Below are 288,358 nucleotides of genomic sequence, written 5' to 3' on the forward strand. Positions count from 1 at the left end.
GCATGATGGGATGTTAATTGCTTAATTCACTCAGGAACCACACCTGTGTGGCAGCACCTGCTTTCAATACACTTTGTATCCCTCATTTACTCCATTTTCTTGGCAGTTACCTGTATGTGTGCCCATGTGTGTGGGGTGTGTCCTCCTGCCTCCGGCGCAGGGTTTCCCAAGGGGTGCACATTTTGGTTTTTGCCCTGTCACTACACAGCTGATTCAAATAATCAACTAATCATCCAGCTTTGGTCATTTGAATCAGATCAAAACCAAAACGTACAGCTCTTGAGGCCCCGAGGACCGAGTTTGGGAAACCTTGCTGTAGCGTGTTGTCGTTAATGTGTGTATGTTAGTGCGCTCAACAGTGTGCGGTATGAACTCAGCTGCATGCTCACACCTGAATCTCCTCTGACTAAATAAACACAGACACACACACACACCCCGACACACTCAAACTTGTACACATGGATATTTCCCATGCATCGCTCCCTTATCACCCTCTCTCCAGCGCTCCCTCCCTCTTCTTTTCATCTCCCTCGCTTTTTCGCCATCCACCAGATGGCTGACCCATCTGCTCCCTCTCTCTTTCCCTCTCTCTCCACCTCAATCTCTTTTTCCCATAACTCCCATGTTTCATATGGTAGAAATCCAAGCTCTCCTGTACACAAGATCCTCCATCGCCGTACGTGGGGAGTAATTTACTCTTCTTACTATCAAACCTCGCATCACCTTGGCTTAGCTAGAACCAGTGTGTGTGTGTGTGTGTGTGTGTGTGTGTGTGTCCGGCTATCCCCTGGTTCACCCCAACTCTTCATCCTTGCCATGTGCTCAGAAGTTTCCCAGAGCGAGTGCAGGGGTATTGTGCTGTAATCATAAGGCAGTGGAGTCCTAGCTCATCTCTGTCTTTGAGGCTCTGTGACCTTCCTTTTATAGATAGCTAAAGCCCTGCTGAGAGAAGCTTCTGACTGACAGGTGAGAAGACGACACCAGATACACTTCTAGAGATGAGCAAGTACACGCACACACACACACACACACACACACACACACACACACACACACACACACACACACACACACACACACACACACACACACACACACACACACACACACACACACACACACACACACACACACACACACACACACACACACACACACACACACACACACACAGAGAGAGAGAGAGACACTCAGATACACTTCTAGAGATGAGCAAGTACACACACACGCACGCACGCACACACACACACACACACACACACACACACACACACACACACACACACACACACACACACACACACACACACACACACACACACACACACACACAGAGACACTCAGATAGACACACACACACACACACACACACACACACAGAGAGAGAGAGAGAGAGAGAGACACTCAGATAGACATACACACAATTAGCCCGAGGTGAAGGGAGGTATAGGATACTGATCAATTCCGACACATGCAGTGAGAGTCAACAAGGACATAGAGAGGCAGACAGGCAGGCAGGCAGATAGACAGGCACGCAGAGAACATACAAATACTCCCAAACACAGACATCAATACACAACCAGACAGACACATAATTATAAAACCACTCAGCACACACACCCACACACTCTCACACCAGTACATAGCATAGCTTCAGTGAGAAAGAGAGATTTGAAAGGACTGAGAAGTTTTGCAGAAGTGCAGCCTACTCTTGAGAAGAGAATTACAAGGAGAGATGGGTAAAATTGAAATCTCTGACAGGAATGCTTTCCCGATGCCACGGTTGTACTTGAAAAATTGAACAAAGAGAAAGGCGGTGTACTGTTTCTGTAGAAAAATAAAATACACTGATGGTGTCTCTGTGTCTGTGTGTGTGTGTGTGTGTGTGTGTAAGCGTATGTGTGTCCGTGTGTCCATTCGCGTGTGTCCATGTGTCACAGCTGCTACCAGGGACACACCTGGACAGAGCAGTGTGTGACCTGAGAACTCAGGTGTGGCTAAAGCTATTTCCAGAGGAAGGATGGAGGGGTCAACGTGTGTACAGGGTCGGCTGTATTCATGTGGAATAAACAAAACCACCCAAAACCCTGTGTGTCTGTGACTTAATCAAATAAAACAATGTCTTTGTAACCAAGAGCAGCCTGTCACACCCCACACAACACCTTGCCCAAATCGCCCTGGGCGGCCTGGCTCTACCTTACTGTTTCGGAGCAGACGGACGAGGAGCAGCGTAGAGCCGAAGACCTCCAGCCCCATCCTCTCATCTCCTGCTTTAACCCTTCATTAAACCCACTCAGTGTTTAACCCCTCGTTGACTGAGCCCTGCCTGCCTCACACGGCCCTCTGGTGGGATTCCAGCTGAGCTCAGTGCCAATTAGAGAGATAAAAGCCAAGGCTACATCAGCCAGATCTGAGCCAGGCATTACAAGACTCAGGTGAAACAAACAAACAAATGAATCCCAACAATCAACTGTGTGTGTGTGTGTGTGTGTGTGTGTGTGTGTGTGTGTGTGTGTGTGTGTGTGTGTGTGTGTGTGTGTGTGTGTGTGTGTGTGTGTGTGTGTGTGTGTGTGTGTGTGTGTGTGTGTGTGTGTGTGTGTGTGTGTGTGTGTGTGTGTGTGTGTGTGTGTGTGTGTGTGTGTGTGTGTGTGTGTGTGTGTGTGAGCGACACACACACACAGAGAAAGAGGATGAAGGTCTGTGTGCATAGTGTCTGTGTCTAAGGGTCGTTGTGGGAGTAGTAAGGGTCGTTGTGATTGCAGTAAACAGATAAACAGATGAAAGCAGAAAACGAGTCAAAAAGAACAGGAGGAGTAATTCTGCTTGGAGGTGAGAAAAAGCCTTTAATGTTTCATGTTAGGGGACAACGCTGGTGAAGGACTGACAATGAAGAGTCGCAGTGCATCTTTACAAGGCAGTGCTTAAGAACAACAAGAGAGAGGAGGGACAGCAGCCAGCTAGAGACAGAGAGGCAGTACCCTACTCAGTAAAGATCAGAAACAAGGATCAGCCGTACAGTGCCGTTAGATCAAGGTTGGTAATGAGTAGCCATGAGGATCACAGGTAAGACACAGCACATATTCCATTTGTTATAGTTCACAGAGAATAAAGTAAAAATAATTTCATTTAAATGGATTGAATGTGGTTCTAGGTGGTTAGGGAGCATTGCTTACCATGGTTAATGGTCAAGTGCTATGTTAATGGTCAAGTGCCTACGTTGGATCCACAGAACAGAAGGGCAGAGGACCAGGCACAACGCTGCCCCTGTGCCCTTGAAGCGAAAAGGGCTGCATGAGCAGACTGCTGAAAAAGGCCTTGGAGAGGTGCTGATGAGAGAGAGAGAGAGCAGAGCACCAGTGAACTGAATCATCACCACCATCATTGTAATGAGAGGAGATCTGTCCTGAGACAGAGGAGAGAAGGAGAGAGAGAGAGAGATAGGGGGGAGAAGGGAATTGAAAGAGAGCGAGGTAGGTAGGTAGGGAGAAAGTAAGGGAGAGGAGGGGGAGAGAGGCGAGGGAGAGAGAGATCAAAGGGAAGAGAAAGGGGGGGCAGAGAGAAGATGATAGGGAGAGGGATAGAAAAAGCGGGAGGGAGAGAGAGAGAGAGAGAGAGAGAGAGAGAGAGAGAGAGAGAGAGAGAGAGAGAGAGAGAGAGAGAGAGAGAGAGAGAGAGAGGCAGAGAGAACAGGATGGGGAGAGGGATTGAGAGAGGGATAGGGAGAGAAAGAGGGAGGGAAAGGGAGAGGGTGAAGAGGGATTCAGAGAGTGTGTGGGAGAGCGAAGAAAAACAGAAAGAGCTGAGAGAGGGAATAGAGGAAAAGAGGGCTATGGGGACTGTGATACAAATATTTGTATGGCTTTCTGCTGCAGTTCTGACGAGCGGGAGCAGAAACTGTGTACCACTGAAGACTGATGGGTGTTTGAGGTTGTGGCACTCCAACTCCAACTGTCAAAAGGAATAGACAAGAACAGAGAGCAAAGGGCAAGGCAGGACCGGACTACGGCATTTGGGGCCCCGAGGCACATTAAAATCTAATCAAATTGTATTTGTCACATGCGCCGAATACAACCTTACAGTGAAATGCTTACTTACAAACCCTTAACCAACAATGTAATTTTAAGAAAATACCCCCCAAAAAGTAAGAGATAAGAATAACAAATAATTAAAGAGCAGCAATAAATAACAATAGCGGGGCTATACAGTTCAAGTCGGAAGTTTACATACACCTTAGCCAAATACATTTAAACTCAGTTTTTCACAATTCCTGACATTTAATCCTAGTAAAAACTCCACTTTATTTTAAGAATGTGAAATGTCAGAATAATAGTATAATGAGAGAATTATTTATTTCAGCTTTTATTTCTTTCATCACATTCCCATTGGCATAGAAGTTTACATACACTCGATTAGTATTTGGTAGCATTGCCTTTAAATTGTTTAACTTGGGTCAAACGTATTGGGTAGCCTTCCACAATAAGTTGGGTGTAATTGACAACATTAATTTACAACATTAACGGGCCAAACTTATTGGCCCATTGGGACCATATCCCAAGCACCTTGGGCTCCTGAGTGGCGCAGCGGTCTAAGACACTGCATCTCAGTGCAAGAGATGTCATTACAGTCCCATGTTTGAATCCAGGCTGTATCACATCCAAGCCGTGACTGGGAGTCCCATAGGGGAGGTGCACAATTGGCCCAACATTGTGCGGGTTTTGTCATTGTAAATAAGAATTTGTTCTTAACTGACTTGCCTAGTGAAATAAAAAGATCTCTGTGCAGTCAGACATTTGATCATTTTGTGCCACCGGGGCCACAATAATTTTCCCCCTCTCTGATTGTCTGAGTGTGACCCCCTCCCCATGGGTTACTGCAGCTAGTGTTGGCATCACTGCCACAACCTGGGTGGGGGCACCTCACTGGAATTCCCACTGGGTAGGTACAAAGTAATCAAGGTTCTCTTTAGTAGCTTTGAGAATTTCCTTGTACTGTATATCATGCTCACCCACCCGGGGACATTGGCTTTTTTGTCGGACCAACTTTGCCAGGCAGCCACACACTCTTGAAGGGGCAGTGCTGCTTTAGTGGGTCTCTGACTGCATGTATCTTTCTATCTTAGCTGCGTATCGGCTACTTGCAGTAGGCCTATAAAACAGATAAGGACTTCTCCTTGGTGTATGGGTCGCTCAGTTGGGTGTCTAGGGTATAGGGTTGGGGACTGTTCCATCACGATAGAATGATAAATAACCTATTGTTATGATTTATGTTCAAATGTACAGTATATCCCATGTCCGACCGAAAATGGAAAGCTCTCTCGGTCACAACTCCCAATCGCAGACACACATGGGCTCTGGCATCTGCAACCATTTTCCTTTTGCACTCACTTTTTTCCAAACACAAAAACAACACACCTTCCCTCACAATACACCTGCACATACACACAGACTGTGGCTTCTATGTCCTCTGTTGGCTGTCTTACCATGTTGATTCCTACCTTACTTTAGGCTTTTGAGTACTTTTCTGTTCCAGTTCCATATATTTGAAGATGTATTATTTCAATAATTATCCTTTCTTCTAATGCTGTCTTTTATCTATTTATAAATACTATTAATAGAAGTTTGAATACAAATTATTTTACAACATTCTCTGTCTCGAATGGTCGTGTATTTGTAGTTCATTTCTTTATCAATTGTATTTTATTGTTTTCCTTTTTTTTTAAAATCCTTTTTCATTTAAATGTTTTATTTTTACAATCCCTACAATGGATAGTGTTGTGTGTTCCATTACTCGACTCCTCTATGGGAGCCATGGAGTCCGTCATTATTCCTTCATTACTGTTTAGTGTCATTAGAGTGTCAGACGCAGAGTCAATGTAGGACACACACTGCAATTTAAGCTTCTATGAGTTACCCGATGTCCGCTTCGTAGAACAGTCATAGGCTGCGTCACTAACGACACCCTATAACCTACACTACAGTGTAGGTACTACTTTGACCAGAAGTAGTGCGCTATATAGGGAGTAGGGTGCCATACATGATCATATATTACTTTCTGTGTGAGTGGGTACTTACACAGAACCCTAGAACATCTGTCAATCACGCCGTCCGAGCCACTAGAGCCTGTGTTAGTCGGCAGTGCCATTGCCACGTCCATCCCTCCGGATCATCTGTCAATGGCGTCCTCCCCTCCTCTCTCATTACCCTCGTATCCACTTCCAGCCTGAATTACAATTGCAGAGTCAGTAAACAGGCAGGAAGCCGAGGGGCTGGGCCTGAGTAATGAGCTCTGAGGTGTTTAATTAATGCCTCCCCTTCCACTGGTGTACTGGGCGGGCGTTCAGGCCAGAGGGAGATGGCATTGATCGGGCTGGGCCTGAATGGACCTGCGGGGTTGGTGGAGGGGGAGGTGGGCGATGGGCCGAGGTCGCCCTGGGGGAGATTAAGTGGAAATCTAGGAGAAGAGAGAGGACTTCACGCCTCGCTGCAGAGTCTGGCTCTGGCTGAGATGGGTCTGCAGAGGCCTGGCAATGAATGTCAAAAACCCTGCAGTCCTTCGAGAAATTTCAAACCTCCAAAAGCACTGCACTTTACTTCCCCCAGATACATGCAGGCAGGCAGAGAGCCTATTTCCATAACTAGAATCTAAAGTGAAATCATTTAATCGTGTATGTCATAAACTAGTCATTTGATGTTGGATACATGAACACGGTGCTCCGTACACCACACTGCCATGTAAGCATATACAAAATTCTAAAAAGACATTTGAATTTGGTGCACACCCCCACATACAAGGTCAGACACACAACAACTTCAACGACGTGTCGTCCTGACAAATGCTCGTACATACAAACAATACCAAGCGCTAAAACCAGCAGGCTCTCAAAATGTCTCTTGATACCCTGAAAAAAACAAAAACAGAATCGAGACGCAATCCACTCTCCAGTCCTACAGGGCATGATGGTCGCCACATATTAAAAGGACAACAGCAATAACAAAAAACAAGTGCCACATAGGAGTAAGTGGACTGGCCGTGGCAGAGAACATCGCTCTTACTGCCATGTCATTAGGGGCTCCTTTTGACCCTCTGTCTGTATGCCCGGGAGGCCCTTATGCTGCTGACGATAAAACAGACATGCCACATTTATACAGTCAGGTGTCATGACAAGGGCCAAACAGCCCTGAGCCCCGGGGCTCCTCTGGGACACGCTGTGCTAATAGTGGAGCTATCATTATCACCGTCACCATCATCAAGAGCAACATGCAGCAGCAACTGTGGCAGCAACCCACTCTAAGTGCCTAGAAAGGACAAGGACCCGAATCGAGAAGGGACCGGCCCTGTCAGACTGCACGTAGAGACCGCCAATGTTTATCTCAGTGAGGCTTTATTCATTCGTGCAGCCAAATGAATTGATGGGAAAGCCATTGCCAAAACCAGGAGAGGGGAAAAAACAGGCTAGAGGACACCGCGCAGCAGCAGCCGCCACTGCCGAGCCCAGAGGGATGAAAAACGGCACCTCTCAAATGAGGCGAGAGCAGCAGCCTCTTGCGCGACCGATGGTAGGGATGCGCAAAAAAGCACTAACACAATTATCCCTCGAAACTGGCATGAGTTTAAGGACTCGAGCACGCTGATTACACGACACCCCAAGGGCCTTCGGGGTGGACACGAGACAGCGCGCCCAGAAACATTACCTCAGCCAAATAGCACTTCTCATTTGTTTGGTTGATGTACGTACAGCATCCAGGATGAGAGAAATTAATAGCTATTACTCTGGTACACTCAATCATCACCGACGGCACACACTCGTGTATCTTTGTGTTTTTCTCTATGATCTTGGAGCTCACACCTTCAATGGGATAACGGGTTTTAGATAAACATGAAGTTTGAAGTGGATCTGTGCTCATCCAAGACTCTCCTCCCCCAGGAGTCTTGACCTTAATCAGATCGAGTGGCTGAGACCAAAATCACATATGACCACCTGACAGATGGCATAACGTGGGCACAGAGGTTATTTTCTGACACTGAAAATCATCATGCTGGCACCTTCCAATATCGCCAGCTGGTCTTTTCTAAATGCTCGCTCTCATTTAGGTTCAAACAATGTTATTTTCACCATTTGTCACGCCATCCCCCGATGTCACAATCCAGTAGTCGATTTTAAAAGCGTGGCGGGAGTGGAGAGAGCAAATCATAACGGAGGTAGTGACACTGAAAAATGTCAGACATTGAGAGCCAAATGGCCCTATACCATGGGTGAAGACCTCCGGTCATGGCTGGCTATAGGTTGTATAAGCCTTCCATTCCAGTTCTTCCAGACAAGAAAGCTCATCATGCTCGAAAGAGAAGACCAACATTAGTTTAATACTTCAATCATGTATTATAAATCCTGCACTTATCCTTAAAATAGTCTATACCCACATTACCTTTCAGTGTCATATCAAAGTGGTCTACTTACCAGTAAGTTAAGTGCTCTGTATGATTCCAGCTTGCCATTGTGATTGTGTGGGTCCACCATGGTGTAATTCTCATCTCTTCATTTACTCAGCGCAGAGAGCTGGAAAGGAAGGCTCATTTACATTTATTGAAATCCCATTTATATTCCATCTGCTAACTATTCACCTGTGAAACTGGTTTTTAACCATGGCTGGAAGGTGCAGGGGCTTCGACGGCTACCAATCGCTTTTATTAGTGTTTATTTCCCGCCATAAAACCACTGAAGGGACTCACACAGCCCCGCGCAGATCATTACATTGTAAAGCACAGGGACAGAGCGACATATAACATTAGCATTGAGAAGCTAAGTGTGTCGGAGAGAAATAAAAAGAAAATACATTTCCCTTCCAATTAATGAAAAAAAATACATAAAACCATTGGAGGGGAAGTTAAGTGGGGGAAATATACCGTTTTCCACACAGGAAGCACAATTAGTGATAGATATGTAATTAGCAACTCCTATAGTTGAAAGGTAAACACTGCAGCTACTCCCCAATGATCACAGAGCAGGGTTAGAGCTATAGCTGTCGGTTGAGGAACAGAATACCTCAGGATCTCAACAGATGACAAAATACCAACAGAAAATGGGGAAAGGAGCTATATCAAGGGATGGAGAAAAGAAGAAAAAGATCAAATGACAGAAGTGAGAATGTGTTGTGTGTATGAATAAAATACACATCTACAGTAAACACAGGAGGAAAAACAAGAGGACCTAAATCAAATAAAAACACATTTCCTGTTTACAAAAACATCAAAGGTTTACTGAGAAAAGATTTGCTTTCCCAGTTTTTGTTAGAAGGTAGATCTGTAACGTTGTAAGAGATGCAGACTATTCCTACACTGAGTGAGAGGGATTTGACTCATCAGCCTCTTCACTAGAAAACGGCACCCGCTTTCTGAAACACGTTGTGTGTGGGAACTGCAGCAAACTGTTCGTGAAATGAATCCATCCCTCCTTCTCCTCTCTATATGTTCTGTTCCTGGTATTGGTGGTGCAGCTTCAATACGTCTTCCTGGTTCAGATTCACCTGTCCTCCGCTATAGGAGTCTCGGTATGTGGCCTGGTAGATGGCTCTGCGGTCCAACTCGCACGCCTCCTCTACAGACATACCCTGTCTCAGCCCGCTGTCCACCACTCCATACGCATACATGGAGCCAGAGCCCACGGCAAATAGGTCCCCACACACACGGTTCCCCTCTGAGTCCACGTAGTACAGCCCTAAAGAGGTAGGAGACAGGAGTCAGTCTGTACCATCTGACATTCAGGGAGGGGCGGGGAGTATAGCAAGGTAAGAAAGCAGCAAGGTTCGTTGCACATGCTTCATGAATTCTGACTCAGGTGTTGAACTTTGTCAGGGAAATTGAGAAGGTGTACACACACACACACTTCTCTCACACACACAGTGCGGTGCGGTGCCCTCCAGAGGGAATGTGAACAGCTGCATCCTCTCCGAGTAAACCAAGCCCAACGAAACCTGCTGATGAGGCGCACCCCCACACACTGCCTGTCTGTCCTCCCTCCCTTCCCGGGGAACTGCTCCAGGCCTTATTGATCCCTCCCAACACATCCAAATTAATTATCGACCCGTACCTGGTCCAAGCAGGTGACCTGACCTCGGAACTCAGAGGAAAGTCGGAGAAAGAGACGGCCAAAGAACAACATCCACACAATAACAGCTATATTCATATTTACACTCGCCCACTCACATAAAGTGGTCCTTCTGTAGCTCAGTTGGTAGAGCATGGCGCTTGTAACGCCAGGGTAGTGGGTTCGATCCCCGGGACCACCCATATGTAGAATGTATGCACACATGACTGTAAGTCGCTTTGGATAAAAGCGTCTGCTAAATGGCATATATTATTATTATATATTATAAACTACACTTGATAATGCAAGTGTAACCCTCTCACCAGGCTCGAATTTGACTCTCACGATATTAACTTAACTTATCTCAAATAAGTATCCCCATTGTAAACTATCTAGGGTGATGACAACTAGGGTATTAACTTCAGATGGAATGATTATAGATTTTTGTTATTGTATAAGGATATACTTTCCCATGCATTAAATTAAATTGAAACAGTAAATGACTCCACCAAGGCCACGTACATAAGGTTCAAGATGTGTATTATTACATTTTCAATGCACCACATCAGAATAAATAAAAAATAATAAACCCCAATGAGTCGTGCACAACCCACGTCCAAATTATTTCAAGTTTGCTTAACTTCGCTAGCGCGCGTTGGAGCTATAAAAAAAAAAAATGACGACACGCATACAGTCCAGAAGCACCCCACCGTTGTGGTTACTCACAACTCGTAGATATTCCCTCGGCGAAGTGTGGCAGTTCTGTGCAGATTTCCTCACAAGATCCACAGCAAGTAAAGCTATCAATTCAGACAGTACTCTTCAGCAGTAACCGATTTCCCATGGGAACATGAACTCGTTAATCTTTCCCAAGCAATTCTCTCTCGGGTTCGACACGATTCTAGGCTAACCTCAAGGCTGTCAAATACCTCCACGATGAGACGGTAGCTTCAGTCTTTACTAAGTATTTCTTAACAAAATTATAACAACTCTCTCATAAAATAAAATCGGTATTTCCCTTCAAAACTCGGTAGGTATGGGTTTGGTTCTATTTTTATCGTCTTCTTTTATTATTTTTCTTCACCAAGGGTCATAATGTAATGTCCATCCTTTTCTCAACTTCTCTCTCCCTTTCTTTTCCCCCCCAGGCCTCCCGTTAACCAGGTCAACTCTCCCATTGGCCACAGCTTAACAAGTGACCTTATTGGTAAAAACGTAAACTTAAAAGTAAACCAACCTATTCACTTATACATTACCAAGTAATTATAACAAATAAACAAAATACTTGGTTCTAAGGTATTACACAATACAAAGGTATTACACAAGCATGCACACACACAGTCATAATGGAGGCTGGTGTATCTGCAAGGATGAATTGTGAGACAGTTTGTTCCCCAACCTGACTCACGGAGGGCTTGATCATAGTGACGCAGTGGCAGAGTGACTGGCACCACCAGCCTGCATTGTGTTCCTCCAACAGAGAGCCAACCTACAGATGATGAATTAGGAAGGGAAAGGCCTGTTTATCTCAATACCATCACAACGTGAACCTGTGAGAATTGTGGATCGCACACACAGGCTAGTGTGGCACTGTACACCGAAACTAGAACAACGGTTTGGTACTAGTTCTGTCAATAGCAGCCAATGTGTGGTGTTCAATGTAAGCCTACATTTCATGAGACTTTAGAGAAGAAAATAACATGCCAGGCTTGACATTAACCTGGTTATCCACTTGTCCTTCAGACAAGGTGACTGAAAATGTTGGGTTTGGGGCCTCCCGGGTGGCGCAGTGGTTAAGGGTGCTGTACTGCAGCGCCAGCTGTGCCATCAGAGTCCCTGGGTTCGTGTCCAGGCTCTTGTCGTAACCGGCCGCGACCGGGAGGCACAATTGGCCGAGCGTCGCCTGGGTTAGGGAGGGCTTGGTCGGTAGGGGTGTCCTTGTCTCATCGCGCACCAGCGACTCCTGTGGCGGGCTGGGCGCAGTTGGCGCTAGCCAAGGTGGCCAGGTGCACGGTGTTTCCTCCGGCGCATTGGTGCGGCTGGCTTCCGGGTTGGATGAGCACTGTGTTAAGAAGCACTGTGGTTGGGTTGTGTATTGGAGGACGCATGACTTTCAACCTTCGTCTCTCCCGAGCCCGTACGGGAGTTGTAGCGATGAGACAAGTTCTCATTTACAATTGCGACCTGGCCAAGATAAAGCAAAGCAGTTCGACACAGAGTTACACATGGAGTAAAACAAACATACAGTCAATAATACAGTATAAACAAGTGAGCAAATGAGGGAGGTAAAAGGCAAGAAAAAAGGCCATGGTGGCAAAGTAAATACAATATAGCAAGTAAAACACTGGAATGGTAGATTTGCAGTGGAAGAATGTGCAAAGTAGAGATATAAATAATGGGGTGCAAAGGAGCAAAATAAATAAATAAATACAGTAGGGAAAGAGGTAGTTGTTTGGGCTAAATTATAGGTGGGTTATGTACAGGTGCAGTAATCTGTGAGCTGCTCTGACAGTTGGTGCTTAAAACTAGTGAGGGAGATAAGTGTTTCCAGTTTCAGAGATTTTTGTAGTTCGTTCCAGTCATTGGCAGCAGAGAACTGGAAGGAGAGGCGGCCAAAGAAAGAATTGGTTTTGGGGGTGACCAGAGAGATATACCTGCTGGACTGCGTGCTACAGGTGGGTGATGCTATGGTGAACAGCGAGCTGAGATAACGGGGGACTTTACCTAGCAGAGTCTTGTAGATGATATGGAGCCAGTGGGTTTGGCGACGAGTATGAAGCGAGAACCAGCCAACGAGAGCGTACAGGTCGCAATGGTGGGTAATATATGTGGCTTTGGTGATAAAACGAATTGCACTGTGATAGACTGCATCCAATTTGTTGAGTAGGGTATTGGAGGCTATTTTGTAAGTGACATCGCCGATGTCGAGGATTGGTAGGATGGTCAGTTTTATAAGGTTATGTTTGGCAGCATGAGTAAAGGATGCTTTGTTGCGAAATAGGAAGCCAATTCTAGATTTAACTTTGGATTGGAGATGTTTGATGTGGGTCTGGAAGGAGAGTTTACAGTCTAACCAGACACCTAGGTATTTGTAGTTGTCCACGTATTCTAAGTCAGAGCCGTCCAGAGTAGTGATGTTGGACAGGCAGGCAGGTGCAGGCAGCGATCGGTTGAAGAGCATGTATTTAGTTTTACTTATATTTAAGAGCAATTGGAGGCCACGGAAGGAGAGTTGTATGGCATTGAAGCTTGCCTGGAGGGTTGTTAACACAGTGTCCAAAGAATGGCCAGAAGTATACAGAATGGTGTCGTCTGCGTAGAGGTGGATCAGAGACTCACCAGTAGCAAGAGCGACATCATTGATGTATACAGAGAAGAGAGTCGGTCCAAAAATTTAACCCTGTGGCACCCCCATAGAAACAGCCAGAGGTCCGAACAGCAGACCGTCCGATTTGACACACTGAACTCTATCAGAGAAGTAGTTGGTGAACCAGGCGAGGCAATCATTTGAGAAACCAAGGCTGTCGAGTCTGCCAATGAGGATGTGGTGATTGACAGAGTCGAAAGCCTTGGCCAGATCAATGAATACGGCTGCACAGTAATGTTTCTTATCGATGGCGGTTAAAATATCGTTTAGGACCGTGAGCGTGGCTGAGGTGCACCCATGACCAGCTCTGAAACCAGATTGCATAGCAGAGAAGGTATGGTGAGATTCGAAATAGTTGGTAATCTGTTTGTTGACTTGGCTTTCGAAGACCTTAGAAAGGCAGGGTAGGATAGATATAGGTCTGTAGCAGTTTGGGTCAAGAGTGTCCCCCCCTTTGAAGAGGGGGATGACCGCAGCTGCTTTCCAATCTTTAGGAATCTCAGATGACACGAAAGAGAGGTTGAACAGGCTAGTAATAGGGGTGGCAACAATTTTGGCAGATAATTTTAGAAAGAAAGGGTCCAGATTGTCTAACACGGCTGATTTGTAGGGGTCCAGATTTTGCAGCTCTTTCAGATCATCAGCTGACTGGATTTGGGAGAAGGAGAAATGGGGAAGGCTTGGGCGAGTTGCTGTGGGGGGTGCAGTGCTGTTGACCGGGGTAGGAGTAGCCAGGTGGAAAGCATGGCCAGCCGTAGAAAAATGCTTATTGAAATTCTCAATTATAGTGGATTTATCAGTGGTGACAGTGTTTCCTATCTTCAGTGCAGTGGACAGCTGGGAGGAGGTGTTCTTATTCTCCATGGACTTTACAGTGTCCCAGAACGTTTTGAGTTAGTGTTGCAGGAAGCAAATTTCTGCTTGAAAAAGCTAGCCTTGGCTTTTCTAACTGCCTGTGTATAATGGTTTCTAGCTTCCCTGAACAGCTGCATATCACGGGGGCTGTTCGATGCTAATACAGAACGCCATAGGATGTTTTTGTGTTGGTTAAGGGCAGTCAGGTCTGGGGAGAACCAAGGGCTATATCTTTTCCTGGTTCTACATTTCTTGAATGGGGCATGCTTATTTAAGATGGTTAGAAGGCATTTTAAAAAAAACAGGCATCCTCTCCTTCCAGGATACCCCGGCCAGGTCGATTAGAAAGGCCTGCTCACTGAAGTGTTTCAGGGAGCGTTTGACAGTGATGAGTGGAGGTCGTTTGACCGCTGACCCATTACGGATGCAGGCAATGAGGCAGTGATCACTGAGATCTTGGTTGAAGACAGCAGAGGTGTATTTAGAGGATGATAGGATGTTAGGATGATTATTCTCGTACCATTATTAGAGAAACAGACAAATTACACTACCCTTTGCCTATTGTCTACTTAGCTTACTCAAGACTGTCTCAAAATACAACACTGCCCCTTTAAGACTTAAAAAAACTGTTTACCTGACTTGCTTTTCAAAGATGGATTGAAATGCACACATTTTGTGCTCTTTTAAGAAGCAATCACTCCCCAATTGTTGACTAGAAATAAGTAGGCTAATAACTCACTAACTAGCAAAGAATATGAACAATGTGTGCACAGGTGGCTACATGCAGCTCTCACTTTGATATCAAAACAAACACATCTACTCACAACAACTCATGCTATAAACACAGTCCAGTTCAAAGTGAATGGCACAGATCCATATATGGCACGTTGGCTAAATGCAGCTCTGATTGGTTATGGTGCACCGGTCTGAGTCTTGCCTGTCAAAACAATAGAATCCTACTCCAATACGCTCTATCTACAAGAAAATCTCTCACAGTTAGTTTTGCATACTAAATCTTGCAGTTTGTTTTGTTTCGGTATGTTACATTGAAATACTGTTTTTCTTTGAGCACAATTCCCATAGTAGTGCGAAACGTTGATAGTGTTAACTAAAGGAGAAAACTTGTGTGAAGAAAGTTGAGTGAAGTTCAATCTGCTGCTTCTCTGCATGGACTGCACATGCACAGCTTAGAGAGAACATTGTTGGGAAGCGGGTGGGTGGATGGGTTATCTTTGTCTGCATTTATATGATTGTTTTTGTACCTGTAACCACCCTCTGAAAAATTACAACTTAAAATGTTTTTTTGGGCCAAACCAGCTTTATTTTGGTGTCCTCTACTTTCTACTGCCTTGATTCCATCTGAAACACACTGAAATGATTGAGTTTCCCTCCCAGATTTACAAAAATGCGTTGCGGTATCATGTTTACAATTTAAAATGATTGAAAATGTATGCATTCAGTGTATTGTTCGTTTTAGGGGATATCATCTAGGCCTATATGATCATGGCTATTTTCTAAGAGAACATTAAAACTTTTTTACATTTAACCTGTCTTCTGTTGAGGTTAAATCATTTTACTGCAAGATATGAATTGCCACAATTACAGTATGTTTGTTCTTCAAATTAAGTGTTTTATTAAAACTTTATCAAATGGAAAAATGAGACTAAAATAAAACAGATGCTCAATTATGTTTTGGGCCCATATGTGTTAAGCGATAAATGCGTGTCAGTTAAATTAGTGAAATAATTTCAACATGTGTTTGCAACTCTTTGTGAATTGCAGTGTCATTTAAAAAAAAATGAAAATGTGTAACCCACAGATTTCTTCATAAAGAACCTTGTAAGAGTCTGCTAACTTCCACAGGCTTCAAGGTTCCTTTTAAGAGGCATTTTGTCAGCTATCTGCACTACAGGTATGATTGAGGAATGATGCAAGTGTTACTCATGGGCTTTGCTACACAGAAAGCAGCAGTTTACTACTCCATTGTCAACTCTTTGATTACATTAGTAGACCTATATCAATATCTTAGAAAATACCATATAGTATTATTAGCTTTTAAAACAATTTTCTTTTATCATATTTTCGACCATAGTGGGGATATCGCTCCACCATCCTAACTATTGTTCCTGCAGTGAGGATGATTCACTATCTTCATTGAACGTTTTCATAATGTGTCTGCAGATAATCACCCAAAAGCGTACAAGTATGCAAATTAGGGAGCCAAATGACCGGCTCTTACAAATGCGATTCGGTAGGCTACTGACGAGTCACTCACTTTAACGTCATTGTCTGGCAAGTCATGATTGACTTCATACCGAAAATACTAACTAGCTCTTTAGTTGACTTGTCGCGATGCAATACCACTGACATATAACTACGTTGTATGATGTATGAATGGCGACGATATGAAATGGAGTTTATTCAGTCAATTCGACACCATTTAGAAACGAGTCGAGCTTTCCTGTTCGTCAATCAAATCACAGTAAGCCTATACGCCAGCGCTTCGTGGCTGAATATGAAACACGCTAAAATGAATAAATGGTGCCAGAAAACAATAGGCTTAGCGGATTTCGACTCGTCGTTACCACATTATACGGGACGTGCAAATTGACTCACGGACGATGAAGGAGCTTCATGCTCTCTTCCTACGTGAAAATAAATTAGCCTACAACCACACTGTACACAACACACACGAAGTACCGGAAGGCGGAACAGACAGCAGACTGACAGGTGACTATCCTATCAATAGATAGCTAGAAGATGCATGCCTATCGTTCGTTCTAGCGGGAGAGGTCTTCCGTATTCAAAAGTAGCATAGATCATTTATATCGTTCGTTGTAAGCGAGAGAGTTGCACAGCTGAATTTTTTTCTGACTTGCGAATTGTTAAAAAGTGTCCAAGTTAATCTAAATGGGAAAAGTACCCGGATGAAAATGTGTGTAACCGGCGCTGGTGGAAAACACTGGGAAATATATTGTTTATCATCTGTAGATCCGTGAAATCAACCAAAACAAGTTCAACTCAATGCATAAACATATTCAATAGGAGTATGCATTAATTCACCTGTAATGTGAATAGGCCTAGACTACATCTAGATTTACCCAGTTAATCAATGGAGATTTACCATTCAAATACATTGCCATTATGTAGTTAGGTTTTATGATTCATTCATTAATGCATAGATGTACATCAAATTTCAACATTTTTGAGAGCCATTTTTTTACAAGAAAAGTACATTTCTTGAAGAAAATATGGTGTGCTTGCTAGATTGTATAGTAGTGGTAGTGTCTGGTTATAGTTGGGAAAAAGTAGGTAGATTTAAACATGTATTGATTAATTGTCTGATTGATTGGATAGCCTTAACATGTAAAAGTTGGTTTGGTGTCTCGAGCTTGAACGGTTCAACAGCTGTTCGTGGGTTATTTTTATAAGGGCACAAGGCGCGGCCTAGATGCAGACACGGGAGGAAGATGGTTTGAGTCTTTGATATTTATTAATAATCCAAAAGGGGTAGGCAAGAGAATGGTCGTGGACAGGCAAAAGGTCAAAACCGGTTCAGAGTCCAGGAGGTACTGTGTGGCAGACGGGCTCAAGGTCAGGGCAGGCAAAATGGTCAGGCAGGTGGGTACAGAGTCCAGAAAACAGGCAAGGGTCAAAACCGGGAGGAATAGCAAAAGAGAATAGAAAAGGCAGGCGCACGGGGAAAAACACACTGGTTGACTTGGAACATACATGACAAACTGGCACAGACAGACAGAAAACATAGCTTTAAATACCCAGGGGATAATGGGAAAGATGGGTGGCACCTGGAGGGGGTAGAGACAAGCACAAGAACAGGTGAAACAGATCAGGGTGTGACAATTTTATGCTGATAATGCAAATGTATATAGTTAGATTTGATAAACATTTAATAATGAGAAGTCAGGTTAGCCTGAACATTTGAACATTGGTTTGGTGTCTTCCTTCAACGGTTCAGGTTGATGGGTTATTTTATGCTACTTTATGTAGGCAAGGGGTGGCTAATTTGAAGAATCTAAAATATATTTGAATTTGTTGAATACTTTTGTCATGTTTTGTCATTGATTATCATGCCTTGTCCCTGTTCTTCTCCTTCTATTCGTTTCCCTCTGCTGGTCTTATTAGGTTCTTTCCCTCTTTCTATCCCTCTCTCTCCCCCTCCCTCTCTCACTCTCCCGCTCTCTCTTCTCTCTATCGTTCCGTTCCTGCTCCCAGCTGTTCCTATTCCCCTAATCAATCATTTAGTCTTCCCACACCTGTTCCCGATCCTTTTCCCTGATTAGAGTCCCTATTTCTCTCCTTGTTATTCGTTTCTGCCCTGTCGGTTCCTTGTCTAGAATTCACCGTGCTGTGTTTGTGTATCGCCCTGTCGTGTCGTGTTTTCCTCAGATGCTGCGTGGTGAGCAGGTGTCTGAGTCTGTTTGGTTCAAGTGCCTTCCCGAGGCAACCTGCTGTTCACCTGCTGTTCTAGATCGAGTCTCCAGTTTGTCCTCGTCATTTCGAGTGAAAGTTGTGTTTTTTGATTGTATTTACTTTACTGGATTAAAGACTCTGTTTTCGCCAAGTCGCTTTTGGGTCCTCTTTCACCTGCATGACAACTTTTTTGTTTACTACATGATTCCAAATGTGACATTTCATAGTTTTGATGTCTTCACTATTATTTTTTAATGTAGAAAATACTAACAATTAAGATAAACCCTTTTGAATGAGTAGATGTTTCCAAACTTTTGACGGGTACTGTAAGTATTCAGACCCTTTGCTATGAGACGCGAAATTGAGCTCAGGTGCGTCCTGTTCCACAACTACTACCTTATACACACAAGTGTAAAGGGATAAAGAATATGTACATAAAGATATATGAATGAGTGATGGTACAGAACGGCATAGGCAAGATGCAGTAGATGGTATAGAGTACAGTATATACATATGAGATGAGTAATGTAGGGTATATAAACATAAAGTGGCATAGTTTAAAGTGTCTAGTGATACATGTATTACATAAAGATGGCAAGATGCAGTAGATGATATAGAGTACAGTGTCTACATATACATATGAGATGAGTAATGTATGGTATGTAAACATTATATTAAGTGGCATTGTTTAAAGTGGCTAGTGATACATTTTTACATCAATTCTCATCAATTTCCATTATTAAAGTGGCTGGAGTTGAGTCAGTATGTTGGCAGTAGCCACTCAATGTTAGTGGTGGCTGTTTAACAGTCTGATGGCCTTGAGATAGAAGTTGTTTTTCAGTCTCTCGGCCCCTGCTTTGATGCACCTGTACTGACCTCACCTTCTGGATGATAGCGGGATGAACAGGCAGTGGCTCGGGTGGTTGTTGTCCTTGATGATCTTTATGGCCTTCCTGTGACATCGGGTGGTGTAGGTGTCCTGGAGGGCAGGTAGTTTGCCCCCAGTGATGCGTTGTGCAGACCTCACTACCCTCTGGAGAGCCTTACGGTTGTGGGTGGAGCAGTTGCCGTACCAGGCAGTGATACAGCCCGACAGGATGCTCTCGATCGTGCATCTGTAGAAGTTTGTGAGTGCTTTTGGTGATAAGCCAAATTTCAAGAGGCACTGCTGCGCCTTCTTCACAACGTTGTCTGTGTGGGTGGACCAATTCAGTTTGTCCGTGATGTGTATGCCGAGGAACATAAAACTTACTACTCTCTACTACTGTCCCGTCGATGTGGATAGGGAGGTGCTCCTTCTGCTGTTTCCTGAAGTCCACAATCATCTCCTTTGTTTTGTTGATGTTGAGTTTGAGGTTATTTTCCTGACACCACACTCCGAGGGCCCTCACCTCCTCCCTATAGACCGTCTTGTCTTTGTTGGTAATCAAGCCTACCACTGTAGTGTCGTCCGCAAACTTGATGATTGAGTTGGAGGCATGCATGGCCACTCAGTCGTGGGTGAACAGGGAGTACAGGAGAGGGCTCAGAACACACCCTTGTGGGGCCCCAGTGTTGAGGATCAGCGGGGTGGAGATGTTGTTACCTACCCTCACTACCTGGGGGGCGGCTCGTCAGGAAGTCCAGTACCCAGTTGCACAGGGCTTGGTCAAGACCCAGGGTCTCGAGCTTGATGACGAGTTTGGAGGGTACTATGGTGTTAAATGCTGAGCTATAGTCGATGAACAGCATTCTCACATAGATATTCCTCTTGTCCAGATGGGTTAGGGCAGTGTGCAGTGTGGTTATGATTGCGTCGTCTGTGGACCTATTGGGGCAGTAAGCACATTGGAGTGGGTCTAGGCTGTCAGGTAGGGTGGAGGTGATATGGTCCTTGACTAGTCTCTCAAAGCACTTCATGATGACGGAAGTGAGTGCTACGGGGCGGTAGTCGTTTAGGTCAGTTACCTTAGCTTTCTTGGAAACAGGAACCATGGTGGTCCTCTTGAAGCACGTGGGAACAGCAGACTGGGATAAGGATTGATTGAATATGTCCGTAAACACACCAGCCACCACACACCTGTCTATATAAGGTCCCACAGTTGACAGAGCATGTCAGAGCAAAACCCAAGCCATTGGGTCGAAGGAACTGTCCAGAGAGTGCCGAGACAGGATTGTGTCGACGGACAGATCTGGGGAAGGGTACCACAAAAACAATTCTGCAGTATTGGTGGTCCCCAAGAACACAGTGGTCTCCATCATTCTTAAAATGGAAGAAGTTTGGAACAACCAAGTGTCATGCCCTGATCTGTTTCACCTGTCCTTGTGATTGTCTCCACCCCCTCCAGGTGTCGCTTATTTTCCCTAGTGTATTTATCCCTGTGTTTCCTGTCTCTCTGTGCCAGTTCGTCTTGTATGTTCAAGTCAACCAGCATATTTTTCACGTGTTCCTGCTTTTGTTATTCTCTTTTTGCTCGTCCTCCGGTTTTGACCCTTGCCTGTTTCTGGACTCTGTACCCACCTGCATGCCTTGACCTTGAGCCTGCCAGCCACTCTGTACCTCCTGGACTCTGAACTGGTTTTAACCTTTTGGATTACAATAAATATCAAAGACTCAAACCATATGCCTCTGAGCAATCGGGGTAGAAGGGCCTTGGTCACTCTGACAAAGCTCTAGAGTTCCTCTGTGGAGATGGGAGAACAATAAGCAGAATCAGACCTTTATGGTAAAGTGGCCAGACGGAAGCCACTCTTCAGTAAAAAGGCAAAACAGCTCGCTTGGTATTTGCCAAAAGGCACCTAAAGGACTCTCAGACCATGAGAAATAAGATTCTCTGGTCTGATGAATCCAAGATTGAACTCTTTGGCCTGAATGCCAAGCGTCATGTCTGGAGGAAACCTGGCACCATCCCTATGGTGAAGCATGGTGGTGGCAGCATCATGCTGTGGGGATGTTTTTCAGTGGCAGGGACTGGGAGTCTAGTCAATTGAAATAAATAAATTAGGCCCTAATCTATGGATTACACTTGACTGGGCAGGGGCGCAGTCAAGGCTGGGCCTTGGGAGCCAGGCCCAGCCAATCAGAATGAGTTTCCTCACAAAAGAGCTTTATTACAGACAACACTACGCAAATTTGCTTTTAGTTTCATGCACCGTGTTCCTGAACATAATTCTAAATACATTTCATCTTGATGTTCTGGTACCGTTTGGGCAATTTAAATTATTTATTGGGAACTTATTTTTGGAGGAATGTAACTGTGTGGGTGATTTGTGATGTTTTATGTTTAGGTAACACCCAGATGCACACTGTGTCGAGGTAACAAAAGTTTATTACAACAGTGGCAGGCAAATGACAGGTCAAGGCAGGCAGGGTCAATAATACAGAGAAGGTGTAAAAGGTCCAGAACGGCAGGCAGTCTCAGGGTCAGGGCAGACAGGGGTCAATAATACAGAGAAGGTGTAAAAGGTCCAGAACGGCAGGCAGTCTCAGGGTCAGGGCAGACAGGCGTCAATAATCCAGTAAGGTACAGGACTTTAGGCAGTCTCAGGGTCAGGGCAGACAGGCGTCAATAATCCAGTAAGGTACAGGACTTTAGGCAGTCTCAGGGTCAGGGCAGGCAGGGGTCAATAATCCAGTAAGGTGGGGTAAAGTACAGGACTTTAGGCAGTCTCAGGGTCAGGGCAGACAGGGGTCAATAATCCAGTAAGGTGGGGTAAGGTACAGGACTTTAGGCAGGGTCAGGGCAGACAGGGGTCAATAATCCAGTAAAGTGGGGTAAGGTACAAAGCAGCAGGCAGTCTCAGGGTCAGGGCAGACAGGGGTCAATAACTAAGTAAGGTGGGGTAAGGTACAAAACACCAGGCAGTCTCAGGGTCAGGGCAGACAGGGGTCAATAATCCAGTAAGGTGGGGTAAGGTACAAAACAGCAGGCAGTCTCAGGGTCAGGGCAGGCAGGGGTCAATAATCAAGACAGGATACAACGGGTCCAGAATGACAGGCAGTCTCAGGGTAGGCAGGGGTCAATAATCCAGTAAGGTAGGGTAAGGTACAGGACTTTAGGCATTCTCAGGGTCAGGGCAGACAGGGGTCAATAATCCAGTAAGGTACAGGACTTTAGGAAGTCTCGGGGTCAGGGCAGACGGGTCAATAATCCAGTAAGGTGGGGTAAGGTACAGGACTTTAGGCATTCTCAGGGTCAGGGCAGACAGGGGTCAATAATCCAGTAAGGTACAGGACTTTAGGCAGTCTCGGGGTCAGGGCAGACAGGGGTCAATAATCCAGTAAGGTACAGGACTTTAGGCAGTCTCGGGGTCAGGGCAGACAGGGGTCAATAATCCAGTAAAGTGGGGTAAGGTACAGGACTTTAGGCATTCTCAGGGTCAGGGCAGACAGGGGTCAATAATCCAGTAAGGTACAGGACTTTAGGCATTCTCAGGGTCAGGGCAGACAGGGGTCAATAATCCAGTAAGGTACAGGACTTTAGGCAGTCTCGGGGTCAGGGCAGACAGGGGTCAATAATCCAGTAAAGTGGGGTAAGGTACAGGACTTTAGGCATTCTCAGGGTCAGGGCAGACAGGGGTCAATAATCCAGTAAGGTACAGGACTTTAGGCAGTCTCGGGGTCAGGGCAGACGGGTCAATAATCCAGTAAGGTGGGGTAAGGTACAGGACTATAGGCAGTCTCGGGGTCAGGGCAGACGGGTCAATAATCCAGTAAGGTGGGGTAAGGTACAGGACTTTAGGCAGTCTCAGGGTCAGGGCAGACAGGGGTCAATAATCCAGTAAGGTACAGGACTTTAGGCAGTCTCAGGGTCAGGGCAGACAGGGGTCAATAATCCAGTAAGGTACAGGACTTTAGGCAGTCTCGGGGTCAGGGCAGACAGGGGTCAATAATCCAGTAAAACAAAACAAACTGGCAACAGACAAAGAATCACAGGTATAAATACACAGGGGTTAATGGGGAAGATGGGTGACACCTGGAGGGGCTGGAGACAATCACAAAGACAGTTGAAACAGATCAGGGTGTGACAATTTGTGCTTACCATGACTGTATTGTTGGATTTTAATGTGTGAAAGTGTGTGTGAGATATAGCACCTGGACAGGAGGAGACAGAGAGACAGCCTAGTGCGTCTCTCTGGTGCGTAACCACCCACAAACAAGAGTGGGAAAACAGGCTACCTAAGTATGGTTCTCAATCAGAGACAACAATTGACAGCTGCCTCTGATTGGGAACCATACCAGGCCAAACACATAGAAATACCAAACATAGAACAAAAACATTGAATGCCCACCCCAACTCACACCCTGACCAACTTAAAATAGAAACATACAAAAGGAACTGAGGTCAGGACGTGACATATATTGCATTATACAGGGCACATTTGGATAAGAGACTTAGGTGTCAATATATCTTTCCTGTTAAATATACTACCGGTCAAAAGTTTTAGAAAAGCTACTCATTCAAGGGTTTCTTTATTTGTACTATTTTCTACATTGTAGAATAATTGTGAAGACATCCAAACTATGAAATAACACATATGGAATAATGTAGTAACCAGAAAAGTGTTAAACTTTTTTGATATTTGAGATTCTTCAAAAAGCCACCCTTTGCCTTGATGACAGCTTTGCCCACTCTTGGAATTCTCTCAACCAGCCTGGAATCACTGGAATGCTTTTCCAACAGTCTGAAGGAGTTCCCACATATGCTGAGCACTTGTTGGCTGCTTTTCCTCTGACTCATCCAAAACCATCTCAATTTGGTTGAGGTCGGGGGATTGTGGGGGCCAGGTCATCTGATGCAGCACTCCATTACTCTCCTTCTTCGTAAAATAGCCCTTACACGGCCTGGTGGTGGGTCATTGTCCAGTTGAAAAACAAATGATAGTCTCACTAAACCCAAACAAAATGGGATGGCATATCGCTGCAGAATGCTGTGGTAGCCATGCTGGTTAAGTGTGTCTTGAGTTCTAAATAAATCACAGTGTCACCAGCAAAGCACCCCAACACCAGAACACATCCTCCATGCTTTACAGTGGGAAATACACATGCAGAGATCATCCGTTCACCCACACCGTGTCTCATTTTTGGAAGCAAAAATTTCACATTTGGACTCATCAGACCAAAGGACAGATTTCCCCTGGTCTAATGTTCATTGCTCGTGTTTCTTGGCCCAAGCAAGACACTTCTTATTGGTGTACTTGAGTAGTGTTTTTTTTGCAGCAATTTGGCCATGAAGGCCTGATTCTCCTCTGAACAGTTGATGTTAAGATGTGTCTGTTACTTGAACTTTGTGAAGCATTTATATGGGCTACAATTTCTGATGCTAGTAACTCTAATGAACTTATCCTCTGCAGCAGAGGTAATTCTGGGTCTTCCATTCTTGTGGCGGTCCTCGTGAGAGCAAGTTTCATCATAGTGCTTTATGTTTTTTGCGACTGCATTTGAAGAAACTTTAAACGTTCTTGACATTTTCCGTATTGACTAGGCCTTCATGTCTTAAAGTAATGATGACTGTTGTTTCTCTTTGCTTCTTTGAGTTGTTCTTGCCATAAAATGGATGTATTTTACCAAATAGGGCTATATTCTGAATACCCCCATACCTTGTCACAACACAACTGATTGGCTCAAACACATTGAGAAGGAAAGAAATTCCACAAATGAACTTTTAACAAGGCACACCTGTTAATTGAAATGCATTCCAGGTGACTACCTCAAAGTTGGTTGAGAGAATGGTAAGAGTGTGCAAAGCTGTCATCAATGCAAAGGATGGCTATTTGAAGAAATCTCAAATATAAAATATATTTGGATTTGTTTAACACTTTTCTGGTTACTACATGATTCCATATGTGTTATTTCATAGTTTGATGTCTTCACTATTATTCTACAATGTAGAAAATAGTAAAATAAAGAAAAACCCTTGAATGAGAAGGTGTTGCAAAATTTTTGACCGGTAGTGTATATATCTCTGTATTTTTTAAACATATGTTAATTTTTGCAAATGTAAAATCGTTAAAGTTAAAAAGCATACGTAGAAATCTAAGTAGGGGCAGTCTGATCATCTCAACGTTGGTTTGGAGTTGATAGCTTAAAGTTGAATTCTTCAAAAATATTTTCTCAAGCTAACCGAACTGGGGCAGTCTGGACATTTGGAAGTTGGTTTCGTGTTAATAGTTTAAATCATTGGAGCTCTATAATAACACATCTAGAGTTGTACTTTGCCTTCAGCAAGCACATCTAATGATAATGAACTAAAAGATGCCCAATGACTGAACAGATCAGTAGCGGAATTTCTGTCTGGATCATGTGCTATTCTGTGACTTTGGCTAATATACTTTTTTTGCCATAGTTTTTATTTATTTTTATTTATTTCACCTTTATTTAACCAGGTAGGCTAGTTGAGAACAGGTTCTCATTTGCAACTGCGACCTGGCCAAGATAAAGCATAGCAGTGTGAACAGACAACACAGAGTTACACATGGAGTAAACAATTAACAAGTCAATAACACAGAGAAAAAAAGGGGAGTCTATATACAATGTGTGCAAAAGGCATGAGGAGGTAGGCGAATAATTACAATATTGCAGATTAACACTGGAGTGATAAATGATCAGATGATCATGTACAGGTAGAGATATTGGTGGTAGTATCGAGGATCATGATGGTATTGAGTATCGTGATAATTAACAAATAAACCATTGCCAGGTTTAGTATTGCCAGGGACCTCACGATACTTATGTGCCGATAAGATATGTATTGCAATTCACACAATTCTATATGTATTGCGCTTCGATACTGCAATTTTATTGCGATTTGATGTTCAAAATGTCTTGCTCGCGATACACTGAGGGTACAAAACATTAGGAACCCCTGCTCTTTCCATGACAGACTGACCAGGTGAATGCTATGATCCCTTATTGTTGTCATTACACAATCAACTTCAATCAGTGTAGATGAAGGAGAAGAGACAAGTTAAAGTAGGATTTTTAAGCCTTGAGACAATAGAGACATGGATTTTTTTATGTGTGCCATTCAGAGGGTGAATTGGCAAGACAAAATATGTAAGTGCCTTTGAAAGGGGGTATGGTGGTAGGTGCCAGGCACACCGGTTTGAGTTTGTCAAGAATTGCAATGCTGTTGGGTTTTTCACACTCATCATTTTACTGTGTGTATCAAGAATGGCCCTCTACCCAAAAGGACATCCAGCCAACTTGACAACTGTGGAGAGCATTGGAGTCAACATGGGCCAGCATCCCTGTGGAACGCTTCTGACACCTTGTAGAATCCATGTCCTGACAAATTGAGGCTGTTCTGAAGACAAAAGGGGGTGCAACTTAATATTAGGAAGGTGTTCCTGAATACTCAGCGTATACTGAATACTCAGCGTACGTCTGCTGCAAAGAGACAAGATAACATGAGAAAACGAATTATGATCAGTCAAGGAAATAGAAGTGCTAAAAAAAATGCTGTCTCCCTATTTAAAAAGATGAGAGCAAGCTATAGGATGAAAAATACTGGAGTTTTGGCGCAGGTACAGTCAACTAGCGCCAGATAACGCTACCTATAGTATGTAAATATTTTTCTTTATTGATACTTTGAGTCAAATATTGATAGATCGTCCACAAATAATGTAGCAAAATATAACTATCGATTTCAAGGATCATATCACCTCCACCCTACCTGACACCATAGACCCACTCCAATTTGCTTACCGCCTCAACAGACGACGCAATCGCAATCACACTGCACACTGCCATATTCTATCTAGACAAGAGGAATACCTATGTATACCTATGCTGTTCACCGATTACAGCTCAGCATTTAACACCATAGTAACCTCCAAACTCGAGACCCTTGGTCTCGACCCCATCCTGTGCGACTGGGTCCTGGACTCTCTGAAAGGGTCCTGGACTCTGGGACAAACTGAAATGGTCCAACCACACAGACAGCGTGGTGAAGAAGGCGCAACAGCGCCTCTTCAATCTCAGGAGGCTGAAGAAATTTGGCTTGTCACCAAAAACAAACTTTTACAGATGCACATTCGAGAGCATCCTGTCGGGCTGTATCACCGCCTGGTACGGCAACTGCTCTGCCCACAACCGTAAGGCTCTCCAGAGGGTAGTGAGGTCTGCTCAACGCATCACTGGGGGCAAACTACCTGCCCTCCAGGACACCTACACCACCCGATATCACAGGAAGGCCAAAAAGATCATCAAGGACAACAACCACCCGAGCCACTGCCTGTTCACCCCGCTATCATCCAGAAGGCGGGGTCAGTACAGGTACATCTAAGCTGGGACAGAGAGACTGAAAAACAGCTTCTATCTCAAGGCCATCAGACTGTTAAACAGCCATCACTAACATTGAGTGGCTGCTGCCAACATACTGACTCAAATTTCTAGCCACTTTAATAATTAAAAATTGGATGTAATAAATGTGTCACTAGTCACGTTGAACAATGCCACTTTATATAATGTTTACATACCTTCATTACTCATCTCATATGTATATACTATACCATCTACGGCCATCGCTCATCCTTATATTTACAAGTACATATTCTTATTCATTATTTTACACTTGTGTGTATAAGGTAGTTGTTGTGAAATTGTTAGATTACTTGTTAGATATCACTGCACGATCGGAACTAGAAGCACAAGCATTTCGCTACACTCGCATTAACATCTGCTAACAATGTGTATGTGACCAATAAAATTTGATTTGATTTACATCTCTCATACAAATCCTCCTGGCAGGTCAGAGCACAGTTCCCAGGCCAGTTATGGCCAGTCAATTGGAGAACTGTTCTTTAAGAAACTGCTCTAGGAAGTCACATTTGCTTTCAACTGGCAAATTTCTCCTTCCTCCCTCTGATAATCACTGAGCTCCTACCTTTGCGCTGGCATAATTTGCCATTTTCTGAGCCACGACTCTGAAGACTGAGAAGGACTTGTTAAAAATGTAATAGGGGAGACTTTTCTAAAAATCAACCACTTATGCTAAGAGGCACACAGGAAGGAGGAGGACAGCTCTTTGGGCCAGGCAGGGATAAAAGCATCAACACTTTTTCACATCACACCTGGAATCTATATAGAGAAAGCAGGATCGGATGAAAAAAAGAGTGAGGGAGAGTGCCTCCTGAGAAGCGGCATAGAAGATAAGGAGGGGAGATGAGGGTGACACTTGTCGTGGCAGAACAAAATAATTTAAGTTCATGAGCCAACAGAAACCTGCAGTAAGGCAGCAGGCTGTGCGCAACGGAACGTTCAGGCGTAACGCCTCGCCTTCCACTCCACCAGCCAGGTGGCAGGTGGTTAAGCTCTTTTTCACGTCAACGCTGAGGAGCGTCAGAGTGACAGCCTTCAGAAGAGCAGGGGCTGGCATCACAGATGAGCAGTTTCTGTCTGTCTGAATATGTCTGTCTGTCCTTCTCACTAGAACACATCACTGGCTCCGCTCCGAGGAGGAAAATAAAGTGAAAAAAATAACATGCTTCAAAAACAGACGCAGAGCGTCACACACAAGGGAGCAGCAGCTTGCCTTTACTGTAGTGCCAGCTATCTGAGCAAATCCCCTGACTCACTCCAGAATCCTATGTGGTTTGGTTTGAAAGTGCAGTATTTGGCCGTCAATACACTATCCCGTCTTACTTAAGTTTACAGTGCCCCTTCACTTTTTCCACATTTTGTTATGTTACAGCTTTATTCTAAAATGGATGACATTGATTTTTTTCCTCCCCTCAATCTACACACAAAACCCGTAATGACAAAGCAAAAACAGGTTTCTGGATTATTTTTTCAAATAAACTGGAGTTGTGTTTTGGGTCATTGTCCTGTTGAAAAACAAATGATAGACCCACTAAGCGTAAACCAGATGGGATGGCGTATCGCTGCAGAATGTTGTCGTAGCCATGCTGGTTAAGTGTGCCTTGAATTCTAAATAAATCACAGACAGTGTCACCAGCAAAGCACCATCACACCTCCTCCTCCATGCTTCACGGTGGGAACCACATATTGCAGAGATAATTTGTTCACCTACTCTGTGCCTCACTAAGGCAGTGGTTGGAACCAAAAATATCAAATTTGGACTCATCAGACCAAAGGACAGGTTTCCACCAGTCTAATGTCCATTGCTCTTGTTTCTTGGCCCAAGGAAGTCTCCTCTTCTTATTGATGTCTAGTAGTGGTTTCTTTGCAGCAACTCGACCACAAAGGTCTGATTCATGCAGTCTCCTCTGAACAGTTGATGTTGAGATTAGGGATGCACGATATATTAGTAAACATATATGAATCGGACGATATTAGCTACAAATGCCAACATCGCTATTGGCCCAATGTCTAGTTTAACACCGATGTGCAAAACCGATATCAAAGCATAGCATACCTATATAACCTAGGTAGATGACGTAATGACGGCACGAAAAATACAGCATTCCTAACCTAGCCCACAATGTCTGCAATGTGGATCTATTTTGAAGTTTCAAATTGAAGATAACAAAAGGGCGTTTGTACAATAGCAGAAAAACTAAACGCACACTTCCAACAACCTAACAAGTTCAAGTCGAGCAGTCATTTGAAAGAGTAAGAGAATTTCAGCGAGACAACTCAAAGGCGAAATCCATTAATGCCAAGATAATGGAATTCATTGCCCTTGACAATCAACCATTCACTGTTGTGGATGATGTTGGCTTTCGCCAACTGGTAGAGCACCTCGAGCCCCGGTACACATTACTAAGTAGGGGATATTTTTCAGATGTTGCCCTACCGGAGTTACAGCGTATTGTTGAAACTCACATCCATGAGCTACTTGCTATGGGCTACTTGCTATACACTGCTATTAGCTTCACAACTGACATTTGGACCAGCGTTGTCAGCCCCCAGTGGGTCGACGAGGATTTTGTAGAGGAACGTCGTATTGCATGCTCAAGAATGTGCTGGTTCTCATACCGCTGCTGCCATCTCAATGGCATTTGAGAACATGTTTGAAACTCGGAGACATGAGTTTCATTTAAACAACTGACTCGAGAAATAAGCTCATCAACTGCGTCTGCAGCAGACGTGATGATACCCTCTGTCATGGCATTGAAACGCCTGCTCAACAAAACTGATGACAGACCGTGTGGTTAAATCTTGCAAGAGTACTCTACTAGATGCTGTGAACAAGCGAGTCTGTGGCATTCTCTCTGAGCCTCTTTACTGTGTCGCCACCATGCTCAATGCTAGGTACAAGGACCGCTACTTCGATACAGACAAGAAAAAGGGTTTATGTGAAGTGCTACAGACACAGCTGGACAAGATGGAAACGGACGGTTTTGATTATATTTTACTGGTAATGGGGACATACGTAAATGCCAACAAAATAATGAGTGAGTGAGTGAGTGAGTGAGTGAGTGAGTGAGTGAGTGAGTGAGTGAGTGAGTGAGTGAGTGTGCACGCGCGCACGCATGTGTGTGTGTCAACTATTTAACTGTGCTAGGATGCTTAAAAGGCCGCTAAAATTTTCAATATTGGTAGCGTGTTTTTTGGCAAGGAAAATATTGGATATCAGTTGTGGCCAAAAATGGCATATCAGTGCATCCCTAGTTGAGATATGTTTTTTACTTTAACTCTGTGAAGCATTTATTTCCGCTGCCATCTGAGTTGCAGTTAACTCTAATTAACTTATCCTCTGCAGCAGAGGTAACTCTGGGTCTTCCTTTCCTGTGGCAGTCCTCATGAGAGCCAGTTTCATTATAGCGCTTGATGGTTTTTGCGACTGCACTTGAAGAAAAGTTCAAAGTTCTTGAAATTTTCCGGAATGACTGACCTTCATCTCTTAAAGTAATGATGGGCTGCTGTTTCTCTTTGCTTATTTGAGCTGTTCTTGTCATAATATGGACTTGGTATTTTACCAAATAGGGCTATCTTCTGTATACCACCCCTACCTTGTCACAACACAACTGATTGGCTCAAACGCATTAAAGAAGGAAAGAAATTCCACAAATGAACTTTTAACAAGGCACCCCTGTTAATTGAAATGCATTCCAGGTGAATACCTCATGAAGCTGGTTGAGAAAATGCCAAGCGTGTGCAAAGCTGTCATCAAGGCAAACTGTGGCTACTTTGAAGAATCTCAAATATGAAATACATTTGTTTTTGGTTACTACATGATTCCACATGTGTTATTTCATAGTTTTGATGTCTTCACTATTATTCTACAATGTAGAAAGCTTGGCACACCTGTATTTGGGGAGTTGCTCCCATTCTCCTCTGCAGACCTTCTCAAGCTCTGTCAGGTTGGATGGGGAGCGTCGCTGCACAGCTGTTTTCAGGTCTCTCCAGAGATGTTTGATCGGGTTCAAGTCCGGGCTCTGGCTTGGCCACTCAAGGACGTTCAGAGACTTTCCCAAAGCCACTGCTGTGTTGTCTTGGCAGTGTGCTTAGAGTCGTTGTCCTGTTGGAAGGTAAACATTCACCCCAGTCTGAGGTCCTGAGCGCTCTGGATCAGGTTTTCATCAAGGAACTCTGTACTTTGCCCCGTTCATCTTTCCCTCCATCCTGACTAGTCTCCCAGTCCCTGCCACTGAAAAACATCACCCAGGCATGATGCTGCCACCACCATGCTTCACCATAGGGATGGTATTGGCCAGGTGCTGAGCGGTGCTACGTTTCCTCCAAACGTGAGGCTTGGCATTCAAGCCAAAGAGTTCAATCTTCATCAGTCAAGAGAATCTTGTTTCTCATGGTCTGAGAATCCTTTCGGTAGGTGCCTTTTGGCAAACTGCAAGCGGGCTCTTACATTTTGTTGTGTAACAGCCACAGGGGCAAAAATAAATCTAGGTCCACCGAGAGTCGTCTGATCTTTCAACCAATCGATTGGTCGAAATGTTAAGTGTTTTTTTCCATACTTAGACATCCTATGTGTTTAAATCAAATCATCTATATGCGCTGAGCTTGTCTGATGCTTTAAGTGCACTGTTTGATGAAATAATGAAGACACAAATGACAAGAGCGGGTCCGACCACAATTGATTTGATTGTGCAGGGCCCAGACTTCCTGCACTGTGTAAAAAAATTTTTTTTTAATGGCAGCGGGTGACTAGCACCCACTGTCTCTCCTCCCTGCTGCAGCAGCCACCACAGAACATCAACAGTGTTAATCCCGCGGTCCGTGTTGCTGATGCTGCAACATAATTACAGCCATTTCTGACTGAAAAGTTTGGTTACCGAAATCCCCTCATATGTTTACGAAAATAATTCCTTATTCACTCAGCCATTGCTCTCTTTACGTGACATGTATGAGGGGCGGGGGCGTATGCCTCATGACTAACGAGACATGGTGTGATGAAAGAAACATACAGGAACTCAAATCCTTCTGTTCACCTGATTTAGAATTCCTCACAATCAAATGTAGACCGCATTATCTTCCAAGAGAATTCTCTTCGATTATAATCACAGCCGTATATATCCCCCCCCCAAGCAGACACATCGATGGCTCTGAACGAACTTTATTTAACTCTTTGCAAACTGGAAACCATTTATCCGGAGGCTGCATTCATTGTAGCTGGGGATTTTAACAAAGCTAATCTGAAAACAAGACTCACTAAATTTTATCAGCATATCGATTGCGCAACCAGGGGTGCTAAAACCTTGGATCATTGTTACTCTAACTTCCGCGACGCATATAAGGCCTGCCCCGCCCCCCTTTCGGAAAAGCTGACCACGACTCCATTTTGTTGATCCCTGCATACAGGCAGAAACTTAAACAAGAGGCTCCCACGCTGAGGTCTGTCCAACGCTGGTCCGACCAAGCGGACTCCACACTCCAAGACTGCTTCCATCACGTGGACTGGGACATGTTTTGTATTGCGTCAGATAAAAATATTGACGAATACGCTGATTCGGTGTGCGAGTTCATTAGAACGTGAGTTGAAGATGTCGTTCCCATAGCAACGATAAAAACATTCCCTAACCAGAAACCGTGGATTGATGGCAGCATTCGCGTGAAACTAAAAGCGCGAACCACTGCTTTTAATCAGGGCAAGGTGTCTGGCAACATGACCGAATACAAACAGTGCAGCTATTCCCTCCGCAAGGCTATTAAACAAGCTAAGCGTCAGTACAGAGACAAAGTAGAATCTCAATTCAACGGCTCAGACACAAGAGGCATGTGGCAGGGTCTACAGTCAATCACGGACTACAAGAAGAAACCCAGCCCAGTCACGGACCAGGATGTCTTGCTCCCAGGCAGACTAAATAACTTTTTTGCCCGCTTTGAGGACAATACAGTGCCAATGACACGGGCTGCAGGCCCAGACGGCATCCCCAGCCGCGCCGTCAGAGCATGCGCAGACCAGCTGGCCGGTGTGTTTACGGACATATTCAATCAATCCCTATACCAGTCTGCTGTTCCCACATGCTTCAAGAGGGCCACCATTGTTCCTGTTCCCAAGAAAGCTAAGGTAACTGAGCTAAACGACTACCGCCCCGTAGCACTCACTTCCGTACATTTACATTACATTTAAGTCATTTAGCAGACGCTCTTATCCAGAGCGACTTGGTGCATTCACCTTATGACATCGAGTGGAACAGTCACTTTACAATAGTGCATCTAAATCTTAAAGGGGGGGGGGGTGAGAGGGATTACTTATCCTATCCTAGGTATTCCTTAAAGAGGTGGGGTTTCAGGTGTCTCCGGGAGGTGGTGATTGACTCCGCTGTCCTGGCGTCGTGAGGGAGTTTGTTCCACCATTGGGGGGCCAGAGCAGCGAACAGTTTTGAAGTGCTTTGAGAGACTAGTCAAGGACCATATCACCTCTACCCTACCTGACACCCTAGACCCACTCCAATTTGCTTACCGCCCAAATAGGTCCACAGACGATGCAATCTCAACCACACTGCACACTGCACTAACCCACCTGGACAAGAGGAATACCTATGTGAGAATGCTGTTCATCGACTACAGCTCGGCATTCAACACCATAGTACCCTCCAAGCTCGTCATCAAGCTCGAGACCCTGGGTCTTGACCCCGCCCTGTGCAACTGGGTACTGGACTTCCTGACGGGCCACCCCCAGGTGGTGAGGGTAGGCAACAACATATCCTCCCCGCTGATCCTCAACACGGGGGCCCCACAAGGGTGCGTTCTGAGCCCTCTCCTGTACTCCCTGTTCACCCACGACTGCGTGGCCACGCACGCCTCCAACTCAATCATCAAGTTTGCGGACGACACAACAGTGGTAGGCTTGATTACCAACAACGACGAGACGGCCTACAGGGAGGAGGTGAGGGCCCTCGGAGTGTGGTGTCAGGAAAATAACCTCACACTCAACGTCAACAAAACTAAGGAGATGATTGTGGACTTCAGGAAACAGCAGAGGGAACACCGCCCTATCCACATTGATGGAACAGTAGTGGAGAGGGTAGCAAGTTTTAAGTTCCTCGGCATACACATCACAGACAAACTGAATTGGTCCACTCACACTGACAGCGTCGTGAAGAAGGCGCAGCAGCGCTTCAACTTCAGGAGGCTGAAGAAATTCAGCTTGTCACCAAAAGCACTCACAAACTTCTACAGATGCACAATCGAGTGCATCCTGTCGGGCTGTATCACCGCCTGGTACGGCAACTGCTCCGCCCTCAACCGTAAGGCTCTCCAGAGGGTAGTGAGGTCTGCACAACGCATCACCGGGGGCAAACTACCTGCCCTCCAGGACACCTACACCACCCGATGTTACAGGAAGGCCATAAAGATCATCAAGGACATCAACCACCCGAGCCACTGCCTGTTCACCCCGCTATCATCCAGAAGGCGAGGTCAGTACAGGTGCATCAAAGCTGGGACCGAGAGACTGAAAAACAGCTTCTATCTCAAGGCCATCAGACTGTTAAACAGCCACCACTAACATTGAGTGGCTGCTGCCAACACACTGTCATTGACACTGACCCAACTCCAGCCACTCTAATAATGGGAATTGATGGGAAATTATGTAAATATATCACTAGCCACTTTAAACAATGCTACCTTATATAATGTTACTTACCCTACATTATTCATCTCATATGCATACGTATATACTGTACTCTACATCATCGACTGCATCCTTATGTAATACATGTATCACTAGCCACTTTAACTATGCCACTTTGTTTACTTTGTCTACATACTCATCTCATATGTATATACTGTACTCGATACCATCTACTGTATGCTGCTCTGTACCATCACTCATTCATATATCCTTATGTACATATTCTTTATCCCCTTACACTGTGTATAAGACAGTAGTTTTGGAATTGTTAGTTAGATTACTTGTTGGTTATCACTGCATTGTCGGAACTAGAAGCACAAGCATTTCGCTACACTCGCATTAACATCTGCTAACCATGTGTATGTGACAAATACAATTTGATTTGATTTGATGTATGCATCGCACACACGACCTATAGACTATTTATTATAATCACATCAATAAATTGGTTATAACAAACTCAGAACACCGTAACACAATGACAGCAAAATGGTTGCAGAGGACATGACAAATCAACTAAAAAAGGCGAATGTTAAACTGGTTGCTCGGGAGTTAAAGGGGAAGACAGATACATTTGACTATTCCTGGAAAGTACTGGAGATCAAGAAAAATAGGGTCATGTCAGGAGCAAGTGCTGTGTGCATATTGTGTGTGACAAACAGGTGCTGTTAGATTACAATATAATTTGTCTGGTCGTTTGGAACAATGTAAACACGAAATAAATGAGAAGCATACTTTTTTAAATAGTCTTTTGTAAAGTTTTCTTTTGGAAAATACTTTATTACAGCATAGACTAAAAAAAAGTCACATTCATTCCTGAATGCAATTTTCAAAAATATAATGGATTATTATTTACGCAAATTATTCAAGTGTGCATTTTTATTTTATATTAAACTAAAATGCTTGATTGCATTTCAAATCGTGAATGACTCATATTCTGTGTGATGACATTAACACATTGCTGATTGATACAGAAGCATATGTAACTACGGAAATATAGACGTAAGTAAGTTACGGTATTAAGACTAAACAGAATGTGCTTTTAGGCCTACAGTTCGATGGCGGTTATACAAGACTGCTATACTACATTTACTAATTATAATGACATTGCAATATAATACTTATTGTTATAATGATGATCATAATAATAACAATACAATTGAGATGTAAAAAAAAAGGTTATTATTATTGTATTATATAATTTTTTGGACAATTTGGAACAGTGTGAACACTAAATAGGCTGTAACGTAACAAAATGTGGAAAAAGTCACGGGGTCTGAATACTGTCCGAAAGCACTGTATGTGGATGTTTTATAAATCAGGCACATTTAACAGTTGGGCTGTTGATTATAGACCTAATTAAGTTGGTTTCCTCTCTCCACACTTTTCTTAGACAATTAAGGTAAGGACTGTTTACTTGTCTCCTAACTCCGCTGCTGCCTCCGCTGCGTTGTTCTCAACACCAACATGGGGATTGATATTGCTATTATGCACATAGCAACATGGTCTAGGAAAAGGCGCCAATTCAACAGCGCACCGATGTGTTTCAGAACCGCGGACAGTGACCGCTATCCAATGGAGGAGAAAGGTAATTTGTTATAAACTAAATGTATTAGTGTTGCTTTATTGTTCTTACAGCGTAACCATATACAATTTTAGTAGCCTGTTTTAGAATGTGCCATTCCACATGGCCTCCACAATGGATTTGTTCCCTCAGCATGGGCTACTGCTCCACTAAAGAAATCTTGGTCGACCAACAGCTTATCGACGAAACAATTGACTAAATGGGGGTCATCCCTAAACAGCCTGAATACAAAATGGATTACAAAAAAAGAAATCTCACACAATACCCCAGCAGTTCTCAAACTAGGGGTCACAACCCCCACTTGATATGAAAATGGAGTTAGAAAATACAATTACAATATATATATATATATTGAAGCTGCAACATAATTGCATATATATACATACACACACACACACACACAGAGAGAGAGAGAGAGAGAGAGCACTAAACGTATGTGGCTATGTCAGCCACATCCATTACTGATAGGTGTAAAAAAGTATATTTAAAAAAATACAAAATAAAAATTGAGCACACAGCCATGCAATCTCCATAGACAAACATTGGCTGCAGAATGGCCTTAATGAAGAGCTCAATGATTTTCAACATAGCACCGTCATGGTATGCCAACTGTAAGTGATGTTATTGTGAAGTGGAAACGTCTAAGTGCAACAATGGCTCAGCCACGAAGTGGTAGGTTACACAAGCTCACAGAACGGGACCACCAAGTGCTGAAGTACATAGTGTGTTAAAATTGTCTGCAACACTCAGTACCGAGTTCCAAAACGGCCTCAGGAAAGCTAAGTCAGCACAAAAACTGTCTGGAGCTTCATGAAATGGGTTTCCAATGGCCGAGCAGATCATCATGCGCAATACCAAGCGTCGGCTGGTGTGGTGTAAAGCTCGCTGCCATTGGACTCTGGAGCAGTGGAAATGCATTCTCTGGAGTGATGAATCACGCTTCTCCATCTGGCAGTAAGACGGAGGAATCTGGGTTTGGCGGATGCCAGGAGAACGCTACCTGCCCCAATCCATAGTGCAAACTGTAAAGTTTTCTGGTGGAGGATTAATGGTCTGGGGCTGTTTTTCATTGTTTGTGCTAGGCCCCTTAGTTCCACTGAAGGGAAATCTTAACGCTACAGCATACTATAATATTCTGGACGATTCTGTGCTTCCAACTTAGTGGGGTAGGCCCTTTCTTGTTTCAGCATGACAATGCCCCACATGCCCAGAGCCCTGGCCTCAACCCCATTGAACACCTTTGGGATGAATTGGAATGCCCAGGCCTAAATCGCCCAACCTCACCAATGCCCATAGCTGAACAAATGGGGGACCAACTCGATATTAATGCCCATGATTTTGGAATGAGATGTTCGATGAGCAGGTGTCAACATACTTTTGGTCATGTAGTGTACTTTTTTGCCTCTCAAAATCATTGTAATGTGGTTACACCTTAATTAAAAAATCTAAAATGAAAATGATTCAAATCTAAAAGACAAAAGTCGACCAGAGAGCGTGCTTAGGTCATAGGAGAAGTCCGCACTTGACGGTTGCACTTGAATCATTCCCACGGTGAATGGCTAAGCCCACGAAGATGAAACCAAACACTGTTGCAGAGACTTTGATATTACCAGCCGCAATTGATAGTGAAAACACTGTGTGGGAAGGCAGAGGCACAGAAACTCTCCACAATACCTTTGTCAGATAACACTGCGAAACTAAGAATTGATGCTATAGCTAGCAATCAGGAGGAAACTGACTGAGCGACTCAAACTTCCCACCGTATGCTCTCTAAATGGACGTTAGCTGCGAGGGCCGAGATGTGTTGACTTTTGTTCGCTACATGTTCGGGGACGCTATTCGCAAGAACATATTGTTCCATCTCACGATTCCTGAGCATGAAACGGCACATGGGATGTTCAGTGTGCTGCAAGGCTATATTGACGAAAAACAGATTCCATGGGATCGAATGGTGGCTTTTGCACAGATGGAGCTCCATCTATCACGGGACGGCAGACAGGCCTCTGCACTCTAGTTATGAATGTGTCTCCCTCTGCCATATGGATGCATTGTATGATACACCCACTGAGCTATAATGGATACACCGAGAGCAACTGGCAGCAAAAGAGCTGAGCGCAGAACTCGGGAGATATGCAGGAAGTAACTTTGATTGTAAACTACATCACGCACATCTGTTCGCAAAACTATGTGGAGAAATGGGATCAGAGCATGACAATGTTCTATTTCAGGCTTGGTGGTTATCGAGGGGGAGTATTGGAAATATTTTTGTTGAATTGAGAGAGTAACTGTTGTCATTCGCAATGGATGTAAAAATCAGACTGTTGACTTTTAAGGTAAATATTATACATACGAGTGAATCAGCGAAATCAATTTGAATGGGATCCTGGCTCAGTTGAGATGCCGGTAAGTGAAATCCACAGTTTATCAAGCTGTCATGTGACCAAATGCTGCAGACAACTCATTCACGGTCACTATGGAGGAATTTTGGTTCCTGACTCAAAGGGAATGCTGTGCAGTCTCCCCCAGAGCATTAAAACTCACGGTCCTGATTCAGTGCTCTGCATTAAAAACAAATATCGATCCAGGTTGGATGTGACAGGGGAGATGTGACAGTGCACTGTCGACTATACCCCCTGACTTTGAAAAGCGCCCAACCCGACTATGCGTCTAGCACACCCGTCTCATTAGTGGTGGTGAGATAAGAAATGATGTCAGACTAATTTGCAATCGACTGCCAGAGCCCCACATTAAAAGTATATGATGGTGAGTTGAGAATACAAATCAGAAATACTGTTAGAATGTTTTGAAATGAACAAATCTGTTAATTACTTGATTTTTTTTCTCTCAGGTGGGTTGGGTTAGTGAGAATGTTCAAATATCAAAATCGGGTCATGGGCCCGGAAACCCCTCTAATACCTGATATTATAAAAGTTTATTGAAAGTAAAAAAGAGAAATCTCATTTAGATATGTATTCAATGCTTTGTAGAAGCACCTATGGCAGCGATGACAACTTTGAGTCATCTTGGGTGTCTATCAGCTTTTCACATCTGTTATTTTAGGATTTTCTCCCCCTATTCTTTGCAGATTTTCTCAATCTTTGTTAAGTTTGATGGGGAGGCGTGGTGAACAGAAATCTTCAAGTCTTTCCACAGATTTTTCTTGGGATTTAAGTCTGGGCTTTGGCTGGGCCACTCAAGGACTTTCACATTATTGTTCTGAAGCCATTCCAGCATTGTTTTGACAGTTTGCTTGGAGTCATTGTTCTGTTGGAATGTAAATCTTCACTCCAGTCTAAGGTCATTTGCAAACTCAAGCAGCTTCTCATCAAGGATTTGCCTGTATTTGGCTCCATTCATTGTTCCCTCGATCCTTACCAGTCTCCCGGTCCCTGCCGCTGAAAAGCATCCCCATAGCATGATGCTGCCAACACCATGCTTCACGGTTGGCATGGCTTTAGACGGGTGATGAGCTGTACCCATTTTTCTCCGGACATGGCACTTTGCATTCAGACCGGATAGTTACATTTTTGTGTCATGAGACCACAGAACATTTTTGCCTTTTATGCTCTCAGTCTTTCACGTGCCTTTTTGCAAACTCCAATCGTGTTGTCATGTGCCTTTTTCTCGGGAGTGTCTTCCATCTAGCCACTCTCCCATAAAGCCCAGATTGGTGGTGCCTGCTGTCCCTCTGGTAGGTTCTTCCATCTCAGCCAAGGAACTCTGTCGTTCTGTCAGAGTGGTCATTGAGTTCTTGGTCACCTCCCTGACCAAGGTCCTTCTTGCCCGGTTGCTCATTTTGGTTGGACGGCCAGCTCTAGGCAGTCCGGGTAGTTACATATGTTTTCAATTTCCCAATAATGGAGACCTCTGTGCTCTTGGAAACTATCTATCTATCTATAGTTTTATACCCTTCCCCAGATATATGCCTCAGCGCAACTCTCTCTCGGATATCTATGGACAGTTCAATGTACTTCATGGTATAGTTTCTGCTCTGACATGCACTGTCAACTTCAATAGAGTTGTTGTGACATCTCAATGGATGGACTTGAACTCAATTTGGAGTGTCATACCAAGGAATGTGAATACTAAAAACAGGTTTTCATTTTGAACAACAAAATGTGGAATAAGTCAAGGGGTGTGAATACTTTCCGAAGCACTGTAATGTCACTTCACTACTCTAGAACTTTATTTGTGATAGCTAATAGTCAAGATATTCCCATTTCAAAGCTGAATGTCAACATAAATGTTGTTAATTCACTGGTACTTGTTAGCTAAATGACTTGTCTTTCCCTTGCTGAGCTGAACTACCTGGCTACATGACTTGTGAGTAGTGTCTTCTCTAGAAGACCACAGGCTACTTCTATGAAAATGTTGATCAGTAAGGCTAACTTCCCTGACGACTCACCCTGGATTTAATTCCGCTGGTCTAGCTACATACACTCAGTCTGAAACTGCCATCCTGGAAGTCATTAGTGCAACTTCAAAATAAGAAGTTGATAACGTCATCATGTAGGGTGGCTCTGGCCCAACCCAGCGGTTTCTGGGACCAATCAGAACGGACTGAATGTGTTTGCATGTAAGACATCCAGACTCGTCGGGGAAAAGAAATGTCAGTTGGCCAGAGAGATTTGTATAGATAGCCAGACAAAGGCCTAACATGACCACAAATTAAATGGAAAAAGGTCATGTCATCTGTAGCCCCATAGACCACTGAAATCAACCAAAATTAGCTCAATAACTCAAGACATGCACACAGTCCTATAGAATATGATTTCAACCGTATTGTGAGTAGGCCTATACCATCTTGATTTACCCAGTTTACCATTCAAATAAGTTATTACCATGATGTAGTTAAAAACCATGTCCAATCCATTGTATGGTTGTATAATGTATTTGTTCATCCATACATGGTGGTCTCAGGGAAAATGTATCATCAAAACGTTCAAATGTAAAGAGGATATGTGTCATAACAATAACAAGCCACCGGCCTCCTTGACACCCACAGATCAGTGTCCTGCGTCGGCCCTTTAAAAAACAAACATATTTGGTCGTTCTCTAGTTACGAGTGGAGTACGTGCACTCACTGCCTAGCAACCAGGCACTAAGCATTTCACCAAAATGAGTATCATGGCTTCACATATTTGTCAAGCTCTTAACTGTACTTTATTCGATTTATTTCACGCGCCGCTTAAGACACCCAATCACCAGAATAACTGTGCTTGACATCATTGTAGCCGCTAATGAGCCTTCTCTTAATCGAGATTAATTTAATTTACATGACATTTACCTCACCATTCAATCACTGGCATTGTAGCTGCCGCCGTTCCTATTGAACTAATACCGAGATCATTATTCTCCTGATTGACTGCAGGATTTAACACGTGTCACTTAGGTCCCAGGCTGTCTGGAGGCCAGTTATTGTCCACACATACTCCCCCGCTCTATGAACAAAGCTCATCGATCAAGCAGAACAACATTATGCATGCGACCCAATTGTAAGGGCCGAGACCCTGCGTCCATCACCGCGCCGGCACTCCCTGGCCCACAGTCCCAGCCTTATTGATTTCCCATTATGGTGTCACTGTGCAGCCCTCTTTAAGCACATCTCCAGTGATGTACTGCCTCTTACTGCACAGTATCCAAAAGCACAAGTCAAATCCACAACAGGTAAACAAGAGTGGGGTAGCAGTGCTATCTAGTGGCAGCCGACAAAAACTGTACTTAATCCGGTGTTTAGCAGAGACGGGAGGTTTGCTCAGTCACTGCTAATTACTCCTATTAGGAAATATGATACAATAAAGATATCCTACGCTCTGAGCAGCTACTAAATCATGCTCATATTGCTACCCTTGGTCTGAGTATGTGAAAAACAGTGCGTACATAGATCAGCTGATGGTGGTTTAAACATATACATGCATGAATGGGGTTCAAGTCTATTGGGGTTACTAATGTGTGCTCAGGTGTATGAAACTATTAACATGGCCTTCTCTTGTTCCAGCCACACACCATGGTGTCCATGCTGAGGCCCATGCCTTTGTACTGCTATACCATGTTAGCCAGAAGCTTGGAGGTGGCTCCCACAGAGATGCACTCCTTGTTGCGGAGCTCGTAGACACGAAAGCAAGCGCTCCCTGAAGCTGCAGTCAGCTGCACCTCCAACCATGGTGCCCAGCAGGTAGGGGTTGAACTCTATCACCTTCTTCACAGTCTGGGAGGCGATGTAGGTGCCAGCAGTGGCCCAAGAGTCCACTGCCACGATGACTCCATGTTGGAACTGTGGAATGATGACAAATGGGATTTTAGGTTAGTTAGGGAGGGCCAGCTGCACTTGACTTGAGATTGGTGGCCTTACTAGCGTCAGAATTGTATCCACTTTTTGAAGGATACAAATTCTCATGAACAAAGTGCAGGCCAGCATGTAATGTATACTTACTAACATGAGCCCTGGACAGGACCATGTAGCTACAGAATAGTATCGTGATATGTGAATACTCCATACCCATTACAGTTGAGTGTAAAGCCTGTGCAGCCATTTTTGCTCCATGAGGTAATCCAACAATGCGCACGCTGCCATTTCGTCTGTTTCTTCTCTCCTTGCTCAAGACAGGTGGGTGTCCACTCCAAAGTGATGCACATCATGACCCCGACTCAGACATCATCGCTTTGAATGACACTCACCGGTCTCGAGCAATGAGAAAATATCTGAAATGGACTATTAAACTCGGACAAAACAGAGATGCTTGTTCTAGGTCCCAAGAAACAAAGAGATCTTCTGTTGAATCTGACAATTAATCTTAATGGTTGTACAGTCATCTCAAATAAAACTGTGAAGGACCTCGGCGTTACTCTGGACCCTGATCTCTCTTTTGAAGAACATATCAAGACCAATTCGAGGACAGCTTTTTTCCATCTACGTAATATTGCAAAAATCAGAAACTTTCTGTCCAAAAATGATGCAGAAAAATTAATCCATGCTTTTGTCACTTCCAGGTTAGACTACTGCAATGCTCTACTTTCCGGCTACCCGGATAAAGCACTAAATAAACTTCAGTTAGTGCTAAATACGGCTGCTAGAATCCTGACTAGAACCAAAAAAATTGATCATATTACTCCAGTGCTAGCCTCTCTACACTGGCTTCCTGTCAAAGCAAGTGCTGATTTCAAGGTTTTACTGCTAACCTAAAAAGCATTACATGGGCTTGCTCCTACCTATCTCTCTGATTTGGTCCTGCCGTACATACCTACACGTACGCTACGGTCACAAGACGCAGGCCTCCTAATTGTCCCTAGAATTTCTAAGCAAACAGCTGGAGGCAGGGCTTTTTCCTATAGAGCTCCATTTTTATGGACCGGTCTGCCTACCCATGTCAGAGACGCAAACTCGGTCTCAACCTTTAAGTCTTTACTGAAGACTCATCTCTTCAGTGGGTCATATGATTGAGTGTAGTCTGGCGCAGGAGTGGGAAGGTGAACGGAAAGGCTATGGAGCAACGAACCGCCCTTGCTGTCTCTGCCTGGCCGGTTCCCCTCTTTCCACTGGGATTCTCTGCCTCTAACCCTATTACAGGGGCTGAGTCACTGGCTTACTGGGGCTCTCTCATGCCGTCCCTGCAGGGGGTGCGTCACCTGAGTGGGTTGATTCACTGTTGTGGTCATCCTGTCTGGGTTGCCCACCCCCCCTTGGGTTGTGCCGTGGCGGAGATCTTTGTGGGCTATACTCAGCCTTGTCTCAGGATGGTAAGTTGGTGGTTGAAGATATCCCTCTAGTGGTGTGGGGGCTGAGCTTTGGCAAAGTGGGTGGAGTTATATCCTTCCTGTTTGGCCCTGTCCGGGGGTGTCCTCGGATGGGGCCACAGTGTCTCCTGACCCCTCCTGTCTCAGCCTCCAGTATTTATGCTGCAGTAGTTTATGTGTCAGGGGGCTAGGGTCAGTTTGTTATATCTGGAGTACTTCTCCTGTCCTATTCGGTGTCCTGTGTGAATCTAAGTGTGCGTTCTCTAATTCTCTCCTTCTTTCTTTCTCTATCTTGGAGGACCTGAGCCCTAGGACCATGCCCCAGGACTATCTGACATGATGACTCCTTGTTGTCCCCAGTCCACCTGGCCATGCTGCTGCTCCAGTTTCAACTGTTCTGCCTTACCATGCTGGTCATTTATGAACATTTGAACATCTTGGCCATGTTCTGTTATAATCTCCACCTGGCACAGCCAGAAGAGGACTGGCCACCCCACATAGCCTGGTTCCTCTCTAGGTTTCTTCCTAGGTTTTGGCCTTTCTAGGGAGTTTTTCCTAGCCACCGTGCTTCTACACCTGCATTGCTTGCTGTTTGGAGTTTTAGGCTGGGTTTCTGTACAGCACTTTGAGATATCAGCTGATGTACGAAGGACTATATAAATAAATTTGATTTGATACACATTGTTGGATAACATCATGGAGCAAAAAAAGTTATTTAATAACGGAATAATTGTTTTAAATTCTTACATTCCACCTGCAACTAACGATGGGAGATTAGAATACGCTGATAACTTCCAAGTTGAGAGGAAGTAAAATTATCGCCATGTAATGGTTAGTTGAAAAATTGCTGCCGATGCTTTACACTAGCTAACTAGGCAGGGCAAACCCGATCTGGTGACTTCTGGTATATCATCAAAATCAATCAATCGCAGAATGTTTTTGGACTCATCCACCATTGGAAAGTAATGTTGAAAGGTGCATTTAAATTCCTAAACCTTAAAGCATTTGGTATTTATGTTCAAAAGCTCCAATAAGTTGCTAGTGGTCATCCAATGTGATGCAACAGTAACAATAGATTTTCCCCTCAGATTTTGTGGCGCACACAATAAGGGACGTGTTTTTCATTGGGGAGGAGGCGGTGTGACAGCCAATTGTTGGGCATGGGCTCAACTAACTCGCTAATAGCTAGCTGAGATACCTAGCTGACAGACATGGCAGAGGCGAGGGGCAAACGACCTGACCTAGCTGCAACTACTCCTCAATCTAAGCTAAAGAAACCTAGAAATTTGGAGAGCAGACAGGCAAAAAGGGAAAGCGATAGAACCGGGCCAAGACGAGAGTAAACCTTGAATTTGCGCTCAAACAGTGGAGAGAACGAAGGGAGTTGAAAGGATTCATGTCAGGCCTGCCGGAAGGGTACCATATGAGGGAGGAGGATGTCTTCCCGGTAACACACAGCGTTGAGAATGCCTGTAATGACAACAAGCTCAGTCCCGTGACGCTGTGACACACCACCCCAGACCATGACGGACCCTCCACCTCCAAATCAATCCCACTCCAGAGTACAGCCCTCGGTGTAACGCTCATTCCTTCGACAATGAACGCGAATCCGACCATCACCCCTGGTGAGACAAAACCATGACTCGTCAGTGAAGAGCACTTTTTGCCTGTCCTGTCTGGACAAGCGATGGTGGGTTTGTGCTCATAGGCGACATTGTTGCCGGTGATGTCTGGTGAGGACCTGCCTACAAGCCCTCAGTCCAGCCTCTCTCAGCCTACTGCGGACAGTCTGAGCACTGGTGGAGAGATTGTGTGTTCCTGGTGTAATTTGGGCAGTTGTTGTTGCCATCCTGTATCTGTCCCGCAGGTGTGATGTTCGGATGTACCGATCCTGTGCAGGTGTTGTCATGCGTGGTCTGTTTGAAGTCGGGTGATTGTGGAGGCCAGGTCATCTGCTGCAGCACTCCATCACTCTCCTTCTTGGTCAAATAGTCCTTACACAGCCTGAAGGTGTGTTTTGGGTCATTGTCCTGTTGAAAAACAAACCAGATGGGATGGGGTATCGCTGCAGAATGCTTTTGTAGCCATGCTGGTTAAGTGTGCCTTGAATTCTAAATAAATCGCTGACAGGGTCACCAGCAAAGCACCCCCACACCATCACACCTCCTCCTCCATGCTTTACGTTGGGAAATACACATGCAGAGATAATCTGTTCACCCACATCGTGTCTCACAAAGACACAGCGGTTGGAACCAAAAATCTCCAGTTTGGACTCCAGACCAAAGGACACATTTCCACCAGTCTAATTTCCATTGCTTCTGTTTCTTGGCCCAAGCAAGTCTCTTCTTCTTATTGGTGTCCTTTAGTAGTGGTTTCTTTACAGCAATTCGACCATGAAGGCCTGATTCACAGAGTTTCCTCTGAACAGTTGATGTTGAGATGCGCCTGTTAGGGTCTTTCATTCCTGTGGCGGTCCTCATGAGAGCCAGTTTCATCATAGCGCTTGATGGTTTTTGCGACTGCACTTTAAAAAACGTTAAAAGTTTTTGTAATGAACTGGATTGGCTGACATTCATGCCTTAAAGTAAGGATGGACTGTCATTTCTCTTTGCTTATTTGTCCTATTCTTGACATAATATGGACATGGTCTTTTACCAAATAGGGCTATCTTCTGTACACCACCCCTACCTTGTCACAAAACAGCTGGTTGGCTCAAACGCATTAAGGAAAGAAATTCTGTTAATTGAAATGCATTCCTGGTGACTACCTCATGAAGCTAGTTCAGATAATGCCAAGAGTGTGTAAAGCTGTCATCAAGGCAAATGGTGGCAACTTAGAAGAATCTCAAATATAAAATATATTTTGGTTACTACATGTTTCCATATGTGTTATTTCATAGTTTTGATGTCTTCACTATTATTCTACAATGTAGAAAATAGTAAAAATTAAGAAAAACCCTTGAATGAGTAGTTGTTCTAAAACTTTGACTGATAGTGTATATTGCTAGATATAAAGTGAAATGTTGCTATTTAGTTGTAAATATGTAGGATTGTTTTGATTGTTTTCAAGCCCTAGCCAACACATGACTCCAATCATCAACTAATAATGTTCTTCAGTTTAGAATGTACTTACTTTAATCTGGTGTGATAGTTAATTCTATAGACAAAATACTCACCAAATATTCTTCTCTCTTTCAGCTAAAGGAGACTCAAAAGTGTCTACGTCTACGCATAGAAACCTGCAAAGGACTACACGGACATCCCAGAACTTCAGAGAGCAGTTTTGAGAAGACTCTTATTTGGAGCTACTTAAGAGAGTGATCCTTAGAACAGATGACCCAAGACTCCCTGAAGTGCCACCACCAACGCCTGAGCTGCTACAACTTTGAGAGCAAGTCGCCAAGTAACACAGGGTGCAGTAAGCACATCTTTGAGCTGGGAAGAACCGGAGCTTTCCCTGTTTTCAGACGTGTGAAAACCTAGAGTACTCAGAATAGTTGTTGAAAGAGCTGGGGGCCTACAACCAAACATAAATAAGGGAAGTTTGTGCGGGCAAAAACTTGAGAAACAATATATGTTATAGTCTTTATTGTACTTTTGGAAAGGTTTTAGAATGATTTACTAAATCGTGTTCTTTGCCTGGATATCTATGTTCTTGACGGTTTACACTTCAAATTAGCAGACCTACCAGTTGGTAGATATACAGGAAGGCGGATGGACTACCCTGGTGTAAATACTAAACAAGTCAGTCCTATATATATACAGACCTATATATTTTTATCAACTTTTTTTGATTTCACAATATACAACACACAAGGCAGGATCACGATACAAATACTAGCCGACAAGACAACACTAACATAAAATACAACTATTTACATACTGTAACGATGTGCGCTGAGAGTTTGGGGAGCAAGTTCAGGGAGTGTTTTAATATAATAAACAGAACATAATACAGAACATAATACAAAACAAGAACCCCAACAGCACACAGACATGAAACTGAAACAATGACACCTGGCGAAGGAAACAAAGGGAGTGCTATATATAGGGCAGGTAATCAAGGAGGTGATGCAGTCCAGGTGAGTGATGACACACAGGTTCTCGTAACGATGGTGACAGGTGTGCGCCATAATGAGCAGCCTGGTGACCTGGAGAGGGAGCACATGTGACACATACTTTCAGGAGTCAATTATTTGCGTGCACAATATGACATTTACAGAATAGAAGTAGAGTTTACAATAAAAAATATTCTATATTATTCTCAGAAAAGAACATTCCCCCCCACTCCCCTACCATGTGGGTCCATTGCCTGGTCAAGAGTTGTTGATATCTGATAGAGTTTAGCATAATACATCCAATGCCTCAACTGGATTTGCCCGAGCTTTGTTTATCACGGCCACTGACCGCTCTATACGAACAATATCTTGAAAATATGGTAATCATGTTTGAGTCGAGAAGATTGTAGGGGTAATCCAAGCACTAAGGATAACCTTTTTTGCAGCTGTCAACCCCGCTTAAATTATTATTTTCTGAACCAGTTGCAATAAAAATTAAGAGTCATCATTCAACAAAAATAAATGGTGGATCTTTGTTCCCCATTTTTGTAAGGAAATCTGAAACGTGACCAGAACTGGCACACCACAGGACATTCCCAAAACATTAGTGCATTAGTGTTCCAACACTATTCGTACGGCATCTATCACGTACTGGAGTAGGAATCAGCTTCATCTTAAAATGTCTAAATGGGGTTGCATAACTTCTATGTAAAAGCTTATAATGTATAAACTGGTGTGCTGGCTTCTTAGAGATAACAAATACATATTCCCAAATGGTATTCCAGAACAGGTCGTGCACCAATCCCTGCATTACACGGTTCCATACTAGAGTGACACCCAATGTAGAGCATTTAACAGACAGTACGAGTCCGTTTCATTGTGCATGTTCTTCCACTTAAAAAGATGAGAGAGGCCTGTAATTTTCATCATAGGTACACTTCAACTATGACAGACAAAATTTGAAAAAGAAATCCAGAAAATCACATTGTAGGATTTTTTATGAATTTATTTGCAAATTATGGTGGAAAATAAGTATTTGGTCAATAACAAAAGTTTATCTCAATACTTTGTTATATACCCTTTGTTGGCAATGACAGAGGTCAAACGTTTTCTGTAAGTCTTCACAAGGTTTTCACACACTGTTGCTGGTATTTTGGCCCATTCCTCCATGCAGATCTCCTCTAAAGCAGTGATGTTTTGGGGCTGTTGCTGGGCAACACGGCCTTTCAACTCCCTCCAAAGATTATCTATGGGGTTGAGATCTGGAGACTGGCTAGGCCACTCCAGGATCTTGAAATGCTTCTTACGAAGCCACTCCTTCGTTGCCAGGGTGGTGTGTTTGGGATCATTGTCATGCTGAAAGACCCAGCCACGTTTCATCTTCAATGCCCTTGCAGATGGAAGGAGGTTTTCACTCAAAATCTCACGATACATGGCCCCATTCATTCTTTCCTTTACACGGATCAGTCGTCCTGGTCCCTTTGCAGAAAAACAGACCCAAAGCATGATGTTTCCACCCCCATGCTTCACAGTAGATATGGTGTTCTTTGGATGCAACTCAGAATTCTTTGTCCTCCAAACACGATGAGTTGAGTTTTTACCAAAAAGTTCTATTTTGGTTTCATCTGACCATATGACATTCTCCCAATCTTCTTCTGGATCATCCAAATGCTCTCTAGCAAACTTCAGACGGGCCTGGACATGTACTGGCTTAAGCAGGGGGACACGTCTGGCACGTCTTGTGCATTATTCATTAAAATGACAATTGAATGCTTAGATAACCGACGCAGAAAAAAAAAATGTTTTTTTTTTTTCAAAGAATTAAGCATAATGATTATGGTTCTAAATTGCATGAAAAATCTGTTTCACTTGTTAGAAAAATGGTACATTCTCCAACACCCCCTATGCTCACGTAATTTGTGCCCCCTCTAAATTAATGGGTGCATGACACCCCTGCCTACCCTCACCCTGTACTGAATTGTTACAAATGAATGTTTGCATGCATGGTACGTTTATGCATAATATTACATAACATAATGTTTGTTTTTTTAAACGCATTACATTACGATTCACAGTGCTCAGACATACTTACGTTCTCTCTCCCATAAAGTGGCCAGTCTTCTTCATCCATCTTTTTGATCCTCTTTTGTCACAAATTCTTTTCCCTAATCTACTCCTACCCTCTCCCTAGCCCTGACTTTCCAATGCTGACCCTTGGACAACATAGTCAGGTTCATTTTGTATTTGACATCCCTTGTCTGTCACGAATGTTGAATAAAATTTCATTTGAACTTACTCTACACTGACTTTGTCCTTTAGTGAGTAGAAATGTGAGACTAAATATCTACAGAAAAGTATTATTAAACTGACTTGAAAACACGGGTCTCCGTGTGTGGCTATCACAATTTCTTTGCTCATCATCTAAGGCATCTAAGATGGAAGTACATGCAAGCAATACATTTATACTAACTGAAGTAATGTAGGTGTTTACATTGTTTCGTGCATGTGCCAGGTGCTCGAAATCTCAACGGTAACTACCAGTGTTTGGTAAGTCGTTTTAATAATACTTTCCTGTGGATATCTTTTCTCAAATTCCTACCCACCGCACAGACAACTGGTAGAGTAAGTTGAAAGGACCTTTGATTCAACATTCGGGCTTGTAAGAGCTTGTGAGAGGAAATGTACCAAACAACAACCAAAAGGTATCACAGTCTGTCAGGCAACGCTCTCCCCAGCCCTAATCTCTCCCTTTCCCCATTCATCTTTCCCTATTCAAATGTCATTTTACCCTCCCTCTCCTCCTTTCATTCATTCTTTCACCATCTTCAGCACCCTCTCCCTTCTCTCTGTGGTACTCCTCTCTCAAATCCTCCCTGTCTCTGTGGCTATATCCTTGGGCAGTGATGTGAAAGAGGTCCACACAGTTCCCTGAATATGCATCCCTGTGTGTGGCCCTGTACACAATTTCTCTGGCCAATGAGATTGCCTCCTCCTCACTCAGGCTCCACCGAACCCCTCCATCCAGTACTGCATAGGCATAGGGCGAACCTGAGCCCACTGAGAAAAACTTTCCCTGCAGACGGGTGCCGTCACTGCACACATAGAAGAGCTTTGGGCCACAACGATCACTGGCAAGGGATATTGTCAGGTTCCCGTCAGTTACTGCATGTCTTGTTCTGTCACTGGCCCTGCCAGTCAAGTCATCCTGACTACAAGACTCACTTGCAGACATTCCTGTCTCTTCAAGGGGTACTTTTGCTGGAGAGATGCTGTCTCTGCCTGATCCTATCCTATCAACTTTTTGTTCCCTGAATTTCTACACCCTAACCTCCTCTACATCCGAGCCAGATATAATGGCTGCCACACACACATCAGTCCCCTTAAATGGTTCCAATATATGAGAGAGGAGCTTGGCAGAGCTAGTGATTGACAAGCGGCAGCCGTGGCGTAGCTGGTAAAGGGCGGATCTCTCTAGCCAGGATTCTCACTGCCTGAAGTGGTGACCAGTAAATGGGAGTGGATGGGCAGTATCTTCTGGACAGAGGGACAGGAGACAAGACCTGAGCAGCTGGCACGTGTGTCTGCCGCTGCTATAACACCTCCTTGGAACACAAAGGCCAGGGTAGTGGTTTCGTGAGACAAAGGGAATGGGTGGCGGGTGGGCGGTGATGGAGAGGTGGACAGGGAGGAAAGGGACGAGTGTCTGTTGTCACAGAGGAAAGGAACAGAGCTCTGAGGGGTTGGTATGAAAGAATGCAGAGGGACCCCTACACCTCTCTCAGATTTAAATCCACCCCAACCAAGGCTCCTGTCCATCAGCCATGTCCAGGAGAGGAGTGGTATCTCCCATAGGTCTAGAGAGTGAGGCAGGAGTGTTCCACCTGTGAGACATAGGGGTGTCCTGAAAACTACAGACGTCTTGTAAAGACATTGGGATTGTCTCTGGCTGACGGATTGTGGTTGACATCAGTACAATAAACGTTGATCACAAAACAGACTCAATGTCCCGACAAAACAGATTCACTGTCCCTTGAGTTTGAGTAAAAGGTTGATGCTCAGTGCAATCTCTTAACAGGGAGAGGCGGTAGAATTTAACAGCTCAGAGAAACCCATAATCCAGAGAAACTGTCCATAGGACTATTTCTCTCCCAGTGGAATCCATGACAGTCTTGCTTAGTATTGACTCTACCCAAATACAATGACAGTGAAGTTGAAGTATTTTTATATAGGGGACTGACACACACACACAGAGACTCTGTTTTTACAAGCATTTCGCTTGATTTGGCGATATATGATAGTGCTTCTGTTTTGATGGTGAGTAAATATGATGCAGAGAAGCGACTCTACAAACACTAACTTACAGGGTCTATTCTGCTGAATCAGCAGAAAGAGGAAGTGACCGTGCAAGAGAGGCAAACAAGCCGTCATCCTGACAATCAAATAAACCGTCTCTACCCTCCGTTCTATTGGCGAACATTCAATCACTAGGGAACAAAGTGGACAAGCTCCGCTCGAGACTATCCAATCAACAGTGCCTGAAGAACTGTCATTTTCCATGTTTATTGGAGTCGTGGGTGAACCAGGACATGGATAATATATATTGAACAAAAATATAAATGCAACATGTAAAGTGTTGGTCCCATGTTTCATGAGCTGAAATAAAAAATCCCAGAAATGTTCCTTAAGCACAAAAAGCTTATTTCTCTCAAATGTTGTCTTTCTGTTGGAAGAGTATTTCTGTCTATAATGAAGCCCTTTTGTGGGGAAAAACTCATTTTGATTGGCTTTCCCTCCCCAGTGGGTAGGACTGGCTGCCAAGTGGCCCTCCCAGGACCACCAATGGCTGCACCCCTGCCCAGTCATTTGAAATCCATAGATTAGGGCCTAATTCATTCATTTAAATTGACTGATTTCCTTATACAGTATGAACTGTAACTCAGTAAAATCGTATACATTTTTGCATGTTGTGTTTATATTTTTGTTCAGTATACACCTCACTGGTTTTTCCATGTTTGTACCAGGTTTTCCTCTAGAATTTTGCCTTTGCTTAGCTCTATTCCTTTTATTTTTATTATTTAAAAAACTCTCTAATCCTTGCCGATGACAAGCATACCCATAACATGATGCAGCCACCACCATGCTTGAAACTATAAAGAGTGGTACTCAGTGATGTGTTGTGTTCGATTTGCCCCGAACATAATGCTTTGTATTCAAGACATAAAGTGAATTACTTTGCCACATTTTTTGCAGTTTTACTTTAGTGTCTTATTGCGAACAGGATGCATGTTTTGGAATATTTGTATTCTGTACAGGCGTACTTCTTTTCACTCTGTCAATTAGGTTAGTATTGTGGAGTAAATACAATGTTGTTGATCCAGCCTCAGTTTTCTCCTATCACATCAATTAAACTCTGTAACTGTTTTAAAGTCACAATTTACCTCATGGTGAAATCCCTGAGTGGTTTCCTTCCTTTCTGGACACCTGTATCGTTGTAGTGACTGGGAGTATGAATACACCATCTACCAATAGGTGCCCTTCTTTGCAAGGCATTGGGAAACCTCCCTGATCTTTATGGTTGAGTCTGTATGAAATTCACTGCTCGATTAAGGGACCTTACAGATAATTGTGTGGGGTGCAGAGATGAGGTAGTCATTCAAAAATCCTGTTAAACACTAGTATTGCACACTGAGTGAGTGCATGCAACTTATTATGTGGCTTCTTAAGCTTAGGCTTGCCATAACAAAGGGGTTTGTTACTTATTAACTTATTAACTCAACTCTACTTTCCAGAATGTATTCTGGGAATACCCGGGGTATTAAACATTTGACTGTAAGTGTTGAACAGTTTCATCTATTTCCTCGGGAGATGGTACCATTCAGCTTGTCTTGGGATGACAAAGAAGGACTTCAACAAAGCCAAAGTAGAAAACGATTGGAAAGGGACTCTTTGCTGTTAAATTAGAAACGTATAAATAAATGGCTGTTGTGCCTTGTAACTGATGAATGTCTGTTGAATGTCTGTGTTGTGTGAATATAAAACCAACTTTACCTCGGTCTCATACCTCTCCTCCAAATGTCCCACTGCGTCCCTTACAGCCCGCTTGCTTTCAACCGCAGCTAATTTATTTTTCAATCTCAAGGCTCAATCCCTCTACTCATCATTTCTGTTGAAACCTCAGCTTCTTCAATTTATTAAAACATGGCATAATTAGAGTGTCATCCAAAAAAAAAAACACTAACAACACATTACCATTCACATACTGTCAACCCTCACCAAGTTGACATCAATCCTCCTTATCAATATCTTCATCAGCTGCAAAATCTGGATCCCTACAAATCAGCTTGGCTAGACTATATGGACCCTCTCTTCCTAAAATTATCCGCCGCCATTGTCGCTACCCCTATTACTAGTCTGTTCAATCTCTCTTTGTATCGTCAGAGATTCCTAAAGATTGGAAAGCGCCTGCGGTCATCCCCCTCTTCAAAGGGGGGAGACACTCTTCACCCAAACGGTTACAGACCTTTATACATCCTGCCCTGCCTTTCTAAAGTATTCAAAAGCCAAGTGAACAAACAGATCACTGACCATTTCGAATCCTACCATACCTTCTCCGCTATGCAATCTGGTTTCCGAGCTGGTCACGGGTGCACCTCAGCCACGCTCAAGGTCCTAAACGATATCATAACCGCCATCGATAAAAGACAGTACTGTGCAGCAGTCTTCATCAACCTTGCCAAGGCTTTCGACTCTGTCAATCACCGTATTCTTATGGGCAGACTCAACAGCCTTGGTTTCTCTAATAACTTCCTCGCCTGGCTAGCTACTACTCAGATAGAGTTCAGTGTGTCGAATCGGAGGGCCTGTTGTCCGGACCTCTGGCAGTCTCTATGGGGGTGCCACAGGGTTAAATTCTCGGGCCGACTCTTTACTCTGTATAGATCAATGATGTCTCTCTTGCTGCGGGTGATTCTTTGATCCACCTCTACGCAGACGACTCCATTCTGTATACATCTGGCCCTTCTTTGGACACTGTTAACAAACCTCCAAACGAGCTTCAATGCCATACAACACTCCTTCTGTGGCCTCCAACTGCTCTTAAATGCAAGTAAAACTAAATGCATGCTCTTCAACCGATCGCTGCCCACACCCACCCGCCTGAATAGCATCACTACTCTGGACGGTTCTGACTTGTGAATATGTGGACAACTACAAATACCTATGTGTCTGGCTAGACTGTAAAATCTCCTTCCAGAATCATATTAAGCATCTCCAATCCAAAATTGAATCTAGAATCAGCTTCCTATTTCGCAACAAAGCCTACTTCACTCATGCTGCCAAACATACCCTCGTAAAACTGACTATCCTACCGATCCTTGACTTCAGAGATGTCATTTACAAAATAGCCTCCAACACTCTACTCAGAAAATTGGATGCAGTCTATCACAGTGCCATCCGTTTTGTCACCAAAGCCCCATATACTACCCACCACTGCGACCTGTATGCTCTCGTTGGCTGGTCCTCGCTACATATTTGTCATCTGCACATCTATCACTCCAGTGTTAATTGCTAAATTGTAATTACCTCGTCAATATGGTCTATTTATTGCCTTACTTCCTTACTTCATTTTCACACACTGTAAACAGATTTTTCAATTGCGTTTTTGACTGTACATTTGTTTATCCCATGTGTAACTCTGTGTTGTTGTTTTTGTCACACTGCTTTGCTTTATCTTGGCCAGGTCGCAGTTATAAATGAGAACTTGTTCTCAACTTGCCTACCTGGTTAAATAAAGGCTAAATAAAAAATAAATACCTAGTTAAACTGCAGTTGGCCCAGAACGGAGCGGCACGTTTTGCTCTTAATTGTAATCAGAGATCTGATATAAATATTATGCATGCCATTCTCTCTTGGCTAAGAGACTGACTGCCTCACTTCTTATTTTTAAAAGAAACATTAAAAGTGTTGAAAATCCCAAATTGTTTTCATAGTCAACTGACACACAGCTCTGACACACACACGTATCCCTCCAGACATGCCACCAGGGGTCTTTTCATAGTCCCCAAATCCAGAACAAATTCAAGAAAACATACAGTATTATGTAGAGCCCTTATTGAATGGAACTTCCTTCCATCTCATATTGCTCAAATGAACAGCAAACCTAGTTTCAAAAAAACAGATAAAGCCACACCTCACTGCACAACACCTATCCCCTATTTGACCTAGATAGTTTGTGTGTATGCATTGATCTGTAGGCTACTTGTGCCTTTTTTAAAAATGTATGTAGTTCTGTCCTTGAGCTGTTCTTGTCTAATTATGTTCTGTATTATGTTTCATGTTCTGTGTGTACCCCAGGAAGAGTAGCTGCTGCTTTTGCAACAGCTAATGGGGATCCTAATAAAATACCAAATACAAAAACGTATTACCTCGAAATCGCCTCGGTATTCATGTTGAATAAATTAACCTTTCAATTTGAACTAAACAAGCTGCTAAATCGTTCAGTTTACATCTTAAAATAAACACTGGCTGCTGTTTCTAGCTAAGCAAACCATGGCAATAGTTGAATTACAAATCAGAAACCCAGATTTTTGTAAGTACCATAGACACAATGCTATTGAAATGACAAGTAAATCCTGCAAATAACCCAATTATAATGGTTTGCGGTCTTAACGTCTGGCACGTAATAATGACATAATTACCAGAAAAGTCTTTCTTTGCAAAGATTTAACATGCGCAAAGGGGATTTAGCGGTCATCGAGTTTCCATTGATTTGGTGAGGTCAATAAAAGCAGATTATATTTTCACTTGTGACATAATGAAATTCCTTTATTACATCACATTTGCTCCACAGTGATTATTCATTTGATGGAAAAACCTAAATCGTTTTTTTTACGTCATTACATTCCGTCTTAATTCGCTCCAACTGTATGGAAAAAGGTTTTATTCGACAAATCAGGCCTTATGGGCAGTTTTCTTTAAATGTATTACCCGGACTGAGAAAATCCCATAAACTTTATAATGTCATTGGGCAAGTCAATTCCCGATATTTGGACCAAAAGTGGACATACGCCAACCTTTACCTCCCAGATCCTGTAGACAGTCCTATAATGCTTGAACCTGATCTCTATCAAACGATCCATAAAGAGAACACTCTGAACCTTTCAGAAAACGTTGTACACCCCTTACGTATGTCTACGTATGGGTTGTTTAAGTTGCATATCATAATTATTCCCATTATTACTTTATCAAATCTCTAGTAATCGATTATACACACATACAATTCATCGTGTTTTCATATCTTCACAGAATCCATATATAACATTAGAAATTCTTAGGTACTCGCATCAACCACTCCATGTGCGTTTTCAACGACTCTCCGCCGCCACCAAGCAGCTCTGCAAACATACTCCAGGCGGAAGCCCAAAAACATTGGTTTCCCGGACATCAAGGACTCCCTAGCCTCCCAGAAAAACCTATATAATTACCACTACTTCCCATACATATAAAATAAACATCCCGCGCTCCATAAAACCCTGTGATATTCTATGATGGCAGTGATGGATGGAACCCCAAGATAACATTATGTATGGAAACTAATTATCCACATTTAAATCAGCTTATTATACACATTCCTATATCTTATTATCCAAACTTCAGATTCACACTTATTTCCACACTCACACAACTCTCATATCACAATTTACACAGTACTGTTCCCAAAACACACTTAATCAATTAGTTGTTTTTTTACAATATTTTTATAACCTGCAGGAATATTTTCTAGTTTCTATCTCAGGGTAACTTCCTGGGATAAGCAACTCATACATTTGCATCTTACAATACTAACCCATGTTACTGCAATGCATCACGGCCATACCATGTAGGACTCCAAATAATTCTTACTTCAGCACAGTAAGATCACGACTTCCTATTTATCATGACAATACTATGAGGATATCATAACCTTAAAATGGCAGTGCCTTCAGGACTCCGTATCTCTTATTTCTAAAATGGGGTTTGGTTCAAAACAAATACAGATGCTCCTTATTATCTTATAGAATATCATTGTAATGCATTCTCTAATATCTCTGTAGTGCTTTTGAGTCTATACAGGTCTCTAGCCCACAGAGGACTTTCTCTTTTAGGCCTTGACTAGTCCTCACAAGGTCTAGTTATACATCCGGTACACACAGCTTTGGATGTCATCCACCCTCAGGTTCTAGTTATACATCCGGTACACACAGCTTTGGATGCCATCCACCCTCAGGTTCTAGTTATACATCCGGTACACACAGCTTTGGATCATCCACCCTCAGTTTCTAGTTATACATCCGGTACACACAGCTTTGGATGTCATCCACCCTCAGGTTCTAGTTATACATCCGGTACACACAGCTTTGGATCATCCACCCTCAGGTTCTAGTTATACATCCGGTACACACAGCTTTGGATGTCATCCACCCTCAGGTTCTAGTTATACATCCGGTACACACAGCTTTGGATGTCATCCACCCTCAGGTTCTCATCCGGTACACACAGCTTTGGATCATCCACCCTCAGGTTCTAGTTATACATTCTTTGGATGTCATCCACCCTCAGGTTCTAGTTATACATCCGGTACACACAGCTTTGTAGGTCATCCACCCTCAGGTTCTAGTTATACATCCGGTACACACAGCTTTGGATGTCATCCACCCTCAGGTTCTAGTTATACATCCGGTACACACAGCTTTGGATGTCATCCACCCTCAGGGTTCTCAGGTACACACAGCTTTTATCATCCATCAGGTTCTAGTTATACATCCGGTACACACAGCTTTGGATGTCATCCACCCTCAGGTTCTAGTTATACATCCTTTGGATGACACACACAGCTTTGGATGTCATCCACCCTCAGGTTCTAGTTATACATCCGGTACACACAGCTTTGGATGTCATCCACCCTCAGGTTCTAGTTATACATCCGGTACACACAGCTTTGGATGTCATCCACCCTCAGGTTCTAGTTATACATCCGGTACACACAGCTTTGGATGTCATCCACCCTCAGGTTCTAGTTATACATCCGGTACACACAGCTTTGGATGTCATCCACCCTCAGGTTCTAGTTATACATCCGGTACACACAGCTTTGGATGTCATCCACCCTCAGGTTCTAGTTATACATCCGGTACACACAGCTTTGGATGTCATCCACCCTCAGGTTCTAGTTATACATCCGGTACATACAGCTTTGGATGTTAAACGTCAGATGGCAGTTCACCCAGAACCCAATTTCTTTTTAAATACAATTAATAATTGTTTCCATGAAACGTCAGTCTCACCCTATTTCTCTGTCTCTGTTTGAAATGACGTATCCATTCCACTGACGCTCCCAGACAGGCGGGGGATCCAGTCTGCTCCGTCTAGTGGAGTATGGCTTTCCCGGCTGCATCTAATGCAACTCCTGTTGTACAGTTAACCTGGATTCCCCCTGGAACAATCAGCAAAATTAAGATTATCATTCTCTCCTTGTCGACCAAATATTGTTGTGGAATACTCTAAACAAGTGAGAGAGACTTTGTCATTTCTTCAATCAATCATCTTTATTTAATATTGACTCATTATTGCAGTAATTAATCTGGTCGATCCCACACTCTTGAGTGTTGGACCGAGAGCTCCCTGCTAATGAAAAAACATATGGTAAACATAGAAACGGCTTAGTCATGGCTGGTCCCACACCTCCTGTGCAGATCAGGGCATCATATAAGCCACCTTGGGTTCATTTTGTGGTTAACTGCACCCGGTGTTGTTTTACCACCCACCCAGCTTAGTTTCCCAGATGCAAGGCTGATTAGAAACAAAGAGGGGTTTGTTCTACTCCAACAGGCTATCTCTGTCTCGGGTCACACACACCAACTCAGTCTATGGAATGCAGGCTGTAGGTTCTATCACCAACCCAATCATAAATCAATTGCCAGCGCCGAAGCCCCAGAGACCCAACTCAATTCCACAGGCACAGATGAGAGAGTTCTCATCAAACCTTAGTTGATGCAGAAACAGTATTATAACATAATCTTGTAATTTTTCCACCGTACTCCACACTGTCATCCCCCACCTGGACAAGAGGGACACACCTATGTGATAGTGCTGTTTATTGACAGTGTGGAACACCGTAGTGCTCTTGAAGCTCATCACTAAGCTCAGGACCCTGTGACTGAACACCTCCCTCTGCAACTGGATCCTGGACTTCCTGACGGGCTGCTCCTTGGTGGTGAGGGTAGGCAACAACACATCGGCCACTCTGATCCTCAACACGGGGACCCCTCAAGGATGTGTGCTTAGTACCCTCCAGTACTCCCTATTCACCTACGACTGAGTGGCTGCGCACGACTTAAAACCCAATCATTTATTTTGCTGACAACACTACGGTGGTAGGCCTGATCACAGAGGATGATGAGACAGCCTATAGGGAGGATGTCAGTGATCTGGCAGTGTGGTGCCAGGACAACAACATCTCCCTCAGTGGAGCGGGTTGAGAGCTTCAAGTTCCTTTGTGTCCACATCACTAAGGAATTAACATGAACCACACACCAACACAGTCATGAAGAAAGCACGACAGTCTTTTCACACTTAGAAGGCTGAAAAGATTTGACATGCACCCTCAGATCCTCAAAAAGTACTACAGCTGCACCATCGAGAGCATCTTGACTGGCAGCAGCACCGCTTGGTATGGCAACTGCTTGGCATCTGACCGCAAGACGCTACAGAGGTTAATGAGTACGGCCCAGTATATCACTGGGGCCGAGCTCCCTGACATCCAGGACCTCTATTCCAGGTGTTGTCAGAGGAACACCCTTAAAATTGTCAGACTCCAGCCACCACAGTCATAGACAGTTCCCTCTGCTACCGCATGGCAAGCGGTACATATGTACCAAGTCTGGAACAAGACCTGTACAGCTTCTACCCCCAAGCCATATGACTGCTAAACAGTTAACCAAATAGCTACCCAGACTATCTGCATTGACCTTTTGCATTAACTCTTTTGACTCATCACATACAGTATGCTGCTGCTACGGCGTATTATCTATCCTATTGCCTAGTCACTTTACCCTTACCTATACAGTATGTACATATCTACCTCAATTACCTCGTACCCCAATTTTTATGTTTTTGCTTTTCTGATAACTCATTTCTGCATTCTATTTATGTGCTGTTCTAATAACCAATTTCTGTGTTCATGCAACTGATTCCTCACTTATCAGTATCTGCAATTTGGTAGTACACTCAGACCTTGATTTGAGAATGAACTAAAGATATCTCAGTTTCAAGGTCTCACGAGAAGAAGCCTCGTGAGGTATCGGTCTGTTACATGTTATGAAACCGTATTGGTCGGTCACATGAATGAAACAAAACGGTAATGATGAATGAATTATGGTAAATCATGCAAATATAACCTGTCTGTGTATAGCAGTATATAAGACAACTGCTTGGACTGCCCAGGGAGAGCTCATGATTGACATGTGTACTATGGTGCATTGAGTTGGTTGGAACCTCTCAGGTGCGCTGACAATAAACAATAATTCATTAAGATTGACTTTGAGTGTCCCTGTGTAAGAATTTCCATGACACCCCTGCACATCGTCTCGGTAGTGGTACATGTGTATATAGCCAAGTTATCGTTACGAATTGTGGATTTATTTTGTGTTATTATTTTTGCTATTATTTTGCTATTTATCTCTCTGCATTGTTGGCAAATAAGATTTGTGACAAATAAGATTTGACAAATAAGTGTGACAAATAAGATTTGATTTCTCAGGGTCCTTTGACAACTGATTTAGGGGCTGGGGCCTAGATTGTTTACTTATTCACATTACAAATATTACATTGTTGGGAAGGGTCCATAAGTAAGAATTTCACTGTTAGTCAACACATGTTGTTTACGAAGCATGTGACAAATAACATTTGATTGAATTATTCAGGGTCCTTGACAGCTCATCTAGGGTCCGGGGCCAAGTTTGTTTTCTTTTCACGTGACAATTATTACATTTCTGCACCTACAACAACAACACATTGTTGCGAACATTAGAAAAAGGGTTGAACTTAGACCTCTGTCTTAAAATGCTCATTAGACAATTACTGTCACGATCGTCGTAAGAAGCGGACCAAAGCGCAGCGTGAATGCATCATTTTAATGGATGACGAAAACACAAAGTAAACTGCACAAAACAATAAATGAAAAAACGACCGTGACGCTATATACGAAATGTGCTGACACAAGCAACTAACATAGACAATCACCCACAACCCACAATGACAAAACAGGCTACCTAAATATGGTTCCCAATCAGAGACAACGACTAACACCTGCCTCTGATTGAGAACCATAGTAGGCCAAACACAGAAACAGACAAACTAGACATACAACATAGAATGCCCACTCAGATCACACCCTGACCAAACAAAACCTATAAACATACAAAGCAAACTAAGTTGAAGTAGTTGCACGTGGCACTTCAATCAAGTACAGGCTTAACTGAATGACAACAGAGACAGAATACAATATGGACTTTTATTTAATATTTTTGGTGCTGGGCAAGAGCAAAATAACATTAGGGTGTCTAGTTTGAGAAACAGACGCCTTACAAGTCCTCAACTGGCAGCTTCATTTAATAGTACCCGCAAAACACCAGTCTCAACGTCAACAGTGAAGAGGCGACTCCGGGATGCTGGACTTCTAGACAGAGTTCCTGTGTCCAGTGTCTGTGTCATTTTGCAAATCTTAATCATTTATTTTTATTAGCCAGTCTGAGATATGTCTCTTTCTTTGCAACTCTGCCTAGAAGGCCAGCATCCCGCAGTCGCCTCTTCACTGTTGATGTTGAGACTGGTGTTTGCGGGTACTATTTAATGAAGCTGCCAGTTGAGGACTTGTGAGGCGTCTGTTTCTCAAACTAGACACTCAAATGTACTTGTCCTCTTGCTCAGTTGTGCACCGGGGCCTCCCACTCCTCCTTCTATTCTGGTTAGAGCCAGTTTGCCAGTTTTCTTGGCAATTTCTTGCATGGAAAAACCTTCATTTCTCAGAACAAAAATAGACTAAGGAGTTTCAGAAGAAAGTTCTTTGTTTCTGGCCATTTTTAGCCTGTAATCGAATCCACAAATGCTGATGCTCCAGATACTCAACTAGTCTAACGAAGGCCAGTTTAATTGCTTCTTTATTCAGGACAACAGTTTTCAGCTGTGCTAACATTATCGCAAAAGAGTTACTTAATGATCAATTAGCCTTTTAAAATGATAAACTTGGATTAGCTAAGACAACGTGCCATTGGAACACAGGAGTGATGGTTGCTGATAACGGGCCTCTGTACGCCTATGTAGATATTACATTAAAAAATCTGCCTTTTCCAGCTGCAATGTAATGTACAACATTAACCATGTCTACACTGTATTTCTGATCAATTTTATGTCATTTTAATGGACGAAAAATGTGCTTTTCTTTAAAAAACAAGGACATTTCTAAGTGACCCCAAACTTTTGAAAGGTAGTGTCTATAGGGGGAAAAGGTGTTGTCGTGTCCTCTGAGACTGTGTTGGTGTGTTTGGACCATGATAGGTTCTTAGTGATGTGGACACAGAGGATCTTGAAGCTCCAACTTGCTCCACTACAGCCTTGTCGATGTGAATGGGGGCGTGCTCGGCCCTCCGTTTCCTGAAGTCCACGATCAGGTCCTTTATCTTGCTGACTTTGAGACGAGAAGTTGTTGTCCTAGCACCACACTGCCAGATCTCTGAACTCCTCCCTGTAGGCTGTCTCATCGTCATACGTGATCATACTACCGTTGTGTCATCAGCAAACTTAATGATGGTGTTGGAGATGTGCTGCCATGCGGTCTTGGGTGAACATGGAGTACAGGAGAGGACTAAGCATGCACCCCTGAGGGTCCCCTGTGTTCGGGATCAGTGTGGCGGATGTGTTGTTGCCTACACTCACCACCTGGGGGTGGCCTGTCAGGAAGTCCAGGATCCAGTAGCAGAGGAAGGTGTTTAATTCAAGGGTCCTTAGCTTAGTGATTAGCTTGGAGGGCACTATGGCGTTGAACGCTGAGCTGTACTCAATGAACAGCATTCTCAAGTAGGTGTTCCTTTTGTCTAGATGGGAAAGGGCAGTGTGGAGTGCAAAAGAGATTGTGTCATCTGTAGATCTGATGGGGCGGTATGCTAATTGGAGTGGGTCCAGGGTGTCTTAGATGGTGTTGATGAGACCCATGACCAGCCTTTCAAAGCATTTCATGGCTACAGACGTAAGTGCTACATGGTGATGGTCCTTTTGACAGGTTACCTTAGTGTTCTTGGGCACAGGGACTATGGTGGACTGCTTGAAACAGACCGTTAGGGATAGGTTGAAAATGTCAGAAGTATTTTTTTTTTGGTATCTCTACTTTACTATTTACATCACTACATTTCTAATTAAAATTATGTACTTTTTACTCTATACATTTTCCTGACACCCAAAAGTACTAATTTGTATGCTTAGCAAGACAGGAAAATGGTTAAATTCACACACTTATCACTAAAAACACATGCTTTGTTTGTAAATTGTGTCTGAGTGTTGGAGTGTGCCCTTGGCTATCCATAAATTAATTAAACAAGAAAATGGTGCCGTCTGGTTTGCTTAATATAAGGAATTTGAAATTATTAACTATTAACTATATTTTTAATTAACTATATTTTAGCAATTACATATATTTAAAACCAAATACTTTTAGACTTTTATCAAATAATATTTTACTTGGTGACTTTCACTTTTACTTAAGTCATTTTCTATTAAGGTATCTTTACTTTTACTCAAATATGACAATTGGGTATTTTTTACACCACTGGGCCTGCAGTCTTGTTAATGTTAAGCTGTTTATAAGTCTTACTCACGTTGGCTACTGAGAGCGTGTTCACACAATCATCCAGAACAGCTGGCGCTCTCATGCATGGTTCAGTGTTACTTGCCTCAACGTGAGCATAGAAGGCATTTAGCTCATCTGGTAGACTCGCGTTACTGGGCAGCCCGCAGCTGGGCTTCCCTTTGTAATCCATCATAGTTTACAAGCCCTGCCACATCCTACAAGCGTCAGAGCCGGTGTAGTAGGATTCGATCTTGGTTCTGTATTTGCCTGTTTGATGGTTTCATTGGAGGGTGTAGGGGGATTTCTTATAAGCGTCTGGATTAGTGTCCTGCTCTTTGAAAGTGGCAGCTCTAGCCTTTAGCCCAGTGCAGATGTTGCCTGTAATTTATGGCTTCTGGTTGGGATATCGACATATGGTCAATGTGGGGATGACATTGTCAATGCACTTATTAATGACGCTAGTGACTGATGTCATAAACTCCTCAATGCCATTGGATGAATCCCGGAACATTTTCCAGTCTGTGCTAGTGAAACAGTCCTGTGGCTTACCGTCCACTTCATCGAACCACTTCTGTATCGAGTGTGCCACTGGTACTTCCTGTTTTGCTTGTAAGCAGGAATCAGGAGGAGAAAGTTATGGTCAGATTTACCAATGGAGGACTTTGTATACATCTCTGTGTGTGGAGATAAGGTGATCTAGAGTTTTTGCTTGTAGTTGCCTAGAAATTGGTAAAAAGGATTTCAATTTTCCTGCATTCAAATCACTGGCCACTCGGAGCGCTGCCTCTGGGTAAGCATTTTCTTGTTTGCTTTTGGCCCAATACAGCACGTTGAGTACGATCTTAGCGCCAGCATTGGTTTGTTGTGGTAAATGGACAGCTACAAAAAAATATATTTATGAAAACTCTCTTGATAAATAGTATGGTCTACAGCTTATCGGGAGGAATTCTAACTCAGGCAAGCAGAACCTCGAGACTTCTGTGAGGGCTGTTCTAACGGTTCTTTCTGTGTGTGTAGAATGACCCCATGATGTCTGGGCCCTCAGCCAAGACTTGACAGAAACTCACTGGTTCCTCTTAAGTTAACTGGAGACAGAGAAAATGTTATATCCTGCACACTAATGATAAAGCTATTGTTCTGTTTGGAGCCTGTTTCTGGGCCACAGATTCATGTGTTGTGTGTGTGTGTGTGTGACCAGTACGACCATACATAATCTGGGCCGACAGTCAAAGGCACTTGCTTGCCCAACTTGGGGGAACCGTTGAGCTACTGTTAGAGGAAGTATGTCTGGAGTGACTTCCTGTCATTCTGGCCCCTAATTGTCCTCACTCAGTTGCAACAGACTGAGGCAACCTTTTCACCTCCCCTCACACAAACATACACATACATAGGGTCACGTGTTTTGCAGATGCTTGCATGGGGTAGCTTGACTATATAAATATAATATATACAAATATTCCTTAATATTAGAGATCGAGCGACAGCTGTGGTTAACAAAGAGACACACAACACCACCCCTGAACACCCCTGCCGTTCTGTCCTGCCGATGTATAGAAAATATGTATATTTTCCATGTCCTTGTTCAGCCACGAATCAGAGGAACATAGGATATTACAGTCTTCAGATCACATGGAAAGGATAGTCTCGAACGGAGTTTGTCCAGTTTATTCTCTAGTGATTGCACGTTCGCCAATATATTGGAGTGCAAAAGCGTTTTATCAACTCGCCGACGAAGTCTCATCAGGTATCCCGCACGCCGGCCTCTGTAATGCCACCTCTTCCTTCTCCGAGTATCGGGGACTTGGGCCATGTCCAGGATGAGCAATATATCTTCAACCTCTGACACATTGAAGTGGAAATCCTGTTCTGATGTCCAGAAGCTCTTTTCAGTCATAGGAAGTGATGGCGGAAACATTACAAAAAAATTTAAGAAGAAGAAAAACACAAAACATTCCACAATTGGTCAGGAGCCCGTAAAACGGCTGCTATTCCCTCCAGCACCATTTATCCATTCAACACACTAACACAATAAATGTAATTCTAGATTTCAAAGGTGGAAAAATACTAGTGATCACTGTGAGATGTCAGTCAAATGCACTGTGACCAGTCAGTGAAATGCATGTGATCTAGTTGCTTTGATTAACAAAAGTGCCATTGGACTTTTGCTGACTACGCTTTTATGAACGTGTTGGATCACGTACGGCAACATCAACTAATTATTGTCATTGTTGCTAGCTACATTTCCATCCAGAATCACAACAACACACCGGCCATGTTTGAAAGCATCAAAACGACTGCATGCTGACTGATCTACAAATCACCTTGTATCACAAATAAGGACTTATTATTATTTGTAGATCAGTCAGTCACAATTTACCCATTGCAGTTTTGATCCTCTCGAACACAGCCACTTAGCCCTATTGAAGCCTCCCATCATTTTCGCGACATTGTCAGCCAATCCCTCTATTGGTGCTTTCAAGACAACTGGTGCCACGTTCAAAACAACTGGGATCTCAGAAATCTCTGACTTCGTTCTTCAGCGCGTTCAAAACAAACTGGGAACAACTCAAACCGGGAAAAATCATTTAAACGATCATCCAACTCAGAATTCCAACTCATGAACTCTGGCCTCATTCTAGATCTCCAATTTACCAACCTGAAGATCACTGACGTCATGATCTGATCTTGTATTTTTCAGAGCTCCCAGTTGTTTTGAACACGACATGGGAACTAATATATATATATATATACAGTCACTGGTCTGCTCTCTAGAATGAGGCCAGAGTGGCACAGGAGTCTAAGGTACTGTTTCATAGTGTAAGAGGCGTCACTACAGACCCTGGTTCGATTCCAGGCTGTATCACAACTGGCCCGTGATTGGGAGTCCCATAGGGCGGCACACAATTGAACCAGCGTCGTCTGGGTTAGCTTTTGGCTGTGGTATGCCGTCATTGTAAATAATAAGGGAGGGGGGACAAAGGGGGAATTGACTTGCCTTGTTAAAGAAAGGTTAAATAAAAACATTCCCGAATTGGATGACCATTCAAAAGATTTTTCCAGTCGGAGCTAGCTTTTTTTCCGAATTCCCAGTTGTGTGGAACGCACTGAAGTTAGAGATTGCCGAGTTCCCAATTATTTTGAACGCAGCGTACGTGATCAAGATGATCCCAAGTGTTTTTCGAACAACAGCCTCAAACTACCATAATCTCACTGGACGTGCAAGTATCGCGACAGTTCTCGAAACGTATGAAACTGCATTCCAAAGGAAGTCATTTTGACTCTCAGCTCCAATGATAGCAAATACATGACCCGAGCCAAAATGGCGTCAGTTTCCCTTTTACTAAACTGCAACTCTCTTCTTTCCCATTCACTCGGCTGACGATGGCGTCCCACAACACAGGAGGCAGGGTGTCCTGCGGGAGAGATTTGAGTTGTGTGCCCGAGGTTGCTGACACACTTGCTGCGGTGGCTAAACTTGGGTAAGTAAACTGTTTCGCTCCAGCAATTATTTGGAGAAAGGTGGAGGTCAAGACAGGAGCCGACAAGACTAGTATATACCATTCGGCTTCATTTCTGCATGTGATGTTGCTAGCTATTTTACTCGTAGCTCGCTAGCTAGGTGAATTTGCCGGTGACTGAATTACCACGTGCACCATCACAATGGCTAACAACGAGATGATCCTCCTTACCACGACCCCAATATGATTTGATGAGAATACATTTGACAGTGGAGCCATGACGTTACTTGAATGTATCATCCAAGTAAATAACCTACAGTCAATTTTATGCAAAAGCGTCAAGTTATTTCAATGGTCAGTAATCGTTATCAAGTCATTGACTAAGTTGTTGTAAAGATGGGGCGAGGTATGTATGTTTTATACAAATATTTTTTTGACACAGATCAACTCTGCTAGTTGTTCAGGCTCTAATTTTGTATCATCTTGATTACTGTCCAGTAATGGTCAGGTGCAGCAAAGAAAGCCCGTGTAAAGCCGCAGCTGGCCGAAAACAAAGCCGCATGCCTTGCCCATATTAACTGCACAAACAACAACTAATAACAACACATGATAGTAATTTATGGTTGAGCTGAAATGGACTACATCTCTTCGAGTCTTTTTAATAAACATCTGTGTTGAAAATGCCTAACTTGAGTAATATATTTGCGTACACTTCAAACAGGCCCCGCCGCTATGGGTTTCTTCACTGTCCCAAAACAAAAGGCCGATTTAATATTTCGTTCAGTTATGTATAGAGCCATATCGTCATGGAATGCTCTGCCACCAGCGGTTACTCAGGCAAAAGGCACGTTTAGCTTTAAAACAACATCTTGTATCAGTGTCAATCCTCTAAATATCTGTTTTAACTGTACTGTATATGTGCTATGAAATGACACATGGAATCATGTAGTAACCAAAAAAGTGTTCAAATCAAAATATATTTGAGATTCTCCAAACTAGCCACCCTTTGCCTTGACAGCTTTACACACTCTTGGATGAGAAACCCTTGAGTGAGTAGGTGTGTCCAACTTTTGACTGGTACTGTATATTAATTGTGTAGATATACAGTTGAAGTCAGAAGTTTAAATGTAGTTGGCTAAGGTGTATGTAAACTTAGTTTTTCACAATTCCTAACATTTAATACTAGTAAACAATTCCCTGTCTTAGGTCAGTTAGGGTCACCACTTTATTGTAAGAATGTGAAATGTCAGAATAATATATTTATTTCTGCTTTTTATTTCTTTCATCACATTCCCAGTGGGTCAGAAGTTCCCGTACACTCAATTCGTATTTGGTAGCATTGCATTTAAATTGTTTAACTTGGGTCAAACGTTTCAGGTAGCCTTCCCACAATAAGTTGGGTGAATTTTGGCCCATTCCTCCTGACAGAGCTGGTGTAACTGAGTCAGGTTTGTAGGTCTCCTTGCTCACACACGCCTTTTCAGTTCTACCCACAAATCTTATATGGGATTGAGGTCAGGGCTTTGTGATGGCCACTCCAATACCTTGACTTTGTTGTCCTTAAGCCATTTTTCCACAACTTTGGAAGTATGCTTGGGGTCATTGTCCATTTGGAAGACCCATTTGCGACCAAGCTTTAACTTCCTGACTGATGTCATGAGATGTTGCTTTAAAATATCCACATAATTGTCCTCCTCATTAAGCCATCTATTTTGTGAAGTGCACCAGTCCCTCCTGCAGCAAAGCAACCCCACAACATGATGCTGCCACCTCTGTGCTTCACGGTTGGGATGGTGTTTTTTGGCTTGCAGCCTCCCTTTTCCCTCCAAACATAATGATGGTCATTATGGCCAAACAGTTCCATTTTTGTTTCATCAGACCAGAGGACATTTCTCCAAAAAGTACTGTCTCTGTCCCAATGTGCAGTTGCAAATTGTAGTCTGGCTTTTTTATTGCGGTTTTGGAGCAGTGGCTTCTTCCTTGCTGAGCGGCCTTTCAGGTTATGTCAATATAGGGTTTGTTTTACTGTGGATATAGATACTTTTGTACCGGTTTCCTCCAGCATCTTCAAAAGGTCCTTTGCTGTTGTTCTGGGATTGATTTGCATTTTTCGCACCAAAGTACGTTAGTCTCTAAGAGACAGAACGTGTCTCCTGCCAGGCATTTGGAAATTGCTCCCAAGGATGAACCAGACTTGTGGAGGTCTACAATGTTTTGAGGTATTGACTGGTTTTATTTTGATTTTCCCATGATGTCAAGCAAAGGCACTGAGTTTGAAGGTAGGCCTTGAAATGCATCCACTGGTACACCTCCAATTGACTGAAATTGTCAATTAGCCAATCAGAAGTTTCTAAAGCCATGACATTTTTTCTGGATTTTTCAAGCTGTTTAAAGGGGCAGTCAATTAGTGTATGTGTACTTCTGACCCACTGGAATTGTGATACAGTGAAAGTGATAAGTGAAATAATCTGTATGTAAACAATTGTTGAAAAAATGACTTGTGTCATGCACAAAGTAGAACAGACTTGCCAACACTATAGTTTGTTAAAACTTCTTATGGCTGCAATCACGTTAACGGGAGTGACATGACAACAGCCAGTCAAAGTGTAGGGCGCCATTTTCAAAACATAAAATCTCATAATTAACATGCATGCATGTTTGAGGAATCTCATACCATTTTAAAGCTATTCTCGTTGTTCATTCCACCACAGTGTCCGATTTCAAATATGCTTTACAGCAAAAGCACCACAAACGATTGTTAGGTCACCACATTGCCACAGAAAAACACAGCCATTTTTTTCCCCCAGCCGAAGAGAGGGGTTTCAAAAAGCACAAATGGAGAGAAAATGAATCACTAACCTTTGATGATCTTCATCAGAAGACACTAATAGTTGTTACACAATACATGTATGTTTTGTTTGATAAAGTTCATATTTATCAAAATATGAGTTTACATTGGTGCGTTATTCACTAGTTCCAAAAACATCCAATGATTTTGCATAGCCACATCAGTCAACAGAAATACTCATAAATGTAGATGATAATACAAGTTATACACTTGGAATTATAGATATATCTCTCCATAATGCAACCGCTGTGTCTGGTTTCAAAAAAACTTTTATGAATAAGCCAGCCATGCAATAATCTGAGACGGCGCTCAGAAAAATGTCACAATAGTCGCCATGTTGACATCAATATAAACAAGAAATTACATGATAAACATTCCCTTACCTTTGATAATCTACATCAGAAAGCACTCCAGGAATCACAGGTCCACATTAACTGTTTGTTTTGTTCGAAAATGTCTGTTATTTATGTCCAAATACCTTCTTTGGTTAGCGCGTTTGGTATACATATCCAAACGCTCATTCTGGTCAGCGTTACATCGGACAAAAACTTCAAAAAGTTATATTACAGGTCGAAGAAACATTTCAAACTAAGTACAGAATCAATCATTAGGATGTTTTTAACATATAGCTTCAATAAAGTTCCAACCGGAGTATTCCTTGTCTTCATTAGCAATGGAACGCAAGTGGGTACCATGAGGAATAAGCGAGATCAGAAAATGGCTGACTGCCAGTCACCTGATAGAATCTATCATTCACTCTCACAACACCATAGAAGTCTCATTACAATTTCTATTGATGGTTGACATCTAGTGGAACCCCAAGGCAGTGCAACATCATTAATAGGGGATTCTCAAGGGGATTTCATTGGGGACTCTGGTGAATACATACAATGCTCAGTTTTCTCACTTCCTGTTCATTTCTCCTCAGGATTTTGCCTGCCATATGAGTTCTGTTATACTCAGACATCATTCAAACAGTTTTAGAAACTTTAGTGTTTTCTATCCAATACTAATAATATTTATATATTAGCGACTGAGGAGCAGGCCATTTACTTTGGGCAACTTATTCATCCAAGCTACTCAATACTGCCCCCCAGCCATAAGAAGTTAACAAGACATTTTTGGAATGGTTGAAAAACTAGTATTAATGACTCCAACCTAAGTGTATGTAAACTTCCGACTTCAACTGTAATTTGTGTCTTTTCAACAAGTGTTTTATTTTTATTTTTTTAATGTAATATCTTATGTTCTTGTCTATAACTGTCCTGTACTTTGTCATGTATTTGTATATTTGATGTGGATCCCAGGAAAAGTAGCTGCTGCATGTGCAGTAACTAATGGGGATCATCATAAACGGAACTAACGTTAGATCAAGTGTCAACTAATGTCCCATTTGTCTCTCAGGTTTGACTTCCTGTGCATGCCCCTCTTCCACCCGAGGTTCAGGAGGGAGTTTGAGTTGGACCCCGCCAAAGTCCGATCAGGAGCACATACGCGCTCTGACCTTCTGCTCTGTGGGAGAGGTGAGGGGGCTACCTGTATTCATACTGACCTCAATGGTAGACGGTTCATTCTCATGCACATGCCCCAGTTCCACTGAGCACAGGGGCATCTACTTACAGGGCCATCGAATGGCTCTATAGTATGTATATTTAATTAAGTATCAGGATATTGAATTTCACTTCTTCCTTACCCAGACTGGAACACTCTGGTTGTTGGAAAGCTTTCTCCATGGATCGAGACCGACTCAGAGGTGGAGACAGAACGCAGGAATTCAGAAGCGGTGAGTTGACAGACTGGGTGTGTTCATTAACTTCCAACGTAGTAAACAGTTGCAAAACTTTTCACATAACTTTTTGCAATGAGAACGACTGTCTTTTGGAAAAAGTTTTCTTGGATCCCTCCCAGTTTTCTTCCGTTTGGTTTAGTGAATAAACCCCCGGCCTTGTTCGTAAACTAAGACAAGTTCAAGCAGAAAGTTTTAAACATCTTAGCTACAAGTTTAATTGTTGCTCTGTCCTGCCATCCCTCTGTCCTGTCTAAGGCCCTGGTACAGGAGCTGAACTTCTCAGCATATCTGGGTCTGCCAGCCTTCATGGTCCCTCTGAAGGGCCCTCACTGTGCCAACCTGGCCCGTGTGCTGCTCAACCACATCCAGACGGGACACCACTCCTGCATGGTGACTACAGCACTCAAACGTTCTCTATCTATAGCATATACAAATTAGAACTAATTCTTAATCCTTGACTTGTATTGTGACGGGCAATGTTAAGGTAAATCGGTTAACTTAAAACTAAGCAACTGGATTGTTTCATATCAGTTTTGGATCCGGGTCCCCCTGATTTCTGCTGACGACATGCGTGATGACATCATCGAGAACGAGCCGACGAAACACACCGATGATGGAAGTGATGACGAGAAGACCTGGGCCTGGTAAATTTTGTGCTGTGACCAGGGCCTGCAGATTTTTTGTTGTTTTTTAGTTTTAAATTAACCTTTTTGGTTTTTCCTTTTTCAGGTGGCATTCATTCAGGACTCTGTGTGACTACAACAAGAGAATCTGTTTAGGTAAGGGAGCAGGACGGGGAAACATGTTGGTGGTGTTGACAAACGGATAAGTCATTGTTTTGGTCACTATTGTTCCTGATTTGTCTTCCCTTCCTTTTGCTGAAGCCATTGAGGTTGGAGAAAACATGCCCTCCGACGCTGTGATTGACAAGTGGCTTGGGGAGCCAATCAAAGCAGCCATCCTTCCCACCAGCATCTTTTTGACCAATAAGAAAGGGTTCCCAGTCCTTTCAAAATCCCACCAGAAAATCATCTTCCGTCTCTTCAAGGTACTGTAAATTCTAGGTTACAGCAATTGGTAAAGCAAATAAAATGATTATCTTCACTCTGTCCCTGATTATGTATTTTACAAAACATTTTCTCTTCTCCCAGCTTGAGGCCCAGTTCATCTTCACTGGCACCAGTCGTCACAGTGAGAAGGACTTCCGCTCATACCTGCAGTACCTTGAATACCTCAACCAGAACCGCCCTGCCCCCAATGCCTATGAACTGTTTGCCAAGGGTTACGAGGATTACCTACAGTCTCCTCTCCAGGTATGCTTGTTGAGGCTTGTAAATAGTCATACCTACAGTACCAGTTTGGGGACACCTACTCATTCAAGGGGTTTCCTTTATTTTGTACTCTTTTCTACATTGTAGAATAATAGTGAAGACATCAAAACTATGAAATAAATAATGCCACGTGTGTGCAAAGATGTCATCTAGGTAAAGGGTGTCTACTTTGTAGAACCTCAAATATTAAATGTATTTTGATTTAACACTTTTTTGGTTACTACATGATTCCATATGTGTTATTTCATAGTTTTGATGTCTTCACTATTCTACCATGTAGAAAATAGTAAAAATAAAGACCCTGGAATGAGTAGGTGTCCATACTTTTGACCGGTACTGTATATTGTAGTGATGGGCGGGGAATTAATAGTTTGCCAATTTTGGACAATATTATGTTGTTACTAGTAGTAACAATAATACATTTTTGTATTATTTTTATCTAGGTACCGAGCGTTAGTTGGCTGTACCTGTGCCAAAACACCGGTATTTTTCACCCTATAGCTTGCTCTGTCTTCTTTTTAACTAGTGAGCCAACTTTTCAGCACTTATTTCCCTGACTGATCAAAACTAATTTTCTCATTTCAGTAGCAGACATACAGACGTGCAGTATCGCATCACAATACTTATAGAATCGCAATTCGTATCATTATCACGATTCCCACCCCTATTATATTTTGTGTGTGTGCATTGGAATTCGTCTCTAATTGTTCTCTTCCCATTAGCCGCTCATGGACAATCTGGAGTCTCAGACCTATGAAGTGTTCGAGAAGGATCCCATCAAATACTCCCAGTACCAGCAGGTAAGGAGCCGTTGACACAGATCTCTTCCCATTCTAATACACTGTAACAGCTAGCAATGGTGCTGTGGCTGGTAGGGTAATATAATGAGGTACTGATTTGGTTCTCCTGATATTTCTGCAGGCTGTGTACAAGTGTCTGCTCGACAGAGTCCCGGAGGAGCAGAAGGCGACCAATACACAGTGAGTAGCTCCAACACCTGCCTCTCTGTCATCTCTCTTAGTATCTATTCTCCTGACAATGTATCTGGTGCGTAACAGTATGTTTGCTCTGTGACCTTAGAGTTTTGATGGTGCTGGGGGCTGGGAGAGGTCCTCTGGTCAATGCCTCCCTGCGTGCTGCCAAGCAGGCTGACAGGAAGCTCCGTATCTACGCTGTTGAAAAGAACCCTAACGCTGTTGTCACGTGAGTGAACTCTGACCCTCTAATGGGGTTTCCGTTGTTCACCAACCTCATTCAAGGAGATTATAGAACTCCTTCAACATAGTTTCATTAATGTAATCATTTAATTCATGTATTACGAGTAATCCCCCGGTTAGGTTTAATACTCTCTAGCAGGTAAATTACAGGACTATATAATGGGACGGTTGGCAACGTTAATCTCCATTGAGCTCCACCCTCTGTCTGTGAGACTGATCCTGCCACTTTCTCCCAGGCTTGAGAACTGGAAGTTTGAGGAGTGGGGCGATCAGGTCACCGTGGTGTCGTGTGACATGAGGGAGTGGGCGGCACCTGAGAAGGCGGACATCATCGTCAGCGAGCTGCTCGGGTCCTTCGGGGACAATGAGCTCTCCCCGGAGTGTCTAGATGGAGCACAGCACTTTCTCAAAGGTAGGTGTAGATATTGCACTTCTGCAGTGCACCTCGTTGATATTGAAATGTCACACTACTGAAAGGGCCATCTCTTCGCTGTCGGATGACAACCTTGTAAGCAGTAACTCCACTCATTGTACTCTGAACATTTCATGACTAGGACCAATAAAGTTGATAATAACTTGCTTCTGAAATGTCATTGTATATTTGTTAATGGGGAAAATATGGATTTTTTTTTTCTCTCCATTTTACTGAAAAGTTTCTGTTTTGGAGATGAGGTTTTCACCAGACAGTGACGATATACGTCATTCAGTGCACTTTTTTTGCCTATACCCTCTCTCATCCAAACCCGATTATCTCGTTCCTCAGATGGTGGGGTTAGCATCCCCTGTTCCTACACCTCTTTCCTTGCCCCCCTCTCCTCCTCCAAGCTGTATAATGAGGTTAGGGGGTGCAGGGAGCGAGACAAGGACCCAGAGTGCCACTTTGAGACCCCCTACGTCGTCAGACTCCACAACTTCCACCAGCTGGCTGAGCCCAAAGCCTGCTTCACCTTTGTACACCCCACCACAGGTAACATACATGCTTCAAACCCCCTTGTATGGCTAACGCTTGCACACCAACCCTCACACATCCCGCCATAGGTAATACACACATCCTAGCTAACACCGGGTAACGATCACACAAGATATGTAATAAATGCACTTTCCTTTTTTAGATATGAACAACAATAGGTACCAGTGCCTTAGGTTCTCTGTGGGATGTAACACAGTGCTGCATGGCTTTGCTGGATACTTCGAGACCACTCTCTACGGAGACGTCACACTCAGTAAGTACCAAGAGTTGGAATGGTGATGTTTTGAAGTATAAGATGGATGGATATCGTTAACATCAATGTATGTGTCTGTTTGGTCAAGGTATCAAGCCAGAGACCCACTCTCCCGGAATGTTCTCCTGGTTCCCCATCCTGTTCCCTCTCAAAGTCAGTTGACTGTCATGTAAAATGTATACTTTAACATTAACATTAAGCACATTTTTATTACCCAAAAGAATGTAGTGTATTGACCCGTTTCTTCCACCTGCAGCAACCGATCCCTGTGACGCGGGATGATGATGTCGTGGTGAGGTTCTGGCGGTGTAACAATGGGAAGAAGGTGTGGTACGAGTGGGCCGTGACAGAGCCCTCATGCTCCGCTATCCACAACCCAGCAGGAAGATCCTACACCATCGGCCTGTGAAGACCTCACACACACAGACACACATATATACAGACACAATTAAACTGGCACTTTGTTGCTAATGAAGTGCAGGTAGTTTCTCTCAATGTCCAGCATTTCACCAATTGGCCTGTAACAATGAGCCTGCTCATACCATGAAACATACGAACCAGGATCATGGTGACGCTTTAGATCTGCGAATAAGAATCCAATCAATGGTTTAGATGGTACTGATTTTGAGTCTATTTTACAGTATTGTTAAGAGGAGTCAGTTTCAGGCATGGACCATCATTCAAATACAATGTTTACTGAGATGAAGTTACTTGTATAGCAGGCAGTCAATATCTCTTTAGGAGAGTGGATCTCATAGACTGTCAGCCTTTTCTGTCTACGTGGGTCGTCATCCGTTCCTCCCTCTAAAGAGAATCTTACTTTTTATATATATTGTTTGTCGGTCACCTGGCATCGCAGTCACACAGACTTGCCAACAGGACCTCAGCCTTACTGACAACCACACCTGGGTCAAACATGTACTTGTTTTTGTTAGGGTTAGTACTTTAGGTGCCAATGGAATAGTCCCAAAAACATGAACTCTGGCATGCTGAGCAAGCTAAATCAAGCATACCTCAAGTAACTGAAAAATAACAAGTATTTATTTGGTCTAGGTCCGCTGAGCACACATTCCAAGCTACAACTCGGATGAGATGGCTCTAAATTGTCACTCAACACTGACCTGGTTACAACTCCGATACTGCAGGGTGTAGGAGACGGGCTTGTCAGGATGTATGTTTTTCGGGTGTTTGTTTTTTGTTTTTGTCTGAGCCATGTTGTCAATAAAGACAATACTACTAGATATTTGATGGTCTCTGCACTGTTTGTATGTGCTTCTTCCATTGACTTACTTATTTAGCATGTCCCCTCCATGAGTAAAATGGCAGGCTGTGACAAGGTCCCTATTCCATTGCCACGCATATATCAAAAGCCATTTGGAATTTCAAACTTGAATGCACGCTTGTACACAAATGTATGTCTATAAAATATATCCTCATCCTAAAGTGTCTTAACAGACTACAGTAGGAGAGGGCAGGATGCCATATTGGCATTGAATGTAATGTGCATTGAGGTAAACCTATCAAAAGGGCAGTAGGTAGGCTAACGGTTAGAGCGTTGTGCCAATAACCGAAAGGCCGCTAATATAAACTCCGCAAAAGAAACCTTACTGTCAACTGCGTTCATTTTCAGCAAACTTAACGTGTACATATTTGTATGAACATAAGATTAAATAAACTGAACAAGTTCCACAGACCTTGAATAATGTGTTCAAAAGGGGGGTCAAAATCAAAAGTAACAGTCAGTATCTGGTGTGGCCACCAGCTGCATTAAGTACTGCAGTGCATTTCCACCTAATGGACTGCACCAGATTTGCCAGTTCTTGCTATGAGATGTTACCCCACTCTTCCACCAAGGAACCTGCAAGTTCCCGGACATTTCTGGGGGGGGAATGGCCCTAGCCCTCACCCTCCGATCCAACAGGTCCCAGATGTGCTCAATAGGATTGAGATCCGGGCTCTTCGCTAGCTATGGTAGAACACTGACATTCCTGCCTTGCAGGAAATCATGAGCCATATTGCTGGAGGGTCATGTCAGGGTGAGCCTGCAGGAAGGGTACCATATGAGGGAGGAGGATGTCTTCCCTGTAACGCACAGCATTGAGATTGCAATGACAAGCTCAGTCCGATGATGCTGTGACACACCCCCCCAGAACATGACAGACCCTCCACCTCCAAATCGCTCCAGAGTACAGGCCTCGGTGTAACGCTCATTACTTCGACGATAAACGCAAATCCGACCATCACCGCTGGTGAGACAAAACTGCGACTCGTCAGTGAAGAGCACTTTCTGCCAGTCCTGTCTGGTCCAGCGATGGTAGGTTTGTGCCCATAGGCGACGTTGTTGCCGGTGATGTCTGGTGAGGACCTGCCTTACAACAGGCCTACAAGCCCCCAGTTCAGCCTATTGTGGACAGTCTGAGCACTGATGGAGGGATTTTGCGTTCCTGGTGTAACTCGAGCAGTTGTTGCTTCCATCCTGTACCTGTCCCGCAGGTGTGATGTTCAGATGTACCGATCCTGTGCAGTTGTTGTTACAGTCTGCCACTGCGAGGACAATCAGGTGTCCGTCCTGTCTCCCTGTAGCACTGTCTTAGGCGTCTCAGCACGGACATAGCAATTTATTGCCATGGCCACATCTGCACTCCTCATGCCTTCTAGCAGCAGGCTTAAGGCACGTTCACACAGATGAGCAGGAAACCCGGTGCATCTTTCTTTTGGTATTTTTCAGAGTCAGTAGAAAGGCCTCTTTAGTGTCCTAAGTTTTCATAACTGTGACCTTAATTGCCTACCGTCTGTAAGCTGTTAGTGCCTTAACGACTGTTTCACAGGTGCATGTTCATTAATTGTTTATGGTTCATTGACAAGCATTGGAAACCGTGTTTAAACCCTTTACAATGAAGATCTATGGTTACTTTGATTTTTGCAAATTATCTTTGAAAGATGGGGTCCTGAAAAAGGGACTTTTCTTTTTTTGCTGAGTTTATATATTTCGACAAGGTGAAATGTCTATCTGTCCCCTTGACATCTTGAAGCAAGTGAGGACAGCAGACTGTGATAGGGAGAGATTGAAAATGACTAGTCACTTGGTGCGTGTAAGCAAAATGTGCATGCATGATCAGTGTCATTATGGCAGTCAGGCAGAATGACATCTATAAAATGCATGTTTTTTTGTTGTTGACCGTAATAAGTTTTTTTTGCAAGAGTTTTGTAATGACTGAGTGGCTCCTGTTATGAGAAAAACAAACCGCCAGCTGTGGTGGTCTAGTTGAGTAATATGTAGCCTCCAGCCAGAAGACATGGTTGACTCCATGTTGTCTGTTTTAGAGGAAGTTTTCAGACAACTCACAGATAACGCTGGCATTATTCAGTGTTAGTGCTATAATGTGATGGCTACTTAATCCCCTCCTATTTCATTTATTAAAATACTTTATCATTCTACCTCCGCTTGAATTTTCCCAAACTAATAGAAACAAAAATGAGTTAATACCGAAGCATTCTTACAGTAAAATAATACATTGACGCCCCGGCCATGTTGATTGGTTCGAAATTAGCATTTCAAGCAAATGGTGTTACATTTTTTCATTTATCCAGAAAAAAACAGCTGTCGAATGTGCTGACAACAGGATGCTGGAGATTCTTCATTTAGAAAATCACGGCAACTCTGAGAATGAGGTGGGTCAATCCCTTTGATTTGAGGCTGTCAAAGATTGCAATGGCATAGGCTATATTGTTAACATCCAATCTGAATTGCACTCATAACTAAGCTATATAATGCATATATTTTTTAAACAAATCACTTTGGGACAAATGAAAATAAACTTCATCATTGGCAAGTTATATTGATCTGGCACAACATGCGTTCTTGGAAATAAGTAGTTTACTGATAGTGTAAATTGCTTGCCATTGACCAGCCTACCATTGTTATTTTTGATGTGCACCTCCCGGTGAGTACAGTAGGCTTACAATATTGTCTTCAGCAGCCTATTTCTGCTAGTTCGAGCTGGGCTGGCTGGTTGCAGTCCTTATTTATGAAGTGATGTAGTTTCTAATAATAGCAGTAATTCAGTGTAATCCACACACTCTGACAAGTAAAACGCTACTGGGCAGGCATTAAGGCACCTCTGAACGCCTTCTATTAGTGAATATAGAGAATAATCTGACAGCCTGAATAAGTAGTTTGTAGGTAACCTACCTGCACTGTATCTGCAAGTTGTTGGCTAGAGCACACGTACCAAGACCAGAGTGGTCACATTCGCAATATAATGCAAACATTTATGGTGACAAATCAGCAGAGTTTAAAATGCGGTGGAAACCAATTTATCTTGTATTTTTATTCGGTACATGGGAATTTAACTGCAAAAGTTAATCTGATGTGCACTATGTCATCACGCACAGACTTTTATCTGCGACAAGTCAGTTTGATGGAAACATCTCTCTGGTGGGAAAATGTGCTTATTGTTTTTATGCAGATTTTAGAACATTTGCATGAAAATCTGTTGCCAAATGAATATTACTGCCTTTAATATCCAATTTGTCATCACCTGTATATTTTATCAAAGGACTGTTTCTTCATTCTTTGTGTGCCCAAAAGCAACAACTGTTTTTCCAGTTTCTCAGTGCTGACTTTGTTAATGTTGTTCTTCTCCTCTCTCTCTCTCTCTTATTCAGGCTGTTTGTTGCTGGAGCGAGGGAAGGCCATCTCCCTCGACTCCTGGCCATGATTTATTTGAAACGCTGCACCCTGATCCCAGCCCTGCTGTTCAGTCCTACTTACTCTACCTGACAACAACGCATCGCTCTTCCTCATTCTCTCACACACACTAACACATCATCAGCCTATTTCTGCTAGTTGGAGCTGGGCTGGCTGGTTGCAGTCCTTATTTATGAAGTGATGTAGTTTCTAATAATAGCAGTAATTCAGTGTAATCCACACACTCTGACTGACAGGAAAACACTACTGGGCAGCCATTAAGGCACCTCTGAACACCTTCTATTAGTTGAATATAGAGAATAATCTGACTCTTGCCATTTGGAAATGTGTTTTTAGTAGTCTAGTAGCTAAGACTTTTATTGTTTTGCTATAGACCCACATAAATAAAATTCTCCATTAGTGCAGGTAACACGAAACTGACCTAGGTCGTACTGCAGCTGCGCATTTCATCCAACAACAGTAATCTTGGATGACCGACGGTCCAAGGCAGCGGGGGACGGGGATACCACCACCTCCTAATCCAGTGAAGAGAGGTTGGGAAGAGTGGCCCTGAAGAAAGAGATTGGCCTTGTCAGCGCGCGTGGAATTATTGTGGGTAAATCATTATGCTCATCTTTCATCCCATCTATAATGACTTCCTCAATCTTCTTGTGACCACCTGAGATCCAACCTGACATGGATATTTTGTTGTTGTTGCAGAACCTAGCAGAGTAAAGAACCTTTCACAGATTGCACAGTTAACAGTGCTCATTTCACAGTAGATCTGAACAGAATCTTCAAAACCTCGCTTTTTCCAGTCTGTTCTTTACTGGCCAGACTACATCCTTCGGACAGTTTTTTTTTTTGTCATAGCAAGAAAATGCACAGGGCCCAACATAACGCGTTATGTGCTCGTGTGAGTCGTGTCTATTTCACCAATATGTGGATTTGTTCTAAATGGCTGTCACAGAGCAGCAGCCATCCCACCCACATGCAGAGAAAGTAGATAAAAAGTCATCTCACTAATGCTTGGCCCGTGTAGAGGCTGCACTTTACATCATCAGCATAGTGGCCAAGGCCGCACCATTCACAAGAAGCATGCTGCAAATCTCCTGCACCGAGACAAGATAATAACCTCACTCAGTTCTATAAAATAGGCTACACCAGGGCTCGCTCACCCTGTTCCTAGAGAGCTACCCCCTGTAGGTTTTCCCTCTCCCCAGTTGTAACTAACCTGATTCCGTTTAGCAACAAGCTAATTATTAAAATCAGGTGCACTAGATTAAGGTTGGAGCGAAAACCTACAGAGCAGTAGTTCTTCAGGGAAAGGGGGGCACCTAGTCAATTGTTCAACTGAAATATGTTTTACTGCATTTAACCGAACCACTCTGAATCAGAGAGTGATCACGGTCAGATCACGGCCAGAAACCTGATCACGGTCAGATCACGGTCAGAAACCTGATCACGGTCAGATCACGGTCAGAAACCTGATCACGGTCAGATCACGGTCAGAAATCTGATCACGGTCAGAAACCTGATCACGGTCAGATCACGGTCAGAAACCTGATGATCACGGTCAGAAACCTGATCACGGTCAGATCACGGTCAGAAACCTGATCACGGTCAGAAACCTGATCACGGTCAGCAGTTGGTTGTTTTACGCCGCTGCCCTGTTTTGAGCTACCGTATTAACCCAGATAATGAGATCTCCAAAAACTTTCGGATAATCCTGATCTTATGTTTCTGAATCACAACCAGTAGTCTGAAGATGTAGTTGGTGTGTGTTGATACTGATATAAATGTGGAAGAGGAAAGTGAGTATTTTACTCGCCACTTTTGAAAGATTGATGCAGCATTTCCACCTTCCTAATCCTCCCTGTCTCTTTGTCTCAGGTAACATAATCGGGTCAGGGATCATTGTGAGCCCAAAGGGCGTTATGGAGAATGCCAGCTCTGTGGGGCTGGCTCTCGTAGTGTGGATTGTCACCGGAGTGATCACAGCCATTGGTGCACTGCTTTGCTGAACTGGGCGCCACTATCCCTAAGTCTGGAGGAGACTACTCATACGTCAAGGAGGTCTTTGGGAGGACTTGCCGGGTGAGAGAAATGCACGGTGATGAGATAATGCATGTTGGTCATTACACGAAATGAATCCATTTTTGGATAGTGTAACTTGGTGGGAGAACTTTTTATTTGACAATTCTGTCATGAAGAGCACATGTCCAACTTAAAGGTCCCAACTAGTGGAAATCATGTTTTTCATCACATTGAATGATATTTTGATGAATCCAGTTCATAGTTGGGTGACCCAAGTATGAAAAATGACTGTAGCTGGTACATTTACACAGTTTATCATAAAGCAAGTAGTCCCCCCATCCCCTGTGTAATTGTATACACCAATGGTAGCATTTTACAATCTTAACTAATTTAAATATGTATTGTTAACACCTTAAAACACTCATCGCATGTGTGCGTCATACGGCTTTGTTTACAAACCGTAAAATAGCGCAAGCAGAACGATACTGGTAACCAACCCCTTCTCATCTGTGTAGTGACTTTTAGCTAGCGCGTTACTTACCAGCATGCCGTAAAAAGAGAACTGTTTAGTGGCTGCTTTTCATAATGGGTGGACGGGCTGCACCGAAAATTACAATCATGTGACGTGTGTGCACAGCCTATAATGTTTTTGAAAGGGGAAATGTTTGTTAAAATGGCTAGTGAATTTAATCTCCTTTAATTTACTGCTCTGAGATATAATGCTATCAAGTTGTTTATGTAGTGATCTACTCATTCTACAATTTGTTTCTGGTATTTTTGAGAAAATATTTGGACATGCTTTTTTTTGGTGAAACATTGCAGTGTTTGTATTTGGAATATGCCTGCCTGGAAATGCTCAATTGATTTAAAACTATGACTGACAGCATGTTGGGTCCGCCTTCACAGGCTTCACAGCATATCCCCCTTCTTTACCTTGGGAAAGCTGATTTTTGTATGACAGCATTCCTGCTGTGATGGTTGCCTGGGAAGCTGTGCAGAACAGGCTCCTGGATCTCCTCTTCAACTAGGTCACCCTTGATCCAGCACTGTATGTGGGGATGCTGTGCAAGCTGTCCATCGCAGAACCCCTGTGCCCAGTGTGAGAGGCCTCCATGACAGAGGCCTGACAAGGAGGAAGCCCTAGCTGGATTTGTCTCCCGCTTCAATCTTGGGAATGACTGAAGCCAAGTGCGTGACTGAAGCCTGCATAATTGAAGCAAGGTACATGGGTCCCCCTCCTCTCCCGCTCCCCTCCCATCAATCTCTGTAGTTGGTTGCATTTTCTAAAGCAATGAACTTTTACGTCATAAGATATCACCTTTTGTTACTTTTTATAGTTTTTTTTCAAGCATTTGAATGGGAGATGAGTGTTACAAATTGTACAAATGAATGAGATCCTGCACACTGTAGGGTTGCCAAATGCCTATATTAGGCTCTATGCCTCTAATATATTTGTTTCTCATTCAAATGATGTCTTACCATTATTTCTCATGGGTGTTCAAGTTGATCAATATTTTGGCAATGTTGGCCAATTGTAAATTAGTGAATAACTGTCTGATCAATACATTAAATTCTGAACATATTGTCATTTATAATGCTATTTACTCATTCTTGTGAAGTATACTGAACAAAAATATAAACGCAACATGTAAAGTGTTGGTTTCATGAGCTGAAATAAAAGATCAGAGACATTTTCCACACGAACAAAAAGCTTATTTCACTTGAAATTCTGTGCACAAATGTATTTACATTCCTGTTAGTGAGCATTTTACTTGGGAAAATAGGATGACCTTAAACAATTCTAGTCTGTCCACCCACTGTGATCTACCCCACCAACCAGACTGTCATCACCTTCTCCACCTACGTCCTGCAGCCACACTTGCCTTGCTGCTTCCCCCCCAGGGAGCCCCCCCCGTCTGTCTACGTGAGTCCCTCAGAGAACTACAGCATCAGAGGTCATTATTGCAATTATCTAAGAGAAGATCACCCAACAGTCAGAAACAAAAACAGTTCAGGCAAACGAGTGCGCTCTGAGAACGAGCAGAAGACCGTTGTTGTCTGTAACATGGACAATAAAGATATGAGGATATTTTTTTAAATATCAGTTTTGCTCTCTCTTTCTCAGAATTACTCCCATATTACCCAATCGAGTATGTTACTGTAGGCAACGTGTGTTGTGTTACTGAATGCTATTTTTGTGAGATGTGACTCTCTTCCTCCCTTCCTCACATTTTTTTTGCTGACATGGGTGAACTCCTCCAGTGTGCGCTGGGCCACGTGTGTTCAGGATGTTCTCACTACTGGGAAAGGGGGTATACCTAGTCAGTTCTACAACTGAAACGTGTCTTCCACATTTAACCCAACCTGAATCAGAGAGGTGCGGGGGGGGGGGGGCTGCCATAATCGGAAGCTACTTGCCTGGGGGCTTATCATCACAAAGGTAGGCTCTCCCTGTCTCTGTCTCACTCATTCACTTTAAGTATCTGTAACTGTCTTTGTTTTATGACTCACTTCACATTTACATACTCATACTGTAAATCGACTCTGGGCCTACTTACACACTTTACAGCCTTAATCTTTGTCTCCCCCCTGCTGGACAAAGTGTCTGAGGCCACTACTAAAACTGAGCAGCTCGTCGGCTCTGTAATTCACCAAGAAAATATGAAACGCTCAGTAGTAATCACAAGATGTGAGAGGGGGTAAATAGCTAAAGAACCTTAAAGTAGTGCCAAAAACACCACAATACTGTTAACTCGTGCTTTCTGGGGGATTGCATTATCGTGATGTGAAAGAGGGGATTAAAATCCACATACCTCTAATTCCCACTCATAATCTCTGACCACGCTCCATACATCCGGCCAAATGTAATACACACACACTGATTCCACCACCCACCCACTATGTGTTGTGTGTGTACCCAGGAAAGTATTACTGTCTGGAGCCGGCGCATGCGTTCGAGACTTTCCAGCCCTACGACATTAGCCAGATAGCCCTTTTCTTCCTACCGGGCTCCTTTGCTTGCAGGGGATGGAACTTCCTCAACTATGTCACAGAGGAGCCTCTACAGGTGTGCTAGAACCCCAATTTGACCCAAATCGGAGCGGCAAGGTAGCCTAGTGGTTAGAGCGTTGGACTAGTAACCGGAAGGTTGCGAGTTCAAACCCCCGAGCTGGTACAAATATGTCGTTCTGCCCCTGAACCGGCAGTTAACCCACTGTTCCTAGGCAGTCATTGAAAATAAGAATGTGTTCTTAACTGACTTGCCTGGTTAAATAAAGGTACAATTAAAATTAAAATTAAAATTACCCTATGGTCACATTTCAGTTCCTTCCTGTGCAATCTTTTCTCGATTTCTGTCCCTTGTATTTCATCTCTCCGTGCCACTATATCCATTAATAACCATGTTTCCATCCAACCTTTTTATGCAAGTAAAGTACATGTCGGAAAGAAAAAAAATGTCACGACAGGCCTGATGAAAACGGAACATTTGTCTGTGTACTTTCCAAATGTTGACTAAACAAATTTACACTCGACAATGTGATCTTTTTGTGTCTGTAAAATGTATTATGTGACATGGCTGTGGAAATGACTTTATGCTAAAATATTGATATAATAACCATGATACTGTTGTGTGGTCCTTCCACTACGACTCGGGAAAGCATGCAGTTTATAAGGCTACAGATGAAATAAGTTATAATGAACTTCACAGGGTGGTGAAAGTGCACAGTGATCTTGCTGCTCCTTTCCAGTGGATATCGATAGTCTTATTCTGGTGACATGAATCTGACATGCCGTTTGACAAATACAAATAATCTCGCTCTTTTGTTCATAATAATTACATTTTGTAGGTAACCTACCTGCACTATATCTGCCAGTTGTTGGCTAGAACACACCTACCAAGACCAGAGTGGGCACATTCGCAATATAATGCAAACATTTATGGTGACAAATCAGCAGAGTTTAAAATGCGGTGGAAACCAATTTATCTTGTATTTTTATTCCGTACATGGGAATTTAACTGCAAAAGTTAATCTGATGTGCACTATGTCATCACACACAGACTTTTATCTGCGACAAGTCAGTTTGATGGAAACATCTCTCTGGTGGGAAAATGTGCTTATTGTTTTTATGCAGATTTTAGAATATTTGCATGAAAATCTTTTGCCAATTAAATGGAAATCATTTAATTGGCAACAGATTTTCATGCAAATATTCTAAACTTTAATATCTAATTTGTCATCACCTGTATATTTTATCAATTGACTGTTACTTCATTCTTTGTGTGCCCAAAAGAAACAACTATTTTTCCAGTTTCTCAGTGCTCTCGAAGGCCATCTCTCCCTCTCTCTCGCTGGAGCGAGGGAAGGCCATCTCTCTCTCTCGGGCGAGGGAAGGCCATCTCTCTCTCTCGGGCGAGGGAAGGCCATCTCTCTCTCTCGGGCGAGGGAAGGCCATCTCTCGAGCGAGGGAAGGCCATCTCTCTCGCTGGAGCGAGGGAAGGCCATCTCGCTGGAGCGAGGAAAGGCCATCTCTCTCTCTCTCGCGCGCGCTGGAACAGGGAAGGCCATCTCTCTCTCGCGCTGGAGCGAGGGAAGGCAATCTCTCTCTCTCGCGCTGGAGCGAGGAAAGGCCTCTCTCTCTCTTGCACCACGCTGGAGCAAGGGAAGGCCATCTCTCTCTCTCTCTCTCTAGCGCTGGAGCGAGGGAAGGCCTCTCTCTCTCTAGCGCTGGAGCGAGGGAAGGCCATCTCTTTCTCTCTCTCTCTCGCGCTGGAGCGAGGGAAGGCCATCTCTCTCTCGCGCTGGAGCGAGGGAAGGCCATCTCTCTCTCTCTCACGCTGGAGCGAGGGAAGGCCATCTCTCTCGCGCGCGCTGGAGCGAGGGAAGGCCATCTCTCTCGCTCTCGCGCCCGCTGGAGCGAGGGAAGGCCATCTCTCTCTTGCGCGCTGGAGCGAGGGAAGGCCATCTCTCTCTCGCACGCTGGAGCGAGGGAAGGCCATATCTCTCTCTCTCTCTCTCTCTCTCTCGCGTACTTACTCTACCTGACAACAACGCATCGCTCTTCCTCAGTCTCACACACACACTAACACATCATCAAACATATGATACCAGTTCACTCTGTGCTACTCTTTCTATGTACTCTGATCTCTCAAGGGTAGACTTTTAATGTCCAATTAGACTGGGAAATTAATGGATATTTTTTGTTCCACTATCTTACTTTCAGTGTATGTCAACCATACTGATGCTGTGTACCAGTGATATGTACAGTGCCTTCGGAATGTATTCAGACCCCTTGACTTTTTCCACATTTTGCTACGTTACAGCCTTATTCTAAAATTGATGAGAAAAATGTTTTCCTCATTAATCTACACAAAATACCCCATAATGACAAAGCAAAAACAGTCATTTTTTATTTTTACGGAAATATCACATTTACATAAGAATTAAGACCTTTTCCTCAGTACTTTGTTGAAGCATATTTGGCAGCGATTACAGCCTCAAGTCTTCTTGGGTATGACGCTACAAGCTTGGCACACTTGTATTTGGGGAGTTTATCCCATTCTTCTCTGCAGATCCTCTCATGCTCTGTCAGGTTGGATGGGGAGCGATGCTGCACAACTATTTTCAAGTTTCTCCAGAGATGTTAGATCGGGTTCAAGTCCGGGCTCTGGCTGGGCCACTCAAGGACATTGAGACTTATCCCAAAGCCACTCCTGCGTTGTCTTGGCTGTGTGCTTAGGGTCGTTGTCCTGTTGGAAGGTGAACATTCGCCCCAGTCGGAGGTCCTGTGTGCTCTGGAGTAGGTTTTTATGAAGGATCTCTCTGTACTTTGCTCCGTTCATCTTTGCCTCAATCCTGACTCGTCTCCCAGTCCCTGCCACTGACAAACATCCCCTTTGCATTTAGGCCAAAGAGTTCAATCTTGGTTTCCTCATCCTGACTGCGGTCAGGACCATATTGAGTAATGGGTCTACTCTTGTTTTATGACAAGTACACGCTGACACATGCACGATGCCATCATGTTCAAAGCACATGTTGTGTTCTCTGTGCATTGTTCAATTGTACTCTGTACTTAGTTTGTATTACAATTAATTGAATGTTTGTGTGTTAGATGTATAGATTAATGAATTAATTAATTGACGTACAATATTGCGTATAGCAGGGGTCTGCAACAGGCTGCCTGTGGGAGATAACTTTCCATGTACAAATTATTATCATTCTGTTCGGACCTCAACCATCCGCTCTGACAAAAATCGGCCTGCAGCTGAATCTATTTGCCTACCCCTGTGTATAGTTTGTGTATAGATTGTTGGCTGTCCTGTCATCGGGTGAGCCTGGTGTGGCCAGTCATCTACCTGCTGTTCTGGGCCTTCCTGCTTGTCTTCTCGCTGTACTCTGAGCCGGTGGTGTGTGGTATCGGCCTGGACATCATCTGGAGTCCCTGTCTACTTCCTGGGTATCTACTGGGACAACAAGCCCCAATGCTTCAACACCTTCATGGGTATGACAACCATATTCAGTACTGATGTGGCTCATTACTAGGACCCCCAAGTTCTCCCTGGTCAGGTCATGTGGTCAGGAAAAACTTGAGGACCGAGTGAAGTAGCTCATAACAGTTTAATTGCTATTAAATCTCTTATTTTTCGCTCTTTCCCACTAGCTGTGTGTGGGTAAAATCAATGGGGAAGTATTTTTTTTTTAAAGGCCATATTACAACCTATGTGTTGTGATAATTGTGTTGTTTGTTCTATAACCTGTTAGTTCATATGCCTTGCGACCGTGATATATAGGCCTGAAGGCCGAGACAATAAGAAGACACAGTGGCAGACTAAATTAAACCACACCTTTTATTTCATCACAAAACCGGAGTGCAAAACCGGTGAAGTCCACAAAGCATGTTGCATGTAACAAACAGTTACATGACCTACAGCATGGTCAAGCAAGGTAACGTTGGGGCGGCAGGTAGCCTAGTGGTTACAGCATGGTCAAGCAAGTTAATGTTTACGACATTTTCGGACTACTGAAGAGCTGTTGATTTAGAACCACAGAGAGTTACCGCAAGTCACAAAGCAAACAGGAGCTGCCTCCACTATTCCAGCACCATTTCAACTTCAACATCATCAAATCACCAATGCTTAATCTAATACAGTGACAACTAAAAGACACCAAAAAACGATTTAGTCCAATCTATGTACGCTAAATATGATGTGACTGTCCATGTTTCTGACTCGCCTGACTTGTAGAGAAACGCCAATGCCACCCTCCTCTCTTTCATGTAGACGAAGCGGTTTATCACTCTGTCATACAGTACACAATTTTATTTTTGTTGTTGTCTTAGGCTAGCGAGCAAGCATTTTAGCCAGGTATCCTAACTTCCGTTCATGGGCAACGTTAGCTAGTTAACAGTTGTTCTTACGTTTAAGAGTGGTATTAAAATGTCTACCACAAGACACCAAAGAAATTGTAATTCCCTAAATGTTTCGGTTTTACTGTATTTATTTTGTTATCACCCCTTTTCATTGGCTTATGTTATGGTTATACATGAGTGTAATATATTTTATGGAGTCTTCTTCAACATACTGTATTGTAGAGGGCAGGTGTATGGGAAAACTCCTGAATGATCACATCGTTTTATGTGATGATAACGCCACTTTAAAGTTCTCTCTCCCACAACTTGTCATTATGCATTGATGTTCAAGAATGTATTTTTCACTCTTGCAAAAGAACTAGCATGACCCACTAGCCATTGATCATGACGCTCAGTTCCATTACATTACACATAAGAGTCATTGGACGAAGGAGTCTTCTGGAGGGGGAGTTTTGTTATGATCCCCGACGCTCAGTCTGAACATTAATAAGCACAAGGATGTTTATCTTTCATATCAGCGAGAAATAATCATACAAAAAAGGGTTAAATTGATACACCTTGTTAGGGTTCCCACACGGCCCTATATCCATGTTTACAGCGCTTGTTTACGGAAAATGGAAGACGAGGTCTAGTAGCTATTCAGCATGCTCAGAACACCTGTCTGTAAACGTAACTCGGGAAGTGTAGCAGAAGTTTCGTTGGATGGAAGCACCCATTGATGTATGGATCTGTGCAAAACTGCATCTCCCTGATGAAAGATAATGCCATATGTTTCAAAAGCTGTAGCAAGCTGTAGCGCAAGAGATGATTATTTGACCTTGACGTTATGACTCCGCGTCGGAATTATAGTTCACATAAGGCAGTCGCGGATGACGTTAATGTCTGAGCACTGTAGTGAGAAGGGAGAATGCTGCCTAGTTTTCGAGAGCGAGCATGACCCATGCACTGAATGTAATAATGGAAATAATTGATTAATAATAATGTATTTTTGTTTGGTTGTACACATTTAGCATTGATTGGCATTTTTGGTATTACAGTGGTGCTGAGCTCTAGCTATTACCTGACACTTACTTTCGAGTTTCATTACCCTCTTGTATTCTACAATATCAATACAAACCTGCACTGAAACACACAGTCATTTAAAATAGAAGTAATCCCTCACCGTGAACTGCCACTGAAACTCACATGCTTTGTTACCCAGTTTGCAATGTAACAACAAACAGGCAGCTCGCTCCATGACAATATTACCTCTCGATGTGAAAATGAGCATGCCCAATCACACAGCCTCCTTGTGATGCTGGGAAACCCCATACTGGTAGTTTAGTTCACATTAGAATCCTCCCACAAACACAATTACCTCTGCTCCCTTCATGTGGTCACATATATGCTCCAGAGGACATTTCTTAACTTTCCATATGATATTCACAGGGCCTACTCCTCATTAGGCAGGAGTAGGTTCCCGCCTGTTGCTAAACTGACCAAGATGATTAACGAGGGCAGCATTTTCTGAGCTAAACTGACCAAGATGCACCTCCCAACAACACATAAAACCTCACATAATTGTGCCCCAAAACAATGACAATTTCTCTCAACCAGTGGAATATGGGCTTTTTAGGTGAGCACTGATGCCGCCCTGTGATAAGCAGTGCCCACTTGGTCAAAGGCAGATGAGCAAAATATTTTGCTTGTCCATTCCCAGTGCTCCTCTCCAGGGTGATGTTGGAGAGTCCCCAAAATAATCTATCAAAAAGTATGTCGCAGATATAGCCAGGGTAAAACATTCACAATAGTTATGGCAAAATGTCAAGAACTTCAGGCCATTACATCACCTTTTATCATTACTGCATGTCAGAGTCATGAAAAATGAGCGAATGGACTTGAAAATGGGTGGTATAGACTACTCTCCAATGCGATGTGGTTCTACGAGAACAGTCCAATTTTGCCAAGGCAGAGATGAATGGCCGACACTGAAATGCGCCAGTGGATTGCATAGATTCTGACCTGAAACATCAGCCAAATTTGGCATTTTGTGTAACAGATGTCTTTTTCCATTCACCTCATATGTTGCAAGTGGATGGATGTACGACTAGGCCCACATGGATCCTATTGAATTAATAGGGATTGTGTATGTAAATGTTGGTGCATGCGCTTGGTTCCGTACTGGGAAGAAATTAATTCTACATTCCCCACTGGATGTACCATATGGTAGAAAGAGTATGTGGCCTTTTTGTAGCCTACAGGCTGGAGATAAAATGTATGACAATAATGACACTTTTTACATCGTGCATGTTTCTCCGATCAAATAGCCGAACCTAAATGGCGCCCAATCAAATAAAAAATGTGCTGACATGTTAGCAAACAACGTATCCTAAAGAGGCTGCTCCCAACTGCTGTCCAGGAGTTTCACCCTGTGGGGTAAATTGTCATGATCAGTGGGTTCAAGTTTGTATCTGTCCATTTTTTTTATGAGCTGATCATGGTCAAAAGGAAAAATCTTCTGATTTCCCATTGTGTACACATTGCAAATAGGTTCAGGATAACTCCTGATAAAGTTGGGTAGCTGATATGCAGAGCTTAAATAGACAAATTGAATAGTCAGGACTAATAGAGCTAACCGCTTGTTTTTCAGGCGACACTGTAGGCTACACCTCAGTAAGCATGGCCCGACGCCTACGTCTTTATTTGGTCCTGTCCAGACTTGCCTTGATTTCCACATCCACAGATGATTGTTTGTTGTTGTCCCGTCCGAACCAATCACAGAAAGCATTTCTTCTGTTTTGCCTAGGGCTGCAGAACAGTCAGGACAGGCCCTAGATAATCAGCACTACTTTCATGTTATCACACTATGCAATATATGATGTGTCACCACTGTTTTGAAACAACATGATGTAATAGAGCTCTTGGCCCACACCACATAAATGTGTTTATTGAATATTTTGACATGTCTGCAGTGGCAGGGAAGCAGACGGGAAAAGTCCGTGCTTGCACGCTTTTAAACTTAAAAAAAAAAAATCACAATCATCTCACTGCTCTTGCACACACTGAAATATATATACACACGGCACACACATTTTATGTATAAAAATAACTGTAAAGGAGACTGACCATTTACCTTCATTGTAATTTACCTTCATTGTAATTATTCCGGTGATCACTTCTCTATCTGACCATGTACCATCAGTAACTGCACCCCCACCTCATCCATCTTCCACCTGTTGTCAAGGACACCGACCTCCACGTAGATCGCCTACAGTTTTCCTAAGGGGCGGAGTTCAAGCCCAGTCAGAGATCAGATGGCGGAAGTGATGCTGCCATTATGGTTTTCACATGAAGCTTGAGGACCGTACAGTTAGGCGTCCATCCAAGATAGCCGCCGAGTAGTTTTAGTTGCCCATTCATTTCTGAGGGAAGAGTTTAATTAATGTTGACAACATCGCTGTTAATTAAGCACAGAAACGGCTTGGTTCTTTTCTAGGGGCGTTTTCACTTTCTGAAGGTAAGCGACTAGCATCGAGCTCCCATGTAATCCGAGGTTATCGAGCATTAATTGGCTAAATAAATGCATAGTTGACATCGCTTTGGTAGGGTTTACCCTAAACATGTTGTAAAAGTAGATCGCCTAATGAACTGCATTTCTAGGCAATTGCTGCGGTGTGTTGTGGCTAGCAATGCTAGGTGAATTCATTCGACACATTGTATCAAGATAATATTGACGTCACGGCTGCCTGTATCTTGTAAGGTTTATGGTTGTACATGGTTGTTTCGTGTTTCACTTTTCATTGTAATTTATTAACAACCCCTGCACTTCAGGAGTATTATCTCTATATTCAAATGACTGTACAGTAAATGTTAATGATTTTACAGGTGCTCATGAATAACTTATTAGTTGTTTTACCTGCTTTGTTGTCTGACGTGCACCGATAGTCAATGCATTTTCTTATTCAGGTTAGTATGTGTGGGTCTTTTTGTATGTCTGTTGAACATCTCTAATTCTGAAACCTACCTCTTTCTGTCCCACACAAACACATACACACAGGAGCCATGTCTCCGTCTGTGCGCCTGCAGGAGATGATCAGGGTGATCAGAGGAGCCCGTACACAGGGAGAGGAGCGTGGTGTGATCCAGAGGGAGTGTGCTGCAATCCGGGCGCAGTTCAGACAGGCTGACAATGGGACGCGCTCTCACAATCTGGCAAAGCTGCTGTATGTGCACATGCTGGGTTACCCCGCCCACTTCGGTCAGGTAATGAAAAGTGTCTCTTAAGATGTCTGTAGTGTTTGGTATATTTACTATATTTGTATCCCAACAACTCCCCAACTCCCTCTCTGATCTCAGATGGAGTGTGTGCGTCTGATTGCCAGCCCTCGGTACAATGAGAAGCGTGTTGGGTACCTGGGTGCCATGATGCTTCTAGACGAGAAGCAGGATGCTAGCCTTCTCATCACTAACTCCATCAAGAAGTAAGGACAGTTTTATCAGCAATTTTACCATGAAATTGGAAGTATGAAAATTTGAAGTGATTACTGCATTGTTGGGAAAGAGCTAGCAAGAAAGGCATTCACTGTACTTGTGAACGTGAAAACAAATCTTGAAACTTGTATAAGACAGACAGACGTAACTATGACAATCAGAGAGACATGACTCTGAAAAAGTCAGACGGAACGAACGCTGAGACGGGCGGACGGAACGAACTCCTGGGACGGGCGGGCGGAACGCTGAGTCGGACGGACGGAACGCTGAGTCGGACGGACGGAACGCTGAGTCGGACGGACGGAACGCTGAGTCGGACGGACGGAACGCTGAGTCGGACGGACGGAACGCTGAGTCGGACGGACGGAACGCTGAGTCGGACGGACGGAACGCTGAGTCGGACGGACGGACGGAACGCTGAGTCGGACGGACGGACGTAACGCTGAGTCGGACGGACGGAACGCTGAGTCGGACGGACGGAACGCTGAGTCGGACGGACGGGAACGCTGAGTCGGACGGACGGGAACGCTGAGACGGACGGACGGAACGCTGAGTCGGACGGACGGAACGCTGAGCCGGACGGACGGACGGAACGCTGAGCCGGACGGACGGACGGAACGCTGAGCCGGACGGACGGACGGAACGCTGAGCCGGACGGACGGACGGACGTAACGCTGAGCCGGACGGACGGACGGACGTAACGCTGAGCCGGACGGACGGACGGACGGACGGAGCGGACGAACGCTGACGGACGTAACGCTGAGCCGACGGACGGACGGACGGAACGCTGAGCCGGACGGACGGACGGACGGAACGCTGAGCCGGACGGACGGACGGACGAACGCTGAGCCGGACGGACGGACGGGAACGCTGAGCCGGACGGACGGACGGACGGAACGCTGAGACGGACGGACGGACGGAAAGCTGAGCCGGACGGACGGACGGAACGCTGAGCCGGACGGACGGACGGACGGAACGCTGAGCCGGACGGACGGACGGAACGCTGAGCCGGACGGACGGACGGACGGAACGCTGAGCCGGACGGACGGACGGACGGAACGCTGAGCCGGACGGACGGACGGACGGAACGCTGAGCCGGACGGACGGACGGACGGAACGCTGAGCCGACGGACGGACGGACGTAACGCTGAGCCGGACGGACGGACGGACGTAACGCTGAGCCGGACGGACGGACGGAACGCTGAGCCGGACGGACGGACGGAACGCTGAGCCGGACGGACGGACGGACGGAACGCTGAGCCGGACGGACGGACGGACGGAACGCTGAGCCGGACGGACGGACGGACGGAACGCTGAGCCGGACGGACGGACGGAACGCTGAGCCGGACGGACGGAACGCTGAGCCGGACGGACGGACGGAACGCTGAGCCGGACGGACGGACGGAACGCTGAGCCGGACGGACGGACGGAACGCTGAGCCGGACGGACGGACGGAACGCTGAGCCGGACGGACGGACGGAACGCTCGGACGGACGGACGGACGGAACGCTCGGACGGACGGACGGACGGAACGCTGAGCCGGACGGACGGACGGAACGCTGAGCCGGACGGACGGACGGAACGCTGAGCGGACGGACGGACGGAACGCTGACACGGACTGACGGAACGCTGACGCGGACAGACGGACGGAACGCTGACACGGTCAGACGGAACGCTGACACGGTCAGACAGACTGACGGAACGCTGAGACAGTCGGACGGATCGCTAACATAGTCAGACGGACGGAATGCTGACACAGACGGACGAAACGCTGAGACAGTCAGACAGCATTCTCATACAGTTCCATGGTCATGTCTAGTCTGTGTACGATCAATGTTGCCATACATAAACATTGAACTAGTGGTCTAGTAACCTCTACCTGAGCACAAAGCAATTGATGAATTCTCATTAAACCCCCATCTCAGTGACCTGTCCCACAGCAGTCAGTATGTCCAGTCTCTGGCTCTGTGTACTCTGGGCTGTATGGGCTCAGCTGAGATGTGTCGAGACCTGGCCCCAGAGATCGACCGCCTCCTCAGAGCCTCTAACTCCTACATCAAAAAGAAGGTGAGCAGTCTCTGTAGACACACACACACACAATGCCACTCCTTTCATCACGCCTTCATGGCTGACCTTGGTAATGCAGAAACCCAAACCAATCCATCTTGAGCACTACTGTAAAACACTGCATTGCAACAGACTAAGGGAAACCGTCATGCAGACTGAACTGAGGGTGAGACGTAAAGTGATGTGCTGACATTGAAGGTTGTTTTTGTTATGAAGCTGATCGCGATGACACTGACATTTCAGGCTGCTCTTTGTGCGGTGCACATTGTGAGGAAAGTACCAGAACTAGGAGAGCTGTTTACCCCTGCATCTCGATCCCTGCTCTCTGAAAAGAACCATGGTGAGTCTGTCGTCATTTGCTTTGCTCTTATATTACCGGCTGTTCACCGTCTGCTCCTTTCTGTCGATCTTCCTGTGCCTAACTGTTTCACAGTCTGTTACTTTTGAGTACAGTATGTAGTCTTGTATTTTGACAGATTAGCCATTACTATGTATGTTTTAGCTTAGTAAACAGTGTCCGGGTGGCAATTATTCCCCTCGTGGTTTGGTCTGATTGCAGGGGTGTTACATGGAGCTGTGGTTCTGATCACTGAGCTGTGTGAGCGCAACCCAGAAACACTAGAGCAGTTTCGCAAGGTAAAATGCACATACATACACTCACACAGCTCATCTCACCCCATTCCAGTACATCCACTCAACTTGAGACATTACATTTCAGCCCCTTGAAAGTTATAGATTTGGTTATACGCTGTAACAAATGCCAAATCGATACTTGTGAAAAATGGTACACGGTTGCACATTCTCCCACATCCTTAGATGATGATCTGTGATTTTGACTCCGTGTGTGTGTGTGTGTGTTTGGTCTAGGCGGTGCCGGAGCTGGTCCAGATAATGAAAGGTCTGGTGATGTCTGGTTACTCTCCAGAACACAACGTGGCTGGTATCAGTGACCCCTTCCTACAGGTCAGTGTTTTAAATCATTTATTTTACCAGGTGAATTGGAGTCACTTTTGTGACTGAACATGCGTACACTACATGACCAAATGTATATGGACACCTGCTCTTCAAACATCTCGTTCCAAAATCATGGGGATTAATATGGAGTTGGTCCCCTCTTTGCTGCTATAACAGCCTCCACTCTTCTGGGAAGGCTTTCCACTAGATGTTGGAACATTGCTGCAGGGACTTGCTTCCATTCAGCCATGAGCATTAGTGAGGTCAGTAACTGATGTTGGTCGATTAGGTCTGGCTCGCAGTCGGCTTTCCAATTCATCCCAAAGGTGTTCGATGGGGTTGAGGTCAGGGCTCTGTGCAGGCCAGTCAAGTTCTTCCACAGCCGATCTCGACAAACCATTTCTGGATGGACCTTGCTTTGTGCACAGGGACATTGTCATGTTGTTACAGGAAAAGGCCTTCCCCAAACTGTTGCCACAAATTTGGAAGCACAGAATCATCTAGAATGTCATTGTATGCTGTAGTGTTATTATTTCCCTTCACTGGAACTAAGGGGCCGAGTCTGAACTATGAAAAACTTCCCCAGACCATTATTCCTCCTCCACTAAAAGTGTGATTCATCACTCCCGAGAATGCGTTTCCACAGCTCCAGAGTCCAATGGCAGCGAGCTTTACACCACTCCAGCCGACATTTGGCATTGCTGCGCATGGTGCTCTTAGGATTGTTTGTGGCTGCTCGGCCATGGAAACCCATTTCATGAAGCTCCCAACAAACGGTTATTGTGCTGACATAGTTTCAAGAGGCAGTTTGGGACTCGGTAGGGAGTGTTGCAACCGAGGACAGATGGGTTTTACACGCTAGGCGCTTCAGCACTCGGCGGTCATGTTCTGTGAGCTTGTGTGACCTACCACCTTGCGGCTTAGCTGTTGTTGCTCCTCTTTGTTTCCACTTCACAATAACAGCACTTGACCTGGGCAGACATTTGACAAACTGACTTGTTGGAAAGGTGGCATCCTATGACGCTGCCACGTTGAAAGTCACTGAGCTCTTCAGCGAGGCCATTCTACTGCCTATGTTTCTCTATTGGAGATTGCATGGCTGTGTGCTAGATTTTATTCACCTGTCAGCAACAGCTGAAATAGCCGAATCCACTATTTGAAGTGGCGCCCACATACTTTTGCGTATATATAGTGTATTTCTCTTTCTGCCTATCCATCACTAGGTGCGCATTCTTCGGTTGCTGAGGATCCTGGGTCGTAATAATGAAACAGCTAGTGATGCCGTGAATGACCTGCTGGCCCAGGTACAGTAATGAAACCACACACAAGGATTTACACGGCAGGATTTTCACCAGTAAATAGTCTTGCAGGGTTGTTGTTGTTGAAATGATTCTATTTAAGCAATAAAGGCCCGAGGTGGTGTGGTATATCGCCAATATACCACGGCTAAGGGCTGCTCTACTGTACGACGCAACACGGAGTGCCTAGACACAGCCCTCAGCCATGGTATATTGGCCATATACCACAAACCCCAGAGGTGCCTTATTGCTATTATAAACTGGCCGCTAATGTAATTAGAGCAGTAAAAAAATAATTTTTTTTTCATACCCGTGGTATGCAATCTGATATAGCACCGTCTGTCAGCCAATCAGCATTCAGGGCTCAAACCTCCCAGTTTATGATCCAATATTTATATACTTTTTCTTTTTTTTCCCCTTTCTTTTTTGTTGTTGAATTTGACCCCTTTTTCTCCCCAATTTTGTGGTATCCAATTGTTAGCTACTATCTTGTCTTATCGCTACAACTCCCGTACGGGCTCGGGAGAGACGAAGGTTGAAAGTCATGCGTCCTCCGATACACAACCCAACCAAGCCACACTGCTTCTTAACACAGCGCGCATCCAACCCGGAAGCCAGCCGCACCAATGTGTCGGAGGAAACAGCGCGCACCTGGAAACCTTGGTTAGCACGCACTGCTCCCGGCCCGCCACAGGAGTCGCTGGTGTGCGATGAGACAAGGATATCCCTACCGGCCAACCCCTCCCTAACCCGGACGACGCTAGGCCAATTGTGCGTCGCCCCACTGAACTTCCGGTCGCGGCCGGTTAGGACAGAGCCTGGGCGCGAACCCATATATACTGCTTCTTTATACAGGTGGCCACGAACACAGACAGCAGTAAGACCGCAGGCAGTGCTGTGTTGTATGAAACAGTTCTCACGGTCATGGACATCAAATCGGAAAGTGGCTTGAGGGTAAGTGCCGCGTGTGATACCATCATCAAATCAGTTGTTTTGTTTGTATGTGCTCACATCGTTTTGAATGTGCTACAGGTGGTAGAGGCCAATGCAGCTAACATGGATGTACATCAGAGGCCGTATGTCTAGGTTGTGTTTTGTTGTGTGTGTGTGCGACAGGTCCTAGCTGTGAACATCCTGGGGCGATTTCTTCTGAACAACGATAGGAACATCCGGTTAGTGCCCCCCCCCCTCCTTCCCTCTGTCTCTCCCTTTTATCTCATCTGGTCCTGATTTGGACCTTCTTCATGGTTTCTATAACCCATTGCTTAGAAGCTTATTGTTGCTTAGAAGCTCATTGTTGCCCGAGGCAGACAAACCTGTGCGTTCTATTGCATCTAAACACAGTCTGTAATGTCTATTCCTGTGATTGTTGAGCTAGAGGCCTGACGGTGACAGACAGGGTTGTGGGGCTGTCTGTACGCTGTGTTTCCTTTTTGTCTGTCTGTTCCTGTTGGGATTGTTCCCGTAGGGGCCTGTCTGGCCCAGCAGGTTATTCTGGTCTTGGTCCCAGGCTTAAAGCGTGTCCTCCCCTGTGGCTGGTGGAACGCTGCTAGACTGGATCAGCTGCAGATGTGACCGTTCTCTCCGCATGCAGAGTGATCGCAGATCGCTACACCAGATATACATTTCAAAGACCTTAAACTTAAGAGGAGAGCGGTCAGGCAGCACACAGATAAAAATTGTTTGCGGAAGATGCGTGATTGAGGGAGACCTTGGAAAGGATAGTTGCAGAAGGAAAGTTTGTTCTGTGAAATGTGTCCATGCACCAGTTGTATTGACAAACTATCACAGCCCTTCTACACGTCCAGAAACACACACAAATGTAACGCGTCTTTTCTCTGTCTATGTCTAAAACCGTTTTGTTCGTGCACAGGTACATCTCAATGACTTCCCTACAGAAGATTGTTCAGACGGACCACAATGCAGTGCAGCGTCACAGAGGGACCATAGTGGACTGCCTGAAGGACCAGGATGCTTCTGTCAAACGGTACTGTGTTGATTTCTGAGCGTGCACTGCCAGTTAGCCACAATGGACGGTGGCATATGACTGTAGAGAGTAACAGTATCTAGTTACCATCTTCTTTGTGTTTATCCCTCAGCCGGGCACTGGAGCTTTCTCTGGCCCTGGTGTCAGCCGTCAACATCCGCTCTCTGATGAAAGAGCTGCTCCTCTTCCTCTCCAGCTGTCCCCCAGAGCTCAGAGCACACACCACCTCGGGCATCTTCAACGCTGCAGAGAGGTACTGGGCTGGCCCCGTCATCTGTCTAGCGGGCTTTAAATGTCTCTGTGTATCTGGATGTCTCATTTTGTATCTCTGTCTATGTGAATGTTTCCCTGTCCCTGTGTCAGGTTGTGGTACTGTGTTTGTGTCTTGCTCTCTGTGTCTGTATGTGTCTCACTGCCATCGGGCTGTTCTACCACTGAACACTGAACACTAGCCAGTAGCCTGCCCTCGCTGCGTGTCACTGTCTGTGTTTTGTGTCTGAGCCGCAGCACTGAACACCACTGAGTCTCTTGTCTCCGTGTCTCTGTCAGGTATGCTCCCTCTCAGCGCTGGCACATTGACACCATCCTGCATGTCCTCACCACGGTAAATACTGACACTCTACTGCACCACAATCACCTGGTGACTGGTTTGAACTAGCGTACGACTTGTTTTAACTATGACCCGCTATTGTAAATAACCCCCAAGATGTATCCCACTTATATCACCCCGCTGTACGTCAAGCTGTCTGGGTGGCCACGCACACATTGCCACTTTTTGCCCCGTCTGGACTAGTCGAGACCTTTCCTGTGTTTGACAGTAGTACCATCTCGTTTAGGCAGGGGGCGACGTGAGGGACGAGACTGTTCCCAACCTGATCCAGCTCATCACCACAGCGACAGAACTCCACTGCTACACGGTCCACAAGCTGTACAGAGCCCTGATTACAGACATCTCAGTGGTATGGCTTTAGTGTGAATGTGTTTGTGTGCCACGCTCTGTCGAAATGGGATTTGTGTTGTCAGTCCGGATGACCTCAATGCCCTGGTTCACCTCTATTCTCAGCTGTGGAACTGTGCAACATTGTTGGTTTGTGTGTGCAGCAATCCCTGGTACAGGTGGCATGCTGGTGTATTGGGGAGTATGGAGACCTGCTTCTGAGAGGCGAGTGTGAGGAGACAGAACCTGTTCAGGTACATGACAGAGGATGCTGTGGTCGTTTTTACACCGGCATGGTTAATACCCATTGACGATACAATATTAACTGTCATAAAACCGAGACGGTTCTTGTTGTGTCCTCTGTCCTGCCATTAGGTGGCAGAGGATGACGTCCTGGACGCCTTGGAAACGGTTCTACAGTCGCATATGTCGTCGCCGGCAACCAGGGGCTTCGCTCTCACAGCGACAATGAAACTCAGCACACGCATAACACACAACGTGGAGTAAGCATCATTATCTCGCACCCCTCAGAACACAGCTTCAACCGCTAGACAGCAGCCACTGAAAACTGCGTATGTCAGTTTTGCCCACTGCGTGGGGGTCTTGGGACTTGTGACTCTCATTGCTGACGTAGAGAATACTAAAATAGCTCTTGTTTGCTGCTGCTTTTCCTCTCCTCGGCCCTGTCCGGCAGTCGCATTAGGAGCATCGTCAGCATCTACGGCAGCTGCATCGACGTGGAACTCCAGCAGAGGGCAGTGGAATACAACGCTCTGTTTAAGAAATACGACCACATGAGGTAGTCCATATGCATATGCATTCAGTGTATTGTCAGTGATAGCCAATGATGTACACATATATTGTTATATCTATGAATACAACGCTGAGGGGAAATGGCAGCCCCTCGGTGACTCAATTATGGTCTTCGTCATGGTAGCCACTTTTGCTTTGCCCATTACACTGCTAAGAGAGCTGTGTTCGCAGGGCTGCCGTTCTGGAGAGAATGCCAGTGATTGACAAGAGCTCACCGGGACATACCAATGGAGAATCAGCAGGGGGGTCTATCAAAGAGATGGAGCCAACCAAACGGACACAGGAAGTAGTATTACCCCAGGGACCTGCTAACCAGGTAAGGGATGAAAATGACTGCAATAAACTTTGGTAGTTCAGCTATCTGGATATGAAGTATAGACTTGACGTATAGTGTCCTTTCTCAAGCGAAATCTCTCAAAAGTAACTCAATTTGGAATATTTCCCTCATTTTCCCTTGTCAAGGTGTGTGATCTGTTGGACCTGCTAGGTGGTTCTGGGGAGCCTCCCCAGCCCAGCCCCGCCCTGTCCACCACAGCACTAGGCCCTGTTAGCAGCACGGCTGGGGGAGACTTACTGGACCTGCTGGGAGGCCTGGACGTCACACCTGGTGAGACACGGAGCTGCTGAGTGAGAGCGGACGAGAAACGGAGATGGGGCTTTTCAGAGAGATGGACAAAGCCATCAGAAATACATTATGAAGATGTACTTGAATGAACACATGCGAAAGATGCACCACATCTTCATCATGTATTTAGTGATGGTCTGTTTTGTGGTGCTGAATTTCATGGGCGCCCAGTGTGACCGATGTTTCTTTGTGTTTCCATAGTGCCACCTAGTGTTATAGTGTATGAGAAGAACGGCGTGACACTGAAACTACAGACTGACAGACAGACAGACACGGGCATGACCATTACCCTCACTGCCACCAACTCTACTGACAGGGAGATCACCAGCCTCACCCTGCAAGCAGCAGTACCCAAGGTCTGTCCGTCTGTCTTTGGGTCCGCTTGTCAGGCTACCTTGCTTACCTTATTTGGTATTCCAAACTTGTACGTTATGAGTAGACGTCTCTAGACCATGTGACCAGACCAGGAAAAACCCTGGGCCCTAATTATAGGCTATTCATGACCTTTGTCTCTCACTCCCATCCGCCTCAGAGTGTCCAGTTACAGATGAAGGCTCCGAGTGGTGACATCATCCCCGCACACAGCTTAGGTCAGGTGACCCAGACTGTGCTCCTCAACAACCCCAACAAGGTGGGTCTTCGTTCAGTCAGTCCGTGGTTGCCACACTCACAATGAGCTAAACATTCACTTCCTTCCCAACCAGGTGAGTCTGAAAATGAGGGTGCGCGTGTGCTACACCAGCCAGGACTTTGTCTGCCAGGACACGGTGCAGATCGACTCATTTCCCAGCCCCGCCTGGTAATGACATCTGAAATCAACCTGTCCATCAACACTGACAACCGACCAGGCCCAGGAGTGGGGATCCATTCTACCTGACAGCTGCCTGTCAATCATACACAGAGGGTATCCTCTGTCAATCAACTATTCTACAGTACAACCTGATGTTTTTCCAAATGACTCTTCTTTATTTTTCTAAATAAAGAACTGTGGAAAATGTCCCCCTACAGTTGGCAGGGATTTATGTAGATAAACTCTTGATACTGTCACCCTAAAAGCCATTGTCACCATGACCTTTTCAGCTTCTGATTGGACTACTGGTATTACATTTCCCATAGCATAACCAACAGTATTAATGGCAGTATCTTTGGTGTGTATTTGGTGTCACATCAACCAACAATAGTAATATGCAGCTGTCTGCCTGGCCCCGTGGGACTTGTCCAATCAGAAGATAAATCTATCCTGAGAACTGTGCAACCAAGACTGTCCCCCTGAAAGACAATCTGTCGGGATAGTCGTTTAAGAGAGTCCCTTGAAGTCTTGACCCGTGCAACCACGACAACTTTTCTTTCACTCCGGGACTACTTACCTACCTACTGTTGTGGCTCACTGTTACAGTTCCCTCTCGTCAATCTGAGCCGTGTGATTAGCATCCACTAACACTACGCCTTATCCATACTTAAAGGTACATGCCTTCCATTGGTGTACTCTCCTCCTCCCTACCTCTATTTACCAACTGCTCCTCTCTTCCCCTGTGCCTGTCACTCAGAACCCCCTTTGGAGCAGAGGTATTATCACCTATGTGTATATAGACTTTATTTTGAGGTGGGAGTTTCTGTTTTATCTGTGAACGACGTGTAGTACCGGGAAAGAGAATTCAGTTTGTGTGCATTGCCTTTGACATTTGTAATTAAAGGTTATCAAATCGAATTGTGAATGCATTATGTTCAGAGTTCATAACTGCCTATATGGAAAGTTGTTTTTACACAAAGGCACTGCTAAATGACACACTCGTGCAATAGCAGCCATGCATGTACTTCGAAAGGAAAACAGTACATTTCACCTTTTATTCACAAGCAAAAAAACTCAGTGTCCCACTTGCTTAAATTCCAACATTGGTTACAAAAACAGAGGAATTACAGCTGTCTACATTGCTGCTCTGTGTTGCAACATGGTGTGACGATGACAAACTCTGCCCACTAGGAGATGAGGTGTATGCTGGAACAGTGGTAGACTAGCCCCCCCTCTTAGTGCCAGGACCAGATGCAGCACTGAGCCTCCCTGGATCTTGTAGTCCGCAGCTGTCTTCTCATCGTTCCTGAGAGAGATGGGATTAAGTCAGAGCAGATAACATCCCAGATGTAATGCTGCCACTTGATTAACACTAGAACCACCCTAAACCAACAGTGTTTGATATTGTAAATCAAATAAATCAGCCCTCCCTAGCTATGTCCTGCTCCTTCCCTGACATTTTCCATTACTCTTGTCTTTTTATCACAAACATATTTCTTTTCACACGTATTCCCAACTTAACCTGCCAAGACAATGCTCAGTAAGACGTTGGTACCCAGCCAGGTGCTGATGCGTGTCACTCTCCTGACTAAATTAACAATGAATGGAAAATAATTGTGCACTTCACAACAATTTAAATTGACCGTGCTCCTTGCGGGTATATCATTCTTTCACGTTTTACTGTAAAAAAGAAGCTGTTAAAGTACTGATTTATTTACTAGAACGGAAAACATGCTACGTGTTGCAGTAGGTCCTTTAGAATAATGCCAAACATATCCTTGAATATCCAAGTTGTTGAGCCAAGGGACTCAAATGATGCCAGCCTGAATGAATGGGTGATAATTGCAGTCCTTCACAATCAAATTTAAAATAGGCCTAACTAAATGATAAGGAGGGTGAACAAGTTAATTTAATTTAGAACAGTGTAATGATGAGTTTGTGTTATGCCTATTTAATCAGCGTTGGCTCTCATGTTAATAATATGACCGTGTGCTTCCTGTTTGCTGGTTGATACGGGACTGTTTTATTTACTATAACTATTATTAAATCATATTTATTGTAAGGGCAACTAAAACATGCTATGTGTTGCATTAGGCCTTTAGAATAATGCAAAACACATCCTTGACTCTATCCAAGATGATGAGCGAGGGGAAAGAAACGATGCCAGTCCGCCTACGCAGCCGGCCCATCGAAACTACACCTAAACTAATTTCACACAGCCTATGGACAAGATTAAATTGACAGTCTGAGTGACAATATTATCAGTTGTCAAATTGCACATGAAGAGACGGGCACATTTTGTAATTGACAGATGCAAGGAAAGAAGCATTACTTCATCAAATCATCACATGCAGGTAAAACAATTTGATTTCTATATAGTATCAGAAAGATCATATTGTGCAGTTTCTATGACGCTTACGTTTGTCAAATAACTCCAAATTCAAGAGGTGCAGCTCTATTTCCAAATTTCACTTTTTAAAAGAATATCTGCTGTCCATGCACTCAGCACATGCCCACTCGGAGGCAGCATTTCTCTGGCTACTAAGACAAGATTAGTAACATAATAAACTTAAAATATGGTATTCTGTTTAAGTTTAAATACATTTTCTTATTTCCACAATGTTTCTGTAGACCTGCCAAAACTAAATTATAAAAGGACTTATTTGTGATGGACTTGAACTAGTGTTTTTAGTTTCGACAAACTAATGAAAATGCTATTATGCTCTTTGAAATAATTGTTTAGTATTCTAATGTTAGCTAAGACCTTTATAAACACAACCAAATGATTATTGTTCAGATTGCATATAATAAATGTATTTATTAGACTGTTATAATGCTGATGGTTCATTGGCTGGAAGTGTCAAATTGTCTTTAGGCCTACGTTTTTCACGAGGACGTCGTAGAATAATTTAAAACATATCCATGACTAACAAATAACTATTGATGTTATATTTACACATGGATATTGAGGCTTTGATTAAGAAGTTGGAGCTCTTCTCTGTCTGCATCAAAAAGGACAACACACAGGTCTTTCCATCATTTTATGATTTGTGTGTGTGCAAATGCGATATAGCGAAGCACCTGAGTGAGTTGGGTGCCCAATTACACAGGTAATTTCCCAAAACGGATGACACAAACAACTGGATTCGTTATCCATTTCATGCCCTGCCTCCAGTCCACTTACTGACATCTGAACAAGAGAGCCTCGTCGAAATTGCAAGCGGTTCTGTGGAAATTGAATATAATTAGAAGCCACTCCCAGATTTCTAGATTGGGCTGCGCTCAGAGTATCCTGCCTTGGCAAATCACCTTGTTCAGACACCGATGCCCTTTGCAACCACGTATCTATGTGAGAGTGGATTCTCAGCCCTCACTAGCATGAACACTAAATAGAGGCACAGACTGTGTGTGGAAAATGATTTAAGACTAAGACTCTCCAATACAACCCAACATTGCAGAGTTATGTGCATCCTTTCAAGCACACGCTTCTCATTAACCTGTGGTGAGTTATTAACAATTTTCAATGAACAAAAGGTTTTATATGTAAGATGGTTAAATAAAGAGCTAAATTATTATTATATTATTATTTGTGCCATGAGCTCTTTGTCACTTCCCACGAGCCAGGTTGTGACAAAAACTTACACTCATTCTTATGTTTAATAAATGTATCATATAGTGTGTGTGTGGCAGGCTTACAGTGATGGCAAAAAAAATAAAAATTTGAGAGTGCGCTGACCCTGGTGCTAGAGGGGATGTTTGAAGGGGTACGGGAACAATCAAAAGTTTGGGAACAACTGCTCTACTTATAGGCAGAAAGGCCAGGCGCTTCTGGTGTTAAAGGGAGCAGATGTTTCATGACAAGATTGTGATGGAAGGGTTTATCACTTACATCTGTTTTCCACTGTAAATTAGTCTTTGTTGTTGAGGTGGAATCCCCTCCTTCTCCTCCACCCTTTCTTTAATTCTCTCCACCTTCATACGTACAAGAGAGGATATAAGCACATCACTACTGAACATGACTCTCCAATGTATTACTGACATGAGCAACTTGATCCTTATATTACACATAGAAATAAAATGCATTAGATTAAAATCACCCTTCAGAGTAATGATGTTTCATACCTTGTCTGTGGGCTCAATGTCGATCTCTATTTCTTTGCCAGTGAGAGTCTGAAACAGAAAAAGTACGTTAACTAGCTAACTAACGTTATGTTAGGTAGCTAGCTAGTTAGCTAGCATGGCTGTTGTTACAACATTGTAGCTATACGGGGATGACGGTTCAAAACCTGTAATGTCCACTATATAACTAGCGCTGTTCAGATCAATACATTTCTCAAATATATAACTAGCGCTGTTCAGATCAATACATTTCTCAAATATATGTATAAATAACATGTAAATTACGTCTAATATTACAATCCAACTAACGTTAGCTCGACGATGGTGAAATACGACCATACAGTCTGTAAACTAGAGGGCATGGCCACAAATTAAATGGCTGGTCTTACCTTAACCTTGATCAGCATTTTGACTTTAAATACGTTATCAATCAATTTAAGATTAAATATCTAATCCACAAGTATAGTGTTGTGGTATTGTTGTCAAAGTGAGCAAACCTTCTGATTAAACTTTACTTCCTGTGTAAGTCACTGTTTTGTCCGTTGTCCATCTACCGTATTTTGTGAGACATAGGTTCCGCTATGCAAATAATTACTTTATGGGAAAATACTGTATGTGACTGTTATAAAGTTAACTTTAAAAAACGTTGTGCATGGGGGCATTGTTGTTACAGGAAAGGGCCTTCCCCAAACTATTGCCACAAAGTTGGAAGTACAGAATTGTCTAGAATGCTGTATGCTGTAGCGTTAAGATTTCCCTTCACTGGAACTAAGGGGCCTAGCCCAAACCATGAAAAACAGACCCAGAACATTATTCCTCCTCCACCAAACCTTACAGTTGGCACTATGCATTCGGGCAGATAGCGTTCTCCTGGCATCCAGAAAAATCCAGATTTGTCCGTTGGATGGTGAAGCGTGATTCATCACTCCAGAGAACCCGTTTCCACTGCTCCAGAGTCCAATTGCGGTGAACTTTACACCACTGGCATTGCGCATGGTGATCTTAGGCTTGTGTGTGGCTGCTCGACCTTGGAAACCCGTTTCATGGAGCTCCCGACTAACCTTTCTTGTGCTGACGTTACTTCCAGAGGCAGTTTGGAACTCGGTAGTGAGTGTTGCAACCGAGGACAGAGGCCCCCCTCCACCAAGCAGGGAAACATTTTTTGTAATTGAAATATTTACGTTTTAAAGGGAATTTGCAATTCTACTAATTTTGCCATGGGGCGGAGAGATAATTTTGCAGTTTTATAACAAATTTCAAGCAATTCTACTCATTTTGACATGGGGCAGGGAGAAACGTTTTCAGTTTTAAAGCACATTTCTGCAGTTCTACACAGTTTGCCATACGGCGGAGAGAACATTTAGAAATTCTATAACACATTTCATGCAATTCTCCTAATTTTGCCATAGGGTGGAGAGAAATATTTGCCGTTTTAAAAAATGTTTTCATGCAGTTCTACACTTTTTGCCAAAGGGTGTAGAGTAATTATTGCAGTTTTAAAGGGCAATTCCACCACTTTTCAACCTCATATTCATCATCTTCCACACCAAACCAGCGTCTACACACGTAAAAACATTGCATTTCTATGAAATCAAATCAAATGTATTTATAAAGCCCTTCTTACATCAGCTGATATCTCAAAGTGCTGTACAGAAACCCAGCCTAAAACCCCAAACAGCAAGCAATGCAGGTGTAGAAGTACGGTGGCTAGGTAAAACTCCTTAGAAAGGCCAGAACCTAGGAAGAAATCTAGAGAGGAACCAGGCTATGAGGTGTGGCCAGTCCTCTTCTAGCTGTGCCGGGTGGAGATTATAACATAACATGGCCAAGATGTTCAAATGTTCATAGATGACCAAAACGGTCAAATAATAATAATCACAGTGGTTGTCAAGGGTGCAATAGATCAGCACCTCAGGAGTAAATGTCAGTTGGCTTTGCATAGACGATCATTAAGAGTATCTCTACCGCTCCTGCTGTCTCTAGAGAGTTGAAAACAGCAGGTCTGGGACAGATAGCAAGTCTGGTGAACATGTCAGGGTTCCATAGCCGCAGGCAGAACAGTTGAAACTGGAGCAACACCACAGCCAGGTGGACTGGGGACAGCAAGGAGTCATCAGGCCAGGTAGTCCTGAGGCATGGTCCTAGGGTTCAGGTCCTCCGAGAGAAAGAAAGAAAGAAAGAAAGAAAGGGAGAGAGAGAGAGAGAGAGAGAAAGAGATTAGAGAGAGCATACTTAAATACACACATGACACCGGATAAGACATGAGAAATACTCCAGATATAACAGACTGACCCTAGCCCCCCGACACATAAACTACTGCAGCATAAATACTGGAGGCTGAGACAGGAGGGGTCGGGAGACACTGTGGCCCCATCCGACGATACCCCCGGACAGGCCCAACAGGCAGAATATAACCCCACCCACTTTGCCAAAGCACAGCCCCCACACCACTCCACTAGAGGGATATCTTCAACCACCAACTTACCGTCCTGAGACGAGGCCGAGTATAGCCCACAAAGATCTCTGCTACGGCACAACCCAAGGGAGGTGCCAACCCAGACAGGAAGATCACGTCAGTGACTCAACCCACTCAAGTGACGCACCCCTCCTAGGGACGGCATGGAAGAGAACCAATAAGCCAGTGACTCACCCCCGTGATAGGGTTAGAGGCTGAGAATCCCAGTGGAGAGAGGGGAATCGGCCAGGCAGAGACATTTCTATGATCTATGGTTAAAAAAGGTATGGTCCTAAAACAATGCTTCTTTGTAACATCACTTGGTTGGATTAAAATAAAAAACAGTGATTTTCAAAACCTGTAACAAGTTTCTAGACCTTTGATGACTTCATTGGTTAGAACTTTTTAACTTTGTATTTATTTCTTCAAAATGTAGAAATTTGTCGTTTTCACATACAGTGCATTCGGAAAGTATTCAGACCCCTTGACCTTTTAAACATTTTGTTACTTTACAGCCTTATTCTAAAATGGAGTAAATGTAAAAATGTTTTCCTCATCAATCTACGCACAATATGTCATAATGACAAAGAAAGATAACTTCTTTTTTTTTTGCAAATGTAACACACATCCTAGATCTGAATGAATGAAATATTCTTATGAAATAAGACTTTAACCTCCCCACGTCTACCTTTGACTCATTCCTCTCTGCCTCCTTCTTTCCACTCCTCTCCTCTTTTGACCTCACCCTCTCACCTTCCCCCCCTACTCACAAGGCAGGCAATACGCTCGACCTCATCTTTACTAGATGCTGTTCTTCCACTAACCTCATTGCAACTCCCCTCCAAGTCTCCGACCACTACCTTGTATCCTTTTCCCTCTCGCTCTCATCCAACACTTCCCACACTGCCCCTACTTGGATGGTATCGCGCCGTCCCAACCTTCGCTCTCTCTCCCCCGCTACTCTCTCCTCTTCCATCCTATCATCTCTTCCCTCTGCTCAAACCTTCTCCAACCTATCTCCTGATTCTGCCTCCTCAACCCTCCTCTCCTCCCTTTCTGCATCCTTTGACTCTCTATGTCCCCTATCTTCCAGGCCGGCTCGGTCCTCCCCTCCCGCTCCGTGGTTTGACGACTCATTCCGAGCTCACAGAACAGGGCTCCGGGCAGCCGAGCGGAAATGGAGAAAAACTCGCCGCCCTGCGGACCTGGCATCCTTTCACTCCCTCCTCTCTACATTTTCCTCCTCTGTCTCTGCTGCTAAAGCCACTTTCTACCACTCTAAATTCCAAGCATCTGCCTCTAACCCTAGGAAGCTCTTTGCCACCTTCTCCTCCCTCCTGAATCCTCCTCCCCCTCCCCCTCCTCCCTCTCTGCAGATGACTTCGTCAACCATTTTGAAAAGAAGGTCGACGACATCCGATCCTCGTTTGCTAAGTCAAACGACACCGCTGGTTCTGCTCACACTGCCCTACCCTGTGCTCTGACCTCTTTCTCCCCTCTCTCTCCAGATGAAATCTCGCGTCTTGTGACGGCCGGCCGCCCAACAACCTGCCCGCTCGACCCTATCCCCTCCTCTCTTCTCCAGACCATTTCCGGAGACCTTCTCCCTTACCTCACCTCGCTCATCAACTTATCCCTGACCGCTGGCTACGTCCCTTCCGTCTTCAAGAGAGCGAGAGTTGCACCCCTTCTGAAAAAACCTACACTCGATCCCTCCGATGTCAACAACTACAGACCAGTATCCCTTCTTTCTTTTCTCTCCAAAACTCTTGAACGTGCCGTCCTTGGTCAGCTCTCCCGCTATCTCTCTCAGAATGACCTTCTTGATCCAAATCAGTCAGGTTTCAAGACTAGTCATTCAACTGAGACTGCTCTTCTCTGTATCACGGAGGCGCTCCGCACCGCTAAAGCTAACTCTCTCTCCTCTGCTCTCATCCTTCTAGATCTATCGGCTGCCTTCGATACTGTGAACCATCAGATCCTCCTCTCCACCCTCTCCGAGTTGGGCATCTCCGGCGCGGCCCACGCTTGGATTGCGTCCTACCTGACAGGTCGCTCCTACCAGGTGGCGTGGCGAGAATCTGTCTCCTCACCACGCGCTCTCACCACTGGTGTCCCCCAGGGCTCTGTTCTAGGCCCTCTCCTATTCTCGCTATACACCAAGTCACTTGGCTCTGTCATAACCTCACATGGTCTCTCCTATCATTGCTATGCAGACGACACACAATTAATCTTCTCCTTTCCCCCTTCTGATGACCAGGTGGCAAATCGCATCTCTGCATGTCTGGCAGACATATCAGTGTGGATGACGGATCACCACCTCAAGCTGAACTTCGGCAAGACGGAGCTGCTCTTCCTCCCGGGAAGGACTGCCCGTTCCATGATCTCGCCATCACGGTTGACAACTCCATTGTGTCCTCCTCCCAGAGCGCTAAGAACCATGGCGTGATCCTGGACAACACCCTGTCGTTCTCAACTAACATCAAGGCGGTGGCCCGTTCCTGTAGGTTCATGCTCTACAACATCCGCAGAGTACGACCCTGCCTCACACAGGAAGCGGCGCAGGTCCTAATCCAGGCACTTGTCATCTCCCGTCTGGATTACTGCAACTCGCTGTTGGCTGGGCTCCCTGCCTGTGCCATTAAACCCCTACAACTCATCCAGAACGCCGCAGCCCGTCTAGTGTTCAACCTTCCCAAGTTCTCTCACGTCACCCCGCTCCTCCGCTCTCTCCACTGGCTTCCAGTTGAAGCTCACATCCGCTACAAGACCATGGTGCTTGCCTACGGAGCTGTGAGGGGAACGGCACCTCAGTACCTCCAGGCTCTGATCAGGCCCTACACCCAAATAAGGGCACTGCGTTCATCCACCTCTGGCCTGCTCGCTTCCCTACCACTGAGGAAGTACAGTTCCCGCTCAGCCCAGTCAAAACTGTTCACTGCTCTGGCTCCCCAATGGTGGAACAAACTCCCTCACGACGCCAGGACAGCGGAGTCAATCACCACCTTCCGGAGACACCTGAAACCCCACCTCTTTAAGGAATACCTAGGATAGGATAAAGTAATCCTTCTCACCCCCCTTAAAATATTTAGATGCACTATTGTAAAGTGGCTGTTCCACTGGATGTCATAAGGTGAATGCACCAATTTGTAAGTCGCTCTGGATAAGAGCGTCTGCTAAATGACTTAAATGTAAATGTATGTAATATTTAACCCTTTCCTCAACCTCTTTTATTAAATCCCAACTGTCTTTGACTGTGAGATTCTAACCATGATGCAGCTAGCAATCCGCTACAAGACCATGGTGCTTGCCTACGGAGCTGTGAGGGGAACGGCACCTCAGTACCTCCAGGCTCTGATCAGGCCCTACACCCAAACAAGGGCACTGCGTTCATCCACCTCTGGCCTGCTCGCCTCCTTACCACTGAGGAAGTACAGCTCCCGCTCAGCCCAGTCAAAACTGTTCGCTGCTCTGGCCCCCCAATGGTGGAACAAACTCCCTCACGACGCCAGGACAGCGGAGTCAATCACCACCTTCCGGAGACACCTGAAACCCCACCTCTTTAAGGAATACCTAGGATAGGATAAGTAATCCCTCTCACCCCCCCCCTTTAAGATTTAGATGCACTATTGTAAAGTGACTGTTCCACTGGATGTCATAAGGTGAATGCACCAATTTGTAAGTCGCTCTGGATAAGAGCGTCTGCTAAATGACTTAAATGTAATGTAAATGTAAATACTTTTTTCTTTACATAGTTGAATGTGCTGTCAACAAACCACACAAAAATGATCAATGGAAATCAAATTTATCAACCCATGGAGGTCTGGATTTGGAGTCACACTCAGAATTAAAGTGGAAAACCCCACTACTATCCAACTTTGATGTAATGTCCTTAAAACGAGTCAAAATGAGGCTCAGTAGTGTGTGTGGCCTCCACGTGCCTGTATGACCTCCCTACAACGCCTGGGCATGCTCGTGATGAGGTGGCGGATGGTCTCCTGAGAGATCTCCTCCCAGACCTGGACTAAAGCATCCGCCAACTCCTGGACAGTCTGTGGTGCAACGTGGCATTAGTGGATGGAGCGAGACATGATGTCCCAGATGTGCTCATTTGGATTCAGGTCTGGGGAACGGGCGGCCAGTCCATAGCATCAATGCCTTCCTCTTGCAGGAACTGCTGACACACTCCAGCCACATGAGGTCTAGCATTGTCTTGCATTAGGAGGAATCCAGGGCCAATCGCACCAGCATATGGTCTCACAAGGGGTCTGAGGATCTCATTTCGGTACCTAATGGCAGTCAGGCTACCTCTGGCGAGCACATGGAGGGCTGTGCGGCCAAAGAAATGCCACCCCACACCATGACTGACCCACCGCCAAACCGGTCATGCTGGAGGATGTTGCAGGTAGCAGAACGTTCTCCACGGCATCTCCAGACTCTGTCACGTCTGTCACATGTGCTCAGTGTGAACCTGCTTTAATCTGTGAAGAGCACAGGGCGCCAGTGGCTAATTTTCCAATCTTGGTGTTCTCTGGCAAATGCCAAACGTCCTGCACGGAGTTGGTCTTATGCACAACCCCCACCTGTGGACGTCGGGTCCTCATACCACCCTCATGGAGTCTGTTTCTGACCGTTTGAGCAGACACATGCACATTTGTGGCCTGCTGGAGGTCATTTTGCAGGGCTCTGGCAGTGCTCCTCCTGCTCCTCCTTGCACAAAGGCGGTGGTAGCGGTCCTGCTGCTGGGTTGTTGCCCTCCTATGGCCTCCTCCACATCTCCTGATGTACTGGCCTGTCTCCTGGTAGCACCTCCATGCTCTGGACACTACGCTGACAGACACAGCAAACCTTCTTGCCACAGCTCGCATTGATGTGCCATCCTGGATGAGCTGCACTACCTGAGCCACTTGTGTGGGTTGTAGACTCCTTCTCATGCTACCATTAGAGTGAAAGCATCGCCAGCATTCAAAAGTGACCAAAACATCAGCCAGGAAGCATAGGAACTGAGAAGTGGTCTGTTGTCACCACCTGCAGAACCACTCCTTTATTGGGGTTGTCTTGCTAATTGCCTATAATTTCCAACTGTTGTCTATTCCATTTGCACAACAGTATGTGACATTTATTGTCAATCAGTGTTGCTTCCTAAGTGGACAGTTTGATTTCACAGAAGTGTGATTAACTTGGATTTACATTGTGTTGTTTAAGTGTTCCTTTTATTTTTTGAGCAGTGTGTGTGTGTGTATATATATATATATATATATATGTATATATATATATGTGTATATATATATATATGTGTATATATATGTATATATGTATATATATATATATAATATATATTATATATATAATATATATATATAATATCACATATATTCAGACCCTTTACTCAGTACTTTGTTGCACCTTTGGCAGTGATTGCATATTCGAGTCTTCTTGGGTATGACGCTACAAGCTTGGCATGCTTCATGCTATTCAGTGACCACGCGTGCCCTGTGAATGGGGGCATCTTCATCCTATGGGGAGCATAGCCATGGGAGTCAAAATAATGGCCTGCCCAGCATTTTTATACATGACCCTAAGCATGATAAGATGTTAATTGATGAATTAACTCAAATCAAATTGTATTGGTCACATACACGTGTTTAGCAGATGTTATTATGGGTGTCGCGAAAGGCTTATATTTCTAGCTCCGTCCGACAGTACAGTCATATCTAACAAGTAATATCTAACAATTTCACAACATATACCCAATACACACAAATCTAAGTAAAAGAATGATGAATTAAGAATATAAATATATGGATGAGCAATGTCAGAGCGGCATAGACTAAAATACAGTAGAATGGAAAATCAAATCAAATCAAATCAAATTTATTTATATAGCCCTTCGTACGTCAGCTGATATCTCAAAGTGCTGTACAGAAACCCAGCCTAAAACCCCAAACAGCAAACAATGCAGGTGTAAAAGCACGGTGTAAAAACAATACAGTATATGCATATGAGATGAGTAATGCAAGATGTGTGAACATTATTAAAGTGACATTATTAAAGTGACTAGTGTTCCATTTATTAAAGTGGCCAATGATTTCAAGTCTGTGTATATAGGCAGCACCCTCTAATGTGCTAGTGATGGCTATTTAACAGTCTGATGGCCTTGAGATAGAAGCTGTTTTTCAGTCTCTCAGTCCTAGCTTTGATGCAACTGTACTGACTTCGCCTTCTGGATCGTCTAGTGCAGGGATCATTAACTAGATTCAGCCTCAAGACAATTTTTCTTGAGTAGATTGTATTTGCAACATATTGCAGTCATACTGCACTCTAACTGCAGTTGTACTGCAGTGACATAATTACAAATAATTTGCAAACTGCAAATTGACAGCAAGAAGCACATACAGATAAAATATTTAACTAAAACAGAATCATTCCAAACCTTGCTTACATTTGTATACACTCACATACTGTATATTTCTCTATTATGTGTGAGAATACTTTGTAACAGATTTCCAAAATTAAAATCATTTGGAGCTGATTTTCAGGTGTTTTTACAGACTTTTATGTATTTTATGTCCAACAATAATAAAAAATAATTTAAAAAATCTTTCTTTTGCACAGAACTTGGGGGGGCAACATAAAATCAACTGCGGGCCGCCTGTTGGGAAACCCTGGGCTAGTGAGACCATTACTACTCTTCCAGCTGGCTGATAGCCGTTACTTTGGTAGTGTAAAGCATGGCTATTCAACTCTTACCATTTGAGGTCTGAAACCTGCTCGTTTTTTGTTCTACCTGATAATTAAATGCACCCACCTGGTGTCCCAGGTCTCTAAACAATAAAAAAACTTAGTGGAACTGGCTTCGAGGTCAAGCGTTTAGTTTGAGGGGTGTAAAGCATAGCACAAGAATTTGACCAACTTTTACTTGGCGATACACTTTCTCAATTCCTGACTTAAATGCTACATTATTAAATTAAATAAATGTTTGGCTCCGTGAAGTAATCCAACTGTCACACAGCCAGGAGTGGTGGGTGCGGAGTCAAGCACAGAGAGCAGAGGATAATGGGGAAACCGGACTTGATTTTGGCCTCCAATATTAAGTCCCAAAATAACAGGCAAATAATCAAAAATGTCCAACCCAAAACTGGGCAGAAACAGACAGGGAACACAACACGCAACAAACCACGACTAAAAGAAAACAAGCCCACACAAAAGCAGGCGGGCCTAACAGGCTTAAATAGTCCTGAATCAAAAACTCAAACACGAAACAGGTGCAACCAATAAGACATAACAAACAGAAAAGGAAAAGGAGATCAGTGGCAGCTAGTAGACCGGCGACGACGACCGCCGAGCGCCACCCGAACAGGCAGGGGAGCCACCTTCGGTGGGAGTTGTGACAGTACCCCCCCCCCCCAAACGCGCGAAGGGCGATTCGGATGGAGGCGGTGGAACTCCCTCAGTAGTGATGGATCCAAGATGTCCTCCACCAGTTCCCAGCACCTCTCCTCCGGACCGTACCCCTCCCAGTCCATGAGGTACTGTAGGCCCCTCACCCGGCGTCTAGAGTCCAGAATGGAACGTACAGTGTACGTCGGGGACCCCTCGAGGGGGTGGAGGGATCTCCGGCACCTCACCTTCCTGCAGGGGACCAGCAACCACTGGCCTGAGGAGAGACACATGAAACGAGTGGTTAATACGGTAGTAAGAAGGAAGCCGTAACCTATAACACACCTCGTTTATCCTCCTCAAGACCCTAATCTCTCTTTTGACAAACATATCAAGACTTTTTCAAGGACAGCTTTTTTCCATCTACGTAACATTGCAAAAATCTGAAACTTTCTGTCCAAAAACGATGCAGAAAAATGTATCCATGCTTTTGTTACTTCTAGGTTAGACTACTGCAATGCTTTACTCTCCGGCTACCCGGACTAGAACCAAAACATTTGATCATATTACTCCAGTGCTAGCCTCCCTACACTGGCTTCCTGTTAAGGCAAGGGCTGATTTCAAGGTTTTACTGCTAACCTACAAAGCATTACATGGGCTTGCTCCTACTTATCTTTCTGATTTGGTCCTGCAGTACATACCTACACGTACGCTATGGTCACAAGACGCAGGCTTCCTAATTGTCCCTAGAATTTCTAAGCAAACAGCTGGAGGCAGGGCTTTGTCCTATAAAGCCCAATTTTTATGGAATGGTCTGCCTACCCATGTGAGAGACGCAGACTCGGTCTCAACCTTTGTCTTTACTGAAGACTCATCTCTTCAGTGGGTCATATGATTGAGCGTAGTCAGGCCCAGGAGTGTGAATGTGAACAGAAAGGGTCTGGAGCAACAAACCGCCCTTGCTGTTTCTGCCTGGCCGGTTCCCCTCTCTCCACTAGGATTCTCTGCCTCTAACCCTATTACAGGGGCTGAGTCACTGGCTTACTGGTGCTCTTTCATGCCATCCCTAGGAGGGGTGCGTCACTTGAGTGGGTTGAGTCACTGTGTCGGGGGGCTAGGGTCAGTGTGTTATATCTGGAGTATGTCTCCTGTCTTATCCGGTGTCCTGTGTGAATTCTCTAATTCTAATTATCTCTTTCTCTCCTTCTTTCTTTCTCTCTCTCGGAGGACTTGAGCCCTAGGACTATGCCTCAGGACTACCTGGCATGATGACTCCTTGCTGTCCCCAATCCACCTGGCCATGCTGCTGCTCCAGCTTCAGCTGTTCTGCCTGCGGCTATGGAACCCTGACCTGTTCACCGGACGTGCTACCTGTCCCAGACCTGCTGTTTTCAACTCTTTAGAGACAGCAGGAGCGGTAGAGATACTCTGAATGATCGGCTATGAAAAGCCAACTGACATTTACTCCTGAGGTGCTGACTTGCTGCATCCTCAACAACTATTGTGATTATTATTATTTGACCATGCTGGTCATTTATGAACATTTGAACATCTTGGCCATGTTCTGTTATAATCTCCACCCGACACAGCCAGAAGAGGACTGGCGACCCCTCCATAGCCTGGTTCCTGTCTTGGTTTCTTCCTAGGTTTTGGCCTTTCTAGAGAGTATTTCCGAGCCACCGTGCTTCTACACCTGCATTGCTTGCTGTTTGGGGTTTTAGGCTGGGTTTCTGTACAGCACTTTGAGATATCAGCTGATGTAAAAAAGGGGCTATATAAATCCATTTGATTTGATTTGAGAATTGGCCCAACACACTACGGCCCCAGCTTCCGGCAGGGCAGGCGGAGGGGGGCCCGCTGGAAGGGGGGGCCTCACTGCGGTGACGGTCAAGCGCACCTCTTCTGCCATCCACAAGCTTGTTTAAGTGATTCCTGGACAGCTCTCCAGGTCTCCTTCGAGCGCTGCACCCACTCCTCCACAGCAGGAACTTCGGCCTGGCTCTGATGCCATGGGGCCAGGACTGGCTGGTAGCCCAACACGCACTGGAAAGGTGACGTGTTAGTGGAGGAGTGGCGGAGGGAATTCTGAGCCACATTCGCACATGGGACGTACCTTGCCCATTCACCAGGCCGGTCCTGGCAATACGACCGCAGAAACTTACCCACATCCTGGTTTACTCTGTCCACCTGCCCATTACTCTCGGGGTGAAAACCAGAGGTCAGGCTGATCGAGACCCCGAGACGCTCCATAAACGCCCTCCAAACTCTGGACGTGAACTGGGGACCCCGATCAGAAACGATGTCCTCAGGCACCCCATAGTGCCGGAAGACATGGGTAAACAGGGCCTCCGCAGTCTGTAGGGCCGTAGGGAGACCGGGCAACGGGATGAGACGGCAGGACTTAGAAAACCGATGCACAACGACCAGGATCGTGGTGTTTCCCTGAGATGGGGGAAGATCGGTGAGAGAATCCACCGACAAATTCGACCACGGCCATTGTGGAACGGTTGAGGGGCTGTAACTTCCCACTAGGCAGGTGTCGAGGAGCCTTGCTCTGAGCGCACACCGACCATGAGGAGACATAAAACCTCACGTCCTTGGCCAAAGTGGACCACCAGTACCTCCCCCTAAGACTCCGCACTGTCCTGTCAATACCAGGTTGACCCCAATAGGGTAGCGTATGGGCCCACCGAATCAAACTATCACGAACACCAAGCGGCACATACTGAACACCCACTGGACACTGAGGAGGTGCAGGTTCCAACCGTAACGCCCGCTCAATTTCTGAGTCCACCTCCCATACCACCGGTGCTACCAGACATGAAGCTGGAAGGATGGGAGTAGGATCGTTGGACCGCTCCTCGGTGTCATAGAGACTGGACAGCGCGTCAGCCTTAGTATTAAGGGAGCCTGGCCTATAGGAGATCGTGAACCAAAATCTGGTTTTAAAAAACACGGCCCACCTTGCCTGACGCGGATTCAATCTCCTCGCTGCCCAGATATACTCGAGATTACGATGGTAAATCCAGATGAGGAAAGGGTGCTTGGCCCCCCTCAAGCAAATGTCTCCACACCTTCAGAGCTTTTACCACAGCTAACAACTAACACCATGTCATAGTTCCACTCCGCCGGACTGAGCTTTCTCGAGAGGAAAGCTTCGGTGGCGTGCCCGAGCACTGTGACAGCATGGCTCCAAACCCATCCTCGGACGCGTCCACCTCCACTATGAACGCCAATGAGGGGTCCGGATGAGCCAGCATGGGAGCGTCGGTGAACAGCTCCTTCAGACAACTGAATGCTCTGTCTGCCTCCGCTGACCACCGCAAGCGAGCGAGCCTTCAGCAGTGAGGTAATTGGGAGCAGCTACCCCACACTCCATCACCACCCCTGAGATGGAAATGCGATAACCCAAGCCGTTTCCTGCTTGTTTGGAGAACACACATTTCTCAGCCTTGAGAAATGTGCAGGTCATGCTCCAGCAGTCGCCTAAGTACCTTATGCAACAGAGACATTTTTTAAATTATTTTTTTATTTCACCTTTATTTAACCAGGTAGGCAAGTTGAAAACAAGTTCTCATTTACAATTGTGCCCTGGCCAAGATAAAGCAAAGCAGTTCGACACATACAATGACACAGAGTTACACATGGAGTAAAACAAACATACAGTCAATAATACAGTATAAACAAGTCTATATACGATGTGAGCAAATGAGGTGAGATAAGGGAGGTAAAGACCAAAAAAAAGGTGCAGTCATACATGTGCGTGTGGCAGAATAGATCAGTATATCATCGATATACACCACCACACCATGCCCGTGCAGGTCTCTGAGAATGTAGGTCTCTGAGAATCTCGTCTACGAAAGCGTCTACGAAAGCGCTGCCTGAACAGGCAGGGGAACCACCTTCGGTGGGAGTCGTGACACCGACAATGTGTATGCCACAATCTTATCTATTTCAAATATTCTCATTGATCAAGACAGGCGGGTGTCATTCAATAACACACAGTTAATCAGGAAAGCTTGTTTTGCTTCATTCTGTTGAGCCATTTTCTTTGGCCAAATTAAGTTCCAAATGTAATGCTGTGTTTGCTGAAATGTAATAGCCTGCTCGCATTTTCCCTGCAAACAATATTACCCTAATAAAGTTTAGAAACTTTTGTGAAGGTTTGGTGTGGCTGTAATTAAACATTTTACTGCAGTGTGTCACGTTCTGTGACCTTTATTTCCTTTGTTTTGTCTTTATTTAGTATGGTCAGAGTGTGAGTTGAGGTGGGCAGTCTATGTTTGTTTTTCTATGTTTCTTTTTGGAATCATACTTAGTTAGCCTGGGTTTCACTGTTGGTTTGTGGGTGTTTGTTTCCGTGTGAGTGTTTGTCGCCACGCGGTACTGTTTCGGTTTTTGTTTTCATCACATCGTTTATTGTTTTGTATTCCAGTGTTCAGTTTGTTTTTAATAAATTGTCATGAACACTTACCACGCTGCATCTTGGTCCGATCCTTACGCCTCTTCAGATGAAGAGGAAATCTGCCGTTACAAAGTGTGATTAACCACAGTCACAGTGTTTCTTGGTAGTCTTAAAGAAAAGTATGCAACACACACCAGTGGAGGCTCCTCAGAGGAGGAAGGGAAGGACCATGGTGTAGCCGGAGGACAGCTAGATTCTGTCCTCCTCTGGGTACATTGACTTCAATTCAAAACCTAGGAGGCCCCATCCATAAAGAGTAATTATGATCATTTCCGGAGGACGTCATCCAACCTATCAGAGCTCTTGCAGCATGAACTGACATGTTGTCCACCCAATCAAAAGATCAGAGAATGATTCTAGTACTGAAAGCATAAGCTACAGCTAGCTAGCACTGCAATGCATAAAATGTGTTGAGTAGTTGACTCAAAGAGAGAGAAATACAATAGTTGAACAGTGACATTAATATCTCCCAATGCCTAAAACGAGGAGAAAATGAAAGTTGATCAACTCATAATGTTAGCCTGTGCATGAGAGGAAGCTTACCTGCCCAGTAGCCTTTGCTAACATTTCAGCATAATAAAGGCATACAATAGTTCTCATAATGTGCAACCAGATTATTTCATAATAATGTAATCTTTCTCGTAATAATGAGCTAATGGCTTATTTCGTTATAAGGAGTAATTTCATTATTATCTCGTAACAATTCTATAAATGAAAAAAATCTGAGTGACAGCAATACCTCACTGTAAATTGCAGACTCGACATGTCCACAACACATGGCAGCTGGGAGGCGGACCACACCTTATTGTCTCTGGGCAACTGGACATCATTGGCAAAAGTGGGCATGCAAGTAATCCATACCCAACCCATTGTGACGTACTCACTTCAAATCTTGTTTTGGACGAGACTGACTTTATGACCAAATTTATCCTATGTACACTGTGTAGTCCATTTTGACACAATTATGAATGTTTCTGACTCCTATCAATGCCACATAGGCTGTTTATAATCAGAGAAGTTGGTTCTACGAGGCAGTTCCCCATTAATCTTTCTGTCCCTATACAAATACTTTGAAAATGCATTATTGTTTGCTTCTTTCCATGAGCCAATCACTGATCTGACATGACTGAGTGAAAGCACTCCACCATAATAAAAGGTTTTAGTTTTTAACCATTTTCTTTACCGATAGAAACCACTATCTCAGTTTTATTTGCACAAGATTACATTTGCTTGATGTTACTGTTCAACGATATCACTGCAATGAAAACCATCTGATCCTTTTGCTTTTAGGAACTATGGCTGTTTTGCACAGGCAGCTCAATTCTGATATTTTTTCCCAGTAATTGGTGTTTTGACCAATCACATTAGATCTTTTCACAGTAGCTGTTTTTCATTGCTGATCATATTGGTCAAAAGACAAACAGGTGGAAAAAAAAGATCAGAATTGGGTTGCCTGTGTAAATGCATCCTATCTGATCAGAAATAAATTAGGAGAATGGGATGAGTTCTTAACGATTTCCAAATCAGGGATTGATCGCCTGCAGCTGGAGGTTGTTAACAGCGAACACACTGATGACAGTGATTAACTTGAGCACTTGCTGGCTGGTATAAATATGTCTCTTCAACTGAACATTGTCATTCAATGAATAAAATTTTGTCATGGCTTACTTTTGGCACAGTGCGGTCCTCCTAGGCATGGCTGTTGCGACCATTGTGGCACAGGATGGTAATGTGTTATATTATTTTCTTTGTGCATTCTGTTTTTGTTTGGGAGGTGAGCATTGATTTAATAAAACTCATGGCAATGTTGCAGAAGTTTGAGTTTTATATTTGAGACTATAACTAGACAGCCTTGTCCTCCTGGCAGATCTGAAGGTGGACTGTGGCCGTGACTCAGTCACCCTGAGATTGGGGGCGGCCCAGTCACGGATGGACACCTCACTACTCCGGCTGGGAGACTGTTATCCAAGCAGTATCTCTGCTGGGGAGGCCATGTTTCAAGTGGAATTCAGTGACTGTAACTTCAGTAGACTGGTAGGGTTTAGCTGAAGTTGTATCGTGTATATTTGGCTGTCAGAAATGGTGTTTAAACCCCTATCCATCCTACCTCACTACAGGTGACTGGGGACACATTGATGTACATGAATGAGCTGATTTATATGTCTGGTCCTAAAGCTCAACTGAAGTCTTTCTCTCATCCAGTGGTTTGTTCCTATGAAAGGTGATTTGTGGCTGTTTGTGTACTCAAGAATACATGTTTCTATTTTATTGATGTTGCATTGTCTTAATGCTGAACTAGAACAAGTTTCACCATGAATTGACTCTCTGCTAAATGTTTTCCCCGGGTCTGTGTAGGCCTGCAGACTGGGCGCCTGGCATATTTGACCCAGTGTTTCATACGTATGGTGAAGGAGATCTAGTCTTCCACATGGAACTTATGAAGCGTAGGTTTGACACTGCCTGAAGTACACCACTTGAATCCTGTAGATGTAAGCCTGACCACATACGTATCCTACAGATGACTTCTCTGGACCACATCTGTCTCGGGAATATCCCCTGGGCTCCTTCATCCACATCTCTGCAGCAGTGGCGCAGATGGTCCATCAGCCCTTGCTGCTACTGTTAGAGGAGTGTGTGGCAACCACAACACCAGAGCTGCAGTCTGAGGGCCCGGTGCACCCCATCATCACCAACAAGGGGTATGTACCACTGGGCTATACAGCAGGATGCTCCACGTGACTCTGGGTTTGTGTAAATCATTAGTGATTGTCAAATGTTTTGTTCTCCTCAGATGTCTTGTCGCTAGCAAGAATTCAAATTCAAAGTTTGAACCAAGACCGAGAACCTCTGAAATCCGTCTGTCTCTGCAAGCCTTCAAGTTCGTCGTTGGCAAGGAAGTGGGTGTACTAATCTACATGATTGACAGTTTGTCACCTCTTAAATGTGCAGTAATATCCTTAATCTCTTCTCAGGTGTATATTCACTGTAGTCTTTTGGCTTGGGACCCCAGTGGCCTTGACACAAGCAAGAAGGCCTGCCACTATGTGAAAGGGCATGGGTAAAATGTGTACACGTTACAAAAATATATTAGTATTTTGGAGGTACTTTTAGCATGTTAAAGTACTACTCTGGTTTCATGTGCTTGTGTACGCCCTCCAGTTGGGTGCTCCTTGATGACCCCTACCATAGTACCCTCTGTGGCTGCTGTGACTCCAGCTGTGAGCCCTGGAAGACAAGTGGAATTGCATCAGGTACTACTCTTCGTGCACCCCACTAAAATGTTTACTTATTGTCCCCGGGCAATAGATTGCTGGACACAGAAATGAAGGTGTCCCAATCAGGTTTAATGCTTGAACTTCATCTTTTCAGGGAAACATGGGTCAACTCAAAGTGCTGTTCTTATTGGACCACTTGTCATCACTGACAATTCACCGGCCTGAGAAGATTGACTGGGTTTGCTTTATCCCTGCCCAATAATTAACATTTGAGAGTTTGTTTGATTTGCATTATTTCATTGACCTGTACATCAGTTCTTGTGTTTGTTTCAGGTATGAACCTGAGGCCAGATGTGACTCGTGGGAGGCAATCTACCTTGCATGCCTGACTCTGTAGTGTCTGACTTGATTTGAAATAAATGTTTTAATACTTACAGTGGTGTCTTGGTTTGGTCTCTCAATAAGCATCTAAAGCTATACTGTGCAGAAGTTCAATTTCGTTTTGCTATCAGGTCAGTGGTTAACATGGTGCAGTGACAGTCAATTATGCACTTTATTATAACATGATAGTGCTTGGACAACTCAACTAACATTTAACATTAACATTTAAGTCATTTAGCAGACGCTCTTATCCAGAGCGACTTACAAATTGGTGCATTCACCTTATGACATCCAGTGGAACAGTCACTATACAATAGTGCATCTAAATCTTAAAGGGGGGGGGGGGGGGGTGAGAGGGATTACTTAAAGAGGTGGGGTTTCAGGTGTCTCCGGAAGGTGGTGATTGACTCCGTTGTCCTGGCGTCGTGAGAGAGTTTGTTCCACCATTGGGGGGGCCAGAGCAGCGAACAGTTTTGACTGGGCTGAGCGGGAGCTGTACTTCCTCTGGTAGGGAGGCGAGCAGGCCAGAGGTGGATGAACGCAGTGCCCTTGTTTGGGTGTAGGGCCTGATCAGAGCCTGGAGGTACTGAGGTGCCGTTCCCCTCACAGCTCCGTAGGCAAGCACCATGGTCTTGTAGCGGATGCGAGCTTCAACTGGAAGCCAGTGGAGAGAACTGAGGAGCGGGGTGACGTGAGAGAACTTGGGAAGGTTGAACACCAGACGGGCTGCGGCGTTCTGGATGAGTTGAAGGGGTTTAATGGCACAGGCAGGGAGCCCAGCCAACAGCGAGTTGCAGTAATCCAGACGGGAGATGACAAGTGCCTGGATTAGGACCTGCGCCGCTTCCTGTGTGAGGCAGGGTCGTACTCTGCGGATGTTGTAGAGCATGAACCTACAGGAACGGGCCACCGCCTTGATGTTGATTGAGAACGACAGGGTGTTGTCCAGGATCACGCCAAGGTTCTTAGCGCTCTGGGAGGAGGACACAATGGAGTTGTCAACCGTGATGGCGAGATCATGGAACGGGCAGTCCTTCCCTGGGAGGAAGAGCAGCTCCGTCTTACCGAGATTCAGCTTGAGGTGGTGATCCGTCATCCACACTGATATGTCTGCCAGACATGCAGAGATGCGATTCGCCACCTGGTCATCAGAAGGGGGAAAGGAGAAGATTAGTTGTGTGTCGTCTGCATAGCAATGATAGGAGAGACCATGTGAGGTTATGACAGAGCCAAGTGACTTGGTGTATAGTGAGAATAGGAGAGGGCCTAGAACAGAGCCCTGGGGGACACCAGTGGTGAGAGCGCGTGGTGAGGAGACAGATTCTCGCCACGCCACCTGGTAGGAGCGACCTGTCAGGTAGGACGCAATCCAAGCGTGGGCCGCGCCGGAGATGCCCAACTCGGAGAGGGTGGAGAGGAGGATCTGATGGTTCACAGTATCGAAGGCAGCCGATAGATCTAGAAGGATGAGAGCAGAGGAGAGTTAGCTTTAGCAGTGCGGAGCGCCTCCGTGATACAGAGGAGAGCAGTCTCAGTTGAATGACTAGTCTTACACTGTAAAAATTGTGTTCCTGCTCGAACCTGACTAGGCTTAAGTATTCTCCTATACATCCAGTTGTAGCACCGCTGTATTGGCAGAGTAGGCCTGGTATTATGCCTTGGCCATTAGGTTTCATGACTGGGCCACACTAGATGGGTGCTAGTGATTCTGAAGTAGACTCCAACTACTGCCCTGACGATGCCTGCAGTTGTGAAAAAGCATGACAATGTAGCTGAAGTGGCTATAAATGATCTGGAGAGGCCGACAACTGTCCCAGCAGGGAAGGCAACTTTCTCTTAAGTGTGGCGTTTACTCAAGTTAGTTGTACTCGGCTGCTAACAAGAAGCCTGAGCCACAACACTCAGCTTGTAGGTACAATCACTTTGACATGGCTCTCCAGTTCTTCCACTAGTCTTTCAGTTTTTATTTACCCATTCTTTACCAAGGTGTCTGTTACTGTAGAAAATACCTGTACACAATCATAGAAAACAACACATTCTTCAGTTAAAGGTCCTCAATCGGCCCTTTTGAATTGACCAATAGGAACCAGTTTGAGTGCTGTGGCGACGATTCCGAAAGTAAAGTGTGAAAATCTGAAGGCAAATTTACCCAACTCTGTGCAGATCAAAGGGATTGCCAGTTAGCCATCTGGGATTAGTGCCAAGTTTCCCAAGGGCATTTATGGGTTAATTCATTGTAGAAGCATCGTTACGCACACACGCCTCATCTTTCTATGGGAATACACACTGTTCAAAACCCTCTTGTTGGTGAGTTTTGCAGGTTTAAAGATCATTTCCAAAAATTCTATACACAGTACCAGTCAAAGTTGGGACACCTCATTTAAGTTTTATTTTTACTATGTTCTACATTGTAGAATGATAGTGAAGACAAACGATGAAAACTCATACAGAATTATGTAACCAAAATAATCTACATTTGTTATACATCAGATAGTCGGAAGTTTACATACACCTTAGCCAAATACATTTCAACTCCGTTTTTCACAATTCCTGACATTTAATCCAAGTAAAAGTTCCTTGTTTTAGGGCAGTTAGGATCACCACTTTATTTTGTGTCAATAGATTTATTTCATATTTGATTTCTTTCATCGCATTCCCAGTGGGTCAGAAGTTGACACACTCAATTAGCATTTGGTAGCATTGCCTCCAAATTTAACTCTGGTCAAATGTTTCGGTCAGCCTTCCACAAGCTTCCCACTATGTTGGGTGAATTTTGTGTAACTGAGTCAGGTTTGTAGGCCGCCTTGCTCGCACATGCTTTTTCAGTTCTGCCTACACATTTTCTATAGGATTGAGGTCAGGGCTTTGTGATGGCCACTACAATACCTTGACTTTGTTGTCCTTAAGCCATTTTGCCACAATATTGGAATTATGCTTGGGGTCATCGTCCATTTGGAAGACCCATTTGCCACCAAGCTTTAACTTCCTGACTGATGACTTGAGATGTTGCTTCAATATATCCACATATCCCTCTTCCCTCATGATGCCATTTATTTTGTGAAGTGCACCAGTCCCTCCTGCAGCAAAGCACCAACACAACATGATGCTGCCACCCCTGTGCTTCACTGTTGGGATGGTGTTCTTCGGCTTGCAAGCATCCCCCTTTTTCCTCCAAACATAACGATGGTCATAATGTCCAAACAGTTCTATTTTTGTTTCATCAGACCGGATGACATTTCTCCAAAAGTACAATCTTTGTCCTCATGTGCAGTTGCAAACCGTAGTCTGGCTTTTTTATGGCGGTTTTGGAGCAGTGGCTTCTTCCTTGCTGAGCGGCCGTTCAGGTTATGTCAATATCGGACTCGTTTTACTGTGGATACAGATACTTTTGTACCTGTTTCCTCCAGCATCTTCACAACGTCCTTTGCTGTTCTGGGATTGATTTGCACTTTTCGCACAAACATTCGTTCATCTCTAGGAGACAGAACGCCTCTCCTTCCTGAGCAGTATGACGGCTGTGTGGTCCCATGGTGTTTATACTTGCGTACCATTGTTTATACAGATGAACGTGATACCTTCGGGTGTTTGTAAATTGCTCCCAAAGATGAACCAGACTTGTGGAGGTCTACAATTGTTTTTCTGAGGTCATTGCTGATTTCTTTTGATTTTCCTATGATGTCAAGCAAAGAGGCATTGAAGGTAGGCCTTGAAATTACCTCCAATTGACTCAAATGATGTTAATTCGCCTATCGGAAGCTTCTAAAGCCATTACATAATTTTCTGGAATTTCCCAAGCTGTTTAAAGGCACAGTCAATTTAGTGTATGTTTTCTTCTGACCCATTGGAATTGTGATACAGTGAATTATAAGTGAAATAATCTGTCTGTAAACAATTGTTTGAAAAATTACTTGTGTCATGCACGAAGTAGATGTCTTAACCGACTTGCCAAAACTATAGTTTGTTAACAAGAAATGTGTGGAGAGGTTGAAAAACGAGTTTTAATGACTCCAAACTAAGTGTATGTAAACTTCTGACTTTATATATTATACTTTTTTTTTGGGGGGGGGGGTCTCTACTATTTATCACATATTGATTTTCAATATATCTCATGAGCTCAAAGTGTTTACTGACAACTGGGATCTGTTTCCCCAGCAGTGTAAAAAGTATGTCGTCCAGTGGCTGTCATCTCCCCAGGTAATGGGGAACACTGATGGGTTGTGGTTAGATGCATCTTAGAGATCTTAACATGATGATATTATTTCAATGAATCCCCATTGGGAATTCCATTTTAAACCTCAGATGATGAGCAATGGTGTGTCACTTTCTGTATCAATCCTTACTCTTACAGCCACCCCTCGCTCACATATATATGGTGGCAGACAGGCATGTACAGATGTCGGATCTTAATTTGATCACCCTGTTGCAGGATTTCTTCAATTCAGGAAATGTGAAACTTGTAGTGTAATTGAGGTTTGAAAAGGCTTCTGATGTTTGTCATTGCCACTTTCAAATTTCAGATTTGATTAATCATAATCCATATCCATGTCCTGTTATTGCATGATTATCTTCATGCTGTAGCAAACTGGCAAAAATTAAGAACCTACATCTGTACGCGTACTAACAAAACAGTCTGTCAAACAATCTATTCAATTCAGAGATGTTTTCACCCATCAAGAACTGTTTGACACACCCAGGCTCTGCTGAATCCCAGGAGAGGTTCAGAGACAGAAACTCTACTCACCCTTGCAGTGAATTTGCATTCCTTCTTTGCTGAAGTGGGTTTCATGTCCCTGTCCTCTGTCTTGACATTCTTCTGCGTCTGACTAACTCTTTCCTCCAGTAGTGCCTTTGCTTATGGTCTCAATCCTGCCTGCTCTCAGACTCCGCCTGGTTCCAGCCTGAACTCTCTGCACGAGTGGTACACACCAGATTACTTGATCTCATTTAAAAAAATTTGGGCCAGATTTTCATGCCAAACATTTTTTAAAGACGTCACAGAAATAATTCAACAGTCCACAAAGTGACAGCTAGGAGGGGTTGGGATCAGGGGAGGGAAAGGATCTTTCACAACCATTATATTCACACATTGACACGTTCAAATTGTGTCCTAACCGTAAAAAAAATTACCAAGCTGTACCACTGAACAAAATGTAATTTCTAAGGTTTTATTGAGTTACAGTTTCTTATGAGGGAATCAGTCAATTGAAATAAATTCATTAGGCCTTCATCTATGGATTTCACATGACTGGGTATACAGATATGCATCTGTTGGTTAGTTAACTTTAAAAATAAACTTGCCTCTCTTCACTGTATTTTTGTGCATTCAAATTGCCAATCGGTAAAATGCAATTCTGATCATTGTCTGTAGCTTACACCACCATGGGGAACTGTTCACAATGTTGACATCAGCAAACTGCTCACCCACACAACGCCATTACACATGGTCTGCAGTTGTGAGACCGGTTGGCTGTCCTACTAAAAAAATGTCATCTACATTGGAGGTGGCTTATGGTAAAGAAATTCAAGTGTCTGCCAACAGCACTGGTGGACATTCCTGCTGTCAGCATGTCCATTGCAAGCTCCCTTAACTTGAGACATCTGCGACATTGTGTCGTCTGACAAAACTGCACATTTTAGTTTCCTTAGTGCAGCTGTGTAATAATCCGGTTTAATCAGCTTCTTGATATGCCACACCGGTCAGGTGAATGGATGATCTTGCCAAAGGATAAACGCTCACTAACAGGGATGTAAACAAATTTGTGCACAAAATTTGAGAAATAAGATTTTTGTGCATATGGAAAATGACTGGGATCTTTTATTTCAGCTCATGAAACATGGGATCAATGCTTTACATGTTGCGTTTATATTTTTGTTCAGTGTGTATTCATTCTACTGCCGTTTCTCACGATTGGTAACAATATATATTTTTTTAAAGTCCACATACAGACGGTAAAATATTGGCACAAAATTGTCTTAGCATGCCATGGTTATCCGTTCAAGGAACTATACTTTATTTTTCTGTTAATCGCTTGGAACATCAAACTGTCAAATGTGGGACTGAAATGTTAATCGTTTTTATCTCTCCTTATAGGGACACCCATCATTATTAACACTCCCATCCGGTAAGAATTCATTAATATCAGTTGATTTCCACGGTGCACCATTGAAAGTTGTAGTTGTTAAGACTGAGCAGACCTCTCTCCTCCATTCTCAGGTCTGAGAATCTGACTAACATTCAATACCAGTTCTTGAATGGGTTATCACTACACTCTGCAAATCCTCTCAGAATTGGCAAGTAAACCCCATTGGAATTAAATTTACATTTCATCAATGACGAAACTGAAATCCAATTGATAAATTCTGATTGATTTCAGTATGTGACCTAACATAACATTAAGCCAAAAGACAACTAAGTATTTTGGCATAGTTCTTACCTCTTTCTGCAGCATCTGTGATGAAAAGCTGACCCCTGATCTCAGAAAGTTCAGGGAATGAAAGGCCTCCATCGAACCAGTTCACACAAACAAGAAAACATTCACACATTTGCAAATATGTTTTTTACTTGTTTCTAGTGACGCAGTAGGGCACATTTGAAATGTAACAAAGATTAATTTACGAAAATGAGTGCCATCTATCCAGTGAAGTACAAATGTAAAAAAATGGTTTACAACTGAAGGCTGCAATGTGACAAGTGTAATAGGACATTAACATTTCTCCTTCAGTATTCTTGTACTTCCACGTGTCATCTTCTCATAGCGAACAGAACAAACTTCTACACTAGAAAATGTTGATTAAATACTTTCCAGTATACCTGTTTGAATGACACATTTGCATGCTTTTTAATCTCTGAGGCATAGGAAATGGCCTGCACAAAACACAAGTTATTGCTTTGGATTATAGTGGACTAAGACAATCTATTCCTTCTATGCCTGAACTTTGAATTTGGTTGGATTGCACAATTCCAGTGACTTCTGTGCCCCTTATCATTCTACTCACACGAATGCTCGATATAGGCAGAATACTCTACTCCCAACAATCTGGGGTATGAACAAGGGGAAATAAACTGCACACACAACGATAAAATAAGCCAACATTGCAGCCCTTCAGAACATAATTCATTTGGAGAGGTGAGCAGGGGCCACAAATACAGGATTTTACAGGACCAAAGAGTGCAATTCAGTTGCTCAAAGTGTTTTAAACATTTGGTCTGCATGGACATTGAACTTCACTTTAAAACATCTGTAGGTCAGTGCAAACTGCATAACAATTTGAATAGGAATTCAAACTTTTAGAAAAAGGAATATATTTAATTAACATTATGGCAGCTAAAATGTCAGGGTTAAAAAAATTCAAGTGCAACGTGTCTATTTAGAAGGATAAAGTGTTAATGTCCAGTTTGTTAATCTAGTGAAGAGGAATTGTAGATTGTAAAGGAATGAAAATACTTTCAGTGATTAGTCAGTGTCTTTACCCTAAGGCTCATAAATTGTTCTATTTAGGTTTCCAAAGTGTAGTTTCACTTCTGAAAAAAATGGAGAACCACACTACCTAAGGAGCTCCAACCAATACATACTTTATATCCAGTAAATTATATTTTGCTACAATACTGGACTACAAATTATATCATAACACACAAACAAAATAAGGGGGTGGGGGAATTGAACCAGTGCACTAGGTACTGTCCTATCTATAGTAGGCAGGCAGCACAAGCAGGACTTCAAGACCAAGGTTATGAGAAAAAACACTGAATGCAGCAATAATTCAGCACAGTCACCAGATCTGTGCTTATACTACAAAGACCGTACGCATTTAAGAGTCACACCTGCTCACATTAGAGCAAAGTCAATTCAATATGAAACGTTTTTGTAACTAAGGAGCGTCATCGTTCTGCATAAGAGATGATCAGTCTTGTCCAATGTAAAAAGAGAGAGTGCTGATTTCCAACCCTTATCCGCCCACAAGTTCCTCATCTCAAACAGTAACATTGGTTTCTGGGTCAATTTCCTTGCTCTCCTGAGATGCAAACCAGTCTCGCACCTGCTGGTAGCTCATTCGTGACTTTTTGCAAAGGGCATCAAGGTCTTTCTCATGAAGAACCCCAGTCAAGCGATGGTAAACCCCCAGCGGCTTGATGTCCGGGAAATCGGCAGTGGATGTTGCTGTGGCGCCATTCGCTTGAGACTTACGTTTGCGGCTACCCATAACCCGAGGGATCCCACTGGAACCGTTTCCACCGGTGACTCCACTGCCATTTTGCTGTGTGGCTAGTTCAGACAGAAATTGCTCACGGACCCCCTGCACCCAGCGTAGCTGCCCATTCTTAACAGCGTAGCGCGTATCCCCAAACCACTGGATGATGTCTGCACGGGGCAAGCCTGTGAGTTCTACCAGCTGGGTGTAGTCCTCACTCTTAGGCCACTGGCAGTGCAGGAAGTGCTCCTTTAGTATGTCCAGTTGTTCCTTGGTCTTCCGTAGTCGGCCAGCAGGTGTAAGAGTAGACCAGGATGAGGGAGGACTGGAGAGAGACAGGGCTGTCAATGAGGCTTTGGCTGAGCGAGCAGACTTCTGTAGGGTGCTGGTGCTAGTGGAACTATGCTTAATAGTGGGGACAATAGGCGAAAGGGGAGGGGTGGTAGAATGAGAGGGGGAGGACGAAGCGCAGATGGTAATGGCTGATGGTGGTTGTTTAATCTCTGGGTCTTTGTTGCCCCTAATCAACTGTAGGGGCTTTTCTTCCTTTTTCACCTCCTCTTCCTTAACAGTCTCAGTGTGAACAGAGGCTTCCTCTGCAACCTCGTCCTCCTCCACCTCTACTGCTCCTTCCCCAAAGGTCTCCAGGCTGTTTGACAGGAAGTTCTGGAAGAAATGTGAATCTTTCACGCCATTGCTGCGAGCTCCCTTCCATTGAGCCCCTCTCTGCACTTCAATATCATTTTCTTGATCCCGAGGCCTGTGAGCTACGCGTGGAAAAGACTGAAGTTGCTGAGACTCATCCTTTGCTTCTCCTATGATGAACTGAGGGTTGACCATGGATGTTCTAAGCAGTCCGCGCCCATTTCTAAGCTGGTACCGGCTGTCGCTGAACCATTTGCGGATGTCATTGCGGCTCAGGCCCGTTTCATTCTGCAGACATCGGAGCTCTGTCTCTGCAGGCCAGTTTTCACGCAGGAAGCTGCTGCGAAGGACTGCAAGCTGAGCTTTGGTCTTTTTGTAGCGTCCGCGTTGTTGTTGCCGTGGAGAGCCAAGTGAGGTCTCAGAGAGGTTCAGGGAAGCCTCTGTCGCGGTAGTTGCTGGCATGTCTACAGGAGGGCGGTAGTAGTATGAATCCTGGGGGGGTGGGAGAGAGGAACTGAAATGTCGGATGGTGGAGGCTGGTTTGCAGTGTTCTGGAGTCTCATGTCTGGCACGTTTTCTCGGGTGGAGCAGGGAAGAGTTAAGACCATTATTAATTTGGCCTGTGTCCTCTGCTTCCACAGACATCTCCCCACACCCCGTCCTCATCTTTATCTCCTCTTTCTCATTTGCATAGTCGTTAGTCCACTGAGGTCCGGCCAGCTTGCCACGCGTCTCCTCAATCTCCTCTGAGGCCCAGCTGATGCCATATTTGATTCTCTGCACCATGAACCAGACCTTGACTTTGTCCAGAGGCAGGGCACAGAGCCGTGCCAAGGCATTCACCTCACGAGATGTTGGGTATGGGAACACATTGAATGCCTGGATCAGCTCTTGGATGGTGTCAAGCTCACGTGTCTGATTTGACTGTGTCCATACTAGCTTCGGGCCCTCAGAGACCAAAGGCAGGCACACCACAGAGTTGTGGTTGGTGCTGAAACTAACACCACCATCTCTAACCTTGCCTCCATCACTGTCTGTTGCATCGTGGTCAAAGGATAGATGGCTCTTTCCATTGATTATCTGTCGGTGTGGAGTTTTGGAGGAACGCGGGGCGGCATGCTTTCCTTCACACGCAGTCTTTGTGACGTCACTCTGGAATGTCTCCATATTCACCTCCAGGCCTATTCTTCTGTTACGGTCAATGTGTGTTGCCATCAGTGGTGTCACCGCACGTCACTCCAGTCTAGTAGAGATAAGACAAAGATGTAAAATACATTGTGCTCAAATTGATTATCGCACTAACAAAAAAATATGAGAAATAGCACTGGAGTTTGCCAATGTCTAGTCCAGGGGTCTCCAACAGGTAGATCGCTTGCTTGTCAGACTGAAATTAGCATTTGAATCAGGAAAGTGTGCTCTCACGACCTCTACAAGCAAGAATGTTGGGGGAAAAATGTATTTTAACGTACTTTACCGGTTGTCTGTGCAGTTGGTCCTTTTGACTGTAGGAATGTGAGACAATATATCCACAGCTAAGTATAATTGCATCAACTTTTCAAAGCGCTCTGTCCTCTTTTCACAAGTTCTCCGTCCTCTGAGAATGAAGTTTGACCCCCCCCCCACCAGAGGCAGTGAGTCACAACAGAAACACCTATGGAAAGAGAAAATAGATTGAACATTTGACATTTTCAATGTGTAGGCGATTCATACATGAGAAAATATATCAAAATGGTCATTCATAGAGTAAGATGTTTTATAATATAATCTCTTTTTGAAAAACAGCAATAAAACAGCTATGGCAGAGGACAGTTGACTTCATACAAAAGGCAAACTCGAGATTGGCTATTAGGGAGAATTTATGTACAACTCTGCCCTGATCTGACCAAAAGCATAAATTCAGTTAACTGTCAATTCACAGAGAGAACTATGGAACGCAACAAGTGCATATTTTATATTTCTTATATTCCTTTTGTTGTAGCATTATTGAGAGGGAACCTGGAAGTAAACATTGTATTGTACTGTAGTGTGTACAGCATGTGTATCATCTGGACATTTCCCCCTGACAAATATATTTATAAAGTTCAGATTAAATCCAATATCCCATACGGTCCTTTTTTGCCCCCCTGGTCCTGGAGGGGCTTCAGTCTGGATGTCCTAGCCTGGCACTAACGGCAGGTAGCCTAGCGATTAAGAGCATTGGGCCAGTAACAGACAGGTCGCTGGTTCGAACCCCAGAGGCAACGAGGTTAAAAGTCTGCCAATGTGCCCTTGAGCAATGAACTCCACCCGAATTGCTCCTGTAGGTCACTCTGGATAAAAGCATCTGCTAAATGATAAAAATTAACTAACATCTAATTCAACTTCGATCGCCAATACCGAACCTTCATTAGCTGAATTGAGGCGAAGACATTTGGAGGATGGCCTGGTGTCAAGAAGGGCAGCAAAGAAGCCACTTCTCTCCAGGAAAAACATCAGGGACAGACTGACATTCTGCTAAAAGTACAGGGATTGGACTGCTGAGGACTGGGGTAAAGTAATTTTATTTTTGAATCCCCTTTCGGATTGTTTGGGGCGTCCGGAAAAAAAGCTTGTCCGGAGAAGACAAGGTGAGCGCTACCATCAGTCCTGTGTCATGCCAACAGTAAAGCATCCTGAGACCATTCATGTGTGGGGTTGCTTCTCAGCCAAGAGAGTGGGCTCACTCACAATTTTGCCTAAGAACACAGCAATGAATAAAGAATGGAACCAACACATCCTTCGAGAGCAACTTCTCCCAACCATCCAGGAACCGTTTGGTGACGAACAATGCCTTGATGGAGCACCTTGACACAAGGCAAAAGTGATAACTATGTGGCTGAGGGAACAAAACATCGATATTTTGGGTCCAAGGCCAGGAAACTCCCCAGACCTTAATCCCATTGAGGACTTGTGGTCAATCCTCAAGAGGTGGATGGACATACAAAAAAACACAAATTCTGACAAACTCCAAGCAAGAATGGGCTGCCATCAGTCAGGATGTGGCCCAGAAGTTAATTGACAGCATGCCAGGCCAGATTGCAGAGGTCTTGAAAAAGAAGGGTTAACACTGCAAATATTGACTCTTTGCATGAACTTCATGTAATTGTCAATAAAAGCCTTTGACACTTATGAAATGCTTGTAATTATACTTCAGTATTCCATAGTAAAATCTGACAAAAATATCTAAAGACACAGAAGCAGCAACATTTGTGGAAATTAATATTTGTGTCATTCTCAAACTGTATACGATGAATGAATAAGGGCATAACTGGGACAAAATATGCAAACCCTGCAGCCTTCCAGCTAGGAGTTTACATGATGATTACAATAACATAATAAGCCGAAACTAACCCAAAATGAAATTCGCAAAGTATTTGAGAAATTAGATCAAGTTGACCAAGATATGCATGCGGTTTAATTCTAGGCCGGCATTATGGGCGGGTAACAGTACCTCCTTGCCTATCCAAATGGCGCTGGAGATGGCTGCCGTTTTACGGTGCCCTAACCAAATGTACGTGTTTTTTCCCCCATCATAATTTGTAACTTATTTTGTACATAATGTTTCTGCCACCGTCTCTTATGACGAGAAAAGAGCTTCCAGAAATACCCCAACCAGAAGCCATTGATTACAGGCAACATCCGGAATGAGCTAAAGGGAAGAGCTGCCGCTTTCAAGGAGCGGGACTAACCCGGAAGCTTATAAGAAATCCCGCTCTGCCCTCCGACGAACCATCAAACAGGCAAAGTGTCAATACAGGACTAAGATTGAATCATACTACACCAGTTCCGACACTCGTCGGATGTGGCAGGACTTGCAAACTATTACAGACTACAAAGGGAAGCACAGCCATGGGCTGCCCAGTGACACGAGCCTACCAGATGAGCTAAATGACTTCTATGCTCGCGTCGAGGCAAGTAACACAAACACATCCACCACACTGATCCTCCACACAGGGCCCCTTCAGGGGTGCATGCTCAGTCCCCTCCTGTACTCCCTGTCCACTCATGACTGCATGGCCAAGCACGACTCCAACACCATCATTAAGTTTGCCTATGACAACAGTGGTAGCCCTGATCACTAACAACGATGAGACAGCCTATAGGGTGATGCCAGGACAACAACCTCTCCCTCAATGTTTTCAAGACAAAGGAGATGATTGTGGACTACAAGAAAAGGAGGACCGAGCACACCACCATTCTCATCTGGGCTGCAGTGAAGCAGGTTAGGACCTTCAAGTTCCTTGGTGTTCACATCACCAACAAACTATCATGGTCCAGACACACCAAGACAGTCATGAAGAGGGCAAGACAAAGCCTATACCCCCTCAGGAGACTGAAAAGATTTGGCAAGGGTCCTCAGATCCTCAAAAAGTCTACAGCTGCACCATCGAGGGAATCATGGCTGGTTGTATCAATGCCTGGTATGGCAAATGCTTGGCCATCTGCAAGGCACTACAAAGGGTAGATGTACGGCCCAGCACATCACGGGGCCAAGCTTCCTGCCATCCAAGACCTCTATACCAGGCGGTGTCAGAGGAAAGCCCTAAGAATGATCAAAGAGTTCAGCCACCCTAGTCATAGACTGTTCTCTCTGCTATCACATGGCAAGCGGTACTGGAGCGCCAAGTCTAGGTCCAAAATAATTAACAGCTTACACCCCCAAGCCATAAGACTCCTGAACAGCTAATTAAATGGCTAACCAGGCTATTTGCATTGCCCCCCCCCCCTTTTACACAGCTGCTACTCTGGTTATCATCTATGCATAGTCACTTTAACTCTACCTACATGTACATTGTACCTCAATTACCTTGACTAACCGGTGCCGCCACACATTGACTCTGTACCGGTACCCCCTGTATATAGCCTCTATTGTTATTTTACTGCTGCTCTTTAATTATTTGTTAGTTCTTTTTTTATTTACTTAGCACTTGTTTCCTTTAAACTGCATTGTTGGTTAAGTGCTTGTAAGTAAGCATTTCACTGTAAGGTCTACACCGGTTGTATTCAGCACATGTGACAAATCATGTGTCACTACAGACCCTGGTTCGATTCTAGGCTGTATCACAACCGTGATTGGGAGTCCCATAGGGCAGTGTACAATTGGCCCAGCGTCACCCGGGTTAGGGTTTGGCCAGGGTAAGCCATCATTGTAAATAAGAATTTGTTCTTAACTGGACGTGCCTAGTTAAATAAAGGTTAAATAACATTTTAAATCACAAGTGCATAGGACTAGAACGGAAGGGTTGTGTGGCAAAGATATGGGCATCGCTCTCCAGAATGCATGCACTCAGCTGTCCAGAATGTGCTCCATTGTCTCCTGCCAATTCCTGCACATTCATTGTTTCATTGTGTGAATTGTTTGCCCTTTGATTATATATTTTTTATCAATTCCCTTTTACATATTTAACCAGTAGGCCTAGTAAATGTGCCATTAATCCCAGTCATTTGGTTACATTCATTTCTGTTAATGCATGTATTACAGTCATTTACCGTTCACTTTCTCAGAGTGGAGTTTACAACCTGCTATACTTGTGAGAGACAACTTTTGATTCATTTCACAAGTATCATTTACGAGTTTTGTAAATGTTGTCATTGTCTTTTGTTTGGAGTGCTTCCTGTGAGCATTGAGCATATGTGTGGATCCTCTGTCCTGATAACGTAGAGCGTGCGCGCTTGAGCACTGCTGAGTTCATACAATATTGCACTTCACTAGAGATAGCTCAAATAAAGACAGACGTAAAAGAGATGAATGGGATTAAAAGAACCTGAATGTATCCGGATATTTTCTACTGTTTCAAATTTTTGGCTTTACGCCTATGCATTTGACTTAGTTGACAATGGGAGTGATAGCCTATAGGCCAATGCTGCAGTCGACCTCTCTCGGAGTTCCATGCGCTAATTTCTTTAGCCGCCAATTGATCACCGTGTAGGCAATCAATGTGTCCATATGGCAAAGGCTGGTGCTCTTGCAATAGTTGAATTTAAACGTTTTACATTTACATTTAAGTCATTTAGCAGACGCTCTTATCCAGAGCGACTTACAAATTGGTTTTGATTTGTATCATTTGAATTCATTCAGAATATGATTAACCACGTGACAATTATTGAAATTAAACTTGTCCATCTTTTATTTGCATTTACAAATACTAAACTGCACCGTAGATGGGTAGAAATGTAGGATAAATTGTAAACTTGGCCAAATTTGAAACTCGGGAGCTACTTATTCTTTATTGTGACACCCATTTACTAGAACACCCATTGATAAAAACGGTCCCGCCTATAGAATTCAAATGGCAGTCCAATTGGTCCATTCGGGCGCTGGCCCTAATCCAATGTACGAGACTGACGGTCAGGGGCTGGGCTATATAATCTCCGAACTCAGAACCAAATCACCCAAGTGATTAGCGAATTTAATGTATCATGCTGCGTTCTGTTGCAACGCATTAGTTGTCGGAAATTATACATTTGTATTCCCCCCAAAAGATGTGGGTCAACCACTGAGCGAGCAAACTAGTAGCCCTTGACAAAAAAAAATGCTAGGTACAAATGTGACCGACAGAGAAAGATATCCGGCGCTTTGCTAATAGTAGCCCAAACAGCTCTCGTAATTTTAACATTGTTACAAATGTAACATCAAGACAATTTACAATGCGGAACAGCTCACAAATTGGAACAGATATTTTGATCCTTTGTGGCGTACGAGCTCAAATGGTCAGACTGCACAGGCGCACTCACTCGGACACGCTTCAGTAATAACAAAGAAACAAACTTACCGGAATCATGTTTTAGCACATTTATTCTCTGGCGTTGGAGAAAGTTATTTAAGTTTTTATATCCGTCTTTTTTTTGTTAACCCTGTTAATGGCTGAAGTTGGACAGAAAACACAGGGAAACAATAGTCTGTCTGACCTCGGTCGCTTTATCTATCCGTCGAACCTCAAACGGGTTCTCGTTTCGGATACAATGACGCGAAGCAATTCTAGAACTTTGTTTTGTCTCAAGTTAAGACCCAAACGGATACTTGATAATGATACACCTTTAGAAGTGAATCAGCAATTGGTTGAACCCGTTTCCTTACTGTACCCCTCTCGGTCAGTTGTTGCTTTAGTTCTGAAAATCCGAGCGTTTCCCCTGTCCTGCCAAGACGAGGACCAGAAACTCACACAGGCCCCACCATCTCCTGAGTGACGATAGAGAGGGTGTGGCATTCTATGCAAAGCAGGACTGGGATTGGATGAAAGCGCTTGTAAAGGACTGGTCAGCAAAATAACTCTTCTAAAACACACTTATGGGCACTGCAATCGCCATGTTTGTAAGGTTATATAAATATATTGTTTTTCGAAAGTGTTTTCAGACACCATTGAGTGCAGACTACATAGACGTGTAAACAAAATGTACATGTACAACATAAGCATTATTTGACTCAACGACCAACAGTGGAGTTTTTTATGAATGTTGCCCTAGGGCAGGGGTGTCAAAGTCAAATGGACGGAGGGCCAAATAAAAATTTAGCTACAAGCCGAGGGCCGGACTGTTCGAATGTTCATTGAAAAATTTTTAAATGACGCATATAGTCTAGTGAACCTAATTGAACCTACTGAAAACCTAACAAATATATTCCAATATGATCAGATAAATAAAGCAATATTTTCTTATGGCTCTGTCAGTAATCTTTAATTTTCAGACACAAAAGACAAATTTCCTTTATATAAAAATCCCCATAACATGAACATTAAATGAAAGAAACCGGTATTCAAGGCACCATCAGTAGCCTATATTTTCTATTTTAGCAAAAGTGGGCTAAATTTACTTCAAAGAAAAAAACAATAATAGCAATTTTCTATCATCCACTCAACTGAAATATTTTTAAAATATAATTGGATTGAAATACAATAAAATAAAGTGCAAAAATCTATTAATCAAAAACAACACTTTGTTTAAGGAGAAGTAACATGCAGTGAAAACAAATATTAAACTTTAACTTTTAAACTTGAACTGAGTAAAAACTCTAAATATGTGATTGCACAGTAATGTTCACTTGTTTGAGGTTGAGGGTGATACTTGGTGGTGTCCCATCTTTTCCACAAGTTCATCAATGTTCGGGGTAAGGCTCTGAGCTGAGGAAATCCTCAGAATTGAGTGGAGGTGTTCAGCAGTAAGTCGACTTCTGTGTGATGTTTTGTTCAAGTTCATCAAAGAAAACAGTTGTTCACACAGGTATGTGCTGCCAAACATAGACAACGTTTGAGCAGCCTGGATGCGCAGCTGGGGCATTGTGTCGGGGAGGAAACGGGCGAACTCCGCAGCACCCACTGCCGCATATTTTGCCCTCAGTGCATCATTGCATTGGAGGTCAATCAACTCCATTTGGAGGTTTGGTGGTGAGCTTTCCACGTCAACAGCAAATGGGTTACCGAGCAGTTCCAACCTGCTTTTTTGTGCTTCAAAGTCAGCAAATCGGCGTCGAAAGTCAGCGGCAAGCATACCTATTTTATCAGCCAACTGTGCGCTCGGGAACGCACTGGTAGAGAGCTTCTCTTTCATGGTCTGGCAGCTGGGAAAGTGGCTCAAATTTTCTTTCCGCATCTGCGTCTCCCACAGAGTCAGTTTGGTTTTAAATGCCTTCACTGTACTGTACATATCAGAGATGACACGATCCCGACCCTGCAGCTGCAAGTTCATTGCATTCAGATGACTCGTAATGTCACACAGAAAAGCCATTTCACACAGAAACATTTCGTCTCGGAGTTGTGTTGTGTCTTTCCCTTTGCTGTCCAAGAACAGACAAATCTCCTCACGAAGCTCGAAACATCTTTGAAGCACCTTTCCCTGGCTTAGCCATCGCACCTCTGTGTGATAAGGCAAATCACCATGCTCCGTTTCTAACTCCGTCAGAAATGCCTTGAACTGGCGGTGATTCAAACCTTTGGCTCTGATAAAGTTAACTGTGCGCGTGATGATGCTCATTACATGCTCCATTTTCAAGGCTTTACCGCACAACGCTTCCTGGTGTATGATACAATGATAAGCTGTCAGCTCACCTGTCGCGTTTTCCTCTTGCATCTTTTCCCGTATCTTCACCACCAGTCCGCTCCTGTGTCCACACATCGCAGGTGCTCCGTCGGTTGTCAAACCCACGAGTTTTTCCCAAGGCAGCTCCATCTCATTTACACATCTTGACACCTCTTCATACAAATCATGCCCCGTAGTTGTGCCATGCATAGGACGTAAAGCCAAAAACTCCTCTGTCACGCTTAGGCTGGAGTCCACTCCGCGGATGAAAATTGACAACTGGGCAATGTCAGAAATGTCGGTGCTCTCATCCACAGCCAAGGAATATGCAATGAAATCTTTTCCCTTTTTCACAAGCTGCTCTTTTAGATTGATGGACAACTGGTCTACTCTCTCAGCAATGGTGTTTCTGCTCAGACTCACATTTAAAAAGAGTTGCCTTTTTCTGGGCAAACTTCGTCACAAACTTTAATCATGCAGTTTTTGATGAAATCCCCCTCCGTAAATGGCCGGGCTGATTTAGCGATCTCTTCTGCCAAAATAAAACTGGCCTTGACAGCAGCCTGGCCTTGTGATTTGGCTTTTTTGAACAGAGCCTGTCGAGATTTGAGGCCTCGTTTTAATTCCTCTGCCTTTTGTAGCCTTTGTTCCATGTCCATATTCTTGTTTTTGTCCGCGTGTTTCGTTTCATAATGTCGTCTCAGATTATACTCTTTCAGTACCGCCACACTTTCTCCACACAGAAGACACACAGGTTTTCCAGCTACCTCCGTGAACAAATACTCCGACTCCCACCTTGTTTGAAACCCCCGGTTCTCAGTGTCCACCTTCCGTTTTGCCATTTTTGATGGGTATCTGAAAGTTAATTTTACTGTGATGCTGACAACTGCTGTGCCAATAAATATTGAAATGAAGCAGCCTACTGCTCGGTGCGTCACCGTTGCATTGTGGGAAATGTAGTATTGGTGCGTGTAAAAGATCTGCGGGCTGCCGGCTTGCTGCGGTCTGCGGGCCGGTTCTAATAATAAATCAAGATCATCCCAGGGGCCGTAAAAAACCTTCTCGCGGGCCGGATGTGGCCCGCGGGCCTTGACTCTGACATATGTGCCCTAGGGGGATTCGACCACATGGCCATCGTACTTTAAGAAAAGTAATACATTGCAATATATTACTTATATGTTTTATATGGGTATATGTGGTGGAAACATACACTATATATACAAAATATGTGGACACGCCTTCAAATGAGTGGATTTGAGTGGATTTGGCCATTTCAGCCACACCCGTTGCTGACAGGTGAATAAAATCGAGCACACAGCCATGCAATCTCCATAGACAAAAATTGGCAGTAGAATGGCTTTACTGAAGAGCTCAGTGACTTTCAACGTGGCACCGTAATGGTATGCCACCTTCCCTACAAGTCATTTTTTCACATGTCTGTGCTGGTAGAGCTGTCCCGGTCAACTGTAAGTGCTGATGGAAATGTCTAGGAGCAACAATGTCTCAGCTGCGAAGTGGTAAGTTACACAAGCTCACAGAACGGGACCGTGGAGTGCTGAAGCGTATAGTGTGTAAAAACAGCATAGTGTGCTGTTACAGCAGCAAAGGGGGGGGCAAACTCTATGTTAATGAACACAATTTTGGAATGAGATGTTTGATGAGCAGGTGTCCATGTACTTTTGGTCATGTAGTGTATTTGTCCATATATAAAATCATTTTTTAAAATTTGTCACGTGCTGAATACAACAGGTGTACCTTACCATGACATGCTTACTTACAAGCCCTTAACCAACAATGCAATTCAAGAAATAGAGTTACAAAAATATTTACTAAATAAACTAAAGTGGGGGTGTCAATGTAAATAGTTTTCATTTGATTAATTGTTCAGCAGTCTTATGGCTTGGGGGTAGAATCTGTTAAGGAGTCTTTTGGACCTAGACTTGGAGCTCCGGTACCGCTTGCCGTGCGGTAGCAGAGTGAACAGTCAATGACTTGGGTGACTGGAGTCTTTGACAATTTCTTGGGCCTTCCTCTGACACTGCCTTGTGGGGAAAATGTGTTGTCGTGCCTCTTCTTGGTGTGTTTGGACCATTAAGTTGGTTGGTGATGTGAACACCAAGGAACTTAACTCTCGACCCGCTCCATCCTGTCAATGTGAATGGAGGTGTGATCGGTTGTCCTTTTCCTGTAGTCCACAATCATCTCCTTTGTCTTGCTCACATTTGTTGTCCTGGCACCACACTGCCAGGTCTCTGACCTCCTCCCTATAGATTGTCTCATCGTTGTCGGTGATCAGGCCTACCACTGTTGTGTCATCAGAAAACTTAATGATGGTGTTGGAGTCGTAATTGGCCTTGCAGTTGTGGGTGAACAGGGAGTACAGGAAGAGTCCAGGTGGTGAGGATCAGTGTGGCAGATGAGTTGTTGCCTACCCTTACCACCTGGAGGCGGCCCGTCAGGAAGTCCAGGATCCAGTTGCAGAGGGAGGTGTTTAGTCCCAGGGTCCTTAGCTTAGTGCTGAGCTTTGTGGGCACTATGGTGTTGAATGCTGAGCTGTAGTCAATGAACCGCATTCTCACATAGGTTCCTTTTGTCCAGGTGGGAAAGGGCAGTGTGGAGTGTGATTGAGAATGTACAATCTGTGGATCTCTTGAGACATTATGCAAATTAGGGTTGATCTAGGGTTTCTGGGATGATGGTGTTGATGTGAGCCATGACCAGCCTTTCAAAGCACTTCATGGCTACCGACATGAGTGCTACAGGCAGTAGTCATTCAGGCAAGTTACCTTCGCTTTCTTGGGCACAGGGATTATGGGAGTCTGCTTGAAAAATGTAGGTGTTACAGACTCTGTCAGGGAAAGGTTAAAAATGTCAGTGAAGACACTTGCTAGTTGGTCTACGCATGCTCTGAGTACACATCCTTGTAATCCGTCTGGCCCCGCGGCCTTGCGAATGTTGACCTGTTTAAAGGTCTTGATCACATTGGAACATCTGGTGCTCTCATGCATGCGTAAGCGCTGCTTGCCTCAAACATAAAAGGCATTTAGCTCATATGGTAGACTCGTGTCACTGGGCAGCTCACAGCTGGGTTTCCCTTTGTAATCCGTAATAGTTTGCAAGCCCTGCCACACACGACAAGTCAAAGCCAGTGAAGTAGGATTCATATATGCCCATATTTCACCATAGGCGTGGTGCCACGTTTCCTCCAGACATGACGCTTGGCATTGAGGTCAAAGAGTTCAATCTTGGTTTCATCAGACCAGAGACTTTTTTTTCTTTTTTTTTTTTTCTCGTGGTCTTATAGTCTGTATGTAACTTTTGGTAAACTCTATGCGGGCTGTCATGTGCCTTTTACTGAGAAGTGGCTTCCATCTGGTCACGCTACCATAAAGGCCTGATTGGTGGAGTGCTGCAGAGATGGTTGTCCTCCTGGAAATGTCTCCAATCTCCACAGAGAAACTCTAGAGCTCTGTCAGAGTGACCATCGAGTTCTTGTTCACCTCCCTGACCAAGGCCCTTCTCCCCCGATTGCTCAGTTTTTCCTGACGGCCAGCTGTAGGAAGAGACTTGATGGTTCCAGACTTCTTCCATTTAAGTATGATGGAGGACACTGTGTTCTTGGTCACTTCAATATTTCAGAAAACCAAAAATCTAACATTTGGACTCTCTTTCCACCGGTCTAATGTCCATTGCTTTCTTCTTATTGTTGTCCTTTAGTAGTGGTTTCTTTGCAGCAATTTGACCATGAATCACACACGCTTGATGGTTTTTGCGACTGCTCTTGAAGACACTTTAAAAGTTCTTGAGATTTTCCGTATTGACTGACCTTCATGTCTAAAAGAAAAGATGGACTGTCATTTCTCTTTTCTTATTTGAGCTGTTTTTGCCATAATATCGACTTGGTCTTGTACCAAATAGGGCTATCTTCTGTATGCCACCTCTACATAACTGATGGGCTCATATTAGTTAAAACGGAAAGACGTTCCACAAATAAACTTTTAACAAGGCACACCTGTTAATTGAAATGCATTCCAGGTGACTACCTCATGAAGCTGGTTGAGAGAATTCCTAGAGTGTGCAAAGATGTCATCAAGGCAAAGAGTGGCTACTTTGAAGATTCTAAAATATTGTCACACCCTGATCTGTTTCACCTGTCCTCGTTAATGTCTCCACCCCCTCCAGGTGTCGCTTGTTTTCCCCAGTCTATTTAACCCTGTGTTTCCTGTCTCTCTGTGCCAGTTCGTCTTGTATGTACAAGCCTACCAGCGTTTTTCCTGCTTTGCCTTTTCTCCTTTTCCCAGTCCTCCTGGTTTTGACCTTTGCCTGTTCTGGACTCTGTTTACTGCCTGCCTGAGCATTCTGCCTGCCTGCCACTCTGTACCTCATGGACTCTGATCTGCTTATGACCTTTTGCCTGTCCACAACCATTCTCTGGCATATTTCCTTTGGATTTATTAAAGATCTTAAACCCAACCATCTGCCTCCTGTCTGCATTTGGGTCTCGCCTAGTGTCATGATAAATATAAAATATATTTTGATTTAACACTTTTTTTTGGTTACTACATGATTCCATGTGTGTATTTTCATAGTTTTGATGTCTTCACTATTATTCTACAATGTAGAAAATAGTCTAAATAAATATAAACTCTGGAACGAATAGGTGTGGCCAAACTTTTGACTGGTATTGTATGTGTGACACGTATTTGTTGTGTCTATTCCCGCTCCAGCACCGGTCTAGTAACCACTGGTACTGGCAATCCATCTGTATGCACACCTGGCAACCATCATTACGATAATATGCACCCTATCATCATGCTGTATCACATCCGGCTGTGATTGTGAGTCCCATAGGGCGGTGCACAATTGGCCCAGCATCGGCCGGGATAGGCCGTCATTGTAAATAAGAATTTATTCTTAACTGACTTGCCTAGTTAAATAAAGGTAAAAAAATAAAATAATCTGTCACGCCCTGACCTTTTTAATTTAACTTTTAATTATCTATTTGGTTAGGTCAGGGTGTGACTAGGGTGGGCAATCTATGTTTTATAGTTCTTTGTTGACCGGGTATGGTTCCCAATCAGAGGCAGCTGTCTATTGTTGTTTCTGATTGGGGATCATACCAAGGCAGTTTTTTCCCACCTGTAGTTTGTGGGGTTTTGGTACTGTGCTGTTTAGCCCTACTAAACTTTACGTTTCGTTTGTATTATTATTCTCTTTTTCGGTGTTCATTGAATAAAGTAAGGTGTACGCCTACCAGGCTGCAGCTTGGTCCGACCATTCTTACAACGACGAGCATAACATGGATTTTATTACTACCTACATTACTTAAAATGTATCTAGTACACTGTTTTGTCAGCCATCAGGTCAGACTCTTGTTTTGTATCATTCCATATTCGTTATCATTAAACTCACTAAATGCACCTGACTCCCTGCATCTACATTACAGAATACTACCTTAACAAATGGAAGCAGGAGTTAATCTCCCAGATGGTCAGCAAACAGGGACACCTACTTTGTCAACACCATTACCAGCTGGCTCATTTTTGGGAACGGCTATGGATGAGGTCCTCCTCGTTCTTCAATGAGTCAACATTACTTAAGGGGCATCCAACAGCAGAGATTTTTCTACTACAAGTCGTTTGAAAATCTTGGCCATGTACTGTTATAATCTCCACCCGGCACAGCCAGAAGAGGACTGGCCACCCCTCAGAGCCTGGTTCCTCTAGGTTTTTTCCTAGGTTCCGGCCTTTCTAGGGAGTTTTTCCTAGCCAACATGCTTCTACATCTGCATTGCTTGCTGTTTGGGGTTTTAGGCTAGGTTTCTGTTCAGCACTTTGTGACATTGGCTGATGTAAAAAGGGCTTCGTAAATATATTTGATTGATCTTCGGGAGGTTTTTTCTAAGACCTGCGCCACCTGTCTCCCTCATCGCCTCTGGGACTGTGCCATCGACCTGCTTGCAGGCTCTGTGCCTCCACGTGTCTGCATCTACCCTCTGTCGGTGGCTGAAACCAATGCTATGGTGTACATCCAGGAGGCGCTCCAGCAGGGTTTCCTTCGCACGTCCACCTCCCCTGCATCGGCAGGCTTCTTCTTCATGGCAAGAAGGACGGAGGGTTGAGCCCGTGCATTGATTACAGAAATCTGAAATCCATCACCACGAAGTACCGCTACCCTCTCCCGTTGGTGCCGGCCGCGATCAAACAACTCCGTGGAGCTACAATTTGATCTTCATTGGAAGGGGGATGAATGGAAGACAGCCTTCAGCACGATGTCTGGTCACTACGAGTTGTCACCCGCTTCCCTTGAAACACAGTTTGCCCTACAGCCAATTCTGTCGAATTAAAAGAATTAGCAAAAAAAAGTCAGATTTCGACAAGAATATGGCTGAGATGTTGGAGGTGTTGGACTAGTAACTGAAAGGTTGCAAGTTCAAATCCCCGAGCTGACAAGGTACAAAACTGTCGTTCTGCCCCTGAACAGGCAGTTAACCCACTGTTCCTATGCCATCATTGAAAATAAGAATGTGTTCTTTTAACTGACTTGCATAGTTAAATAAAGGTAAAAAATATCAATTTAAAAAAAGATGCAAAGAAAATTCAAGGTGTGGGGGTACACAAATGGTCAGATTAATATTGCCATTGAGAAATGTATAAACAAATTGAGACATGATCTCTTTCAAGGACAGCCTTGCAAAAATGAGCATTATTGCGTTCTAACTACCCGCTATTCAAAGTTCTCTGAACAAATTAAGGGAATCGTTCAAACATTGGCACATTCTAAGATCCGATGACAGCATTGGAAATGTGTTGGAAATTATAACAATATGGGTAAAACAAAGCGCAAATTAAATGTACGAATCTCAGCGCATCGCAGTACCATTAGGTGCAAAAACACAACTTACCCAGTTGCAGCGCACTTTTTGGAAGTAAACCCCTTGATTTTTGTCCCTACTTACAGTTGAAGTCGGAAGTTTACATACACCTTAGCCAAATACATTTAAACTCAGTTTTTTCACAATTCCTGACATTTAATCCTCTGTATTAGGTCAGTTACAATCACTACTTTTATTTAAAAAATGTGAAATGTCAAAATAATGGTAGTGATTTATTTCAGCTTTTATTTCTTCCCAGTGGATCAGAAGTTTACGTGCACTCAATTAATATTTGGTAGCATTGTCTTTAAACTGGTTAACTTTGGGTCAAACGTTTCAGGTAGTGTTCCACAAGCTTCCCACAATAAATTGAGTGGATTTTGGCACATTCGTCCTGACAGAGCTGGTGTAACTTAGTCAGGTTTGTAGGGTTCCTTCCTCGCACACACATTTTCAGTTCTGCCTACACATTTTCTATAGGATTGAGGTCAGGGCTTTGTGATGGCCACTACAATATCTTGACTTTGTTGTCCTTAAGTCACTTTGCCACAACTTTGGAAGTATGCTTGGGGTCATAGTCCATTTGGAAGACCCATTTGCGAACAAGCTTTAACTTCCTGACTGATGTCTTGAGATGTTGCTTTAATATATCCACATAATTTCCCTTTGCACCAGTCCCTCCTGCAGCAAAGCACCCCCACAACATGATGCCGCCACCCCCGTGCTTCACAGTTGGGATGGTGTTCTTCGGCTTGCAAGCCTCCCCCTTTTTCCTCCAAACATAAAGATGGTCATTATGGCCAAACAGTTCTATTTTTGTTTCATCAGACCAGAGGACATTTCTCCAAAAACTACAATCTTTGTCCCCATGTGCAGTTGCAAACCGTAGTCTGGCTTTTTTTCTGGTGGTTTGGGCACAGTGGCTTCTTCCTTGCTGAGCGGCTTTTCAGGTTATGTCGATATGACTTGTTTTACTGTGGATATAGATACTTTCATACCTCTATCCTCCAGCATCTTCACAAGGTCCTTTGCTGTTCTGGGATTGATTTGCACTTTTTGCCCCTATGTACATTAAATTCTAGGAGACAGAACGTGTCTCCTTCCTGAGCGGTATGATGACTGCGTGGTCCCATGGAGTTTAAACTTGCATACTATTGTTTGTACAGATTAACGTGGTACCTTCAGCCATTTGGAAATTGCTCCCAAGGATGAACCAAACTTGTGGAGGTCTACCATTTTTTTTTCTGAGGTCTTGGCTGATTTTGTTTTCATTTTCCCATGATGTCAACCAAAGAGGCACTGAGTTGGAAGGTAGGCCTTGAAATACATCCACAGGTACACCACCAATTGACTCAAATGATGTCAATTAGCCTATCAGAAGCTTCTGAAACCATGACATTTTCTGGCATTTTCCAAGCTGTTTACAGGCACAGTCAACTTAGTGTATGTAAACTTCTGTCCCATTGTGATACAGAGAAATAATCTGTCTGTAAACAATTGTTGGAGAAATTACTTGTGTCTTGCACAAAGTAGATGTCGTAACCGACTTGCCAAAACTATAGTTTGTTAGCAAGAAACACTAAGGTTGGAGTCATTAAAACTAGTTTATGTAAACTTCCGACTTTAACTGTATATCGGCATTGAACATGTCGCCGTCCCTTGGAGAGGGGGTGACCTCAACCATTTATTGTTAAAACGAGACTGCATTTAAAGACCCCTTGCTCCCTTCGGTCTCAACGTTGACTTTGATCTGAAGCCATTCTTGTGATTTCGCTATTCATTTTAACTGTTTGTAGGACTATGTATCTATTATTGTATGCTATCCATTCATGTTTTTGTATGTTCTTATTATCTGAGAATTAACCAATGTTATCAGGCCACACCCGGCCATGATTGTGTGTTCTTTGACACTTTATAAACTAGTGACCCGCAGTGGAGAACGTTTTGATCTCTGAGTGTTCAGAGCGTTACACTGGGCACTCTAGCCGAGGGGTAGGGTTGATCCAAGCGTTCTGACCTAAAAACAGCAGTCAAGCACCCAAGCTAACTGCTCTTAAACGCGACATATGGGCAGTGAGGCTACTGAACCCCCACCAAGCCAGGTGGGCCCTTTTCGTCAGATACGATTTCACACTGACATAACGTCCAGGTTAAAAAACATCAAAGCTGATGCCTTGTCCCATCTCTACAATTCGGGAGAGGTTCCGGTCTTGAGTACACCCATAATTCTGCCCTCTCGAGTAGTAACCCCCGTGTTCTGGGATGTAGATGTGGACATTCGCCAGGACTTGGTGAGGGAACCGGCACCTGCTACCTGTCTTCCTGAGCGCACCTACATTCCCAGGGGAATAAGGGATTGGCTGTGCACCTGGGAGCACACGGCTGTCATCACTGGTCATCCAGGTATCACCCACACCATTCAATCTCTCTGGAAAGTACTGATGGCCCACGTTGGTGCAGGATGTCACTCGTTATGGCAACTCCTGTTCCGTATGTGCCTAATTCAAATCCCCCTGGAATGCTCCAGCAGGGAATCTCCTCCACGTGCCTCAGCATCCTTGGTATCATCTGTCTATTGATTTTGTCACGATCTCCGCTGTTCTAGTTTTACCACCATATTTTTGATATTGGACAGATTCTCTAAATCATGTCGTTTCATCCCTCTCTCTGTTCTCCATACTTCTATCCAGGTCACGGAGGCACTGTTCCTGCAGGTCTTCTGGCACTATGGCCTCCAGGAGGCTATAATCTCTGAGCATGGCCCCCGATTCACATCACTTGTATGGAAGGCCTTCATGGAGAAGATGGGGGTCACGGTCAGCCTCACTTCTGGGTACCAGCCTCAGTCTAATGGGCAGGTGGAGAGGATGAACCGGGAGCTGGGGAGGTTCTTAAGGGGCCAATGCCAGTACTGACAGGAGGAATGGGCCCGATTTCCTTCCCTGGGCTGAATACGCACAGAATTCATTGCAACACTCCTCCACCGGGCTGACTCCCTTCTAGTGTGTTCTGGGTTATCAGCCAGCCCTGGCTCCGTGAACTCCGAGCCAGACTGAAACTCCTGCGGTGGACGAGTGGTTCAGGCTTGCAGAAGAGGTATGGAATGATGCCCACAGACTCCAGTGTGCCGTCCGCCGTCAGTAGACATTGGCAAAAAAGCTTCATTAAATTGTTGCCAGCAAACTGCTGCAGTCACCAACGCTCTGGATAACATAAAACCAGCCTAACCAGCTCTGCTAGGGTGAGTAAAATGGTCAGAGTGAGCGGTTCTCTCATTTGTGTCGAAGTTGCTAGATAGCTAGCCAACATTAGCCAGTTAGCTCGGGTGCTTGACTGCTGTTTTTAGGTCAGAACGCTTGCATCAACCCTACTCCTCGGCCAGAGTGCCCAGTGTGCGCTCTGAACGCTCCGAGATCAAAGCGTTCTGAGTTTACGAACGCCCAGAGCACACACTGGCACTGCAGATTCAATTTACGAACACACCCACAGTATAAGCCAGTCTTTAGTCTTGAAATCTTTGGTTGTATAGTACATAGCCTCACATGTGAATCGTTAAAGAGATGGGTGAGGCTAATGCTTTAAAAAAATCCTCTCTCCAGAAGGGCAAAATATACCCCAAAGTGAGGTGTGTGTATTTATTGTTCCTCAACTGTATGTTTGATATACAATTTTCTAGCTCAGTCTCTACTTTTATCCAATGTTATATCGATCATAGCGCCTTTATTATCAATGACAAAGTATATATAAAAAAAAACAGGTTTTTAGAAAGTTTGCTAATTTTATAACAAATTGAAAACATGACAAAGCAAAAACAGGTTTTTAGAAAGTTTTCTAATTTTATAACAAATTGAAAACAAATACCTTATTTACATAAGTACTAAGACCCTTTGTTATGAGACTTGAATATGAGCTTAGGTACATCCTGTTTACATTGATCATCCTTGATGTTTCTACAACTTGATTTGAGTCCACGTGTGGTAAATTCAATTGATTGGACATTATTTGGAAAAGCACACACCTGTCTATATAAAGTTGACAGTGCATGTCAGAGCAAAAACCAAGCCATGAGGTCGAAGGAATTGTCCGTAGAGTGTCAAGACAGGATTGTGTCGAGGCACAGATCTGGGGAAGGGAACCAAAACATTTCTGCAGCATTGAATGTCACAAAGCACAGTGGCCTCCGTAATTCTTAAATGGAAGGAGTTTGGAACCCCCAAGACTCTTCCTTCTCCCCAGACTGCGAAATCTGGGGAGAAGGGCCTTGGTCAGGGATGTGACCAAGAACCCGATGGTCACTCTCACAGAGCTCTAGAGTTCCTCTGTGGAGATGGGAGAAACTTCCAGAAGGACAACTGCAGCACTCCATCAATCAGGCCTTTATGGTAGAGTGGCCAGACTGAAGCCGCTCCTCAAGTAAAAGGCACATGACAGCCCGCTTGGAGTTTGCCAAAAGGCACCTAAAGACTCTCAGACCATGAGAAACAATATTCTCAAATGTTCCATATGCACAAAAAGCTTATTTCTCTCAAATGTTGTGCACAAATTTGTTCCCATCCGTGTTAGTGAGCATTTTTTCTTTGCCAACATAATCCATCCACCTGACTGGTGTGGCATATCAAGAAGCTGATTATTAATCATGATCATTACACAGGTGCACCTTGTGCTGGTAAACGGCCACTCTAAAATGTGCAGTTTTTCAGGCAACACAATGTCACATCTCAGGTTTTGAGGGAGTGTGCAATTGGCATGCTGGCTGCAGGGATGTCCACCAGAGCTGTTGCTAGAACTGAATGTTCATTTCTCTACCATAAGCTGCCTCCAACATTGTTTTAGAGAATTTGGCGGTGCGTACAACCAGGCTCACAACCACAGACTATGTGTAACCACCCCAGCTGAGGACCTCCTCCACCTGCGGGACCATCTGAGACCGCTGATGAAAAATGGTGGAGTTGCGCAACCAAATAATTTCTGTCCGAAAACGTCTTGGCTTGTCGTCCTCACCAGGGTCTTAACCTGACTGCAGTTTGGCGTCGTATCCGACTTCAGTGGGCAAACGCTCACCTTCGATGGCCACTGGCACACTGGAGAAGTGTGCTCTTCGTGGATTAATCCCAGTTTCAACTGTACCGGGCAATGGCAGACTGTGTGTATGGCATCGTGTGGACGAACCGTGTGCTGATGTCAATGTGTCAACAGATTGCCCCATGGTGGGTTTATGGTATGGGCAGGCATAAGCTACTGACAATGAACCCAATTGCATTTAATCAATGGCAATTTGAATGCACAGAGGTACCATGATGAGATCCTGAGGCCCATTGTTGTGCCATTTATCCACAGCCATCACCTCATGTTTCAGCATGATAACGTACAGCCAGCCCCATGTCGCAAGGATCTGTACACAATTTCTGGAAGCTGAAAATGTCCCAGTTCTTCCATGGTCTGCATATTCACCAGGCATGTTTGGGATGCTTTGGATCGACGTGTATGACAGCATGTTCCAGTTCCCGCAAATATCAAACAACTGCACACCCATTGAAGTGGAACAACATTCCACAGGCCACAATCAACAGCCTGATCAACTCTATGCGAAGGAGTTGTCGCACTGCATGAGTCAAATGGTGGTCACTGTGACGACCCTCCCACTCTGTCTGCCGTATTCTGTCTTTGTTCTTGTTTCCTTATTAGGATGCCAGTGGGCGGAGTTGAGAGGGTCGTCAGCTACATGGGAAACACCTGGGCCAGGTGTCTCCCAGGATAAATAGACCTCTTCAACATTCATGGAGGAGACTCTCTCCATGCAGACACCTTTTGTAGATTCTGTTGTGGTTCTTGGTGGCCTTTTGTTTGTTTGCTTTGGCACCTTTCATCACCCTGCATTATCACATTCATGCATGCAAAACACTCACTTACACTACTGATTACTGATTACACACACCATTGTATATTATACTTAGTTGCTTTAGTTAATAAATACATATTTTGCTACTCCTTATCTCCACGTTGTCTCCCTTTGTTACGGGCTTTGAACCGGTTCGTGACAAGTTTTGATAAAATCAGAAACATCCCTCTTTAATCTAGGCCAAAAGAAATGTCTTAATATGCGATTGTAGGTTTTCCTCACCCCCATATGTCCAGCAACGTCGCTGTGAGAAGTTTCCAACACCAACTCACGAAGCTTAACTGGTACAACAACTTGACTAATTGCCTCCCCCAGAAAAACACTATCATGAGACACCCACTTTCTCATCAGGACATCCTCTTGGAGAAAATAGCCATGGGCGACATCTCCCAACTGTTCTATAGGCACAATTTGATCACGCAACTCTTCCAACGTGGGGTCATCCCGTTGAGCATTGATTAGATCTGAGCGGGTTACAGATAACGGGATAACAGGGAAAACAGTGACATACTTTGTATTATTATCATTAGTCGGCGCAGTGACTAGTTCGCCACGGCTCATAGAACGTGTCACTGCACACGCAGAGAACACCTCTGGGAAACTCTGTACACTCATCAGGAATCCCAACAAATGACGGCTTAGTGGAAACCACTAGAGATGGAAACACGACTGGCCATACACGCTCACCTGCCAAGTTATTCCCAAGGATAACGTCGATACCCTCAATAGGCAACGAAGGACGCACCCCCACAACAACTTCACCCTTCACCAGCCCACAATCCAACATCAGTTTATGCAATGGAACTGACAGTGTTCAAACCTATTCCCCTAATTAGAACACTATTCCCCGAATCAGTCTCAGCAGAAAAGGGTAACAGACTCCAACACAAATGATTCAGAGGCACCTGTGTCTCTCAGGATCTTCACTGGCACTAGGTCTTTACTTCCTAACATAGACACAAAACCTTCTGTAATGAAAGGTAAATAGTCTGGATCAATATGGACTTTCACATTCTCCTGGGCCTGAGGAAATGAGTCAAGAATGAACTGATGTGGAACAGGTGCAGCTAACGCAGCAGGCTTAGATTTAGCGTAAGCACCCTTTGACCTGAGAAGTGGACATTCGTTTTTCCAATGACCTGAACCTTGACAGTAGTGACACTCCTGCCCAAAGTCAGCCTTACCATGGGAGTCAGGTTCAACCCTAGTTGAATAGAACTCTGCCCGAGAACCAAAGTATCTCGGTGAGCGAAGCCCAAATCTATCCGAACGCCCCCACTCTTTCCGAATACGGGGTTTTGCAAAGACACTTTTGTGAGTCAACACATACTCGTCCGCCAAAACCGCAGCTTCAGCAACATTCTTTACTTTCTGTTCATTAATATAAGTGGCAATACGATCAGGAATTGTGTCCTTAAATTGCTCTAACATAATCAGATCACACAGCCCTTGGAAAGTCACAACTGCAGAGGCGGAACACCAGCGATTAAACTGTAAAGATAACTGTCGCGCAAACTCAACATGAGTCTGGTTATCGTCCCTTTTTAAAGTTCTAAATCGTTGGCGGTAAGCCTCAGGGACCAATTCATAAATCTGTAACACAGCTGTTTTAACTATCATAACTGGCACTGTCGTGTACACTAAGAGCTGAATATGCTTCCTGCGCTTTACCAGTCAGCACACACTGCAACATTAAAGTGCGGTCAGAATCAGGCCAACTCCTAGCGTCAGCAACCCGCTCAAACAACGAAAAGAATGTCTCGGGGTCCCTTTCATTAAACCGAGGCAATAACCGCAAGTTCCCAACAATATCAAATGTCTCTGGGGCACGACCAAAAGCGGAACTACCCCTAGGTAAATCTGGGTCACCTTCCCAAAACAAACTCTCCCCTGAGATCTTTCCTTCCCTAACCAACTCTATACGTTCTTGTTGCAACTTGATTTTAGCACGCTCCATATCTTGTTTAAATGCCAATTCCTTTTCATATTTCACACGATCATGCTCTAGCTTCTCACGATCATGCTGCCGATCATGCTCTAGCTTCTCACGATCATGCTCTAGCTGTAACAAAAGCAGTTCTTTCTGCTGTTCAAAAAAGAAGGCTACTAGGACTAACCGATGGAATGGCCATTGTAACGTTATGGGGAGACAACAAATCCTCAGCAGAGGCTGGCCCAGTGGTAACTTCAAGAATACCACTCTCCATCAGATTGGCTTTCAATATCAACCTAATAGAATTCTTTAGACGTTTATCACTAATCTCAACCTTGTAGTGTTCCGCGACCTTCAACAGCTGTTCTTTAGTACCTAAATCTAACAATTCCTCTGATGGAGAGCGAATGAACTTATCTACATAAGACGCCATAATCACACAATTTTTTTTTTTATCGCTCTTCCCTTCTGCTGAGCACACCAGAACACAACCCGAGAATTGACAATCACCCTGAGCACCACAGAAGAGAGATGAGATATGGAGCTTCCCCAAAACCTACAATAACTCAACCCTAGTCTTCGTGCAGATTTGCGGTGGGAATTTACGCACTGTAGCCCGCTGGCAAGGAAATAGAACTCCCCAGCATGCTGGCAAATTCCACCAAGCCACGGATGTGCCCCCGAGACAACTGCTCAGTCCACAGACACCACACAAAAATAACAAACATTAACCATGCCCAACATATTCCAAAAAATGAAACACGTCGCTAAACCTATCAGGGGAAAAAGGCTATAGCTCCGGGTAGCAAGTTCCACTACCCTACCCAAATCTCCCACCGAGGTACACAGCAGATTACTCACTTCAGACTGACGTCCCAACAGAAAGTAGAACAAGAGTTCAGGCTAGGCAGGGCCTGGAAACTAACCATTATACTCTCTCCAACATAGCACACAAACCAAACAACAAAGGCAACCAATACTGGGCCGATCACACTCAAACACCATATTCAAACCAAACACGTACCTCCACGGTCTCCCAAACCAATAGTTCAAAGATACCAGATCCATAGAATAGGGCCTAATTTATTTATTTCAGTTGACTGATTTCCTTATATGAACTGTAACTCAGTAAAAACTTTCAAATTGTTACCTGTGTACCTACCTTTTTTAACAAAACAAAGCAATAGGAGGGAGAAGCAAACCACTGTGCTCATTCTCCTTCGCGACCCCTGCTGGTGGCAACGGGTATAAACAATTCCCAATGGAAATCGTTAATTGATCTGGACATTTCTGAAAAGTTATAAATCTCTCTCTAAGGTATGCAATGACTAACATGACAAGAGGAATTGATGATACATTTGACCCAATTTCAAAATTGCACCTTGTACATTCTACTATTAAAACTTTCAAAGGTAAATTTAAAGACCGACTGAGTTCCTGCCGACCCTGCGCGCTCCCCCTTGTGGGCGCAACCCAAACGTTTGACACAACAAAATCTAAACCATGTTTACATTACCTTGTGGGCAGCCACAACTATACTGTATGAAAATAAACAAATTATAAATAAACGTCACAAATTATAAACCTACAATTTGTTATTTGTAGATCAGTCAGTCAGTCACCCATGATACATTGTGGTTTTGATCCTATCGAACACGGCCATGGACTACTAGCTACATCACAAAATAGCAGACTTTTCGGGAGGGAAAGAGTTTGATGATGGTTGGAAGAGCGCCTTTACCTTGAAAAGACAGTTAAATGGCATCCCTTGCGAGGACAAGAACAAGATGTATGTCAGGAGGAGAAGTGCAGTATTATCACAAGGAAATGTATACTTGGAATACGGGTGAGGAACAGAGAGGAAAAGAGAGGCAGATGAGGTCTAAGAGAGAGAAGGAGGAAAAGGGTGTTTGAATCGGTTAGCGGGCGAGCGGAAAAAATGGTGGGCGGAAAAAAAGGGAGATTGGAAGAAAGTGTAAGCAGAGTGCGCTGTACGCCGGATAGAAGACAGGAGGCGAAATGGAAGTGAATGAGGGCGAAGTCATCGGAGATCGATGTATGCACCGATGATCAGGATGAAGAATAATCTAACAGTAGGTGTGATGTTTATGTAGAAAGTGGACTCATGCCTTTTGGCTGATCGATTTGTGGTTTCACGGTGGGTGGGAAAAAAGTGTTGGGTCATGTGGAATCGTTGAGGGTAACTAGAAGTGGTCTAGTGATAATGGTTTGTGTTTCTGTTGGGCAGAGGAAGAATGCGCTTGAAGTAAAACGAATGGGGGTAAGTAAAAGTGAAGCGTTTCGTTCTCAAGAAAAACGGCACCAATGAAAGGAGATATAACTGGGGTAGCAGTAGATATAGACGATGACCAGTTGAAGGCAAAGATTCCCGGTGTATGTGATGCTCGGCGTTTGATGCGACGCAGACCGGGTGGGGGAACAGAGTCAGTGTCTGTTCTTTTGAGTTTTGAAGCAGAATCTTTGCCTGATAAAGTGAAGATGGGATCTATAAGTTATCCTGTACGAGCGTATGTGCCGAATATGTTAAGATGTTACAGGTGTCAAGCTTATGGGCATGTGGCAGTAGTGTGCAGGAGGGAGGGTCCAAGGTGTGAGAAATGTGCATAAGGGCATGAGACAAAGGAATGTGTAGTATTGGGGAATGTGTTAATTGTAGGGGTGCCCATGGAGCTGGGGATAAGAAATGTCCCGTGCGAGAGAAGCAGGTTGAGGTTTCTAGAGTTAAGAGTAGAGCAGAAGTTGTCATATGCTGAGGCATTGGAGAAAGTAGAGGAAGATGGGAGAAGTGATGAGCGTAGTAGAGATATACTAGTACAGAGGGGAGAGTAGTAGAGATATACTAGTACAGAGGGGAGAGTAGTAGAGATATACTAGTACAGAGGGGGAGTAGTAGTAGAGATAGATATACTAGTACAGAGGGAGAGTAGTAGAGATATACTAGTACAGAGGGGAGAGTAGTAGAGATATACTAGTACAGAGGAGAGTAGAGATATACTAGTACAGAGAGAGTAGTAGAGATATACTAGTACAGAGGGGAGAGTAGTAGAGATATACTAGTACAGAGGGAGAGTAGTAGAGATATACTAGTACAGAGGGGAGAGTAGTAGAGATATACTAGTACAGAGGGGAGAGTAGTAGAGATATACTAGTACAGAGGGGAGAGTAGTAGAGATATACTAGTACAGAGGGGAGAGTAGTAGAGATATACTAGTACAGAGGGGAGAGTAGTAGAGATATACTAGTACAGAGGGAGAGTAGTAGAGATATACTAGTACAGAGAGGGAGAGTAGTAGAGATATACTAGTACAGAGGGGAGAGTAGTAGAGATATACTAGTACAGAGGGGAGAGTAGTAGAGATATACTAGTACAGAAGGGAGAGTAGTAGAGATATACTAGTACAGAAGGGGAGTAGTAGAGATATACTAGTACAGAGGGATAGGCCAAAAAGTGAAAAGTTTCAGTAAGATTGGATTTTTAGCATTTACAGCTATTGTTATTAATTGTACTGCAGGAATGGATCAGAAGTCTCAGAAAATGTAGGCTGTGGTGGCAGCTGTAGAGAGGCATTTGGGTGTGCAGGACTTGACCGCAGGAGAGTTACAGGATGTGGTGATTTCCCATCCTTTTAGGGTGATGGCATGAGGTAGGAATAAATACATTTAATTAGTGGAGTATGGGGGTGTTAAATGATTTAAAATAAAATTATTTTGAAATGAGTGAATATAGTGTTTAGGACATTTTTCTACTTTAAGTATAAGGTCTTGTAGGTCTGGCAGTAATGGAACAAATTGAATGCAACCCTCGTTAACCTCATAGAATAAGGAGATGAAAGACCTCTAATCGTCAATATGACTGGCTGCGTTTTGCTACAATCATTATTTTGTTTTCCAAGAACTCATAAAACAGGCAGTGGGAGAACCTATTAAAGGAAGTAAAAATGTCACTAGTTAACTTTACATATCACCAGCTTGCTAACTTCATATTAGCTATCTTGATGTACTTTATTTATCGTTGTAACACCAAATGCATTTGTAGCTAGGTAGGTAACGTTAGCTAGCTAACAGCCATGGAAGAGGGTGAAAGGATTAGCCAGCACTTCCAGGTGTCGGAGAAGGGAGAGTAGGCTACTCGGGGATAGGGAAGATCCAGCCCCTAGCGAGAAACTGAGGACAGAGTGATATAGCATCGTAATATTAAGGGCTGTCTAACTTGAGTATAATGGAAAGGAAAAAATGCAGCCTGTTTCCTTGTGATGTTTTCTGTCTTCAGATACAGAGAGCTGTCGAAGCATGTCTGCAGATGAAGAGGTCCCAGTGAATGTCCCAAGAGAGTAAGGGTACATCCCTGTATGCCATGGAGTATATACCGTTTTAAAAGTCACACAATGTAGAAACCTATTACAACTGGAGCAGACCAACCCTGCTGGGTGTGCATGCTTCTGTTTTATCCCAGCACTAAAACACCATATTCAATATATTAAGCCTAATTAGTTAATAAGCCAGTGACCTAGTTTGCTCACCCAGTAGATCAGGGATCCGTGGCTTGAGGTTGGCCACCACTGGTATTGTATTTTTTTGGTTCTCTGGAAATTGTTTTGGTAATAATAGCCTACTTGTTACTAAAATGTCTAACCTTTACATATGCGTTAGCTTACTTATGCACATTGAAATGGTTGATTCTTTGAAGTTGCGTTTAAACTTGTTTTTAATTGTTAACTATTATTCAAGATTAACTAGTGTTGATTAATCACAGATCACATTCCTGCAATAAAGAGGGGAAGGGAATCTGTCTCTAATTTGTCTGTTTTCTCAAATGAACATTACCTTTTTGTTCAGTCATAAGCTCTCCAATTAGTTTTATTTGATTCTCGAAAAAAAACAAAAAATCTGGATATCAACCATGTGAACCCATTTTTCAGCTGATAATGCCAGTGCAGCCATAGGCCTACAGTAGTGGTTCCCAACTCCAGTCCTTGAATACCCCCAACAGCACACATTTTTGTTGTAGCCCCAGGCAAACATACCTGATTCAACTCATTGAGGGCCTGATAATTAGTTGACAAGTGTGTTTGTCCGGGGCTACACTAAAGCTGTACTGTTGGGGATACTCAAGGACTGGAGTTGGGAACCACTGGCCCACAGTATAATGGCCTCTGCCTTTTGGGCATTTGCAATGCACCCGTTCCTCACATTATGCATAGGATAGCATAAATCACACACTGTTTACATATTGTTCAGCTATATGTTCTCAATTTAAAAACGATACCAGTAGACAACGTATATGAAGCTAGTCATTATGCTAGATTTTGCACATGCTTTGTGCTGACATTACATATTTTGTTTCAAATACAACCCTTGTACTCTAGGTGGTGAAATGTCTGGAAGCACGAGATGGATCCTTAGCTTAAAACATACACACTACTACTACCAAGTCCAATGTCAGATACTTTTCTCCAAGGTCTGAGTGGCACTGTGATAATGAAGATTGTTTGATGACGACTACCACAACAATCACATTGTCTATGCTAAATGTGTTTAAATTGTTAAGAAATAAAAGTTAGGCTATAAGAAATACTTTCTATTCAATGGAACTAGGCAAAGCAAAGATTACTATTTTAATTTCACCCATACAACAATATAGCCTATTATTAAAGTACAGTATGTTTACAATATCATAAACAGTAGTATTTTACACGTTCCAAATGACATTTTACATACTCATACAGTTTTGTCTTGACAAAGTGATGGTGCTCTACTCAAATGGAATCAACAGAATCGTTCAGATTGACCAAAGCACATCATATAACAACCACCTTGTATAATTGAGTGAAGTCTCCTTTCATATTTGGAAAAGGACAAAGTACTAGAAGTAGAAACGGATGCTTCTGCAGCATTGCTCATCTTCATAGTGGGTATCCAGTCAGCATGGGTGTCTTAATAGAGGTCAACTGGGGAGCCTACAGTAGTACATAAAATGAAAAGCACACCTGATGTTAGAACATCACTTCTTCAGGTCACCTATACCATCAGGGCTCTTAATTGTTTGGTTGTGTTTAATTCATTCTGGTGTTAATACCATATAAAGATTACACATATTGTTGGGTTGGACCAAGCAATAGTCAACACAGCAGGTTGTCCTATCCTATTGAGGCTTTTTTCCTATGTTGTATACATTTGAACTCTTATGAATAAAGTTCAACAAATTTTCACTGGGTTATCATATAAAATATAACCACTGGAGCTTTTTTGGAAAATAATGTCCTCCAGGCAATATGGATGTCATATTGTACAATTTGTGGCTCCCCTTTTCATGATCATGGCTAGAAGGGATCCAGTTTTTGTAAAAATGAACGTCATATTTGATATTTTGTAGCAAATATCAAAAGCTGGATCCCTTTTAGCCAGGACCCCTTTTTCATAGGCCTTGATAACATGGTTGCATTCAAGACAAGGTCGTTTTTATTGGTCTGTTGTCAGTGTCAGTAGGGTAGGCTACCATCGTATTAAAAAACATTCTGCTAATTCCTCCAGTCATATAAAGTGTAGTATAATTGCATGAAAAGTTTATCAAAAGGCCACATTATTCCCATGCGAATGAAACAGCTCTGATATTGCCTATGAACCTATGTCGCTAACGTTACGCGCTTATTAATAGCCTAAATTATCACTATCCAATCTACTCATCACATGAACAGTAGATTTACATTAGTCTGCAAATGCGATGATAGAGGCACACAAGTCTTTGTTATAAATGTGCATTTTAATGGTGAAAAATAGCTTCCCTAAAACTTTAAACTCACGCGACACATGCTAATTGATAGACTACCGGCTATCCTGCTAGCTAATTTAGTGTTGTTGCTAACAAAACTCGAAATCGATCAGACTTGATTTACCAGTGATGAAATTATCGTAGCAGACCAGTTACTGACAGCTGTCTGTGATCAGGCCTTTACAAGCAAAAAGGTTTCTTCGCTTTTCTGACAGTTTTTTTTGTCTTATCTCACTGGTGTCACCAATTGTGTTTCATGATTGCGGGGAATCTTTAAACATGTTTTTTTTTCGTCGTCTTTCCTGCCTTGTTAGAGCAGCCAAATATGAATCAACACGTTTTAGGCATCATTTAGTTTGGGGAAGCCACTCGGTTGTTGTTGTCAGAAGAATAAAGGCGGTGGTCTTTCAACATGGCAGCCAGGAGGCGTCGTACGTCAACTGCGAGCCCTCTATACGCCATATCAAGCTTGTCTCAAAATGATATGGCAAGTATCATCTACAGTACCTACAAGGAACAAAGTAATCATAAGGTTGCCTAACACCAAATGCAATTAGAAAGTAATTCATCCCTATGTGTGAGATTTATGTGGTTTATAAAAAATATGCCATAAAACTAACTTTTCTGGAACACAGTTCAAATAAATAAATTGATGGGGGAAAAATTTCGTGGAACATTTTTCATGATGAAAATACATATCCATAATATATTATTTTGTATGGGGGTGTGATATTTATGTTCTTAAAATATATGATCATACATTTAAAAACATGTCACGTTTTATATATGAGTTTTAAATATACAGTGCATTCGGAAAGTATTCAGGTATCTTTCATTTTTCCACTTTTTATTACATTACAGCCTTACTCTAAAATGGATTAAATTGTTTTTCTCCCTCATCAATCTACACACAATACCCCATAATGACTAAGCAAAAACAGGTTAAGACATTTTGGCAAATTTATTATTTTTTATATTAAAAAAAGAAATGTCATATTTACGTAAGTATTCAGACCCTTTACTCTGTACTTTGAATCACCTTTGGCAGAAATGACGCTACAAGCTTGGCACACCTGAATTTGAAGAGTTTTTCCCATTCTTCTCTGCAGATCCTCTCAAGCTCTGTCGGGTTGGATGGGGAGCCGTCGGCGCATAGCTATTTTCAGGTCTCCAGAGATGTTCGATCGGGTTCAAGTCCGGGCTCTGGCTGTGCCACTCAAGGACATTCAGAGACTTGTTGCGAAGCCAGTCCTGCATTATCTTGGCTGTGTACTTATGGTCGTTGTCCTGTTGGAAGGTGAACCTTCGTCCCAGTCTGAGGTCCTATATGCTCTGGAGCAGGTTTTCATCAAGAATCTCGCTGTACTTTGCTCCGTTCATCATTCCCTCGATACTAATTAGTCTCCCAGTCCCTGCCGCTGAAAAACATCACCACAGCATGATGCTGCCACCACCATGCTTCACCGTAGGGATGGTGCCAGGTTTCCTCCTGACGTGAGGCTTGGTATTCAGGCAAGAGTTCAATCAAGGTTTCATCAGACCAGAAAATCTTGTTTCTCATCATCTTACACTTATCTCCATCACTAGCTTTAAGCACCAATTGTCAGAGCAGCTCACAGATTACTGCACCTGTACATAGCCCACCTATAATTTAGCCCAAACAACTACCTCTTTCCCTACTGTATTTTATTTATTTTTATTTATTTATTTAGCTCCTTTGCACCCCATTATTTTTATTTCTACTTTGCACATTCTTCCACTGCAAATCTACCATTCCAGTGTTTTACTTGCTATATTGTATTTACTTTGCCACCATGGCCTTTTTTTTGCCTTTACCTCCCTTATCTCACCTCATTTGCTCACATCTTATATAGACTTGTTTATGCTGTATTATTGACTGTATGTTTGTTTTACTCCATGTGTAACTGTGTCGTTGTATGTGTCGAACTGCTTTGCTTTATCTTGGCCAGGTCGCAATTGTAAATGAGAACTTGTTCTCAACTTGCCTACCTGGTTAAATAAAGGTGAAATAAAATACATTTAAAAAAATCTGAGTCCATTAGCTGCTTTTTGGCAAACTTCAAGCTGGCTGTCATGTGCCTTTTACTGAGGAGTGGCTTCCGTCTGGCCACTCTACCATAAAGGCCTGATTGGTGGAGTTCTGAAATTATATTTGTCCTTCTGGAAGGTTCTCCCATCTCCACAGAGGGTCTCTGGAACTCTGTCAGAGTGACCATCGGGTTCTTTGTCACCTCCCTGACCAAGGCGCTTTTCCCCCAATTGCTCAGTTTGGCCGGGCGGCCAGCACTAAGTAGAGTCTTGGTGGTTCCAAACTTCTTCCATTGAAGAATGATGGAAGCCACTGTGTTCTTGGGTACCTTCAATGCTGCAAACATTTTTTGGCACCCTTCCCCAGATCTGTGCCTTGACACAATTCTGTCTCTGAGCTCTACGGATAATTCCTTCGACCTCATGTCTTGGTTTTTGTTTGACATGCACTGTCAACTGTGGGACCTTATATAGACATGTGTATGCCTTTCTAAATCATGTCCAATCAATTGAATTTACCACAGCTGGACTCCAATCAAGTTGTAGAAACATCTCAAGGATGATCAATGGAAACAGGATGCACCTGAAGATGCACTTGATTTCTTATGTAAATAAGGTATATAAGGTCATATATGGCCATATATTACTTTACCGTATAGGGTCTCTGGTCTTACCGCCTTAGTGGATCACGCCAGCAGTAGAGGTCGCCAGCTTGTATTTCTAAACAACGGATATGAGTTAGCGGTTTCTACTTCTGGCTCATTGGCCATTCCTATGGAGGAAATTAATGGGGAAAGAATGGGGTTTTGCGATCAATGCCTTAAATAAGGTCTGAGGTTAACACAGGCTTAGGAGTTCTTATACATTTTGTTCTATTTGTATTTATTAAGGATCCCCAGCTACTCTTCCTGGGGTCCAGCAACATTAAGGCAGTTTTATACAATTGAAAATATTACATGACATTACATTTCATAACATTTTACCCAATTTATTTAGTGTGTTACCTCAGGCCACTACTCCACTGTCACATATTTACAATACAATATCCATGTGTAAGTGTCCGTCTTATCATGTGTATATGTGTCTGTGCCTGTGTGTGTGTTTCTCTTCACAGTCCCCGCGGTTCCATAAGGTGTATTTTTATGTTTTTAAAATCTGATTCCACTGCTTGCATCAGTTACATGATGTTGAATAGAGTTCCAAGGAGCCATGGCTCTATGTAGTACTGTGCGCCTCCCATAGTCTGTTCTTGACTTGGGGATTGTGAAGAGACCTTTGGTGGTATGCCTTGTGGGGTATGCATGGGCTTCCGAGCTGTGTGCTGGTAGTTTAAACAGACACCTCCGTGCATTCAGCATGTCAACACTTTTTTACAAATACAAGTAGTGATGAAGTCAATTTCTCCTCCACTTTGAGCCATGAGAGATTTACATGCATATTACATTTACATTTACATTTAAGTCATTTAGCAGACGCTCTTATCCAGAGCGACTTACAAATTGTTAATGTCAGCTCTCCAAGTACATTTAAGGGCCAGCCGTGCTGCCCTGTTCTGAGCCAATTGTAATTTTCCGAGGTCTCTCTTTGTGGCACCTGACCACACGACTGAACAGTAGTCTATGTGCGACAAAACTAGAGCCACTAGGACCTGCCTTGTTTATAGTGTTGTTGAAAAGTCAGAGCAGCCCTTTATTATGGATAGACTTGTCCCCTTCTTAGATACTGTTGTATCAGTATGTTATGTCCATGACAGGGTTACACCAAGCAGTTTCGTCACCTCAACTTGCTCAATTTCCACATTGTTTATTACAATATTTAGTTGAGGTTTAGGGTTTAGTGAATGATTCGTCCCAAATACAATGCTTTTAGTTTTTGAAATATTTATGACTAACTTAATTCCTTACCACCCATTCTGAAACTAACTGCAGCTCTTTGTTATGTGTTGCAGTGATTTCACTTGCTGTAGTAGCTGACGTGTATAGTGTTGAGTCATCCGCATATATAGACATACTGGCTTTACTCAAGGCCAGTGGCATGTCATTAGTAAAAAATAAAATAAAAAGTAAGGGGCCTAGACAGCTGCCCTTGGGAATTTCTGATTCTACCTGGATTGTGTTGGAGAGGCTTCCTTTAAAGAACACCCTCTGTATTCTGTTAGACAGGTAACTCTTTATTCACAATAGAGCAGGGGGTGGAAAGCCATAACACATATGTTTTTCTGTCAGCAGACTGATCGATAATGTCAAAAGCCACACTGAAGTCTAACAAAACAGCTGTTGTCAATTTGTTTACAGTAAAATAGCATTGTATCTGGTCAAACACAATTTTGTACAAAAGTTTACGAAGGGTTCATAACAGTTTGATTGGTTGGCTATTTGAGCCAGTAAAGGGGGCTTTACTATTCTTGGGTAACATAAAAACCTTTTGTTTCCCTCCAGGCCTGAGGGCACACACTTTCTGGTAGGCTAAGATTGAAGATATGGCAAATAGGAGTGGCAATATCGTCTGCTATTATCCTCAGTAATTTTCCATCCAAGTTGTCAGACCTCGGTGGCTTCTCATTGATGATAGACAACAATCATTTTTTCAATTCTTTCACACTCACTTTACAGAATTCAAAATTACAATGCTTGTCTTTCATAATTTGATCAGTTATATTTATACTTGGATGTGTAGTGTCAGCGTTTGTTGCTGGCATGTCATGCCTAAGTTTGCTAATCTTGCCAATGAAAAAAATCATTAAAGTAATTGGCAATATCAGTGGGTTTTGTGATGAATTAGCCATCTATTTCAATGAATGATGGAACTGAGTTTGCCTTTTTTCTGAACATTTCATTTAAGGTGCTCCAAAGGTTTTTTACTATCATTTATCTTTGTTTCATTGTATAGTTTCTTCTTTTTATTCAATTTCGTCACATGATTTCTCAATTTGCAGTACGTTTTCCAATTGCTTGTGCAGCCAGACTTATTTTCCATTCCTTTTGCCTCATCCCTCTCAACCATACACTTTTTAAATTCCTCATCAATCCACTGGGATTTAACCATTTTTACAGTAATTCTCTTAATGGTTGCATGCTTATTAGTAACTGGAATAAGCAATTTCATAAATGTGTCAGGTGCAGCATCTGGTTGCTCCAGATTACACAACACAGACCAACAAATAGTATTTACAACAACAACATAGGAATCACTACAAAACTTATGGTATGTCCTCTTATAAACTATATCAGGCCCAGCCTTTGGAACTTTGGTTTTTCTAAATATGGCTACTATATTTTTATCACTACATCTGATGGATTTGAATACTGCTTTAATGCACATTTCTGCAGTATTAGTAAAGATGTGATCACTACATGTTGATGATTTCATTTCTGTGCTGTTTGTAAATACCCTGGTAGGTTGGTCTGATAACCTGAACCAGGGTTGCATGCACTAGTTATAGTTTTAAGCTTTTTTCTTGAATTGACAGCTTGATGAAAGCCAGTCAATATTTAAATCACCCAGAAAATGTACCTCTCTGTTGACTGTTATATAGCAGCTTCCCACCAGAATGGGCTTTAGGTGAGGCAGATAAACCTGTAGCCATATTACTTCAACAGTATCATGAGATCCTCTCTAAGCTTTACATGAATGTGGTTCTGAATATAAAATGGCAACACTTCCACCTTTGACATTTCTGTCTTGTTTATAACCATTTACTGCTACCACTGTATCATCAAAGGTATTATCTAAGTGAGTTTCAGAGATTGTCAGAATATGAATGTCATCTTTTACTAGCAAATTATTTATTTCATGAACATTGTTTCTTATATGTTAACGTGGGCTATTTTTTGCACTTTTCTGGGATGCTTGATTGTTTTCATTGCTTTACTGGGAAGCTTAGTAGAAGTAGACATGCTCATGTTATGTTAGTGCAGGGTGAGCTGCACACAGTGGACTCCCTACTAGGACACTCTGGTTCATAGGCACATGATTACTGCATACAATAGCTGTAGGATCAGCAGAGGCATTCCGTGAACCTAAATTATTTGGAATAATATATTAAAACCTCGGGATCGGTGTCCCCCCACGGGACGGTTGAGCTAATGTAGGCTAATGTGATTAACTTGAGGTCGTAAGTAACAGGAAATTTCCCAGGACATAGACATATCTGATATGGGCAGAAAGCTTAAATTCTTGTTAATCTCACTGCACTGTCCAATTTACAGTAGCTATTACAGTGAAATAATACCATGCTATTGTTTGAGGAGAGTGCACAGTTAGGAACTTGAAAATGTATTAATAAACTAATTAGGCACTTTTGGGCAGTCTTGATACAACATTTTGGACAGAAATGCAATGGTTTAATGAATCAGTCTAAAACTTTGCACATACACTGCTGCCATCTAGTGGCCAAAATCTAAATTGTGCCTAACCTGGAATAGTACATTATCGCCTTTCTCTTGCATTTCAAAGATTGAGAAAAAAAAACATTTTTTTTCTTTGTATTATCTTTTACGAGCTCTAATGTGTTACATTCTCCAGCATTAATTTCACATTTCCACAAACTTCAAAGTTTCAAATCATATCAAGAATATGCATATCCTTTCTTCAGGTCCTGATCTACAGGCAGTTAGATTTGGGTATGTCATGGGGGTTTGGAGGGTGTTTGAATAAATGCTGAAATTAAGATCTGGGGTAAACACAAGCTTAGAACAAAACGTACAAGATCTCCTATGATATAATCTAAATCAGCTCAAGTAACTTTTTGTGCATTTTTAAGTTTGCCTACGTTAGTGCCTACAAAAGACACCATTGCTCTCAATTAGTTTTAGAATTATGGTAAATTACATCTATACTGAACAAAAATATAAATGCAACATGCAACAATTTCTAATATTTAACTGAGTTATAGTTCATGTGAGGAAATAGGTCATTAGAACTTAATCTACGGATTTCACATTACTTGGAATACAGAGATGCATCTATTGGTCACAGATACAGTACCAGTCAAAAGTCTGGACACACCTACTCATTCCAGGGTTTTTCTTTACATTGTAGAATAATAATGAAGACATCAAAACTATGAAATAATACATATGGAATCATGTAGTAACCAAAACAGTGTTAAACAAATAAAATATATTTTATGTTTGAGATTCTTCAAAGTAGGCACAAGAGTACTGCTTTGATGACAGCTTTGGTGGGTTTTTTCTACAACAGGACAATGACCCAACACACCTCCAGGCTGTGTAAGGGCTATTTGACCAAGGAGAGGGATGGAGGGCTGCATCAGATGACCTGGGTCCTCATTTATAAAATGTTCTTAGATTTATACTTGTCATATAATTGTTATAAGAAATGGTCTGACCTTAAACTGCAAGGGAAAAAAAGAATACCATACATAACCGCAGCATTAAGGCAACGGGGTTATATCCTTCCTGTTTGACCCTGTCCGGGGGTATCATCGGATGGGACCACAGTGTCTCCTGACCCCTCCTGTCTCAGCCTCCAGTATTTATGCTGCAGTAGTTTATGTTTCGGGGGGCTAGGTTCAGTTTGTTATATCTGGAGTACTTATCCTGTCTTTTCTGGTGTCCTGTGTGAATTTAAGCATGCTCTCTAATTCTCTCTTTCTTTCTCTCTCTCGGAAGACCATGACTCAGGACTACCTGGCATGATGACTCCTTGCTCTCCCCAGTCCACCTGGCCGTGCTGCTGCTCCAGTTTCAACTGTTCTGCCTGTGATTATTATTATTTGACCATGCTGGTCATTTATGAACATTTGAACATCTTGGCCATGTTCTGTTATAATCTCCACCCGGCACAGCCTGAAGAGGACTGGCCACCCCACATAGCCTGGTTCCTCTCTAGATTTCTTCCTAGGTTTTGGCCTTTCAAGGGAGTTTTTCCTAGCCAACGTGCTTCTACACCTGCATTGCTTGCTATTTGGGGTTTTAGGCTGGGTTTCTGTACAGCACTTTGAGATATCAGCTAATGTACAAAGGGCTGTTGAAAACGGCCTTTACGGAAGTGGGATTTGTTTATCTGAAGAATACTGGGATAGTACAACTAGAGGTGGATGGGGTTATGAACATATCCAAGAAATTCTTTCTGCAACCAGGCGAAATAAAACTGCCTTTCAGCAGGAAAAGTTTCTCTAATAATCCTAACCATGGCTGGGTGTCTTTGGAGTCATAAATACATTTGATTTGAACTGGAGGGGGGCCTGGCACTCCGGAGCTCTCCCAAATGGACCAGCGCACCTGGGCAATCATTGGGGAAGGTGCATACACTGGCACATGCTCCGACGGCAGCAGTGAATGTTACAAAAAAGGCCAGTTGTTATGCAGGTGAGTGAGGACCCAAAAGCGGTTTAACAGAAACAGAGTCTTTTAATGTCCAAACACAGGGAAGACATATATCCTCTTCAGATGTATCGATTGACAAAAAGACAACCCGCAGAGAGGGCGACAAATAAATAATAATGTCCTCTGATCTTTACAGGAGAGTCCCCTTCTAGCAGCAGAGGAGAATAGCAGGGTTAGCGGCAACAGACTGCTGGTCTATCCGGGTAGGCGCGGGTTGTAGAGGACAGAGGTACCTGATCACACGTAGCATCTGATGAAGAGGCAGATTACGACAGGATGGGACAAGGGTGAAGCAAACGAGAATCTGACAAAGACAGAAGCAGAAACAGAGAGAGAAATAGAGACCTAATCAGAGGGAAAAAAGGGAACAGGTGGGAGAGAGTAAACGAGGTAGTTAGAGGAGATGAGGAACAGCTGGGGGAAGGAAAGGAAGAGAAGGTAACCTAATACGACCAGCAGGGGGAAACGAAGTGAAGAGAAAGAACAGGAACAAGACATAACATGACAATACATGACACCAGTTTCTTCTATTTTGCTTTATTTAAAAATGTTCCCATGGTTTCATCCCAACTTTTACTTCGTTTAGCAGTAACATCAGAAACAGTGAAGTCAGTGCGCGAAACCCTCTACGACTGCATCACTGGATCATAGTAAGTAATTAAGAGAATGTGAAACTTGCTTGTCAGTAACTTAATATACAAGACATGCACTGATTTATTTTACTCGCATAGAAATGGGAGATGCTGCATTGTAGCCCGTGCGCCAGGTGAGGGTACCCCCTCCACCAAGGGAAGCTGCGTTGCAGCCCGTGAGCCCTCCACCCAGGGATAAAGTGCGCAAGGCTCCCAAATCAGCAGGGGCCAGGAGTGAGGGGGAAATTTTGGCCACAAGTGTCGAGGGCCCATCCACATCTACAGTTCGCGTGTTGACCACCTCAAACCCAGAACGAGTCAAACCCGGCAAACCCAGAACGAGTTGAACACATTGGTTCGACAGAACTCGGAAGAATACGCAGGGTTTTGATTAATTTAGATAATGCAATTTTTTGCACTTTTGCCACATGAATACAAAACCTATGCTTTGTATATTGTCTGGCATTCTGTTTCTTACCACCAATTTCTGTATGAGCTGCCGCCTCCTTCTCACTGCATCAGCCGGGGAAGGTGCTCCATTGGGTGGTGGGTTAGGAGGCTCTTCGGGGTCCATTCTAATCTCTGCATCCATTTCAATAGGGAAACCATTCATTCTTAAAACAGGCCAATATATATATATATATATATATATATATATATATATATATATATATTAGGTTTGAAATTGCACACCCCAATGTTCTTGTCAAACAAACTTGGACTGTTAATGGGCTCTACAGTTACTGAGATGTCCCCTTGAAATCTGTTCGCATTTTGTTGCAATGCTAGTGGAAATAATAGGAATCACCTGATTCCATTAATTTACACTGTAACGACAGATTTCTTCCTCCTCGTCTGAAGAGGTGTAACAAGGATCGGACCAAAACGCAGCATGGTAAGTGTCCATGTTTTAATAGTATAAACTGAACATGCCACAATACAAAATGAATATAAACGAAACAGTCCCGTGTGGCACTGACACAGGAAACAAACACCCACAAACCAACAGTGAAACCCAGGCTACCTAAGTATAATTCTCAATCAGAGACAACTAACGACACCTGCCTCTGATTGAGAACCATACTAGGCCGAAACAGAAACCAAACATAGAAACACAAAACATAGACTGCCCACCCCAACTCACGCCCTGACCAACTTCATAAAGACAAAACAAAGGAAATAAAGGTCAGAACGTGACATTCACTAGCATTGCTACAAAATGAACAGGCTTCAATGGGACATCTCAGTAACCGTAGGGCCAAATTAAAAACCTGTTTTCAGATATTTGACCAGAACCGTTGGATATGCAATTTCAATACAATGCTAAATATAAAATGTTGGTATATGTTGCTTTAAGTTGACCCATTTTAAAACAAAATGTAAGTTTTGTATTTTTATTAAAGAAGTGGCCTTTGGCTTGTAGAGGAGTTTTCCACCTGATGCATCAAGGCAACGCCACATGCCCTTCAGCAGCTCCACAACCAACCTTGTTCTGCCATGCTCTAAATTGTAGGGCATTTCATCTGGTGTTCAGGGATCGGCAAAAAGGGAAGCCATGTTTTCAGTGGATAGCCCCGGTCACCTAATAGGGTAAAACCGTTGTGTTACATTATTTTACACGGTTAATAGGCTATTATACACGAAAAAAAGAACTCACGAGAAGCCATCCGCCTCCATCCTCACCAGCTTCTAGACGCAGGCCTACTCTGCTATGGCGCAGAATGAATGAGTCGTGCGTAGACCCTGGCCACTTGGAGCATACATTGGGTAGTTGCATACGGGCATCACAGATGATCTGAACATTCAATGAATGGAAATTCTTCCTGTAAACATATACAGTACATGTTCATCTACAGAGGCTAATTGGACCTACTGCTAAATTCTGTTAAATGATGTTAGAGGTGCTTTATGGTAGAGAAATTAACATTCAATTCTCTAGCAACAGTTCTGGTGAACATTCCTGCAGTCAGCATGCCAATTGCAAGCTCCCTCAAAATTTGAGACGTGTGGCATTGTGTTGTGTAACAAAACTGCACATCTTAGAGTTATTTTATTGTCCTCAAAATAAGGTGCACCTGTGTAATGATATTGCTGTTTAATGAGCTTCTTGATATGCTACACCTGTCAGGTGGCTGGATTATCTTGTCAAAGTAGTAATGCTCATGAACAGGAATGTAAACAAATTTGTGCACAACATTTTTGAGAGATTAGCTTTTTGTGAATCTGGGATCTTTTATTTCAGCTCATGAAACATGGGACCAACAATTTACATGTTGTGTTTATATTTTTGGTCAGTGTATTTGACAAGACCATGTACGAATATGAATATAAATGTGCATGTTGTATAATCCTCAGGGAGGAGGTGAGGGCCCTCGGAGTGTGGTGTCAGGAAAATAACCTCACACTCAACATCAACAAAACTAAGGAGATGATTGTGGACTTCAGGAAACAGCAGAGGGAACACCCCCCTATCCACATCGATGGAACAGTAGTGGAGAGGGTAGTAAGTTTTAAGTTCCTCGGCGTACACATCACAGACAAACTGAATTGGACCACCCACACAAACAGCATCGTGAAGAAGGCGCAGCAGCACCTCTTCAAACTCAGGAGGCTGAAGAAATTTGGCTTGTCACCAAAAGCACTCACAAACTTCTACAGATGCACAATCGAGAGCATCCTGTCGGGCTGTATCACCGCCTGGTACGGCAACTGCTCCGCCCACAACCGTAAGGCTCTCCAGAGGGTAGTGAGGTCTGCACAACTCATCACCGGGGGCAAACTACCTGCCCTCCAGGACACCTAAACCACCCAATGTCACAGGAAGGCCATAAAGATCATCAAGGACAACAACCACCCGAGCCACTGCCTGTTCACCCCGCTATCATCCAGAAGGCGAGGTCAGTACAGGTGCATCAAAGCTGGGACCGAGAGACTGAAAAACAGCTTCTATCTCAAGGCCATCAGACTGTTAAACAGCCACCACTAACATTGAGTGGCTGCTGCCAACACACTGACTCAACTCCAGCCACTTTAATAATGGGAATTGATGTAAAATATATCACTAGCCACTTGAAACAATGCTACTTAATATAATGTTTACATACCCTACATTATTTATCTCATATGTATACGTATATACTGTACTCTATATAATCTACTGCATCTTTATGTAATACATGTATCACTAGCCACTTTAAACTATGCCACTTTGTTTACATACCCTACATTACTCATCTCATATGTATATACTGTACTCGATACCATCTACTGCATCTTGCCTATGCCGCTCTGTACCATCACTCATTCATATATATTTATGCACATATTCTTTATCCCTTTACACTTGTGTGTATAAGGTAGTAGTTTTGGAATTGTTAGCTAGATTACTCGTTGGTTATTACTGCATTGTCGGAACTAGAAGCACAAGCATTTCGCTACACTCGCATTAACATCTGCTAACCATGTGTATGTGACAAATCATATTTGATTTGATTTGATTTCATACATCTTTATTGCTGTGAAAGCACACAAATGTGTGTGAAATGGATAGGCAAAAATGTGGGATGCTGTCATATGCAAAAATGTGAATTTTGTTCATCACTGTCATCTGGTGAGATTTTGACTAGAGGGAGTTCAGCTATGACCTGAAATGACTTTTCGTAGCTTTTTAGGAGAGCATTTTAGCTAACCCTAACTCTTTTCCTTACCTTAATCTAAATCTCCTAATCTGCTACGTTAATTATCCTAACCTGCTGGATAAATTCTCCTCATCTGCTACGAAGAAGTGAATTTAGGTTGTAGCTGTACTCCCTCTAGACAGAACCACTGAGGTTAGCATAGGGCTAACATGTGCCAGAGATGGTAGAGAAAGCGAGACACCCCACCCCCTCATTTTTTATGATTGGGTTGGGGCCACTCTGGTCTACTTATTTCCCCCGCCCTGCAGACTGGTTAACCAAGAGCGAGACCACTACAATGAACTGGAGACAGCGTCCAAGATCAACATAATCTACTCGGATGACATGTTGACAACGTTGCTGCTCCCTGTGTGCATTGAGTGCTAGTGGTATGTGACTCACCACCTGGATTTGATCATATGTAGCAAAATTTTGAAATGTTTTTAAAAATATTTTTTTACATTGGATAAAAGTAGAGACTCAGAGCTACACAATGGTATATCATACCCTGCATTTTTTAGGAACAATGGGAAAGTAATTCTACTTTGAAAGTTGATAAACTTGTAAACTCACTTTGAGAAAATGGCCTTTGAATGTTTTCTAGTGAAGAGCTCTTCTTTGTCTACACACATTCAGCATTGTTCACACCCTCTTAAGCTTTAGCCCCACCCATCTCGTTTCACTCTCGGACCATTCAGAGCGCACACTTGATGTTCTGGCCGATGATTTATTTACCTCTGGATATCATGAAAATAGCCTAACCAGCTCTGCTGGCAACAATTTCATTACGCTTTTTTGCCGACGTTTATTGACACCAGCCTACGGGTGTTGTACACTTTAGCTTAAGACATGTAGCTAGCTAGCTAGGTAAACAATGAACCTAGCTAGGTAAACAATGTGTAAGATAACACACGTCACGTAATGTTAGCTAACAAGCCAGCTAACGTTAGCTAGTTAAACAACAATGAACATAGTGCCAAATCATGTTGTTACTACCCTGCATGAATTTGCTGAGAGCTAACCAACCAGGTTCAATGTTTGCTAGCTAACATTAGGCTCTAATTAGCTAAACAAATGTTTCTGGGATACAAATAATAACATCATACACCTAATGTTAGCTAATGAGCCAGCCAGCTAACATTAGCTAGTTAACAGTACACTTAGGCTTGAAATGAAACCACTTTCTGTCAAAATTAGAAATGTGTAATATCTGAAAATGTAGTTGGCAGGACCATCTTACCTATAAACATCATCATACATGATGGGCGCGTCTCCCTGTCACAAATGCCATGCCACGGTTGCCCTTGGTTTGAAGATGTATTTTTTCTCCATCTCTTTAACTATTATACTCTAATTCCACTAGTTTCAAAACTCGATCCTCCAGAAAGTGGAGAGCAACACTTATGCCGCTCCACTACATGATAATTATTTTTTTAAAGCCGCGTTTGACAGGATTACCAACACAGACTGACCAGCTCAAATAGACAGAAGCCTTCTGTATGGCAGACCAATCCGAACTCCTCTCTCGGCATGTCCAGCCCACTCATTATCTCAGCCAATCATGAATAGTGGGAAGGTTGCTTCTTTTTCTGTGGCTTAACCAACAAGGCTCGTAATTTAACAGTTCTATTCGTATTTACAGATGGCATACAAGTTTGTTATTAAGGCACATGAAAGTTCACATGTTCCAGAAGGCATTTCTGCCCGCCCAAAAAATCAATTTTGATTTAAAAAAATGAAAAGTTCAAATGGCTCTCCTGTGAAGTTGTGACTTGCGACATACGCCTAGTTTTGTGAAATGGGTCACATATAACTGGATGCAAACTGGATATAGATGGTCCATGAATCAGTGTATTCATTCATATTAACTGGAGACTGCGTCCAAGACGTCTGACTGTTGTTTTAAAGGTAATCTACTCACATTTGCATACGCCAATTAATGGACCATCTATCCGGGTTACATCCGGAGGTCAGTTCATTTGCAGTACCAAAGAAAAACTGTAGGAACAGTCTAAACTGTTCTTCTAGCCCGAAACCCTGGCTCATTGGTGCGAACTTGAGAACATTGCCTAGAAAACAACGGTCAGACGTCTGGACGCAGTCTCCAGTTCTTATTATACCTGTGGTTCGCATACGTCGCTTCGTGGTTGCTGCCATCTTGCTAGTTACGGTTTTACTTGGACTATTCCGCCTGCGCACTAGTAATGGAGCAGCACGAGCATGAGCGTGTGAAGGAAATGTTGTCTGAAGAGATGGAGACGGAGCTAGTCACATGTAGGAACCAATCTAATGAATCATGTTTATGTAGGTTTTTATGTAGCCCTTTTAGATATCACTTCAGAACTGTACTTTATGCAGTTTGACTGTGACCTTTCCAGCTTGCTTACAATAAAGAGTGATTCATTGAATATTGCCTTTGAGTGTCCCTGGGTTGAATTTCCACTACAATTTATCAACAACTAACAAGATCAGTGATTCCACCTGAGGAGCATCCCAGTGAAGTTCTGCGAGGGAGACACTGGTGCTGCATTCCATAGTGGGAAAGCGTAAAGGAATTTCCCGTCTGACCAAAGACGATGTGGATCTGCCTAGACCAGACTTGTCCTGAGCTGCCCGGGGGAAGATACCTGATCCACGAACCTCTGTGGGACATGTCTTCTGAATTTCAGTAAGGCAATTTAAATAATTTTATAAAATTACAAAATCGATAAAACTATTCACTAGTTTTAGAAGGCTATTATTAACTAGTCTTAGAGAGAAGACTAGAGCGAGGGCAGGGAACGTACCAATGGCAAGCCCCCCGCTGACAGCTGTTTGTAGGCATTTTATTGAAGTGTCTACATGGTCTGCAGCCACTACTAATAGCACAAGATGTTATTGAGCATGTGGTTGTTATTTTACATGTATAGCAAGTAGCTTCAAAAGAACCGTTGAAGATGCACATGGAGTAATATGGGAGATTAATGAGTGTGTTTGGAAATAGTACTAAGTGAATGTGGATGTGAGCGTTGTGTGAGTGTGGAAAGGACGTGTTAACATATACACTGACAGTAGGTATGCATTTGGTGTAGTGCATGATTTTGGAACATTGTGGAAGAATAGAGGGTTTTGTCCTCTGTTGGAGGCTGTTCAACTCTCCTCATCAATCCTGGTGATGAAGTGTCAGGTCCATACTCCCTCTAAAGATGACATTTCTCTGGGGAATGCCAAGGCTGACTGTGCAGCTGCTTCTTCTTCTGTTTCCCCAGTAGAGAATTGGGAAAGTAACCAAAAGGTTGCTAGATCGAATCCCTGAGCTGACAAGGTAAAAATCTGTCATTCTGCCCCTGAACAAGGCAGTTAATCTCACTGATCCTAGGCCGTCATTGTAAATAAGAATGTCATGCCCTGGTCTTAGTATTTTGTGTTTTCTTTTTTATTTTGGTCAGGCCAGGGTGTGACATGGGTTAATTATGTGGGTGTTTTGTCTTGTTTTTTTTGTAGGGATTGGGATTGTGGTATAGTGGGGTTATCTAGAAAAGTCTATGGTTGCCTGAAGTGGTTCTCAATCAGAGGCAGGTGTTTATCATTGTCTTTGATTGGGAACCATATTTAGGCAGCCATATTCTTTGAGTGTTTTGTGGGTGATTGTTCCTGTCTCTATGTTTGTTTGCACCAGATAGGCTGTTTAGGTTTTCACGTTACATTTGTTGTTTTGTATTGTTCGTGTTTTCATCTTTATTAAAGATGTATACAAATAACCACGCTGCATTTTGGTCTGATCCTTGCTATACCTCCTCTTCAGAGGAAGAGGAGAAAGAAAACCTGAACAAAGAAGTTGTTCTTAACTGGCTTGCCTAGTTAAATAAAACAATTCTGCAAATGGTAGCATTTCCTGTTTGCACTAACCCTTTCTCTTTTAATGATGTCGTTGCTTTACAGGCCATGGCTAAAACTCAAGTGGGCGGGGCGCTGTCATAAGGACGCCTCGGGTGTATTGCTTGAGTGGAGCAGACCTGCCATGCCCGTTGTACTTTCTAGTTCCTCGCAAAATTGTCACATGGTCCAGACCTTGTGTCCAAAGGAGGGATGGTGGATCTTGTAACTGAATATTGATGTACAGTAGATTTTACTGTGTTTGCAGAACATTTAGATTTGTATGACTAACCATTTTGGACGTGGCATTTCAGTATCCCCTGCGTCCCATCCAAGGCCTGAAGGATCTTTTGAGCACTTAATGATGGACTTCCTTGAGTTGACCTCTTGTGAGGGGAATAAGTATTATTTGTTGATTGTTGACATGTTTTCTAAATGGATTGAAGCTTTCCCTTGTAGGAGAGCCACAGCGGCTTCTGTGGCGAAGCACTCGTGAGAGAGATCATACCTAGGTGGACTCCGCCATCAAAAATATATTCTGACAATGGTCACATTTTGTGAATGAGATTGTTCAGAGGCTTTGCAGATTGATTTGAGAACAAATCCTCAATCTGGGGGCACGGTCGAAAGGATGAAGCAATCTTTGAAAACTAAACTAACCGAATTGATTGGTGAAACAAGGCTGACATGAGTGAAAGCGCTTCAAATCAAATGTTATTTGTCACATGAGCCTAATAAAACAGGTATAGACCTTACTGTGAAATGCTTACTTACAAGCCCTTAACCAAAAATGCAGTTTTAAGAAAATATTTACAAAATAAACTAAAGTAAGACATGTTTTAAGTAATACAATAGAATAACAATAACAACGCTCTGTACAGGGGGTGCCAGTACAGAGTCAATGTCCAGGGGTACAGGTTAGTTGAGTTAATTTGTACATGTAGGAAGGGGTAAAGTGACTGTGCATAGAACAGTGAGTTTGATTGTTCGTCTGAGGGCATAGCAGGATTTCTTATAAATGTCCGGATTAGTGTCCGGCTCCTTGAAAGCAGCAGTTCTATTCTTTAGCTTGGTGCGGATGTTGCCTGTAATCCATGGCTTCTGGTTGGGATATGTACGTACGGTTACTGTGGGGACGACGTCGCCGTTGCACTTATTGATGAAGCCGGTGACTGAGGTGGTATACTCCTCAATGCCATTGGATGAATCCCGAAACATTTTCCAGTTCAGGCTAGCAAAACAGTCCTTTAGCATAGCATCCGTGTCATCTGACTACTTCCGTATTGAGTGAGTCACTGGCTTTAGTCTTTGCTTGTAAGCAGCAATCAGGAAGATAGAATTATGGTCAGATTTGCCAAATGGAGTGAGAGCTTTGTATGCATCTCTGTGTGTGGAGTAAAGGTGGTCTAGAGTTTTTTTCCTCTGGTTCCCCATGTGACATGCTGGTGGAAATTAGGTACAACGTATTTAAGTTCCATTAGCACTGACAAGTATGAGATACAGATCCCATACAGTCACTGGTCTCTCTCCACACGAGGTGCTGACTGGCCGTCCCATGTGGATGACAAATACACCTTTTCCCCAGAACAGGTTGTCCCTGCAAGGAATGGAGGAAGACATGGTTGAGTATTGTGTCACCCTTAACAGTGTTTTCCCCCGGGTGAAGGCGTCTTTGCCAAATCTAGCAGGTGGAGCTGAACACTGTTTGAATCCAGGTGATTTCGTGGTGGTGAAAGACTTTAGGAGAAAGAGTTGGAAGGAACCCCATTGGAGAGGCCCATACCAAGTTCATCTGACCACGCCCACTGCGGTGAAGGTTGCTGAGAGAGATACCTGGATCCATGAGTTGCACTGCAGACGAGTTCCTGATACAGAAGAAGATGGGGCCTCGCCAGTTCCGGTGGTGCAGTGTGGCCCTCCTCTGAATTAGCACAGGAGTGCTAATAAGAACAGTAGGTTGGCCTCTTGTGGGAAACCTGACAGAAGTAGATGAGATGAGTTCTAAGCCAAAGCGCAGGCCCAGAGTAGTTGCCAAGAAGTAGATGGTCATCGGAGAAGGAGAGCCCTGCTGGGCCCCCATAACCATGATGACAATCTGTTCCTCTCTAGAGCAGATATGGTTGCTAATCTACGTCTGGACAAAAAGTATGTTGGGTGTGTGGGTTGGGGCCAGTTAAGGTAGGAGCAGGTTTACCACTTGTGGGAGTTCCCAGAGGGGTAAATCTGACTATGCAAATGGCCTTACCATTCTTAGTAGAGATGCCACATAACATCAATGGGTCAGGGTTTTCTGCATTACACAACCACAGTTAACCATTAACAGTGCCGACACTGGGGAACCTGGTAATGTTACTTATGGTATTTCAGTCTATTATGTTATTATCCCTTTGTGAGGAGCTCCAAATGGAACCTATTGATGGAACATATTGGCTGTGTGGTAAGATGGCTGTGGTGACAGCTTTGTGGTGACAGCTATAAGAACCGTTCCAAATAATTAGAGGGATCTGAAGGCTCTGTTAAGAGACTACAAACCTCCTGGAATGAGGGGAGATAAGAGGTCACTAATTGACATCACTCACACACCTGCCTCCAGGTTATTTGTTGTGCTCTTCCCTGGGTATGGAGTTGCATGTGCCCTAGACCAAATTCGTGACATCTCTAGACACATAGAGAAAATTGGCAATGAACTCAAATAATTGCGTAAGTTAGCTCTGCAAAACAGAGAGGCTCTTGACTCTCTTCTGGCAGGTTAAGGGGGTACTTGTGTAATGATTGGCAATTATGGTTGTACTTTGTCCTAGATTAAAAAACATGAGCTGGCACACACCCAGAAAAAATAGTTTGTGTGGAGGTGCTGACTAACTGCGATTAAACTATAAACTATCAAAATAAAGAAAGTCACACTCTCATATATAAACTCCCAGCAATTTAATTGGTATTTACCAATGTTTTGGCATCACTGTGCCTTCCTCAGGGTGACCACTCTTCTAATGTGACTAATCTTGCCGAATACATTGTGATTGTTGCTAAAAAAAATCCCCCAAAACCAGAGTGGACGCTTGCAACTTGGTTGGAATCCCTGTTTGGAAGTTGTGGATCCCAAATTTCCCAATATGCTACAACGTGCGTTTTCTTTGGTTAGTTTGCCTAATTGTGTTATAAACCTGCTGTAAAGATACCTGTGCCTCTCTGGCTAATAAGATCTCAGCAGCTATCAGCTTTCATTCCCCCCTGTAGAGAAGGATGATGAGTAATGATTGAAGGTTGTTTTCATTTGAACAAGTTTAGAAGGTAATGTCATCTAAACCAATAATTTGTTTACCATTACGTGGAACACTGAGCTAATAAGCCAGCACCAACATTTTGAAGGTCTTAGTAGATCTGTTAAACAACAGGTTTTATGATTTGACTAAGTAGATGTCCAAGGGGCAGTTAATGCAGAACGTATGTCAATGCAAACCGATTGCGGTAAGAGCTTTGGACATTTATTCACCTCTGAATCTACAGATCTCTTGTGTATGTGTGTGCATTTTTGATATACTGTCTCCCGTTGATAATAACCTTTGATTGTAAATTTGACCTTTATTATGATGATTATGAATGAAATTAGATTCACTCCCGTTAATAGAAGTATAACCTTTATTATGATGATAGTATTACCATGAATTAAATTGGATAATAAAGAAGCATATGTGTAACTGCTTGAAGCGAAGGTCTTAAGTTAAGACATTCTACTGCAATGGTTTTAGAAATTGGATTGTCAACCCAGAAGGAAGGGTTTGAAAGGATTAAATGCCTGTTTTATGTGTTGATTTCGCTTACTTATAATGATGTATTTTGATAGAACTTCCCTTTGAATGAAGCTATAATCTAATGCGTACCATAAAATGTAAAGATTATTATCACAGAGTGATGAGGAGGGAATGTGAGGGAAATGTTGTCTGAAGAGATAGCTTTGAATTGTACATACAATCATTGGTTCCTGTAGGTGCTGGGTAGAGATATGAGGGGGAGACAGTCATGACCCTCTCCTTAGGAACATCTGGCAGAACAGCCAGAATATGTTTAAGTTAAGAGACAGAGCCAGTCACATGTAGGTGTGGGAACGTTGCCTGGTGATGTGAACAGCTCCACTTTTGTCAGTCAGGTACTGTAGCTCTCTGGTAGAAGCAAGGAATCAGCAGCGTCGGCAGCGTTGCTTCGAGACTGAAAACTGAAAATGGCGCCGACGGATAGGGCTGCCATGCTTCTAGCTCATAGGAAACTTTGCAGTATTTTTTTTATGGGTTATTTTTTACATTATTAGCCCAGGAAACTGTTGGTGTTATTACATACAGCCGGGAAGAACTTTTGGATATCAGAGCGGCAGTAACTCACCAGCATTACCAGCATTACGACCGGGAATACAACTTTCCCGAATCGGGTCTTTTATTCCAGAGAGATATCAGGGATTGTAGCATACTCTGTTTCACGGAAACATGGCTCTCTCGGGATATACAATCTGTGTACGTACAGAGAGTTGGGTTCTCAGTTTATCGTGCAGACAGGAATAAATATATCTCTGGGAAGAGAAAGGGCAGGGGTTGTATGTTTCATGATTTACTACTCATGGTGTGATTGTGGTTCATGCTTGGGAGCAATTTCCAAAATGCCTGAAGGTACCACGTTCAGATGTACAAACAATAGCACGCAGCATAAACACCATGGGACCACACAGCTGTCATTCCGCTGAGGAAGGAGAGATGAACGTACTTTGGTGTGAAAAGTGCAAATCAATCCCAGAACAACAGCAAAGGACGTTGTGAAGATGCTGGAGGAAACGGGTACAAAAGTATCTATATCCACAGTAAAACGAGTCCTATATCGACATAAACTGAAAGGCCGCTCAGAAAGGAAAAAGCCACTGCTCAAAAACCACCGTAAAAAAGCCAGACTACAGTTTGCAACTGCACATGGGGACAAAGATCATACTTTTTGGAGAAATGTCCTCTGGTCTGATGAAACAAAAATAGAACTGTTTGGCCATAATGACCATCGTTATGTTTGGAGGAAAAAGGGGGAGGCTTGCAAGCCGAAGAATACCATCCTAACCGTGAAGCAGGGGGGTGGCAGCATCGTGGTGGGGGTGCTTTGCTGCAGGAGGGACTGATGCACTTCACAAAATAGATGGCTACACGAGGGAGGAAAATTATGTGGATATATTGAAGCAACATCTCATGACATCAGTCAGGAGGTAAAAGCTTGGTTGTAAATGGGTCTTCCAAATGGACAATGGCCCCAAGTATACTTCCAAAGTTGTGGAAAAATGGCTTAAGGACAATAAGGTATTGGAGTGGCCATGACAAAGCCCTGACCTCAATCCCATAGACAATTTGTGGGCAGAACTGAAAAAGCGTGTGAGAGCAAGGTCTACAAACCTGACTAAGTTACACCAGCTCTGTCAGGAGGAATGGGCCAAAATTCACCCAACTTATTGTGGGAAGCTTGTGAAAGGCTACCCAAAACGTTTTGACCAAAGTTAAGACCATTTAAAGGCATTGCTACCAAATACTAATTGAGTGTATGTAAACTTCTGACCCACTGGGAATGTGATAAAATAAATAAAAACTTAAATAAATAATTATCTCTACTATTATTGACATTTCACATTCTTAAAATAAAGTGGTGGTCCTAACTGACCTAAGACAGTGAATTTTTACTAGGATTAAATGTCAGGAATTGTGAAAAACTGAGTTTAAATGTATTTGGCTAAGGCGTATGTAAACTTGACTTCAACTGTACATAAACCTGGATTGCTGATGCTATGTATTGGCCATTGAGAGGCTTTGAAGCCACCGGTTGTCCATATTGGCACCCCCTAGTAGGAGCAGTCCTCTGTAGGAATGAATGGAATTCTACAGTACTTCAATTAAAATTTTTCAAGGACAAAATTACATTTTTGTTATAGTAGTGGGCACAGTAACATTAGTACTCAACAACAACAAAAATGCTAAAGGAAAATGTTTATATATTTTTATGTTTAGCTCACATAATAAAATATAAAAGTACACATTAAGGTGTCTGTAATAGAATAAATGTGTCAAAAACAAATGCAGACATGAATAAATGCATTTCTATAGCACCCCCATGGAGTACCATGAAGGCTGTGCGGTGGCTTCAAATCAGTCATCCAGGGTTTATACACGTCATTGGACACGACCCAAGCAGCATCCTAGATATTATGGCCGAACTGTGAACTCACGCGAGAACAGAGAGGAAAACGGCCACTAAATTACACAGACAGGACCCTGACAAGTTTTTTTCATGTTAAACGGCCTGAGTAAACTCTTATTTATCCACCATATTTGAAGTGTACAAATTTATCTGATGGGCCCAGCTACAATGTAACCTATCACGTTCAAGTAAAATCAACGATTTTAATTGGCTGATGCGCATTTTGAGATGGAGAAGAAGAAAAAAATTGGGTGGGGCCTACTTTTACCCCTTTTTCGTAATATCCAATTGGTAGTTAGTCTTGTCCTATGGCTGCAACTCCCCTACGGACTTGGGCGAGGCGAAAGACTAGAGTCTTGCGTCCTCCAAAGCACAACCCTGCCAAGCCGCACTCGTTCTTGACACACCGCTCGCTTAACCCGGAAGCCAGCCGCACCAATGTGTCGGAGGAAACACCATCCAGCTGGTAACCGAAGTTAGCTTGCAAAGACAGAAAATAAATCCCGGCAAAACCCTCCCCTAAACCCGGATGACGCTGGGTCAATTGTGCGCTAGCTCAGGCTCATGCCTTAGACCGCTACGCCACTTGTGAGGCCGGATAAACTGTTTCTAATGTTCGCAAGTATGGCCCCAGTTTGCTAGATGAGTGAAAAGTAAAGTGCCTGCTTCACAGATATAACAAATAGTAACAAGTTGGTATAGGAATGTATATAATTTTATTTACTTATCAGTATTACAAAATGCATTCACATTTGCTTAGTGTTTTTAAATGGAGCAAAACGTCATTGCTGGAATTTCTCTTCATATGATGAAATATTCAGTATAGTGTTATAGTCATAGCTTCCTTCATTTAATTTATTTTTAAATTCAGCATACCTTCATTTTAATCACCTCAAAAATAGCATTTTGTCAAAGAAAGTTATCAGTCCTTTTGTTTAAACTGTTAATTAAGGCGAGGACATATCATAATAATGGCTGGAACAGAGAATGGAATGGCATCAATCACATGGAAACCATGTGTTTGATGTTTTGGATACCATTCCACTCATAGGTTTTGACATGTACTGTATGGGGCATTTCCCAAAGTATGTCAGAGGCAATAGGCAAGTTTAATCACATACAAGCTTATAAACTCTTGTAAACTCTTGTAATATTCATAATACTGGTGCAGATCCTTCTTATGCATACGAACACAGAATTATAAATGATTTAGTATTCTATGTATAGGAATACCATATAAATGTAGATTACTGACACTGCAGTAATCTATGTGCCACAGGGGAGTTTGGGGTGGCTCAGAAACGTCCGTTGGTGAGGGTAAGAACAAACCGAGGAACCCGGAAGAATGAGGGTACAATCGAGGAGAGCCAGGAAAGATATGGGACCTGGGTCAGGAGGAATTTAAGGGAGGTGTAGTCAGTCACACTGCGGCCTGAAAAAAAGAGGAAGTAGTACGTAAAAGATTAAGACAGTGTGTTGTGAAGGCCTATGTACAGTTCTGCATGCAAATAGATATCTTTTGAGGGGGATATACACACACTACAATAGCTAGGTTTCCATCCAATTGGCGACAGATTTTCATGTGAATATTGTAAAATATGCACATTTCCCCACTAGGTTGCCAACAAACAGACTTGTTTCAGATAAAAGGCTGTGCATGACGACAGAGCGAACATAAGTTAAAATGCACTGAATAAAAGACAAGTTACATGGGTTTCCATTGCATTTTCAACTCTAACAATGGTTTTGCCACAAAAATTGTTGCAATAACTAGCAAACTTGCCCAATCTGGTTTTGGCACATGCTCTCCAGAGTTGGCTGATTAAGTGGACAGGGGTTATATGATGGTATATGGCTTAAGAGCAATATAATTGGATATGATAATCGTCAGCCAAGCACCGATCATCATGTCACCAGCATTCAAATATTAGCTTATCCTCGATATTTTGCCTATAGGAAATGTGCATGATCACCGTTCACTTAACTAAAATTAGTGATGGGAGTCATATTTTACCGTCAACATCTTGTATTCCGTATCGCCTAGACAGGTCACAGGTCATCAACACTTTTCCTGACAGCGACATCAGGTTTTTATCTTCAAATCATAAAGAGATTGTAAAACACAAATGAAACTTTGGAATGACAAATCTGCAAATCGAAACAGTAAAGGTGAAAGCCCAGATCTAAAACAATGTAATCTTCAAATGATAGTCTGTTTTGTTAAAGGGGCCGTGCTGTCAAAAAAGTGATTTTCCTGTGTTTGTGTTTACATATACAGTTGAAGTTGGAAGTTTACATACACCACAGCCAAATACATTTAAACTCAGTTTTTCACAATTTCTGACATTTAATCATAGTAACAATTCCCTGTCTTAGGTCAGTTAGGATCACCACTTTATTTTAAGAATGTGAAATGTCAGAATTATAGTACAGAGAACTATTTATTTCAGCTTTTATTTATGGGTGGGTCAGAAGTTTACATGCTACCAAATACTAATTGAGTGTATTGCCTTCAAATTGTTTGACTTTGATCAAACGTTTTGGGTAGCCTTCCACAAGCTTCCCACAATAAGTTGGGTGAATTTTGGCCCATTCCTCCTGACAGAGCTGGTGTAACTTAGTCAGGTTTGTAGACCTCCTTGCTCACACACACTTTTTCAGTTCTGCCCACAGATTTTCTATGGGATTGAGGTCAGAGCTTTGTGATGATCACTACAATACCTTGACTTTGTTGTCCTTAACCAATTTCGCCACAACTTTGGAAGTATGCTTGGGGTCATTGTATATTTGGAAGACCCATTTGTGACCAAGCATTAACTTCCTGACTGATGTCTTGAGATGTTGCTTCAATATATCCACACATTTTTCCCATCTCATAATGCCATCTATTTTGTGAAGTGCACCAATCCCTCCTGCAGCAAAGCACCACCACAACGCACCACCACCACAGCACCGGCCTTTCAGGTTGTCAATATAGGACTCGTTTTTACTGTGGATATAGATACTTTCGTACCCGTTTCCTCCAGCATCTTCACAAGGTCCTTTGCTGTTGTTCTGGGATTGATTTGCACTTTTCGCACCAAAGTATGTTCATCTCTAGGAGACAGAACGCATCTCCTTCCAGAGTGGTATGACGGTTGCGTGGTCCCATGGTGTTTATACTTACGTACTATTGTTTGTACAGATTAACTTGGTACTTTCAAGCGTTTGGAAATTGCTCTCAAGGATGAACCAGACTTGTGGAGGTCTACAAATTTTTTTCTGAGGTCTTGGCTGATTTCTTTTGATTTTCCAATGATGTCAAGCAAAGAGGCACTGAGTTGGAAGGTAGACCTTGAAATACATAAACAGATACACCTCCAATTGACTCAAATGATGTCAATTAGCCCATCAGAAGCCATGACACCATTTTCTGGAATTTTCAAAGCTGTTTAAAAGGTACAGTCAACTATATGTAACCTTCTGACCCACTGGAATTGTGATACAGTGAATTATAAGTGAAATAATCTGTCTGTAAACAATTGTTGGAAAAATGACTTGTGTCATGCAAAAAGTAGATGTCTTAACAGACTTGCCAAAACTATAGTTCGTTAACAAGAAATTTGTGGAGCGGTTGAAAAACCAGTTTTAATTTAACCTAAGTGTATGTAAACTTCAACTGTATATGTATGCATGTATGTATGTATGTATGTATGTATGTATGTATGTATGTATGTATGTATGTATGTATGCATGTATGTATGTATCCACACTATGAGTTTGCAATAATACTGTAAAATTGTGAAAATGATGGTTTCGTGTACCTCAGTTGGTTGTGGGTTCAATGCCCATGGGGGATCAGTATGAAAATGTATGCACTCACTACTGTAAGTCGCTCTGGATAAGCACGACTGCTAAAATGTTTACACTTTTAGTGCAAGAGCTGTATGAAAAGATCGCCTTAAATTTCAGCTTGTTTGGCTGAGTGGGGTTTTTGGACGTCACGGTATAAGTTAATAGACCAATAACAAAGAGAGTTTGCCATCCTCCCTGGCAATAAAATCAATTTTTCAGGTTACACAACCCTCCCATTAGGCTCATCCAATTAGACTCCTCTCTCAGGCCACTCCCAGACAGTCATAGCTAAATTCTTGCTTGAGAAATTGTATTTTGCTTAGAAGCTACTTTTGTTTACCCCCCCCTCCCAATTTTAATATAAAATGTGGCTTTATTATCATCAACTGTAGAAATTTAATGCTGCATGGTCATGTACATGCTGTAGCATAATGTACCTTTCGCCAGCTCAACAATGCACTTCCCACTCAGCTCTGTGGTTTCTCCATTGGCAAAGAAGGCTCTGTACTGAGAGAAACAGGGAGTTATGTCATTTGCACAAACTCAATACAGTAAGAGAGAATAAGAACTAGTAAAGCCTATGAAAATATATAATTTAGCAAATAATCTGGTGCACAAGCCGCACAGCCTTATTTTCAGGTTACTGAACTTGGCGAAAACTGCATCAGTCTCTCAAACCACCCATACAGAATGGCAATACTCTAATAAAGGCATAAAATGAACAGATGCAGGTAGATTTAAGTATTGGCAGGTAAGAATATCTATTTCACCAGCCGTGTTGGCGGTTGGTCAATCTGCCAGGCTCTACAGTGTGAGCATGACATTTGCGAATAAAAATAGTCAAAAGTCAAATATGAGCACATGTACATGTTGCGAGAAAAATGCTGCAGTACCTGTATTTCTGCTGTTTTCTTTCATATCTGCTAGTTACACAAAAGAAATACGAATCCTATATCCCCCTCACGCAGCAACACCGACTGGATGGAGAGCTGTGCATTCTTGAGTGAAGTACTGATAGATTCATTTTTTGTCGGCGCTGTACACAGGCATAAAAGTGGTCTAATTTACTCGAAAATGTCTACAAAGTGAGAGTTTGTCCTCGTGTTTCTTAGTGTACAGTTCTTTCCAACCCTCTCCTCGCCCTTACCTGGGCTCGAACCAGGGACCCTCTGCACAGATCAACAACTGCCTCTCACAAAGCATCGTTACCCATCGCTCCACAAAAGCAGAGCAAGGGAAACAACTACTTCAAGGTCTCAGAGCAAGTGACGTCACAGATTTAAATGCTATTAGCGCGCACCCCGCTAACTAGTTAGCCATTTCACACCAGTTACAACTGGCTATTGATATAGTTTTGTTCAAAAGCTCAGGTTGTTTTTCAAAGTTAGTTTGAGTCTGCTGCTTTAGCTGATAGTGGAGACGCCCTAGTCAGATCCCATCTCACACACACACACAGTGGCCCCATTACCATGGTAACCTCCCGCCCTTAAAGGTAGATTTTAAAAATCTACTTGCCACAGTGGCTGGTGGACCAAAAAGTACATTTTAGGCCTTGTCTAATGGTTTATCATCTACCTTAGGATCAACGTCCGGTGTAGCATCCTTCTCAATGACGAGTTGAGACACCAACTCTGTCTGAACTGCTCCCGGCCACAGGCTGACAGAGGCCACTCCCCTGCTTCTCAGCTCAACTGCTGTGTCTGCAGCTAGCCTGTCACACTGGAGAGGATATGGATTAGAGTATCAGAGCTGAGATCAAATAAAGCATCAAATGCACTTGTTTAAAGTTGAACAAACAGCAACACATGAACTTGAACTTAAAGAGGGAGTGATATGTTCAAGATCTGTGCTACTTTGGATGACCACAGTTATTTACACTAAACATAGGACATGTCATTGAGGTGAGCAGATAATTAACCATTAGGAGCACAGAGATGGCAGAACTCACCGCAGCCTTACCAACCCCATATGACACGTTGAAGAGATACCTCAACCCTCCCATAGAAGAGATGACCACAATCAAGCCCCTGCCCTGTGCCACCATCATCCTTGAAGCATACACTGAGCAGAAATAGTGTCCCCTGACGGATAATAAAGGCAAAGTGTCAAAACGTACACCAAAGCACTGTTGTCTACTTATCTGCTACTGACTTGTGAGTATAAGGTGGAGTTGACTGTCAGGAGCTGAAAGCGGTCTGCCCATCAGAACATAGAGACTGAAACACGGCAATTAGGGTGCAGTTCAAAGCAAGACCTTACTAAACAAATGAGAGAGTACCTAAGGCCACTGTTGTTCATGGAATCCCATACGGTTGGATCGGTTTCCCAGAACTTCTTCCCCATGTTAGTGAAAATGGTCTGAAATAACATTACAAATCATCATAATCGTCATTAGTCATAAAGACTTTTTACACTTTTTTGGAGAAGTGATTGAAATTCCCTCTCCATACGCTGAGGTCACTTCAAACAACCGGTGTCGTTTTTTCAAACCCTGTCAATAACTTATTGCCATGTAGTCTATTGACAGTTTTCCCTGCAACGATGTCACTGACCTGTACACCAGCATAGGCGTTGTTCACTAGGATGTCCAGTCTGCCATTCTGCTCACGTTGGATTTGATCAAATAGACATTTGAGGTCTTCATCACTTGAAGAATCACATACAACTGGCACACAGTTCCCACCCCTCTCCGTCACCTGCCATTGAGATTGGAGAAGGAAAGTGGTTAATTAGTCTTCGACCAAACAACATAGTGGTCTCTCTGACCCACCCCCAACAACAGTAGTCAGAGGAAATATCTTTCAGCCTTGTTTGTCACCTTTCTCACGGGACCTCCATTAAGCTTTCATGTTTACTAGGGACATTTAGTACACATGAAAGTATGAATGTTCACCTGAGCAGCAGTTTCCTTCAGGGTCTCCTCCTGGCGGCCAGTGATGTAGACGGTAGCTCCCGCCTCTGACAGCTGCAGGGCAATGCCTCTTCCAATGCCACGAGAGGCACCTGTCACCAAACACACCCAGCCTGAGAGGGCCATTAGCTGATGAGGGGGGAAAAAAGGAAGGGAATTCAAATGGATGGTGAATTTAAGTTGTGATGTTTGAAACTTTTGCAAACAGCATACATTAATCTTGCCTGGGCCTACACTGTAGGAAAATACGGTTAAAAAAATATCGGGATATAGCGCCACCTTTTGACAAGTATAGTGGCTAACGACGTCATTCTGGACCTCAGTATAATACCGTGTTTGGTTACACTTAATGTTACATTATGACAAGAGCATAATTTGGTAAACCAGCGATTGAGCGAGAAAGACCAAAACACGCTTAACATATCGCCTTAATTAACTAAGGTTTGGTCGGTTAACGTTACCAAACAAGAAAAATAACACACTCTTTTACAGCCCTTTATATAACAAACGAAAAACGTAGCAGCATTTTTCAATCACGTCCTACAATAATCCTGTACTATTGTTGTTTTACCTCTTATCAGTTTCAAAACGTTGGCGTAAACAGTTGCTTGAGATTCCTCTTGTATCGCCAGTCGATAATATGGTGGAGTGTTTGAGTATGTACATGGCCAAGTATACGCACTGATATAGAAATCAGCCCATGTAACAGTGCCTCAACTACCGTAATGTTCATAATATGAGCACCTAAATTCAATTGTACTGCACAATAAAAGTGCGTCCAACCCAACCTTAAGAGCAGAGAAATGGTAGACCTAAGTTACACAAAAACATAAATATAATCATAAACGGTAAAGATCGTCCTTATGTTTTGGAGAAATTTGATCTTTGTGGGGAACTCAAATTACCTGTGAAACTATGTCAATATTTCTATCTTAGGCTAACTTTGTGTTATATATCCACACCACACACCCAGGGGTAGTGGGGAAATGTCATAAACATAAATATTGGCACCCTGTTCTGAGAACAAATTATACCTGTTCTCATGGTCTGCCTGTTGGAATGTAAACATGCATTTTTTTAAATGTTGGTTGTCTCATCTGTACTTTGCACAACAGTGGTAGGCCTGATCAGCCCCGCTTCACATCGACAGGGCTGTAGTGGAGCGGGTCAAGAGTTTCAAATTTCTTGATGTCCACATCACCAACAAACTATCATGGTCCAAACACACTAAGACAGTCATTAAGAGGGCACGACAACCCCTTTTCCCTCAGGAGACTGAAAAGATGTGGCATGGGTCCCCCGATCCTCAAAAAGTTCTACAGCTGCACAATCGAGAGCATCCTGACCAGTTACATCCCCGCCTGGTATGGCAACTGCTCGGCATCCGACCGTAAGGCGCTACAGATGATAGTGCGTACGGTCCAGTACATCACTGGGTCTTCCCGCCATCCAAGACCTAGGCGGACTAGGCGGTGTCAGATGAAGGCCCAAAAAATGGTCAAAGATTCCAGGCACCAAAGTCATTGACTGTTCTCTCTGCTACCGCACGGTAAGCAGGACCGGAGCGCCAAGTCTAGGTCCAACAGACCTTAACAGCTTCTACCCCCAAGCCATAAGACTGCTGAACAATTAATCAAATGTCCACTCGGACTATTTACATTGTTTTTAACTCCTGCTACTCACAGTTTATTATCAATGCGTGGTCACTTTACCCCTACCTACATGTACAGATTACCTCGACTAACCTGTACCCCCGCACATTGACTCCGTACCGGTACCCCCTGTATATAGCCTCGTTATTGTTATTGAATTTGTACATTTTTACTTTAGTTTATTTAGTAAATACTTTCTTTACTCTTTCTTGAACTGCATTGTTGGTTAAGAGCTTGTAAGTAAGCATTTCACGGTAAGGTCTGCACCTGTGACAAATAAAATGTTATGTTATTTGATTTGATTTCTCGCTCCTCTCATTGCATACCTAGTGGGAAAAACCTGATTGAAAAGACATCAGTAGGACATCCAAATCAGATCGCTAACTGGTTGAAAAATTATATTTTTCTGACAACCATATGACCAGTCGGCAAAACCTGGTTGAAAGACGTATTATTCTAGTCTTATTCTCGTCGCCTTTTTACTGACCAGAATATGATGTCTTTTTCTGACCGCCATACAACCAGTTGGTCATAATTGTGACCTCTATCTGACCAGCTGGTCATAATTCTGACCACCATATTATGTGTTATATTATGTAGAATACTGGTCATAGTTAAGACCTCATCATAACCTGGTAATGACCACCTGACTACAGCTTATTACCTACACTCTTAGAAAAAAGGATTACAAAAGGGTTCTTCAGCTGTCCTTTTTTTTTTAACCTTTTTTGGTTCCACAAAGAACCCTTTTGTTTTCCATGTAGAACCCTCTGTGGAAAGGGTCCTACATAGAACACAAAAGGGTTCTACCTGAAACCAAAAGGGTTCTACCTGGATCCAAACAGGGTTCTTCAAAGGGTTTATTACTGCTGAAGTGAAAGCCATCCTCACTTGTGTCACGCATAGGTGTAATAGGTGGCAGGGAAGTCAGGCGCAGGAGAGTCAAATGGAGTGTAAATATGGAGTCTTTTAATAAAGTTCCACGAGTATGCTCCATAACAATAAATGTACAAACAAACAAAACATGGGTATGAAGACCCGACGCGCACCTATACAAACAATCACACTACACTGACAACAAATCAATCTCTGACAAAGTCATGAGGGGAAACAGAGGGTTAAATACACAACAGGTAATGAATGGGATTGAAAACAGGTGGTGTGGGAAGACTAGACAAAACCAATGGAAAATGAAAAAAGGATCAATGATGCCCCCCCCCCCCCGACGCGCGGCTCCAGCTGCGCGTCGACACCGGCCTCGGGGACGACCCGGAGGGCGAGGTGCAGGGCGATCCGGATGGAGACGGTGGAATTCTGATAACATGGAAGGATCTAACACGTCCTCCACCGGAACTCAGCATCTCTCCTCCGGCCCGTACCCCTCCCAGTCCACGAGGTACTGAAGGCCCCTCGCCCGACGTCTCGAATCCAAAATGGATCGAACAGAGTACGCCGGAACCCCCTCGATGTCTAGAGGAGGCGGAGGAACATCACGCACTTCAGCCTCCTGGAGCGGGCCAGCCACCATCGGCCTGAGGAGAGACACATGGAACGAGGGATTAATACGGTAATGAGTGGGTAGTTGTAACCTATAACATACCTCGTTCACTCTCCTCAGGACTTTAAACGGCCCCACAAACCGCGGACCCAGCTTCCGGCAGAGCAGGCGAAGGGGCAGGTTTCGGGTCGAGAGCCAGACCCTGTCCCCTGGTGCGAACACTGGGGCCTCACTGCGGCGACGGTCTGCGCCAATTTTCTGGCGCCTTATGGCACGCTGAAGGTGGACGTGGGCTGCCTCCCAGGTTTCCTCAGCGTGCCGAAACCAATTGTCCACCGCAGGGGCCTCGGTCTGGCTCTGATGCCAAGGAGCCAAACTTTGCCCACTCCCCCGGCCGATCCTGGCAATAAGACCGCAGAAACCTACCCACATCCTGGTTAACTCTCTCCACCTGCCCATTACTCTCGGGGTGAAAACCTGAGGTAAGACTAACCGAGATCCCCAGACGCTCCATGAACGCCTTCCAGACCCTTGATGTGAACTGGGGACCCCGATCAGACACTATATCCTCAGGCACCCCATAGTGCCGGAAAACATGTGTAAACAGGGCCTCTGCAGTTTGTAAGGCCGTAGGGAGACCGGGCAAAAGGAGGAGACGACAGGACTTTGAAAACTGATCCACAACGACCAGGATCGTGGTGTAACCCTGTGAAGGTGGAAGATCAGTCAAAAAATCCACCGACAGGTGCGACCATGGCCGTTGAGGAACGGGTAGAGGTTGTAGCTTACCTCTGGGCAGGTGTCTAGGAGCCTTGCACTGGGCGCACACCGAACAGGAAGAAACATAAATCCTCACATCCTTAGCTAAAGTGGGCCACCAGTACCTTCCTTCAAGACAGAGCATCGTCCGACCTATCCCAGGACGACCAGAGGAGGGTGACGTGTGAGCCCAATATATCAATCGGTCGCAGACGGAACGTACAGACGACCAGCTGGACACTCAGGGGGAGAAGGCTCTGCACGTGACGCCCGCTCAATGTCCGCGTCCAGCTCCCACACTACCGGCGCCACCAGACACGAAGCTGGGAGTATGGGAGTGGGATCCATGGACCGCTCCTCTGTGTCATACAGCCGAGACAATGCGTCTGCCTTAACGTTCTGGGAGCCAGGTCTGTAAGAAAGAGTAAACACAAAACAAGTGAAAAACATGGCCCACCTTGCCTGGCGAGGATTCAATCTCTTCACCTGCCGGATGTACTCCAGATTGCGGTGGTCAGTCCAGATGAGAAAAGGGTGTTTAGCCCCCTCAAGCCAATGCCTCCACACCTTCAAGGCTTCTACGACAGCTAACAGCTCTCGGTTCCCCACATCATAGTTTCGCTCCGCTGGGCTGAGCTTCTTCTAAAAGAAAGCACAGGGGCGAAGCTTCAGTGGCGTACCCGAACGCTGAGAGAGCACTGCTCCTATCCCAGCTTCGGATGCGTCCACCTCCACTATGAATGGCAAAGAGGGATCCGGATGAGCCAGCACAGGCACCGAGGTAAACAGAGTCTTCAGGTGCTCAAAAGCCCTGTTCGCCTCAGCCGACCACTGCAAGCGCACCGGGCCCCCCTTTAGCAGTGAGGTAATGGGAGCTGCCACCTGACCAAAACCCCAGATAAACCTCTGGTAGTAATTGGAAAACCCCCAAAAACGCTGCAACTCCTTTACCGTGGTTGGAGTCGGCCAATTACGCACGGCTGTAATGCGGTCGCTCTCCATCTCCACTCCTGAAGTGGAAATCCTATGCCCTAGGAAGGAGATGGATTGTTGGAAAAACAAGCATTTCTCAGCCTTGACATATAGATCATGCTCCAACAGGCGACCAAGCACCCTGCGCACCAGGGATACATGCTCGGCGCGTGTAGCAGAGTATATCTGAATATCATCGATATACACCACTACACCCTGCCCGTGCAGGTCCCTGAAGATCTCATCTACAAATGATTGGAAAACTGATGGAGCATTCATCAACCCATATGGCATGGGTACTTCCGGGTTGGAGCGAGCGGTCGCATCGGCACTTCGCTCCGCAGGTAGTATAACTTTTTCATTACATTTCATTATAGTACAACGGTTTGATTTGTCTAATCTTAGCAATTTCTTCTTAGCTAGCTACATAGCCGTCTTTGTATCAAAGATAATTGCATAATTATCGTATTTCGTCGTCCTAACGTAGTCTTCACTGCTATTTGCCCAGCAGCTAGCCAGCTAGCAAAGCAAACGCCCACCGATTAGCAGCACTGTAGTAACTATTACACTCAACGGAACGACTTGATTAGTGTAGTGTTAGCTAGCTACATAGCTGTCTTTGCTGTCTTGTATCCAAGATAATTGTGTAGTTTAGAGTGTGTAGTCTTAGAGTGATTATCTTAATTTACCGAGGTTAGCTAGCCAGCTATTTGTCATCCTTAACGTAGGAGACTCTGCTAGCTAGCCAACAGCTAGCCAACAGCTAGCCGACAGCTAACCAACAGCTAGCCAACGTCTACCGAATAGACTCAACAACCCGGTCGCATTCACAGGTAGTATCACATTTTCATTTCATTTCATTACAGTACAACGGTTTGATTTGTTTGATCGTAGCTAGCTACATAGCTAGCTACATAGCCGTCTTTGTATCAAAGATAATTGTGTAGTCTAGAGCGATTTTCTAGGTTAGCTAGCCAGCTATTGTTGTTCTTTTAACGCAACGTAACATAAACAACACTGCTAGCTAGCCAGCTAGCCCCCGAATAGCAGCACTGCAGAAACTATTACACTCAACGGAACGACTTGATTAGTGTAGTGTCAACAACGCAGCCACTGCCAGCTAGCCTACTTCAGCAGTACTGTATCATTTTAGTCAATAAGACTCTTGCTACGTAAGCTTAACTTCCTGAACATTCGAGACGTGTAGTCCACTTGTCATTCCAATCTCCTTTGCATTAGTGTAGCCTCTTCTGTAGCCTGTCAACTATGTGTCTGTCTATCCCTGTTCTCTCCTCTCTGCACAGACCATACAAACGCTCCACACCGCGTGGCCGCGGCCACCCTAATCTGGTGGTCCCAGCGCGCACGACCCACGTGGAGTTCCAGGTCTCCGGTAGCCTCTGGAACTGCCGATCTGCGGCCAACAAGGCAGAGTTCATCTCAGCCTATGCCTCCCTCCAGTCCCTCGACTTCTTGGCACTGACGGAAACATGGATCACCACAGACAACACTGCTACTCCTACTGCTCTCTCTTCGTCCGCCCACGTGTTCTCGCACACCCCGAGAGCTTCTGGTCAGCGGGGTGGTGGCACCGGGATCCTCATCTCTCCCAAATGGTCATTCTCTCTTTCTCCCCTTACCCATCTGTCTATCGCCTCCTTTGAATTCCATGCTGTCACAGTTACCAGCCCTTTCAAGCTTAACATCCTTATCATTTATCGCCCTCCAGGTTCCCTCGGAGAGTTCATCAATGAGCTTGATAAGCTCCTTTCCTGAGGACGGCTCACCTCTCACAGTGCTGGGCGACTTTAACCTCCCCACGTCTACCTTTGACTCATTCCTCTCTGCCTCCTTCTTTCCTCTCCTCTTTTGACCTCACCCTCTCACCCTCCCCCCCTACTCACAAGGCAGGCAATACGCTCGACCTCATTTTTACTAGATGCTGTTCTTCCACTAACCTCATTGCAACTCCCCTCCAAGTCTCCGACCACTACCTTGTATCCTTTTCCCTCTCGCTCTCATCCATAACCTCCCACACTGCCCCTACTCGGATGGTATCGCGCCGTCCCAACCTTCGCTCTCTCTCCCCCGCTACTCTCTCCTCTTCCATCCTATCATCTCTTCCCTCTGCTCAAACCTTCTCCAACCTATCTCCTGATTCTGCCTCCTCAACCCTCCTCTCCTCCCTTTCTGCATCCTTTGACTCTCTATGTCCCCTATCCTCCAGGCCGGCTCGGTCCTCCCCTCCCGCCCCGTGGCTCGACGACTCATTGCGAGCTCACAGAACAGGGCTCCGGGCAGCCGAGCGGAAATGGAGGAAAACTCGCCTCCCTGCGGACCTGGCATCCTTTCACTCCCTCCTCTCTACATTTTCCTCCTCTGTCTCTGCTGCTAAAGCCATTTTCTACCACTCTAAATTCCAAGCATCTGCCTCTAACCCTAGGAAGCTCTTTGCCAACTTCTCCTCCCTCCTGAATCCTCCCCCCTCCTCCCTCTCTGCAGATGACTTCGTCAACCATTTTGAAAAGAAGGTCGACGACATCCGATCCTCGTTTGCTAAGTCAAACGGCACCGCTGGTTCTGCTCACACTGCCCTACCCTGTGCTCTGACCTCTTTCTCCCCTCTCTCTCCAGATGAAATCTCGCGTCTTGTGACGGCCGGCCGCCCAACAACCTGCCCGCTTGACCCTATCCCCTCCTCTCTTCTCCAGACCATTTCCGGAGACCTTCTCCCTTACCTCACCTCGCTCATCAACTCATCCCTGACCGCTGACTACGTCCCTTCCGTCTTCAAGAGAGCGAGAGTTGCACCCCTCGAGAGTTGCAGGCCCTACACCCAAACAAGGGCACTGCGTTCATCCACCTCTGGCCTGCTCGCCTCCCTACCACTGAGGAAGTACAGTTCCCGCTCAGCCCAGTCAAAACTGTTCGCTGCTCTGGCCCCCCAATGGTGGAACAAACTCCCTCACGACGCCAGGACAGCGGAGTCAATCACCACCTTCCGGAGACACCTGAAACCCCACCTCTTTAAGGAATACCTAGGATAGGATAAGTAATCCTTCTCACCCCCCCCTTTAAGATTTAGATGCACTATTGTAAAGTGACTGTTCTACTGGATGTCATAAGGTGAATGCACCAATTTGTAAGTCGCTCTGGATAAGAGCGTCTGCTAAATGACTTAAATGTAAATGTAAAATGACCAGGTACTCATAATGACCTGAGGTAGTGCTAAATGCCGTCTTCCACTCATCACCCTTCTTAATACGCACCAGATTGTACGCACTCCTGAGATCCAATTTTGTGAAAAAACGTGCCCCGTGCATTAACTCGATAACTGTATTGATCAGAGGTAGCTATATTTCACTGCGATTTTATTAAGACCTCGCTAATCAATGCACGGGCGTAAACCGCCATCCTTTTTCTTCACAAAAAAGAAACTCGAGGAGACGGGTGAAATGGATGGCTGAATGAACCCCTGCAGGGATTCAGAGACATATGTCTCCATAGCCTCCTTCTCCGCTTGCGACAGGGGATACACATTTTCAGGGTCAAATTCAGGTGCAATTATTTTAGACACATTATTGCAATAAAAATAGGGTTGTGTAAATCCTGGTGGATTATAGTAGGATATTAAAATAAAATACATAGGCCTACATGTTATTTGTTAAATTCTGAAAACAAATGTAATTAGTCATATTAGAACATCAAAACAGCATTCATTGGAAAATAAGAAAATGTGCAGCACAAAAACAGTACAATTATCTAACACAAAAGATGACCATTAGAAGCCAACACACAGCAAGCAGTCCAGATCATTTAACAACCATTATTTCATTGTACTGCAGTTTTACTGCATTTTAACGGCAGTGAATTTTTGTAAGGGTATCCTTTATTATTGTGCATGTTTATCTTACATGCTGGTACCTAAAACAAATGTTATGGAAGTGAATGTGCACTTTTCAATTGGATGGACTGCATACTACAAAAAACACTGCCATTGCCTGTAGTACCAGCAAAAGTTTTTATAACATCAGAGATTCTCTAAATTAGGGGCCATCTCTGATAGCCATAGGACTGCAGAGACTGTTACACATTTTTGCTTTTAATGACCGAGTAAATTCGATGACTTAGAGGTGAAATATATCACATTTCTTAGTTTTTAAAAATGGGTATTTCATCACCTGCCGAATAAACACCTCAAATGGCCTGTAAGGAATTTTATAATATCTGTGCATTATAGGAAGACGCTTGGGCATGGAAAAGACATACTATGCATGAACTGTTACTTAGGAACACCTGTAATTACAAAAGTACAATGTTTGATGTTTTACTTTAGCTTGAGATTAAGGATCAGTGGTAGACACATTACAAGTGCATTAAGATGTCAATTGTCCTTCTGCACAGTCATATGCCTGTGTGTTGAACTATACTGTTTGTAACAGATAAAGGGAACTAAGCCAGTTTCTGTTGATGCTATGTTCCAGTCTTATGCTAGCACATGATAGCAATAAGAGAAAGAAGGAATGGGAAACTAACTGTCAATAGCACAATAAGCTGAACTCTGCCTAAGCAGAGACAATGTTGTATTAGCAACTGATAATTATGAGCTTATACGGTATTAAAGTTAAGGGACATCACCCTGGGCGGGGTGAACCATACTAGGGGATAAAAAGGGAAAACACAATCTTTAGAACTGATTGTCTTGCTTGCAAATTGCTGTAAGTATGTACTTTGGGTTGCAATCCTTATTAAACAAACTAACCTCTGATCAAGGAAGTTTCCTGTGGTATCTTTTACGAGCATAGGGCAGAATTCCCTTACAGGACTCACTCCTGAAATAGTTAATCGGGCCTGATAATCTGAAGTGGAGTCGGCCTGACTCCCATTTGCCGGAGCCCAGACTAATATGATTCTGCTGGATTTGGGAAGAGCTCGCCCCGAATGATGCTCTCCCACCCCACCCAAATCGGAGTCCATGCCGAGTCCCCTGGGTCTCACTATGCACATGTTAATATAGATTGGTTTCTATGAATTAAGTAGCATTTAGATAACTGGTCAGTAGTTTAATCAGATTTCAACCATTTCATGACGTCAAAAATACGTCATTATGAAGACTTCTTAATCTGGTTGTGATCTGGATATACAGTGGGGCAAAAAAAGTATTTAGTCAGCCACCAATTGTGCAAGTGCTCCCACTTAAAAAGATGAGGGAGGCCTGTAATTTTCATCATAGGTACACTTCAACTATGACAGACAAAATGAGAAAAAAAATCCAGAAAATCACATTGTAGGATTCTTAATGAATTTATTTGCAAATTATGGTGGAAAATAAGTATTTGGTCAATAACAAAAGTTTATCTCAATACTTTGTTATATACCCTTTGTTGGCAATGACAGAGGTCAAACGTTTTCTGTAAGTCTTCACAAGGTTTTCACACACTGTTGCTGGTATTTTGGCCCATTCCTCCATGCAGATCTCCTCTAGAGCAATGATGTTTTGGGGCTGTTGCTGGGCAACACAGACTTTCAACTCCCTCCAAAGATTTTCTATGGGGTTAAGATCTGGAGACTGGGTAGGCCACTCCAGGACCTTAAAATGCTTCTTAGGAAGCCACTCCTTCATTGCCCGGGTGGTGTGTTTGGGATCATTGTCATGCTGAAAGACCCAGCCACGTTTCATCTTTAATTCCCTTGCTGATGGAAAGAGGTTTTCACTCAAAATCCCACGATACATGGCCACATTCATTCTTTCCTTTACACGGACCAGTCGTCCTGGTCCCTTGCAGAAAAACAGCCCCAAAGCATGATGTTTCCACCCCCATGCTTCACAGTAGGTATGGTGTTCTTTGGATGCAACTCAGCATTATTTGTCCTCCAAACACGACGAGTTGAGTTTTTACCAAAAAGTTATATTTTAGTTTCATCTGACCATATGACATTCTCCCAATCTTCTTCTGGATCATCCAAATGCTCTCTAGCAAACTTCAGACGTGCCTGGAAATGTACTGACTTAAGCAGGGGGACACGTCTGGCACTGCAGGATTTGAGTCCCTGGCGGCGTAGTGTGTTACTGATGGTAGGCTTTGCTACTTTAGTCCCAGCTCTCTGCAGGTCATTCACTAGGTTTCTGGTGTCCTTTGACAGCTCTTTGGTCTTGGCCATAGTGGAGTTTGGAGTGTGACTGTTTGAGCTTGTGGACAGGTGTCTTTTATACTGATAACAAGTTAAAACAGGTGCCATTAATACAGTTAACGAGTGGAGGACAGAGGAGCCTCTTAAAGAAGAAGTTACAGGTCTGTGAGAGCCAGAAATCTTGCTTATTTGTAGGTGACCAAATACTTATTTTGCAACATAATTTGCAAATAAATTAATTAAAAATCCTACAATGTGATTTTCTGGATTTGTTTTCTCATTTTGTCTGTCATAATTGAAGTGTACCTATGATGAAAATTACAGGCCTCTCTCATCTTTTTAAGTGGGAAAACTTGCACAATTGGTGGCTGACTAAATACTTTTTTGCCCCACTGTATATGACGTCCCCACCAGATTTCAACCAGTAAAATACATCTGTATCACGTCGTATTCCCACTGGGTGCCTTTGTCCAATGACTCTTATGGGTAATGTAATGGTTAGTGCTATCTGGGATCTGGGACATTATTACCCTAAACTCATACCCTAACCATTTTACATTTCAATGTCTATAAAGATCCACAGTGGAGGTGTCATAATACCCATAAAACATAGCGGTTGTTTTCCACCATTCAATTTTTCAAAGGGCTGTGTTTTGTGTAGGCTTATCCAAGCGTGAAGTTTTGATAACCACGTAAATCTCTCTGGATGACTTGTGTATTTCATACACAATACACAGCCCTTATCCATATTTACTTTTAGATTTGAAAATGCTAAGTAGCATCAAAGTAGAATTTGTTGCAAGGCAACAAATCCCTACAAGCTCATGCACGTCATCTCGAGCTGACACCTTTGCTAACAGGTATTGTGTCAATTTAAAACTTGCAGAAGACAGTTCACAGAATTGTCAATTTAAAGAAATGTAGCAAATTTATTAATTACTAAATTTAGCTAACATCAGATAGTTAATCCAGAGATTCTTATCTTTGCCTCGATTTGGCAGTCTTGTTCAGATAAATCCCGGCATTTGTAGTTCTTTATGATAGCCACATTATCAGCTAATTAGCATTTCATTTTTGGAAGGTAAATACAGGCAAATATATTGATAAAAGTCAGAGAGATTTACACGGTTTTCAAAACATCATGCCAGGGTAAGCATACACAATACACAGCCCTTATTTTAAGTGTTTCTAAAAGCCCTTATGGGAAAAATGAATGGTGTGAAAATGATTCTCAATCGCACTCCACACTGCCCTTTCTCACCTAGACAAAAGAAACACCTATGTGAGAATGCTGTTCATTGACTACAGCTCAGCGCTCAACACCATATTGCCCACGAATCTCATCACTAAGCTAAGGACTCTGGGACTAAACACCTCCCTCTTCAACTGGATCCTGGACTTCCTGACGGCCACCCCCAGGTGGTAAGAGTAGGCAACAACACGTCTGCCACACTGATCCTTAACACTGGGGCCTCTCAGGGGTGTGCACTTAGTTCCATCCTGTATTCCCTGTTCACCTATGACTACGTGACCTAACACGACTCCCACACCATCATTAAGTTTGCTGACGACACAACAGTGGTATGTATGGGTCCCTAGATCCTCAAAAGGTTCTACAGCTGCACCATCGAGAGCATCCTGACCGGTTGCATCACCACCTGGTATGGCAACTGCTCGGCATCTGACCGCAAGGAGCTACAGAGGGTAGTGCGAATGGTCCAGTACATCACTGGACCAAGCTTTCTGCCATCCAGGACATATACAATAGGCGGTGTCAGAAGAAAGCCCATAAAAATGTCAGAGACTCCAGTCTCCCAAGTTATAGACTGTTTTCTCTGCTACAGCACGGCAAGCGGTACCGAATCGCCAAGTCTGGGACCAAAAGGCTCCTCAACAGCTTCCACCCCCAAGCCATAAGACTGCTGAACAATTCATAAAATCGCCACCGGACAATTTACATTAACCCCCTGCTGCTACTCGCTGTTTATCATCTATGCATAGTCCCCTGAGCGGCCCCGGTGTTAAGGATTAGCGGGCAGACGTGTTATTGCCACCTGGGGGATGCCCGTCAGGAATTCCATGATCCAGTTGCAGAGGGAGGTGTTTAGTCCCAGAGTCCTTAGCTTAGCGATCAGATTCGTGGGTGACCAAAGTTAGTTTAATGTCCTACGTCCACATGAGTTACTGGAAAACCCACTGCCAGCGAGGAATGTAAATCGCAGTACTCTGGCCAGCTTTCTTTGTGAAGGGCATTGCCACAGACAACGTGGAGAAAAGTTTCACATTAATAAATAGAACATTCAGATAATGAATTTAAGTTGGTTAGTATTTGGTATTTTATTAGGATCTCCATTAGCTGTTGCGAAAGCAGCAGCTACTCTTCCTGGGGTCCACACATGGTGTTGAACTTCACCCCCATCTTCGTGTACAAATTAACTTGACTAACATGTACCCCCGCACACTGACTCGGTATTGGTGACCCTTGTACATAGCCTTGTTATTGTTATTCTTATTGTGTTTCTTTTTATTATTACTTTTTATTTTAGTCTACTTGGTAAATACATTACATTTTTACATTTAAGTCATTTAGCAGACGCTCTTATCCAGAGCGACTTACAAATTGGTGCATTCACCTTATGACATCCAGTAGAACAGTCACTTTACAATAGTGCATCTAAATCTTAAAGGGGGGGGGGGTGAGAAGGATTACTTATCCTATCCTAGGTATTCCTTAAAGAGGTGGGGTTTCAGGTGTCTCCGGAAGGTGGTGATTGACTCCGCTGTCCTGGCGTCGTGAGGGAGTTTGTTCCAACATTGGGGGGCCAGAGCAGCGAACAGTTTTGACTGGGCTGAGCGGGAACTGTACTTCCTCAGTGGTAGGGAGGCGAGCAGGCCAGAGGTGGATGAACGCAGTGCCCTTGTTTGGGTGTAGGGCCTGATCAGAGCCTGGAGGTACTGAGGTGCCGTTCCCCTCACAGCTCCGTAGGCAAGCACCATGGTCTTGTAGCGGATGCGAGCTTCAACTGGAAGCCAGTGGAGAGAGCGGAGGAGCGGGGTGACGTGAGAGAACTTGGGAAGGTTGAACACCAGACGGGCTGCGGCGTTCTGGATGAGTTGTAGGGGTTTAATGGCACAGGCAGGGAGCCCAGCCAACAGCGAGTTGCAGTAATCCAGACGGGAGATGACAAGTGCCTAGATTAGGACGTGCGCCGCTTCCTGTGTGAGGCAGGGTCATACTCTGCGGATGTTGTAGAGCATGAACCTACAGGAACGGGCCACCGCCTTGATGTTAGTTGAGAACGACAGGGTGTTGTCCAGGATCACGCCAAGGTTCTTAGCGCTCTGGGAGGAGGACACAATGGAGTTGTCAACTGTGATGGCGAGATCATGGAACGGGCAGTCTTTCCCCGGGAGGAAGAGCAGCTCCGTCTTGCCAAGGTTCAGCTTGAGGTGGTGATCCGTCATCCACACTGATATGTCTGCCAGACATGCAGAGATGCGATTCGCCACCTGGTCATCAGAAGGGGGAAAGGAGAAGATTAATTGTGTGTCGTCTGCATAGCAATGATAGGAGAGACCATGTGAGGTTATGACAGAGCCAAGTGACTTGGTGTATAGCGAGAATAGGAGAGGGCCTAGAACAGAGCCCTGGGGACACCAGTGGTGAGAGCGCGTGGTGAGGAGACAGATTCTCGCCACGCCACCTGGTAGGAGCGACCTGTCAGGTAGGACGCAATCCAAGCGTGGGCCGCGCCGGAGATGCCCAACTCGGAGAGGGTGGAGAGGAGGATCTGATGGTTCACAGTATCGAAGGCAGCCGATAGGTCTAGAAGGATGAGAGCAGAGGAGAGAGAGTTAGCTTTAGCAGTGCGGAGCACCTCCGTGATACAGAGAAGAGCAGTCTCAGTTGAATGACTAGTCTTGAAACCTGACTGATTTGGATCAAGAAGGTCATTCAGAGAGAGATAGCGGGAGAGCTGGCCAAGGACGGCACGTTCAAGAGTTTTGGAGAGAAAAGAAAGAAGGGATACTGGTCTGTAGTTGTTGACATCGGAGGGATCGAGTGTAGGTTTTTTCAGAAGGGGTGCAACTCTCGCTCTCTTGAAGACGGAAGGGACGTAGCCAGCGGTCAGGGATGAGTTTATGAGCGAGGTGAGGTAAGGGAGAAGGTCTCCGGAAATGGTCTGGAGAAGAGAGGAGGGGATAGGGTCAAGCGGGCAGGTTGTTGGGCGGCCGGCCGTCACAAGACGCGAGATTTCATCTGGAGAGAGAGGGGAGAAAGAGGTCAGAGCACAGGGTAGGGCAGTGTGAGCAGAACCAGCGGTGCCGTTTGACTTAGCAAACGAGGATCGGATGTCGTCGACCTTCTTTTCAAAATGGTTGACGAAGTCATCTGCAGAGAGGGAGGAGGGGGGGAGGAGGATTCAGGAGGGAGGAGAAGGTGGCAAAGAGCTTCCTAGGGTTAGAGGCAGATGCTTGGAATTTAGAGTGGTAGAAAATGGCTTTAGCAGCAGAGACAGAGGAGGAAAATGTAGAGAGGAGAGAGTGAAAGGATGCCAGGTCCGCAGGGAGGCGAGTTTTCCTCCATTTCCGCTCGGCTGCCCGGAGCCCTATTTTCTTAACTCTTCTTGAACTGCACTGTTGGTTAAGGGCTTGTAAGTAAGCATTTTACGGTAAAGTCTACACTTGTTGTATTCGGTGCATGTGACAAATAAAGTTTGATTTTATTTAGACTACATTCCTAAAAAAAGTGTACTTTTTACATTAAAACATTTGACCTGACACCCAAAAGTACTAGTTACATTTTGAATGCTTACAGGACAGGAAAATGGCCTAATTCACACACTTATCAAGAGCACATCCCTGGTCATCCCTACTACCTCTGATGTGGCAGACTCACTAAACACATGAGTAGTGTGTAAATTATGTCTGAGTGTTGGAGCATGCCCCTGGCTATCTGTAAATACATGTAAAAAAATCTGATTTGCTTTATATAAGGAATTTGAAATGATTTATACTTTACTTTTGATACTTAAGTATATTTAAAACCAAATACTTTTAGACTTTTACTCAAGTAGTATTTTAGGGCGGTGCACAATTGGCCCGAAGCCGTCCAAGTTAGGAGAGGGTTTGGCTGGGGCAGGCCGTCATTGTAAATAAGAATTTTTCTTAACTGACTTGCCTAGTTTAAAAAAAAGAAATGGGTGACTTTCACTTTTACTTGAGTTATTTTTTATGAAGGTATCTTTACTTTTACTCAAGTATGACAATTGGGTACTTTTTCCACCACTGGCCTCGTTATTGTGTTTATTGTGTTACTATTCCCTTTTTTATTTAGCAAATATTTGTCTTACTTTTTAACTCTAGATTGTTGGAAATGGGCTCGTAAGTAAGCATTTCACTGTAAAGTCTACACCTGTTGTATCCGGCGCATATGACCAATAAAATGTGATTTGTATGTAGGCAGACGATTGTCTACCAAATTGTAGCAATATCGGGTTTCGTGAGATTGGCCCACCCCCACCTACAGCCAGGCATTATTGTGCACTGTCTGAGTTTAGGGTGTGTGTCACAACATGTATCAATTTAACCACTTTTGCCGTAAAACATTTTTACACAACCATCCATTTCATTCATGGGACCTTAGAGATATGGAAAAACATGGTTGTGTTATAGCCTAATAAGGAACAGGGCTGGCAAAAGGGCTCTGGCCAGGACACCACCCCCAGTCGAGCAAGACGTGCCCGCTAAAGATTTGTCAAAGAACAAACAATGACAGTTGTTGTTACAATTGATGCTGCACCAAGACATTTTGCACTCTGACATGATTCTACAGAGATTATTTTGACACGTGAAAGAGTGCCTCCTGTTGGTACAAATAAAATTATAATCTAGGAAATGACATTTTCCAAATAATGTTTAGGTATCTTATTAATGCAAATTCATTGTGAATAGCGTGTATGCATAACACTCCACCATCGAATGTATGAATAAAATCAAACAATATGTAATAATAAAATTATATTTACACTTTGACTACTCAGACGTTGGTTGAAGGAAGGCGTTGCTGAAGCGAATTAGTGAGGAAAGGGAAAATGGCGGACCTCGAAGACGTTACACTGGACGGGAGGCCGCTACAATCTCTACGGGTGGCGGATTTGAAAGCTGCTTTGGAGGAGCGGGGGCTTCCTAAAAGCGGACAGAAAAATGCTCTCATTAAGAGGCTCAAAGGGGTGAGTTTTGTTAAGAATTTGAGGTCGTTTGTAACCTGCAGTCGCTAAACATCGGTGTTGCTAGAGACTGGCCGATGCTTGCCTTGCAGGCCGGAGTGCTTGCCTAGTTTAAAAAAATAAAATAAAAATAATTACTGTGTGCTGTTTACTTTCTGATAATGTTTTGTCGTTGTTGGAAGCTTTGCTATGTTCTACCATTTGAAACTGCTTGTTTGTTGAATAAGTTGTTCACCAAAGTTTAAATTGACGTTTGTTGTTTATGCGAGACACGGCTGGTAGCTAACGTTAGCTGCTAGCTACTGGTAGTTTTGTCGTCTGCGGCTGCACGGTCCGCGCTTTGTTGGTGTGCACGAGTTGGGGGGAGGTTATACAACGTGGACGCGCCTGTAAAGTAACTTGCTATCTACTGTACTTGAAGCTAGCAAGCTTTGGAAGGCGTAGTAAACAAAATATGAATGAAGGAATTCATGGATTAATAAAAGTAATCTAAACGTTTTGGGGCCCGGATCTTCGGGGAATTATTCCTTCTTTGTATAATTAGAAGATGTAATGTTAGCAATCCAAGTGAATTGCAAGCAGCTTGAGATGCAAACAGCTAACGTTAGCTAACAACCAGTGTCGCTTTCAAGTGTAGTTTAATCAATATAGCTAACTAGCTACCTCTCAGTTGAAAATTATTTGTATTTAGTCGATACCGGACAGTATTTTTTAATTTTTTATTTCATCTTTATTTAACCAGGTAGGCAAGTTGAGAACAAGTTCTCATTTACAATTGCGACCTGGCCAAGATAAAGCACATACAACAACACAGAGTTACACATGGAGTAAAACAAACATACAGTCAATAATACAATATAAACACGTCTATATACGATGTGAGCAAATGAGGTGAGATAAGGGAGGTAAAGGCAAAAAAAGGGCCATGGTGGCAAAGTAAATACAATATAGCAAGTAAAACACTGGAATGGTAGATTTGCAGGGGAAGAATGTGCAAAGTAGAAATTCAAATAATGGGGTGCAAAGGAGCAAAATAAATAAAATAAATACAGTAGGGAAAGAGGAAACGAGAGGTATATGCTTCTGCTACTACAAATATTTTATATTGAATTCGTTTTGTGAAAGCCCTCTTAGTGTGAATGTTTTCTAATGAGCCCATCATGTAACTAGCTTAACATGATTATCAGATGCAACAATTAATAATTTATTGTGTGAAAGTCTGTTTACTGTTTTGTGTGCTGTGTGTGTGTGTGATCATGTATTATGTTTGTGACAGGCTCTCATGCTGGAGAACCTCCAGAGAACCTCACACCATCACATAGGACTGCAGCCAAACTCCCAGGTGAGAGTTACTGTATGAAGAAGTTGCATGAGCCATAACAATTCAATCAGCTCCTTGTGTAGATATTTGTCAGTTTCTCTAATTACTTCTTCAATGGGTTGGATATGGGCAAGGATGTCCTTCTGTAGCTCAGTTGGTAGAGCATGGCGCTTGTAACGCCAGGGTAGTGGGTTCGATCCCCGGGACCACCCATACGTCGAATGTATGCACACATGACTGTAAGTCGCTTTGGATAAAAGCGTCTGCTAAATGGCATTTATTATTATTATTATTATAAGTCTTATGGTCTGTCTGATTATTTCAGATTGGTGAAGAGATGAGCCAGAATAGCTTCATTAAGCAGTATCTGGCAAAACAGCAGGAGCTCTTGAGGCAGCGTCTTGAGAAAGAGGCCCGGGAAGCAGTCGAAGATGATGGTAAGTTGGCAGTTTACTTCCTCACGTTTACGTATTGGCTTGGGGTTTAAGCCTGAGTAGTTTACATGTCAGTTCTATGCCTGTCCTGAGCGCGGTTCCTTTATAAATCAAATCAGGTCAGCTACTCATCTCTTGCTCAGGGTACTTTGTCTCATTAGATTTCACTACTATGTTTTTCCAGATACAGACCAAGAGGACCACACACAGGGCAATAACAGCTCTGCCTGTGCTGCCCCAGACCAGGTTAGTTGCAGACTAATCGCTGTATTCTTTCTATTTTTAAGAATCTCCAGTGGTGTAATCATTTTTCCCTTTGCATTCCGTTTTGTAACTAAAACAAGAGTGTCTAATGGGCAAATTCAGCTAGGTCCCTCCCTGTTTTCATTCCTTTTGCAAACAGAATCTGTGTAATGAATACACACCCCTGTTGTGCAACTTGCACGTTTGAGAGAAGCTTGCACGTCTGAGAAACTTTCATGATTAACACAATCTTGCATGCAGTTTAATGTATGCCTGAACAACTGCATGTATGGGAGGAACTCTGGTATAGTCCTGCAACAAACTCAATCTCATCTCCCTTTCCGTCCTCATCAGGATGACGTACCAGTGTTGGTTGACCAGCACAAGCCACTTGGCCCCTCCGAGGGAGAGGGACTAGCAGGCCCTGCAAGCGAGGGAGAGGGACACAGGGCCAAAGACGGCCATGTGTCTGGTCCACCTGCCTCTACCTCTCCTACCTCTGCCCCTGCTGCCGTTGCTTCTCTGTCTGTGTGTGTAGCTGATGGTGAGCAGCGACCGGAGAGAGTCCCAACCTCTAGCCAAGTCCCAGCAGATAGCGATGATGACAGCGACGGAGGTGACGAGGATGGCGAGGATGAGGACTGGGATAGCGGTGCCAGGAGGAGGAATCTAGGAGAGCCACCAAGGGGCCAGCTAGCAAGAGAGAGGTCTGAAGGATCCCGACAACCCCCACAGCACAACCCCCCCCCCTGTTGTCTCCGCAGCTTCGACAGCCTACCCCTCCCCCGTCCCCTCCCCCAGAGTTATCATTCCCACTGCCTGATACCCCTAAACAAAGCCCCCCCTAGTCCAGGTGAGCTCCCGGCTAGGCAGCGTACTTCCAGTACCTCCAGCTCTGGCTCCTCTAGCAGTGGCAGTCGTAGTAGCAGTCCAGAACCACAAAGCAACGCAGAGCGCAAGCCTGGCCCACTGACCCTGCTGGCACGCAAGATGGCATCAGAAGGCGCCTTCTCTGGAGTTGGGTGGCATGGACGTGGGGAGGCAGAAAGGCAGGACAACAATGCTGCAACTGCAACAATATTTCCTGGTAGAGGTCCTCAAGAGGGCACAGTGTCTGCCATCACCCACACAGCCAATGCTGCAGCCAGTTTGCCCTTCCCCAGTCTGGTTCCAGTTAACAACCAGGGTGTCCTTGGAGGCCATCTATCTCACAGTCAAGTTCCTGTGAGTGTGCTTAGGCCCACTATAATGGAAGAGAGAGATTCTGCATGGCAACAAGAAAACAAGGAAAGGGAGCTGCAGGCAGAGAGCGAAAGAGAAAAGGCCCTTGAGCAAGAGAGACTTAGAGCCGTGGAGCTGGAAAGACAGAGAATATTTGAGCAACAGCGTGCCATGGAGCAAGAGAGGGAAAGAGCTTTGGAGCGAGAGAGAGGGGAGAGGGAGAAAGCCTTGGATGCTGAAAGGAAGGAGAGGGAAAGGGCTTTGGAGCGAGAGAGGGCACAAGCTCTTGAACAAGAGCGGGAGGAAAGGGAGAAAGCTTTGGCAGAAGAGAGGGAGAAGTCTGAGGCAAGAGAGAGGGCCCTTGAGCTTGAGAAGGCTGTGGAGTTAGAAAGGCAGAGAGTCATGGAACGAGAGCAAGCTTTGCAGCAAGAAAGAGAGGAGAGGGAAAGAGCTAAAGCTTTTGAGCGGGAGAAGAGGGAAAGGGCTCTTGAGCGGGAGCAAGTTCTTGAACAAGAAAGGGTGGAGACAGCGAGAGCGTTGGAGCAAGAAAGGGTGGAGATGGAGAAAGCCTTGGAGATGGAGCGCATAGAGAGGGAAAAGGCTTTGGAGCAAGAGCGAGTTGAGAAGGAGAAAGCTTTGGAGCTAGTGAGGCAGAAAGCTTTGAAGCGGGAACAGGAGGAGAGGCAGAAAGCGCTGGAGCTAGAGATGCAGGAAGCGCTGGAGTTGGAGAGGCAGAAAGCGCTGGAGCTAGAGATGCAGGAAGCGCTGGAGCTGGAGAGGCAGAAAGCGCTGGAGCTAGAGAGGCAGAAAGCGCTGGAGCTAGAGAGGCAGAAAGCGCTGGAGCTAGAGAGGCAGAAAGCGCTGGAGCTAGAGAGGCAGAAAGCGCTGGAGCTAGAGAGGCAGAAAGCGCTGGAGCTAGAGAGGCAGAAAGCGCTGGAGCTAGAGAGGCAGAAAGCGCTGGAGCTAGAGAGGCAGAAAGCGCTGGAGCTAGAGAGGCAGAAAGCGCTGGAGCTAGAGAGGCAGGAAGCGCTGGAGCTAGAGAGGCAGGAAGCGCTGGAGCTAGAGAGGCAGGAAGCGCTGGAGCTAGAGAGGCAGGAAGCGCTGGAGCTAGAGAGGCAGAAAGCGCTGGAGCTAGAGAGGCAGAAAGCGCTGGAACTAGAGAGGCAGAAAGCGCTGGAGCTAGAGAGGCAGAAAGCGCTGGAGCTAGAGAGGCAGAAAGCGCTGGAGCTAGAGAGGCAGGAAGCGCTGGAGCTAGAGAGGCAGGAAGCGCTGGAGCTAGAGAGGCAGGAAGCGCTGGAGCTAGAGAGGCAGGAAGCGCTGGAGCTAGAGAGGCAGGAAGCGCTGGAGGAAGAGAGGCAGGAAGCGCTGGAGCTAGAGAGGCAGAAAGCGCTGGAGGAAGAGAGGCAGAAAGCGCTGGAGCAAGAGAGGCAGAAAGCGCTGGAGCAAGAGAGGCAGAAAGCGCTGGAGCTAGAGAGGCAGAAAGCGCTGGAGCTAGAGAGGCAGAAAGCGCTGGAGCTAGAGAGGCAGAAAGCGCTGGAGCTAGAGAGGCAGAAAGCGCTGGAGCTAGAGAGGCAGAAAGCGCTGGAGCTAGAGAGGCAGAAAGCGCTGGAGCTAGAGAGGCAGAAAGCGCTGGAGCTAGAGAGGCAGAAAGCGCTGGAGCTAGAGAGGCAGAAAGCGCTGGAGCTAGAGAGGCAGAAAGCGCTGGAGCTAGAGAGGCAGAAAGCGCTGGAGCTAGAGAGGCAGAAAGCGCTGGAGCTAGAGAGGCAGAAAGCGCTGGAGCTAGAGAGGCAGAAAGCGCTGGAGCTAGAGAGGCAGAAAGCGCTGGAGCTAGAGAGGCAGAAAGCGCTGGAGCTAGAGAGGCAGAAAGCGCTGGAGCTAGAGAGGCAGAAAGCGCTGGAGCTAGAGAGGCAGACAGCGCTGGAGCTAGAGAGGCAGACAGCGCTGGAGCTAGAGAGGCAGACAGCGCTGGAGCTAGAGAGGCAGACAGCGCTGGAGCTAGAGAGGCAGACAGCGCTGGAGCTAGAGAGGCAGACAGCGCTGGAGCTAGAGAGGCAGACAGCGCTGGAGCTAGAGAGGCAGACAGCGCTGGAGCTAGAGAGGCAGACAGCGCTGGAGCTAGAGAGGCAGACAGCGCTGGAGCTAGAGAGGCAGACAGCGCTGGAGCTAGAGAGGCAGACAGCGCTGGAGCTAGAGAGGCAGACAGCGCTGGTGCGAGAACAGGAGAGGGAGACAGCGCTGGAGCAAGAGCGAGTTGAGAAGGAGAAAGCTTTGGAGCTAGAGAGGCAGAAAGCTTTAGAGCGGGAACTGGAGGAGAGGGAGAAAGATAGGGAGAAGAAGGCAAGGGCTTTGCACCAAGAAAGAATTGAAAGGGAGAAAGAAAGAGCCTTGGAGAAAGAAAGAGTGGAGAGGGGAAAAGCTTTGGAACGTGAGAGAGAGGAGAAGGAGAGTGCTTTAGAACAGAAGGCCCTGCAGAGAGAAAAAGAGGGGGAGTGTGTTTTGGAACAAGATAAGGAAAGGGCTATGGTGGCTGAGAGGGAGAGTCATCTTCCTCCATGGAAACGTGGTCGTGAGATTGGTCTTACCCCCCTGCCCACTCCTCCCCTCTCCACAGGAGCAGGTAGAATGGCGGCAACAGAGGAGGGTGGGGAGCCCCACGTGCCATCCCTACCCCAAACAGCATCGAGAGACAACCAGCCAGTTGAATCTGGTACGCCCTTGTCACCAACTATAGCAACGCCTCTGTCACCCCAGTCCTCCTTCAAGAAGTTCCGTTTCTTGAGAGACCCCCCAGTTCTGTCCCAATCTTGCTCTGCATCCCTGGTCATCAAGAGGCCCCGTACATTCTCTGACAGCCCCCATACTCAGGCCTCCGCTCTCCAGTCCCCAAGAAAACCTGGGGAACAAGAGCAGGAAAGTACTCTGCAGGGGTCCAAGCTTTCTTCTAGACAGGCAGCATCACAGATGCCTGCAAGACAGGGGTTCCTTTTTTCTGGACCAACTGCAGCAGACACGTCAGACACAACAGGGCCAGAGACCCCAGTGATTGCCACACTAGGCAAGAGTCCTGAAGAAGAAAAGGCTAAGGAGCTTGTGTCAGAGGAGCATGTCTTAGCAGATAAGGAGACAAACAAACAGGAAGTGGGAGAGATAGCCAGAGGTGCTAAACGGGTGGATGCAGGAAACGTCCCCTCGGGTCCAGCAGAATCTGTGGTACTTCCCTCACCCCCACCGGAAGAGGGCAATGTAGACCGGGGAAGGGAGAGAAGTCAAAAGAAACAAGAGAAGCGGGGAAGACGAGCTTCCTCATCCAGTGATTCCTCAGATTCTGACTCTGGGTCATCCTCCTCACGCTCGTCTGGTTCATCTTCGTCCTCCCAGGGCAAAACTCGCACCACTCCCAGTGGTAGAAAGGTGAGTGGTCTATAGGTGTTCTTTCACTCAGTCAGTGGAATAACAATGATCAAACCCAAACAGCAATATGGGAAAGTAAATGTTCATTAACTATGTAGTACTTGGATTTTCTTTTTAGGTTTCTCTTTTGGTTGTTTTTGGTTTTTATTCTGTCAGGGCCTAGGTTTGACAGGACCACCCAAGCAGTGACAATCAATGGTACTTTGAAGATCTGAAGACGTTATTTCATTAATGTTTCAAGGGAACCTTGTCCAAATGTTCAAGATGTTTACCAGAACGGTTTCTGATTTATGAATTACATGTTTTTCTGAAGTTGTGAAAGATGGAGGAAAAGTTATATTTCAGTGTGAAAATACAGTACCGGTCAAAAGTTTGGGCACACCTAATCAAGAGTTTTCCCTTATTTTTCCTATTTTCCACATTGTGAAATAATACTGAAGACATCAAAACTATGAAATAACACATATGAAATCATGTAGAAATTGGGACAAATTTCCACCGGTCTAAAGTCCATTGCTTGTGTTATTTGGCCCAAGTAAGTCTCTTCTTCTTATTGGTGTCCTTTAGTAGTGGTTGCTTTGCAGCAATTCGACCATGAAGGCCCGATTCACACAGTCTCCTCTGAACAGTTGGTGTCTTTTTACTTGAAACATTTATTTTGGCTGCGATTTCTGAGGTGCAGTTAATTGTTGATTTCTGAGGCTGTTAACTCTAATGAACCTATCCTCTGCAGCAGAGGTAACTCTGGGTCTTCCTTTCCTGTGGCGGTCCTTATGAGAGCCAGTTTCATCATAGCACCCGATGGATTTTGCGACTGCACTTGAAGAAACTTTCAAAGTTCTTGAAATGTTCCACATTGACTGATCTTATTTTTATTTCACCTTTATTTAACCAGGTAGGCTAGTTGAGAACAAGTTCCCATTTACAACTGCGACCTGGCCAAGATAAAGCATAGCAGTGTGAACAGACAGCAACATAGAGTTACACATGGAGTAAACAATAATTAATAAGTAATGATGGACTGTTGTTTCTCTTTGCATATTTTAACTGTTCTTGCCATAATATTGACTTGGTCTTTTACCAAATAGGGCTATCTTCTGTATACCCCCCTACCTGGTCACAGCACAACTGATTGGCTCAAACACATTAAAGAAGAAAGAAATTCCACAAATTAACTTTTAACAAGGCTCATCTGTTAATTGAAATGCATTCCAGGTGACTACCTCATGAAGCTGGTTGAGAGAATGCCAAGATTGTGCAAAGCTGTCATCAAGGCATTTCAGTATGCAAAGAAAAATAAACTATACTGTTTCTCTTAAGATTAGTAAGCAAATACACAGCAAATATATTAAAGGAACAAAAACGAATACATTTATTAGCATCAAATCAATAAAACAAATTGAAAGGTTGTAGTTATTAGGATAATATAAAGGATAGCAGGTGGCTACTTTGAAAATTTTAAAATATTTAACACTTTTTGGTTACTACATGATGTCTTCAGTATTATTCTACAATGTAGAAAATAGTTAAAATAAAGAAAAACCCTTGAATGAGTAGGTGGGTCCAAACTTTTGACTGGTACTGTATGTTGTCATAAAGTACATGGTATAGCTTGGTATAGATTCCTCTTGCTGGAATCTCTTTAGGTCTACTTCTATATCACACAATGGTGGTGATAAAATTACGTGATTATTACGTCTGTCATTTTTACTTAATAGCCTAGTAGTCAAGCAGAGACCACTTTAAGGAGACAATGATGCCAAAACACAAACTCACAATGTTTATTGTAACCATATTAGAGGTCGACCGATTGTGATTTTTCAACGCCGATACCGATTATTGGAGGACCAAAAAAAGCCGATAGCGATTCATCGGCCTGTTTTTAAAAATACAAAAAAATACAAAATAAAAATGGTAATAATGACAATTACAACAATACTGAATTAACACTTATTTGAACACTTAAGATCAATAAAAACCAATATAGCTTCAAATAAATAATGAAACATGTTCAATTTGATTTAAATAATTCAAAAACTATGTGTTGGAGAAGTAAAAGTGCAATATGTGCCATGTAAAAAAGCTAACGTTTGAGTTCCTTGCTCAGAACATGAGAACATATGAAAGTTGGTGGTTCCTTTTTAACATGACACTTCAATATTCCAAGGTAAGAGGTCTTAGGTTGTAGTTGATATCGTATTTATAGGACTATTTCTCTCTATACCATTTGTATTTCATATACCTATGACTAGTGGATGTTCTTATAGGCACTATAGTATTGCCAGTGTAACAGTATAGCTTTGTCCCTCTCCTCGCACCTACCTGGGCTCGAACCAGGAACACATCGACAACAGCCACACTCGTAGCAGCGTTATCCATCGCTCCACAAAAGCCACGGGGGGAATAACTACTCCAAGTCTCTGAGCGAGTGATGTTTGAAACGCTATTAGCGCGCACCCCGCTAACTAGCTAGCCATTTCACATCGGTTACAACAGCCATTAGGCTGATAGGCTTGAAGTCATAAACAGCGCTGTGCTTGTGAAGACCTGCTGGCAAAATGCACTAAAGTGCTGTTCGAATGAATGCTTACGAGCCTACTGCTGCCTACCATCGCTCAGTCAGACTGCTCTATCAAACCATAGACTTAATTATAACATAACACACAGAAATACGAGCCTTTGGTCATTAATCTGGTCGAATCCGGAAACTATCATTTCGAAAACGAAACGTTTATTTCGGTGAAATACGGAACGGGTGGCATCCCTAAGTCTAAATATTGCTGTTACATTGCACAACCATCAATGTTATGTCATAATTACGTAAAATTCTGGCAAGTTACGTAAAATTCGGGCAAAAATTCTGCCCAAGCTGTTGCATGTACCCGGACTCTGTGTGCAATGAACGCAAGAGAAGGGACACACTTTCACCTGGTTAATATTGCCTGCTAACCTGGATTTCTTTTAGCTAAATATGCAGGTTTAGAAATATATACTTCTGTGTATTGATTTTAAGAAAGGCATTGGTGTTTATGGTTAGGTACAGTCGTCCAACGATTGTGCTTTTTTTTTCGCAAATGCGCTTTTGTTAAATCATCCCCCAGCGTTGCATCGATTATATGCAACGCAGGATACGCTAGATAAACTCGTAATATCATCAACCATGTGTAGTTATAACTAGTGATTATGATTGTTTTTTTATAAGATAAGTTTAATGCTAGCTAGCAACTTACCTTGGCTTCTACTGCATTCGTGTAACAGGCATTCTCCTTGTGGAGTGCAACGAGAGGCAGGTGGTTATAGCGTTGGATGAGTTAACTGTAAGGTTGCAAGATTGGTTCCCCGAGCTGACAAGGTGAAAATCTGTCGTTCTGCCCCTGAACAAGGCAGTTAACCCACTTAAACTTGAAACCGGCCCTAATTAATAGGCCATTCTGATTAATCGGTTGACATCTAAACCATATGTTGGTTAAATAAGGGATGTATGCTTAGAACTGTGACTTGACCTGCTCAAATGTATGATATTCTCTATCCTTTAGCCTGAGAAACCTCAGACAAAAAACATATCCCAGGATAAGGAGACAGTTAGTCAACTTGAGGAGTCAAAGGAGTCCCCAAAAGCACCCCAGCGCAAAAATCGAGTACCTGGGGAGAAGGACATGATCATCGATGGAGCCAGACACGGCAAGGTCAGCTGAGATTTAAACTGTAGTCTCTTTATTCTTTACAAATCTCTACATCTCTTTATTCTTTCCCCTTGTTTTTACAAAATTGTTCTTCCCCTCTCTAACACTACCCCCCTTTGATGACCATCAGAAATTGTTTGTTGGAATACCTGCTGGACAAGACAATGAGCAGAAGGACAGCGAGGGAGAGGAGGAAATGACAGACACTACAAGGTCTGTTTACAAAATTGCTGCAAAAGACACACACATATACTGAACAAAAATATAAACGCAACAATTTCAATGATTTTTCTGAGTTACAGTTCTTATAGACATCAGTCAATTGAAGTAAATTTATTAGTCCCTAATCTATGTATTTCGCACAACTGGGCAGAGTTGCAGCCATTGGTGAGGTGCAGCCAACCCACCCACTGGTGAGCCAAGCCCAGCCAATCAGAATGAGTTTTTCCCTACAAAAGGGCTTTATTACAGACTGAAATAATCCTCAGTTTCATCAGCTGTCCGGGTGGCTGGTATCAGATGATCCCGCAGGTGAAGAAGTCTGATGTGGAGGTCCTGGGCTGGCATGGTTACACGTGGTCTGCGGTTGTGAGGCCGGTTGGACGTATTGCCAATTTCTCTTATGGTAGAGAAATTAACATTACATTCTCTGACAACAGCTCTGGTGGCATTCCTGCAGTCAGTATGCCAGTTGCACGCTCCCTCAAAACTTGAGACATCTGTGGCATTGTGTTGTGTGACAAAGCTACACATTTTAGTGGCCTTTTATTGTCCCCAGCACCAGGTGCACCTGTGTAAGGATCATGCTGTTTAATCAGCTTCTTGATATGCTACACCTGTCAGGTGGATGGATTATCAGCATACCACCCTGAATACAACTGCTGGCTTGCTTCTGATGCTAAGCAGTGTTGGTCCTGGTCAGTTCCTGGATGGGAGACCAGATGCTGCTGGAAGTGGTGTTGCAGGGCCAGTAGGAGGCACTCTTTCCTCTGGTCTAAAAAAAAGATATCCCAATGCCCCAGGGCAGTGATTGGGGACACTGCCCTGTGTAGGGGGCCGTCTTTCATATGGAACGTTAAACGGGTGTCCTGACTCTCTGAGGTCATTAAAGATCCCATGGCACTTATATCGTAAGAGTAGGGGTGTTAACCCCGGTGTCCTGGCTAAATACCCAATCTGGCCCTCAAACCATCATGGTCACGTAATAATCCCCAGTTTACAATTGGCTCATTAATCCCCCTCCTCTCCCCTGTAACTATTCCCCAGGTCGTTGCTGCAAATGAGAACGGATAAATAAAAAATATAAATCTTGGCAAAGGATAAATGCTCACTAACAGGGAGGTTAACAAATGTGTCCACAACATTTTAGAGAAATAATATTTTTGTGCTTTTGGAAAATGTCTGGGAACTTTTATTTCAGCTCATGAAACATGAGACTAACACTTTCCATGTTGCATTTATATTTTTATATGTATATAAACTCAGCAAAAAAGAAATTTGTAAAAATCCAAATACCTTCACAGATCTTCATTGTAAAGCGTTTAAACACTGTTTCCCATGCTTGTTCAATGAACCATAAACAATTAATGAACATGCACCTGTGGAACGGTCGTTAAGACACTAACGGCTTACAGACAGTAGGCAATTAAGGTTACAGTTATGAAAACTTAGGACACTAAAGAGGCTCTTCTATTGACTCTGAAATACACCAAAAGAAAGATGCCCAGGGTCCCTGCTCATCTGCGTGAACGTACCTTAGGCATGCTGCAAGGAGGCATGAGGACTGCAGATGTGACCAGGGCAATAAATTGCAATGTCTGTACTGTGAGACTCCTAAAACAGCGCTATGGGAGACAGGACGGACAGCTGATAGCTCTCGCAGTGGCAGACCACGTGTAACAACACCTGCACAGGATCGGTACAGCCGAACATCACACCTGCTGGACAGGTACAGGATGGCAACAACAACTGCACCAGGAACGCACAGTCTTTCCATCAGTGCTCAGACTGTCTGCAATAGGCTGAAAGAGGCTGGACTGAGGGATTGTAGGCCTGTTGTAAGGCAGGTCCTCACCAGACATCCCCGGCAACAATGTCGCCAATGGACACAAACCCACCGTCGCTGGACCAGACTGGACTGGCAAAAAGTGCTCTTCACTGACGAGTCTCACCAGGGCTGATGGTCGGAGTTGCGTTTATCGTCGAAGGAATGAGCATTACACCGAAGCCTGGATGGATTTGGAGGTGGAGGGTCCGTCATGGTCTGGGGTGGTGTGTCACAGCATCATCGGCCTGAGCTTGTTGTCATTGCAGGCAATCTCAAAGCTGTGCATTACAGGGAAGACCTCCTCCTCCCTCATGTGGTACCCTTCCTGCAGGCTCATCCTGACATGACCCTCCAGCATGACAATGCCACCACGCACAAAACGAGCAGTATGGCTGATTTCCTGCAAGACAGGAATGTCAGTGTTCTGCCATAACCGGCGAAGAGCCTGGATCTCAATCCCTTTGAGCACGTCTGGGACCTGTCTGGGAACTTGCAGGTGCCTTGGTGGAGGAGTGTGGTAACACCTCACAGCAAGAACTGGCAAATCTGGTGCAGTCCATGAGGAGATGCACTGCAGTACTTAGTATCTGGTGTGGCCACCAGCTGTATTGACTGTTACTTTTGATTTAGATGATTCCATTTGTTAGTCACATGTCAGTGGAACGTGTCCAGTTTGTCTGTTGTTGAATCTTATGTTCATACAAATATTTACACATGTTAAGTTTGCTGAAAATCAACTCAGTTGACAGTATTTTTTTGTTGAGTTTATATAAAATATATATAATATATATACACACACACATATACACACACACACACACACACACACACAGTACCTTCGGACAATATTCAGACAGACTTTTTTTCACATTTTGTTACGATACAGCCATATTCTAACATTGATTAAATTGGGGGGTTTTCTCCGCTTGTCAATCTACACACACTACCCCATAATGACAAAGCAAAAAGGTTTTCACTTTTGCTAACATCACATTTACACAACTATTCAGACCCTTTACTCAATCATTTGTTTAAGTACTTTTGGCAGTGATTTATATCCTTGTCTTCTTGGGTATGACGCTACAAGCTTGGTACACCTGTATTTTGGGAGTTTTTCCCATTCTTCTCTGCAGATCCTCTCAAGCTCTGACAGGTTGGATGGGGAGTGTTGCTGCACAGCTATTTATAGGTCTCTCCAGAGATGTTCAAGTCTGGGCTCTGGCTGGGCCACTCGAGGACAATCACAGGGATGCAAACTTGTCACCTTTCTGCGAAATTTCGTGTTTTGAATCCAAAATAGGTTGCTTACGTGATTCGTGTAAATCTGATGAGGGAAGTTTGTGGTGGAACAAGTATTGTTGGCATTGTTAAGTATCTTGCTAGCTGGATCGAGTTCTCCGTTAGCTAGCCAGAGAAATGTTGAGCAACATTAGCCAACTTAACTGATAAAATAATTGAGTTTATGGTGTGAAAATTAGCTGGCAAATAAAGTCAGACAGCTACCATTACAATATCAAATGAGCTAACGTTAGTAACCTAACCAATTCGCTGTAGTATTAACTGCTATACGACTCCATGCCGTTCCTCAAGTTATGACCCTGGCAATCTGTGAAATGTTAACTAGCTAATGAACTAACTACTATCTCTGAACTAATGTTTTCCCTACAGTATGTGGTTAATTTTCAGAATGAGAGAATTAGGTGAAAATGAGGCATTGCTTGTTTAACAAGTGGATTAAGGGATCAAGTGGAGCTGGAGATGGGCCTGGCTTAAGCTGGATGCTACTATAGAGGGGAAAGGAACACCACGCACTTACCCTCTTTCTCTCTTTTTCAATACAGTGGATTAAACGGGGTATTCCAGGTGTACTGAAAGAGATCAAATATGCCAACATTGTAGAACAGATGTCCACAGGCAGAAACTGTAATAATGTGCAGTGTAGCCCAAAGATATTGCTTTTGTTGTGTTGAACTTGACAGTAACGTGTGAGTGAGGGGAGATTATTTTTTTGACTCAGTGAATGCTATTTTTCCAAGAGTTTTTGTGCATTGATTGATGTCTACTATAGTGGAATGCCTATTTCTACTTCAAGATGTTTTTTTCCCAAGTGCGATATTTAGATGTGTGTGTGTGGTCACAAGCGTTCTATTTATTTAAATAATAATACAAATAGTTTAATTTTACCCCCTTTTTTGTGGTATCCAATTGTTAGTAGCTACTATCTTGTCTCCTCTCGACAATGTCTCTCCCGAGCCTGTACGGGAGAAGGTTGAAAGTCATGCGTCCTCCGATACACAACCCAACCAAGCCGCACTGCTTCTTAACACAGCGCGCATCCAACCCGGAAGCCAGTCGCATCAATGTGTCGGAGGAAACACTGTGCACCTGGCAACCTTGGTTAGCGTGCACTGTGCCCGGCCCGCCACAGGAGTCGCTAGTGCGCGATGAGACAAGGATATCCCTACCGGCCAAACCCTCCCTAACCCAGACGACGCTATGCCAATTGTGCGTCGCCCCACGGACCTCCCGATCGCGGCCGGGTTACGACAAAGCCTGGGCGCGAACCCAGAGTGGTGGCACAGCTGACGCTGCAGTACAAGCACCCTTAACCACTGTGCCACCCGGGAGGCCCCCAGCATCCTATTTTAAAGGCTGTCATGGCTAACTGAGTGTCATTTGCAGTAAGGTCTAGGCAACAAATACCATTGGATTGCTTTATTTTTTTTGTTGCTGTGAGTTAGGTTCAAATTAACCACTTTATTTTACACACACAGACTGATAATATAGATAATATTTTTGTCCTCCTTGCAGGGAATTTTTTTTTTTTACATGTTTCAGTGCAAAAAAAGTGTCACCTTTTTTGGGCCCTCACCAGTTTGCATCCCTGCATTCAGAGACTTGGCCCGAAGCCACTCCTACTTTCTCTTGGCTGTGTGCTTAGGATCATTGTCCTGTTGGGAGGTGAACTTTCGCCCCAGTCTGAGGGCCTGAGTGCTCTGGATGAGGTTTTCATCAAGGATCTCTATGTACTTTGTTCTGTTTATCTTTGCCTCGATCCTGTCTTGTCTCCCAGTCCCACAGCATGATGCTGCCACCACCATGCTTTACTGTAGGGATGGTGCCAGGTTTCCTCCAGACGTGACTCTTGGCATTCAGACCAAAGAGTTCAATCTTGGTTTCATCAGACCAGAGAATCTTGTTTCTCATGGTCTGAGTCTTTAGGTGCCATTTGGCAAACTCCAAGCGGACTGTCATGTGCCTTTTTACTGAGGAGTGGCTTCCGTCTGGCCACTCTACAATAAATACCCGATTGGTGGAGTGCTGCAGAGATTGTTGTCCTTCTGGAAGGTTCTCCCATCTCCAAATCAAATGTATTTATATAGCCCTTCGTACATCAGCTGATATCTCAATGTGCTGTACAGAAACCCAGCCTAAAACCCCAAACAGCAAGCAATGCAGGTGTAGAAGCACGGTGGCTAGGAAAAACTCCCTAGAAAGGCCAAAACCTAGGAAGAAACGTAGAGGAACCAGGCTCTGTGGGGTGGCCAGTCCTCTTCTGGCTGTGCTGGGTGGAGATTATAACAGAAATGGCCAAGATGTTCAAATGTTCATAAATGACCAGCATGGTCAAATAATAATCACAGGCAGAACAGTTGAAACTGGAACAGCAGCACGGCCAGGTGGACTGGGGACAGCAAGGAGTCATCATGTCAGGTAGTCCTGAGGCATGGTCCTAGGGCTTAGGTCCTCCGAGAGAGAGAAATAAATAGAGAAAGAGAGAATTAGAGAGAGGATACTTAAATTCACACAGGACACCGGATAGGACAGGAGAAGTACTCCAGATATAACAAACTGACCCTAGCCCCCCGACACAAACTACTGCAGCATAAATACTGGAGGCTGAGACAGGAGGGGTCCACAGAGGAACTCTAGAGCACTTTAAGAAGGATGGAGGCCACTGTGTTCTTGGGGACCTTCAATGCTGAAGAAATGTTTTGGTACCCTTCAGCAGATCTGTGTCTTGACACAATCCAGTCTCGGAGCTCTACGGACAATTCCTTCGACCTCATGGCTTGGTTTTTGCTCTGACATGCATCGTTAACTTTGGGACCTTATAGACAGGTGTGTGCCTTTCCAGATCATGTCCAATCCATTTACTCCAATCAAGTTGTAGAAACATCTCAAGGATTATCAATATGTTAGGTTTTACCATGTTATTTAGAACCTGACAGACAAATGTAAAAGCTCAAACCAAGTTTATTCACCCAAAGGATCGGACAGCTGAACAGAGAAAGACGTGTGTGTGTGTGTGTGTGTGTGTGTGTGTGTGTGTGTGTGTGTGTGTGTGTGTGTGTGTGTGTGTGTGTGTGTGTGTGTGTGTGTGTGTGTGTGTGTGTGTGTGTGTGTGTGTGTGTGTGTGTGTGTGTGTGTGTGTGTGTGTGTGTACACACACACACTACCGTTCGCAAGTTTGGGGTCACTTAGAAATTTCCTTTTTTTTTAAAGAAAAGCAAAACATTTTGTCCATTAAAATAGCATCAAATTGATCAGAAATAGAGTAGACATTGTAGCTGGGAACGGCAGATTTTTCTTTTTAAATGTATGGAATATCTAGAGGCCCATTATCAGCAACCATCACTCTTGTGTTCCAATGGCACGTTGTGTTTACGAATCCAAGTTTATCATTTTAAAAGGCTAATTGATCATTAAAGACCCTTTTGCAATTATGTTAGCACAGCTGAAAACTGTTGTTCTGATTTAAAGAAGCAATTCAAATGGCCTTCTTTAGATTAGTTGAGTATCAGCATTTGTGGGTTCGATTACAGGCTCAAAATGTTCAGAAACTATGACTTTCTTCTGAAACTCCTCAGTCTATTCTTATGTAAGTCTGAATACCAACTTCTGAGAAGTGCGTATGAAATGTTTAATTTTCAAAATCGGAATTGGCCCTTCTAGTATATTATAGTGGTGCATGGGTCAGGTGTTTGTTCCGGCTGCAGTTGCTAGTAATCCATCCGCAACCACCCGATTATTTGTGATAGAGAAATTCTGAGGCCTGCACACACGCTAACATAGAAAATGCGCTGTACGCTACAGTCAGAGACAGCGTATACATTAATTTTTTTACACTGGGTGCAGGATTTGTTTTGCCAGATGTTTCTGGTTATTTCTGACATTTTGGTAGGCTTTGTTTATCAACTTGTCTAATTAGATGCAGAGTATTTAGATTTAGAGTAAAAAATAAACCTGTGCTCACCAGAATGTCATAAATTGATTGAAGCATTCAATCTAATTGATATTGGTAAAGTTTTCTGTCATCTCTGCTTCTTTCACAGACCAAAGACATTTAGGGACCGCAGAGAAAATGCAGTAACTCTAAAGAAACTGGAAAGATTTTCTTTGCAAAATGTCCAAATTACAGAAAGCTGTGAAATCGACATGTTTCTGATATTTTATATGGTTGAAATACTATGAGCTTTTATGATGCTGATAATGAGATGCCGCCTGTAGAGGTGCTAACTCAGCATTACCATTCTCTCAAGATGCTGTTCCCGATTTAAAAAAAAAAAAAAAAAATTGCCTACATTTGGTGTATTATTTTACTGAAAGAAAAGGGTAATTCTGCATAAGTTTTGTTTTTTTTACCTTTATTTAACAAGGCAAGTCAGTTAAGAACAAATTCTTAATTTCAATGACGGCGGGTTAACTGCCTGTTCAGGGGCAGAATGACAGAACAGCAGAACCTTGTCAGCTAGGGGATTTGAACTTGCAACCTTCTGGTTACTAGTTCAACACTCTAACCACTAGGCTACCCTGCCGCCCCGAGTTAATATTAATGCTATGTGACCGGTTATAGACCTACAGTCAGTGTCCAAATTTCGGTTTCCATTTAACCCATATGAACATTAGGCTACAGTTTTCTTTGTGCCAATAGGCCTATTTGAAGTCCCTGTCTTTTTTAACTGTTGAATTTGTATAGTGTCTCACAATCATCACACACAACAAAGCCGACACTGCTATAAGACTCTTTTTACCACTTCACCAAATCTTTCCCAAAAGTTGCTTTTCTGGCCCTCCCTTTATCTTTATTTTCAACTCTCCATTTCGCAGCTTTACTGTTATTGAATTAAACTCCTGACGTTGTCATTTTTGCCTTTGTGGATCAACGTAAAGTTTTCATTTTTATTTTATCAGGTAAGTTGACTGAGAACACGTTCTCATTTGCAGCAACGACCTGGGGAATAGTTACAGGGGAGAGGAGGGGGATGAATGAGCCAATTGTAAACTGGGGATTATTAGGTGACCGTGATGGTTTGAGGGCCAGATTGGGATTTTAGCCAGGACACCAGGGTTAACACCCCTACTCTTACGATATAAGTGCCATGGGATCTTTATCACTGCCCTGGGGCATTGGGATAAAAAAAAATTTGACCAGAGGAAAGAGTGCCTCTTACTGGCCCTCCAACACCACCTCCGGCAGCATCTGGTCTCCCATTCAGGAACTGACCAGGACCAACCCTGCTTAGCTTCAGAAGCAAGCCAGCAGTGGTACGCAGGATGGTATGCTGCTGGCGTTTCATGTTTTGTTGTAGTCTGTAACCTTCCCAATCATCATCATTCATTGGTTTTCTTAATCATGGAATTATCAGGATGAATTTAGAATTATTCAGAAACGTCTCATCTACTCAAATCATTCACCATTCAGTTCCTATTGGAAAACCATAACCAAAACAATGAGCATCCGATGAGTTTGTGGTGTCACAAGCTTGAGGTAGTCATTGTGTGCTAGGAATATGGACCCAAATACTACATCTTTGACTATTTTAATACACTATAAATTCATTTCTTAATATTTCTTCAATTGGGGGGACTGTATATGTTTTTTGCGGTTAAACAGATGTAGGAAAATATCCTAAAATAAAAGTTTGACATTCTGTACTGTCGCCTCATGTAAAACATTTGATCTCAAATCCAAAATGCTGGAGTATGTAGCCAAATTATTATTTTACTGTCCAAATGAATGTGGAGGGGAGTGCATTTGTGAATCCCAAACCAGCCCCTAGCCCCTACCAACTCCTACCAACTCGCTCAGAGACTTTAAGAGTGGCAAGGGGATCAAATAAACCCATCAACTTCGGGACACACTTGTGACTTGAATGATGTAAATCCTGTTACACATAATAATAAAACACATAATAATAAAACGAGCACGAAATGCAATTGAGAATTTCCCCTGTCGTTTTACAAGGTAGAAACTTCAGTAACACTTAAACATTTAATTCGGGAGGTATTTCATCTTACATGTGTCAAGCAGTGAAATCAGAAACATACAAATACAGGTGGCTAATTAAGCACGCCTCCATTATTTTCGGTGACATTGCGCAAACTCAAAAATGAGGCTGTGCGTTATGCAAGGGTTTGAAATTGTGACCACTTGCTTTGCGACCCTTTGACCTGACAGTGTGACACCTATTTTTAATTAGTCGCTATGGTGACGGTGGAAAAAATGTAGCTGGTCACGTTCGTTTTGGTTAACAATTGGCTTTTTTAATTACGATTTATTCAAACAATTGGTATGCAAACCAAGTATTCAAAAAGTTGGTTTCGAAGTCATGGTTTAATCTTTGTAATTCAGTAATCATGGACTGTTTGAATTAGCATTTCTAAAGGCTTTTCCAAAAAACCTTCCCAATTAAATGTTGACTGCAAAATGGGCCAACCCGGCAGAATGATATCATACTGATTTGTATCAATTGCTGGGCGTTTGCTTTGCGAACTCTGCTATCACATGTAGCCTACATTGTACAGTACAAAAACACTGCTAGCCAATCACAACGCTGTTAGCCAACACACTTGCTAGGCGCAATTGAATTATAGGACAACTACACTCTCCAATCATTTTGGGGGATTGTTCCCAGACGTCCAAAGTAGTCTCCTGGTATGGTTTAAGCATTGTTGTGGACAAATATTTAAATATTCTATAAAAATCGGGGACAGGGAAAAACTAAACCAAGAAAACAGTATTTATTAAAATATAAAACTATGTATAGCCTTACAACTGTAGATTGACTGTTCAGATGTGCCAACAATAACACCCTTTTGAGAATCAACGCAACGTTAAACATTTTAATAGTTTTATTGTTGCTTAAGACGCAAATGATAAAACGGCAAGAAAATAACAATAAACCGTTAAACCATGCACTGTGTTGTCCTCAAGAATGCCAGGTTAATACTATTCCTGTCAGGCGTTTCATGCGACTGCCTGGAAGCCAATTTGCCTGGAAGCCTCATCCAGAGGAGATGAGGGTCCTTTTTTTCCCCTGTGTCTCATTTTTCATTCAATTCAATATGGCTGTGCTGCGTGTATGTTTTGGTTGTAACCGATAACAATGCACTGCTTTGGCCAGCAGCAGAATGTATCGCAAAACTTGTATAATTTAATCTCTCCGAGATATTTGTCTACCGGGTTCGGTAAAAATGCTGTCCGAGGGGATTAAAAGCCGGTGAGCGTGAGGTAGGAAGAGAAAAGGCTGGTCGTCGTGGCGCTGGAATTTTTTATATCAACAGACCGTTTGCGGTGTTGCATTGTAGCGACGTTTCACGTCCATGTCTTTTTTAACACGCATATTGCAATTTTGTAGCGATAAATGTTGCGCTTTTACATTTTAATGACGCAGCAGAGTTGTCCGTGTGAGGTATTGATGTGTGTATAATGTGGACGGGAGAGGTATGGGGGGCATTCGGTCACCGCTCTCATTGTTCTGTGCCGCTCCTTGACAGAATGAATCAACCAAGTGAAAGGGGATTGCACTTCAGTAGTATATTCCCGAAATTCCCTGCTTTTCTTTTCCATTCATTACAACAAAAAAAGTGACCGCAGAATCTGCATGAATTGGAAATAGATAATGCACGAATGGCAATCACAAGCATACAGGTGTTGACTATTTTGAAAGCCTACCTCTCATTTCATATCAAATTCATTTTTTAAACATGATAATAATCATGATTACATTCTAATAGAATACGTTTTGGGATTTGATTATCACAAAACATAGGTCTATTTTATCTTTGAGTTTTGTTGTCATGGAAATTAATGCTCAACAAGCTGCTAATGTTGCACCTCTCTGCTACACCTGCTAGTGTTGCACCTCTCTGCTACACCAATCTGTATGGATCACCCTGTTAGGCATGCCCTGAGCAGGACACTATCATATTGCTTGTATATGCTATTCCCATAGGGCCCGATTCAGACTTAGGAAATCTGTTCCTTTTTTACATGTTTTAATAAATGCCCACCCTTTAGAAATCCACTTTTTTGAGCTGCAAGACAATGGCCTGAGCTTGCCCATGATGTTGCACAAAGGTTTTAAGTCATTAAATCATAGTTTTAGTCAAAGTATATTTGGGCTTGAAGTGACACCCGAACTGCCTACTTCGTGTGAATGTGGTGTCTTTTCCTATGATGTGACATGAAAAAATGTCAGCCTACATTTAGTTTCAGAGCTGGGTTTTATTTTAATGTTACCACCCACCAGCATGGCATTCTTTAGCAGAAACCGTTGCAAATTTATTTTTGTGACTGCGATGAGCCAAACAGCCTTGTATCCATTTGGCTGCCTGAGCCATGGAGCAAATTAAGTGTTACACCAATCAAAGCAGTGGAGCTTTAGCAGTCAAAGCCATTCATTCATCTTGGGATGCCGGGGAGAGCATTTTTTTCTTAATGCTGTCATATTACGCAATTATATTTATAAAATGGTCAGATATACACTACATGGCTAAATGTATGTGGACACCCCATCAAATTAGTAGATTTGGTTATTTCAGCCACACACTTTGCTGATAGGTGTATAAGATTGAGCACGCAGCCATGCAATATCCATAGACAAACATTGGCTATAGAATGGCCCGTACTGAAGAACTCAGTGACTGAATATTTTTCCAAGGGCACTGTATAGGGGATGTTGTTCCCACTGTGACTATTAAAACCTACCCAAACCAAAAACTGTGGATAGATGGTAGCATTCGCACAAAACGGAAAGCATGAACCACCGCATTTAACCACAGCAAAGTGACTGGGAATATGGTTGAATACAAACAATGCATTTATGCCCTCCGTAAGTGAATCAAACAGGCAAAACGTCCCAGAGACAGTTGAGTTGCCATTCAACGGCTTAGACACGAGACTTGTGTGGCAGGAACTTCAGACAATCACAAATTAGAAAGCATAACCAGCTGTGTCGCTGATGTTTTGCTCCCAGACAAGCTTAACACCTTCACCCGCTTTAAGGATAACACAGTGCCACTGTTGTGGGCAGCTCCCGGGGACTGTGGGCTGTCGTTCTCCTTGGCTGACGTGAGTAAGACATTTAAGCAAGATGACCCTCGCAAGGCTTCCGGCCCAGACGGCCTCCCTAGCCGCGTCCTCAGAGTATGCGCAGACCAATGGGCTGGAGTGTTTACGGACCTATTCAATCTCTCCCTATCCCAGCCTCCTGTCCCCACTTACTTCAAGATGTCCACCATTGTTCCTGTACCCAAGAAAGCAAAGGTAACCAAACTAAATGACTCACTCCGGAGCACTCTTCTGTCATCATGAAGTGCTTTGAGAGGCTAATTTAAGGATCATGTCACCTCCAACTTACCTAACACCCTAGACCCACTTCAATATGCATATAGATCCAAAGATGATGCAATCACCATCACACTGCCCTATCCCATCTGGATGAGGAATGCTTGTGGAAGAATGCTGTTCATTGCCAATAGCTCAGCCTTCAACACCATAGTACCCTCCAAGCTCATCTTTAAGCTTGGGGCCCTGGGTCTTAACCCTGTGCTGCTGGATCCAGGACCTCCTGATGGACTGCTGATCCTCGACACACACACCTCCAACTCAATCATGACGTTTACAGACGACATAATAGCAAGCCTGATTACCAACAATGACAAGACAGCCTACAGGGAGGAGGTGAGGGCCCTGGTGGAGTGGCGCCAAGAAAATAACCTCTTCCTCGATGTCAACAAAATAAAGGAGATGATTGTGGATGTCAGGAGACGGCTAAGGGAGCACGTCCACATCGATGGGGCCGCAGTGGAGAACGTGAAAAGCTTCAAGTTCCTTGGCGTACACAACACTGACAATCTGAAATTGTCCACCCACACAGACAGTGTGGTGAGGAGGCTGAAGAAATTCAGCTTGGCCCATTAGACCCTCGCAAACCTTTGCAGATGCACCATTGAGAGCATCCTGTCGAACTGTATTACAGCCTGCAACTGCACCGCCCGCAACCGCAGGGCTCCCCAGAGGGTGGTGAGGTCTGCCCAACGCATTACCGGGTACACACTGCTTGCCCTCCAGGACACTTACAAAACCCGATGTCACAGGAAGACCCAAAAGATCATCAAGTACATCAACCACCCGTGCCATGGCCTGTTCACTTGACTACCATTCAGAAGGCGAGGTCAGTACAGGTGCATCAATGCTGGGACCGAGAAACTGAAAAACAGCTTCTTTCTCAAGGCCATCAGACTGTTAAATAGCTATCACTAGCCAGCCTCCACCCAATACCCTGCCCTGAATGTAGTCACTATCACTAGCTGGCTACCACCCAGCGCCCCTGCGGCTTAGAGGCTGCTGCCCTATGTACATAGACATGGAATCACTGGTCACTTTATTCATGTTTTCATTCGGTTTTACTAATTTCATGTATATGCTGTGTTCTAGTCAATGCCATCCTATTCAACTATTACTGTGTATACAGTAGCAGTCTTCAAAAGAGTTTTCTTTTCTGCATTGTAGAATAATAGTGAAGACAAACCTGAAAAATAACATGTATATGGAATCATCAAAAAAGTGTTAAGCAAAGTATATTTGAGATTCTTCAATGTAGCCACCATTTGCCTTGACAGCTTTGCACACTTGGCAATCTCAACCAGCTTCATGAGTAATGCTTTTCCAACAGTCTGGAAGGAGTTCCCACACATGCTGAGCACTTGTTGGCTGCTTTTCTTTCAGTCTGCAGTCCAACTCATCCCAAACCATCTCAATTGGGTTGAGGTCGTGTGATTGTGGAGGCCAGGTCATCTGATGCAGCACTCCATCACTCTCCTTCATGGTCAAATAGCCCTTACACAGCCTGGAGGTGTGTTGTGTCATTGTCCTGTTGAAACACAAATTATAGTCCCACTAAGTACAAACCAGATGGGATGGCGTATCGCTGCAGAATGCTGTGGTAGCCATGCTGGTTAAGTGTGCCTTAAATTCTAAATAAATCACTGACAGTGTCACCATCAAAGCACCAACACACCACCACCTCCATGCTTCATGGTGGGAACCACACATGTGGAGATCATCCATTCACCTACTCTGCTTCTCACAAAGGCACAGCGGTTGGAACCAAAAATCTCAAATTTGGACTCAGACCAAAGTACAGATTTTCACCAGTCTGATGTCCATTGCTCATATTTCTTGGCCCAAGCAAGTCTCTTCTTCTTATTGGTGTCCTTAAGTAGGGGTTTCTTAGCAGCAATTTGACCATGAAGGCCTGATTCACAGTCTCCTCTGTATAGTTGTTGAGATGTCTTGCTTGAACTCTGAAGCATTTGTTTGGGCTGCAATCTGAGGTGCTGTTAACTCTTAATGATCTTATCCTCTGCAGCAGAGGTGACTCTGGGTCTTCCTTTCCTGTGGTGGGCCTCATGAGAGCTATTTTCAACATAGCTCTTGATGGTTTTAGCGGCTGCACTTTAAGAAACTTTGAAAGTTCCTAATTTCCTGTATTGACTGACCTACATGTCTCAATGTAATGATGAACTGTCGTTTCTCTTTGCTTAATTGAGCTGTTCTTGCCATAACATGGACTTGGTCTTTTACCAAATAGGGCTATCTCCTGTATACCACCCCTACCTTGTGACAACACAACTGATTCGCTCGAAAGCATTAACTTCTCTAGGGTAGGGGCCAGCATTTGGAATTTTGAATGAAAAGCGTACCCAAATTAAACTGCCTTCTACTCAGGCCCAGAAGATAGGATATGCATATAATTGGTAGATTTGGATAGAAAACACTCAGGTTTCCAAAACTGTTAAAATAGTGTCTGTGAGTATAACAGAACTGATTTGGCAAGCGAAAACCTGAGAGAAATCCATTCAGGGAGCAGGATTTTTTTGGTGTAGTTTTCTATTCAATGTCATTAGAGTATCCATTGACTTAGGACTCAAATTACAGTTCCTATGCCTTCCACTAGCTGTCAACAGTCTTTAGAAATTGTTTCAGGCTTGTATTCTGAAAAATGAGGGAGTAAGATCAGTCTGAATGAGTATTGATTATATTGACAACGTTATAGTCCGGTTGAAATATTAGCGATTATTTAGGCTAAAAACAAGCGGAGGATTGATTATGAACATCGTTTGATATGTTTCTACTAACTTTACGGACCCTATTTGGATTTTTTTGTCTGCCTGTGACTGCATTCGAGCCTGTGGATTACTGAAGAAAACGTGCAAACAAAACAGAGGTTTTGGATATAAAGAGACTTTATCGAACAAAAGGAACATTTATTGAATAAATTAATGTCTTCTGAGTGCAACCATATGAAAATCATCAAAGGTAAGTGATTAATTTTATCTCTATTTCTGACTTGTGTAACTCTTCTACTTGGCTAGTTACTGTTTGTAAGGATTTGTCTGCTGGGCTATGTTCTCAAATAATTGTAAGATATGCTTTCGCCGTAAAGCATTTTTGAAGTCTGACACAGTGGTTGGATTCACAAGAAGTTCATCTTTAAGCCTATGTAAAATAGTTGTATCTTTTCTGAATTACTTTAATGAGTATTTCTGTATTTGAATTTGGAGATCTGCAATCTCACTGGATGTTGCCAGGTGGGACGCTAGTGTCTCACATACGCTAGAGAGGTTAAGAAGGAAAGAAATTCCACAAATGAAATTTTAACAAGGCACATTTGTTAATTGAAATGCATTCCAGGTGACTATCATGACGCTGAGAGAATGTCAAGAGTGTGCAAAGCTGTCAAGTCAAAGGGTGGCTGTTTGAAGAATCTCAAATATAAAATATATGATGATTTTGGTTACTACATGATTCTGTATGTGATATTTCATAGCATTGCTGTCTTCACTATTATTCTATAATGAAGAAAATAGTACAAATAAAGAACCTTGAATGAGTAGGTGTGACCAAACTTTTGACTGGTACTGTAAGTCGAGGTCAGGATACTGCTTATCTGTAGACACCTCCATTTTTTAAAATCTCCACCCCAAACTTGTATCTTGTTGGTACCGGCTTTTCTTCATGCTTAAGTTCAAGGTCAACATGCTAGAGAGAAGTGCATAAACGGGGAATAAAGTTACATTTACGGCCTCGTGTAACTCGAGTCTGAAATCCCTCCATGTTGCATATTTTTGGACCCCATTGTTCTGAAAACCTTTTTGCAACTAACCGGAACCACACTTTACCCCCCCTTTATCCTCCTGTCTCTTCCTCCTTCTATCTCTCCATCACTCCTCTTCTTCATTTCTTTCATTCTCTCCATAGCGAGGTGAAGGAGGCTGCCATGGCTGAGCCTGAGCGGGCTCCTGAGAGCAGTGAGGAGGTAAGGCCACGGAGGAACACTGGGACATCCTCACTGTACCATGGCTCTCTAAAGAGGGGTGTGCTCCGGGCTTGGACTGTCACTGGCCAACCTGTGAGGCGACCTCCCTCCAGTTGTCAGCCATCAAACAAAAACACTTTAGTTAGGAATTAGAAATGGGGTGTTTTTGGTCATAGTTTTTAGGTTGTGATATTGGGCACATCTGTGCTCCATCTTCTCCCGTTAATGATGTCTCTCGTTTCAATTTAGCTTTATACCCCATATCATTGTAGACAATTAAGTGCTTTTAGGTCCTGAAAATGCTTAGTGATAAGAAATAAGAAGCACATTTCAAACATTTCTAAATGAAAAGTAACAATCTGTTATTTGTAATATTTACTTACTGGTTTGGTTAACCTGACCCTTTTTTAAGAGGTTTGATGAGCTATTTAAAAAACAAAACAATTTTAGCTGTGTTTTTGACCCTTTGCTGATGCTGTCTCAGACAGAAGCAGCAGGGGAGATGCTTACTGTGGCTGATGTTTAAAACCCCATTGATTGCTTTGTTATAAAGGTGCTCATGCCTCTTCCATTGCCCCTAATGGTACCTGCATACTACTTCTGCCACTACTACTGCTGCACCTGTTCCAATGTCCCCAAGAGCCCTGGGTATCCCACACATAGGCCCCTGATTCTGCACTGCAGTGGGACAACTGTGGCAACAAAGGCCATGTTGCCACGGAGATGGCACTTGATTGGACTAATGGGCTGAGGGTTTAGGATGACGGATCTCGTCTCTAACACCAGCGACTGGCTCATACACCACCTGTATGGCCACATACAACCTCACTTCACAATGGGTCTGAGGGGAGGTGAGGCTGACACTCAGTAAGACTGTTTCAAATCCTTCGATGACATGCCTGTGGATGGCTTCCAACGGGGTTGCTGCAGTACATTTTTCTTCTCACCACCTACTGTGCTGCTCAATGGACTTGCGTGGACCGTTTTAACTGGTCAATCTTTTTTTCTGGACTAAACGGTTTCTCTGAGAAAGGACATTTTGGGTGTTCTCCACCTATTCAGAATGAGATCCAAATGAACCTGATGAGTCGTGAGGACAGCTTGGGTCTTCTCTTCGTGACTGTTTTTCAAAGTCATGATCTCGGACATTTGATACCTTTCTCAATATTCTTCAGCATTTCTTTGGACTCACTACCAAACATCTGATTGTTGGCTGGAAAAGGTACTTGCCAATTGGGTCCCTTTTTTTCTGCTACTACCTAGCACCCAACAGACTGTCTGCTGAACTATGCCCCTGCTAGTTTTTGGAGTTACTCTTGTTCAACATTGACTATCCCATCTCCCATTAAACCTCAGCCAGGCAGTATCCCAACAGAAAAACATGACAAAGATCTGAAAGACTGATGCCTAAGTGCTAAGGACTTGACCCCAATACATTTCCAAAAGCCACTCAAGTCCCACCCCCATTGATCTACAGAGCCCATCCTGCCAACCAGCTGTCAGATTTCCACCCAAACTTCACAACCACCTTTGATTGGACCCTTGTTGCCTAGATACAGTACATGCAGTCGAGATTGGGCCATATCCAACCCAGTAAGGATCAGGTGTCAGTGGTACCAGGGAATAAGTAGTACTTTTCTCAATGTTATTTTCTACAAAGAAATACACAATATTTAGAAAATGTATAGTTTCAGTCGACTCCCTCCTTTTAGCCTAAAATGGGGGAATTGACTCTGACATAGATGTCAAATGATTTAGTTTACATATTTATGGCTACTGATGTTTTTGAATGAATATTGTTGTAAACCACCCAATATTATAGTCTTGCTTTATGGCCCAGTAATCCTGGCAGCCACGTAGTTGTTATGAAAGTGTATTGAAATGTCAGCTATTTAATTCTAAGGAATTTAAACTGCAGTATTGTCATCAGGCTACTATCTGTCCTTCTGTATGTGTGATAGAGACTGTGGCTCCATCCCTGAACTACTTTCTTCACCAAACATAAACTGACACTTGGGCCCCAGTCATTAATATTACTACGTATCTTAAAGCCATGCAGACTGTTTTGAGACCAAGCAAAGATGCTGTCTGCTCACTGCAGTGTGCTATTGAGAGCCATATATTGAGATTCAATATTACTGGTGCTATTCATTGTTTGACTAATATGTTGGGATGGAAAGTGACCTAGACTGGAGTAGCAGTCTCTCTCATCTAGTTTTTCTTCCCTTGTTCACCCACACTTTCTCTCTTGTCCTGTCTTCCCTCTAATCTGTTTATGCACCTCTCCATCTCTGCCTCTCACCTTTCCCCTGTACTTCTGGGTGTGTTTTATTTATTTTTGTTTCAGAGTCTGACGCCAAAGGCATTCACAGCCCGTAGGATCTCCCTGAGCAGTGAGTATACTTTGTTTTCTTCGGCTCAGTAGGTAGACGTCGTTTTTAGTTGAGTTGGTCTGTGCGTGTGGTTGAGAGACAATTATAGATGAGGTGCTTACGTTCGCGTTTGGCCAGTTGTGCAATCATCCTTTGTCTTCCAGGCAGCAAGGCCTCTCCAGGTGTCGTCAGTGCAGAGGGCGAGGCAGAGTCTGGGGCCGGCCCCGGGAGGAAGAGGAGGTGGGGTTCCAGCACTGCGGTCACAGCCAAGAAACCATCCATCAGCATCACCACAGACTCACTGAAGGTACAGTATCATCGTCACTACACTGCAAAATATACTGTTGTACATATTACAAATCATCTATCCAAACACAGCATGATAATGAATTCTATCCAAACACAGCATGATAATGAATACTAACCTAACTTTTTACGATCTGTTGAGTCTTGAAGCTTCTCGCCTTCTCCCATCTGTAATATATTGATTGCGCTGCCCAGTCTCTGATCCCAGACATCAGGCTGAGTCCAGGACAGGAGGCGGTGGTGGATCTGCACCCAGAGGAAGCTCACCTCTCTGGGGGAGAGGAGGACAGGGAGCAGGGCGAGCAAGACTTCAAGATCAGACGCACGGTCACACAGGTCAGGGTTCTACTTCGCCTGTTTTGTGGACTGTACATTTATCTTGATTCAAGAAGTAATAATGTATTACTGGAAATTGGTTTTGCGGAAGTCATTTATAAAGGTGCGTTAAAGTAAGATTTACTATAACGGCTAACATTCGTAATTGACCCAAACGTATTACATTGTGAATGTCTTAAAACATCTGTGTGCCGCCTCCTCTACCCCACCCACTTCCAATGTACTGTATGTAGGTTGTCCTGTCCGAGACCCAGGAGAATGGACCGAAGGAGTCCAAGAGGAGTGAGAACATGGAGGACAGAGAGGATGGGGTGGAGGTTAAAAGCGACAGAGAGGAGAAGATGGACAACTCATTCCAGAGAGACTCCATGGAGACACAATCCCCCTCTCCCCCCATCCATGACATGGAGATGAACACAGGTGATAGATGGATCCAAATTTAAAGATCAACTTAATTATCTTGTCAGATTTCTCAAAACCTCTGATAACCCTGGGCTAGATTCTAGCCTTTTGATATGTTGTGAGTTATCAGATTGATGCATCTCTCTGGTCTCATCTGTTCAGTGACACCAAGTGACACCCTGATCCGTCGCTCCATCAGCCAGCAGAAGTCTGGCGTGTCCATCACCATAGACGACCCTGTCCGCACGGCCAAGCAGCCCTCTCCTCCACGAGGCAAAGTGTCCAACATCGTCCACCTGTCCAACCTGGTTCGGCCGTTCACCCTGGGTCAGCTGAAGGAGCTGCTCAGCAGGACTGGCACCGTGCTGGAGGACGGCTTCTGGATCGACAAGATCAAATCTCACTGCTACGTCACCGTACGTCTCTGTCTGCTGGCCATTGTCCTGAATACAGGTCTGCGTCTCAACTGACATCCTATTCCCCGTATAGTGCACTACTTTTAACCAGCCATAGGAGGCTCTGGTCAAAGCTGGTGCACTTGACTATAGGGTGTCATTTTAGATGCAGCTCAGATCTCCTCCTACAGTTTTCTATTTTCTGTGTCTTATCTAAGGCAAGCCTCAATGTTCCTAATGGATGTCCGTTCTTGCTCTCCCTCTTCTTTCAGTACTCCAGTGCAGAGGAGGCAGTGGCCACTCGTGCAGCACTACATGGGGTGAAATGGCCTCAGAGCAACCCCAAGTTCCTCTGTGTGGACTTCAGTCAGCAAGAGGAGGTGAGACTAACTTGTCCCTTGTAGTTCTGCCCTATGTGATGATGCATATCATTCCCAAGTTCTCTAATATTTGAGTGCTTATGATGTTCCTTATGGTAACCTTCCCCCTCGTGTGTGTGTGTGTGTGTGTGTGTGTGTGTGTGTGTGTGTGTGTGTGTGTGTGTGTGTGTGTGTGTGTGTGTGTGTGTGTGTGTGTGTGTGTGTGTGTGTGTGTGTGTGTGTGTGTGTGTGTGTGTGTGTAGCTTGACTTCCACAGAGGCTTGCCACCCCCCGGGGGGGCTGGAGAGGAGGAGCGGGGGGCTTCATCGGTGCGAGGTCGGGGGGCGGCCCTGCCCCCTCTCCTGCCCGAGCGTGACCAGTGGGCAGAGCGAGAGCGTGAGATGGAGCGCAGGGAGAGGACCCGGGCGGAGAGGGAGTGGGACAGGGACAAGGTCCGGGACTTTGGTCCCGGAAAACCTGGAGAGGATGCGGGCCCCAGACGATCACGCTCCAGAGAGAGGAAGCGCAAGGAGAGGAAGACGGACAAGAAAGGTGAAGAGTGGTGATGGTACTTTAGAGCTGTGCCCTGTTGGGTCAACTGTACGTTTACACTTTTTTGTGTTGTGTCTCCAGAGAAAGCTGCAGAGGAAGCCCCTGCCAAACTGCTGGATGACCTGTTCAATAAAACCAAAGCAGCCCCTTGTATATACTGGCTCCCCCTCACAGAAGAGCAGGTCAGATATATATACACAAAACTCAACTATCTGAACAAGATTTCTTATTGATGATATATATCCTTCCTTACGTTTTGTTGAAAGTGTTGATTTTAAATGGTTCACAATCCACTCTTAACATCCTCCCCTGTTCTGTCTCTTTGTGGCCAGTTTACACAGAGGGAAGTAGCTCGACAAGAGAGGAGGAAGGAGCGAGAGAAGAGGAGGAAGGAGCAGCAAGAGGAGGAGGAGAAGAAAAGGGAGGAAGAGCGCAAAGAAAGGATAAAAGCATCTGGTGAAAGGGGCGAGGGGGACAGGGACAGAGAGCGAGACAGGGAAAGGGGCAAAGACAGGGACCGAGACAGAGAGGGTGACAAACACAGAGAAAGCACCCACCGCAGACCAGGGGGCAACAGTGCAGGGGTGGGCAGACGCTCTCGCAGCCGCAGTGATCCTCCACCTCGTGACAGACGACGCTAGAGGGAATTGGTGTGGCTGAAACTGTCTTAAAATAACCCCCCATTCCCCATCACTACATGTACTTTGTTAGAACTAAGACCCTACAGAGGACCAACACACACACTGACACACACATATATATATATATATATGCACACACACACACACACACACACACACTGGGACCATGGTTTGAGCAGTGTTTCCCCCAGACTGCAGTCTGTCTTGCTTCAGTCTGAAAGTTTAGATTTTGTATGTGTTAATTTTGCCTAAGTATATTCTTATTAGTTTTTTAAATATTCTTGGCAGATTGGCAACCAACTCTTTTCCCCTCATTTCCCCCCCGTGCATATCTGAAGATGAAGTGCTCTATGTAGAGTTCTATGCATACACACACAGCGGTTTTTCTCCTTCCCCTGGGTTGTATATTCCACAACTGGTTTCTGTGGGGTGCTTTGTCATGGCTGCGTGCTGTCCCAGTCAGTCTGCCGTCCTCCACCTTGATTCCTGTGGAGGACTGACGGTGTTGCGCAAAGTTCTGTCTTTGTTTAGTTTGAAAGATGAGAGACTATATTCTTGCAAGAGATTAGAATCTTCTATACGCTTCTTTCTGTCAATCCTTTGCCCCCCCCCCGGTCAACGCAGGCTGGAAAAGGGGTGCGTATTAATACACACAAGCGGATTTAATATTGTTTTTAATCATTATTAAAGAATACTTTATTGTTTTTTGGTTTACCCCTGTAAGTGGTGAATGTACAAATAAATAAAAAATAAGTTTGAAAAACCTTTTGCACTTGTTTTCTGCAAGAGTACTTATATCAGTAGAACTTTATTTTAGATTATCATTGTAAAATGGAATTTTACAACCATTACATGTTCCAAGTAACATAGTCATATGCACCAATTTGTAAGTCGCTCTGGATAAGAGCGTCTGCTAAATGACTTAAATGTAAATGTAAATTATTACTATGCAGCAGAAAGAAAATATTCAGTAATATTCGAGATCCACAAGGTGTCACTGATGCACAATAGGGCTTAATTAATCATTTTACAAATTGAATCAAATTGGTCACATGGTTAGCAGATGTTAATACGAGTGTAGCGAAATGCTTGTGCTTCTAGTTCCAACAGTGCAGTTGGAAGTCAGAAGTTTACATACACTTCAATAAAACTTGTTTTTCAACCACTCCACAAATTTCTTGTTTGGCAAGTCGGTCAAGATATCTACTTGGTGCATGACACAAGTAATTTATCCAACAATTGTTAACAGACAACTTATTTAATTTATAATATACTATCACAATTCCAATGGGTCAGAAGTTCACATACACTAAGTTGACTGTGCCTTTAAATAGCTGGGAAAATTCCAGAAAATCTAAAAAAATCAGCCAAGACCTCAGAAAATTAATTGTAGACCCGCATAAGTTTGGTTCATCCTTGGGAGCAATTTCCAAACACCTGAAGGTACCACGTTCATCTGTACAAACAATAGTACGCAAGTTTAAACACCATGGGACCACGCAGCTGTCATACTGCTCAGGAAGGAGATGCGTTCTGTCTCCTAGACTTCGGTGCGAAAAGTGCAAATCAATCCCAGAACAACAGCAAAGGAACTTGAGAAGATGCTGGAGGAAACGGGTACAAAAGTATCTATATCCACAGTAAAACTAGTCCTATTTCGACAACCTGAAAGGCTGCTCAGCAAGGAAGAAGCCACTGCTCCAAAACCACCATAAAAAAGCCAGACTACGGTTTGCAACTGCACATGGGGACAAAGATCGTACTCTTTGGAGAAATGTCCTCTGTTCTGATGATACAAAAATAGAACTGTTTGGCCATAATGACCATCTTTATTTTTGGAGGAAAAAGGGGGAAGCTTGCAAGCCGAAGAACACAATCCCAACCGTAAAGCACGGGGATGGCAGCATCATGGTGTGGGGGTGGTTTGCTGCAGGAGGGACTGATGCACTTCACAAAATAGAAGGCATCATGAGATGGGAAAATTATGTGGATAACATTGAAGCAACATCTCAAGACATCAGTCAGGAAATTAAAGCTTGGTGGCAAATGGGTCTTCCGAATGGACAATGAACCCAAACATACTTCCAAAGTTGTGGCAAAATGGCTTAAGGAAAACAAAGTCGAGGTATTGGAGTGGCCTTCACAAAGCCCTGGCCTCAATTCCATAGAAAATTTGTGGGCAGAACTGAGGTCTACAAACCTGACTCAGTTACACCAGCTCTTGTCAGGAGGAATGGGTCAAAATTCTTGTGGAAGGCTACCCGAAACGTTTGACCCAAGTTAAGCAATTTAAAGGCTATGCTACCAAATATTAATTGAGTATGTACATTTCTGACCCACTGGGAATGTGATGAAAGAAATACAAGCTGAACTAAATAATTCTCTCTACTATTATTCTGACATTTCACATTCTTAAAATAAAGTGGTGATCCTTACTGACCGAAGACGGAACTTTTACTAGGATTAAATGTCAGGAATTGTGAAAAACTGAGTTTAAATGTATTTGGTTAAGGTGTACAGTCGTGGCAAAACGTTTTGAGAATGACACATACTCATTTCCACAAAGTTTGCTGCTTCAGTGTATTTAGATATTTTTGTCAGATGTTACTATGGAATACTGAAGTATAATTACAAGCATTTCATAAGTGTCAAAGGATTTATTGACAATTACATGAAGTTGATGCAGAGTCAATATTTGCAGTGTTGACCCTTCTTTTTCGAGACCTCTGCAATCTGCCCTGGCATGCTGTCAATTAACTTCTGGGCCACATCCTGACTGATGGAAGCCCATTCTTGCATAATCAATGCTTGGAGTTTGTCAGAATTTGTGGGGTTTTGTTTTTCCACCCGTTTCTTGAGGATTGACCACAAGTTCTCAATGGGATTACGGTCTGGGGAGTTTCCTGGCCAAGAACCCAAAATATTGATGTTTGATCCTTATGGCAAGGTGCTCCATCATGCTGGAAAAGGCATTGTTCATCACCAAACTGTTCCTGGTTGGTTGGGAGAAGTTGCGCTCGAAGGATGTGTTGGTACCATTCTTTATTCATGGCTGTGTTCTTAGGCAAAATTGTGAGTAAGCCCACTCCCTTGGCTGAGAAGCAACCCCACACATGAATGGTCTCAGGATGCTTTACAGTTGGCATGACACAGGACTGATGGTAGTGCTCACCTTGTATTCTCTGACAAGCTTTTTTCCGAATGCCCCAAACAATCGGAAAGGGGATTGATCAGAGAAAATGACTTTACCCCGGTCCTCAGCAATCCAAATCCTGTACCTTTTGCAGAATATAAGTCTGTCCCTGATGTTTTTTCCTGGAGAGAAGTGGCTTCTTTGCTGCCCTTCTTGACACGAGGCCATTCTCCAAAATTCTTCGCCCCACTGTGCGTGCAGATGCACTCACACCTGCCTGCTGCCATTCCTGAGCAAGCTCTGTACTGGTGGTGCCTCGATCCCGCAGCTGAATCAACTTTAGGAGACGGTCCTGGCGCTTGCTGGACTTTTTTGGGTGCCCTGAAGCCTTCTTCACAACAATTGAACCACTCTCCTTGAAGTTCTTGATGATCTGATAATGGTTGATTTAGGTGCAATCTTACTGGCAGCAACATCCTTGCCTGTGAAGCCCTTTTTGTGCAAAGCAATGATGATGGCACATGCTTCCTTGCAGGTAACCATGGTTGACAGAGGAAGAACAATGATTCCAAGCACCACCCTCCTTTTGAAGCGTCCAGTCTGTTATTCAAACACAAACAGCATGACAGAGTGACACTCACACCTGTGTTAACGAGAGAATCACTCACATGATGTCCACTGGTCCTTTTGTGGCAGGGCTGAAATGCAGTGGAAATGTTTTTGTGGGATTCAGCTCATTTGCTTGGTAAAGAGGGACTTTGCAATGAATTGCAATTCATCTGATCACTCTTCATAACATTCTGGAGTATGTGCAAATTTCCATCATACAAACTGAGGCAGCAGACTTTGTAAAAATGTATATTTGTGTTTTTCTCAACTTTTGGCTAAGACTGTATGTAAACTCCCAACTTCAACTGTATCTTACAAGTAATCTAACAATTCCCCAACAACTACCTTATTGTGTATAAGATAGTTGTTGGGGAATTGTTAGATTACTTGTAAAGGGATGGAATAAGAATATGTACATATAAATAAATAAATAAATGGATGAGCGATTGCCGAGTGGCATAGACAAGATGCAATAGATGTATAAAATACATTATATACACATGAGATAAGTAATGTAAGATATGTTAACATTATTGAAGTGACTAGTGATCCATTTTTTTAAAGAAGCCAGTGATTTCAAGTCTGTATGTAGGCAGCAGCCTCAATGTTAGTGATAGCTGTTTAACAGTCTGATGACCTTGAGATAGAAGCTGTTTTTCAGTCTCTCGGTCCCAACTTTGATGCCCCTGTACTGACCTCGCCTTCTGGATGGTAGTGGGGTGAACAGGCAGTGGCTCAGGTGGTTGTTGTCCATGATGATCTTTTTGGCCTTCCTGCGACGTCAGGTGCTGTAGGTGTCCTGGAGTGCATGTAGTCTGGGCAGTGTAGTGTGATGGCGATCGCATCGTCCGTGGACCTGTTGGGGCGGTATGCAAACGGAAGTAGGTCAAGGGTGGCAAGTAAGGTGGAGGTGATTTGTTCCTTGACTATTCTCTCAAATCACTTAATGACAGAAGTGAGTGGTACGGCCGTTAGTAATTTAGTTCAGTTATCTTTGCCTTCTTTGGTACAAGAACAATGGTGGCCATCTTGAAGCATGTGGGGACAGCAGACTGGGATCGGGAGCGATTGAATAGGTTTGTATAGGGCACTGGAGTGAAGTAGATGAAGATAGGCTGATGAAGGTGAGTAATGAATAGGGAATAGTAATGGAAAGGTTTTCTGGCGTAAATGTGACTTTTACGTTATTGCTGAACGCAAAAAGCTCTAGATGAGAAATGTCATTGTGAGTCAATTGAGAGGCTGCTATGGAAATGTATGTCAATCTCTCCCTCAGTGAATGTTAAAAAAAAACATCTTACTCACACCCAATTCTCTCTTATCTCCCTCTCTCTATCCCACCCTTCCTCTTTTTCTTTAGTGCATCGTGAAGTGCCAATCCTCGGGCCTTCTTTCAGGCCTTGACGTTCTTCCTACTGAGCTCAGCAGAGCTCCTCTATAATTACAGCTCTCTGGTCGCTGAGCGGAAAATTTTTGTGCCCTGATGCAACTCTGTGCCGGGCGGCTCAAGTGAACTGGGCCGACCCTCTTGTCTCCGGCACCCCGGCCTAGCCGGGACACACTCTATGGAGAAACCCACTTTAGGAATTAGAGAATTGTGTATGACACATCTTTAAAATAAGTAGTTAACTGAAAGAACAGTGTTTACCTCGATGAACAAACCTGCATTGTGTTTGTTTATGTGTGAAGACTGAAGGGTTTTTGTAATTACCAATATTAGCAGATGAGTATATTTGGAAGTAGCAGTAGACAAAGAGTTGACATTGTGTGTGTCTGTGTAATGCATTGTTGGTGTTGACAATGTGTAGTAGTTTTGACTAAAACGAATACAGATTTTGTACGATTTGACTTTGTAACAGGTTAGGAGAATTAACATAGCCGGTTAGGATAATTAGGTTAAGGTTAGCTAAAATGCAAAATAAAATAAATGTATGACTTTAATTTGACAAAAACTGTATCCCTTCTATCCATGACATGTGCCTGGAGCCTGTTGTATGAGACAGTAGTTACAGTGAGCCCGGGAGAGTTTGGCAAAGTCAACCTCTTTGTGGTGAGAGGGAGTGAAGAGGACAAGGAAATAGTTCCGCTGGCCAAGTAGGCTAAGTGCTACAGGATAGAGCGCCGGCCGGCCTGGAGGACGAAATGGATACTTGGCTATTTTCGCCCTGTGGGTTGCCAGTAGGCTGACTCGGTTTAGTTCCCTGTGCACAGCAACTTTCTGGTGTGGGAAGAAGGAGCTCAAATGCATGGCTCTCTGGTTGTAGCTAGGTCTAGCAGAACCTCTGCCCACCTCTGTCTGGGGTATACTCCGGTTAGTACAGGCCCCTCCAGTCCTCTCTAGAGACTGAGCTGAGCCAGGTCAGTCCATGCTGATGACTGGGCAGTAAAAACACAGGCCCTGTAAGCAGGCCCTGTAAGCAGCCTACCCGGCTCAATAAAACCACATGGCCCTTTGTGTTCAGACCAGCTCTCACAGGAACATAAAACTGACAGGAGCCCCTGGCTCCTCTGATGTGGCTGCACAGAACTTTCTCTCAGACGCTCTCTTTCACTTTCTTCGTGTCCTTTTACTGACGAAATTGACGGACAACACAGAGGTAAGGAGCAGACAACTTGAAAGACAGTGATATCTGGGTAATCGGTTGTCTTTGCCATATACACACACAAGAGATCTAATGCACAAAAACTGCATTTTCACTGTGTGTATGCACTCACTGTATACCTATTACCCTCTCTGCCTCCTGTTCTTTGTCTCTCCCCCACAACTTAGTGATGAGAACCAGATGTAGGCCATTGCATTAAAGTGGAGGTGGAGGAGACAGAATAACTGACTGAGCACAAGGTTGTAAGGCATTTCATGAACTAACGAGAGCGAGAGCGAGAGAGAGAGAGGTGGAAGGGTGGTAGAAACAGCATGAGGGGAAAAGGGATCTCTCTGCCCTCTCATCTGGTCTAGACTAACATTGTGTGTATATTTAGCTGCCAGGTTCAAAGTGCCAGTCGTCCAGACCAGGCCCAGATTGAAGCAGGGGGGTTTCCTAACGGATGTGACTTGGTCAGAACAAAGGTGGCTTGGGTTTGGGGGAGGTGGGAAGGAGAGAGAGTCTGATTCAGCAGCTCCTGATGGGAAATCGCTTCCTGCTCAGTTTGGGGGAAAAGCACAATGAGGTTTATAAGAGTAGAACCTGTAGAATAACCTGTATTATTTTCACACGATACTTTTGGCTATAAAAGAGCTCAACACACACTAGTCAAAGTGCAGACAGACTTACATAGCATAGCACATTAATGCAGCAGTTTCGCCCATACCACGATAGATGTGTGCGGATTCAGCACTGGTGGGAGAGAGACATACTGTACCACAGAGGAAAACAGAGAAACTATTAGAAATAAAACAGTTGGGAAGGAGATGTGAAGATCTTGAGTTGGAGGGGAAAAGGAAGATTAGCACATTGCAAGAACGCACACACACACACACACACACACACACACACACACACACACACACACACACACACACACACACACACACACACACACACACACACACACACACACACACACACACACACACACACACACACACACACACACACACACACACACACACACACACACACACACACACACATAAAATGTAGGCCTCTTAGCGAGCGAAATAGTTTTTTTTCCCAGTTATCTTTCCAGTGAAACTAATAGAATACTTAATAGAAGACTTGCAAGGGAAATGAAGCGAGACAAAAGGAGTGAATATTATAGACATCTCATCTGTCTTTCCCCTCCTCTTTCCACCCTTTTTCTTTTCCATTGAGTCCAGCTACACACCACCATACAACACTGTATCCGCACAGAGAAAGTGCCATACAAACAAGTGTAGGTGTCCTGTTTATGTGTGTGCAAGCGTATTTGTGTCAGTGTGTCTCTGTGTGTGTGAATGAATTTGTGTGGTGTTGGAGTGTAGATAAAGTTTTTTTTTGGTGTATCAGAGCTTGTGCAGGATGTGACTTGGCTATTTGAAATTGAAGCCATATGTAGCCTATATACTTACTCACTACCAAGGGATTTTACCCTGTGTAAGTACTGGAATACATTGAATAAGTCAAATAGTTGGGGGTACTGGAGGAGAGGTTTGGGATACACTGTACAAGTACACTGCCCTACCAAGCAAAAAGGCAGGAACTGCTCATTTGGTAAAAAATTAGTTAATGTCATTTTTGCAAAATTAAATACATTCTTATTCATCTGGACAAGTATCCTGCCCCTGTTGTATTGTGTTTTGAAGACAATGGTGGGGTCATGTTAGTAGTAACTGCATTAAGTTACTGTGAAACCAAGGTAAATAAAAGCATTTTTTTTCTCAGTTCCACGCTATGAGCAGTTACTGCCATTTTGCTTTGATAGGGCAGTACATTCAATTCTATTAGTTATATCTCAGGACAGTTTACAGTAATGCAGGGGTACTCAAGTACTATTTGAGAAGGTTTGGTCACACACATATCCTAGGTGGCAAAGGTCAGAATGGACATTGTCATTTATTGGTGTAGTAACAAATCCCCACATCACAACCCAAACTGCCCACTGGGCACACACTGGTTGAATCAATTCAATTACATTGAACCAACGTGGAATAGACGTTGAATTGACATCTGTGCCCAGTGGGTGTTCAAACTATTCACACTCCTGTTGGTTGGCGGAGAGACAATGTTGCCGTTTTAAAGCTAATCTCCTGCAATTCTACACATTTTGCCATGTCTATGTGCGTTCATAGCGTACCATGGATCGAAGCCAGACTGACGGTCCATATTGACACGGGTCTGGATCCGGACCGCGGTCCACCTGTAGAGTACTGCTGCGGTAATGGGTTCAGGAGGGCCTTGAGTTTTCCTGACCAATTGGCATGACCAAAACAACTTCAGTTCCTAGCTATAGTCTACAACTTGAGCCTGAGTTCTTCCTGGTCAAGTCTTGTGGTCAGCAAAAAACTCTGTGTCCTTCCTATTCATGTTTTGTCTGGCCAGACTGTGATGTCACACTGTGAGCAGACAGAGTGTGACTTCCTCATCATCCAAGGTCCATTAATTAGCAGGACAGTTGCACGGCAACTAAAAACAGCCACAGGAAGTCTCTCCTGGAGAGATCGAAGGACTGGGAAAATAGAGAGGAGGCAAAATAAAGGGACTGCAAGAAATGTAGGCTCCATTAGAGAAGGAAGAGTATGTTTTCATCTGTTCATCATCAAATTGGAAAACAGGTGAAGAGAGAGATGAGAGATGGATGATGAACGAGGGGCTGGGAGAGGAAGTGGTCTTTGCTAAGACTTGTGAATAAAGTGAGTCATTTAGCAGAAAGGAAAGAAACTGTCTCCAGTTACACAGAGAAAGAGAGAGAGAGGAAGAAGAAGAAGAAGAGAGAGAGGGAGTTGTGGGGAGGAATATGCTGAGGTTGTTTTTCATTCTGCAGAATTAGCCGGGAGAAGAGAATGTGCACGCATACACACACAAACACACACGCACAAATGCCTGCACACACGTCTGACAAGTTAACAAGGTATGAAGGACAAAACACATACTGTGTTTTAAGTGTTTTTATATCCTCCATGTCTTGCTAACTTGTCAGATTCTGCAGTTAGTATAGCAAGACACAGGCATAAACTGAACACACACAATGGAAATACCCCCTCCAATCCCCCATCCTGTTGTCCTGCTGAGTGTCTGGCAGTTCAGATGCAGTCGGAATTCCAGATGTCGTAACTTAACCCTCCCTTCCCCCCTCCCAACCGGAGTGAGCCTCGTGACTCTCTCCCCAGTCCAAAACTCAACTCCACAACATACTGTAGCAGATGGAAAGGCTGGTCAGCCTAAATCGTTTTAACACAATAGGAAAATACAGTACATCATCAATGTAATTGCGCCATTCTTTAATCATAAGAATATCTTATGTTAACTAGTCATCTCCTCTGTCTTTCTGCCCTCTCCCATGCACCTCAGCTGTTTGTCAAAGGCCCATTAGCTGAGAGGAAACGCCTTAGCCTGTTGATTTGAACCTGCTTCATTGGCTCATATAACACACATATAGCACGCGTGCACGCGCGCACATGCACACGCACACACGCACACGCACACACACACACACACACACACACACACACACACACACACACACACACACACACACACACACACACACACACACACACACACACACACACACACACACACACACACACACACACACACACACACACACACACACACACACACACACACACACACACACACACACACACACACACACACACACACAATAGCCAACATGTTTTTCTGCTGTGAATGCCAAAGGGTTTACACAATCCTCTTCATTCCTGGTTTCACTTAATCCTTGGACACAGCCTTTATTTTCCAACCCAGTTTCAGGCCTGCCAGTTTCCAAGCACCAATGGAGCTTTTGGGGAGCAAGAACCCTGGAGGTAAAGGAAGAGTGAGTATGGGACCAGTTGCGGTCTGATAATAAAGTGGATGAGGAAGTGCTATGTGGACAGTTTGTTAAGAGGTCATTGGTGAATGCAATACCAAGGTGATATTGAGCTTCAGTTAGGATTTGACTTGCATTTGTTCTTACAATGTCGTTTGTTAAAGTGCCTCTGAGTGTGTGAGTGTGTGTGCGCGTGACTGACCACTTAGCTCTGAAAACCAAAATAAATAACAGATATAGCTCGAACTTTTCAAAACATTTTATTTGAAAGAAAAGTGTAAAAGTGAAAAAGACAGGCACAATCTTATTCAAATAGTTCCGATAGTTATCATTATTATCATAAAAATTAATATAATTATTATTGCTTTTACTACTAGTAAACCCTCTCATCCCTGAAACAAAAAACAGCACCATGAATTGAGAACTGTAAACAAGTGCATTGACAAAAAGGAGTCATTTCCATATCGTCAATTTATTGCATTGAGACGGAAAAACAATCAAGTTTCAAAAATAATATCCCCATCCCATTCACTTTCCCCCAAAATGAATATAAAATTAAGGCCACTTTCAAAATGTAGTTCCCTGTCCAGCAGGACATTTAATGACAATGTACACAAACACATTCTATACATGGAGAACAACAATAACAATAGTAATAGACATAATAATAATGACAACATCCTTGATAATAATAATCATAATAATCATTAAAACACTGCATGACATAAAGGAATATTAATGACACAGACAAATTGCTCAGCTTTCAAAGTAGTGTTATATATGCTTCAAAGGGACACTGTAGGGGTATAATTTGACATTTCTTCTGTTCAATACTGGCTCTCTGAAATATCGAGATATCAAATTGTGGTAAGGATGGACTGGGGGCACGCATTGACTGCAGCACTTTGTGTGTTTCATTGAGTGTTTAGTGAATAGACTGATCTGATATATACCCCCTCTCTTTAGACAGTTCATGGTTCATGTGATAGAACTGAGATATAGGAGACAAGGCTTAGTGGGTAAAAGGCTTTGACAGAATCTAGCGACATGTACTATCATGGAGCAGAACATCCACATGACATGAAATGATGCTGATTGCATTCTTTAACACAGTCGACACTAAATATGGGCAGATGGAGGCACTGGACATAGTCATGTTCAAAGCTGAAATTCGCAGGGACACAAACACTGACGACACCCACTAAAAAATAGGACATTTAAAAAGCCTAAACAAACAGCGAAGAGCTGGAGTCAACAACCACAGAGAGAACAAGAGAGAAAGGAGGGAAGAGAAGAGGGGACAGAAATGGCAGAAAAGAGAGGGAGAGGGGGAGAGGAAGAGGAAAAGGAATCTCCTCCATGTTTAAGTTGGTAGTGGTAGGAATATTTTAGCTATAGCTAACAAGTATATCTTGGCTCTGGCTAACCCTCATTCAAGGTCCACAGACTTCTCTTTTTATCTCCACAGGTATTACTCTCTATTTGCTCTCTTCTCTCCCCTACAGCCCCTCTCAACTCATCAACCTCCTCTCTCTCTCTCCTCCCTTTCTCTCCTCTCCCTCTCCTCCCCTCTACACCTTGTCCAGTAGGGAGCGTTGGCAGTACAGGAGACGGCGTGGGGTGCCAAACCTGCGGAAGAACAGCAGTGCCCCCAGAGTGAGGATCACACACACCAACAGCATGAGGGGAACCACCACTGCCGCCGCACCCGCCCCTCCGCCAGATCCTCCTTCCTCTTCCACCTCGATGATGATTACTTCTGTCTCATCTCTATCCTCCTCTCTGTCTTCCCGGTCATGTCCTCCACCCCCCCTTCCTCCGTCGGTCTTGGGGTCCTCCTCTGGACAGCCCATCCAGTCTTTAAGAGCAGACTTGGGGAATCCAGGCTCAACACGAAGCTTCTGGTTGTTGAACTTCCAATACTTATTGGCTTTGTAGAAGTAGGTGTGTCCTGAGAGCCAAAAACAGTGGGGAGATAAAGATGTAAAATAAGAAATACAAAGTTGGGATAACTTTATCCATTGAGAAAACACACACACAAAAAAACTAATTTGTTTTCTTTAGATTAGGAAATAAAAAAAAGACTCACACTGCACGCTTGCATGCACAGACACAAAAACACACGGGACGGTTACCTTGGTCTCTGCTCATGAAGCCAGCTTTAATATTGTCTGGGACGCCCTGCCACACATTGATTGGTTTGGGGTATTCAGGGTCCACAGAGCGTGAGTCCTCATTGTAACGATAGTACCTAACATGGGGAGAGACAGACATGTTTCAGTTTAACATGAGTGCATCTGCATATCTTCAAACCTCTGGTATGTGCTGACACACACCTACAGGTCTATTGTTCATCCAAAGATGTGGCTGCTCAGCTGGTGTGGTCTGAATTATGAGATGTAAGCTTGGTGGGCCAGTGAAAGACAAAGCCTCCCGGAGACAGAATTATGTTCTAGTTCTTTTAGCGAAGCCTCTTAATTAACTGAGTTCAACAGGATAACCAATGTACAATGAATAGTATAATTGTAGCATTTCTGTGTTTCTCATCGCTGGTTTTGACTTCTTTAACTCAAATGTCAGCGACCTCTTACGAGCAAAAGTGGCAGTACTTATTTGGGAAATTAGCAAGCAGCTTTTGGCCGAATAGCAATTCGTGACAGAGAAATACGATGTCCCCTTTCAGTCAGTCAACTTCAGTACAACATACTATGGAATGTATGAGTGTGCTCGCATGCTCGCGACTTCGGTTGACGGATCCACAATCACACCCGACAATGAAATCCATGCCTCGCTGGAAGCCCCGCCTTGGTCAGGTGATAAGCCTGAGGCTCGGATTCATTCCCCCAATTATTTCGCTCTTCCCCTCAGTGTGAACAGGAGCAATTCACGCAACTTGAACAAACAATGGGAAAATGAGACTATCTGACGTTGCACCAACTAAACTGTCCCAGAGTGGTAGAGCGTCCTCACCCCGCGGACGTTGGGTGGAGAAATTCATACTTGTTCTCACAAGTTTTCTAATCTAAAACAAATAGTTCTTCTTCAATTTGCTATCGCAATGAGTGAGATGGAGAAGGAAGCAACCGAGACGACGATGGCTAAGCCGGGTTCGGGGTTGAGATCATGCCCCCCCAGGCATACGGTTATAGTATTTCTCTAAAAGATACTAGGATTACCAATGGCGACTTTCCTTTCTCAAATGCTGGTACCTCGGCTGGGACCAAGGTGCAGGAAGCCGAGAGAGACTTGGGGCTGTGGTCAGAACAGGTGGAACAAGCAATCCAACAGGGAGATAGTGACATGGCTGCTTACATATGTGGCCCATGTTCAGATGACGACTTGGTGTCTCTGGACGGCTCCAGGGATTCCGCGGGTAGCAAAGAGAACTTAGTTCTGGGACAGCCAACTCCTCACGTTACGGGAGTAGCGGTGGAAAACGTGGTATCTATACGTTTGGAGTTGAAGTGGACGTGTTCACCCCCGCAGCAGAAGTCATGAAGGTTCGGTGGGAAGCACCACCTACCCCTTTTTCTGGATTGACAACAACCTAGTCCAACCCGCATTCAGCTAAGCTGATGCTGCATGGGTGTGCCCCCTTCATGGATCGGGAAGGGCTGGAGGGGACAGGGCTGGTGCACACGCCTCAGGTGGATGGCAAGCTAGCTGGCTAACCTATCCCCATTGACTAACTAGGGCATGGCTAATGCAAATCCTACGCTCCCTAACAAGCACTGTAGCTTTTTGGCTGCTCAGCTGGAGAATGTGTATAAGACAAAAGGGGTGGCTGCCCGTTCACTGTTGTCTATTACTATGCTGCAGGTCTACCAGGCCGAGATGCTGGAGGAGGCGGGGCATGGCTTTGGCCCCAGGTGAGCCCCACGCAGAGCTCCTGGATGATATCCGTGTTACGGTCTACTTCATTCTGCATGTGTCCCGGGGCACCGCTCTAGCGCCCGGGAAGAGAATGGGAGCTACTGTGGAGGCACAGTGTCATCTTTGGCTGACGTTCTCGCAGGTGCCGGAGAGGGACAGACAGATGTACCTCAATGAGCTGATTTCTCCTACAGGGTTGTTCGGTTCGGCCCTAGAGAATATGCAGGCCCGGTTCCAGGCCAAAAAGAAGCAGGAAGAGGCGTTGCATGTTTTTCTCCCTCAGAGGTTCATTCGGGATGCCGGAGGGGGCACCTTCCGGAAGGCTGGCAGGCGGAGATCCTTCAGCTAAGCAGGCTGTGCCGGGGGCCGAGCCCAGCACCAGGTCAGACCGTTCTGGTTCCCAGGCACAATGCCAGTCTGCCTGACACAAACGTCACCCCACTTCCAGAGGCAAGGTAAGAGATGGTCCTGCTGGAAGGTGACAGCCCCCATGCACTTAGCTTGGGGATGGCACGAGATCGTCCTCACTTACCGGCCTCCCCAAAAACCTGTGGTCACAACAGTACCACTAAGTGGCACTGCCAATTTGGGTACGTCACAGATGGACGAAGCCTCGAACCCAGAGTGGACCGGACTTCAGGCAAATGTTTGCACCTAAACACATTTTTTCAACCATTGTTTTTGGGTTTCAAGGGTGTTGTGTATTCCACATGTGAGTTCAATAAAACAGGTCCCTCCACATTCAGACACAAGGTTGTCAAGAGTGGTGGAGATAGAAAAAATATATATATTTCTCCAAGTCCATGAGGCCTCAGATGACGCTTTATGGGAGACTCGCTGCCTCCTCTGACTAATGGCGCTCATGCGCAGTGTCGCCCTGGGTAATGCGAACAATGATGTCGGGGTACAGGCTATAACTCATTGTACGCCCCCCCCACATGACTGTAGATTCTTCAACCAAATTTGCAAGAGTGAGACTACCCATGTTATATCTCGTTTCCCTCCTTCAGGGAACAATAGTTAATGTCACAATGTTACGTTTTCAACATTCTTTGGTTTAGTGTTTTTACATTTCCACTCCACTCAGTCATGTTGATGTATTCAAACACACAGAGACATTCAGATGTCAAGAGACTTACTTGTTTCCCCTGAAGAAGTATGTCTTGCCGGTGGGGGTGTAGAAGAGGGCGGCATCTATTTTGTCTTTGGGTAGACCACTGCCCATCTCCTTTAGAGACTTGGGATAACCATCCTCCAGAATAGATTCCTTGAAAACCCAGTGCCTGTCTCCTACACAGAGAGAGATAGAATCTGAATGAGTGGTTTTCCTCAGTAAGAATTACAATGTCTTCTATATGTCTATATATCTTCTTCATGGATACTCTTACTGACAGATGTGGCTGCTTCACGTGATGCATTGTTGTCTCTACCTTCTTGCCTTTGTGCTGTTGTCTGTGCCCAAAAATGTTTGTACCATGCTTTGTGCTTCTACCATGCTGTGCTGCTGCCATGTTGTGTTGCTACCGTGCTCTTGTCATGTAGTGTTGCTATCATGCTGTGTTGGCATGGGTCGCTGCCATGGTATTTTGATGCCTTAGGTCTCTCTTTATGTAGTGTTGTGGTGATGTGGGTTTTGATCATGATGTGGGTTTTGTCCTATATATAGATGTTTTAAATCCCAGCCCCCGTCCCCGAAGGAGGCCTTTTGCCTTTTGGTAGGCTGTCATTGTAAATAAGAATTTGTTCTTAACTGACATGCCTAGTTAAATAAATGTTAAAATAAAAGTATATAGAATAGTATTATGCAGGGGTGGTAATAGAGTAAAGAGTAAGGACAGATTTACCCTTGAAAAATACGAAGTTCCCATCATCCCTTTCATAAGCAGCATTGATGTTTGATGGCAGGCCCCTCCAGAAATGGCCTATTGGCATTGGGTATCCATCCAGAACTGCGTTGTTACGGACTCTCCAGAACCACTTATCCTAGAGGAGAGAGAGACATGGATAATACCTGTACAAACTAAATATATATATATATATACAGTACCAGTAAAAAGTTTGGAAAGGGTTTTTCTTCATTTGTACTATTTTCTACATTGTAGAATAATAGTGAGACAACTATGAACTATGAAATAACACATGTGAATCATGTAGTAACCAAAAAAAGTGTTAAACAAATCTAAATATATTTTATATTCTTCAAAGATGCCACCATTTGCCTTGATGACAGCTTTGCACACTCTTGGCATTCTCTCAACTAGCTTCACCTGGAATGCTTTTCCAACAGTCTTGAAGGAGTTCCCACATATGCTGAGCACTTGTTGACTGCTTTTCTTTCACTCTGGGTTCCCACGCACCCCAAACCATATCAATTGGGTTGAGGTCGTGTGATTGTGGAGGCCAGGTCATCTGATGCAGCACTCCATCTCTCTCCTTCTTGGTCAAATAGCCCTTACACAGCCTGGATGTGTGTTGGGTGATTGACCTGTCGAAAAACAAATGATAGTCCCACTAAACGCGAACTAGATGGGATGGCGTATCGCTGCAGAATTCTGTGGTAGCCATGCTGGTTAAGTGTGCCTTGAATTCTAAATAAATCACAGACAGGGTCACCAGCAAAGCACCATCACACCTCCTCCTCCATGTTTAATGGTGGGAACCACACATACTCTGATCATCTGTTCACCTACTCTGCATCTCACAAAGATACAGTGGTTGGAACCAAAAATCTCAAATTTGAGACCAAAGGACAGATTTCCACTGGTCTAATGTCCATTGCTCAGGTTTCTTGGCCCAAGCAAGTCTCGTCTTCTTATTGGTGTCCTTTAGTAGTGGTTTCTTTGCAGCAAATCGACCATGAAGGCCTGATTCATGCAGTCCCCTCTGAACAGTTGATGTTGAGATGTGTCTATTACTTGAACTCTGTGAAGCATTTATTTGGGCTACAATTTCTGAGGCTGGTAACTCTAATGAACTTATCCCCTGCGGCAGAGGTAACTCTGGGTCTTCATTTCTTGTGGCAGTTCTCATAAGAGCCAGTTTCATCATAGCGCTTGATGGTTTTTGCAACTGCACTTGAAGAAACTTTGAAAGTTCTTGAAATGTTCTGCATTGACTGACCTTCATGTCTTTAAAATAATGATGGACTGTCGTTTCTCTTTGCTTATTTGAGCTGTTCTTGTCATAATATGGACTTGGTATTTTAACAAATTGGACTATCTTCTGTATACCACCTGTACCTTGTCACAACACAACTGATTGGGTCAAACACATTCAGAAGGAAAGAAATTCTGAAATTCAGTTAATTGAAATGCATTCCAGGTGACTACCTCATGACGCTGGTTGAGAGAATGTCAAGAGTGTGCAAAGCTGCCAAGGCAAAGGGTGGCTATTTAAAGAATCTCAAATATAAAATATATGAAGATTTGTTAAATACTTTTTTGGTTACTACATGATGTTATTTCATAGTTTTGATGTCTTCACTATTATTATACAATGTATAAAATGTAAAAAAAATCAAGAAAAACCCTGGAATGAGTAGGTGTGTCCAAACCTTTGACTGGTACTGTATATTTAGGCAATAAGGCCAGAGGGGGTGTGGTATATGAACAATATACCACAGCTAAGGGTTGCCTGGACACAGCCCTTAGCCATGGTATATATCCCATGTACCATAAACCTCAGAGGTGCCTTATTGTAATTATAAACTGCTTACCAACGTAATTAGAACAGTAAAAATAAATGTTTTGTCATACCCGTGGTATACAGTCTGATATACCCCGGCTGTCAGCCAATCATCATTCAGGGCTCGAACCACCCAGTTTATAAATATACATACAACGACAAAGCTCATTTCAGCTATACATATCTGTAATGAAGTACCTTGAAGACAAATATTTCTCCTCGGAGGATGGCGATGGTGTCAAAGTGTCCCTCACAGATGTCAGGGCCAAAGCGAGGGTTGTATGGGGTGTGAGTGGGTTTGGGTGGGTGGTGAGGGGAGCGTGGGCTAGGTGGGGGAGGGCGGGGGCCACCACCTGATCTACCCCCTGCACGGTAGAGGGAGAGAGTAATACATGTAATCCTCTACTACTGTCAATACCTAGGCCCTTTGTTTTTTTTCGGGATCTGACTCAAATGAACTTTGCTCCCTAGTTATAGCCTAGATACAGTATAACAACTAACAGTAATTATAATTAATTTTCTCTTAGCCTGTGCTCACCATAGATTTGCTGTATTCCCCTGAGGTCATCTTCAGGCAGCTGGAAGTTCTCTGTCTCCATCCACTGGTAGAATGGAGCCATGATGGCAGAGGGGTCATTGGAGTGCTCCAGACCCAGGGCATGACCCAACTCATGTACAGACACCAGGAACACGTCATTACCTAAGACCAACAGCACTATGTCATCACCATCACATTAAATTGTCCCATTAAATTCAAGCTTGTTATAACAATGGTATGTGTGCATGTATAGCAAAAGCACTATTCAAATTGAACTGGCTGGGAACTTCTAAAGCATTGACAAGATATCCCTGTGGTAAATAGCAGGCCTCTATCTCACCATCAAAATGAAAAGAAAGATAAAAAAACTGTATATTATTCATTTTCCCCACACAAACACGCCCTGGGGATAAGTTCAAAACACACACGTCGGGGCCTGCTGATGATGTGTTTTTGTGGCCTGCCGCTCACAACCGCCCGGGGAGCATGGCAACTCCCAACAGATTGAATCTGACATCCCGCCAGTGAATTTCCCATCACAACATTCTTCTCCCTCTTCCAAACACTCGAGGTCACTCACCTGACAGATCACTGTTGCCGACCGTCCAAGGCTCTGCAGAGTCAAAGTGTGTGTCTCCCCCTATGCCGTTACCGGGGAAGTAGGCATGTGCCAAGAAACCTCCCTCGCCGTCAAAGGGACTGGAGTCGCCATGGAAACCCTCACCGAAGAAGAGCATGATGTCGGCAAAGTCCTCCACCTTGTCCCGTATGTGACTGTAGGGGATCTCCCGGAAGCGTAGAGGGGTCACACTCTCCCACACCTTGAAGGCTTTCCTGATAGCGTCATGGGTCTCATACTCCCCCACCTTAGGGGTGTAGTTCTGTATACTAAGAGGGAGAGAGGGAGCCTCGTTAGAGAGAGAAGAGCACAGTTTGTGACAGAAAAATATAGAAATGGAGTGAGTAAAGAGAAGAGACGGGGAAAACAGTGATTCATTTTACCACATAATAAATCACTGGGAAATTTCAGAAAATCTGGCTAAGATTAGTATGACTTTACATGACTTCACCATATGCGTTGTGGCTGTTCTTTTCAGAAGATGAGATCGTTACCCTACAGTTGGACGGATAACTGACCAGAAGGTGAGATCAGTTGGAGGGATAACTTACCAGAAGATGAGATCAGTTGGAGGGATAACATACCAGAAGGTGAGATCAGTTGGAGGGATAACTTACCAGAAGATGAGATCAGTTGGAGGGATAACTTACCAGAAGATGAGATCAGTTGGAGGGATAACTTACCAGAAGATGAGATCAGTTGGAGGGATAACTTACCAGAAGATGAGATCAGTTGGAGGGATAACTTACCAGAAGATGAGATCAGTTGGAGGGATAACTTACCAGAAGATGAGATCAGTTGGAGGGATAACTTACCAGAAGATGAGATCAGTTGGAGGGATAACTTACCAGAAGATGAGATCAGTTGGAGGGATAACTTACCAGAAGATGAGATCAGTTGGAGGGATAACTTACCAGAAGGTGAGATCAGTTGGAGGGATAACTTACCAGAAGGTGAGATCAGTTGGAGGGATAACTTACCAGAAGGTGAGATCTTTCTGAGGGATAACTTACCAGAAGGTGAGATCAGTCTTATCCCATTTCAGGCCCTGGATAGCGTAGCGCTTCTTTCTCAGGTTACTCTTCAGCTCAGTCCCGAACTTGTCTGGAACTCCACAGCGTGGCCGCTTCATTGCCCTGGCAAACACAAGTCAGGGACTAGTCACACAAACCGGCATTTGTTTACAATAACCCTGAATCAGTGATTTCACACAAGTAAGGCGATGTGTTTTTTACGGCCAAGTTATAAGCTCCTGGTCCTACAAACAGGGTAGTATGGTCCTGAACTTGCAAAAGTTATTTAGCGTGAGAGGCACTCACTCTACAGTTTTGGGGTCAATGGAGCCGGTGATGGTTAGGCCGTAGAACCTCTGCATGGCTGCGATGGCCGTGGTGATGGAGTGAGGGGAACGGGCAGCGTGTGTCCGCAGGTCACCTGGGGGCAGGTAGCCATACTGCTGCAGCCACACCTAAAACATGGAACAGGAAGTGGCTGTAATGTTAAAATGTCCTGAATGGATGAAGAATGAATACATCACAGATAAGTCAGAAATACTATATCCAGGCCTCCCGGGTGGCGCAGTGTTTAAGGGCACTGTACTGCAGTGCCAGCCGTGCCACCAGAGACCCTGGGTTCATGCCCAGGCTCTGCCGTGACCGGGAGGTCTGTGGGGTGATGCACAATTGGCACCCCCACAGCATGATGCTGCCACCCCCGTGCTTCACGGTTGGGATGGTGTTCTTCGGCTTGTCAGCTTCCCCTTTTTTCCTCCAAACATAAAGATTGTCATTATGGCCAAACAGTTCTAATTTTGTTTCATCAGACCAGAGGACATTTATCCAAAAAGTACAATCTTTGTCCACATTGCAAACCATAGCCTGGCTTTTTTCTGGCGGTTTTGGAGCAGTGGCAAACTTCAGTTTGTTAACAAGAAATTTGTGGAGTGGTTGTTAAACAAGTTTTAATGACTCAAACCTAAGTGTATGTAAACTTCCGACTTCAACTGAATCTTCCAATTTATGTTTTCATGTTTTGGCTTGCGTGAGAAGCACAAGGTCCACAGACAGGCAATGGCCATTCCAATGAGTAACTATAAAAGTATTCAAACATAAACAGTACTCTTCAGTGGCTGTGTCCAGATGGATGAAACCAAGGCCAATTTGACTGAAGCTGACACACTGAAACCAAACCAGGACAAAATGGCACCATACAAAGACAGAATTTCACTCAAGCCCTTGTAGGGAAAAGCCCAAATCTTGGTGGACAAAACTTAACAGTGAAACTAAAAACATTCTGTAGGTAAAATTTGAACCTACATCACTATAGATCTAGACTGGCCTCAGGGTCGGATGATTACAGTATATATTTGACCTTGCATTTCCCTGGAAGCACATCAAACTCTGGTGCCTCCCTCTCTTTATCTGTGGCAGATCCAGTGGCTGGGTTCCAAACCTCTCTCATACATTTTCAGCTCTGCCCTTTCTACCCCCCCCCCCAAAAAAAAAACATGAGTTGGAAATAACATTGTGGCTAATGTGAAGTAGGTAATCCTGAGACCCACCTATCTGATATTCTTTACTGAACACACCCTGACTTGAACCTTGTCAATAAGCTAGGAATAAGTGAGCACACACCCAGGAAGTGTTTTTCACAACTTTAAAACATGGATTGTTTGGCTGCATGTTTGACCTGCAACTATTCAGCTCTTTTGTTGCCTTAACAGTGTCAGTGTGTTGTGAAACAGCACAGTCAGTCAGTCAGTCATTTTACTGAGAACTTCTCTGTGATCCCATACAAACCAAAGTCAAAACCCCTCCCCCCATTCCCGTCTCTCTGTCGTCTTCTCTCCACACTCCTCCTCCCACTCTTTTATCTTACGGAAAACCCAGAGGCCTGAGGGTAAATAATTGTGAACAACCACACCCAGTGCACAGTCAGTACATCGTTAGTGTACAGTTACTGCCTGGTAGGTTATTGTACATGTTCCAGGAACATAATGAATATATTAACAAAAATACAACACTTTTAATTAACTAGTAATTATGTAATTTCGGCATTTTCTTTGTATCAAAATGTACTCCAGTTATATGTCAGCAGTTTCATTATACTGTGTGTGTGGGTGGGGGAAACTCACTGTATTACAGTATAGTAAATCCGTATGAAGGAGTGAGGGGGAGAGAGGTCGATGAGCATCGTGAAAGAGAGGGGGGTGGCGAAGTGTGTAATTAATGGGTTATGATGGTTTAAATATAATGGAGGTGGGAGGACATGTCTGGAGGAAGAGTTTGTTTCAGGACAAGTTTCAATTCTATGCATGGTATAAGGCCACAGCAGCTCTTTCTCAGGCCACTATAACTTTTGTTCGTCTTTCATCTGGGTCTTCCATAGTGTATGTCGTTAGGCTGCATTTAAAATGGATGTACGTGCAAAAGAGCCATTCAGTAACACTGAACACTTCTTTCAACCATAAGCCCAGTGAGTCCCACTCCTCCCATATATGGTCACATTGGTGGGTCCATAAAAAAAATGTCTTTCAAGTGTTTTTCACTACTTCTGACTGTAGCAGTTTTGATCACCGAAGCCTAAAGAGTGGGCAGTTATAGTGGTCCCTTTCTTTACTTTACTTGAGTGAGTCAGACCTAGTATGTAGACTTTTACACAAACAAAGTAGCAAACTAATAGGCCTACACATTTTAGAGGTAAGGATGTTCCCTGGCCTCAACAAATGAGAGTTCGAAGGATGTGCGTGCGTGCGCGTGTACTCGCGCCCCTGCATAGAAATAGAGAAAGATGACTGAATTACATTTCAAAGAAATGAAGAAAAAACTAAGTCAGTTGCTCCATTTGCTCTGTGCCAATGGAAATAAAACTCTGGTCGACAGTGAAGGCGCTTTACAGGGAATATGTCTCAGTGTTCCAGATTACTGATCAACTTAGTGTGCCCCAACACACAAACGTAACAGCTGATCATGAGAAAGAAGGCTCATAGCTAAATACACAATATACTGGCACAATGATCTGGCCCATACAAGACACTTGGTTTAGGAGCGACTGAACACACTATTACAAATCAGAACACACACACACACACACACACACACACACACACACACACACACACACACACACACACACACACACACACACACACACACACACACACACACACACACACACACACACACACACACACACACACACACACACACACACACACACACACACACACATCATCAGAGTCATTAATCATAAATGTGTGTGTCTGGGTGGTGTTGCAACATTATGTGGATGTTATTGATAAACCTCCCTGACCTCTGACTATTCTCTACCTAAGTGTGTATGGAATTGCCATCGGCTGTCTAAGCAAACTGTCCTCTAGCCAGCCGACGTCAACCAGATTGAGCAACAGATGAAGTCAAATCTGAAAAACATCCCAATGACGCCAAAATCCTTTCAGCATTAGCCAATCTGTTTGCATCTCTGTACTTCGTCAAAACAGAGAATGCTCTGCTCAAAATCAAAAACAAGAAAATGGAGGAGATGGTCAAAGTTTAATCTCCTTCATTATCGTATCATTACCAACAATTGGGTCCAGAGTTTTTTTTATATGAATAGATGACTTGACCTATCATAAGGTTATAACTAAGATCCTGAGTATTTCCTGTTCAGGTCATATGGTCAGGAAACTTTCCTGGTCCCTGGGATGTAGGCTGGTGGCCATGTTTGTACCCAGCAGTCCTGCTTGCGGAAGTGTACTATGCATTTGTGACCTATGACTAAACATCCTGTCCCACTGGGTATAGCCTAATTGCACCATTCATAAACCTAAACTGTTGTGTTCCCAAATTGCATTATCACAATTACTTATGTTCTCTTCCTTCTTGTGGGTATGACCTCCTTACCTCTAATTCTCTCTCTCCTTCCTGTTGCTTTCCATCATTTCCCACTTATTCACATTTCCATCAGACTGGTTCCCTCTTTATACTGGCTGACCCTCCGCCTTCCTCCACCTTCCTGTGTCATTCGCTTTGTGTATTGTCAGGCTGCAGGCGTATTGCCACAGTGAGACCAATACAAGGTGTTGTCAAGCAAAGAGGAAATCCTCTGCCCACTTTCTCTCTTTCCCTGAGGCCACAATATATGACACACCTACCTTCCATGCTCTGTCTGGCACTATGGTCTTTAAACAGCTAATTGGCTATTACACAGACCTGCAGATCTTGATTTACTGTTATTTTAGGGTATTATCTCTCTCTCAATACTAGTGAACGTACTGGTGCAAAGATTATGGCCAAACCTCACTCAAATTACCAGTAGTATTATATTTGGTTTGTTGGTGAGTTGCCCCAAATGTAGAACAGAAACAGTGAAAAGCTGTCAATTGGAACTGCGTTGTTAAACTATAGCGTTCCAAAAGTCTGATGGCACTGGCGCCCAAATAACATATGGCCCATATCCATGGACATCTTAGGTCATACCGGTAGGCTGTATACCAGCCTAGCTCAATTGCCAATTTTTCAGCCTCTGTGTATCACAGAAACACTTTAAATTAATAACACACACATGTTTATAATAAAGTCGCTATGGGTGAAATGTATAAAAAAATATCTGTCCAAACATACAAAAACGTCTATTCTGAAACATACATTTTGACTATAAATGTGTGGCCAGCTCTAGGATGAGTTTTGGTGGTTCCAAACTTCTTACATTTAAGAATGATGTAGGCCACTGTGTTCCACTGTGTTCTTGGGGACCTTCAATGCTGCAGAAATGTTTTGGTACCCGTCATCACATCTGTGCCTCGACACAATCCGGTCTCGGAGCTCTATGGACAATTCCTTCGACCTCATGGCTTGGTTTTGGCTCTGACATGCATTGTCAACTGTGGGACCTTATAGACAGGTGTGTGTCTTTCCAAATCATGTCCAATCATTTGAATTTACCACAGGTGGACTCCAATCAAGTTGTAGAAACATCTCCAAGATGATCAATGGGAACAGGATGCACCTGAGCTCAATTTCGAGTTTCATGGCAAAGAGTCTTAATACTTAGGTAAATAAGGTATTTCTGGGTTTTTTAAATATAATTTTTTTTTTTTTTTTTAAGGTTTTTTATTTTGTCATTATGGGGATTGTGAGTAGATTGATGAGGATTTTTATTTTATTGAATCAATTTTAGAATAAGGGTGTAACGTAACAAAATATGGAAAAAGGGAAGGGGTCTGAATACTTTCTGAACGCACTGTAGGCAGTCAACGTTCAAATTCATCCCAAAGGTGTTCAATGGCGTTGAGGTCAGGGCTCTGTACAGGCCAGTCAAGTTCTTCCACACCAATCTCGACAAACCATTTCTGTTGTATGGACTTCACTTTTTGCACGGGGGGAATTGTCGTACTGAAAAAGGAAAGGACCTTCCCCAAACTGTTGCCACAAAGTTGGAAGCACAGAATCCTCTAGAATGTGTATGCTGTAGCGGTAAGATTTCCCTTCACTGGAAGGGACTTAGCCCTGTTGGAATCGGCTAATAGCCTGAACCATGAAAAACAGCCCCAGACCAATATTCCTCCTCCACCAAACTTTACAGTTGGCACATGCATTCGGGCAGGTAGTGTTTTCCGGGCATCCACCAAACCCATATTCATCCGTTGTACTGCCAGATGGTGAAGTGTGATTCATCACTCCTGAGAACCCGTTTCCACTGCTCCAGAGTCAAATGGCGGTGAGCTTTACACCACTCCAGCTGACGCTTGGCATTGTGCATGGTGATTTCATGAAGCTCCTGACGAACAGTTCTTGTGCTGACATTGATTCGAGAAGCAGTTTGGAACTTGGTATTGAATGTTGCAACCAAGAACAGACGATTTTTACACGCCACGCACTTCAGCACTCGGCAGTCCCGTTCTGTGAGCTTGTGTGGCCTACCACTTTGCGGCTGAGACGTTGTTGCTTCTAGACTTTTCCACTTCACATTAAGAGCACTTGCAGTTGAACGGGGCAGCTCCAGCAGGCCAGAAATTTTAAGAACTGACTTGTTGGAAAGGTGGCATCCTATGGCGGTGCCACATTGAAAGTCACTGAGCTCTTCAGTAAGGCCATTCAGTTTTGTGACAAAGTAGGCGTGGTATACAGATGACAGCACTATTTAGTAAAAGACCAAGTCCATATTATGGCAAGAACAACTCAAATAAGCAAAGAGAAACGACAGTCCATCGTTACTTTATTAAGACATGAAGGTCAGTCAATGCAGAACATTTCAAGAACTTTCAAAGTATCTTCAAGTGCAGTCGCAAAAACCATCAAGTGCTGTGATGAAACTGGCTCAGCCTCAGAAATTGCAGCCCAAATAAATGCTTCACAGAGTTCACGTAACAGACACATCTCAACATGAATTGTTCAGAGGAGACTGTGTGAATCAGGCCTTCATGGTCGAATTGCTGCAAAGAAACCACTACTAAAGGATACCAATAAGAATAAGAGACTTGCTTGGGCCAAGAAATATGAGCAATGGACATTAGACCAGTGGAAATCTGTCCTTTGGTCTGAAGAGTCCAAATATGAGATTTTTGGTTCGAACCGCCGTGTCTTTGTGAGACGCAGAGTAGGTGAACACATGATCTCTGCATGTGTGGTTCCCACCATGAGCAAGGAGGAGGAGGTGTGATAGTGTGGGGGTGCTTTGCTGGCGACACTGTCTGTGATTTATTTAGAATTCAAGGCACACTTAACCAGCATGGCTACCACAGCATTCTGCAGCGACACGCCATCCCATCTGGTATGTGCTTAGTGGGACTATCATTTGTTTTCAACGGGACAATGACCCACATCACACCGCCAGGCTTTGTAAGGGCTATTTGACCAAGAAGGAGAGTGATGCATCAGATGACATGGCATCCACAATCACCCGATCTCAAACCAATTAAGATGATTTGGGATGAGTTGGACCACAGAGTGAAGGAAAATCAGCCAACATGTGCTCAGCATATGTGGGAACTCCTTCAAGACTGTTGGAAAAGCATTCATCATGAAGCTGGTTGAGAGAATGCCAAGAGTGTGCAAAGCTGTCATCAAGGCAAATGGTGGCCACTTTGAAGAGTCTAAAATTACTACTACATGATTCCATGTGTTATTTCATAGTTTTGATGTCTTCGCTATTATTCTACAATGTAGAAAAATAGTAAAAATTATGAAAAATCCTTGAATGAGTAGGTGTGTCCAAATTTTTGACTGGTACTGTATAGTGTATATGCTTATTTTGCGGAATGTAAACCATTTGACTGTTACAAAAATAAGTGTTAATGGACGACAAGACTGTCTCTTTGCAATCATTAACAATTTGGCACTTTAAAGCTTTGCACTTTTAAGGTTAACAGTAGGGTCTATTGCTTTATATCAGGTAAGAGCATCACAATGCATAGGTTCAGAGGATATTGCCCCTCTAACTATTCAAAAATGGATTGCTGTGTTCAAATGGGCAGCAGGTAGCTTATCGATTAGAGCGTTGTGCTAGTAATCTGAAAGGTTGCAAGTTCAATTCCAGGAGGTGAAAAATATGTTGATGTGCCTTTGAGCAAGGCACATAACCCCAATTGCTCCAGGGTAGCCGTTAACTCTGATGAATCCGGCAATAAGTCAATAATCCCTGTTATTTCTCTTCGAGTGACCCCCCAAGAGTTGTGTGCGGCGCCTTGCACGCTCAGGTCCCATGCCAGCAACAGCAGTCGGGCATTCCCTCTATCCGGAGTGCCATTCCTCGACCATGACACCCGCAAAGTAAAGAAAGGCCCGGGTAGTAAAGGCCTGGTTTAAAAATATATATAATTGTTTAAAGAGCCATTTTTATTGATGAAAGCTGCGCATTCTTTACTTGCTTCTAAAGTAAAAATCTGATTTATCTGTCTAAATGGCAAACTCGTTGACTGACATGATTGTTACGTGGAGTGGAACAGGGAAACTCAAAAGCAGACTCAGACAAGAAGACAGGAATGAAGTAACAAAGCTACTTATTGAAACACAGGGGGAAGATGGAGTGCAGGCCAGGGGAAGCTCGGGCGGGTTGCAGGAAACCAGGTACGGAGGCTGAGGCTGGAGTGAGAATGGTTGGGACAGGGTAAGCAGGTCCGGAGTGGAATCCTAGGGAGCAGTAGAGTGGGGGAGTCAAGAGTGGAGTAGCAGGATGAGGAGACGTGGGACTGGAGACAGGGACCAGAGTCAGAGCGGGCAAAACTGTAGCGGAGAGGAAAACCGTGTCAGGCAAGGAAAACAGGATCTAAATAGTAACAAACGGCTAGAAACGTAGACTGACTGAGCAGAGATTACGATCTGGCAGTGTGGAAGTGGCAGGACTGAGTATTTGTAGAGGTCTTAATTATGGAACAAGTTGCAGCTGGTGGGGATGTGCTCTGACTCCAGCACACCTGTCTCCACCCACACAATCACACACACACAGAGAGATAGGGAGAGTGGGAGAGCACTGGGGGAGTTGCGGCGGGTCAAGTAGACACAGGATGAGCAGTAGAGGGTGTGGCAGGAGCAGATGTAACAATTATCAGCGCTTCAGTTCCCTCTGAGAGACCTAACAGCCTACTTTCTGCTAAATTGACAGTCTAATCTAGGTCAGGGAGGGGCAACTTTGATGGAGGTGGGGGCCACAAAAAATCTGAACTCATCATGAGGGGCCGCAGTGACTTACGGGTCTGCATACCCACATCCATACCCCCACACGCAGTCTGAGTCGGCCCTAGACTTTTTTGGGGCCCTAAGCAACATTTAGTTCTGGTTCAGGTATGTTAATCCCCGTTTCTTTCCTTTTGCATCCGTTTAAGAAACGTTTTTCAACAGAATCGGCGCAATGAATACACCCCTGTTCACATACAGTTCACTTTCATAGCAGCCACATTCAAACAGCTTGTTGTATGTGTAATTCCTTCTAGCATATATCTACGCGCTCTCCTCCTCTCACTTTTCCCCTTTGCTTGTGGACTTCATTGCACAACACATCAGCTGTCTGTGACAACTCAAAAAAGCATTTCCAAGCCAAAACTTCATATATAATGAGCACTAAGCGCTACACACAGCCTACATTGTTGTCATGTCGTAGTCAACATAGTTACTAGAACTAACGTGTTAGTAAACCCACTACAATCATGCAGTACAGTGTAGTCAGCAACAAGCAGTTCAGCAGTTACACCAGTGGCAGTACATTTATAAAATCAAAAGCTTACCTTGCCTTGGAAGAGTTCCAGTGTTGAATAGCCATAGTCAGCTAGCTAACATAGCATCCCTCTCTATTTGAGCCAGGTGTTTGAGTAGGCAAAACTAGCTAGCTTCATTCGATGCTAGCTAAGTAACTGACAGTGAGAAAAATATACACTACGAAATATAGATAGCTCTCTTTCTCTCTCCTGCTTCTCCAGAAATGTTGGAATAAATTACTTTATTCAGAAATGTTCAACTATTGTCTTTCTCTCTCTTTGAGTCAGCTACTCACCACATTTTATACACATCCGTGCTAGCTAGCTGTAGCTTATGCTTTCAGTACTAGATTCATTCTCTGACCCTTTGATTTGGTGGACAACATATCAGTTCATGCTGCAAAATCTCTGATAGGTTGGAGGACATCCTCCGGACATTGTCATAATTACTGTGTAAGTCTATGGAAGGGGGTGAGAACCATGAGCCTCCTAGGCTTTGTATTGAAGTCAACGTACCCAGAGGAGGACAGAAGCTAGCTGTCTTCCGACTACACCATGGTGCTACCCTACAGAGTGCTGCTGAGGCTACTAGACCTTCATTGCAAAACAATGTTTTAATAAATTATTTGGTGACGTGAATATATATTTAGTATAGTTTTATTTAAAAACACTGGCCGCTAGACTAATTTACCATTCTGAAACATTTCAGCTGACATGGGCTAATTGAGTGACTGTCATTGACTGATATAACAAGAGAAAAACAGCTGATGCACAATCACATTTCAAAATTGCACCTTGTGTATTCTACTATTCACGACTGAGTTTCAATTTTTTTTATTTGGAAAAAGTCAGTTTCCCATCCCTGGTGTAGATAAATGATTCTTTCCATTTGCACAGCTGGAAATGCAATTCAGGCCCCTTACAGTATGCTCAGATTACAGTTCAGGCGCCAGCAGTCAGATTAAAAACATCAAAAGGACATTTGACATCTACAGTGATGTTCTCAGAGCTTCATGTGACATGATTTAGCTGACTGTTTTCATAAATGATAGATGTCTGTCAGTAGGAGTATGGGGTGCGTTGGGGTTTAACATGATGGTGAATTCCTGTAGTCGAAACAAAGGAACTTCATATCTCTCTGGCTAGGGATACTGACCGCTGGTATGTCCTCCTCCACTGCTGACCATCAGACTATCATCTCTTCAGACACAGCCCTTCTCTCTGTTAAACTCCCTTCCCCCAGTTCAACCCTAACTCAGGACAGATGTCAACAATTATATTTCCGCATGTCTTTGAAGTGGGGTCCTACCCGCAACTCTAAATCCCCTATCCTTTCAGAAAGTGCCTCTGTACCTGACCACAATACAGAGACCATGGTATTTCTCCCCATTTGCCTTCTTCTCTTTTTCTTTTATTTTGCCTCCTCAGCATTTCTAAATGTTGTCATGTGAGCCATCCTCATTGTGGTCTGCGTCCTTTAGCTGAGGTCAGATCCATCCCACATCCCCCCAGTTCTACTGACAGTCTGACATCCCAGACCTGGGAAATGATTTCCTTGCTTTTTGGGGTGCAACTTTTAACCCTAAAAGCGCCAACAAGGGTATATTTCTGAAACCATGAGGTCAGAAATGTAACAAATTCAAAAACTCATTACCAACCAAAAATCCCAATTTACCATGATTTCTGTGTTAATATGGAGGAATTCAAAATGATCTATTGTGTATACTAGTGGTGTGTGGCTAAGCTGGCTAAAATGAACATGTGAACTCAATTGAAAAGCGTTGTGATAAAAGCACCAGATTTGGCACAAAGGTCGATGTATGTACACCGAAAAGATATAGGCATGGAGCCACCCCAGATTTGGCACAACGGTCGATGTATGTACCCCGAAAAGATATAGGCATGGAGCCACCCCAGATTTGGCCCCTGGGGAACATGGCAGCCACTATATATCAAAAATAACTCTTAAATGTAAATACATATTTAGCTTCCAGTCAATGTCTCTATATCAAGTGGAGAGTCTGATGTTTCAGATGCAGTTGGAACTGAGTTGATAGACTATACCGTTCCAAAAGTCTGATGGCATATCGCATATCGCTCATATAGGTTTGACATCTTAGGTCATACCATTAGGCTATAAAAGTGAAATAAAAATAAATAATAAAAACATATTTTAAAAATATCAGATTAGCTCAATTCCAATTTCTCAGCTCTGGGTATGACAGAAACACAACACTTTAAATGAATAATACACAAATGTTTATACAAATTGCCTATGGGTGAAATTGATCAAAATATCTGTTCAAAACGTATATTTTGAATCATCAATTTGGATTATAAATGTGTAAACAAGTTTAAAATATATGCTTATTTTGCGGAATTTAAACAATTTACTTAATCAAATGAAAAGTCTTACTGCTTGACAGACCGTGTCTCTCTCTCTGCAATCATTACCAATTTGACTCTTTTAAGATAAGAATAAGTTATTTGCGCTTTTGAGGTTAACAGTAGGGCCCATTACTATATATCAGGTTAAAACATCATAATGCATATATATATATTCTTTTTTAAATAGTTATTGCCAAGTGGTTAGCCTGGCGTTGTGCCAGTAATCTGAAATGCTACGGGTTCGATTCCGGGAGCCGACACGGTGTAAAATATGTCGCTGTGCCCTTGAGCAAGGCACATAACCCCCATCGCTCCAGGGTAGCCGTTAACTCTGAGGAATCGGGCAACAAACTATCAATCCCTGTTATGTACTTTCGAGTGACCTCCCAAGAGCAGGCTATGACTCACTCACCTCTGGTTTTTGATACTGTGGCGCCGCTCCTTGCACGCTCAGGTCCAATGCCAACACGAGCAACAGCAATTGGACATATGCCTCTACACGGAGTGCCATTCCTCGACCACGACACCGGCAAAAACGACCAAATAGGCTCTGTTTTCGCTGTATCACTTTTCCTTGATTCTTGAAGTAGCTACACCGGTTGGAAGAACGCTTCCAAATTAAAAATTATGGATCAAAAATAGAATTGTTTAAACAGCAATTTGCGTTGGATGAAAGCTGGACATTCTTTACTTGTTCTAAAATCAAAAAAAGATGTATTTGTAAACATAAACTGAGGAGTAACTTGATAAAAGAGCTGCGAGAGGTTGCATCAATAATTTGGCAACGTTTTAACAGCTCACATTCCACAATAATTATAAACGACAACCTTGTTTCTCTTTGTCACCGTCTCAGCGTTTTAGGCCTATATATTTATTTGCAGCTTCCCCTAAATGTTTCTTGTGTCGGGATGGTCGGGATGTTTTGATTCTTCTTTCTTCACCCCCTCTCTCTCTGCCACACAGCAACTGCTAGTTTGACAGTCCCGCGAGGCCTTTGCTAGAAAATAGTAAAACCTCCCCCTTCAACATTGGCCCTTCCCTTCTGCTTTTGTGCTCAGTCAGCCTCTGTAAACCTCTGAGTAATTACATGATAAAGGAGTTATTGCGAGTTAATAAGCATATCACCAACACTGTCTACAGTCACACATCAGGTCATTCCATACAAGTATCAATACATGAGATAAATGTTTATGTATTTCAAGTATTATGCAAATAGGTATATCAATGAATACCACTCACATTCTTTCTGAAATGGTCTTCGGTAGCATGGTCTGGGGACATGCTCAAATGCTCTGTGATAGAAGATCGTTGCTCCCAGATAAATGACACAGTTCTCATCAGGCAAGTCATACGCAATGGTCGGTAGTATGGGCCGTTGATATTTGTTAAGGAATGAGGGTAGAGGGGTCACCTCAGCCTCACCCTCATTGGGGTGGAAACAACCAGATGCATCCGGGTTTCAGGAGAAATGGAAAGAGAGCCCGCAACAAGAGTTCCGCTTTTGGACGTTAAAAAGATTCTCCAGTGATGTTGTATACTTATTAGCTAGTAGTTCTGAAAGTAGCATTCACAAGTCAAAAGTGGTCCCCGAAAATTGAAAACTACGTCACATATGTTCAGATGTGTGCACCACGTCATTGCTCTCTCTCTCTCTCTCTCTCTCTCTCTCTCTCTCTCTCTCTCTCTCTCTCTCTCTCTCTCTCTCTCTCTCTCTCTCTCTCTCTCTCTCCGTGCATTTTGCTAGCTGTTACTCAAATGGCGAGGGGCTGTACCTCCTCGACTGGAACTAGAATTGTGTGGGAGGAAAATGTAGGGAAAATGTCACTGCACAGATTCCAATAAATAGTCGCGTTCAAACTAGGGATTTCGTAGCTAATTGAGGTAAAACAGAAATGCTCATAGATTATGCATGTCTGAACTACATATTGACACATCCAGCCCAAAGCGAGAGGTTTAAAAAATACTTACTAGTTGCCAAAGTTCCAGAGCATGTCTGTAGCCGTTTACACTTGTACCTGTATACGGCTTGATAATCGTAGATTTGGGCACTAACAAGCACCTTATATTGGAAGTGGCTGTTCAGTAATATGCTATACATGATGTCAGAGCTCTGGCTCTGCGCTTCAAAGTGCTGTATGTGTTTTGACTGACAGATGTTCTGCACTTGAGCATTGCTCATGTCCTCCGTCCCTCCAGCTAATTGGGCAACTTTTGCTAAATGTTTGTTGTCTGAGTGAGGGAAATGCTGTAAAATTAAGAGGACTATGTGTTTTGAAAGATGATATGTTGACGATTATAATAAACACTGCGTTGATGTCATACGAGCAAGCCAAACACCTGTGAGTCCAAATGTACACTTCACCATTTCCATATCCTTAAACTGATGTCATATACCGTGTCAACGTTCATGATCACTATGTAGGATGTACAATTCCAAGATGACATTGCGTCATACCCTGGGTTGTTCTGAACTAAATGAGCCTGTTTGGCTCGCGCCACATTTTTATAACTTAGCTAGTCATGGCGGCAATAGAACAAGCTTTCAAATCATGTCCACCTTTATAATGGTCTGTTTTTGGATTGCGTCAACAACAACAGTAATTGTGTGATGGCGGGGATGCAGGGTTGTGCTTCAAACAAAACATCTACAAATAAATGTGTACTTGCTGTAGTCCCGAAACAGCACAGCTAGGAGATTTTTTTATTAAAAAGTACCTTATAATAAAATACTCTTGTTTGAGTCATAAAAGTGCATTGAAATTGATTAGGAACTGTGCACACTTTGGAGAGGTGTGTGGCCACTTGGAGACACCAGTTTTTTGTCTTATGTTGCACCTACCCCACTTTTACAGGAATATTCTTATCATGTTACTGAATGTATGCAGAGTACTTTCAGATTTCCTTGTCAACAAATGCGGCCGAAAAGTACAGTAAATGTAAAATGCAAATAAAATAAACAGTGTAATGTTTGGATTCAGTCTTGTGTCAGGTGAACTGTTGTGGTCTAATAATTTCCCCACTATCTCCCAACTGTTCCCTTTCAATTTCTATAAAGGTTAAGCATTTTACTATTTCATCTGTAAGAAACATTTAAAATTAGCCCTATCCAAATAGGCCAATTACCATGAGTGTAAAGGGTTAACAAGGCAACACGCCATGTTAACTCCTCCACATTTACTGGATTGGTTCAACAATTCAGAAGAAAACCTTCCCAGACAGTTTTTTTTGTCGTCAGGACCAAAAAGAGAGAAAAGCTGCTAGTTAGGTTACCTCAGCCCAAATGGGTCAGTTAGTTCAGTTGGACAATCCAACAAGTTCTCATGTTGAAGGCCTAACACTGTCACCTGGTGGCTTTAACCAGTACTACATTATTTAACGTATCTAACGACATTTTTTAAAATCCTGAAGGTTGTGTACAGCACTGTATATCAAGTCTTTTTTTTGTCCGCCCAAACCCTCGAAGAAAAGTGACACATTACAATAATGCCTTGACAGTCATACTTGAGGGTATTCCATGGGCTGTTTTGTTCCACCACTTCCACTCCTCTTTTCACCTCTTTGTCTGGACGGCATCTGAAACTGTGCACACTGCCACCTGCTGTACAGACATACTAATCTTTCCTACTTAGTATACATGTCATGCATGTGGTGATCAGTTGTATGCCACATGCACCAATGTTCTTTTGTAAGTGGTTAGATTAATTGGCACTAGCTAAATAGATCCACACAGACACCAAACTCACAGAATATTCAGTACCTGGTGCATCTGTGTGTGTTTAGTTGCACTCACACTCTAGAATTGTAATGCTTACACCTTGGCTATCCTTGCAACTCTCAATGGCCAGTGATCACTGTCAGAGCCATCAGGCCCCTTCTGACCTTTCACACAGAAATTCAGATTCAGGTACAGGGTGCAACACACACACACACACACACACACACACACACACACACACACACACACACACACACACACACACACACACACACACACACACACACACACACACACACACACACACACACACACACACACACACACACACACACACACACACACACACACTGCATGGCTGCTCTGGTTGTCATGGCTGAAGAGATTATGGGCTGAAGTGGGGACAGCTGGCCTCTTTCCCCTCTCTTCCTTTCGGTTGATGTGACAGACACAGAAGAAGGCAGAGGAGTTGAATTGTGTTGAAAGAGAGCAGGAATTAGTGACGCCTGTGTGTCAGGAAACCTGCCAAGATGAAGGCAGTTAGGGTCTACTACAGTGCTGTGCCAACACGCACGCCCGGTCACACACTTGCACAAAGAAATGCCCACACGCACACACTATGTTCTTGCGTGCATGTAGCCATTTATTTGATGTCCCTAACGGCAGTGTGTGCCGCACACATATTTATGTCACAAATCAGCAAAACACACAGCTCTGCAGCAGAGTGTAGAACAGGCATGATAGGAGTCCAAAACACACAGCTCTGCAGCAGAGTGTAGAACAGGCATGATAGGAGTCCAAAACACACAGCTCTGCAGCAGAGTGTAGAACAGGCATGATAGGAGTCCAAAACACACAGCTCTGCAGCAGAGTGTAGAACAGGCATGATAGGAGTCCAAAACACACAGCTCTGCAGCAGAGTGTAGAACAGGCATGATAGGAGTCCAAAACACACAGCTCTGCAGCAGAGTGTAGAACAGGCATGATAGGAGTCCAAAACACACAGCTCTGCAGCAGAGTGTAGAACAGGCATGATAGGAGTCCAAAACACACAGCTCTGCAGCAGAGTGTAGAACAGGCATGATAGGAGTCCAAAACACACAGCTCTGCAGCAGAGTGTAGAACAGGCATGATAGGAGTCCAAAACACACAGCTCTGCAGCAGAGTGTAGAACAGGCATGATAGGAGTCCAAAACACACAGCTCTGCAGCAGAGTGTAGAACAGGCATGATAGGAGTCCAAAACACACAGCTCTGCAGCAGAGTGTAGAACAGGCATGATAGGAGTCCAAAACACACAGCTCTGCAGCAGAGTGTAGAACAGGCATGATAGGAGTCCAAAACACACAGCTCTGCAGCAGAGTGTAGAACAGGCATGATAGGAGTCCAAAACACAGAGAAACCGTCATCCATCCCAGTAGTTGTTTCTTTATTTTTTAATCAATCTTAATTCTCTGACATACACTGAAAGTACAACTCACAACAATATCAGATATCATTTCTTTTTTTGTTGTTGCTGTTGTTGTAAAGACACAAACATGAACCGAAGACAACGAGTTACAGTAAACGGACATTCACTGTGAGACCAAACAACAATCAGCTGATTCATAAGATCCAAAGGAAAGGGTCTCTACCTGGCAGACCACAACCTCCTCTACTCTGCGCTTCTCTGCCCATCAGTTGGAAGAAGAGTCTGGAGTAATCTAGAGTTATTCACCATGGCATAAACGATTAGGTTTTGTACAGTAGCAGGTTGAGGATGAGAGACTGCATCTCCATAGGCTGTCAGGGTTGAAGCTGCTGTACGAGTTTAGTTTAGTGACCCCTCCCAATCTGTTCCACCTACCTTACCCTTTTATGATTGAATGAAGGAATGGTTTATGTGTGAACAGTGTTACTTCCTCTCTACCTCGCCTCCTTTTCCAATGCATGTCTTTATTGGAGATTCTATCTATCAAATAAACATGGAGTCAGACTCTGTTCAGGAAAATGACCTTTAAAACTAGCTAAAGAAGAGCTAACAGAGCTCTCTGTCTAACAGAGCTCTCATTCTAGAAACCAGCTCCAACTCTCATCATCTTGACAGTGACTTCTGGCCTCCTCAAGCTCACAATCCTGGAGTCATGTCATCTTTTTGCATCCTTCAGCTTTCCTTCTCTTAAAACAAAAGGCCAGGATGGCCAACTTTCAGTTTTCACAAACTAACTAAGCAATTTACTCAGGGACTACCAAAACCGACAGACTACTCAAATTATTTTGGAAGCAATACAATACAAAAGCCCATACGATTTGACCCAAAGGAACAGTGAATGTCCATTGAGAGCACCAGAGCATCACAGAGCCAATCACATTGACTCTAGAGTAGGCCCTTCATCAGATCCCTCACCTGAGCCCCTCCCAGTGGTCGGCTCCTTTGACAGTTGGGATCTAACAGGAGATTCAGCCAATCGGGGCATCTCCCCGTCCTCTCCTTGGCTGCCACTGGTCGGGCCTTGTGCTGGGTCGTCTGCCGGGTCATTGCTAGTGTTGAGGAATGCTTGGTACTGGTTCCAGAAGCCCACGTTGCTCCTGGTGGCTGGCGGGGTGGAGGACATTGTAGGTGTGTTAGCAGGAAGTCGCTCAGACGCTGATCGACCGCTCCGTACAGGGGGACGTGTTGCCTTGACAACCCCTCCATGATGCTTCATGTGTCCCTGTGGATGAACATGAAAATAACAGATTTTATAAGTGCCACTCCGACCAACCACTGAGTCACCCTGGCTGGATATAACATTTATATCACAAACATTTAGCTTGACTGATTACCCTCATTAAACATGTAGTCCATAGGAGAGGACCACATTTTTTACCAACCCCACACCAATCTTTACCCACATCATTCTCTCTCCCCATTCTCTTACCTTCAGTCCACTGCGGCTGGCATACTCTTTCCCACACTCGACACAGCTGTAGGTCTTTTTCTCAGGGCGTGACAAGGGAGGGGGGAGAGTGGGAGCCAGACTGATTGGAACAGTGCCTTCCAGTCGGTCTCTGACACCACCCATCCCATCCTCCTTCCCATGGGAGCTGAGGTACGCCCCCAGCCTCGTCTCCCTGGTGTAGGCGACAGCTTTCTGGGGAACATCCCCAGCCTCAGTGTTGCCTGTCTCTGTAGTCTCTGACAGTGGTTCCATTCTGTGGTCCATATCAAGCACAGGGGCTTGCTTTGGTGCTGCAGGTGGGGAGGTTTCAACCCTGTCTTCCTCTGTGGGCTCTGGGGTGTTGGGTTTAGTAGGCTGTTCGGGGTCTAGTGTGGGTGCTAGGTAGGTTTTCGGGTACTCTGGGCTAAGGACAGAGGTAAAGGAGGGGGCTGGGCTAGGGTGTGCTACTGGGGCACCAAGTGTTGGAGTACTCAGTAGATCTTCCAGGTTTGATCTTGGGCCAGGGAAGAAGACATCGAGAGGAAGGGAATTCTCACCCAATAGACAGTCTGACATCATGAGACTGGACAAGGGGGTGGTTTTGAGAACACTGGAGGAAGTGTGAGCAGGGCTTGTCTTACTCGCTGGAGTATCAATGGTTGTATCAAGGAGTTCCGCATGTTTTCCATCACTGACTGGGGAGCTTGAATCGCCCAGGGCTGGAGGTGGGGAGGGCACGCTGACACACAGGACCGGGGGGTCGGCGCTGCCAGGCGGAGGGGTAAGTGAGGTGGGGTTTAGGAAAGGGTCAGGGCTGAGGTCAGAGGGTGGGATCAGGTCAGGACTGGAGGAGTGAGATCTGCTTGGCTCCCCGACACACGCTGGTGATGTCAAACTGACGGATATGGGGGCAGAGGCTCCTACTAGGGTTTGAATGTGGGTGGACGCTGCTGAGCTCTTTGACTGGCTGCCTGAGGCTGCAGTGAAGCTCTCAAAAGAAACATCGGAGGTGTCATTGGGCTGGGGCTGGGATTCAGCGTCTGGCTCTGCTATTGGCTCTGACAGAGACTCCGGAGCTCCCTCCGGTGGCAGCTGCCCTCCCAGGTGCATGCGGATGTGGTGTTGCAGCACCAGTGCATTGGTGAACTTGCGCTGGCACAGTGGGCAGGAGTTTTGGGCACGGGAGTTGGGCGGGCGGGCACGGTGGGTGGCCAGGTGGGACCGCAGGCTGCCCTTGGTGGAGAAGGAGCGTCCACACAGTTTACAGGGGAAGGGGCGCTCACCCAGGTGGGTGGCCTGGTGCAGACGCAGTGCCCTGGGGCAGCTCAGCACACGTAGACATACCCCACACTGGTTGGGGGCCAGGGAGCCAGTGCTCATGATGCCTAGGCCGGGGAGAATGGCGCCTGCCAGAGCGCTGCCCCCGTTGGCACTCATGCCCAGAGCGGCCACCATCTCTCTGGTGAAGTTGGAGACAGAGGTGGGGACGTGGGTTGAGGATGATGGGGAGGCCATCACGTAGGTACTGGAGGTACTAGCACCCATGAGGCCACTGCTGAACAACCCAGTGGAGGCCATGCTGCTGTGAGAGGTCTCCCCTGAGGAGGAGGCCCAGGAAGAGGAGGTGGGAGGCTCCTTCTCCAGCTTTTCCACCAGCCGCTGCAACTTGGATGTGTCTGAGGAGGGAGTGGAGGAGGAGGTGGAGGTGGTGAAGGCCTGGGCTTTGGGGTAGTGGGAGAAGGGGAAGGAGAGCTGAGAGTGGGTGGAGGAGAGGTGGGAAGAGCCTGGAGCAGGGGGCGGAGGGCGGAGTAGGCCCAAGGCAGGGTGATGGTGTGGGGAACCAGAGGGGAAGAGGAGTTTAGGGAGGTGGGCCAGCTGGGAGTAAGCAGAGTGAGACATCATGGGAAGGTGAGGAGGCGTGTTCTCATCAAAGCACTGCTGCTTGGCCCCTTTAAAGAACCCAGCAATGGCGGAGGCGGCCGAGGAGGGGACAGAGAGGTGAGAAGAGGCGAGGGAGGAGGACGCAGAGGAAGAAGAAGCGGATGTGAGTGAGGAAGCAGCAGAGGATATGGAGGCAGCGGCCGCTGCAGCAGCGGCTTGGTTGAGCCGCAGGAGGGAGTGGGCGGTGGAGATGAGGGCCAGGTCCACACTGGGGGGCAGGGGGAGTGAAGAGGGGGGAGCACCGGTGGATATCCCCAGAGAAAATCCCCCTCCGGCACCATCCACCTCCATACCGTCTCCATACGGGTCATCCTCGGCTCGCCGTTTACGACGCCTCTGAGCCTGCGCTGCGCTTACGCTCAGGCCAGTGCTGCTCATTGGCTGACCCTGGGGCTCAGACCCCCCCACTGGTCCCATACCCATTCCAAATAGGGAGGGGGGGAGGAGGGAGAGCGAGAGCTCTGGGTTCTGCTCGCGGTGGCGGAGGAAGTGCACCTTGAGGTTGCCGCGGGTGGTGAAGCGGCTGAGGCAGACAGGGCACTGGTAGGGCCTCTCACCCGTGTGGGAGCGCAGGTGGATCTGCAGGGACGAGTCACTGCTGAACAGCTTCCCACAGAACCGACAGGCATGCTGCAGACGCCCCAGGGAGGATGATGAGGACCCCGCTGAGGAGACAGACAGGTGGGGCTCCTGAGAGGAGGGCGGTGCCATAGAGGCCGTGGTGGGCAGGGGCGGGGTGAGGAAGGGCAGACCACTGTGGCCACTGGTTAAGGTGGTGTTGGGGGATTTCTCATGGAGGAAACGAGTGGGCAAGGCCAGGGAGAGGGCCAGTGGGTAGTTGGAGGAAGCCATGGTGGAGATGGCAGACGAGGCAGAGGAGGAAGAAGAGGAGGAGGAAGGGCGGACACTGGTCCCAGGGTAAAGATAAGACCCAGTAGCCCCTCCTGCACCCTCCATCTGAGGCTTGTGTGGACGAAGGACATGGGACAGGCTGTGGCTGGGCTTGGAGGGCTTGGAGGCAGGCTGGGGAGGGAGCAAGGTGGAGAAGCAGGCCAGGAGAGGGGCTACAGTGTTAGGAGGCTGAGTGGGTGTAGGCTGGGGAGGACTGGACGTCCTCTCACTGCCCTCCAGACAGAGCTGGGGCAGAGGAGGCAGGAGGATCTGGGGCACCTCCAGGGCACAGGAGGCCCCACCCAGCCGCAGCACCTGCCTGCAGATCTCCTCCGTCATCTGCATCTGGTGGATTTGCCTCTGCTGCAGCACCCGCAGCTCTTCCAGGATCACTGCAATGCTAAGGTGGGCACGGGGTGGAGGGGCAGAGGCAGTGCCCGGGCTTGGGGAAGGCGTCACAGGGCTGGGGGGGCCCTCTGGAACGGGGCTAGGGCTGCCGGGGTGGGGCGGGGGGCATAGGGAAGCTGATGAAGAGGAGGAGGAGGTGGTAGTGGCTGACACGCCTAGCTTGGGAGAGGCCATGAGGGAGCGGGGAGGGTGGATCTGACTGGAAGGTGACGTGGAGGTGAGGTCGGGGAGGGTCAGGACTGTCTGGGAGGAGAGGGAGGGATCGGGGAAGTCAGGGGAGAGGGAGGACTGGGGGTCTGCGAGGGAGATGGGGCAGGGAGTGGGCTGGCAGGGAGAGCGGGAGAGGGGGGAGCCCTCACTTGGTAGAGAGGGGGTGTGAAGCCCCCCGAAGTTGGGACCTTGAGCCAGGGAGGGGTGGTATCTTTGAGGAGAGAAGGAAGATGAAGAGGATGAGGAGTCTGTGGTCAGAGGAAAGGAAAATGACTTCACTGCCAACTGGTCATCTGAAAAAAGAAGAGAAAAAAGACAAGAGAGAAGGTTGACTTAGTTATTGTAATATTGAGCAAGACAGAGCTTTGAATCTACTTAACACACTTTTACTACTTTGGGTTCATAAAATCTATTTGAGCACTGCTCAGAATGCCCAGAATGCTCAGAG

The 288,358-nt window shown here is 44.0% G+C and overlaps 11 protein-coding genes and 1 long non-coding RNA gene across 22 annotated transcripts in view; 5 read left to right on the top strand and 7 right to left on the bottom strand.

Moving 5' to 3' along the window:
- Positions 1 to 9,005: 9,005 nt before the first annotated feature.
- Positions 9,006 to 43,759, bottom strand: psmb5 (proteasome 20S subunit beta 5). Its single transcript, XM_046357727.1, is given in 4 exon segments — positions 9,006 to 9,712; positions 43,280 to 43,416; positions 43,418 to 43,575; positions 43,739 to 43,759. Coding segments are annotated over 4 exon segments (570 nt in total). The 3' UTR covers positions 9,006 to 9,458.
- Positions 43,760 to 45,300: 1,541 nt separating this feature from the next.
- psmb11a (proteasome 20S subunit beta 11a) lies at positions 45,301 to 69,241 on the bottom strand (the record flags this gene model as incomplete). The annotated part of the gene is given in 6 exon segments (XM_046357728.1): positions 45,301 to 45,326; positions 51,925 to 52,297; positions 52,415 to 52,552; positions 52,554 to 52,578; positions 52,580 to 52,795; positions 69,180 to 69,241. Coding segments are annotated over 6 exon segments (840 nt in total), but the record flags the coding sequence as incomplete, so codon positions are not given.
- Positions 66,631 to 79,077, top strand: prmt5 (protein arginine methyltransferase 5). 4 transcript variants are annotated; one of them, XM_046359322.1, is made up of 17 exons: positions 66,631 to 66,758; positions 69,369 to 69,447; positions 73,679 to 73,797; positions 73,972 to 74,057; positions 74,319 to 74,453; positions 74,595 to 74,707; positions 74,793 to 74,842; positions 74,948 to 75,111; positions 75,215 to 75,376; positions 76,117 to 76,194; positions 76,316 to 76,374; positions 76,475 to 76,597; positions 76,848 to 77,023; positions 77,375 to 77,578; positions 77,724 to 77,834; positions 77,917 to 77,987; positions 78,091 to 79,077. In XM_046359322.1, exons 3-17 carry the CDS (start codon positions 73,695 to 73,697, stop codon positions 78,241 to 78,243), a joined length of 1,788 nt encoding a protein of 595 aa, XP_046215278.1. In that variant the 5' UTR covers positions 66,631 to 66,758; positions 69,369 to 69,447; positions 73,679 to 73,694; the 3' UTR covers positions 78,244 to 79,077. The 4 variants fall into 4 exon arrangements, with proteins under 4 accessions (XP_046215278.1, XP_046215279.1, XP_046215276.1 ...); XM_046359323.1 differs by lacking the exon at positions 66,631 to 66,758 and adding an exon at positions 69,155 to 69,212; XM_046359320.1 differs by lacking the exon at positions 66,631 to 66,758 and having other exon boundaries at positions 69,250 to 69,447.
- A 1,701-nt stretch (positions 79,078 to 80,778) lies between these two features.
- On the top strand, positions 80,779 to 86,225 carry LOC124040853. Of its 3 annotated transcripts, XR_006839809.1 has the most exons (5): positions 80,779 to 80,920; positions 81,426 to 81,506; positions 82,503 to 83,136; positions 84,418 to 84,621; positions 85,468 to 86,225. It is a non-coding gene; the product is annotated as an uncharacterized LOC124040853 (long non-coding RNA). The 3 variants fall into 3 exon arrangements; XR_006839807.1 differs by having other exon boundaries at positions 84,418 to 86,225; XR_006839808.1 differs by lacking the exons at positions 80,779 to 80,920; positions 81,426 to 81,506 and adding an exon at positions 81,617 to 81,778 and having other exon boundaries at positions 84,418 to 86,225.
- Positions 86,226 to 95,220: 8,995 nt separating this feature from the next.
- Positions 95,221 to 106,788, top strand: ap1g2 (adaptor related protein complex 1 subunit gamma 2). The gene is made up of 22 exons (XM_046359325.1): positions 95,221 to 95,425; positions 95,966 to 96,171; positions 96,265 to 96,389; positions 98,325 to 98,466; positions 98,710 to 98,806; positions 99,026 to 99,102; positions 99,334 to 99,429; positions 100,644 to 100,724; positions 101,574 to 101,672; positions 101,835 to 101,890; positions 102,592 to 102,705; positions 102,818 to 102,958; positions 103,255 to 103,309; positions 103,542 to 103,664; positions 103,807 to 103,896; positions 104,018 to 104,145; positions 104,337 to 104,441; positions 104,627 to 104,771; positions 104,918 to 105,062; positions 105,282 to 105,436; positions 105,613 to 105,711; positions 105,785 to 106,788. Exons 2-22 carry the CDS (start codon positions 95,971 to 95,973, stop codon positions 105,881 to 105,883), a joined length of 2,373 nt encoding a protein of 790 aa, XP_046215281.1. The 5' UTR covers positions 95,221 to 95,425; positions 95,966 to 95,970; the 3' UTR covers positions 105,884 to 106,788.
- A 123-nt stretch (positions 106,789 to 106,911) lies between these two features.
- nedd8l (NEDD8 ubiquitin like modifier, like) lies at positions 106,912 to 110,541 on the bottom strand. Its single transcript, XM_046359326.1, is given in 5 exon segments — positions 106,912 to 107,102; positions 107,104 to 107,176; positions 109,760 to 109,842; positions 109,993 to 110,040; positions 110,379 to 110,541. Coding segments are annotated over 5 exon segments (267 nt in total). The 5' UTR covers positions 110,397 to 110,541; the 3' UTR covers positions 106,912 to 107,057.
- A 15,360-nt stretch (positions 110,542 to 125,901) lies between these two features.
- On the top strand, positions 125,902 to 127,940 carry LOC124040855 (zona pellucida sperm-binding protein 3-like). 2 transcript variants are annotated; one of them, XM_046357957.1, is made up of 10 exons: positions 125,902 to 126,015; positions 126,157 to 126,323; positions 126,407 to 126,510; positions 126,645 to 126,733; positions 126,808 to 126,988; positions 127,081 to 127,186; positions 127,262 to 127,347; positions 127,449 to 127,540; positions 127,659 to 127,742; positions 127,820 to 127,940. In XM_046357957.1, the coding sequence occupies exons 1-9, from the start codon at positions 125,949 to 125,951 to the stop codon at positions 127,727 to 127,729; spliced, it is 963 nt and encodes a 320-aa protein (XP_046213913.1). In that variant the 5' UTR covers positions 125,902 to 125,948; the 3' UTR covers positions 127,730 to 127,742; positions 127,820 to 127,940. The 2 variants fall into 2 exon arrangements, with proteins under 2 accessions (XP_046213913.1, XP_046213914.1); XM_046357958.1 differs by having other exon boundaries at positions 127,838 to 127,940.
- A 6,487-nt stretch (positions 127,941 to 134,427) lies between these two features.
- On the bottom strand, positions 134,428 to 162,331 carry LOC124041587 (homeobox and leucine zipper protein Homez-like). 3 transcript variants are annotated; one of them, XM_046359328.1, is made up of 3 exons: positions 162,198 to 162,331; positions 138,190 to 138,371; positions 134,428 to 137,963 (listed from the first exon to the last, which is right to left on the bottom strand). In XM_046359328.1, the coding sequence occupies exon 3, from the start codon at positions 137,933 to 137,935 to the stop codon at positions 135,857 to 135,859; it is 2,079 nt and encodes a 692-aa protein (XP_046215284.1). In that variant the 5' UTR covers positions 137,936 to 137,963; positions 138,190 to 138,371; positions 162,198 to 162,331; the 3' UTR covers positions 134,428 to 135,856. The 3 variants fall into 3 exon arrangements, with proteins under 3 accessions (XP_046215284.1, XP_046215285.1, XP_046215283.1); XM_046359329.1 differs by lacking the exon at positions 162,198 to 162,331 and adding an exon at positions 143,512 to 143,934 and having other exon boundaries at positions 138,195 to 138,371; XM_046359327.1 differs by lacking the exon at positions 162,198 to 162,331 and adding an exon at positions 143,512 to 143,934.
- Positions 162,332 to 190,719: 28,388 nt separating this feature from the next.
- dhrs1 (dehydrogenase/reductase (SDR family) member 1) lies at positions 190,720 to 197,484 on the bottom strand. The gene is made up of 9 exons (XM_046357959.1): positions 197,339 to 197,484; positions 196,750 to 196,896; positions 196,409 to 196,552; positions 196,135 to 196,214; positions 195,805 to 195,937; positions 195,432 to 195,575; positions 194,294 to 194,363; positions 192,037 to 192,117; positions 190,720 to 191,454 (listed from the first exon to the last, which is right to left on the bottom strand). The coding sequence occupies exons 2-9, from the start codon at positions 196,891 to 196,893 to the stop codon at positions 191,318 to 191,320; spliced, it is 933 nt and encodes a 310-aa protein (XP_046213915.1). The 5' UTR covers positions 196,894 to 196,896; positions 197,339 to 197,484; the 3' UTR covers positions 190,720 to 191,317.
- Positions 197,485 to 213,857: 16,373 nt separating this feature from the next.
- acin1a (apoptotic chromatin condensation inducer 1a) lies at positions 213,858 to 247,105 on the top strand. The gene is given in 19 exon segments (XM_046359330.1): positions 213,858 to 214,013; positions 215,287 to 215,352; positions 215,657 to 215,768; positions 215,950 to 216,011; positions 216,363 to 216,749; positions 216,752 to 216,847; positions 216,849 to 220,640; positions 224,177 to 224,326; positions 224,454 to 224,536; positions 240,922 to 240,979; positions 243,327 to 243,372; positions 243,516 to 243,658; positions 243,853 to 243,993; positions 244,227 to 244,413; positions 244,558 to 244,811; positions 245,063 to 245,170; positions 245,413 to 245,701; positions 245,783 to 245,883; positions 246,034 to 247,105. Coding segments are annotated over 19 exon segments (6,522 nt in total). The 5' UTR covers positions 213,858 to 213,875; the 3' UTR covers positions 246,343 to 247,105.
- Positions 247,106 to 256,799: 9,694 nt separating this feature from the next.
- Positions 256,800 to 278,834, bottom strand: mmp14b (matrix metallopeptidase 14b (membrane-inserted)). The gene is made up of 10 exons (XM_046359331.1): positions 278,259 to 278,834; positions 266,589 to 266,737; positions 266,283 to 266,405; positions 265,231 to 265,538; positions 264,651 to 264,812; positions 264,311 to 264,477; positions 262,273 to 262,411; positions 261,568 to 261,718; positions 258,691 to 258,806; positions 256,800 to 258,506 (listed from the first exon to the last, which is right to left on the bottom strand). The coding sequence occupies exons 1-10, from the start codon at positions 278,355 to 278,357 to the stop codon at positions 258,127 to 258,129; spliced, it is 1,794 nt and encodes a 597-aa protein (XP_046215287.1). The 5' UTR covers positions 278,358 to 278,834; the 3' UTR covers positions 256,800 to 258,126.
- A 3,474-nt stretch (positions 278,835 to 282,308) lies between these two features.
- Positions 282,309 to 288,358, bottom strand: part of LOC124041590 (sal-like protein 2) — an 18,053-nt gene continuing 12,003 nt past the window's right edge. For all 3 annotated transcript variants that reach the window (XM_046359335.1, XM_046359334.1, XM_046359333.1), the window contains 2 exons: positions 284,461 to 288,203; positions 282,309 to 284,253 (listed from right to left, as the gene is read on the bottom strand). In XM_046359335.1, the coding sequence (XP_046215291.1) occupies positions 283,906 to 284,253; positions 284,461 to 288,203 (4,091 nt within the window). In that variant the 3' untranslated portion in view covers positions 282,309 to 283,905. The remainder of the gene's footprint in view (positions 284,254 to 284,460; positions 288,204 to 288,358) is intronic.

This window comes from Oncorhynchus gorbuscha, linkage group LG08 (genome assembly GCF_021184085.1).
Source record: "Oncorhynchus gorbuscha isolate QuinsamMale2020 ecotype Even-year linkage group LG08, OgorEven_v1.0, whole genome shotgun sequence".
NCBI lineage: Eukaryota > Metazoa > Chordata > Actinopteri > Salmoniformes > Salmonidae > Oncorhynchus > Oncorhynchus gorbuscha.

What these genes read in the sequence shown, in the direction of transcription:
- mmp14b (XM_046359331.1), bottom strand. Translation starts at nt 278,357, where the DNA reads ATGGCACTCCGTGTAGAGGCATATGTCCAATTGCTGTTGCTCGTGTTG. An exon ending in CGGCAACAGTGATCTGTCAG is followed by an intron (nt 264,813 to 265,230) that starts GTGAGTGACCTC and finishes TGTTGGTCTTAG; the next exon opens with GTAATGACGTGTTCCTGGTG. An exon ending in TACTTCTTCAGGGGAAACAA is followed by an intron (nt 258,807 to 261,567) that starts GTAAGTCTCTTG and finishes TCCCCATGTTAG; the next exon opens with GTACTATCGTTACAATGAGG.
- ap1g2 (XM_046359325.1), top strand. Translation starts at nt 95,971, where the DNA reads ATGTCTCCGTCTGTGCGCCTGCAGGAGATGATCAGGGTGATCAGAGGA. An exon ending in TCCTGCATGTCCTCACCACG is followed by an intron (nt 103,310 to 103,541) that starts GTAAATACTGAC and finishes CATCTCGTTTAG; the next exon opens with GCAGGGGGCGACGTGAGGGA. An exon ending in TGATTACAGACATCTCAGTG is followed by an intron (nt 103,665 to 103,806) that starts GTATGGCTTTAG and finishes TTGTGTGTGCAG; the next exon opens with CAATCCCTGGTACAGGTGGC.
- LOC124040855 (XM_046357957.1), top strand. Translation starts at nt 125,949, where the DNA reads ATGGCTTACTTTTGGCACAGTGCGGTCCTCCTAGGCATGGCTGTTGCG. An exon ending in GTGGTTTGTTCCTATGAAAG is followed by an intron (nt 126,511 to 126,644) that starts GTGATTTGTGGC and finishes GGGTCTGTGTAG; the next exon opens with GCCTGCAGACTGGGCGCCTG. An exon ending in CACTATGTGAAAGGGCATGG is followed by an intron (nt 127,348 to 127,448) that starts GTAAAATGTGTA and finishes TACGCCCTCCAG; the next exon opens with TTGGGTGCTCCTTGATGACC.
- prmt5 (XM_046359320.1), top strand. Translation starts at nt 69,350, where the DNA reads ATGGCGTCCCACAACACAGGAGGCAGGGTGTCCTGCGGGAGAGATTTG. An exon ending in TCATCTTCCGTCTCTTCAAG is followed by an intron (nt 75,112 to 75,214) that starts GTACTGTAAATT and finishes CTCTTCTCCCAG; the next exon opens with CTTGAGGCCCAGTTCATCTT. An exon ending in CAGAAGGCGACCAATACACA is followed by an intron (nt 76,375 to 76,474) that starts GTGAGTAGCTCC and finishes CTGTGACCTTAG; the next exon opens with AGTTTTGATGGTGCTGGGGG.
- LOC124041587 (XM_046359328.1), bottom strand. Translation starts at nt 137,935, where the DNA reads ATGGCAACACACATTGACCGTAACAGAAGAATAGGCCTGGAGGTGAAT.
- dhrs1 (XM_046357959.1), bottom strand. Translation starts at nt 196,893, where the DNA reads ATGGCCCTCTCAGGCTGGGTGTGTTTGGTGACAGGTGCCTCTCGTGGC. An exon ending in ACGCCTATGCTGGTGTACAG is followed by an intron (nt 196,215 to 196,408) that starts GTCAGTGACATC and finishes ATGTTATTTCAG; the next exon opens with ACCATTTTCACTAACATGGG. An exon ending in CATTGTTGAGCTGGCGAAAG is followed by an intron (nt 192,118 to 194,293) that starts GTACATTATGCT and finishes TATGATTTGAAG; the next exon opens with ATAAAAACCTGATGTCGCTG.